At 41.0% G+C, this 288,358-nt stretch overlaps 1 protein-coding gene, 1 long non-coding RNA gene and 2 other non-coding genes across 10 annotated transcripts; 2 read left to right on the forward strand and 2 right to left on the reverse strand.

Annotated features, from left to right (window-relative positions):
* Window positions 1–2,959: 2,959 nt before the first annotated feature.
* On the reverse strand, window positions 2,960–60,136 carry LOC143439954 (uncharacterized). Its single transcript, XR_013107919.1, has 5 exons — window positions 59,912–60,136; window positions 53,545–53,649; window positions 53,298–53,406; window positions 48,357–48,449; window positions 2,960–3,470 (listed from the first exon to the last, which is right to left on the reverse strand). It is a non-coding gene; the product is annotated as an uncharacterized LOC143439954 (long non-coding RNA).
* A 64,648-nt stretch (window positions 60,137–124,784) lies between these two features.
* Qki (QKI, KH domain containing RNA binding) lies at window positions 124,785–234,739 on the reverse strand. Of its 7 annotated transcripts, none has more exons than XM_076926636.1 (8): window positions 234,425–234,739; window positions 199,568–199,710; window positions 188,151–188,267; window positions 157,155–157,298; window positions 135,974–136,061; window positions 134,357–134,656; window positions 131,558–131,632; window positions 124,785–127,873 (listed from the first exon to the last, which is right to left on the reverse strand). In XM_076926636.1, exons 1-8 carry the CDS (start codon window positions 234,564–234,566, stop codon window positions 127,857–127,859), a joined length of 1,026 nt encoding a protein of 341 aa, XP_076782751.1. In that variant the 5' UTR covers window positions 234,567–234,739; the 3' UTR covers window positions 124,785–127,856. The 7 variants fall into 7 exon arrangements, with proteins under 7 accessions (XP_076782751.1, XP_076782749.1, XP_076782754.1 ...); XM_076926634.1 differs by having other exon boundaries at window positions 134,357–134,632; window positions 234,425–234,713; XM_076926640.1 differs by lacking the exons at window positions 124,785–127,873; window positions 131,558–131,632 and adding exons at window positions 132,152–132,387; window positions 132,447–132,450 and having other exon boundaries at window positions 134,362–134,656; window positions 234,425–234,713.
* Window positions 168,877–168,983, forward strand: LOC143440193 (U6 spliceosomal RNA). The gene has a single exon (XR_013108035.1). It is a non-coding gene; the product is annotated as a U6 spliceosomal RNA (small nuclear RNA).
* Window positions 234,740–279,904: 45,165 nt separating the features above from the next.
* Trnag-gcc (transfer RNA glycine (anticodon GCC)) lies at window positions 279,905–279,975 on the forward strand. The gene has a single exon. It is a non-coding gene; the product is annotated as a tRNA-Gly (tRNA).
* Window positions 279,976–288,358: the final 8,383 nt, after the last annotated feature.

The raw sequence follows: 288,358 nt of genomic DNA on the forward strand, positions 1-288,358 counted from the left end.
GGCAGGAGAGAACACACTGGGAACCTGTCACATGCACCTCTGCTCTGCCCTCTATGTTGGTCACCTTCTGCCATGTTCCTCTCATGTTCCCCTCCTCTCAGTGTACTGGCCATACCCTGTGAGGACCACTCTTCCTCCCTCTGCCTCTACCTACGATCTGCAGAACTCCCATTGGACAAGAGATGTGCCCATCACTGTCCAGTGACTCTCATCCTTGTACCTGATCTTCCAGGCCAGCCTGTCATCGCAGACCATGGAGCCAACCCAGTCATTCTGATCGTGGTCATAATTGCTGATCCTTGACAGATCTCAGTCTTCATGAGGAATTTTTCCCAGTATATCCATATCCCTATACCTAGAACTCTACAGGATGAGTGCCTAACAAAGGAACAAGTGGATTGTGTGCGTGCATATATGTACATATGTGATACATATATGTGATATGTACATATATGATATGTACATATATCATATATATTTACATATCATATGACTTAGCTCCCTTGATAGTAACATGACCATACACCCTACCCATGGGAACTTGAAGGAGCTGAGGAACATACATAAGTGCACTGTAGGTGCTCATGAGACATTACAGTTACCCTTCTGGCTCTCTGCCCCACCTTACTTGCAGGAACGGAGCTGAACTTCTCTTGGTAATGGAGCCATAGGATGGGGGCCACCATCTTTACATGTAGTTCCTTATACCCCAGAGAGATGCCATCTATGGGTCTCTCTTTTCCCAGAGGTTTAACCTCACCCATTAGCTTGAACCCCTGACCATCTAGTATGTGAGAACATACTCTCCTGGAAATATCCCCAAGTTATCATATCATGTTTTGGCAGACCACAAGACACCACCTTGGGTTTGTGGCATGACAGGTGTGACTTTAAGAATAGAAATCAAGACATTGGCATGCCCAGGGCAAGAACTTACTGATCTTAAGATGACGCAGGAGTAACCCCAGTGGTTTAGCACTGCACTGGGATAGGTACTGTCTCTCCAGTTGTTATGGCCATTCTCACTGTTCCCAATGCACTACAGGGGCTTTCTGACAGAGAGGAATCTCACACCTTCTTTTGCTTACCCTCCCATCTCTAAGTCTCTTTGTTAAAATGCTTAAGTGAGAGGCTGGGAGATGGAACAGAAATTTAAACAAATTTCTGTTGTTTTGGAACAAAAGACTTAAAGCCAAAAAGAACTACTGTATGTTATTTAGCTGTGTCATGATTATGAGGTATCAGATATTCTAAAGCAATCTGGACCAAACCTGAGGGTTCTCTAGAAAGGCCACTGATCTGCGGTTGGAAGTACAAAGCAAACAAAAAAATATCTTTGTTTCTCAGCATTTTTGACAGTCCCCTGCCTTCAATGTTCTATGCATGTGTCAGAAACCAGTAATTAATTAATAATAATGTTTGAAAAATGGAGAGATCACAGTAGGTGAGCTGCCCACCTGGGTAGAGTTCTGAGGTTCTCTATCCCTCTATTTGAAACTGCCTAGGCCGTGTGCTCCAAACTGAAGTGCAGCAATCCATCTTAGAGATACAAATGTTGGTTTTAAGAATATTTCTCAACTTCAGGTCTTAATTAGAAAACCTTAAAAAATGATAAAAATATAGCAGGCATGATGGCTGCATTAGTCAAGGTTTTATTCCTGTGAACAGACACCATGACCAAGGCAACTCATATAAGGACAATATTTAATTGGGACTGACTTACAGGTTCAGAGGTCTAGTCCATTATCATCAAGGCGGGAGCATGGCAGGGTCCAGGCAGACATGGTGCAGGAGGAGCTGAGAGTTCTACATCTTCATCTGAAGGCTGCTAGCAGAATACTGACTTACAGGCAGCTAGGCAGAGGGTCTTAAAGCCCATATCCACAGTGACACACCTACTCCAACAGGGCCACACCTTCTAATAGTGCCACTCCCTAGGCAGAGCATATACAAACCATCACTGTGGCACTTGCCTTTAATCCCAACACTCGGTTGGCAGAGTCAGATGGATCTCTGGGAGTACAAGGTCACCCTGGTGGTCTACATAGTGAGTTCCAGGATCCTCAGAGCTATACAGAGAGACTGTTTCCAAAACCAAACCAAACCAAACCAAGCCAAACCAAAAAAAAAAAAAAAAAAAAAAAAAAAAAAAAAAAAAAAAAAAAACAAATTTAAAATTAGAAAAACAATATTATTGAGGTCAGACAATTGAGATGGATGACAAAACTGTTGACCTCAAGTGGAACTTTCTTTTATTCAATATTTTCAAAATATAATTTTTGTTCTTGCTACACAGACCAGGCTGGCCTCAAACTTCAGATGTGTAACTTCTCCTTCTCCTCTCCTTCTCCTTCTCCTTCTCCTTCTCCTTCTCCTTCTCCTTCTCCTTCTCCTCTTCCTTCTTTTCCTCCTCCTCTTCCTCCTCCTCCTCCTCCTCTTCTTCTTCTTCTTCTTCTTCTTCTTCTTCTTCTTCTTCTTCTTCTTCTTCTTCTTCTTCTTCTTCTTCTTCTTCTTCTTCTTCCTTCTCCTCCTTCTTCTACTGCTTTCTCCTCCTCCTCCCCCTCTTCTTCTTCTTCTTCTTCTTCTTCTTCTTCTTCTTCTTCTTCTTCTTCTTCTTCTTCTTCTTCTTCTTCTTCTTCCTTCTCCTCCTTCTGCTACTGCTTTCTCCTCCTCCTCCCCCTCTTCTTCTTCTTCTTCTTCTTCTTCTTCTTCTTCTTCTTCTTCTTCTTCTTCTTCTTCTTCTTCTTCTTCCTTCTCCTTCTCCTTTTCTTCTTCTTCCTTTTCTCCTCCTCCTCCTCCTCCTCCTCCTCCTCCTCCTCCTCCTCCTCCTCCTCCTCCTCCTCCTCTTCCTCTTCTTCTTCTTCTTCTTCTTCTTCCTTCTCTTCCTTCTGCTACTGCTTTCTCCTCCTTTTCTTCTTTTTCTCCTCTCCCTCCCCCCCTCCTCCTCCTCCTCTCCTTCTTTTTCCTCTTCTTCCTGAATGTCAGTCAGTACCAAAGGTGTGTGCCACCACACACAACCTCAAATTTCTATTCTCCAGCGATAATCCCCCATACTAAGTTTGGTATGCTAAATATAAGAAGTTTTGCCTCCCAGGTTTTTCTAGTAGACGTTGTTTGCCAACATGAAATCCAACGAGGGCTTTCCTACCTTTCAGTGGGAAGCATGAGACGGTGTCTCTCAACACAAGTGCGCAGCTCCTGTAGCTACGCTGCAGGCTGGAGAATTAGCTGTGAGCCTTGGTGAGCTGCTCATCCTGCAATTCCATTTCCCCAACAGTGAAGCAAATAGAATTGACTTCAAAGATTACTCAGAGAAAGACTTCTGGCCTGCTGTTTCCAGGTACATGTCCTTTGAAGGTAGGTGTGGCCGTAGGAAATGCTTTAGCCAATCATATCCATAGACAGGCTTTGCGTTACCTTGAGAGAGAAATATTCAAGAACTGGTACCGAATTCTGCAGATTTCCTTTTCCTAGGAAGGTAATCACAGAAGCAGAAATTATTTAGAGGAGATATGAGAGAGAAACAGCCTAGAAAGCATAGCCTTCGTTTGCACAGGCCTGGATCATTGCCCAGACCCACAAATGACTTAACATGCACAAGAAATAAACATTTGTCGAGTTAAGCCATGGAGATTTGGGTGGTGTTTGTCACTGTAGAAAATCTAGCCTCCTCTGGCTGATCCATTTCCTCACTGGTGCAGCAAGGATTAAACGAATTATTGTATATAAACACTCGAAAATGCTAGCTCTACAAATATTTGCCAGTGTTACTCTGTAGACTTGATTCCAGTGTGCTTTTTCTCTCATGTTTTATAATTGGTGGTGTTTCACATTTTAATTGGCAACAATGTTTCTTTCCTAATGTCCCATAAAATCACCCTACATCTTGGATCCAGGCCCATGAATCTGTATTATTATTATTATTATTATCTTAGGGACTAGTGGATAAATAACAGAACCCCATTCTTCATTTGTAAGTAGCATATAAACAAACACTTTGCAGTCATTTAAAGGGGAGGAAAGTGAAGGAGAACAAAGTTCATCTCATGGTAACAAAGTGTGTCAAACTCAGCATCGGTAGCCATGTTTGTTTCTGAGGCAGATGTACTATTTGGACTTAGGCTTGGTGCACACTGATGAGCGGCTCTTCATCAGGCCTGAGGGTAGTGGTGAAAATCCAAAGAGGGATCTTGGGAGATGCTTTTTTTAAAGGGTGATAATAATTTTATATTTATAGTCCAGTAATAAAAAAATTCATCTCTCACGATAACAACTGGCCATGCAAAGACTTCTTTGGGTCTTCCCTCCACCAAGTGTCAAATCACCAATAATGCCAGACTCAGTTTTATTCATTTTTAGACTTTTCTCTGTATTATGTTTAACAATTTGTTTGTGATGGAATTGTATAAGAATTGGATGCATATGAGCCTTTCTCTTTTATATTTGCCCAGGTTGATGAAACATAATAAAAAAAATTCTTGAACATAATAATAAAAATAAATTAAGTCATGAAAGGAGGCCCTTCAATGGGGTACACATGGATGATGAGACACTCACTCAAACTAGGCAAGCAAACACATTATCTTTACTTCTCTGTCAACACTCCCAGATAGTCTCTGTCTGACAGGAAACTTCATCAGATGTGCAGCCCAGAGAGAGTGTCTCAGAGCAGCCTACATGCAGGCTGAGGCTTGAAAGACAGGCCTGGCATCACGCATTTCCAACCTCCATGCCACAGCAGAGTCTTAGCGCTTTTTAGCTGCTTCTGGGGAGCCTTGGAAAAGGTCCAGAAGGTGGGCTGGGAAAGGTAGAAACAGAACACATGCTGACAGGAAGTCTCAGGAGCGTGAGGAAGGACACAGGCCCACAGGGCTGACATTTCACACGTGAATCTAGAGCTGGAGGCTAACTAACCTGTGTAGGAACATCCTCCATCTGCTGCTCTGCTGCCTGGGAGCCTCACAGGCCTCAAGGGTTTGTTGACAAAGCCTGTAGAAGTCTCCTCTTGGAGCTCCTGTTGGGGAGTCCGAGCCCCAGAGGCTTGAGTAGTGTTGTCACAGTTCCTGGAACATCTGGACCCCAGACTCACAGCATCTGTGTGTGTGCCGTCCTCCATATGTTCACCCGACCACGTTGCCCACGCTGCCTGGGATTCCATCCTAGTGTGACCGTGTCTCATGCTTAGTTTTATAACTAGTAGCACTAGAGTCCTGTTCCTTTTAGATCTTGATTGGCATTTGGATTTTGACTGATATATTCTGTGAATGAATTCGTGTTTTGGAAACCTAGGAGAAGAACTGAAGATAGTCTTTCTTTTTGGATTGTATGGCTCTGTGAACCAACATATGGGTTTTGAATGCAAAAACTAATAACAGGAATGTGTCTTTTCCTTAATTAGCCATTCTCTTGATCCTGGTGAACTGAAACTGACCTAAGTGGTGTTCTCTCTCTCTCTCTCTCTCTCTCTCTCTCTCTCTCTCTCTCTCTCTCTCTCTGTCAGAGAGGAGGTGGGGGAACTCAGGTTTAGGCTTGGAGAAGAAGGTTTTTCCAAACCCACGCAGGTTTGGACCCAAACCTGAAAAGACCTTTTTTTGAAAGACCCAAACCTGAAAGACCCAAGCTAGACTGAAAGCTGAGCCTACTCATTACAGACCAGGACACTTAATTTTCCCAGAGCAAACCAACCACCACTGATCCCCAACTTACAAAGAGTCTTCCGAACGTTTTTTAAAAAGTGGTATTCAATTGAATTTTAAATATTAATTTCAGTTTATTTCTTCCCCGGCTAGTGGTATGTGGTAATATATTCTGTTGCTTAGAAAACTGGGCAAAAGAAGATCCCTCACCCCCACAGTCTGACAATAAAGATGGAAGCCACCAACATTTTTCATGACAGGGTGCTGCAGATCATATTGTTGCTATACTAAGATATTCAGTCAGATAGATATATTCAGTGCATTTTCAACACATCGTCACTCGTGTGTTCAACAGAATATAGCCCCAGTAGAATTTGACAGTTATCTATCCTTGGTGATATCAGTTGGATAGAGCACTCAACTGAGCAGCCATTAGGGGTCCCTGGAAAACAAGAGCTCAATCCAGTATATGTAGTCAAGTATCAACTAAGAAAACCAACATGGTCATTTGAGCATATCCTATAGTCATTCAAGATGAGGTTTAGCAGAGGGCCATGGTTTGAATTGTGTCCAATAGGAGTTAAACTGAGGTCTCAACCCTCAGTTCTTGTAAATGAGATGCTGAGTGGAATGAGAGTCTTTACAGGTGTTAAGATGAGATCACTGGTAAATCTTAGGGAAATCACTATAACTGGTGGTTCATAAGGAAAGAAAGAGAGATACCAACAGAGGCACACTCAGATAGAAGACATGAGGACACACCGATGTCATGTGAGGAGCCAGATACAGGTAAAGTCATACGACTATAAACCAAGAGGCTATAAAGGCCACTGGCTTCACCTAGAGCTGGAAGAAGTTGAGAAGGGTTTTTTTTTTTTTTTTTTTTTAATAGTTTAATAGATCATGGCATGCTGATTGCTTGCTCTTAAATTTGTGGCTTAAGAACTATAGAAGAATACATTTCTACAGTCCTAAACCATAGCGGTACCACAGTCCCCCATAATCTACACAAGTATTATTCTAACCCCACCCCTTCAGCCAATGCCTTAAGCCACAGGTAATACTAAACCTTACATAAATTATGCATGCCCATACAGTTTAATTTATAAAGTAGGAACAACAAGGAATTAACAATGAATAAAGTAGAATAATTATAGTAATATACTGCAATAACACCCATTTAAAATGTAATAACTGTTCATTTCTGGAATTTTCCATGTACTATTTTTCAAGCTACAGGTTACTGAATCTGAGGTGAGGCAGGCTATTGTGCAACAACCTTCCACATCAACGGGCTCCACAGCCACAGAATCAACCACAAATGAAAGCACTGTAATTGCTTTTCTACTGCCCAACTATAGGAGACTTCCTGCAGTCACTCCCTAAGCAAGACAGACACCATGGCAGCCATTCATATGGCCTTGTGTCGGACTAGGTGAGATACATCATCTAGAGATGATTTAATGTACACTGGAAAATATGCAAAGACTGTGCCATTGTGTGTCAGGGATCTGAACACCTGCATGTTTGGGTGTGAAGAAACCATGAAGCCAACCCTCACACCCATCCCCAGACACTGAAGTATGAATATATTGTTTCATCAGCCCTCGAAACTCAAGCAGGCGGTGAACAGCCTTGTTTCATAGTCATTTTAGACTTTAAATCTTCAAGGCCACAGCCAAAAATCTCCGGTATTTGAAAGTTTCCTGCAAACAGGAAATAACAGAGAACTGCTCGTCTGTTCTCATTTCCCTCCGATGCCCACATTACGTCTAACAACCATTTGTACCTCCCTAGTTCCTGCTGTGGTTCTTCCTCTACCATGAAGAAGACAGTCTCTCCAGCTTTTCTCATAAAGGAAAAGGAGAACAGAAAAAAACAGGAGTGCCTATTGTTCCTGGTGCCACTGACTCCTTACATGACAATTGTGCACTCATGATTCTTTCCACAATTCAGCAATTAATTACTTGAACCTGCTGGGTGGTAGAGACTGAGCTACTGCAGGAGACAGACTGAAGGCTCTTCCAGGCAGCTAACAGCTGAGGATGGGTATGGAGGGGTGAATAAGTAGATGGGTGGCTATTACTGATAATAAATAGGCTAGCTAATAAGAAGGATTGATAGGTATGATAAATGATAGCTATAAGTGATAGAAATGATATATAAACTCAATGAATAGATGACTGATAGATTCTTAAATAAGATAATAGCTAGGTGGATGATAGGTAGATGTTGTAGATATTATATTACATATATAGATAGATGACAGATTTAGTTAGTTGATAGTCAAAGAGCTACCCAACAGATAGGAACAAATGATATATAGTTGAAAGATAGATACATAGATAGATAGATACATAGATACATACATACATACATACATAGATACATAGATTCATAGATAAACAGATTCATAGATACATAGATAGAAATGAAGACATGATAGATACAGATGACTGATAAAATATAGATGGATTGATGGATGAATAGATAGACTGATAGACGTTAGAGCAACAAATGGCAAATGCATATATATAATGAATAAAATATAATTCGAGAGTTCATTAAATCTACCACTAAAGGAACCAAACTGAAGAAATGCCCTGAAAGAGCTTTTAACATCAAGCCATCTTGGGGCATCAATATCTAAATTATTTATATTATCAATACAGTATTCCCACAAGAGATTTGAACTCTTAATTAAAGTTCAGGTCTGCTGAGAAGGAATCTCAGAGTGTGCACAGTCAGAGGAGAGGGAAGGGTGAGGACTCGGAGTACCTAATAATAAAGTTGCCAGATACACCTAAGCAGATAGTATAGTATTCACACCTCTCTTTCTGTTTCTGCACTAAATTCTAAGTCATACTGGTGGTCAACATAACTAAAGACTACTTTAATCCCTCTTGCTCTTCCAGCTCTGACTAATTAGGATGCTCTTGGGCTCTAGGCACTACTAGGCTGTCCGAACTGGTTTCTAAAGAGCAAGAAAAGGAATGTACTGAGCTCCTGCCATGCCCCTTCCTAACACTTCTAATCCCAAAGCCACCATAGTCCAGTATCACGTGGCAAAGATTCTTTGGCATCTCAGAGTACTGTGTCCTGGTTGTGGAGAAGGCTCCCACTTAGCTTCAGCTGTCAACTTGACACAGCCCAGAGTAACCTGAGGGAGGGAGTCTCAATTGGAGTACTGCTCCTAACATATTGGCCTGTGGGCGTGTCTGTGGGCATTTTCTTCATTGCTGATAGATAATAGATGTAGACGAACCCGGCCCACTGTAGGTGGTCCCATCCCTAAACAGGGATAAATAGAAATGAATAAGAAAGCTAGATGAGCAAGCCACAGGAAGCAAGCCAAGTGTTAGCACTCCATGATTTCTGCTTCAATCTCTATTTGAGTCCCTGCCCTGGATTTCCTCAATAATGGACTATAATCTATAAGTTGAAATATCCCAGCATGCTTCCCAAATCAAACATGAAGTTGGGTTTTGCCAAGGTGTTTGTTATAGAAAAATCAAACAAACTCGATCAGAAATTATTACCAAGAGTGGGGTGTTGCTATGATGAGCCTGACCTTGTTGTTTTGGAAGGAAGATTGTGGAAGTATTTGGAATGTTGGGCAGGAAAAGTCATATAGTACTTAAAGTCTAGTGGGCTATGATAGAGAACTTGAAAAATAATACTGAGAGCAACACAGATAACAAATTCTAGTTTTTGAAGTTTCAGAGGGAAATGAAGATTTCACTAGGGCTTTTCCTATGATTTTTAGAATTAAAATCTCTAGAAGTTAAACCTTTGTTTTATTGGGACAATGGAGCCTATTAATTGAGAGTGAAGAATTAGCTGTAATTAATAAAAGATAAGCATCACTGATATGAAATCTTCTGAAAGTATTGCTTCAGAGTCACTATATTGAAAATGTCATCCAGAGGTGGATAAGGCCATATGTAAAGCTGGAAGCAAAACTTAGTAACATAAAATCTCTAATTTGGTGGCATGAAAGCTGGAGAGTTGAAGGGGTCATGGAGAGAAGCTGAGGTTTGGTAGGATGTGCCTGAGTCAAGGTCTTTTAAGAAAGGCCATGAGGCTGGTGAAGGTGCAGCTTTGTTGCAGTGGAGACCCCAGGATATTGGAGATGTTAGGACCCTGGGACATCTTCTAAGGGCAGCAGCAGGTGTTGAGTGGAGATGGTCTGAGCCTACAAGAGAAGTTGTGTGTATGTGCTACACATGGCAGAACTGGAGAGGCAGGGCTGTTCAACCCATTTGGAGCCCAGAAGATCACGAGTGAGTCCAAGACACTGGACACTGAGTTCACATTGTTAGATTCTTCTTCTTCTTTTTTTAAAATCTGATTTTGTGTCCTGGTTTCTCTTGCAATAAGAAACCATATAATGTCCTTTTTTACTCTATAGGAGCACACTCTTAAGAAACTTTGGATTTTTAAGGAGAACTTGGACTTCTTTTTTTGTTTGTTTGTTTGTTTTTTGTTTTGTTTTGTTGTTTGTTTTTCGAGACAGGGTTTCTCTGTGTGGTCCTGGCTGTCCTGGAACTCACTCTGTAGACCAGGCTGGCCTCAAACTCAGAAATCCGCCTGTCTCTGCCTCCCAAGTGCTGGGATTAAAGGCGTGCGCCACTACCACCCGGCAAACTTGGACTTCTAAATCATTAAAATTTTTTAAATTGCAAAGCTTAAAAGTTGTGTTGTATTTTATATTATGATAAGAATGTGGCCTGCACCTATAATCCTAGCACTTGGGAGGCTGAGGTAGAAGGACCTTGAGTTTTCACAGTCAACTGATGAATAAGATATTCTGTATCAAAGGGGTTAAATAGTGGGAATTAGAGGTGGAATCCTGTCTGCTGGCTCACTCCTCTGGCTCACTCCCCACAGCCTTTAGAAGCCCCTCTCCCCTTCACATTTTAGCATGCCATAGACCTGAGACAAAGTAGTCTTGTAACCGAGCATATCTGGGAAAATAAAGCTTCCAAACCTTATTTGTAAGAAACCCAGTTCTGAATACCAATTATCTGCACACTCTGCAAAGAAGAGACCACGAGGTGAACCCTCCAAGCCATGTGCCCTCCTGAAATAAGAAGGCAGAGTATGCTCCGTCCCTCCTCTGCACTCACCTGCTCCATCTCTGTAAGTTTCTGATGATCGTATTGACTCTGTCTTTGTCTCTGTGTGGGTAGGTCTGCCTCCACAGAAGGAAGGCCTGTAGCAGGTGTCTGGCATGGAGGGATTTTTTTTTTTCCCTAGAAAATTTTGCTCTAGGGCACAGTGTGAGCTCGAAGGGGGACTGACTGGAGCCTTAGCCAAGGTTAGCCTCGCTTTACCACTTCCCAACACCCATCCCAAATAGCAACAGCATCTCTCCAACCCACTCCAGATGGATTTAGTGCTGAATCGACACTTTCCCTGGTTCCAGTTTTCTTGGGGAAATGAGGCCAGCTCCACACAGCAGCCAGAGCCCTTGGCTTTGATGACAGCCTTCAAGAGGCTATATTTGAACACAACTGAAAGAGAAAATGAAGCTTCAGCTGTGGGTCAGCCCCAGTTGCCAAGGAGGACGGGGGGGGGGGGGCGGGTGTGAGCATCAAACAGCTGTGTTCCTGTCATTCAACAGAAACTTCACCTTTCTAGTGTTCTCACCATTAATTCCTTCCATTTACAGTCTTGTGATATTATAATAAAGGGTGGATGCTGAGAAGATTTAAAATATCTCTTTCATCAGTAAAGACAACTTAGTCCTCCCCTCCCCCCCTCCAAAAAACGCTCTCCCCTAAGTATTATTTCCTGCCAGAAAATGAGTTGGATTTTCTTCAAAACTACTTCAGAACTGGTGAACATAAATGTCTCTAAATTTAGCAAGTAACAGCATGCTCAATCAATTTGCAATATTTTTCTCCCCTCCCTTCCAAACCCTATTTGGCCTTAAAGTCAAAGTGAGCAGGCCACTGGATCTCTGCCACGCCCGCCTTTCCCCACCTTCACACATCTGGCTTGATAGTTAATTGATAAGAGATGAGCCCACCGTGTAGTAGCACAGAGCTGACCGGCCTGAGTCCCTGGCCTCACCCTGGCAGCAGCTAGCTATTCAGCAGCGAACTGGGTTCCATTCCTAGTCAGTTGGCAAAGTCACGGAGTGGGTGGAGATGGGAAAAGCATCTGTCTTCCTCATCTATGCTCAAAACACACGGCATTTCCTCAAGGCCTGGGAGAGGGGACAAAGAGTTCTAACTGCCTACAAACTCCAGCCCAAACATGATGATATCACTCTCATGGGTAGGGAAAAAAAAAAAAAAGCACTAGCAACTGTGGTCTCTGTCTTGATCCTGTCTGTTCCAGAACTGGTTGTGGATGTGCTTTTTAACATCAACATTGTATCAAACACCATCCAAGTCCATGTGTCATGTATGTAATAGATGGACAGTTTCTAAAAGAATACAATGGCCTTTGCACCTGACTTAACACCAAGAAAGGCAGATCCTTCTACGCCCTGCCAACAGTTGCAAAATGGCAAGCGAGAATGGATTCCTTCTGCACACACTGATTGTCCCTTTGAAAACAACAACCAACTCTGCCACATTTCCTGCTCATTGGTCCACTCTCATCTTGGACCTCTCAGAGATATTCTATCCCTGTCTGGTATCTTACAGACCAGCAGAGCCTACATGGTCACCTGCCGGCGCTGACCCCTGGGAGCCTTCATTCATAAGAAGTCAGCTCTTGGCATCTGTAAGAAATGACATTGCTGACAAGTCCCACAGTGTGATGCACGCGCTGCAAAGAATAAATTAATTCTTTCTCTACTTGCTGCTGGGATGGGTTCTAGCTACACATGGGCTTCTTAGGTCTTAGGAAATACGCTGCATTGTGGAGATGGTAGCGCCTTTCTTGAGCTAATCAAAGATTATTTCATCATCATCATCACCACCACCACCACCACCATCATCATCATTATCATTGAAGGCCTTTATGAAAGTAGGACATATAACAGGAAATCCAAAAACAGCTGAGGAGAAAGGAAGTAAAACCCAGAAAGAAGGTTCTCAGCTGTAGAAGGACCAGGGTTTCTCTGTGATCCTTACCCCTACTCTACAGGTTTCCTATCTCCAACACTCCTTCATAAGGACCATAATAAAGCACATGTTTGTGAGTTGTGCAAGATCAAATATGAAGACTGATGGTTAAAGCCTGGGACAACAGAGCTGAGGGGCAGCCTTGTGTCATCTGTTTGTTTCAGTTGACCCAGGTACATAGCTAGATTTAGATAGATCACCGCCATGCAACACTATCTTTCCATATGCAGAAAACCTTAATGTTAAGCTACTATAGAGAATGATTTTTAGAGCCACCATCACATTTAAGGAAAACAAAAATTACTCAATGTAAGTACGCTACTTAAGATGTGTCTTCTACTCCGACCATCACTGTGAAATTGGGTTTATGTGATATACCAGTACACGGACATTCTGTGGGATTTTAAAGACAGGTTTTCCATTAACAGTAACATCTTGAAAGAAGTTCTCTTATAGCTAATTTGTCTCAAAAGGAGGCTTAATTTAAGTCCCTTAGTTCGAATGTTTACTTGAAAGACTAGGAGAGATTTCCAGGGTGATGGCCTTAACCTCTGAGAATCATGGGATGGTTGAGAGCATTCCAGGCTGCTCTTCTATTCCAGCAGGATTGGGCACTAGAGACCAACAAGGAGAACTAGTGGTCCTGAACTCTCTGTTCTGATCCAGGCTGCTCAGACCCACCCAAGGGATACCATGGGATGGAAAGATCAGGAACAGCATCTTTTCAAGCCGAGTACATTCTCTTTCTGCCTTCTCCCTACATCCCCTCCCAGCCCGGTGATAGTCAAAGCCAAATACACTGAAAAGGGAGGAAAAAAAGCACCACCTTCTCTTGTCCATCACTGAGACCATAGCCCTGGCTTCCTCTCCTACAGGAAGGAGATGATGCTGGCTTCCAGTGAAGGGTGTGGGCTGGGGAGAAACCAGATACAAAAGACAGAGCAAGTCAGGATGTTACTAACAGTCCAGCTTTCTTTTCAGGTTCCTGTTTAGCTAAACATTTCAAAGGAGACAGTTTCCCAAGTCTCTAGTCTTCCCAGTGTGTCCTAAAGGCCTGGGGCAGTGTACAGGAGGGAAGAAGCCAGACAAAGGGTATCTGTCCACTCCATCATCTCCAGGACTGGCTTTGTTCTCCCCATGTGATACCAACTGAGGTAACTCTGAAGATCATGTTCTCCCAGCATCTATCATCCATGACCCTCTGGCTGAGTGGCTGAACATCCCTTTGGGACAGGCAGCTGGAGTCCCAGGAAGGTTGGGTAGACATTCTAGGCAGGCTACCTCCTTGCATGGGAGCTGTGTACCTAGCTTCTCACTGAACTGAAGGGGACACATCCCTGGGCTGTCAATGTGTGTTTTCCCTACGTCTTCTGCCGATAGGTTAAGGCACTGGTGGATGGCACTTAGTGGATGGCACACTCTACTACAGTTCCAAAGGAGGCCAGTGTATGGTGATTCACTCAACAATTAAGCTGATTTTGAGACAAATTAGCAAGGAGGGGGTGGGGCTTTCCTATAAGATCTAATGAGTGATGCATAAAAATCTAATAGACTATTCCCAACTTTATATGATTCAGAAAAGAAATCTCAGCATGATACCCAGTAAAGCAAACACTGTATTTAAATAGCAAGGATTTTTTTCTCCTTGTATTTCATAATCACACTCAATATTTGTCTCATTTTGTAGCTATAAGAAAAAAATTAGAAAATCAGAGCAAATAGGAACAAGAAATTCAACTTCACAACTTCCTGTCCTGTAAGCCCTCAGCCCATAGTGAGGACCAACTGGCTCAGCCAGTCATGGTTCTGTGTAGGAGCTAGGAACTGGATACCTGAAGCCCTAACTGACCATGTTAGAGGGGAAAAGGGTTGTGAGGTGGATAATGTTCTGAGACCCAACACCAGAGTTACAAGGAACACCCACCAGACTCCCCATCTAACACCTGCTCCAATCCAGGATGGGCAGCCTAGCATTGATACAGGACCACTGCCACATTGAAAAAAAACAGACCCTTACACTTCTGTGGCAATTTGCCTCTGTGGTGGAGCCAACTTTAATGCAGAAATCATCTAGATGACAGGCTTTTATTATATCTGTATAGCATCTCACAGAAGTGCTTGTCACACAGCAGTTGAGAAAGGTCACCTCTCTGGCTGACCGAGTTCTCTACCTTGACCACGGAACACATTTATATACTTGGGTAACCTTCTCTGCTGATGCTTCTAAGGCCTGTAAGTCTTTTAGACCATGACTCAGCCCCCTGTTACTATAGATACAAAAGGTTAGAGTCTCTGACACAATTCTCACTGTCTACCCCAGCGCCTCTTAGTTCCTTTGTTTGTTTAGTCATTGCTTTTGAGACAAGGTCTTCAACCCAGACTGTCCTTGAAATCCTTATGTAGCTAAGGGTGGCCTTGAACCCCTGATCATCCTGCCTCTGCTTCCTGAGTGCTGGGATTAAAGGTGTGCACCACCAGCTTGATTTATGCCATACCGGGGATGAACCTAGGGTCTTGTGCATGCTAAGTAAGCACTCGGCCAAGTGAACTCTGTCCCCAGCCCTCTTCTCTTATTTCTGTCAACCCCCTTAGAGGTGAGAAAGGAAAAAACGCTAAGGAGAAACACCAAGCTGGGGAAATTTGTTCACATAATCTTGAGGCAGAATAATTTTTGCTTAATTTTTAAACAGAACCATGATGTCACCAATTGCAATTACAGCCTGGTGGTTTGAAGTCCCATATGTTTGACAAATAGTGCCAGTCATTTGCCAAGTCTAAACATAACTAGTTTTCCCTCAGTCACAAGCTGTCTCCTTGTCTCCCACCAACGTTAGGATTTGGTTTCTTCTGCTCTTCTTGAGACGAGTGTCCCTGAGGACCTGGACAGATGCAAACTGTTTTCCTGCCTGCTCTGTTCTGTTTGCCAGGGAAAACATTCTATAAATTCTTCCAGAACCTCCCCTGGTAATGAGTTTCTGTCCATCAGTCTCTCTGGCTTTGGGTGAAGCATTCCTTCTGGCTTTCCATGACAACGGGTACAACTGCCCTGAGTGTATTAAGACCCACCTGGCCTGAGGGCCACCCATCACAGGCCTGTTCCAAAGGCAACAGAAAGTGCATGTCTCACCCCATTCCTCACTTCCAGCCATCTGTGGACACTGTAAAAATCACCAATCCGCATCACAAACAGCTGCTTTTATATTTCTACAAACTCACTCCCAGCACGGCTTATGTGCCCGAGCTGAAATTTCATCTCAAGAGTGGCTTCTAATGTACCCTGATTCTACAGTTGGGAGAGAGGATCACATTAAGGATGTGTGTGGACCACATCCAGAACTAGGGATACGCCTTACTGTTCTTGTCAGAGCAATACAAGTCAAATATTAAACTCCCGAGAGTCTACCCCACTTGTATCCATATCCATGATCCATATCCATGATTTACATCCCAATTACTCATCACCATGGGAACCAGGTATTTTTGACTGACTAAAGAAAAGATTGCCAAGATACAGATATCCTTTGGGAATAGAATTCCCCCAACCCCCTTTTCCAGTGCAAGGAATAAAACCCAAGTCCTTACATGTACTAGGAAAGTTCTCTGCGTTCTGCCCCTCGCCCAAGCCTGAGCCTTTGAAGAATGGGTCATATTCATTGTCACTTCTGTCCTGACACCAAATGGAGCTCACTTTGTTCTGAAACACCAGTATGACTTTTACCTGGAAGACTGAAAATCTAAGTGTCAGGCTTCACCCCAGGGCCTGAACATCTGGTTTAGCATTAAACAGGAGCTGTATATGCCATGGGGCTGGGATCAAGTTTTAAGGATGGGCTACTGGATCAAGGTTCTAAGATCTCACAGACAAATGATGACTGGGAGAAGAGACCCTGTGAGTAAAGCTCCAACTGAGTGCCTCTCCAGGTATTCCTTGACAGGTCTGACCTGAGTTGTTCCTTCTTAAGATAGGTCTCAAGGATTTTGAGCTAATCACAGTTCCTGGCATCATGAAAACTGTGGCCTTGATATTGTAAAATGATCACAAATGGACTTACTGAAAATTTAATTTTGACCTGCCAGGAATCTTTTTTCACATGTTAGTCAAATGCTGACTAATTATTAAAAGCACACCATGAAAAATTAACCAGAGTGGTCCTCTCCCGTAACAGCCACACCTAGCAAGACTTAACAAGCAGTAATGGGTTGTCTCTTCAAAACTAAGGCATGGAAAAAGCTGGGTTTCTTAGGTTTTAAGTGTGCATTTGCTTTGTTAGATTGGCTGACACACGGCAGTTTTTCCCTTGAGGTTTATGGGGAGACTTTGAGGAGATATAAGGCAGGGGCCAGTGAATCTAGACTTCCATCCACCCCTGCAATGGGAAAATCTTTCTTGAGATCTGCCTACCTCTGCCTCCTGAGTTTTGGGTTAAAGGCACACACCACTACTCTGATCTTTAGAGAGGTATTTTCTTAAACTACATATGCCAGGCTGGCTTCTAACCTGAAGTTAAGTTCTTAGAATGGAATGTCACAGACTGGGTGGCTTAAACGAGTAGCATGCATTTCTTGAAGTTCGTAAAGCTGGGAAGACATAGATCAAGTCACTAACAGACTTGGTGTCTGATCAGAGTTAGCTTTTTGGTACGCAGATGGCCATTTTCTGATTATATCCTATTCCAGGACAGAGAGCAGAAAGAGCAAGGTCTTGTGTCATATTCATAAAGATCTTAAGAAGTAGAAAGTCCATTGGGGACTCTAGTCTCATATCCAAATTCCCTCCCAGAGGCTCCACCTACTTCATGAATATTCAGCCAATAACGCAAGTCACACAACTCCCACCCTCACCCCATGCTCTGAGGAATGGAAGAAATATCTGAGTGCTGTTCAAATCCATCACACCTTAAATCCAAGACTCGAGCAGAGTTGGTTGTGGTTTTTGGTCATTCTATTTAAATGTAGCTTGTAATGCAACAGTAGACTACCAGAAAAAATAATCTGTATAACCTGGACATAAAGTGCTGTAACAACAAAAACCACCTGTAGCTTTGGGCTGGTGACATGAGGCACAGGTGGAGAGAGATCAAAAAGGAAAAGCTAGTAGAGACAGAGGTGAGTAAGAGGTTTTCAATGGGCACTGAAGAAGAGATCACCCATGTGTTGTGGGGGTGAAAGTTTCAGGTTGCCACAGAAGTGTAGAAGATATATCTATAAATGTGTGGCTCTGGCTTTGAGGTTTCATTTCCAAAGGCAAAATTCAAGATGAACTTGAACAAAACGAATAGTCAATTTCTTAAGCAGAGTGTAGACTTGGGACTTATTAAGTCTGGGGAGCAGGTTCTCTGTCTTTTCCTTCACCTTTCCCGGTGAAAGTTCTCCAAGGAAAACGAACGGCTTTACTGCAAAGACCAAATCTGTGATGTCATTACAAGAGGCATTAAAGTCTGAGAAGATCTAAGGTAATGTCTCACAGATCAGTTCAGAGAAAGAAAACCCTTCTGGGCTTGTCTCAAAGCCCCTCTTTTCTAAAAATACGGCTCTACAGAGTCTTAAAGCCATGGTTCCCAAGAAACCATCCTCAGAGCTGAAGACAAAGCAAGACTACTCTTGAGAAGGAAAGGGGCCCATGCATGCCTAGCCTTTCCAGACCCAGAATGCAAATAGAAGGCCATTTTGAACCCTCTAAACCATTGCATTTACCCTTCTGACCAGGAAGGGATTCCAGAACTACATAGGCAAATTCCTGACCCACCAAATTGTGAGATATAATGATGTCTGGTAACTTAAGCCACTAATCCTAGATGACAGTCATTCATCAAAATACATCAGCACTTAGAACATTTAACAGAAAGCGAGATAACCACTAAATAAAAAGAGGGAGATTTTTGAATCACTCTCTCTATGTTGGTGATAACTTCAATAGTTTCTCTTCACTATGAACCACAAAGTAACCACATGCAGAGATTTCAACACCTTCCTCAACAATAGACACTGGCAACCCTGCATCCTTCAGTGAATCCTCTCTTGACTTCCTTCAGTCTCCTAACCCAGGTTTTGTAAGTGATTGTCCCTTTCTGTTTATTTTTCCCACCCCCAGAGGAAGGCACTCTATGCCTGGTCCAGGCTGGTGTAACCACTTCTCTTCTCTGCAATTATCTCTACCCCGAGATGTTTCAAGCTTCATGCCAGATTGATTGTTTTTAACCCCAAAGTATATCTCTAGTCCCATCCAGCCTTACTCCGACCACTCGAAATTTACTTCTTACCATCCCCCTAGGTTTGTGGTTCCCAAATCTTTACACTTGTCGTTCTTCCTTCACAGACTACCTTTGTCCGAATCCAACATCTACCCAAGCCCTTAAAACTCTGGAACTTTTCCCTTTCATCACGTAGCTTTTGCTGTACAGCTGCTCTCCCTCTGAGAAAACACAGACTTGACTGTTCAGTCTGACCTCGGTCTCTGTCTCTCAAATTCCCTTGGTTTTTTTTTTTTTTTTTTTTTTTTTTTTTTTTGGTTTACAACTGCCAACAGCTCCGTCCCTTTCAGCCAAGCAATTGATTCATAGATTTGTCATCTATTGGGTTACATGTTTCACAGTGTTGGGAACAATAACTCAGCTGTGATATGTGCCAAAATGTTAGCTTGAATACACTGGAAAAGATGGATCTTGCTCTCAAAATGCATTATATACAACAAAGATGAGAACAAAACAATGAACAATTAGAGAATGAACTAAGGCAGGAGATAACTAGCTTCCGCATCGCACAGTACAGATTCTAAGTGCTTTAGGAGACAGAGAGGTGGAGGGAGCCATGGTCAAGTGTGGATCACACAGGGAAATTTCACCAATGAGGCAGATAGGAGCCCGTAACATCAGGGTGCAGGAGGAGATAAATAGAGACGGAAGTCATTTTTGACAAAGAAACTTATTAGAGCTACAGGGTTGGAGTAAACAGGATGTTTTCACCAAAGAGTGAAGAGATGGACTTTTGTTCATGAGCCCTGTGTGTAGAGGACATCTCCAGGGTCAGCCTCTCCTTCCAAAATAAGAAATCCAAGCCAGGCAATAATAAGTAGTTCATACCTTTAATCCCAGCACTTGGGAGACAGAGGCAGAAGCCAGTCTGGTCTGCAGAGTGAGTTCTAGGATAGCCAGGGCTACACAGAGAAACCCTGTCTCAAGAAGAAAGAAAGAAAAAGAAAGAGAGAGAGAGAGAGAGAGAGAGAGAGAGAGAGAGAGAGAGAGAGAGAGAGAGAGAAACCCAAATTCTTGTCCCCATTAGAGTCATAAGGTCACATTATCTTTGACTAGCAAAATCATGAAGGTGTTTCCTAACCTATAACCTGGGACATATGTGAACAAAATATTTGAATGATCCCTATTTGGGAAAGCTGAGGAAATATCAATCTGCAGGGCCAGGTCCTGGGAGCATGGGGGGGGGTGGACCCCTGTCCATTTATAAGAATCTCCTGAAGGAGACTGCCCATTCCCTCAGCTATATCCTGATCAAGGAGCCTTGACTCCACTCAGTGTGAAGAACCAATGTCATGTTCTGTACAGAACCACATGGGCCAAACCCAGCAGGATGCTACCTCTGAGCCTCTCCTGGTAAGGCAGGAAATGCCCAGCTCTGAGATGAATTGCCTGTGCATCTTGCTGTTACCCTGACCACCATAACCACAGAAGCAAGTAGCACAATGGTACTGTCTCAAGCCTGAAGCAGCCTGGAGCCTGGACATCATCTCAGGAAGACAGCAGCCCTAAAAGTTGTTACCTCCACCTGTAGTGCATGTGTGAGAGAGACATTATTAAGCCGCCATGGTTTGGAGGTTGTTCTTGCAGCCTAACATGATCTCTCCTGACTGATCCAGGCAGGATTTACTTAGATGTGTTTCTGAAATAGATCTGACCTTCATCTCAGAGACAATGAACCCCACAGCTCAGAGACACTTGGGTTTGAGCAAGGGACTGGAGAGCCCATTGTCCTGTAAAGAGTAAAATCCAGTACCTACAATAAGCTATCCAAGAGTTGGGAGACAGTCTTCCATGGGTCATGGCTATCACCTAGGAAGCAAACTGCTCAGTGGAAACCCATCTACCCATGTGTGCTCTGTTGTTCAACATTGCCAGGGGAACCATCTGCTCCAATGTCTTTCATCCATAGCCACGGCATGCCCTGTCCCACCGTGGCCCATATACTTAGCCATAAAGTTATGAAAAAGAATAGGGAGGTGATTTTGGCTTTACCAGTAGGCTCCACTCTACCCAGTTTCTCTAGCAAAGAGTGAAGTTGGTCACTATCTGGGTTCTCTACTTCTTCCCCCCATGAGTTCTGGACTCAGAGAAGAAAAGGTTGACTCCCGCAACGTCGTTCAAAACCATCATCCTGAGAGGTTCACAACAGTGCTTCGTGTGAGTATTCATTGCATTAGTGGCGCAGTGCATGCCTGTAGTTGCTCATGACAAGTCTGCACACTTTCTCTGAACTGGACTCTGAAAGTACAGCCCTACCTAAACAAAGAAAACTCTCAGTTCCACTTATTCATCCCCTTCCCTAGGCTCCAGGCCTAGGATTTCTCCTCCCTCCTTCTCTCCCCCCATTTCCTGTGTATATAGGGACAAAGCTTTCTGCGGGGTTGGGGGTATGGGGTTGCTGTTCTGTCATCTACAAAGCTACCATCATCCCTAGAAATAGCAGTGACCGCTTAATTGTGGCTTCTAGAACACAAGAGCACCTGGAGAAGCTGGATGGCAGGAGCAAGCTTCCGGTCATAGTTGCTTTTAAAAATAAGAGAGCAATGAGACAGACCTAGACCTGCAGAAAAGAAAAAAATGAAACTTCTCTGGGAGGCAACACTGTCTAGTTATCTCCACTTCAGTTGGAGGGCTCTAAAGGCACTCAGCTGACATCTCCTCTTAAGAATGTTGGTCCATGTACTTCTCAACTCCCTCCTCCAGCCAGGCCCCAAGCAATCTCGTCTGTCTCAAATCTGGATCCATCCATTTTCTTTCCCCACATTTCTTTTTCCTATTGACTGGCTTCTCCCAACCCCGCCCCCACTGTGAACCTGCCACAGTTTCTCCTTTCCAAAGGAGAAAGAGAAAGCCTTTCTTCACACTCCATCTCTGACCCTCTTTCCACACGGAGCTATCTGTGTTTGCCTAGCTAGTCACCCACTTCGACATCTCTCACCATCTCTAATGACACCCTGCTTCACTGTTCACTGGAAATTCACACCAACCTAGACCTTGCAAATGTGATCTAATTTGTACATGGGGTCTTTGCAGATGTCATCAAGCTAAGATGAAGCCATATTGTGAACCTGAATCAAATATGTCTGCTGGCATCATAAGAACAGACGGACTCATAGGGGAGCCAGCCGTGGATGGCTGCCAGCAATGGAGGCAGAGACTGGACTCCTGGACCTACAAGCTGAGGAACACCAGGAACGGGAGTGGTGGCCCTGATGGAAGCCAGAGGCAGCTAGGAAAGAAATCTTTCCAAGACCATTCGAGGGAAGGCAGTCCAGTGAGCCTGGAGTTATGGATTTCCACCCTCTATCCCTGTGTGAAAATAAGCCTTATAATCCCAGGTCACTTGGTCTGTTACTCTTTGTTATAGGACTCATAGGAAGCTAGTAGACACCTCTTTCTAGATTATTCTCCTTCCTTCCTTGCAAGAGTTAACACATCTCACGGCTCTGTTCTCCTGAAATTGTCCTTGGCAATGTCAGCAAGACAACTTCCATTTCTCCTCTTAACTCTGACAGTTGCTGGCCCTTTTTAGTGATTTTTCCCTGGTCCTTACTATTATTTCTTCCCACTCTGTTTTCCTTTCTGAGGGGAGCTCATACCCACAGTGACTAGTATATACTTACAGTATATACAGTATATACTAGTATATACTTAGAGTTTGTTGCTTTTCAGAACTTTAGACTTAGATCTCCAAGCACTTACCCAACATGGCTACTATATGCAATTCCCATGTATCCATCCAGAACTGAGTTCATCGTTTGCATCTTAACATTACTTACTTATTATTTCACATTTTTACACATATATATATAAAGTAATTTTATCATGACCTGCTCCTCCTATTCTCTTCTCTTTCTCTCCAAACTCCCCACTCTTCCCAATAAGTTTAGCTTTTACTTTCATAGGTTTTTTTAATGGCTGAATTTAATTACCCTAGCTTCAGTGGGAGATTATCTGAGCAAGGGCAATTTCCCATTGGTCTCACGATGGAGGAGTTTGATTGTCTTTTCTTCAGAAACCCATTGACTGCTATAGCTTCTCAAGGAAAGGTGTGGCTGGATGAGTTCCTCCCCCATCCATGATGGAATGTCAATGGGCATAGTCTCATGCAAGTCTAGTGTGGGTGGTCACCGTTGCTGGGTTCACAAATGCAACAGCCACCATGTCATGTCTGGACATCCCTTCCTACTTTTATACCCTTACATTCTTTCCTCCCCTTCTCCCATGATGCTCTCTGGGCCTTGGAGTGAGTAATACAGATGTCTTATCCAGGGTCAAGCCTTCAAGACTCACCAAGTCTCCACACTTTGACCAGTAATGAATCTCTATCTACAGCAATTGGCACCCACTCAAAAAGAATCTTCTCTGACCAAAGCTAATAAGGGTTATATTTATCAATAGATTTGCACATAAACATTTAGAATGCACTTTGGCATTAGGCACTATTTTTGAGCAGGTTTATAATACAGATATGAATTCCTCCTGAGAAGCAGGCCTCAAATGCAATAAGAAAAGAGTTAATCTCAAAACAGTCAGGCCACTGATGCACCAAAGGACACATCTTGCCTATTGGGTTGTAGATTGCAGCATTACAACAAGTAGGTAAGGCTGTGCTGATGCCTTTCGCCGCCATCAGCTTGCATAGTATTTTCCAACACTATGAAAACCAGCCAACGGGACAAAACCTACTAGCTCAGTTCCAGCTTGATTTCTCTGTAATCTGCAACCAAAGTGTAGCACCTTCAGCAATGGCATCTTATCATCTGGATTTTGTGGGCATCCAAGAGTAATGTCAATATTCTGTATTGTTTTGGGCTCACTCTATGTCTGGGATCTGATATAATCTAACAGCTTAGTGACTTGTACCTGAAAACTAGGGTGCTTGCTATCAGCTAGATAATTACACCTGATCTTTTTCTATGATTATATGGGTTTTCTGTTGTGTTGACCATCTCTAAAGGTGAAACTCTAAAGAACAATAGAAAGATGAGGTAAAGCTTTTCATTGGTCAACCACATAACTCACACACATCCTTTCTGCTATATCTACATACTGACAGGAGGAAGGAAAGCAGAGCTTTTCAAATGGAATAGAGGCAAATATCACTTTGGAACAAGAGCTGATAGTATGAAGATATGAGAAGGTAGCACACATGCCATCTGCTTCCTGTGTCATCTTCAAACAGACTCAAACTCTCTTGGCACTTGCTCCCAAATTTTTTGATGCATATAAATTAGTTTTTTTAAGTTTTCCTATCACCTAGGGGCTTGTCATTTTGCTATTGACTTCAACCTCACATCTACTTATCTAAAGTCTTCTTCTTGGACACTGTATCGACTCTCCAAACACCCTTCCCAGCAACCTCCTTTTAGGCTCTCCACGTCTTTAGAAGACATAGAAGAAAATCACTGAACTGAAAAGTAGAATAGAAAAGACAGCCTTCCTCTTGTTGGCTTCCTGTCACATGCCACTAGCAAGGGCTCTCTGGTTCAGCTATGTCCATGTAAGTTTTAGTTCTCAAACTCTGTGCTCTCAGAAATGATCCCTCTGAATCCCAAGACCTTGTCTCAGAAACTTAAACTCTACCTTTTTTTCTCTGAGTTCCCAGTGTTCTGAAGACTCCTTCTCATCTTCCAACCCTAGCATCTTGCTAGCCCTTAGCAAACAGCAGATGGGAAGATTGAAGCAGCCCTGACACACAACTGTGGAGGCAGGAGCATCTCTTCCCTTAAACCTTACATTCTAACCCCAACAGTCTCAGGTTTTCACTCTTCTGTGCTTGAGGTTACATCAGATTGTGACCCTCCCCAGAGAAGGGATTGCATACCACTCTTTAGCACTGTCTTTTATAACGCTCCACCAATACCCACTATGCCATCTGAGAGGTAATAAATGTTAGCTAACCACACACAAAACCACACAAATCTATTTATCATATGTTAGAGAGGTGCCACAGTGAGTGGGTTTCTGGTAATGTCCACTTACATGTAAGACAGAACTTGAAGGATGAGTCTTCCAATAGCCTGGCTTTCTGTACCACAAATAGATTTTATATTAAGAGATACATGATGATGATCTCGGATGTTGTATGTCAACTACAGAAGCCTAGGAGGTTCAGTAATCAATGTGAGCTGCAAAGACTTTAGAAATGCGCCCCATCATCTTGACAGCTAACTATGGATGACACCCAACAGCAGCTCTACCTCAAGTCAGAAAGGGGTGTGACTAGAATAGTAGTTGTTTGAATGACAGCCCTGAGAACTAATCTCTCTTATGCTAAAGCATCCAGTGCCCCACTGTGCCTGACATAAGAACACTGCAAGAATCTCTAGTCAATAGTTCTCAGTATTGCCCAGCACAGAAAGCTTCAGGGTGTTCCTCAGTCCCACTCAACTTTAAATTAGGCATGGGCAGTGCTCTAACACCTTAGGGAGGGATAAAAATGGAAGGCAGCATCTAAACACTTTGAATTAGACATGAGTCATCTTTCAAAACCAACTTTGCCTTGCATTTAGATTTCCAGCTAAAACAAACCAGCAAACAAACGCCCAGGCTAATTCTAAATATTCAGAATTTGCTTTTCATTTCTTCTCCAAACAGGTGCAGAGGTTTCCTTCTTCAGCTCGTTTTAGCTTAGGCTTACTTGATGGCAAACATTCCCTCAGGGGCAGCAGACAAGAAGGTGTTTGTGTAAGGGGTGATGAGAGAGCCCTCGTGGAGCATCAGAACAAGCCATGGGCAGCTGCCCTCCAGCTGGGCAGAGGGCAGGAGGCCAGGATCCAAGCAGATGGAGGACTCCCACACAGAAGCATGTGGATCACTTCTACAGTCCACCACTGAGAGTCATAGAAACATCTGCTCCTTTTTCTAAGGACCAACTATCACCATTTCTTCGCTGCTGGAGTAATTTCTTCTGTAAGGAGGGAGTTCAGCCCACTAGACCCATCAATCTCAGCTGTGTGATAGGTATGAATATGAACTGCCTGCCTTGAAGTGATGAGTGTTAATATGCTATCAGTTGGATATGAATATCATGTGTTCATGTGTGCACTTATGAAGAGGTCTTGGTACATTAGGCAGGTGGAGCTATGGGGCTGTGCTCAAGACACATCATGCATATGGCAGAAGCCTTTCTGCAACAAGAGCACATATTTTGTAGTTTTAGCTCAACTCACTGATCCATTTTTTCCCAAAATTCAAATTTCCATATATTAGCTTATTATATTCATAAACAAGGCTTGTCATGTATCTCAATGCTTAAGTCACGGAGGCAACAGGTCATCTTGAAATGTATTTTTACAAAGCGTGGAAGGCATGGAGGGTACCAAGGGGTCCTCAGAACCTAGATCAGTGGAATACACCCACAGCAGGAGACCAGTGTCCATTGGCTTCTGCAAATATCCAAGTGGCTTTGACAGCTGTGTGGACGCAATTGCCACAAACTTGAACCTGTGTAGCCAATCAGACCCTTCCACTGGCTACCAGAACACTGATTTCTGAACTAAGGAAACTCTCAAGCTGTTTTCACAGTGGGGAGGGAAATGGGGGTCTCTGGAGGGAGGTGGTGGATTTCCTGATTTGTAGAAGGTTAGAACATCAGAATTTGGTTACATAAGAAAAGGAATATGGTCATGTTGCACTGCAGAGCAGACCATGAGAACCACACACACACGTAAATACATGCCACATTTCTTTCTTACATGTCTATATGTATACATGTGTGTGTGAGTGTGTGTGTGTGTGTGTGTGTGTGTGTGTGTGTGTGTGCATGTTCCTATGTGTGTGGGTACATATAGGGGTTGCATGTGCACATGTATGTTGAGGCCTGAGTTTGATTTGTAGAATCTTCTTCAACTATTCTTATCATATTCAATGAGTTAGAGTCTCTCAATTCCCCCAGTACAGGTAGCCTAGGTCATCTGCTTGCTCCAAAGATTTCCCAATGTTTACCCCCTGAGCATTGAAATAAAGACCAGCTATCACACCCATTGGGCAACTATATGGGTTCTGGGGATCCAAATTCATAACTTCATGTTTATACGGTGAGCACTTTATCTACTGTGCCAACATCTTCCCAACCCCACCTCGTTACAAATTAAATACATATTTTTCAGAGATGGAATAAATAAAGTCCAGTATTTTAGAATATATCGTATTAATAATTTTACAGTATTTTTAGTGTGTGTGTGTGTGTGTGTGTGTGTGTGTGTGAGAGAGAGAGAGAGAGAGAGAGAGAGAGAGAGAGAAAGAGAGAGTTGGGGGAATTGGTTCTTTTACCATACAGTCCTGGGGATTGAACTCAGATTTCCAGACTTGGCAGCAAGCATCTTTAACCACTGAGCCATTCATTACACTGTGGCCCTGGAGTAGGTTGGTTAAAGAGGTTTCTCCTGAGGTACCACAGGCTGGAATCCACATGGATCCTCATTATTAGCTCCATGGGACTAGGCTTGAGCTCCCCCTGGGTGGCAGCAGGTAGCTGGCTCTCAGGAGATAGTGAATCCTGTGTTCATCTTGTGTCTCAAACACAATCTCACACCAGAGCTCAGGGTCCACTTGAACACAATAGTCAGTCTTCATTTCCAAGGGCAGAGCATTGTCTGACCTCACTCATGGTGATGCCGTAGCCAGGTTCTGCTCTTCCTTCTACCTCCTCACTTCTGTGCCAGAGATGAGTGTCTAGATGCTGATGTCTATGGACTGGTTGCTGTCTTCAAAGAGACCTCACTGTGTTCAGGCTCCCATACCAGAGGAAGTTCTCCTTCCCACTTAACCCTGGTGAATATGGTCACAGTGTTGTCTGGGCACTTGTGCTGCCCCTTCAGCTCCTGCTACTGTTCCTGTCATCCATCTAGGCAACTCTATTAGAAAAGACCCTACATGATGATTTAGCAGCTTTCATGAGGCCCCTGCCTGGGCCAGGAAACACTGATATATCCCTGCCTCCAAAGCCGTGTAGGTATGCAAGACCATTCAGGCATGTCTGGGCTTTGCCTGGCCTCACTTCATGTTTCTCAGAATAAGCTGACCAAGTCCTCTGCATTCTGTTTTATCGAAGTCACATTGGAAGAGACTGCTGGAAATCCCCTATGTTAGAGACAGGAATGGGGCTCCCAGGACACCTGCTCCCAAGGGAAGAAGGGAAGTACAGGAACGTAAATGGACAAGAACAACTTGAGGCAGCAGCTCAGGTCCTCTGGACTGGACACAATTCACCAGCGCTTTCCAAATTCCTCTCACCAGAAACAATCACAAAAACTGCTTGATTCCCTTCTAGGTCTTCTGTCTAGTCTTGAAGTTCAGGACTTGTAGAATCCATTTGCAAAGTTTCCACTTACAAAGTTCACATCAATATTTGCTTCCCGCTTGTTTCAAATGTCTGACATTTACGTTAGTGGTTCTTCCATTTTAAGAACCAGTCATACATATTAACAATTTTTAACAAGATCTGGACTTATTATTTTATACTTACATTTATTTCTAAGCACATTATCTATTCAGCTTTTGATGAATCATCTCTGTACTTGATGTGATTAAGCCAGAGATTGGTCTAATTAATAGTAGAAATTGGCTGGCATTGACTTATTCTATGTACGGCTGTGGGTGTACATGAGTATTTATGGGCTGTGTGTGACTGTACGTGATAGATATGATGTGTGTGCTCTGTGCATGTATATGATTTGTGTGCAGGTATAAGTGTGTATGAGTATGGATACATGCATGCCATGATGTGTGTGATATGTGTACATGTGTTTGCATGAATGCACACTTACCACGTGTGATTTGAACATGTGTGTGTGATATATGCATGTGTACATGAGTACGGATGTATTCGTGTCATGTGCCTGTTGTATGTGTGTGATGTGTATGTGAGTGTGGATGTGCACATGCCATGACACACATGTGAAGGTCATAGGACAAGCTCAGGTGTCAGTCTTTGCTTTATACCATGTTGTTCTCAGCTGAGTAAGCCTGACGAATGGGACAGTGAGTTTCCAGCAATTCTTTCTCTCTTTCCCAATCCCAATAGGGTCATGGTGCTGGGATTACACATGAAACACCACCAGGCTTACACTCCAGTTGACCACAGTGTTGCCCTCACAACCATCGCTGAAGCTCCAACAAACAGCATGACTTGCTCAGTCTCGTAGGGGTTGGTGAATAGACAGATCCAATGCAGAGCTTCGTGCTGTGGTCCTCCTCATTATGAAATAGGTATGGAGTTGTATTGTATGAAAAAAACATCTAGAAGGTGCTATTTGCAAGGATGTGTACAATGGTATAAAACAATATTTGCAGAGAACATGAATAAGTTATGAAAGTAACATCAAACGCAATGCCTAAGAATTTCATGGAAAGTATAAACAAAAAGAAGTATGAATCAGAGATGCAGTTTGGCGGCTGTGTGCATGTTTACATGTAAACATGTAAAGTCCTAGGTTCAGTGCTCAATACTAAAAACCAATGAATGAATTAAAATTATAAAGCCGCTTCCTAGACTACACTGTATTTTCTTCAAGTCAAATACTATTGAACAGGATTTGGGGGTGGGGGGATGTCTCAGTGGTAGGGCTAACATTTAGTGTATACAAGACCCTAGGTGCAAGCATCATAAACCCACACGAATGGCATCTGCTTTTATGATTCTAAGTCATCAGGCATGAATGCAGACTCAAGCTGATTGTGTGGGGTAACCATCCAGCTCTAACACAGTTGCCCTGTGTTTAGAAATACATTAGTTAGAAAGCAGACTTTTTTTTTTTTAGAAATGTCTGCATAGTTTTCTTTAAAATTGTACAAAGGAAAACACACACACGGTTTGCAATCCGAAGTTCTCCTGAGCCTCAGACAGAAACATAAGCTTCTGCTTGGTGGGGTGTCTCCAAGGCAACAGGAATGGCCTGTCGTCCTGGAATCAGAAGGAATGCCTTCTCCTGGGAAAACAACAAGGGTGCCTCTTGATTCCTAACACCCAGCAACTGTCCGTCAAAGAGAGTCAACAATTATATTGCTCAAAAGCTCCTTAGAAAACATATGATGGGCTCAAGTCTCTCGGTGCTGTGATTGCTGGGGGTGATCTCAATATTTCACAAAATGTCACCAAAGCGATGTATAACAGATTTTCCCACAGTTGGCACAATGGCTGCTTTCAATCAGAGCATTCTGTTTAATCATGAGGGACTATCCTGTGTGTGTCAGAACATCCAGCAGCCTTCCTGGCCTCTACTTACTGAATGTTAATAGCAATCACTACCCTACCCTCCCCACCCCCATACTTATGATGGCTTAAATGTCTCCAGACATTGCCTTATGTCCCCTGGGAGGCCAAATGGCTCCAACTGTGAACCACTGACACGCAGGCACCATACAGGACATAGATGTGATTCAACTAGATTCATTTTAACCCATGTTTGCTGTTATCTTGCCAGGGGCCTCCTTGTGAAGGCACAGAGCCTGGCAGGTAAATGCAAGGTTTAAGTCCATGAGCTCTGCAGTCTTGTTGCTCAGCATTGAATTCAGCTGTTTCTTGTAGTAGCTGCCTCTCTCCCTGTTCACCTGGGAAGCAAGAACAGTGGCAATATCCGCCTCACCTGGTGGGGATAAGTATTTGTTGTTCATTCTAAATAGAAGCCATTCGACGTTCTCCTGACATACACGTTCTCCTAACTTTGGCTGGAATGAAAGGATCATGAACTCACTGCCCAAAAGCAAGAGGATGAAATCTTTCGAGTTCTGTGTGTGTGTGTGTGTAAAATATCATATGGATATGTGATCATCAGAAGCTTCACACTACAGCATCCATACCATATTAAGTTGTCAGGTGCATTTGGGGGGCTTCGTCTCTAATAAATCAGACAAATTAAATTAGTTTTCTTTCAGCTCAGACACACAGCACACCTCATTGAGCTCTAGATAGCCCCCACACCTGCTACTTGCAAAGCTTTTTTTCCTCTTTATTTTGTAGTTTAATAGGCATTGATGGGCCGCGTGCAGTTTTTAGACGTTCATTGTCCAAAGACTGCTCAATGAGAATGGGAAGTGGGCGGGGGAGGTGGCTCAGTAGGTAAAGTGCTTGCTTACAAGTGTGTGAGCCTTAGTTTCAATTCTCAGCACCCACATAAAGCCTGGCACAATCCCAGAGCTCTCAAGGCAAGAAGGGCGATGAAGACAGGAGAATCCCTTAATACTCAGAGGCCAGACATCTTGGCCTAAGCTGCAGCAAAAAAAGTTACCTGTCTCAAGCAGGGAAGATGAAGACTGATACCTGAGATTGTCTTTGCACATCTGCTTCCACACTTACTCATTGTGACATTTGAGTGCTCATAGGCACGTACAGGAATGAACACACACACACACACACACACACACACACACACACACATTTTGTTTTTGTTTTTGTTTGTTTTTTGGTTTTTGGGGTTTTTTTGTTTTGTTTTGTTTTGTTTTTCAAGACAGGATTTCTCTGTGTAGTCCTGGCTGTCCTGAAACTCACTCTGTAGATCAGGCTGGCCTCGAACTCAGAAATCCGCCTGCCTCTGCCTCCCAAGTGCTGGGATTGAAGGAGTGCGCCACCACTGCCTGGCACACACACACACACACACACACACACACACACACATATTAAAAAGAAAAATATAATAGAAAGAAATAATTTGCGATTTGAAAACAACTTGAACACGTTGAGATCTGTTTCCCTCTTAATAACAGATAGATGTGCAGTGGTCACCTAGTTTCTCAGTTTGACCTAAGTCGTTCCACAAATGCCAAGGCATGGAGGCATAAGAGGAACCCACTGCTGCTCAAAGGTCAGCTTTGACATATCTGGTCCAAAGTTCCCTGGTATGGTGGTTTGAGTGAGTGGCCACATTTATAGGGTCATATATTCCAATGCTCGGTCCCCAGTTGGTGGAACTATTCGTGAAGGACTGGCCTTGTTGAGGGAGGTATGTCCATGAGGGTGGGCTTTGAGGTTTCAAGTTCCACAACCTCCCAGTTAGCATTCCTTCTGCCTTATGGTGTTTGTCTCAACATGTAAACTCTCAGCTCCAGCACCATGCCTGCCCCCTGCCCGCCCACTGTCAGGCTCCCTGCCTTGATGGTTATAGACTCACCCTCTGGAACTGTAGGCAATTCCCCAATTAAACACTGATTAAACACTGTCTTTTATAAGTTGCCTTGGTCATAGTTTTTGGGGTTTTTTTTTGTTTTTTGTTTTTTTGTTTTTTTGGGTTTTTTTTTTTTTGTTTTTTTTTTTTGTTTTTTTTTTGTTTGTTTGTTTTTGTTTGTTTGGTTTTTTTGCATAGCAATAGAAAAGTAACTAAGACACCTAGAATCACCATAAACAGACCTGCTTGGAAAGTGCTGAGAAATGGTCTAGCAGGGACCTGTCTCCAGGAGGCCCCATCACTATCTTAGCCCCAGACAGACCTACTGCACATGGTACAACCTTGGTGTAGCCTCTCAGTTTAATGATGGTGGTCTGCCCATCAGACAAGTCTACCATCCCTTAGACTTGCTCATTCAGGGCCACTGAGCCTTGTAGGTCTGTACCTACAGGGTCATGGGGCTAGGGAAAAAAAAAGGATCTGGGCTGAGAACCAGTGTGCAGGGCCAACTGAGTCAGTTCTGCCATCTTGAGCCCCTAGAAGTTCTTCCTCCCCTTGACACCTCCTTCTCACTTGGCTCAGAAGGAGTCTGATGCTGAAGCCGCTCTGGCTTCCTCCTTCTCTCAGATTATTTCTCCAACTAGCCGTGCAATGTTGTAATGCTTCACTTGGACCCTATCCCCACTCCAAGCTCTCCTCGGTGCACTGAACAGATAACATAAATGGCTTGATTGACACCCCATCTTTATTTTTATTTTAAAGGGGGCATATTAGCATCTCTCTAGGCTAAACTGCTGTTTTGCTCCCAAAGAAATCTGTCAGATGTTTCTGGGTAATTTAATGTTTTCCTGGCAGAATCATCTAAATGGGGAAATAGCCACTGTCCCTCAGAACAGAGCAATCACTCACTAGAGAGCGGCTTGGTGACTCCCGGCTCTCAGACAGTTGTGGTGACACTTGCCACATAGCATACCAGAGAAAACGATGGAGAAGATATCATGCTTGTAAGATACCACAAGAAAGCTGAGGGACCAAGAGTCTAGGGAGCCTCTGAGTTCTACAGATCCCAGAGGGAGAAGCTATTCACCCCAGCCTGTCACTCACTGATTAAGAACACCTTTCCCTAGGTAAGAGGGAAGTGTGGCAATCTCTGAGGAGTGTCTGAATTCTTTCCATCTGAAGCATGGTTATCTGCTGAGTCAGGCTGACCTCTTCTATGAAGGAAGGTACCTCAGAACTCTCTCCAGGGCTCCCTCCCTATGGGAGCCTGAATTGCTGTGGCCTCTTCTGTGGCATCCCTGTCTGGGAAAGACCACATCTTCAGTTCCAACAATGAAGAAGAAGCAAAGGCTTCATAAGCCCCTTAGGTCTTGTCTTCCTCGTCTGTAAGATGGAAATTGTCTAAAAGTAAAGTAAAGAAGCTGGCTGGGGTTCTCTCCTCACACTGAACCACAAATTCCACAAAGGGAAGAAATCAGAAACTTTCTTTCTCAGAGTATGCATGCTTCTAGAGAGAGCTCGGGCTCTGCTTACCTCTAAAACGTTGGGAGCTTCTGGGCAGAATCAGGCACAGAACAGCCTGAACAGAACATTTTAGAGTAAGGAGAGAGAGAGAGAAAGAGAGAGAGAGAGAGAGAGAGAGAGAGAGAGAGAGAGAGAGAGCACATTTATGCACCCTTTCCTTGATTAATGCCCCTCCCCGAAAAACACATGCACACACACACACACACACACACAAGTACACTGCCTGTTTTCAGAATATGATAAGTACCTAATTTATAAAGATCATTGATTTTCTCTGACAATCAAAACTGAAAATTACAAAAGTAAAAGATGAAAGTGAAAAAGGTTTTAGGAATAACAAGTATTGAAGCAAAGATCAAGCAATTGCACTGTAACACACTCATCAGCTAACAAATGCATGTGCACATGCACGTAAGCCCACCTGAACACAGATGTGATGGTGATATCTGCTGGCAACTTGAGGAGTCTTAGGATGACTTGAGAAACAGCCCTCTGGGCATGTTTGTGGGGTATTATCTAGATTGGGTTAACTGAGATGGAAAGACTGCCCACTCCAAGCGGCACCTGTCCCGATGCTAGGATCCCATACTGTACAAAAGGAGATGAGCTAAGCAGAAATAGCCATTGAACTTGGCTGTAGAGGAGATATGACTAGCTTCTTCATATACTTCTGCTATGTCTTTCCCTACCCAAACTGAGTGAAAATAAACCTTTCCCCTGTAAACTGCTTCTGTTAGGATATTTTATCCCAACAACAGAAAACTAATTAAGATAGCATGCATATGCATATGATACAGGAGAGTCAAAAGTATGTGATTTTTTCTAGTTCACCAGAAACCTTCGGAGCTGAACATGAAAATAAATTCCCCAATACCACTTTCTCTCCCGAAATTCCAAACTACTTTGTGTTTAATTCCATCCAAACATTTTACAAGAGGCCCCTAACACAGGCTCAGCTGGTATGAGCATGCACTGCAAAAATGTGTGGCATTCAGAACAGGAAAAACTGGCAGCAGAGGCTGGGCCCAATTCTGCTTACAGCAAAGCCGGACAAAGTCATCACTGGCCGAAGGCCGAAGGGAACAGTGCAGACAGAGCCAGCGGGTCCCACAGCACGCACACCCTCTGTATTCTGAGCCAGAAACATAAATCAAAGCAGTTCTGCACTAGATCATGATCAAAGATGGATACCGTCTGTCCGTATACCATCCCGCTTGGTCTGCCACCTGCTACTGCAAAGAACAAGCTTAGCGAACCCATTTGCTCATTTGCTTGGCTGGTTGATCAACTTGTTTGTGAGTTGATTGGCTGATTAAATATTTGGTTAGTTAGTTTGGTAAGCTGGATGGTTGATTTTGCAAGAGGGTGGACTCAAGAGAGAATTTTAAGGTTTCCCTTTTGGGCTGCGAATGCAGTTCCATTGGTAGAGTATTTGCGTAGCACAAACAAAGCCCTTGGTTCAACCCCCTAGCACCAAATACAACCAGTGGTGATATACTGCCGTTATCCCAGCAGAGGCAAAGGGCCTCAGAAATTTTAGGTCATCCTCAGCTATGCAACTCAAGACCAGCCAGGGCAATATAAGTCCCATAAAAGAAAGAAAAAAAAAAAAAAAAAAAAAAACACCAAACTATTTCCCTGCTGATGTTTTCATTTGCAGTTTGGACTTGCTCTAGGAAAGTTGTTCTTGCCTGGTTATTCCTATACATGTGCCATACTTTCTGGTTACTGTAAATAACCAAGAAATAGCTAGAAGTAAACTTCTCACAAGATTAAGCTACTGATGAATAGCTGTGCCTAGGTAGAACCCACATACCAACCAACCCTCACATCCAACCACTCTTCCTGAAGCTAGAGGAAATGCAATTTATAAACATTGTTTTATTTATTTACATGCCAAATGTTACCTCTCTTCCCAGTGACCCATCCAAGAGTTCTTCACCGCATCCTTCTTCCCCTTTGCCTCTGAGAGGGTTCTCCTCCATCCACCCACCCACATAAGCCTCCTCCTCCCCCAATCTCCCTTCCCTAGGGCATTAAGTCTCTACACAATCAGGCATGTCCTTTCCCACTGAGACAAGATAAGGCAGTCCTCTGCTACATATGTGCCTGGGGCCATGGACCAGCACATGTATGCTCTTCGGTTGGTGGCTTAGTGTCTGGGAGTTCCCAGGGGTCCAGGTTAGTTGAAACTGTTGGTCTTCCTATGGGGTTTCCATCCCCTTCAGCTCCTCCAATCCTTCCCCTAACTCTTCCATAGAGGTCCTTGACCTCAGTCCAATGGTTGGCTATAAGTATCTGCATCTGTCTCAGTCAGCTGCTGGTAGAGCCTCTCACAGGACAGCCATGCTAGGCTCCTGTCTGCAAACACAACATAGCATCAGTAATAGTGTCAGCGTTTGGATGTGTCAGTGTCCATGGGATGGATTCCAGGTTGGGCCAGTCACTGGATGGCCTTTACTTCAATCTTTGCTCCATTTTTGCCCCAGCATAAAAAGTTTAACAAGAAGGAGGGCCCAAGTGAGGATGCTTCAATCCCACTTGGAAGGGGGAACAAAATAATCAAGAGTGTGGGGTGGCCATGCTCACAGAGATCCACAAGCAAAGAAAGCCCTTTGGGCTAGAAACTCTCAGTCTAGTGTGAGTACCCTGGCTTATCCCCTTTAGGGATACCTGTGAAAGGTCTTTAATTACCCATTAAAAAAAACCCTTGGCTGTGTTTGATTGACAGAGACAGTAGCCTCACTATATTAACACATTATTATTGTTTTAGTCTCAGTAACTATAGGCAGCAGTCTGCCTGAGTCTAAACCTTAATACTATTATAAAGTACTAGTCCCATGTCAGTGGGTAAGCTAAGCAGCTGCTGAGTACCTCAGTGCCCTAATTTTATTTTTGTTGCTGTGATAAAAGACCCTAACAAAAAGCAACCTGAGGGAGGAAAGGTTTATTCTGCTTATGATTCCAGGTGACAGTCCATCATTGTGGAGGAGTCACGGTGACAGAAGCTTGAAGCAGATGATCACATAACATCCATCCTGCCTGCTTGCTTATACTTAGCAAGTTTTCTTTACTCTTTCAGTGCCTAGCCTAGGGAATGGTACTACCCACAGTTGGCAGAGTTTCCTAAATCAATTAACAATCAAGACAGTGTTCCCTAGACATGTCCACAAGCCAACCTAATCTAGACAATTCTCCAATTGAAACTCTCTCCCCAGTTGATTGTAGTTTATGTCAAGTTGACCTAAGCGGAGCACTTGGTATCTATAAAGATACAGTGATGATACTTATCTCCAAAGACACTGCTTTGGAGAAATGTGGGAAGGGTTAAACTCAGTATGGAATGTAAAATGCTCAAAATGACATGGAAGTGTAATGAATAATAGGAAGTGTTATCTATCACCACTATTGTGGTACTGCTTGTACTTGTGACTGTGATGGAATGGGGGAGGGAGAGGGACCTGTGCAAGCCCTTGAGGCTCCTAAGACTCTAAGTTAACCAGTCAGTGGCAGAGCCAGGAATTAAGAGTCTGAATCCAGTTCTCAAGTGAACATTTATTTAGCACCTATTCTTTATGGCAGCATGGGGATTTAAAGTGTAAACACAATTCCTGTTCAGGTAGAAAGTATGAGCCCCAGTGATAATGCTGTATATGGATTAAGTGAGGCCAATACAGGATCATTGATTAAAGTGAAGGTGGACAAGGCATCTTGATATCTGCCTGGCATTCCCGATATTCTAGAGACTGAGACAGGAGAATAGTTAAGCCCAGGAATTCAAGGCTAGTCTGAGCAACACATTAAGATCCCCAACTTGGGAAGGGAAGGGAGGGGAAGGGAGGGGAAGGGAGGGGAAGAAGGAGAAAAGGCAGAGGAGGAGGAGGGGCAGGGAAAGGGGAAGAGGAGAGGGGGGAAGAGGAGGGGGAAGAGGAAGAGGGAGGGGAGAGAAGGGAAGGGGAAAGGGAAACGGAAAGGGAAGAAGGGGAAGAAAATGCTTGTGAAGATAAGGAAGGTGGCTTCTTTTTGTCAGTCTGGGAAAGTCTTAGGAGCAGTGACCTCTGTGCTAATAAGCAAATGGACAGGACTGGATAGGTAGAAAGAAGCAGGACAGAAAAGGACAGGAAAGAACCACACAGGTGAATGACACAAAAGCCCAGAACTCAGCTGATAAGAAAACTGACACCTGGAAGCCTTCATCTCCAGACACTGGACAGTGTCACTTCACTATTTACCTCCCTGAGCCTTTGTGTTTGTATACAAATCCCCAAACTGGATGGCCACACACCCACACAGCATGCCTGGAGATTAAAAACAATGCTATTTGTGGTGTTGACCATTGAGTTTCATATCTTCCAAGGGCCAGTGTTATTGGAGCAATAGACACCACAGCTGGTTCCTTGCATAAAAAAAAAGGAAAAAGAAAGAAAAAATAGTTCTACCATGGTCGCACAGCTGAAGGATCTTATTTTACAAGTTGTGTAACTGGAAAGCACTGACTTTGCCTTTTGTACAAGAGATGTGGTGGAATTAAGGGATTCAGGAGTGCAAAGCCCTTATGAATAATGTAGAATCCTCTAGTCCCAGCAAACACTAGCTTCATGTTTCATATGCCAATATTGGCCTCTGACATTTGAGAAGAGCTTAACGGTGCCGAGTGCTCCTTGAGCCAGAGTCCTCCATGCACGCACTTGCGCTGAGTGCTCCTGGAGTCAGAGTCCTCCTGTTTGCAGCTGCCCATGGAACTGTGCATCTGAAACTCCAGAATCAACTCATTCTTAATGTGAGTTTTGTAGGTGGTACAATTTAAATTAATAAATAGCTAATAGCCATTGACTACAAACATCCCAAGTAGTCATGCCTGGGGGTTTTCAGAACAAACTCATGGAGACAGAACAATTATGTCCTTTTTATGAGTGAGGTCCTAAAGGACAGGTCACTCTCAGGAAGAATAAATTTGACTAGAGATGCCAGCTCTCTGGCCCAAGCCTACATATTTCTCCACAAAGAAGCCTTTTGCACTTCTTTAAGAGAGTAACAGAAGCATCTGGGATGGAGACAGTAAGCGAAGAACTTTGCATATGAGCATGGGGACTTGAGTTCAAATCTGCAGAATCAGAGTAAAAGCTTGGTGCGTCACGCAGGTGCCATCGGCAATTGTAGCATTGCTACAGCAAGATGGGAGGTGGAGAGAGGGGAACCGCAGAAGCTCAAAGACCAGATAGCCAGCATATATGTCGGGAAACAAGAAGCCCTGTCTCAGACATGGTAGAAGTTGAGAACCGACAACAGGGGTTGTCAGGACAGTCACAGCCATGCTACATATCCACATGTATATATGCACACACACTACACATCATGCCTCTCTCTCTCTCTCTCTCTCTCTCTCTCTCTCTCTCTCTCCCTCTCTTTATTTATCTAGGTATCATCTATCTATCTCTCACACATACACATTCATACATACATTCATACATGCATACACACACATACATTCACACACACAGTGTATATGCGCTCACCCAGTAACAGCAACACCCAAGGGCTGATACATACATTTATATACACACACATATTCATACATACATACATTCATACATACATATATACACACACACATACAGTATATATGCGCTCACACAGTAACAGCAACACCCAAGGACTGGTACAGACTCTAATGGGATGGGTCTAATGGGACAGCAGGCCAGGCCGTACCCCATGTGAGAGGAATGGTCCCAGAAAACCATGGAAATAATTTCAGATTCAGGGTAGACATTGACCATATATGAGGTGGTCGTCTCACCTAAATGGTCCACAGAGGCCCCCATGCTCCAAGACAGACCACTGGGCTAATTACGTTTCTTGGAACTATGGAAAAATACCTGCCAAGACACAGCTTCCAAGAGGGAGGATTTATTCTGGATCATAATTTGATGATCCACTCCTTCACATTGGGGAAGTCGGGAGTGGCTCATCACTGTGGGCATCGGAGCCTTCTCATATCAGTAGGGTAGGAAATACTGAGAGTGCTATTCTGTTACCTAGCCAGCTTTCTTCCTTTCCCTGTATTCACTGAGTCTGGGACCATGGCTCACAGAATGATGCTGCCCACATCCAGGGTGGGTCTTCCCTCTTCAGTTCATCCTCTCTAGAAACACTCTCAGACATACTCAGAGGTGTGTCTCCTAGGTGACTCCAAGTACAGTCAAGTCCACAATGGAGAGGGGACATCACACCCAGCATAGAGCACAGAGTAAAGAGTGAGCTGAGTCTGGTCCACATACAAAGGAGAAGATGCATGAAGACCTACCTATAGCGTGTGTGGTAGATGTTGCCAACACAGCTCCGACACCTCTCCCTAGACTAAAGGACGCAAGAGTCTGCACAAACTTGGATACTGGTCACTTGGGAAGAGAGAGTTGAATTGGTACAGGAGGAAAAGCAGAACAAAAGAGTCCGATTTTGTTGACACAGAAACCAGTGTTTCACAGGGATCAAGGCCACTGGACCACAGGTTTATGCAGAAAATAAATTAACTTGATAAACCTATGGGTTGATTAAAAATCAACCATTATCCAATTCTCATTTAATAGCATTTCAAGTCATTATTACATGAAAGCACACAAGCTTGGGCAGGGAGGGAGTCCCAGCAGAACATGCTGCAGTTTAAAAATTCAGAACAATCAAGAGGCTCGGTTTTGACGACTCCTTCAGAGTATGCTTAGTCAGCACTTCTAAGCACCCACTTGATGGGTTGAAACTGCCTGTCTCACAGACCCTGCAGACTTCATGCCCAGCACCTGTTAGCAGCACCTCTCTCAAGGGCTTTCTGTGAGATGTGAAGAGTTCTATGTCAATTTTTTTTGTCAGCATCATACAATCCTACCTCTACAGCAATACTTGAAATTTTACTTTTTAAATGTTTGCGTACGTTCGCGTGGCAATGCCTGGTGGAGCGAAGATCATGACAAGGAAGGAAGGGACTATGGAAACGATTTCTATAGATCCTTGACTGTGCTTGTCTCTGCAGGCCGACATGCTTGCTCAGAGTAGAGTTAACACTGAGAGAGCAAGCAATACCTAGACTCTAAGACCCGCTGTCATCTCACCTAAAGCACCCAAACCATGGCATTTCTAGCCTGAATTCAGAGTCTTGCATGTGTTCATGGTGTGCCATCCTGAGGTCCTCAGACATAAATGCTCTAGAAAAAAATGCAGTCAGACAAGTCAGGTCAGATGTCCCTAATCACCAATAAATGGGCTCTGGAACCTCCCACTTTCAGTAACATAACCAAAGGCATTTGTCAAAAGCCTCCCAATTTAAAAAAAAAGATTAAAATTAATATAGAAAAAAAAAAAACACTTAATTCTTTTTATGGTTAACCTCGCAAGAACTTAGAGGAAATGCTGACATTTTTAAAGTGAAAGCATCCATGAACAGAAAGAAATAACAGCTCAGGCTTTGAGATGTAGTGTCTGCCAATGTCTGGTCAGTGTTAGAAAAACAGAGGGCCAAGCCACAGATTTATGTAAGGTGGCTCAGAGGCCACCACATAATGAACACGGTACCCTCGGGAAATAACAGTCTCAAGAAGGAGAGTGTATAAAGAGTCTTAGAATTGATTCTGGTTTGCTTTTATTTGTGTTTGCCACAGCAGATGTGTACAGATCAGAGAACAACTTTCAGGAGTCCATTCTTCCCATCCGCCATGTTGGTTTTAGGGATCAAAATCAAGTCATCAGGCTTGACAGCAACTTTACACACTGAGACATCTTGCTGATGTTTTGTATTGATCCCAAGAAGAGGGTCAGGGACTCATAAAGATTTCTAACTAGATATTGGTCCTCACTGTGTTTAGGGCCTTGGCTCACACCACTGTGTAGCCCCTTTAATCCTGGTCCTTTGTATCTACACGCCCTAGCTGAAAACCTTACACTCAGATCTCAAACAATTTCTCAATATAAATTCAAGAATATATATCACAATTTAAAAATCTGGAAAGATTCACAAGAATCAAAACCGACACGAGTAAAACTTAACAGAAGCCAAAACATCAAAAGCAAAACCACAAAGCAGCAGTTGGAGCTATCAAGAGCAAGCGACAAAATGCAGGCCTGTATTCAAAGACCGAAAAGACCACGGACTCGTGGTACAAAAGTGCTGGGCAACTATGAAACTGTAGAACATAAGCAAGTGAACCGGCTAATGCTGAGAAATAAGACAGTGACTAGAAATTTAAAATAAAGTTAGGCAGAGTCAGGCATGAGTTAGAGCCACATGTTAGACTTCGCTGAAGACAGCATTTGTGAGCTGAGGGGTAGATTTCAGTATTAAGGAAGACAGGGTAGAAACTGGGAGTACTGAGAAGGAGTGAGAAGCAACAGCTCTTCCAGGAAGCATGTAAAGGTAAACACAGCAATGATAACAGCTTGGAATGTTTTCCTTAATCTTCACATTCAAGAGGATCAAGGAGTCCCAAACGCAAAGAAAATACGGGTACACTATACATACACACATATATACGTGCAGACAGAGTATTGATTCTGGTTTTGTTTTAACTTTTTTTTTTGGTGGGGAGCATGTGCTTGCTACAGCAGTTTTGTGGAGGTCAGAGAACAACTTTCAGGAGTCCATTCTCCCCATCTGCCATCTTGGTTTTAGGGATCAAACCATCCTTCTGTAGATCCATGACAAGGCTCTTCTCTATGCTACACATGTGTATATGTGTGTGTATCATGTATGTATGTATATATCATACATATATGTATATGATGTCTATGATTATATATATGTATATATATATATGTATGAATAAAACATTGAAGAAAACATTATTAATTGTTAGCATTAAAGCCTTCTAGGGCATAGGAGATAACTCAGTCAGTAGAGCGTTTGCCTTGCAATCATGAGAACCCAAGTTTGGCCCCCCAGAACTCACATGAAAATCAGCTGGTTGTGGGCTGGCAAGATGACCTATGAGATAAAACATTTTCTGCACAAACTCATTTTTATAAATATACAGAACCATGTTCTAAAGAGAACCCACTCCTGCAGTGCAGTGGTCCTCTGAAACACACACACACATCACACACACACACATGCACAGATACAGCACCAATAATAATAATAATAAACGAATTAATGTTTAAAAAGAAAGAAAAGAAAAGCTATGTGTGCCAATGCATACCTGCATTTCCAGTCTTGGGAGGCAGAGATAGGCAGACCCCTGGAACTGGCTGGCCAGTAAACCTAGCCTGGTTGGTGAGTTCCAGGCCTGTTTCAAAAAATAAAACATACTACATCTAAGAAAAGACATCTGAGATTGTCTTCTGGTTTCGGCCTGAACACACACATTTAACACAAATCCATGTGTGCACTTACACACACATGAATACATACATGTATGTGCACACACATGCACATAGCATTTCAAAGTTGTAATTTTTTAAAGAAAAAAAGTATAAATTTTGTAAAGTATAGTTATGTTTTGAGGAAATTACTATAATACAGAAATTCACAAATTAGCAATGAGCAAATAATATGATTGCATAAAAATGAACTATCTATAAATATTAGCTTTTAATAAATATGAAACCATAAATGTTATATGATATATAATATGTAGTAGTGAATCAGAAACCCCTTTCATAACAACAACAACAACCAAAAGCTGGGAGAAGCCCAAAAGTAGAGTTGGTTTACCAAAATGTCCTCTACTTTAATCCAAAATACTCCCTTGGCTTGCCCAAGTCTGAAGTCCACAGTTAAGAACTAATATCCAAAACATTCTCTAACCAGCTGCACACTCATCCCTATGCACCTGTCTGCTAACCTCATGCCAAGGCATCTCCATCTGTGACTAGACCTTGCTCATTTCCTTCTTTTGAGGACCACTACCTTTTTGGATGACATTGGCCTTAGTATAAGGCAATTCTCCAAGGATTCTACGAGCTCTGATAGCTCAAAGTCACTTTCTGATCCTACTCATCAGTATAACAGCGCTTACACAAGACTCATGGGTGCCCGTGGTATCAGTCACACTTGGAACACTGTGTTTAATTTGAACAGCATTGTTGTGGAAATTTTTAATCCCAATCCAGGCTTTCTACCCCACCTTTAACCATATAATTCCCAGATAAAAGACACACACACAACTTTTATAATAAGCCTTAATCAGCACTAGAGGTAGGCAGCTATCTGCCCTCTGTGCTATTAGGATCTACTTTCCTACTGATGACCCTGAGTTGTTACTTACTATGTTACATCGAGGCTGCTCTTAACTCCAACTGGTCAATCCTCAGGGGCATGATTTCTTGACTCCTAACCCATGGCAACTTTCTCTTCCTCCTCACCTTCTTCTCCCACTCATGGTTCTCCTCCAGTCCCCAAGGCCTGGGAACCCTAAAACTTGCCTATATCTCTTTTGCCCAACTAATTGGCTATCAGCATCTTTATTCACCAATCAGAAATAATTTGGGGGCAAGGGCACAGATTGTCACTTGGGTCTACATGCAGACTCTCTCATCTCTGGGACAACCAGGTTTTGAGGAACCAGAATTAGCATTAGAATACACGTAGCATCAGGTCAACCTACTCCACACCACATCCTGGAATGCTGGGAGACCAAACACCACTGTAAAGCCCAACTGCCCTCCCAAATCTCTAGTTCTCTTTCTCTTTCTTCCTTCACCAATGCCCTCTTTTCTCCCTCACCCAGTGAATGACAAATAGACAGACAGACAGACAGACAGACAGACACTCCCATGTCGCACACACAAAACCTACATTTCCACTGACTGAGTCGGTGAGCTGTGAGAGCTGGTCGCCACAGGTATAGCAAGAGCCCATGTGTAAAAAACATTACATTTGGGTGAGAACATGGGGTTTTACAAAGCCTACTGATACAACGTTAATTATTTACAAAAAGTGAGTCAGTCACACCTGCAGTCAAAACAGAACCGCATTAAATACAATTTATGATGTGCATATGATTTCCACTCTTTTATCACCTATTTGTTTTCTTAAAATAATTATGTTAAAAGCTGCTCCCTCAGGTAATAAATCCTTGCGTTTAACTTAACTCCCATTCCCATCCTAACCAGGCTCCTCTGCAATAAAACCCAAACTCATCTGACATGTTTGCAGAGCACTTTATCCGAAGACTCCCAAAGGCTTTCCTGCTTTCATTCTATCTGAGGGGATGGAGTAAATTATTCACATTACAGAGAGCTGTGAATAATGCTTCCTGGTTACTCCAGTCAGCTACTTTAACCAGCATGAACTAAGCCAGGCTCTTGCGGCTGTTCTTAGGCCCAGATCCATGTGTAAGCTGGCCAGGACCAAGAGAGCCTGGACCTACTTTCCCACATGGTCTCTGGTCCATCTTCCCTTCCCCACTCCCATGACACCTCTCTCCGCTACAATTTGATTTTACTCAACAAGTCAAAGTGTGGAGACAAACAATTTCTAAAACTCAAGAACTAATGGATTCTGTGGTCCCCTGTTATCCTCAAAGGCTAATGTCACCCGGGAAGCAGCCTCCACTCCACGTTCAGAGCCCCTTCCTACCATTCAGCTCCAGAACCTTTTACTCACCTACAGGTATTCTCTGCTCAGTCACCAGAAAATGCAAAACAAACAAACAAAACAAAATGAGGAAGAAGGAAGGAAAAAGAATGAGTCCAAAGAAGAGTGTCTAAAGATAGCCATGTTTGTATATGCAAATTATAGTGGCCACTCAGGGAAGGGGAAACAATTAAAAGCCTAAGAAAATAAAAGCAGACAGGATGGACAATAGGGAGAGAGCTGTAGCAAGGACCCAGTGAGGAAGCCCACAAACACCTCTTTCTAGTGGGTGATATTTCAGAGAAGCAACCAGAACATCCTACTATTAATAAGTTTTCATCAGTATATACTATCTGTACACAACCATGGGTTCCAAGAATATGTATATTGTGCTTTGAGCAAGGAGTGCTTCCTGCTTCTCTGTCCCCTCTCTTCCCTGGTTGTCCCCCTTCTCTTTTTTTCCCCTTCCCTTCTCCCTCTTGCTCCAGCCTGGCCCCACTTGCTCTAGCCCTGCCCCTCTGGCCCAAATGCCTTTCATTCAGTTATCATACGTAAGTACACTCTAGCTGTCTTTAGACACCCCATAAGAGAGCATCAGATCTCATTATAAAAGATTATGAGTCACCATGTGGTTGCTGGGATTTGAACTCATGACCTTCGGAAGAGCAGTCAGTGCTCTCAACCACTGAGCCATCTCACCAGAGCATAATTTAATAACTGGAGGATGTGGGCATCGATCTCACTACCTCTTGAATGCTAAGTGAGTGCGCTACCATTTGAGCTAATCCCCCAACATGATTGTCCCCCTTCCATTTCATGTCATTTTCCAATATTCTGCATATGAGGACTCAGATGTGGTGTTTGCCTTTTTGAGACCAATGTAACATTAAAATTTTTGTATGACCCATTTTCCTTCACATATCATGATTTCACTCTTATCATGGCTGAGTAGTACTCCATTGTGTAGACATACCACCATATTTTCCTAACCATTTTTCAGAGTGCAGGTACCTAAGCTGATCCACACTGGGGCTTTGTGCAAAGTGCCATAATAAACCCAAGTGGGCAGCTATCTGTACTGTGTGCTGTGTCTAAAGACACAATTGCCTACAAAATGTGTAAAGAATCTTTGCCTACTATTAGTTCAACAGGGGATTTGTATAGCAAATATATAAATAACTACAAGTATTAAGCATTTGCATTTAATGAATAGTCCAATCTAGAGTTGGGAAAGTAAATTAAACAGGTGTGTGTGTGTGTGTGTGTGTGTGTGTGTGTGTGTGTGTGTGTTATGTGTATATGTGTGTGTGTGTGCATGTGTGTGTGTTGTGTTGTGTGTATATGTGTGCGTGTGCGTGCGTGTGTTGTGTGTATATGTGTGTATTTGTATATGTGCTTATACGTGTGTGTGTGTTGTGTTGTGTGTATATGTGTGTGTGCATGTGTGTGTGTTGTGTGTATATACGTGTATTTGTATATGTGCTTGTACGTGTGTGTGTACACGTGTGCGTGTGCGTGTGCGTGTGTGTGTGTGTGTGTGTGTGTGTGTGTGTGTGTACTGTGTGTACGATATACTATCATTAGTGTGGCTATTGTGAATATACAGATGCATGTGGAGGCCAAAGGTTGATATTGAATATCTTTCTTTAATTGTTCTTGACCTTTAGTTTTTGAACAGGGTCTCTCACTAAAGTGAAGCTCATCAGTTTGGCTACGCTGTCTGTCCAATGAGTTTCAGGGATCTACCTGTCTTTCCATCCCACTTCCCCTGCAACACCCCCTCCTCCCGACTGCCAAGAGCAACAGGCAGGCACATACAGCTGTAATGATATTTTGAATACGATTTCTCTAATCCAAACTCTGGTCTTCATGCTTGCCCCATAGGTTCCTTCCTGCCTGAGCCAATGGCCAACCCAACACTTTCCAAGAAGGGGCTGGCCAATTAATACACGAATCATGCCATTTTTGCTCAAGGAAAACCAAGTGGAGGAAGTACATCACCTATCTGCATTTGCTTCTAAAAACTACAGCATCCACCTCCCTAGACCCATCTAACCAGCCGACGTCAGCATGACAAGTACAAGCCCTGAGCAAAGGTGTATAATAGCTTGGTTGTCAATTCCACACACCTTGATTGAGGACTTGTTCCTATTAGAGTGGCCGGTGGGTATGTCTGTGGGACCTGTTCTTGATTGCTAATTAGTGTAGATGCCACTGTGGGTGGTGCCATCACTAGGCAGATGGGCTTGGCTTGAATAAGCATAAGAAGCTGAGTCTGAGCCTGACCCTGAAGAAAGCCTGGGAGCAGCATTCACCTTTGATTTCGGTTGCAAGCCTTTTTCTTGCCTTGGCTTCCTTGGATGGCGATTGTAACCTATAAACTGAAGTAAACCTTATTCCCCTCAAGTTGCTATAAGTCACAGCAACCAGAAAGGAGCTAAGGCAGCCTGGGAAACAGGCAAAGTTCCTCGAGAAGGTAATCCATCAGGCATAGCTTCCCTTGGCCTACCTACCCACAGGCCGTCTCCTGAGAAAGCAAACACTGAACTCTTCATTTATCATTTGGGACACGTGCTCACCCCAAATATTCTTTTTGCTCTTAACACTGCTTACAGTCTAGTAACACACATATGCAGAATTGCAGGGAGGCCTTCACAGATACCAAATCGATGCACCAAGCACCTTCATGTTACTCCCACGCCCATTAATCCAGCACATTAACTGCTGTATAGATGCCAGATCAATAAAAATATACACCTCCAAATACCTATAAAATAGAGCGCTATAGAACAGACACCGTGGGCCTACAAGACGCAATTATACTGTACAATTACAGAGTTGCAATACAAACAGCAAATAGTTATCTTAACTGCTCATGAAAAATTATGGGATGTTTCCAGCTACCTTGCTTCCCCTTGTCTCCTGAAGGAAAGCCAGTATCAGGAAGTCCTTTATTTCCACATTCTGTCACTGTCACCCAAACAGAAATGCTCAGGACTAAACAGGATGAACAGACTGGCTCAGAGATGCGGTTAGAGCTGGGCTTCCTCTGGGACAACGTTGGATGAGGCCAAGCCTTCTGATACCAGACCAGAATCCTCTCCCCAAGGCCCACATAATAGGCTCTGCCACTAGACCCTCAGGCCCTTCTGTGTCACTATTTAACCCACACGAGAGGAAAGCATGTCTCACTGTACCTCACAGGATTGCTACTATTCCCAGGCATTCTTCTTCAGTCCCTGGGACTTCTGTGGTTGGAGATTTTCCACGTAGCATGAGCTGCCTCCCATCTGGTAAAAAAAAAAAAAAAAAAATCCTTCAGCACCATGAGGCAAGTCACAGATGCTTCAGTAACAACTCCTATGGCCAAAAAGAAAGGACAGAGGGAGACTGAAAAGAGGAGAAAGGAAAGGAGGGAAGAAATAAGAGAACAGGAGGGGAAAAGAGAGGAGGGGAGAAAAGACAGGAGGGAGGGAGAGGAGAAGGGGGAGAGGGCATGGCCCACTAACTTGGAAATCATTTTTGTCTGTACCAGGAATGTTGGCCACATTAACATTAGAAAGGATCTCCACGGATGAGATACTCAATGGCTTAGGTCAAGTTCTGCAGGCTGAGTCCTGAAAACGGCCATAGCCAGGTGTAAAAGGGAATGAATGACAGTAAAGATGCCATGCTCGCTTGTATACAAGCACTGGCGAGCATGTCCTGAGGAATATAACTCTTGGAGGACAAGGGTCCCTGTGTTCAAACATTCAAGCAGATGCCACATAAAGGGGGATGAGACAGACACCCTAAGGTCCTGCGGCCAATAAGGGGCAAGGCGGCCAGGGAGGGAGAGGGGGTGCTGATAGGAATTCTGAGTCAATGGAAAGAAAGATTACAGAGCCCTGGAGGACGCTACTCCTCAGAGTCTCAGAGAGGAGATATTGTTAGCCAGGCAAGGCTAGCTTTCCAGTAGGTGAGTAGAGCAGATTTTGCCCTTTGGAACAGAGAGAACTTGATGAGCTGTATGGGCCTGTCCTGACTCTACCTGACTCTCCTTGAGAGAGAAAGGTAGGGTGGGGGATAGTGCCCTGCATGGGGACCTTGAGGAGCGACAGAGAACTAGACAGGGAAAGAATACTGCCTGAGCTGCCTTCTATAGATCCCACCAGCTATCTGCTCAGAACATCAAAGTAGAATCAGAGTATGAATGAAGATTAAGTAGTGAGAGGCTTGCCCAACACACACTGAGCTCTGGGCTCACCCCAGCACCTCATACGCTATGTACGGTGACACACACCTGTAATCTCAATTCTCGGGAGGTGGAGACAAGAGAATCACAAGTTGGGAATCATCCTTGTCTGCTTAAGTGAGTTCGAGGACAGCCTGGGCTGTATGATGGCCTCCTTCAGAAAGAAAGAGAGAGAGAGAGAGAGAGAGAGAGAGAGAGAGAGAGAGAGAGAGAGAGAGAGAGAAGAAAAAAGAAAAAAGAAAAAAGAAAAAAGAAAAAAGAAAAAAGAAAAAAGAAAAAAGAAAAAAGAAAAAAGAAAAGAAAAATAACAAGAGCCAGGCGGTGGTAGCGCACACCTTTAATCCCAGCACTTGGGAGGCAGAGGCAGGCAGATTTCTGAGTTTGAGGCCAGCCTGGTCTGCAGAGTGAGTTCCAGGAAAACCAGGGTTATACAGAGAAACCCTGTAAAAAAAAAAAAAAAAAAAAAAAAAACGAAAAATAACAAGAACAGAGAAATCCAAGACATGGGGTCCTTAATGACTTACTAGCCAGAACATGTAGTAAGGTGTTATCCACCAAGACAGTGGGTCTGAGTCTGTGCATATGTCTGTATAATCTGTGTATGTATGTCTGGACATGTGTGTTTTAATTTGCTTCATAAGTTATGACATTATTTTTGAAGCTAAATTACATTATTTTCCTACACATCTTAGTCCACTGCTTTATACTAGTTCATCATCGTAGAGAAGGTCATTGATAAGAAAAAGAAATTAATTTCTCACAGTTCCAAGACATGTGAAGTCCAACAGCCAGGCCATTGTGCTTTGTCATTCAGGCTGAAGTTGGATGTGTAAGAAAACACAAGCAAGCCAGAAGTTGGATCAGCTTGCTTTTATGACAGATTGACTTTCTTAGGGACTAATGAGGTCTAAAGATGAGGACATTACTCTGATCAGAAAAGGGGGTAACCCTCATGACCTGATCATGTCTTGATGCTCCTCTTGTCAACTGGTGCATCTGGGATTAAGTTTCCAACCTGGGAACTTTTCAGGGGTTCAGTCAGACCAGAGAACCAGGACTGAGTCGCTATGTCTTGAGGACACAGTGATGGCACTCCACTACCTTTCTTCATGGAAGGTAGCCATCCAAAGCCTCTTTGCGCTCTGATCCCAGACCACAAATTTCACAGGCTATAGTGACCATGGGGTTGATGCTGAGATTCACATCATAACCTTGGGTTTTCATACTCTGCACATGTATTTCCATTTCCTTTAAGGTCCATCCACTCCCATGAAAATGCGAGTTCTGTCATGCACTGGTTTATGCAGGAGAGGGCACATCCTACACACGACACTTACCCACACCAGGTCAGCTGCGTGTTTCCATTGCACTCGGGATCGACGTCTTCCAGTGAGAGACAAAAAGGGATCGGGACATGATAAAGCATTGATAGACTCCTAACTTACAAGTTATGAGCTCCCAAAGGTGGTGGAAATGCATCCCTTCCTTGGAGCACGAACCGAAGGAGAAGTGAGTATCCCAGGCAACATCACCAAGATGAAGTGACCGTCTCAACTGGCCACGGTCTGTAAGACACTAACTGCTCCTCACCATCTGAATTCCGCCCAAGAGTCTACAATCCAGAGAAACCCTCAATCTGACTTTGTGTGCCGAAGCTCAGGGCAAAGGCAGCGTGCACACATGTGTGAGCAGGTGCGTACACTCAGGCACGTACATGTGAAGGCCATCAAGAGTTTTCCCCTCTCACATGTTTTTCTTCTTACCTGCTAAGCCATCTCCCCAACCTGCTTGGGTATAATTTCTGAGAATTACCAAGCCAGGGACTCCAGAGACCTTCCCTACCCCTTCCCACCCAGGCTCTTCATCCCAGTGTTCTGCTGTGAGACTGCCTGTGGCCAACATCCGTTCAGCACCTCACCCTCAAGACTGAGTTCATCCCAGCATTATTCTATCCCTGCTCTGGGCAGTGCTTATCTATATTTCACTGTCATCTGAGCCCTTGGCAGTGTCAAGAGGTGAAAGCTTCCAGACAAGATGCAGACTGGCCTTATAACCCATTGATTCTCAGGCATGGCTGTCACTCAGCACAAACATCTGTCCGTCACCCAGACCCGGTGTCTTCCTCATTAGTCTCATTATCTTGAGAAAAGACAGAAGTACTTAAAGTATATATTTTTTTTAATTTGTCCCTGAAGGTGGGTGGAATTTCAATTTCCTCCAAGAGCCCATTGGGCTGTTTTATAAATGAATGCTCGTCTCCACAGTTTGCTCTCCAGCGAAGCCTGTCATTCAGGGTTCATCTCAACCCCTTTGTCATGGAGGTTCCCTCGAGAAGGACTTTGCGGAACCCGTCCTTATTAGATGCACGTTGTGGCACATCTCTCACACTCCCGTTCAGCTTCCCTCTCATGGCATCAGGGGCAAGATATTATTTGCAAGCAGCCAAGGTAATTACCATCCAGCAGGGTCCAATTGTTTTCAATTAAAAGCTTTACTGCAGTCTTTAGTTTTAATACCACAGTGGCCATCTGCTCTCGCTGAAGATCTTCCAGCCAAAAGCCCAGGCCACATCTTAATGCCATTAACTCCAGAGACGAGTTTCCCGCAACGTGGAAGAATTTCAACAGTTCCAGAAAACTATGGGAATATCCCCACATATCTCTAGTGAGCTGGGGAAAGCTCAGGACTCGGGAAGATTTTTCCACAGGGACTAGCACTTGCCAGGAGTCCCGAGCCACTCTAATTCTCTTCATCACTGTGGCAAAGGAGGCTCAGCTTGTGCCTTGGCCTGTTTTCTACTGGGTCTCGATATTCTCCAGCATTGCTATGAAAACCCTCTGGACCATAGTTTTACCAGCTGGATCACTTTGGAATGGACACTTCTCATCACTGATAACCAATATTAATTGTCATCCTCTTAGCTCACCCTGACCCAATAGCTAAGCATCTGTGCTTTGTATGGGGCCATCCAGTTACCTCATGGACTCTCAGACTGTGGTGTCAATGTAACAGCTGTCAGGCTAAGAGCCTTCAGCTCACCTCATAGCTCACATGGTTTGGTTTTGTTTGGAAATTCCGAGACAGAGACTTGCTGGGTATTCCGACAGGGATGTGTTCCTGTTGTTTTTGCTCTATGAATTCATTTTATTGATTTTTAAGTCAGTATACAAATGAATGGACTATGTGTGCAGGACATTCACACACACACACACACATACACACACACATCATTTGTTGTAGATTTGGTTTAATGCTTGCATTGTGGGTTCTCAAATTACACTGGTATTCGCACGTCTGCCTGTAAGATGCTGCAGGTTCCTGCTGCCAGTTGCCTTAATTGGTAAATAAAGTTGCCTGCAGCCAATGATGAGGCACAGAGAAAGAGATGGGACTTTGAGGTTTCTGGGTAAGGAATGCAAAGGGAGAGGAGAATCATCATTTACAGGGGGAGGAGGTCTCAGCCTGAGAAATATAAGACAGAGAGACATGTAAGAGTCGGGGATCATGGCCCAGGAGGGCTACAAGCCTGGGTCCATGGTGGCCAGGAAAATATAGACTTTAGTAAGTAATAATTCAGGAATATTGGAGGGGACAGTGTGTTAGCAGCAGGGAGGTTTGGAAGTGCCCAACCATTGTGCAGTTTAAGCCATATTAAATATAACGCCCCATGTATGTGTCTATCTTTTGGGAATCCAGAACATCGGGTGGGTGGCGAGGAATACATGCTGCCAGAGGAGCGATTTGAGTAGCGATAATAATTAATGTAACAGTCATTGTACATTGTTCTTATTTGCTCTCCACTCTGCCTTGTCCCATCTCCTTGACCCCTGACCTGTCTTCCCTTCTTCCTAATATTTCTGTCTAAATAATCCTTCCTGTTTTCACGTCGTACAAATTTCATTACCTTTTCTTGTGCTCTCTGACATCTCTTTAGGCCTCTTCCTCCAGGTTCACAGTCGCTGTCTACTTCCATGGCATCTGGTATATATATGTGTGTACATACAAACTTAAATCTAGGTTTCACATGAAAGAAAAGAGGTAGTCTCAGTCTTTCTGGATTTGACTTGCTTATCATAATAATCTCTGGTTCTATCCATGTGTCTGCAAATGTCATAACTCCATTCTTTTCATAGATGAACAAAATTCCATACCTTGCATGTGTGTTCCAGGCTGGTTCCATGTCTGGGCCGCTGTGAGAAGTGCAGTAACTGCATGCATATGTCAGGGCCTCTCCTGCTCTGTTTCAATCTCACTGCCTGGAGTTGGAGATGGAGATGAAATAGGAGCAAAATACATTGTATGGAATTCTCAAATATTAATTAAAACTGAATTAACTAAACTATTTTAAAATAAATAAATCTAATAGCTCAATCTAAAAAAAATAAAAACCAATAAAACAACAACAACAAAAATATATTGGGCGTTTGTTTTGATTTTGTGGTTGTTTTGAAAGTGCAGCTCTGCCTGTACCCTTCCTCAGCTGGCTGCAGGCCAGGGTGCTTAGCAGCTGTGCCCACTGGAGTGTGATCTGCTGTGTGAAACCTTACAGCCTTAGACAAGCTCCTAAGATGTTAGTGAAAAATGTCCCTACCGTAACTCTTCTATAATGTAATTTGTTGGTGGTATAGATAGTGAGAAAGTATTCTTAAGTCAATTTAACCATTCTGGGTAAGTCTGTGTGTCCCAACAAAGGGCTGTGTTCCCATAGCAACTTCATGACTGTGTCCCGTGAGGCTCTAGAGTCTAGTAGCATTCAGCACACCCTCCAGAAAATTTTAAGTAGAGATTTTTCTTCATAGAGATTCTATGAATACTTACCTAGCACATGACTACTAACTATTTGGGAAATTAGAAAAAAGAACATAAAAAAAAAACCAGAATCTACTGTTTCGAAAATCTAAGTAAATGGTTTATTTAAAAGGTTTGCACAGTCCAGTGCAAAGTTTTTAAACGAGCCAAAGGGTCACCAACACCACTGCTGCACCCTCCCCTTGATAATGAAAATAAAGCTTCACTAAGAATGTTTTAAAAATGGAGAAAACAAAAGTCTCTTTATATCAAAGGAGTGGGTCGCTCCCCTCAGTTTTGTCACGTGCACAGAACTCTTGGACCTTTCTGGACCATACTGGCATGAGATGAACTCACCATATATCATCCCTCCATGCTTCTGCTCCATAAGGGAAAAGACCACAGCCAAAGGTTCTTTCTCCATCTTTTAGACATGCCATCCTTGAGTGATAATGTTTCTGCCATGGCAAGGCTCAGGAATATCTATGTTAACAGCCTGTTTGTGCTCCTCTACCTCAGGACCTTCCTCTACCATAAACTGGTTGCCATCACACCATACTGCTGTTGACACTTACCAATTAAAGATAAATTTTATTTTACAAAACAAACAAACAAACACCAAAAACATCCACAGAGAAGCCCTTCTGCCTCTTTCAGTGCCTTTGTCTTTGATTCTTCTGTTCCTCCTTAGATCTAGACGTTAACACAGGTCCATTCCTATGTGCAGACGGAAGTAAATTCTCAGAATAGGGGGCAAGAAATTAGCAAGTATTAATCTGAGGCCCAGACAACCTAGGTACATCCCTGAGCTACTTGGCTCCCAGACCTGAGACTCTAGGCATGAGATCACTGGCTATTTCAGACCAACATGGGATTTACTGTCACTTGAGAAAGAAAAGTAAAGAACCATCTAACCACTGGAATATTCAAAACCAAGACAACCATCAGAAAAGAGTCTGACAGCCCCAGAGGTGCCCATGCTCTGATACTAGGCCAAGTGTTCCTATTTTGAAACAGCCACACTGGTCTCTAAACCCCAGGACTGTGAGGAACCAGCCAGACTACAAGAATCGTGTGTAAAGTGTGAATAAAGCCTTTCCCCCACTGAGCCATGGCTGTTGCTGCATTCCTGTAATTTCTGCCTTCCCCATCTTCCAGGAACTTGTTAGGATTGTGCCTCACTGTCCCTCCAACATAGTATGTGGGGGCTGCTTTTGCAGCCACAAAATCTCTTTGCCTGCCCCACTGCACTGACATGCAAGTCTATGCAATGCAGAAACTACATGGAAGACGAAAGGTATAGAGAATCAAAAACCTTGACAAGGAACATATATTTAAGCAAATGTGCCAAGTGCCAGCCCCTCAGGGGGCTGCAAAAAGCCCTGATGCTGAGGTCTACATCCTACATGCACTACACTGAAGTGTCTATGCTGAGAACTAGGTCAGGGGTGTTAGAGAGATGCCCAAGTATCAGTAGCATGCAAGAAAGATTCAGAGATATACAAAGTCTTTGCAGATGCTTTTGTAACGAGCATAAAAATGCCTATGTCAAAGAACTTGGAAAGCAATGACTAGGCATCCTGTGTAGGATGGACAGGTGCTGTATTGTCTCCTGCCATCTCAGCTTGGGGCATCATCCTTCAGGGGCCATTTCAGTCACCTCATACCTTCTCAGTCAGCTTTTCATCAAAAGGTGGCCCATCTCTCAAAGGTTCACATTGTCTCTGCCTTGAGATCATGCATGAACTACAGAGGCACAGAGCACACATCTACCATTCCCCTTCCTAGAAGACCCTTAGCTCAGGTGAAATCCCCCACCCGGAGAGTTTGGGGAGCTTCCACACTGACCTGAGTCGGCTCTGAAGTTCAGAAAGCTAAGGGGCAGGTTACACCTTGCAGGCAATAGTTAGTCTCGTCCAAACCTGTAGTTGGCCTCAGCCCTCATACAGAAATGATCGACAGGAAACCTTAGTGTATTGAACTGCCTCTGCTAGCAAAGGGTAAAGTAAGAAATGAGATATTTATAAGTTCTTTGCTCCTGTGCCCGAAACTATTTTTCAGCAGCTTCAGCATACTTCTGCAAGATGAAACCAACCTGGACCAATCCCAGGGAAACCTGAGGCGAGCAAGCTTTATCTACACCTTGAGCATCTGTTTGTGGATCATGCATGCACACACTCTCTGTCTCTGGGGTGTTTGTGACACACCGAAGCCTCTCCTTCTTGGCCTAGGGGACTACTTAAGAAACTGTGTGTATAGTACATTGTTCAGACATGCTCTCAGAGGCTTGGCTAATGGCCACTTCCTGTGCCTGTCAAATACAAAAAGAAAAAGTAGCACATCCCTCTGACTTATTGTATTTCTTCCTGTATGCGACTATCTGGCGGCAGCATAATTTAACATCTCTCGTAAATTAAAAGCCTCTGGCGAGGGTACGGCAGCCGAGTCCTCCAACCCCTGTTTCGCTGATTAGAAAGAAGCCTTTGCCAAGACTTCCATTATGAATAGTCATTTTCTAAGATGTAACAGTGACGCACAGCCATATATTAAATGAATGGATAGAGGTTATATGTTCACCCTCTATACCTCTGAGCTCATTCTGGAGATTAAAGTGACTTCCTGTAGCACTCACTCTCCAGCCAGCTCTGCACTCATGATGTCAAGTTCCCCCACGAGCCCACTCCAGGTCTTCTTTCTTCCATCCCCCAGCAGGCCTGCAGCCTCCCAGCTTTTTGCCCTGTTCTCAGCTCTCTGAGGAAGGATCAGTCAGATAGACCCAAGCAAAGTTGTTCCAGATTCCTATAGCTACTCAGGTTCAGCAGCTGGACAGTTCCAGAAGACACCTCTGAATAAAACCCTGAGCCCAGCCATGATCAGACTGCAGAGGCCACAATGGCTAGACCCCAGGCAGGAATGTGGGGTACATGGGTAGGGAGTCAGGAGTGTGGGAGCATTAAATAGCTATGTCCCATGCGGTCAGTGAGAGTTCTCCTTTGTCTTGCTGACTTGAGCTGAGGCCCTCTCTCACTTGCTTCATGCTTGGCCAAAAGGTCATTATGATGATGTCATTGGTCCTACATCCAATTGGTCTGCTTTTCCCTGCAGGGTTGTGAATGGGCAGTACAGTTGGAATCAGAGTATACAACTTATACACGGGCCTTATCCACTCACAGTGTGAGTGGATAACTGCGCCTAGCAGTTATAGTCAGGGAAGTCAAAAATCTTTCTGAACCTCAGGTTTCCATGTGTAAAGCGGGACAATACTGAAACCCATGCTCAGCTCTGCCGTGAGAATCTATGAGCCAACACAGATGTAAATACCCTAGGAGATGAAAATAGAGTAGCTTTCATTGTTGCCAAAAATAAGGATCAACTAACTTAGCTCCAACCGTGACTACAGTGATGGATAGCCCTGTGTCTTTTTGTGTCTCCGAGTGTACAACAGACGTGATGCAAAACACGAACAACATTGACTCAGGATTAGCGGATGCTCATTGTTTTGAGGATTGACCGTCATGCACATCTGTGCTGTCCCCAGGACCAGGACCAGCTTCCTCTCACAGGCTGCAAAATGCATGCATGCAAATCTGTGAGGCCCAGCAGGAAACTGTCTTACACCTTCACTGAGATGTGAAGCAGACCTGATGTGAAGCAGAATTGCTTCTTGGTAGAGCTAATCTCCTTGCCAATATACCCCTGTTGATTAACTGATGGATTCAATGAAGCCTTTTTGTCAATTTCCATTCCTATTGGGTAGTTTCTCTCCTTCAAGACAAATTTGTCAGAGCATTAGAGGCCATGTACCTGAAATCCACTACTTAATTTATTTTTAATCCCACGGAAAACCAAGACTGATAAAAGAGCTGATGGGCCTTAAGCGATTGACCGTTCAAGTTAAGGGAGAGTGATCTGTGCCCAGTGGACACTTAGGGGTCCACACCATCAGTCCATGATTCAGTCTGCTAGTTTAAGCCACAACTGGCTAGTTGACCTTTAACCTTTGCCCCCGTAGTTGATGGGAGGCTACATTTTATCATTTACATTAGTGACTATTTCCTTGAGTCACCAGAAGGTCATTGGCCCACAGCAGAGGCCGCAAAACTTCATACATAAAACAAAGTGATCACAATCCAATTAGGAACATCTGTATCTCCTGCCACTGGGACAACATTCCTAATTAGACTGTCTGCCTCCCTCTGGAGACTCTGATCAACTGCCTAATAAGGATTCATCTTCTCTTTGGAACCTCTGAAATTCCAAGATATCTGTGATTCCCCAGGATTAGAGGACCCACTGACTGTGTACTCTAAATACTGTTATCCAAAATTTATATCCTGAGCTGTAGGAGCCTTGTTTTCAAAGTTTAGGAATAGTCTAAGTCAGCAGTGTGACCATTAGCACCTTTCCAGGAAGCTCAGTGAATATTGTACAGACTGGGTGCCCAAGGCCTGTTCTTCCTGACATTGGAGAGAAGCAAGTGATTATTCTAAGAGAGGATACAGCTAGGAGTCTAATGGAGGAGGTAGTGTGATACAGCTGGGAGTCTAATGGAGGAGGTCATGTGATACAGCTGGGAGTCTAATGGAGGAGGCCAGGAGTGACAGGCTATGAGCCACTGTGCAGAGTCCATCAAATGCTGTCTTCACAGAGAAGGGAAGAACATTTCAATGCCTGTATCCATTCCAGAAGGAAGGCCACCCTCTCAAGAGAAAGAAGGCATCACCTCAAACCCATCATAAGAGCTCCAGATACGACAGGACTAAGAAGACACACCCAGAGCCTCGGCAAAGGGAAGAGACACTACTGAACTGGACTGCTGGAATCCTGATGGAGATTGAATCATCCCAAAGAGCTACTACCGAACAAGTCCACATCCCCTTGTCCGACTTACCATCTGCTCTCTCCTACCTTTGGACAGTGGGCTATGTTTAAAAACCCTTATTGAAGGTAGATTTTGAAGAGTCTAAACCTATCATTTTTTGTTTACAGGTTTGTTCTTAGAATCCATCCAGTCAAACCTTTTACCCAGATGATAAGAGTGGTACTTAGTGCATTACCTCAAGCCCACTGTATATAGTAAGCAGGCTTGCCAGCTGCCCTGACGCCTTGCTGGGCTAAGCAGTTTATGCCATAGGGACATCCTCCCTTGTTTTCTCAACCCTCTCCCAATCCCCGGTTTCGCCCCTGCTTCACACATACAGTCTTCTCTGTGCAGCCTTCCTAGACAGGCAGACCTACCTCTGGCTATTTGGTAAAAAGGACCCACAGCTTAACTTCCAATATGAAAGAATCACAGTGTGAGTGACTATGGGGCTGTGGCTTGCACTGTGGGGCGTGGGTTCTGTTGGGCTGAGCTGTGGGTCCCATGTGTCTGCCACCCTAGGCAACTGAAACTGAGGCTCAGAAGGCAGAAGCGACTGAGTTCATTCCACGCAGTGCCAGGCGATGCTGGGCTATGGGAAGCCACAGAGTTCCGCTCGGACATGGGGAAATCCCAGTCTGAGGTCCCGCAGGGTTGGAGCTCTTGGGTTGGAGACCCCTGGCAAGAAGACAGGCGGTGATCTACTGGTCTCAGCCCTTGGGCTCCCAGGCACTGCTGAGAGGCCGCAGAATAGTTGAGACTGGGGGCTCACGGGCTGGACCGGCCCACAGCCAAAAGGGGCGGAGGGGGAGAAGATGAGCTCCAGTGGCTCCCTGCAGGGAAAGAGACTCTTGGTCAAGGTGACTCACCTGGCTGGGTCATGGCTGGCTCAGCTAGCTCCACTTGGGTTGGCAGCCTCCGGCAGGAGATTAGTCTGCAACTTGTTAGTTGAAGGCCCCCTCTACGGTTCTCCACGGCAGGCCCCAAAGACAAGAGGTAGTTCATGATTTTAAAAGGTTTATTGTCATGGCAGAAAGGGGATGAAATTGTACCCCGTGTTTTCAGGGCGGGCCTGAGGTTAAATGCCTTTTGCAAGTAGGAGGGTATGGGAAGGAATGCTTAATTGGCTATATATGCCCTCTGGCCTTTGGGTATCTCATGAATATGGAGATCTCTTGAGGCTCTGCAGTCTGTAGTCACACCCTCTACCTGTGTTACATAACACAAATCTCTCTTTGGGAGGGGCTGTAGAGGGCTGTCCTAAGTGAAAGGAAGCAGGGCCCAGGAGCAAGGCCAAGCATCTACGGTCCCTTTAGGGTCTCTGGGGTTTGAGACCTGTGCTCGACCAGGTACCCAGCTGCCTCTCACAACCCACCTCCCCACAAGTGACATACTCTGCCAAGCTGTACATGAAAAACTGAGACCCGCTGTGGGTGCTCTCCTTAGTTTCCATCCATAGTTGGAAATTTTGAGGACAGTTCACACACAGAAGATCACCTCTAACAGGTAGCCCATCTGGCACTCACACAGGTCATGTGTGCATAGTTGGATTATTAGACATTATGGGCTTCTATTTTTCACTTGACACATCTTCTCTGACCTGGAGCACTTATAAGCCTATGTCTTCACTCCCACCAGACCACCAGGTCCATGGGCAGAGCCTACAACCTGGCTTCTTAGGATAAAGCTTGCAGAGGTCAAGGAGGACCCCAAGGTTGCCACTCTTCTGTCATGATGGAACATTTGGGCTTTGCCTAAGCTGCTTCTTTGTTTTGCTTTAAATCCATCAGTTGAATCAATAGTTCCCCTTTGAGGTCCCTTGATATTCTGCTCCTGAGCCCAAGAGTAAAGAGGGAAATGTCTCAGTGACCCTAACCCTGTATCATTGAGCCTGCATGTCTGTGGAGAGGACAGAACAGGCAACAGTGAGTATCATCCTTTTTATATGTGGCAACAGGCCTTCCATGTAAGCAAAGGGGACACCACTGAGACTAGGAGATATTATTAGAATGAGAGAAAAGTCAGCCTACACTAGAAGAAAGACAATGCCCGATTCATTCTAAAGCCCAACTGTCAGATACAAGAAAATCGTTTCCCTCAGCGAACCGGCAGTGGCGCAGCCCGTAAGGCGTCAGCCTGCAGAGGGCACAGCGGCGTCCTCTCTCTCTCTCTCTCTCTCTCTGTCTCTCTCTCTCTCTGTCTCTCTCTCTCTCTCTCTCTCTCTCTCTCTGTGTGTGTGTGTGTGTGTGTTCGAATCCTGCTCGCTCCCCGCGCGCTCCTCCCACGTCTTGTGAGAAAAAAAAATCGTTTCCCTCCACTTTCCACTCCTCACCCCCACCCCAAGTCTCTGGGGATGAGGGTTCAGGATGGATATATTATTTGTGCGGAAGCATGATCCCTAAGCAGACCTAAGCAGGGGCAGGAGCTGCAGTCAGCTCATGTATGATGGGAAAGGAATCTCAGCTAATGCTTGGGATTGTAAACACATCCAAGACAAGTCGCAGACAGTCAAGATCCATCTAGATGGCAATGGTTTATGGTAAGGAGACAGGGTCCCTCTGCGTCTGGTGAGATAGCAGGCGTCTGTGCTGCGGCTGATCCCACAAATCCCTTTAGTGTAGCTGCTTCCCTTTACCAGTTTACTTAGATCCCATGAGAAGCCCAGCAGGAAGTGTCCCCCGGCCTCTCAGAGCATTCCGACCACAGGCCCGACCTCTACTCCAACCTCTACTTGACATTTGCTTCATGATTTAATTTACCTTTTCCTGCCCACCTTTTCCTCTCTTGTTTACCTGGATCTCAATTGGATTTAGCAGGTGAATTTTCATTACACAAGTCAGAGGTCTGAGGAGTTTATGAGATTTGAATTCCTGCCAGCAGGACTCTATGTCCTCGTTCCACTCCCCTCCGCGTCCAAATCAGCTTGCCACACTGGCTCACTCCAGACCTGCAGACGCAGGAAGGACTTGGTGCTTCTCCCAAGGTCCTTCACTCTCAAGGACAAAAATGAGGGCTGGGTAGATGGGTCAGTAAAGAGCTTTGCCTGGCAGGCGTGAGGGCCTGAGTTTGTATCCCCAGCACCCATACAAAAGCCAAGCACAGCAGTGCCCTGCAGAGGCAGAGAGCTAAGCTCCCAGGAGCTCACCGACTTAACTGAGTTGATGAGCTCTACATGTAGTGAGAGGCCCTGTCTCGAAAAATAAACTGGACAGCAATTTAAAAAGATTGCTGGGCAGTGGTGGCATACACCTTTAATCCCAGCAGTTGGTCAGATCTCTGAGTTCAAGCAAGACCAGTCTGGTCTACAGAGTGAGTTCCGAGACAGCCAGGGCTACACAGAGAAACTCCGTCTCAAGACCCCCCCAACCACCACAACCCCCTTCAAAAAAGAAAAAGGAAAAAGAAAAGATACCTGACTCTGACTTCTGCTGGCCTCTGCACATATATTCATTCACACACATACATGTACCTAACAAACATACACACGCCCACATGAATACATATACATACCACACACTCACAAAAGACAAAACCTTACAGTTTCTCTTGCTGTGTGTCCAGCTAGGAACGAAGCAGCAGCTGGACAAAATGTAGGTATGGATCTCATTATCTGCTTCTGACAGCTTCCGCTAGGGGAACATGTCTCAGATCTCTGTTGCCTCTGGAGAGGAGGTGTAGCTGGGAAGATGTGGAGGAGGGGAAGGGAGAGGGAGAAGAAACAGGGAGGACTTAATCCCCCCCCCCCATAATCTGTATAAAACGACTCCCTATACCCCTGAAACCAATACTGATCCTACAGGCGTGCACAGGGACACTATTATGGGAAGGACCACCCAACAAGCCCTGCAGCCTTTTCCCATCTGCATCCCCCAGCTAATCACAACTGTGGGAACTGTGGGTGGGCGATGCTTTTCCACTCAGGTGACCGTGGAGAAAAAATAAAAAGAAGGGACAGCAGCTTTGCCTAAGAGCCTCCTCTGCCTGAAGCCTGCGGCTCAGCCAGCTAGAGTCCCAGCAGGTCTTGCCGCGCAGAGGTGAAAATGCCAAGTGCTCCTGTGGCCCAAGAGGAAGTCGTGATTAGACTGGACTATAAAGAGATAGCACCCCGGCAGGAGGAAAGACTGACCCCAATCCATCTTCAATCACCTCTCAGAAGAGTTCTCGGGCAGAACAGACGAGTCAGCCCAGCAGGCAAAAATCAGAATAAGGGCAGTGTCTTCTACCCATGCCATTTTTTTTAGATGCCCTCAAAGCTGCCACTGCCCTACTAAAAGCAACAATGGGTGGGGCAGAGAAGCTTGATTGGTAAGGTGGGGGTTGGGCACAGACAGTCCTCAGCATGATACTCTCCAGGTGAGATGCACTGGCTAGCATCTTATAGCATGGAACTGGCCAGAAAAATAGACTGGATCACTTGTCCTTCTTTCCCTTTCCCTTTTCCTTTTGGACTGAACTGCCAAAGAAACACAGACTGGCCTGCGGGACTGTGAAAGAGCTATAATCTCTTGATTTCCCAGGCCTGCAGGAGGAAGCACAAAGGCTGGCAGGCAAAGGACATGATCTCCAAGTGAGCAAGTCACACATGACTAAAGGGGGAGGAGCCAATCATAGCCCTCTGAGAACAAACTAATCCAGTGGTCCTCAACCTGTGAGTTGTGACCCCTTCGGCAAACCTCTATCTCCAAAGACATTTACATTGCTATTCGTAACAGTAGCAAAATCACCGTTTTTGAAGTAGCAACGAAATAATTTTATAGTTGGGGTCACCACAACATGGGGGACTATATTAAAGGGTGGTAGTGTTAGGAAGGTTGAGGACCACTGATAAACCCACAGAGCCCATGGACTCGGGAGCTAGGTACTCCCAGAAAGAATGTAGCTGGAGGCTGAGCCTGAGCTGTCACAGCAGCGCAGGACTAGAACACTGTGGTGGGTATCCACTTCCTGTGGCTTCTCCACAGTCCCTCTGTGCAGCAAGTACTTTCCTATAACTTTAATTTTTTTTCTTTTCTTTTTTTCCTGTAAATATATATTTTTTTGGATAGTTTATTTATTTACATTTCAGATGTCATCCCCTTTCTCCATTCCCCTCCCTAGAATCCCCCCCATCCCATACCCCCTCCTCCTTTTTGCTTTTATACCATTCTAATTACATGCAAGTATTAAGGTCAGTTCTAGGTTGAGGAACTAGCAATACAATAGATGCAAATAGTCAAGGAACAAGCAAGACAACAAACACAAATAGTCAAAGATCAAGCAAGGCATTAAACATAATTCCATGAACACTCCCATGATCACTATTTTTAAGGGCTTATCACGATGACCAAAATATCTGAGCCAACTTCCCTGTCCTAGCCCAAAGTCATTTTCATGTCTGAAGCCTACTTCCTTGTCCTTGACCTATGTCATATTCCTGCTAAGCAAATGACGGTTCTTAAATGCTTTAACCTCCCTTTTAGCCCACCTCCTGCTAGTGCAAAAGAAAAAATATGGGGAGCAGGGGAGTGGACCTCTTTAGAAAGGTTCTTTGGAGCAACTCCCGTCTGGTCTGTGTTGTCTGGAAATCAGCAGTTCACAGGAGTTAGCAGTGGCAGCTCGATCTGCTTGCAAACACTTCATAGATACACCAGCAGTCCAGTTCGATAGAGTAGAGATAGCAAACACGAATCAGCAGTGGTGGTACTACCAAGTGACAACCAGGCCTCAGCCTCAGCATAAATCAGCAGGAGGTACCCAGAGGGACTCCAGGAGAAGTTCTCAGGTGTGCCTCTCTCAACAAAGATCAGCAAAGATGGGAGACCAACAAGAATTGCACAGCTAGCTTATAAGCAAGCCTAGCTCAGTCCTGTCACAGTCCATTGAGTCCCATTTATTCCCTTCAAACAGCACATGCCTTCCACAAATCTTGCCTCAATTGACATCACTCTGCCAATCAGCCCAAGTCTGTGGAAGCCGCAAGAAACTGCAGTACACCACCAGAAGTTTTTTGGTGTGTTTCTGTCTATGGAGTCCCGACAAATGCGACTACGCAATGTAAGGCAGATCAATACAAGTGTGTTGTTAGCAAGAAATCCTTCATCACGTGTCTGTCCTTTCACATGCTTGCTTTAACAGAACATCATCTCTCCTGTGTGTGCTTCAGTGAAATGTTCCATCACAAGTCTGCCTTAGCTTTTCACACCTGTGTCTACTTTAAGAAAACATTCCTTCATGTGTTTGCACCAGCAAAACACCATCCAAATGACTTTGCAAAGAACCTTTTAAGTTTCCACTTCACTTTCTTGAGGTTATCTATACTCTTAGTGTTTTCTCCACAGTCTCTCTGCCCAGCAAAGGCTTTCCTGAGGTTGTTCTACCAGAGATGCTAGTAGAACAAAGCATTGGTACAAGGGACTTCAGCCTGTAGACAGTAAACAGAGTAAACTCAAGGCCTTGCTTTCTTCAGAGGTATTTAAAGGGAAGGGGAAAAGAACAAAGGAATCTGTAGGTTTCCAAGGGTGAGTGTAATTGAAACTCTACCTCCTGATATCTATGCATTCCTGGAGAAACAGAACCCATGTTTAAAATGAAAACATACTGTCAAGAATAAAGAGTTCACTTGGCAACTCCTCCTGCTACATGCACCAGTTAGATGTTGGCACATGACTACTATGAACTCAGCAAGTGCATGTAAACAGTAAACTGTGTCCTCTCATTACACAAGATCTGGACATAGGACTGGACCATAGAAGTGATGTAGCTGCTGGTTCCGATGCACCTAGGTCCCTGATACTTCAAAGCCATATAGGCCCCTTGTGCTTCAGCAACTCTGAACAAGGGGAGTGGTCAGTGAGGACCAAAGTGCCCCTATCTGATAGAGGGCTGGAGAGAAAACGTGAATGTATCTCCAGTGAGTGGAGGGAGAAATGAAAGGAGAGAAGGGTCCAGGAAGGAATGAAGACAGGAGAGAAGGAAAAAAGGAAGGAAAGAAGGAAGAAAGGAAGGAAGGAAGAAAGAAAGGAATGAATAGAGAATGTAGGAGAAGAGCACAAAAATTAATTAGACCATGGGCTATGAGGTCCAATATTCAAATAACAAGAATCCACAAAGACAGAAGAGAGAAAACAGAGAAGAAATCACCAATAAAAATCATTCAAGAAATTTTTTTCAAGAGTGAAAAATATATTTATAACTTGGAAGTAAATCTATATTTTCTATAAAGACCAACACCACAGGGAAAATAGATTCATCCCAATGAACACCACTGTGAAATGAAAGCATTTACATTCGAAGAAATTTCTAGAACCCCCATTCTTTACAGTGACATCTGTGTCGTAGCAATTCCTTCTTACTAAACATTTTATGTAAGTGTGACTGCTGGGTTCATACTCATCCTTGGACCAGGGATCCAAGGATATTTTTAAAAGATCATTACATATTGACAAATATGGCAGCCAGTAATCCTAGATACTGTGCATGTATGTTCTTTGTAGCACACCTGAATCTCCAGGGCCAGGCAGACCTGTAAAAAGGAGCAGTAACTAACTGCAAGGAAAGCTAACAGTGGGACTTAAGCAACAAGACAGACTCATGCAACAAGACAGACAACCAAGGCAGGAAGAATGCCACATCTATTGGGTTTCCTAGGCTGTCAATCACATAGTCCCTTGTGCAGAAAAGCACTGACCAAGAAACATGTATTGGAAGAAAGAAAGGTAGAGTCTCATGAACCCACACTCCCTCAGATTGGTCAGTTCCAAAGTGACAATGGCAATACCCTGCTGAAATCTCAAATAGACCTTGAACTTAGGTTGGTAACTCAATTGAATTTTTGTCCCTAATGTACTAGGAGTGCTTAAAGAAAAACATCAAGAAAGTTCTTTAAATGATATAAAGTATCCTAGTAGAATATAATTGCATGGTTATTCCTTTTGGCTTGCTAACAAAATAAATTATATTACTAGGTCCTCTAAGGTTAAATCATTTTGTATTCTTAGAACAAACACTCTTTCATAATGATTACCCTGCAAAGAGACTCTGAGGAAATGACCCAGTGAGTGGTGTTCCTATTCACAAGCAAGATTCACCTGTACATGTCTTTGTGGCTGTTGTCATCATAATAACTTATGATGTCCCATTTGGGACACATTTAGATATCAAAGTAGCACTTCCTTTGATATAATAAAGCTGGTATTTTTCATCCCACTTCATGCTCTGAAGAGAAGTAGGACAAGAATTACCCATTTAGACATAGAATCAGTCCGTAAGATCATACATACTCAGGGAGGTAACAATTTGCTATGTTATTTCAGTTGTGTTTTTTTCTTATTCTTTGATTTTTTTTATCTTTCTCAGTATTTTAACTTCATTACTTTCTAATTTAAGGGTTTTTTTGTATTTTTTTGTAGGAAGTTACCTATTGCATACAGGTGTTTTCCCCTGACTCCCTACTATAAAATGTACATATCATTTGAAACGTGCAGGCTCCGCCAAAGAAAAACAAATCAGTAGTGCATATTATATGTGATATAGTATATTTTATATGTAATATATAACATGATAATCCACATTACATAAAATGCATGTATTGTATATATGTGCATAAAGAGAAACAGAGACACAGAGAGACAAAGGCTGCAGAGAGGTAGGATATACACTAGATGCAGTCCACACATGCAGAATTAGGATAAGCATGTCTAAAATCAACAGACAAGCAAGGCAGAAGGGTAAAATGTGGACAGGATAGACAAGATTCATAGATAGTGTTAAGGCCTTCAACGAGTTGAGTGAAGCCCACCCACATGATGGATGGAGGGTCATCCATTACTCTCAAAGTCTACTGTTGAAGACCAGTGTCTGGTCAAACAACCGGGAACCACAGTTTGGTCAAGTTGTCATATCGTTTTAACCACCACACTGAGTGTTTTCTCATTTTCACACAATGAAAAAATAGGGTATTGTTCCTGCCTATTATATGTTACTCATGAAGTTCTGACAGCTTCGTACAGGACTGGGGAAAGAAAAATCTCCAGGCACAGCTATAATGGGTTGTTTGATCTGGTAAAATCTACTATGTTGGAGCTGTCCTTCAGTGGTTGGAACACAGAGCATCCAAAGGTTGGGACAAGACTAGTAGGAAAATCACAGTGCACTTCCTGAGAATCTGCAGAAGGGTTCACTATCTTAAGCAAAGAATTGCTTGACTTTTGAAAAGGTTTTATTAACTAACTAAACCACTCCCAATTGCCTGTGATGTTCCACTGAGGCATGGGAGAAACAGAATTCCTGACCCTGAACACAAGTGACCATGTGACCAGAGATGCCCATGATAAGCTTGTACCTTTTTTACCCAACAAGGCATAAGTCAAGACAGACTTACAATAACCTATTGTTTGTTGGGGGCTGGCTTTTAGCAGAAAGCGGCTATCAGCTTTGCAGCCATCTTGAGCCATATACCCTGACATGAGACTTGGATTACAATAGCCTACAACAGCTGAGCACACTCGGATAATCTTGGTTTAGATACCTTGGGTGCATGAGATTAAAGGTGTGTGAGATTAAAGGTGTGTAACTTAAGAGAGACTTGAAGTGTAGAGATCAGATTTAGAGACAAGACCTAAGGGCATGATTAAAGGTGTGACCAAAAGGCATGGCTTAGAAGTGAGACGTATAAAGGCGAGAGGCAGACAGAAGAGAGAAGAGAGAATCGGACACTGAGAGGAAATATACTCTTTAGGGAGACTCTTTAGAGAGTACAGCTAGACTTGGGACTTGGACTAGGAAGAGAGATTGAAGAATAAACGGGATTGAATCACACTCTGTCTGGTCTCCATTCTTCGAGTCCATCCTCACTCTCTCTCTTGCTGAACCCCGACCCTCGGACCAGAGTGGCAGCTTGGGCCGGGATACAGTGGCCGCCAAATTCGGGGCAGCCCGGGCCTCAACATTTTGCTCGAGCCGCGACATTTTTTGGCCGCCGAATGGGGGCTAATGCAGTTCTCAACAATTATTAAATGGCAGTAGTTCATCCAGGTTCTGGCAAGAGTGAGACCACAGAGCAAACCAGAGTAATAATGTAGACCCCAGGGGACCCAGCATCTTGCCTTCTCTTGCATCTGTGCAAATAGATTTGAATCAGCTCACTAGGGAAGAAGAAAAGGCTACTCTTGGGTTATAGGTGAGTCATGTGGATATGTTAATGTGTGGCCATATTCAGGGCGTCTTTGAAAGGTAGTGTTGCAGAACAACTTTCTCTGTGGGCAGAACTCAGGACAATTTGTGATCATTAATTTTGAATGACAAAAGAAATGGTTTAGATTAAACCATAAATAAACTCATAGGCAGTTGTGGGTGGTTTAGTTAGTTGATACAAAGCCTGGGAGAGGAAACGATTAGAGGATGAGAGGTAGAAAATGTTGGGTGGGGGCATATGAACACATGAGAGGTAGTGGACAGAGAGGAGAAAGAATCCTGTGCTATCATCTTCTAGAAGCTGCCCATATTTAGAGGGCATTATATAATAAATAAGTAGGCCAAAATACATAGTAATTTGTCCTTGGCCCTTCCATAGGCATGACAGGTTCACAGTGGCAGACATGGAGACTATGCATTCTATCCAAAGACTTGCCCTCCCAGTGTCTGACAAAGTCACTACTGTGGCTGGATTCCCAGCCTGAGCTCTCAGTGTAGTGCCACCTCTCTGGTAGACCAGTTGTCTCCCTGAGCCATGCTGATAAGTCAAAACTCTCTCATTTTTGTAAGGGTCATTGATTATCTCACAGAAACAAATGTGCCTGTAGCTAGCTTGGCTGCCTGCTGCTTTCAGGGTCTCAGACAGACCCCCCATTTGAGTGCACACCATGGTTCTTCATTTTCCAGAACCCCACAGAATACAGCAATGTAACACCAGCCCCACTTCACAGCAAAGGAAGTCTATGACAGTGAGTCCACTGACCAAGTCACCATACTGCACTGACCTATTCAGAAGTGGCTGTCTAGAAGGAACTGCGAAACAGGTGCAATGTCACACGGGTGTGACCAGGGGTGAGAACACTAATATGAGCCCTGCATCAAAACCACCTGTCCAGCATTGGTTCTCCACTGGAAATACAGGAAACTTGAAAGCAAGGGGACAAGAGAAGCAGCCACATTTGTCACTGAAAAAAAAAAAAAAAAAGGTTGTCCAGAAACCATTAGCAGACCGTGGGGATGTTCCAGGGACAGATGAGGCCATTGTAACCCTGCAGAAACACCCATTAGACCTGCCATGCTCCTAGCCCCTCCAGAGGCAGCTCTGTGGACAAGATAGTTCTTTGTAAAGGAAAGCTAGGAGACCAAACCTCCCATCCTGAAACAGGTGCATGTCTCATCTGACCTCAAATAGAGAAATTCCCCTCATTTTCCATTGTCTTTGAATATTAAGAAAGTAAAGATATGAATAATTTAGTGAATACTTTTATTCTCTTTGCCAAAATTGAGAGCAATGCTTAAAATAACCAAGTTAATCCTTGCATGGAAAGCCTCAGAGGTTGTACCCCACCCCCCCACCCCCCCAGCAGTCCTAACTCAATTCTTGTGACGAATCCAGAGTAGTAAGAATTTTGGAATTCTGGTTTCTTTAAAAACACAGGAATATTATAAGAATATGTCTTATTTTAATCCCAGGTGTGAGAATATGGGTCTGCTTCTGACTGTCCACAGCGGCCAACTATAATTAGTCTCATGTTTTTAGCAGAGGCATGGTTTCGCCGGCTGCAGATAGCTTCTGCGGTTGTGTGAAGTTTGGAATTCTGGGAACTTTTCAGAGAGTATATAAATGCGAGGGCTCTGAGTGGGGGGTTTGCTTTTGGTTTGTTAGTAGCCATCCTTCAAGAAGAAACAAAAAGAAATTAGATTCAGCTCTCTCTCTCTTTCTCTCTCTCTCTCTTTCTCCTACCTAGTATTGGGGGGGGGGTGTGAAACCAGGGGGATAAAAGGTGGGAAAAAGAAGCAAAAGCCAGCTACAGCCCAGAATCAGCATTTGTGACAAGGTCCCAGGGGTGTGCCTAGTCCACGTCCACTTTGAGAAGAACTGTCCCAATCATTCCTCATGGCTCTTATTTCCACATTTAGACACCTCTGTGACCTTCTTCTGACCCCTACCATGAACTCTTTCATGAAAGGCTTGTCTCTGCAATGCATGCTTTCAGCAGACTGCCCAGCACTGAGCATAAAAGAAGGATTACTCTGCAGTGTGCTGTGTCAGCCACTCTGAACAAACCCTCAACGCTTCGGCAGCTGAGCTTCGCCTGTGCAGATGATCCGTGGGCAGCATCCATCTACCGTGGCAGTGGGTCTCTGCACACAGCAGCCTCTTCATCTTGCACCCAAGGGTAAGTGCAAACAAACATTTCAAAGTTTCCCTGCAAGGGAAAGAATTACCACGCGCTTTCCAGTGGAGAGACTTCCTTTATTCGTAACCACAATGAGAGACGTGAAAGAGACATTTCAGAATCAGTCAGGACAGAACTTTAAATGAATACAACTGAAATGATTGTTTGAGGCCCCATTGTTGGCTCTCACACACCACTATTGCCATCTTTCTTTGCACACTTAGGAAGAGCCTTTGTTTTCAGTGAGCCAAACCCTAACTATGTTCCAAGTGGCCAGGCTAGCCTCTGGCTTCAGCAGTGGAGGGTGAGGGTGGTCCTGTCTCTTATTTGAATTAAACATAATCTATTCTCAGCGATCCATTTCTAACTTTGTTCCTCTTCTGGACCTCAAGCTCTGCAAGCCCTTTTTCTCCCATTGAACTGCCAGCATCAGCCCCTGTCCCCTTCAGTCTCACCCACCTTTACCACCAGACATTTTGCTGCTCAGTGCTATGGCTCCCATTGGAATAGCAGGTATCTCCCTTGGGCAGATCTTATGAGAAATGCTGAGTGAGGCATGCTGGCCTCTGCTCTTCTGAAGCTCCCACATTTTTTTGTGCATTAATTATGACTGGCAGCTCTCTGGCCCAGTGCAGAGAGATATAGCTCAGGAGAGCAATGAGAACAAGTCATGTAAGTCATGTAAAGTCTACCCCTGAAGACCCCCAAACTCGGGAGACCCTTACTCACAGCCACCCACAAACTCCAAGACACCGTACCTGGATGCAATCAGCAGAGGTTTATTAGGGAAGAGAGCTGGCAGCCAGCAGTCAAACTGCACACTCACGCAGGAGTAGAGTTTGACAAAGCCAGTCAGTCTGAGGAGGGTTTTTAAAGGGGTAAACCACAAACCAGGGGGATGGGAAAGGGGGTGAGGGGTTGTCAAGGATACATAACATAAAAATAGTGGAACATTTCAGAGGAACCCATCCCAAATGATTTAGTGTCATGTGAAAACCACTCTACATACTCATTCTTCTCAAGAATGTAGTCGTTACCAACTATTTCAGGTTAACTATTTCTCACTTGCTGTGGCCATAGCCCCACCTAGATGATTTGCATCCTTCTCTGTGGTAAGGAATGTGTCTTCTTACTTTGGGCATTCCCCACCCTGAGGCTTGAGGAATGTTAATCCAGCAAGTGTCCTCTGATTCAGGGATAATGTCCTCCACCCAGAATGTATCCCGGGGCAGTGAAGGCCTGAAATCTTACATTCAGTTCTGCCTTCTGGAACTTGCATTCTTTTGCTCAGGTCTAGGGTAAAGAAAAAGCCTGTATATATTTCATAAAATGGTCTTTATAATTTTTCACTCTACACCCCCACCCCCACCAACAGAAAGTGAGGTGTGATTCTCTTCATGGATTTAAAGCTCTAAATGGATGGTTTAGGCCAGCAGAGTACCCCAAAGTGAGCCTGAGAGCTCAAGGTACCAAGTCAGTGGGGTGTCCTCAAGAAGTTCTTGTCAGTCACAGTCTTCCTCCCTCAGAACTGGCTGCTTCTGGAGACGTGCAAACTCAGGTTCCTAATGTAATCTTGTGCATAGCTTTGGACTTAGCTGACAAGGGCTGAACAGGTGGCTTATTTAAGACTAGATGCTACTCTGGAACTCTCAAGCTACAGTAGTATAATAAAAGCATGTCATATGCATGTCGCCAAAGCCAAGAAGAAACCTAAATAAAGCGGGCATCCACTGTGACACAGTGCTGACTGGTGGAATTGTTTTGATCTAGGCATGTCCACTCACAGCCCACAGTTCACATGCTATGGAGGATCACCGTGATCACAGGACAACACGAAGTCATAAACATATTCAAAGCATACGAGATGGTTTTATGATGTTTATGTTCAGTTGATGGCATGGTTCTTCCGGGTGAACTTTGTAGGTGACAATGTTGTGTGTTGTCTTAGCTAGGGTTTCTATTGCTGTGAAGAGATACCATGACCACAGCAACTCTGGGACTGGCTTACAGGTTCAGAGGTTTAGTCTATTGTCATCATGGTAGGAAGCATGATGGCACACAAGTAGATGGGGTATTGAGAGGTGGCCAAGAGTTCTACATCTGGATCAGCAGGCCACAGGAAGGAACAGTGAACCACTAGGCCTTGCTTCAGCTTCTGAGACCTCAAAGCCCACCCCCAATGACATACTTCCTCCGACAAGGCCACGCCTCCTAATATTCCCCAGTGACCAAGCATGACTCAAACACATGAGTCTACTAGGGTCATTCCTATTTAAGCCACTACATGTGTCAACGTCATAGTAAAATACACCTGGTAGGGGGTCTTTAAAGTCAGCTTTGTCAGCCATGGCTACCATTAAAATGTTGGCAACTGACCTAAGGATGTTAAAAGCTTAATGAGAAAATCAACACAAGTCTGATGACCAACCTGTCCCTTGAGCCCCCACCCTGCACCTCCTAACATCTTACTGATGTTGACACTGGGCAAGCTGGACACCAGCACTCCTTTCTCCATAAGATGAAAGCATAGCCCAGATGGGCAGTGACTTACTTGCCAAAGCCCCATGGTTAGCAGCCAAGCCAGGTTAAGACTTACAGAGGGCTGTTTTTGCCTAAGGTCTATAGTTTGCCATCACTAACCTTCAGCTTGTTGTTCAAAAGGAACAGGAAGCGCTCCTCCTCTCCTCGATCCCTGCCTCCCCACTATCCACTAAGTGGGTTCTGCCATCTTCAACACAAACTTCTGGAAATCTCCAGCCATCAGAGGAAGCAGAATGACTAGGGTGACTTGTGAAGACCTTCTTAAGGAGATGTTGTATTTCCTAATATTGTCCTTGTTTAGAATAAAAGTATAATCTATCCTTTTTTTTTTTTGTGTGGCGAGTCATCAAAATTTCAAAATATGATAAAGGCTAAAACTACAAAAAGATGGACCGACAAATCTAGCTGATACAATACCAAACCTGCACTCGAAGTTCATTCCTGGGGCAATCCTCTGCACACATTAAACAAGCAGAAATGGTGTGTTTAAGAGCAAGAGGCTCCACCCTTTACTTTGGCTGGCAGTGTCCTTGTTTGTGCTCACTCTTGGAGCTGTAGTGGAGTTCAAAAAGCATACAAGGCAGATGTAGGTTCAGTGCTGAGTTGTGAAGAGCCACAGTCACCAGTTACTTAGCCACCAGCAGTAGAGTGGAAATTGCACTCCCACAGTACACTTCACAGATTTATCAAGGCATCATAGGAGACAGTCAACAGGCAGGGCCAGAGACGAGAGGAATGTGAAGCTACCTTTGCTGCTAAGGAAGTTCCAAAAGACTTGGCTTAGGAATGGGTCATTAGCATCATTATGGAAGTACACATACCTCGGGTACTTTTCACACAAACGGAGCTGGAGCAGTGAACCATTTAGGGCAGGGCAGGGCAGGGTTCTTAGTTTTCTGAAGTACTTGGCCTCCTGGGATGTACTGTCCCTTTTCCAGTATAACAAGGGTTTTCTCCTCAGAGTCCAGTTCGCCTAAATGTCTAAAAAGAGACTTCTCTTCTGGGGATAAGAGATAAGAAGAACAAAGAACAGGCCAGCTTAAACTAGTTTAAGGTTCAACAGCCACTTTGTGAGGGCTTTCCAAGTAAGGTGGTTCTGACAGGGGGAAAAAAAAATGGCCAATGTGTGTCCCTGAGGGGATGTGTGGCCACCATTTTATGTCCGTAAAATCAGGTTAAATTGAATATCAAGGGTATCTTTAAAATGGAAAATAAAATCTTTCTCAGACTGAGCAGGAAATAGAGGGAGCTGTGACCTTCACCCTTTAAAGGTCACAGGTGTGAAGAGGGTTTGTCCTCCTTAGACTGTGGACATCACAGATCCAAGGTCTTGTTTTTGTTTATTGTTTTGTTTGTTTGTTTGGCAGCAGGGATGGGGGTTGCTCTATAGGAATCACTCTTTTGGGAAAGTTAGAAGGTATGCACAATGGAGTCTCAGGGAACAAAGGGGTCTAACGTTTATAACATCCCTCCACTCCTGGGAGGAGACAAAAATAACTTGCGGCGTGGCAACAGGGTATTAGGAGATTCACATAGCTCAGTCAGGGTCTTCAGGGACAGGGAGAACGTTGTTATCCCCTGTCATTCTTGCTGTCTGCTAGGAAACCTGGGCTTTAGGGAAAATTGTTGCTGTGTCTTGTCTATACCCACCAGCACCCCCAGAGACTTACCTGTCAGTTTACTTTCCAAGCTAGGGCCTGTCATAGCTAGGAGAAAAGATGGCCTGATTCCTTAGCCTATGAGCTCCAGGCTTAAAGCAACAAGTTCGACATCTAAGATGCCTCTGCTTGAAGCTGCCTCAGGCCACTCTCATTGTATGGACCACTACCACCACATGTGAATGCTGCAGTTCTCACCTCAGCAAGCACTGCCAGTGACAGTTATCCTGGAATGATCTGCAGTGGATAGCTGGCCTGGCCTGGCCCTAAAGCATCTAACTGGAAAGTCTGCTTACTCACTAACAAACCCATGGGTCCTTGTGATGCTGACACTGAAGGTTCAGAGTCACTCAGGACCTACTGAGACCCTGAGCTTTGGGACCATGTTTCATGGGAGGATGCTCAGCAGTATTCCTGGGCTCTATCATAGATGTCGGCCGTGCTCTGTCCTGTCACATCCCAAGCTACCTGCACAAGTCACCAAATGCACACTTGGCCCACTTAGGGGAACCAGAGATGGCCCTGGTGTTGCCAACACTGTCTGATGGTTCCTGGGGGAAGGCTGGCTCGCTCTCTCTCTCTCTCTCTCTCTCTCTCTCTCTCTCTCTCTCTCCCTCCCTCCCTCCCTCCCTCCCTTCCTCCCTCTCTCTCTCCCTCTCTCTCCACATTTAAGCTATTACAGCCCCTCTGATTGCTGCCATCCTTTCCTGCCTTGGTTTACCCCAAGTATGGAAACAGCACTCTCTCATTCCCATAAAGAATTCTTCTCCCAAACTTCCCTGGGCGCCAGCATCCACTGATGCTCTCAGTAGCCTTTAGATTCAGCACTCCATCACTCCCAGCTCTACCCAAAAGGACTGAGTGGTTCCTGAAATCTGAATAGCGACAAAATGTCTCTAGAGGTATCTCAGGGATTAAAAGCACTTGGTGTTCCTACAGGACAGGATCCTGTTCCCAGCACCCACATCAGGAGGCTCACGACCACTGGTGTCTCCAAGCTCCAAGGGATTTTAGACCTCTCCCTGCCTCCCTCGGTACCGCCATACATGTGTGCACACATAAGTGAAAAATAAAATTAGAACAAGAAAGCATCTCTAGCAATGTTGATTCCTTGGAAAGTCTGTTGTAAACCCTGTTGCTCCGGTGCTGACAGGAGGGAACTCTCTATGGACCCTGCTAAAGCCCGACTTGAATGCAGCATGGAGGCTGAGAGCAGAGATGGCTTCTAAGAAGCTCAAGGGAGTATCAACTTGCTACAGGCAAGTGGTCAGCCCCTAAAGCCAACCAGCTCCTATTATACATGTCAGGCCTCGAGCAATGACAGGGCAGGTGGGAACAAACACAGCCCAGGGAAAGCACACTGAGCATTGGATGCTGACCCTTTCTGGGAATTCATCGACTCTTCTTGACCTCAGGAAACCTCTTTGTCACCACATGTATTCTAAGTCTGACGTCACCATTACAGTAACTTCACCTTTACCCTTTCACCTCTTCCTGTCATTCATAAACCTGCTCCATCTGCAACAGTTCATCCCCCTGTCTCATCACACCAGCTTGCCCTTCCCCTGCTACTCTAAAAGTTGTCCTTTGGAATCAGAACTAGTTTAAGTGGGAGTCAAATTTATCCATGAAGAGAGACCCCCTGGTAGCATTTACCGAAAGAGGAGCCAAACCTTTTCCACAAGGGGTCCTTTGTCCTCTAAAAATGGGCTTCTGGGGGTGTAATCAGCAGGTGTGAGCAAACTCAGATCACAGACTGACAGTGGATCACAGACTCTGGGGTAGGACTGAGGAGCACAGTGTCTGCTGCAACTCTCCACCTGGTGAGCCTGGTACATGTACAGAGAAGCCATGCGCTAGCAGATGTGTCCAGATCCTTGGCAATAGAACACAATGCCCTCATCTACAAAGTTCAAACTCAACAACCACACAGCTGAGCTATTAAAAACATTGGGCTGGGAGATGATTTATTTGGCAAAGTACTTGCCATACAGGTATGCAGACTGGAGTTCAGATCCCCAGAACCTTCATAAAAGGCCAAGAGAAGAAGCCTGTATCGGTGATCCTAACGGGGAGACAGAGATAAGCATAGCCCCAGAACTCACAGGCTGGCCAGTCTAGTTGAATCACTGAACTCTCGGGTCAGTAAGACATCCTGGAGATAGATCCTATCCCCCACAATGTGAAGAGCAATAGAAAAATGACATTAGACACTGAGCCCTAGCATCCACAGGAAAGTACATACATGTGCATGCACAGGGACACATGTATAACATGCATGCACACACACATACACACACCTCACAATGTTTCAAATAAATTTAAATTTTTATGCTGTATTACACATGTAGCTATTATCAATAGCATGTTGCCATATGTAGCCTGAAAGTCATGAGTTGGACATGCCTGTAAGTATGGCCAGCATTTAAATTAGATTCCCCCCTGCCCCCACTTTCTGCACAGTAAACAGCATGTCTTCTTAAAGCTGGTCAGTGAAGGCAAAGCTTCTCATTGCTAATGCCTCCTAACAGCTAGAGGGATTCAAATCATTTGAATAGTTCTTCAGGTCACAGACTTCCTTAGGAAACATAATATAAATTTCCAAACACTTGCAAATTCGGAAGCATACATTGTCCTCTTGATTTACACCCATAATGACACTCGTGCTTAAATTATTTATGTAATATGATAATGTTCCATCCGTTGTAGACTCTCTGAGGTGAGCCAACAGATAACCACTTCCCTACCTGAAAACAAAATATGTCAGGCTAGAATAATGTGATATTTTTGTAAGACTGAAAGGACGGGGTGATTTGCAAATGTCGTGTTTTCAGGGCAGGAGTAAAATTCTCATTATTCATAACTTGGGATCCAAGAGGCTGTTGTAAAGGCAAACGAGGTGAAACGTTACAGCCAAACATGTCAAGCACATCAGCCTTGTCCGCTGCTCTCTGGGTATGATTGCCCACGCACGCTGATTGTTTTAGGTTTGACATTAACGACCTCGTGGAATTACCTCAGTGCTCTCCGCCTCAGCTGCAGAAACCTGTCAGAGATAGCTGCTGATCGGCTGCGCACCAAACAAGCGGCACCTCGCACACACAAGAACAAAAGAAAACAGGATGAATCTGTCACCCAGAGACCTAGGAAGCATCTAACAAGATGTAAGCCCACAAATGCTCACTTTTCTGAGTTGGTGTTGCCTAGGATTGCCATGCAGCAAGGGTACCAGACTGATGTCTCCCCGAGGCCGGGTTGGCATGAACGATGTGTGTTTGTCTGAAGTACACAGTGTTTGTGACCACTCTCCGTGATAGATGGCCCTTTCCCATGCCGTAAAGGATGGCTTCTGAATACAGAGCACTGACAGGTTATTTTCCAGGCCTCTCCTATGTCCTCCAGTTCTTTGCTTTCAACCTCATATAATTAAGCTAATTCCACACAATCAAAGAAGAGAGACAATGTTTGATATAGGGACGGGATGCCCCTGAAGTCAGAGGGGCTGCCTGACCTTGAGCCATCAAAACCCTCCAAGAAAGGACAACAGTGCTAACCATTCAGCCTTACCAAAGTGTAGGTCCTGTGGCAGTCTCTCATGAGAAAGCTGGACACTAGAAGGCAGGGTGGAATGACATCTGTGTGTAAGAAGGTGCTCACTTCTCCCATAGTCATATGCTTACACTTAATCACAAATGTGATGGCATTATTAAGAGGGAGCTATTCAGCATGACGATTAAGTCCTGGGAGCTTTGGCTTCAAGCATGAATTAGTGCTGTGGTTCTCAACCTTCCTGCCGCTGCAACCGTTTAATAAAGTTAGTCGTGTTGTGGTGACCCCCAACCAAAAATTTACCTTATTGCCACTTCAAAACTGTAATTTTGTTTCTATTATAAATTGCAACGTAAATATCTGATATGCAGGATATCTGATATGTAGGTTGAGAACCACTGGATTCATGCCTACAAAGGGTTACAGGGAACTGTCTACATGTTTTTTCTACAAGGTCAAAACAAGAAATTCATCACCACATACCAAATACAAGCTCACTGACCACAATAGAGGCCAGCCTTCAGCATTGGGGGAATAAAATTCTGTTCACAATAACTTACCCAGTCTAAAGTATTTTATTATAGAGGTATAAATAAGCAGATACAATGTCTTTCCCAGAACTGAGAACAATATACACACTGAAGCCATAGGAGGCATGATTCAAGATGGTGTCTAAGACTTCTGAGCATTAAGACCCCTGCGAGGAGATTAATAGCACGTCATCACTGGTAATTAAAAGGCCTGGCTGGATCAGAGAAGACCTTGAAGAAGGTGGATATCCATAATGATCATCGCAAAGGCTACCCGAGTGTGTCCTCAGGAGTCAAGGCAGCGCAAGCCAACAGCCACAAGCAAATCGATCCAACCAACCCAAAGCAAACCTAGAGGTTCTAGAACCCTGAACCTCACGTAAGATGCCAACCCCTGAGACAACTTCATTTCAGCATGCCAGGACTCTGAGCCCTGGTCCCCCGTGGACTCTCAGAAAATGTCACGTGATCATCACATGCTAGTCTAAGCTTCTAAGTTTGTGGTAGTTGTTGTATAGGACAGAAAGCTGATGCACACACCTGATATTGCTGACAGCGATATTAACTCAGGGTTATTTACCTAATGGGCACATGTGTTCATAAAAAGAACAGGTTAACTTGGATGGACTCTGATGAACTGAATCAGTTAGAAAAACTATTATAAATTCTAGAATTGAGGGACTAACATTACTGCCCCATTACTTTTCACTCAACTGAGTGACGTGTTCAATAACTTCCAGTTCCCAGCTTTCTCAGCATACCTTTGTCTCCGGTGTTCCTCGTCAATACCTTGTTTAGAATCAAGGTCCTATTAGCGGGACTGTTTTTGTATATCGTCATCTGATAATGGTTCTCAGCCTCCCATGTCATCCCCACTTACAGGCAGTTGTGGTGACCTCCAGAGGTGTTACATAAGTGCTGACAATTAAGCACCACGGCCTTGGGGTCAGACCACCTGCTAACAAGGCCTCAGGTGCCCCCTTGGCTTTGAATGCCAGGAGAATGAGCTGTCTCTTCAGTGACATCACCAACTCAGTAAAATACCAGACACTCCCCATTCTCAACACATCAAAACTGTCTTCCCCAGTTACCCCTTGTTATGGTTTGTATATGCTCGGCCCAGGGAGTGTCACTATTAGAAGGTGTGGCCCTGTTGAAGTAGGTGTGGCCTTGTTGGAGTAGGTGTATCACTGTGGTGTGGGCTTTAACACCCTCACCCTAGCTGCCTGAGAGCTAGTTTTCCATCAGCAGCCTTCAGATGAAGATGTAGAACTCTCAGCTCCTCCTGTACCATGCCTGCCTGAATGCTGCCATGCTCCTGCCTTGATGATAATGGACTGAACCTCTGAACCTGTAAGCCAGCCCCAATTAAATGTTGTACTTATAAGAGTTGCCTTGGTCATGGCGTCTCTTCACAACAGTAAAACCCTAACTAAGATATCCCTTAGGTGCTCAAGAATAACTGAGGCATTTGCATTATATCAATCAACCCATCACAAGTCAGCACCCCAAACCCCTGCAAAGGTGCTATGCTCTAGCCTCCCCCAACACCCAAGATCCTGTGGATTTTTCATGGACAGAACTTTGGTTACCTTGTGGCACTTTGGTCTTTCTAGAACAACACACTCTTAAAACATCATGCATTCCATCCCAATAGAGTAGCCATTATAATATTGTCTCCTTAAGAGGGGTTCTCTTGCTGAGTGGCTCAGACATCCTCAGAACATGCTGCAGATACACTGGGTTCCCTTGAATTATAAATGAAAAATCTTCAAATAGGGCAATTTTAGTAGAGCAGTTTTGACACAGCTAGTGTTTGTTGCATAACAAACAGCCCCATAACTCAGTAGCTTAGCAGCAGAGGTGGGCTTTGTTTTGAACTTCTGTGGTGAAGTAGACTGGTGGTTTCTCTGATGGCTTTTGCTGGGACTTTTTCCAAAACTGCACAGAGTTGGACTGTGGGCCTGGAGGTTTACCAGCGTACCTGGTGGCTCATGCTGGATACCATTGAACACCACAGTCGCCTTTCCCAGAGCCCCTTTCTCTTCCCCAGGTTAGCCTTGGTCTTCCACGGTCTTCTCCGGTCAGTACCCCAAGGAACAGAAATAGAAGTCACACACCATTGCAAAGGCCTACTTCAGAAGTCATGAGATGATGCTTCCTCCCCATTCTGTTGTTCAAAGTGTATCACCATGTGACCAGCCCAGATTAGAAAGGCTGAGAAGATAAACTGAGAACTATGGTCCTACAGCAAAGACAGCCACACTCAGTCAGGGACAATGTGAGAGCATGTTTTGCAATCTACTGATTGGCCCTATTTAGTTTTCTTCTCTTAAGTTCATGTGAACATAGTCTCTGCCCCTCCTCTTCTTTTCCTCCTTTCCCCTCCCTCTTTCTCTCAATTCCTCCATTCTCCATTCTATCACACACACACACACACACACACACACACACACACACACACACACACGGAATCTTAGGCTGGGAAACAAACTTAAGAAATAAATTCATCATTATCTTGTTCCTTTTTGCCTTGCCTTCCTGGCTCTTTTTTATAGAAGAGTGAGTTCTTCTCAAAAGCATGCCCAATCCCTTAAATATACCACACTGGCCCAGTGTGACCAGACATGTCTGAATCTAAGGAGGAAGCCTTTCTCAAACTTACAGTATCTTTCCACCCCGACCCTGAGCTGCTCTCCAAACCAGAAAGACCAACGCAGCTGAAGTTCCATGTTCCGAGTTTTTTTTTTTTTTTTTTTTCCCTAGCTATGTATGTTCATGTCTGTGTGTGGGTCTGGGCATATGAGTGGAGTTGCCCGTAGTGGCCAGAAAACAGAATTGGATCTCCTGGACCTAGACTTACAGGTGATTATAAGTCACATGACATGGGTGCTGGAAACCAAACTTGAGTCCTCTACAAAGGCAGTATGAGCTCTTAACCACTGAGCTATCTCTCCAGCCCTACCCAGAGATTCTGTGTGCCTGTAACCCTTTACGACAAAGAGCAGTTGCAGGTTATTAAAAGTGAGGGAGAGTAAAGACTGGTCTGGCTTCAGAAATCAGGGACATCACGACAAGGGATGGACACGTGGATAACGTGGACAAGGGATTGGTTACAGAGACAACAGAAACAACTGATTAGGCAAGAGCCCAGAAACGGAGCTGCAGAACGGCTGGCCTATTGGAGCCCCAAATCTCAAAGTAGGTGTTCCTGGACAACCCGGGAAGTGATTCTACAAGAAATGTAGATCTCAGGATTGCGCATGCGCTTCACCGTTTCACTGTGAGATACGTTCCCATGAGGAAGAGAAGAGCGCTAAAAGCAGACCCCAGCCTGAAGAGCTCTGGCTCTGTACCCTTCACACTGTCTCCTTGAGAGGAGATGAGCCCTCATAAAAGGGCACGGCAGAATCTGATTACGCGGTAGAAATGGCCAAGTTAATTAACTTGATAAATTTCAGCTTTCCTGTGTGCGGTATAGACACGGGCATATTCTGAGAAAATATAGGATTACTTCTCCCTAGAGAAAAGTCCACTAATAAAAAGCCATTAACCTATGTTCTTACAAAGTCTAAAATCACTGAGGAAGCAAGCCGTTTCCTCCTCTTGTGGGAGCATTCAGGGCATCCTCTTGAACCCATGTGGCCACTCAAATTACTATGGTCTCACAGAAAACAAGCAAATACACTCAGAGGCTTATCTGCCACATTAAGAGTTAGGGGCAGCGAGACACATGGTATGAGGAGAGGGAAAAGAGGTGGGTTTTTTTTTTTCCAAAGGCACAGCTTAGAAATTATGGTTTTTTAAGGATTGAGTTTTTTTTTTTTTTTCCTTTTTGAAAATCAGCTTGGTACATTTCTATTTTAAAATTAATGGCATATACTTCATCAAACATGCTATTTCCAGCAAACTGCACAGATAATTAAGTCTAATTTCAATGATGTTTGAAATAAGGGCAATAAATCTTTATGGGTCTTATATGCAATCTATACCGAAAGTTCATTTAAATTTCATCTTCATACAGAGTTTTCTCAACTTTGGAATGTTTTATGAGTTCCTTTAGCCAATGCAATGACTGCAGGACAAAGTTTAGGAAACAAGGAAATGGAGAAGGTTGCTAGAGTTGTCCTGTTTACACAGAAGGCAGCTTCAATCCCTCATTGCCTGTTCTTCCTGGCTTCTGTCCCCATGTTCTCAACTGCTATCCCTAGAGTTTAAAAATTAGAAGGTACTCATTCTCACCTGTCCTTGTGACATGGTAACCTGTCACGATTGTGTTGTTGAAGCAAAGTACTCGCAAGTCTAAGTGAGTTCAGCTCAGCAAGGTGAAGAGAGTACCTCTTGATATGGCTCCCTGGACAAACTGCTGATAGACAATCCAGGGCTCACCTCCCACAAAAAAAAAAAAAAAAACGGTACTTTACGGAGAAATTCCTTCTGTGACTTTGGTTTTTAACATTTCCCAGCAGGCAGGGCAAGCATTGAGGTGATGAGAAATGAGGTGGATTTTCCCATAGCTTCGGTATGGTGGAGGGCGCTACCCTTTTCTTGTGGACTGGACCCCACCACTCATTGTGGAGAATGAGAAGGCATCCTGTATACCTGTGCACTAGCCCCTGGGTGTCTCTGCCTTGTTGCCTGTGTGTCCCTATTATCTGATGGATTCTCTTTAGACACATTTCTAGAACACTGACAAGTTTTTATATTTTCTTTTAGTGGTCAGCAAGAAAGGTCACCCTTTCTGGAAAGGGTGACCCGATTTCTTTATGTGGTACCTGTAGGCAAAAATTGCTGTTGTGGATTGGCCCTTGTGACAAGCCGTTGTGAGGGGGAAAGGCTGTGCGGTGAGAGGAACACTTGTGTACTTAGGTTTCTCTTTTAACACCCTCATCTGCATATTTCCAAGAAAACACTTATAAAGGCTTCCCCTAAATCTCCATTTTCAAATACATGAAACATATTTGAACTGATCTGAAACTATCCAGGGATGGTCCGTGACCAACTGGGAATCTTCCCCACCCAAAATAGAGTCAGACTAAGACTCTGGTTTTGACCCTGAGCCGCTTGGCCTTCTGGCTAAGCAGACAGGTTACGTAACCATTCTTTTCTCCATCTACTTTTTTTAAAATTGTAGCCCAGGCTGTCCCTGACCTCACTGTGTAGACCAGGCTCAACTCAGCAAGCCTCTTACTGTCCCCAGCAGAATGGCTGAGGTTCTGAAGGGCCACTGGAAGGCTGCATACTGAGCTGGAATGTGTTTATTCATCTCCTCTGGCTTACACCAGCAGAGAGAATACAAAAATGGTTAAATATCACACTTGACATTTTTTTAAAGATGCAATCAAATCTGAATTGTTTTCCATGTTGAAGGGAAAATTAAATAATTCATAACACTAAACCACAGTTGTCTGAACAAGCGCTCTTTGTCAGAAGTCCATTGTTGTCTTCGGTGGGTCATGAATTTGTATTTCTAGCAGGTAGGCCATCTATTGCTTCCTTCCAACATCAGGGTTTAAACAAACACCAAAGGTAAAATCAGATTCCCAGTCACAACACAAAACCACTTCTTTTTCAGATTCAGATACATCTCTCCTGATTCAATCCTAATTATGTATTCAACCCAAACATTGTTGATTGACTACCATGTTCACGGTCCCTACCTAACATGTGAGGAGTATGCACATGATCATCCTGGCAGAGATTTGCATAACACAGATGAAGCAGACACCAACTCTCCACCCTCCTCATGAGGGGATGTGTTCTTGAGACACCTCCTGCGATGGTTTGTATATGCTTGGCCCAGGGAGTAACACTATTAGAAAGTGTGGCCTTATTGAGTATGTGTGTCACTGTGGGTTTAGGCTTTAAGACCTTCATCATAGCTGCCTGGAAAGCCAGTCTTTTCCTAGCAGCCTTCAGGTGAAGATGGAGAACTCTCAGCTCAGCCTGCACCATGCCTGCCTGGATGCTATCATGCTCCTGCCTTGATGATAATAAACTGAATCTCTGAACCTGTAAGCCAGTCCCAACTAAATGTTTTTTGTTTTTTTTTATAAGAGTTGCCTTGGTCATGGTGCCTGTTCACAGCAGTAAACCCTAACTAAGACACTTCCCTAAGCTTAACAAGCAGCACATGCAAAGTCAATCACATTCAGCCATGCACTCAATGATCTAATAGAAGTCAATGGAAGGACCTTAAAGGAAGACAGAAGTAGGAAGCAAAGTTCATAGTTCACACACAGTCCAAGAGTGCCTTCAGTGAGAATCATAAACATTAGCCCTTCTATCCTTATTCAAGTATGAATTCTGGTTTTAAGTAGAACTTCAGTCATGTAAAGGACTGTAACGTAGCTCAGCAGAAGAATATCTGCAGTATCTCGGGTTCCATCCCTAGTCCTGAAAGGGAAGAGACAGATAGACAGACAGACAGAGCAGCCCTGGGCTTTCAGAATAGTAAGTAGTCTACGACCATATAAGAGTTCAGTCCAACAATCTCACAAACTCCAGGACTTTAAACACCACCTTTCAGGCAAGAGAAAGGCAGTAAGCAGAGCATAGGAAAGCTATTGGGGTATCATTCAGCGGCACAGATGCCTAGGGACAGTAGACGCCTACACCCCCCCAGCCCTTCTAGCCTTTTCTCTTTTGATAGACATTTTCCTCCTGATGGGCCACTGCCTGATGCCTATACACAGTTGTGGGCACCAAGTATGGCCCGTCTATTCTTCTCTCTATTCTGTGAGAACTACTCTTGTTACCCATCCTTCAGCCCTAGTTTTAGTCTGTGGGACTACGAAAGCACAGACCTTACCTCAGTGATTTCTACTCAACCCCTGCTGAAATCTGAAGAACCATGAAGTCTTTATGTAGCAAGAAATGCCCATCAGATGCTCCCAAGAACCCTGTCTTATGTGCAAGTCATGTTCCCTGTCACATGGTCCTTGCTCAATACTCCTGCAGTACATACTCATATATATTCAAGTACCCATAATCACACTCATTCTCTCTCTCTGTCTCTCTCTCTCTCTCTCTCTCTCTCTCTCTCTCTCTGTCTCTCTCTCTCTCTCTCACACACACACACACACACACACACACACTCACATGGCCACTTATATGTTGTAACACAAGGCCATCACAAACCCCACTTGTAGAGAGGCCTGCCACCTCAGAAGGCAGAGAACCAGAGGTTCCTTTCTCTGTTGGCTTCCAGTGATGGTCTAAGGGACACAGAAAATGCTTAAGCCAGGCACAGAAGCTGGAGGATATCTGTGAGGTCTCACAGCGATGCCTTCCATACCATCTAGAAAACAACTCTCATAAAAGGAAACCTGAGATGAGGCAGAGACATAACACAGGGCAGGATGAGAGACTCAAGGTTACCCAGGTGAGCTCCACCATCCCCAGCTGGGAAGACCTGCATGCTCTGCCATAGGGGCCCAGGGGCGGGGGTGGGGGTGGGGTATCTGTAGAGAACAACCAGCCCCACAGGAAACCAGGATGGTATCCCTAGGCAGCCTCAGGCTTCAGAGAATCTTTACAAACTTCAGGGCAAGCAGGATATATCTCTTACGGCCTCTAATCTCAGGAGGAAGCCTTTAATGAGAACTAACCCCCTACAGCAAGAACTGGAGACTGTCCCTTAGACCCCAGGGACTAGACTACCCTCTGACCCTTTGTCACTGAGAGAACCCACAGGTACCTCCCTGAAACTCAGCTGCAGTTTAACAAGCCACGGGTACAACTAACTGAGATTTAGACAACTCTAAAGCAGTGGTTCTCAACCTTCCTGACGCTGAGACCCTTTGATACAAGTCTTCATGGCGGCAGGCTTGCAACCATAAAATCATATTTGTTGCTACCTCATAACTGTAATTTTGCTACTATTATGAATCGCAATGTAGTCTGTGTTTTCCAATGGTCTTAGGCGACCCCTGAAAAGTCGTCTGACCTCCAAAAGGGATCTCAGCTCAGAGCCGCTGCTACAGAGATTAACTGTCTTCAGAAAAATATAGACCCTTGCCCCTCTTGTCACCCTAGTGGACACCTGAAATTCTGAGACAATACTCTAGACCTACTCATATCTCCGAAAGCAGTAAGGAGGGCAGAGTGTGCAGAACAGGTGCCTCCCAGGGAAATAGGAAACATTAACATTTCCTACAGACCCTGGACTAAGGGAAGACACAGTACCCTGGACCAAAGCCAGCCAGGGACAGAGTGCCCGTTCCAGGTGACTGTCGTCGGGAATTCATCCAATGTATTCTTGGATCAAACAATCTCACCCTTCCTTTGTTTCTCTCACATCAAAGACGTATTTTTGTTCAAAATATCCTTTTGGTCATTCTCTCAAATGATACAGCATCAGTTCAAATCTGTTTTCCCGGGCAGCACAACTAGACAGATACAGTACACAAATGCTAGACACTGCCTTCGGTTGGTAGCCTGTAAGATTCTTGGTGATCCCATCCTCTCCCCTTAAGTATGGTCTTGATTCTAGTGGCTGGCATCTAATGATTAGAACACATTTAAAAAAAAAAAAAAAAAAACTGTGGAGATGTCAGTTTTGAGGCTAATTTCCAGAACGATCACAGCGGCACTTCTCTGTGTTCTTCTCAGTCAGGCTGTAAATGCCAGGTGCCCTATTCTCTGTTGCTCTACAAGAGGTCCACAGGACAAAGAACTGGCTGGCAGCCACTGGCTGACAGCCATCAGAATTGAGCCCAGTAGGTCCTACACATCAGTGACCTGGGGACGATGCTCCACCCAGCCAGCCTTCAGATGAATGCACAGCCCAGGTCTTACTCCACTAACAGATGTTTGAGAGACTCAAAGATAGGCCAGCCACGCCACAACACAGATCCACACACACAGAAACCTGTAAGGTTGGCTGGGGAGTGTAGCTGGGTAGCAAAATGGCTTATTAAATACGTGTGACACTCTGGATACTGACACAGAAGGAAGAGGAAAAAGCAGCAAACAACATAAAATGAACTGCATGGCTTTATTTGTTTGTTTGTTTTGATTGTTTTTGTTGTTGTTATTGTAATGTGTGTGGTATTGTAATGTGTGGGCCTTTGGCTCCGTTTTGAAATGTTTTGTCTCATTGGGTTTTGTTTTGTTTTGTCTTGAGAGAGCATAGAGTTACTAAAAATCTGAGAAGAGTTGGGGGAGGAAAAAACCATGGCCAAAATATATGTATGAAAAAAATATTTTAGTGAGAAAACCACAGAAGGTATTAAAAAAAACTCTGAGGTCCCAAATTAAATTGTTATGTAAATATTTTTGTGGCCGGGCAGTGGTGGTGCACGCCTTTAATCCCAGCACTTGGGAGGCAGAGGCAGGCGGATTTCTGAGTTCAAGGCCAGCCTGGTCTACAGAGTGAGTTCCAGGACAGCCAGGGCTATACAGAGAAACCCTGTCTCAAATAAATAAATAAATAAATAAATAAATAAATAAATAAATAAATAAATAATTTTGTGGGGGCACTTACCATATGATAGATAACTAACACACACCACCTACAAGTTGTTTTCTTTAGGAATAGAAATTTGAATTTCCCTGGACTGGAGGATTAATTGCCTTTTCTTGACTCATTTAATTTTTACCCCAGAGTTTCTCATTTTTACTTCAAAGAAGAGAAAGAGCCTTTACGGTTCAGCCCCTCCCTCCCCTTTTCTGCCCTGTGTAGAGTCCTTGCTATCTAACGTCTTACATTTTTTTTTTTTAATCATCAAAATAGAAGGGCAGAGAAGAGGAGCCAGAGATGCGTTCACACGCAGCAGAGAGCAACGTTCTCTCCCTCAATCTCAGTGTCTGGCCTCCTTCTCCATCAAGGGTTTCGAGATTACATTCTTCCCCACGTTACCTGGAAGAATTGTTTCTTTTCACATATTATGCCCTTGCTGTTCTGACAGAAAAAAATCTTTGTGCAAAATATAAAGGACTCATTATCTGGCCAATGAATGCTTCAATTGCTGGGCTATGTTATGGGATGGTGACATTTCTCTCATTTCCCACCCTACTGTGGAGGCGACATTGCTCATTACCAAACAGCTCAACTGGTTTTGATCGAGTCAAAAGGCTGCTCTGACCATCTTGAATGTTGGCTACCCACTGTGCTGCCTTCCGCTAGGCAAGTTCTAAGTCACATTAGTGTAAGAACATTCTGGATCACATTTTGTCCCCATGTGCAAAATAGCACAGAAGACAGAAGCCACCATATGATTGTTTTAAGTACCCTTAAATCTGTTCTTGCTGGAAATCCATTGATTATACTAAAATATAACAGAAGGGTTCCTGGATATGAAGCATCTTGTGATCTTAAGCCTTCCTCAGGCTGGATGAGAGACCCTTTCCTGTAGAAGGGGGTCATCTGGGCTTTAGGACCTTAAGAGCTCTGAGAAGGAACTTGACCCTCCTACCCCTCTGTTTAACAGGGATTGGGACACCCAGTTCCCCTCTCCTCCCCTCCTCTTCCTCCAGCATACAGAGGCACCACAGACCCCTTGACATGACTTGGTCACATCTCTGCTGCCTGCCTTTCCCTTGGCGTACCCTGGCACCCTGAAGTCACACATGCTCATGAGTTTGACAGTAAATCTTAATGGTCAATTTGATTGGATCTGGAATCAACTTCAAGACACACCTATGGTTGTGTCTATGAGGCATTTCCAGGAAGGAGGACCTGAGGGGAAGCCTCATCCCTGCAGAGTGGGCCATACCTTCTAGCTGAGGCCCAGATATATGGCGGTCTAAGAAAAGGCAGTGCTGCCTGCCATCTGTCTCAGATTCTCGCTGGTGAGAGCAAGCTTCTGTCTTAATCCTGGTGAGGTTGTTCTCCTTCTGATGAGAGAACCTGACTTCTTCGCCCTTCCACTATGAACTGATGCTTAGTGATTCCCCAGGAATCTTCAGAACTTCAGAATCTGATAAAGATCTTGGAAGCAGTCTTGCTGGCTATGTAGCTACCTCTGCAGCATGCAGACAGCCAACCGTTGAACTACCCAGTCCTTGTTACATAAGCTGTTCTAATAAATACCCTTTGTAATATATACTCATATAAGTATTGATTATATATAATTATATAACCAATTACACCACCAGATTCCTGTAATACATATTCATTCTATCTGTTCCATTCTAGAGAACACTGGCTGAAAAAGGCTATTTCCCTCTTATGGAAACACAAGCAGAAACCTGTCAGGAATCAGTAATAATTGAATGAATGGATGGATGCATTTCTTCACATCACTGAGAGATAAATAGGCAAGTGTCTAAAAAAGAGAAACACACACTAGGTACCAACTACCCAAGTAACTACAATATGAGAGGGTAAGATATGTTCTTCAGGAGTTGAGACAGGACAGACATGCTGTAGAGCAGTGGTCCTCAACCTCATTCTGTGCTGAACCCCAGCCATACAACTATTTCCATTGCTACCTCATAACTGTAATGTTATGTGCTGTTATGGGTCATGATGTAAATAGTTTGGAGATACAGGTTTGCCAAAGGGGTTGGCAAACCCACAGACTGAGATTGGCTGCTGTAGAGCAAGGGCCTAGGTGGGGATAGCTACTGGACTATCTTGTAACTTCTTCACACACCTGAGTACGATGGACAAAGGGAGTTTCCTGGTGCCTGATGTTTCCTTTACCTCTGCTCGGCTAAAGATTTGCAGGCTTGTGGCCTGCTCACATGTGTGTGATGGACTCACGGGCACAATGTGGTCCTGTAGCCTCCTGACTTGAGGAGATGGAGACAGATGGATGGCTTGACCTTGAGATTAGCCTGCAGAATGGTTGCAGTCTAATCAAGTAAAACACCACTCTTCCCTGTTCGTTCTGGCTCATTTCTGCTTGCAAAGTGGAGGAGGCACTGTGGTCCTCCCTGTCCACAGCTCCACCCTGCATGGCCAACCAGTGATCTCTCGGGCCTCTATGTGATGCAGGTCTTTGCTCTGACTCCCTGCCTTTCTACTTTCCCAAAGGTCAGCATGTCCTTCTCGCCCCTTGTCAAATCTATAGCTGCCTTTTCCTCCTGTTCCTTCCACAGATGTCATAAAGAAATACTGAAAGGGACCATTTCACCGGGTGTGCCATTCACCACTAAACCAAGGATACTCAGCACCTGTTGGCCCAGAGCCTAGATGACCCAGCCTGGATAATGAAGCCTTTTGGCTATTACCTAACCTCATAGCTGAGTATACTGATCCAAAGCAAGTCCTAAAAACATGGACTTGGGTAGGAAAGGGGTTAAACTGTAGAAATATGGCATCGCCACAACCAACTGGCACATACATTTTGACACACACTAGGTACCAACTGCCTTGGTGCTCCTGCAAGCTGGCCTGACAGGTTTGGTGCTCTCTTACTGAAAACTTTTCATATTGTTTATGAGGAAAACATCCCATAAGAGAGCTTTGTGACCTCACAGATCAAGATATGAACAGGGGAACCTAACCACAGACAAACCATGGATATTATCTGGGCCACACAATGCCAGCCAACAGGAAAGTCTGCAGATTCTTTACCAACTCAGGCTTTAGCCCTGATCTGGTCTGCACTGGATGAGACTGATTACAGTGATTACTCATTGTATCAACTTCCCTTCTAGACAACATCCAGCGTGGTGTTGATCTCTGCTCTTCCAAACCCTCCCCTCACCCCAATCACCCAACCAAAGCCCACGTTCCACAGGTCCTCCCTAAGACCATCTCCCTGTGATACCAAGGTTATGATCAGTGTGCTCCCTCAAGACAATGAGTAATAGACCACACTATGTCTTCACAGCTCAGTCTTTGGCTGGGGGTTGCGGGGAAGTCTCAGATGCTAGAACTATATCAGTCATTTGATCTGACAACTGTGGAGATCAGAGCTTGGCAGAAATCCCTTATATAAAATTGGTAGCTATGTAAATTAGTTATTCTGCTTTAATTGACTATGTTATTCTCTGGGGTAGTAAAAGAAAGAAATAGAATGACAATAATTTTTGTCTTTTAGAAAAAAAAATCACAGAATTGGGGCTTGGAATATGGCTCAGGGTGATTGTCACACAACATGAGGATGTGGGCCCAAGTCCCCAGTCCCCACATGAAAACAATGGGGTTGGTCATAGGCTCTGTGACCCAGAGCTGTGGAGGGGGCAGAGATTGGAGAACCACTGGGGATTCTGGCTGATAGTCTAACTCCAACTTCAGTGAGAGAACTTGTCTCAAGGAATAAGATCAGGTGAAGGGCAGAGCAAGACTCCAGAGGAGGATATGGTACACCTGCATACACATGTATACACACACATGTATACAATACACTCACAAATAAATAAGTAAAAAAAAAAGAAAGGAAATAAATAATACTACATGGAGAGTTCCTTGAAAGACATTTAAACAACATACCTAAGAAAATAAATGCAACTTTGGTAAAGTCGGGAGGCTGATGGGAGCGAGGACAGTGAAGCCCAATAGAAAGAGGCTGGAGCTACGTGAGTGTCACTCCTCTGTCAGGCTCTGACCTTGGAACAGGTAATAAAGGCTCACCAACAAAAACTCACAATGGCATATTCTCATCAGGATGCCGTGAGGCTCTGAAAGGAGTTAGATTCTGTCTGTCTTTCCATCTATCTGTCTGTCTGATTGTCTCTCCATCTTTCCTTTTCCTTCTCCTTCTCCTTCTTCTCCTTCTCCTTCTTCTTTTCCTCCTCCTCCTCCTCCTCTTCCTCCTCCTCCTTCTCCTCCTCTTCCTACTCCTCCTTCTCCTTTCCCCTCTCCCCTTCTCCACAAAGGACTAATCTAAAGCATAAATTAAATGAAAAAACATAAGATGCAGAACAGGATTGCTAGCTGGGACAGTAGGAGGAGACAAGGACACAAGCTAAATTTTGTTGAATGAATGTACTTTACCAAGGAATCTTGACCATGAATCTATATGACATCTTACAAACCTTTCAAAGCCAAGTTAAACTTCTAAAAATATGACCTATAAAAAGACTGAAAATAAATCAAAATAGTATCTGTTTGTTGGCATACCTACATGAAGATGTTTTACAGTAATCATAATGTTAACCACCCCCCAAAAGAAAACTCCAAATACATATGTGTAAATAACATTCATTTACTTATAATTATTTTTAGAAATAAAATTATGGGACTGGAGAGATGGCTCACTGGTTAACAGTACACAGAGCTCTCACAGAGGAGCCGTGTTCTGTTCCCAGCACCTACATCAGGTGGCTTACAACTGCCCATTGTCCAGCCCCAAGAGAACCAATGCCTCTGGCCTGTGCCAGACCTGCATACATATGCACTTTTGCTCCCTCCCCCCTTTCCTCTTCTTTCTCTCACTCTCTCTTTTTAAAATAAATCTTCAAAAAGAGAAAATTGCTATTATAGCAATCGCTAACATTTTTATAAAATGTTGCTTAAGTAGCCAGTAGAAGGTTTGCAACACATTCACATATCAGGGGAACATGGGAGTGCTCATGCATGGGGGCATTAAAATATGCAAATATAGAGAATATTTGTGAGCAAGTATGAGGACCTGAGTTCAAACCCTCAGCACGCATGTACAAAGTGAAGCCTGGTCACATACTTACAACTATTTCCCAGCATCAGGGGATAGAGACAGGAGAAATTCTAGGACTTACTCACCATAAGAGTACCTTAAATTTTAGTGAGAAACTCTGTCTCAAAGGAATAAGGCAGAGAGGGGTAAGGCTGGACCCCATGACATCCTCCTCTGGCACATGAATGTACACCACACTCACACATGGTCACACACACATGCCGGAATACACACGTGGGCACATACACTCACATAATTCACACACATATGTGTATACATACAACATGCACACACACTCACATATGTATACACACTCGCACACTCACACATGCACACACTTATATGTGCATGCACACACATACAAACACACACCTACTCGATGATTCAACTGAGGTTGTGTCCTCCTGAAAGTTTAGTACCAGAGGGAAGAGAAAGATGAATCATATAACCCGAGTCACTAGAAGGAACAAGAAGGGGATGGCAGTCACCGAGGCAAGATGCTCTTCACACTGAACTCTATTGTAAAGGTAAAGAGGAAGAGGAATGACACATGACACACACACACACACACATACACGTGAAAGACCCAGCCAGAAGTGTGATTAATAACACAGAGCATTTTCATTTGGCTATTGCAAAAATGATGAATGAGAGATAGGGAAATCAAACTGATATCTTTCTAATGCGCCTAGAAGGTGTAGCCTGGCTACTATTGTATTTGGAACCCATTCTGTATCAACAACCAAGAAATCCCTCTGCAAGGCTAACTCATCAGCCTGAATGAGGTCTGAAGGTGAAGTACAGTAGAAGGGGTACCTGCTGGAAACTGTTGGGAAAGCCGGGCAAGGAGAGGGGCAGGGACCAAGGTTGAAGAAGGATCAGAGAGAAGCTATCTGAAAGGCACAGAGAGAAGGCAGGCAAAGTGTTTGCTGAGAGGATGACCGGCACCATGGCTCCAGCTGTGAGTGGAGGGAGCTGCCTGGAAGGTAGGAAAGGACATTTCTCCTCTGAGCTATGAAACAGTTGTGTGTACATGTAAAGATGATGAATGTCATTGTTGAGGGTACTCGGCTTCAAGCTTGGGGCTTAGTGCAGCAGGAGTTGAGAGATTCCTGGACCAACACCTGCTGGTGGTACTGGGCTCCAGATGCAGGTAGAGATGCCTTTCACTGGCTCTTTGAGAAAAGTCCATTATGAGATAAAGAAAAGTCATGACACCGAGACACCGAGAGTCCTAGCATCAGTATAAATGGATGTGTGGCTGAGGTTGTAAACTTTAGCTCTGTGCAGCCACAGAGGGGGGAACTGATGGAGGTTCATTGGTGAACTGGCTAGAAGGAAGGGATGCATCCATCCTCTCAGCAGAACCTCATGGCTCTCCTGCTACAGCACTTACGAGAAAGCTACCTCCACCTCCCTGCATCCTATGCAAGGCTCGATTCTCATGACCTAATCACCTAATTAAAGAATTTTAACTAATGCTGATCCTGGAAACTACTCAGTGAAGTTACTAGAAAAAAAAATAACTGTCCTTAGCAAAAGGTGGTCCCCTGTCCTTATGAATATCACACCAGGGTATTGGGATTTCAACAAATGTAAAGGACCACTTCCCCATTTTCTTATCCTCAAAGGGAGCAATTTGTAATTATCCAAGGGTTCTAGGATGAGCTTCAGGCCACAGTGAAAGCCAAAATCCCAGGAGGACGAGAAAAGAGTGTTAAGATCAGAGAGAAAGTCAAGACTGAATTAGAGCAGATGGAGTGGGGAGGGATCAGAAGAGGAGAGTGGGGAGAGATCAAATCCAGAGCAAAGGGATGGGAGGGCTGATTAATGTACTGAAGCCAAACAGAATAAGGAGAAGCAAGGAGACCCAGGAATGGAGGCCATTCACACTCTGAATGACTACGTGTCACATCACACAGAGGGATGCTCCCGTTTCCCTGTACCCTCATCTCCCTGATGTTCCTTCTCTTCCAGGAGCCCTATCTCTGCCTTCCCTGCTCAGACAAAAACTTGTTAAGCATTTGGCTCAGCTCAGCCATTAGCCAAAACAGTAAAGCGAACAGCTTCCTCCTGTCATTCCTCTTTTATTTGTGGGCACTGGTACCATTAAACACAGGATGCCATGACAACAATATAATTGATGACTTAATGGGCTGCATTTAAATTTGTCATATTTCCATTAATCTAAAAGCTATCCCTTAAAAGTCTGTAAAATTAATTTATTGAAAAAATTTTCAGCAGAGCAGTCCTTGAGCATCTCCTCTAATAATAATAATAATAATAATAATAATAATAATAATGATGATGATGATGATGATGATGATGGTGGTGGTGGTGGTGGTGGTGGTGGTGGTGGTGGTGGTGGTGGTGGTACTGTGGAACTGTGGTGCTTATCCCCATCTGTCTCATCCTGTAGAAAAGCGTTGCCAAAGATGAGGTCACAAGCCTCAACACAGACCTTAGACTTTGAGAATCCATGGAGACTTTTGAAGAAAACTATCCCAGGCTGGCCACATAACACGTAAGATGCTGACCACGGGACTTTATACAAAGGATCAGTAGGGTACCTCTCCCGTTGCTGCTTGGACACCATATGAGTACCAAAGTGAGCTATGTACCTGGAGTGCAGTCAGAGGTGGGGGTGCGGTTGCCATATGTCTTAGTCCTGTTTGTCTAAATGTTGATGTGTTTGGTTGTCTCTCAGCCTGGGATGCTCTAATGATCAATGAGTACAAACAACAGCTTTGGATTCCAGATGCCAGAAATCTAAAGTTGAGATGCCAGCGGGCCACACTCCCTCTGAAGGCTGCACAGTCTTTGTGGGAAGGAGGCTTCTTTGCATCCTCTAGCACCTGGTAGCTTTAGGCATAGGCTATGTCACTCTAACCTCTGCCACTGTCGTCATGTGACCTCCTACGTGCTTGTGTCATGCATGCCTCTTGTTTTTCATGATGGCACTTGCCGTTGGATTCAGAGACCCTCTAAATAATCCTGGAAGCCATCTCGAGATAGTTAACTAATTATATTACATTCATTCATAAAATCTGAGGGTTAGGGCATGGATACATACTCTCGAAGGTCACTAAGGAGAGAGTGAGACGGTGCATTTCTGATGGACAGCTTCTGCATGTAACAGATTCTAGTTGGACAGAGAAGCTAATGATCTCACATCAGAAGCTCGGTAGAGAAGGCATGATGGGTACCAGCCTTCTGCTTACCTCCCCTCTGCTCTCCTGTCAGCTTCTTCCCAAGGCAGCATAGCTACAGTGGCCCTTGAAGCAATGAGTATTCTTGTTCACGACCAGGAAGAGTGAGCAAGATCAAGTCTCTCTCCATAGGAAAAGCACATATTGAGCCATATTAGGTAAATATGTCCACGGAACAGTAATAGTTTCCAGGAAAGTCCCACTTACAGTCCCATGTAACTTTGACCTGTATCGTGGATCTAGAGGTACATCAGCTTCCTCCAAACAATAAGTGTTATGAAGATAGAAATGATCTTCAAGTCATTAAAAACAAAAGAGAGAGGTAGACAATGCAGAGAAACTCTAGAGTTGAAGAGTAATGGTGGTTTCAAGAGGCTGGCCATTGCCTGGAGACCTCTGGTGTGAGACGGGCATACTTGAACCTGTCAGTTCTTCCTAAAAAAAAAATTACCCAAGTGTTTGGACCAAATACTTAAGAGAAGAGGATGTCACAGTGATGTCACTTACAGAGGAGAAAACCAGAAACCAAGCATTCAAATAAGAAGCCGTCACTATATCACAACAATCAGAACACTGTATTGTTCTTCTGCTGCATTAGTGTTGGAGCATCTAAACTGGATTAGATTTTTGTCTCCGAAGGAGGAATAGCTAAAAGTCAATGTTAGGAATAGCTAAAAGTCAATGTTAGGAATAGCTAAAAGTCAATGTTAGGATTTGAAGGCGGAACTGTACCATGGCTTAGATGGCAATGTCTGTAGTCATTCAACTCCTGGATTTTGATACTTATATGGTGGTTTTTATAAGAGAGTATGATTATTCCTATGAAATACACCCTAATACACTCTGAGTAGTGAAGGATAAAGATTATGACTCATGTAATTACTTTGATATAGCGTAAAGAGAATTATATATAAAGAGAGAAGGAAGCGTGCTCTCTGTTAACAACTGGTTGATCTGAGGAAACAAGGTAGAAGCTCTTTGAACCTGTCTTGTGATTTTTTTTTTCTTCTAAGTACCCCAAATGAAAGGTGCTAATTTTCTGGATCGACTACAGCAATACACAGCTGGAGCTGCCCAAGTAGGCTAATGAAAACTGGTATTCTATGACACAGAAGCCCCATAGCGGGGAGTGGGTTAGACAGGGCATGCAACATTGATTTCCCCTATGGGTCTATGTCATGTTCTTCCTTCACAAGTCGCCAGCACTGTAGCGTGTAAGCAGCCTAGAAGCTCACAAGTCATGGACAGACTCTGACCTGCCACAGTCACTGACTGAGGTCTCAAGGTCAATGAAGATCATAACATCTACACACCCTCACTCCATCCCTCCCTGAACACTATGAAAGGGGAGGTCACATATCCCATATGTGCATTCAAACACACAGCTGTACTCAGAATCAAAGGACCCTCCATGATGTCAGAGCCCACGCTGAGGTCAAAGCCACACAGCTCTTAGAGAGCCAGGAGTCACTGAAGGCCGGAATAGCCTGCCTGTGTTGAAGGAGCTATGAGAGAAGCCACTCACTCTTCGGGGACAAGTGAAACATGTCCACCCATGCAAACACGAAACAGCCCCAAAAGGATGGGAAGAGCATGTTGGAGGCTGCTCCATCTCACGGAAGTCACTAATGGAACAAGGAAATCTTGCTGATGAAGAAAGACAGTGTCTGACCAACTAAAGCAATGGAATGTATGCTTCCCAAAGGCAGAACATTGCTATCTTCATGAAGTAGGGGAAGATGGATATGAACTTAGGACCACTTGATTTATTATTCAGGACTGGAAGTGAAATAAGGACACTTCCAGACATCTGCAGATAAGGGTCACCACACACAGGGAGCACTGCTATAAGAACTGCTACAAGAGACACCTCAAGGGAAAAGAATAGGACAACCCCCAAACAAGGGTGACAGAAACCAATACAAGTTGGGTGACCTAGTGTTGCTATAGTTTTGTATGTTCTGTGTCTTCCCACAACCATGTGGAAATGTGGTGATACTGGGAAAGAGCCTTTTGGAACTGATGAGGTTGTCAGAGGCTGGGCTTGTTCAGCTGAGAGCAAGTAAACACAAATCCAGACAGCCCTGAGTGTCTGGTTTCCTACATCTCACTGTCCTTCAGGGTTTTGTTTTTCTGTCTTCGTTTTGTTTTTTCTCTTTTAGGATATGTTACGAGGCCCTCGCCAGAAATGGACACCCAATCTTTGACTTCAGCATCTAGAATCATGAGCCAGATAAACTTTAAAGTACCCAAGGTAATATATTTAGTGTTAGCAAACAGGAGAGTGGATGAAGACAATTTATATACATCTTAGTGTCTACATCAGTTTGCATCTAAGTTCTAGAAAGGCATATGAGAGTCAAAGGTGTTTTTGTCCTCCCCAAAGGAATGTTAGAATGTGTTAAAATTCTTCCTCTACAACCTGTCTGGGTATGTATGTGTTTTCCTGGAGAGGAACTACAAAGCTTCTAGGACACCCTCAGAGGAGCTCAGGGTTTCATAAAGAAACTAAAGGCTATTGTTCTGACGGATGTCCCACAGGGCACAGCATAGGCTCAGCACAGAGCAGAAGAGAACCACCATCATGCTAACTTTCCCCCATGCTGTGTCCTCACTCTGCCAGGCAGAGATGGAGCTGAGAAGTGGGAATCAGATCCTCTGGGCTCCACCCTAATATTCTGCACCCCCCAAACTTAAAAATTAGACCAAAAAAAAAATGTTCATATGGACATTTCCATATGACTCTCTTCAGACAAGAGGCATGGTTCTTTGTTAACATAGCCACAGGTGTTCTCTCCTGAAGTGTGTCAAGCTTTGTCTCCTGAAGCCTCGACCTGTGTAGCCACTGACTGTAAAACTGGACAGTACACTGAAGCTGCAGGCCCTGTTTGCATGAGACATATGTGTACTCTGGGGACTATGGTAACTACTGGAACTTAAACAGAACACTTTTATAACTGCTAATATTTGTTTAGTAAATCCTTACTCTAGAGCTTCTTTTTTTCTCCAAGAAAATGACTATTAAGTTAAATTATTAAACTATTAAGTTAAGTTATTAAGTTAAATCTATGCAAGTGGTCAGCTCCGTTTTCTTTCATTCTGCTGATGACTTTTCTTTTGGTGAAACCGTGAGACATAGTAACTGTGACAGACTCAAGATAACTTTTGACCATAATGTGAAGGCTATCCTTGGGGCCATACTTTCTTCCCTCCTGCTGCCTCTGAAGGAACACAAATAACCTTTGGGGTAAGCTGGACCAGGAGCCTCAATTTGCTCACAGAACTTAGCAGATCAGGCAAATTGTGGTTTGTTTGGTCCTGTGTCCTATGAGTCAGAAAAAAAAGAACCAGTGTGGCTTCTGTCTTTGAGCCAGTCACTCTGACTCCTCCTACATCAGATATACCTTGGTGCCCCAAGACATATCTGTGCCATCGTGCACTCTGCGCCATGCATTCTGTCTACTTTTTATGTGTTAATGAGAGATCTTCATACTTTCCCTCCCCCTTACTCTAGCCCCACAGCTCCCTAGAAAGACCTGGAGGCTGGGTGGGTAAGTGAGGTGGTTTGGACAAGAATGGCCCCCATAGGCTTACATATTCGAATGCTTAGTTTGGTGGATTGTATACGCTTGGGCAGGGAGTGGCACTATCAGGAGGTGTGACCTGGGTAGAGTAGATGTGTCACTGTGGTGTGGGCTTTAATACCCTTTTCCTAGCTGCCTGGAAGTCAGTATTCTTCAAGTAGTCTACAAATGGAGATGGAGAACTCTCAGCTCCTCCTGCACCATGCATACTGGATGCTGCCATGCTCCCACCTTGATGATAATGGATTGCACCTCTAAACCTGTAAGCCAGCCCCAATGAAACGTTGTTCTTATAAGAGTTGCCTTGGTCCTGGTGTCTGTTCACAGCAGTAAAACCCTAACTAAGACACTCAGTCACTAGAAAATGGTACTATTTGAAAGGATTACAAGGATTAGGATATGTGTCCCTGTCAAAGAAACTACACCACTGGAGGTGGGCTTTGAGTTTTCAAAGGCCCATGCCAGGCCACACATCTCTTCTCTTGGCCTAAAGATCAGGATGTAGCTCTCAGCTACTGCTCAAATACCATGCATGCTGCCATTTTCCCTGCCATGAGGACAATGGAAGAAACTTCTAAAACTGTAGGCATGCCCCCAATTAAGTGCTTTCTTTTATAAGAGTTGCCTTAATCAGGATGTCTCTTCACAGTAATAGAACAGTGACTGGGACAGTATGCATGGCAGAGAAAGAGCTATGGAAGAATCTAGGCCAGATGTTGCAAGGAAGGAGCTGGTCATAGCCTGCACTGAGCAGAACATGTCAGCAGTATCAGTAGCAGCAGCAGCTGCTGCCACCACCGCCGTGGTCACCACCTGAGACATTAAAGCCAGTCATAGGGAGAGGGCTTTGGTTTTCCATTCTTATTCTTGAATTCCATTTGGTTTATTAAAGACCATTTTGTGAAACCCAGCAGGAAGCTGTAGTTCCACCTGGCACCCTCCTCCAAAGCACCCTTTAGGCAGAGACCGGAGCTATACCATCCTGATATGGAAGTCCACATGCAATTAGAGTCCACCATGCCAATGGTGTGCATGCATCATGGCTGTCAACTCTTCCCAGATGTCAGGAGCTGAGGGCCACATGCTCCCGAGGACTGACTGCATTGTAGGGAAGTTTCATCTTTGCCCAATGTAGACAATCTGACTAATTTGACAACCTGAAGCAGGCTAAGATCAGAGAGACAGATCCAGAGAGTTGGACCTCCCTTTCATCCAGAGGAGGTACATGGCAATGTATCTTGGGAAGTGATTGTTTGGAGCCCAGCTTCCTTTTGTCATCTCTAGCCTCATCATAGCTGGTAATGACCACATCATTTGGAGGGTGGAGAGGAGCCCATGGGAAAATGTAGGGTCTTCAGGACAGTTTGAATGGAGGCTGTAGGAGCCAACAAGCAGGCGTATAAAGACAATTGCACTCGCGCACGCGCGCTCGGGGGGGGGGGGGGAAGGTATGCACTATCTTCATAATGCTGTGGTGTTTCACAGGGCCATGTCACAGGGAAAAGCTGGCCCAAGTAAGTCTCTTGAGCACCTTCAATCTAACACTCATCCGTTCTGGACTTAAGAAAGAACCAAATGAGTAGAAGGGACCAGTGCCAAGTTGGCTGCAATTGAGACAGAGTTCTTTGGAGGTGGGGGACTGAGACAGTATGATCTATGTGCTTTTAACCAAATGTGCTTTCCGCAAAGTGTGCGGCTGGACGCAGGTACAGATGAGTACAAGACCGCCCTCCCAGCAGATGCACCCAAGGCTGTGATCATATTAGAAACACTCAGCCTCTGACTGCTTCAGCGTCACTCAGCTGTGGAAGCATTTATATGAGCAAAGTGATAAAAAAGGGAAAGGGCTGGAGAGGAAGAGAGACCTATAAAGATGATTAAGCTTGTTAAAATAAGGGCCGTTAATGGAATGAGTGGCATTAGCACTAAGTGCAAATTGACAACATCTTTCTCAGGACGAGAGAGTTGCGGGAATGATAATTCCACTATTGATTATATTTAATTATTAACATTCCCCCCCCACCACCACCACCACCAAATGAAATGCAAACTAGTTTTCTGGATGACAGACTGTTATTAACTAATGCAGCTAAATAATCTTAATGACTATCATGTGTGAAGATAGAAATATTATTTGGCTCTTTATATTAAAACAATGAGAGAATTGTGAAAAAAAAAACATGGTTTATATGAATGCATTAAAATGTAAGATTGAAGCTTCAGAGAGAAAATTCTACAACCCGAGCGTGAAAACAAGCATGTATGAAAGGCTGTTCCACCCAGGTTCACGGCACGAGGTCCACCGGGTTCCCCATGTCTGCATCTCTTCTCTTCCCTCAGCTTCTCATGCCTCAAGCTTCCGCTGCAGGGAGGGAGGAGACCCTAACTCACAGGAAGTATAGAGTGCTTATGGGCTAACGCACAACCAGTCCCAGGGAGGGTGTGCATTTTAAGGAAAAAGAAAAACTTTAGTGGAAAGTATACATCCCAGAACAAAGAGAACAACTTCCAGGAGCCAGAGAGCCGCTTGGAGCTGGCAGACTGGAAAAGCACTAGAGCTATCGGAGTTTCTCCGCCTCCTACATCAGGCCAGTGCCACTGGGACCTAGGAACCGGAGCCAGCATCTCTGCCTACAAGTTCAACCCACAAAGATGTTGCCTGTACTCAAGTTAGCTCATGCCACTGTAAAAGGACCCTGACCCCGGCAAACAGGAAGCTTGAGACCAGGACTGAAATCCTGTGATTTCCTTATTCCGTCTTATACCAAAAGTGCGTTTTAAAGGTTTAACAGAATATATTTTAATTGGAGACCGTCTCGGACCAACCACACAGACTATCTAGAATCTTATATTGGAGGCTAGAGAAATAGCTCAGCAATTAAAAGCATTAGCTGATCGTCCGTAGGCCCCGGGTTCAAGTCCAGGAAACCCGTGTGGTGGCTCACGGCAATTGGTAACTCTACTTCCAAGGGATCCAACGCCCCCTTATGGCCCCTGTGGCCACTGCACGCATGTGTGGCTCAGGCATACACACAGGTAGGCCATACAAGCACAGTAACTTTTAAAATCAATAAATTGCATGTTATGTCTTCTAAATAACTGAGGGAATCTTTATCATTCATTTTCTTCAAATCTATGTGTTAGTGACTTCTGCCAGATGCAGCTATGGCTTCAAACTCTGAGATGATGCCTGTTTCTCTGACTTTACTCAATTAGTTCCCGAAGCTTTAATCTGGCCTCACACCCACACAGCACTTAGTGTCAGGTGCTTCTTGCCTACCTAGCCTGGCATTTATGCATCAAGTCTCAGAGGCAGGTCACTCTTGAGACTCTGGCTCGATGTCTCATTAATGTGTTTTCTCTAAGTAGCTCTGCAGGGAGTGCTGGGAGCCCAGGCCACCTGCCCTCTGTTTTGGCCAAGCCCCTTCAAGAAGGACAAACTGCTAGTGGGGCCCAGAAAAAAAAAACAGCAGAAGTGTTCTGCCTCCTTCTGAAATGCTAACACAGACACAGAGCTGCCACAATATGGCCCAGAAGCCTCAAAGGCAAAGATCACTGCAGAACCATGCTCGTGTGCCCACCTGTCCAGACTCCTCTCAGCCTAAGCCATAAGCATCTTTATCTGGGATACATGCTGGGCTGGGCCTGATGGCAGAGAGGAAAGGGAACTGTGATCGGTGATGAAGAGCTGGCATAGGCTTCCTTGAGCCTCTGAAGGATATCATGTAATGTGGCACTTTATAGGTTAAAGGACAGCAGACAAGAGACCTCTAATTTCTCGTTCTCTGTATGACTGTTCATCAGAAGGACAAACAGAGGCTCCCTCTTCATCCAGCTTCATGAAAGGTCCTGTGCTTGCCCTTTGGGAAAAGTGATATAAGTCGTATGTAAGAGAGCACCTTCCAGTTGACTATGGGCTCACAGGGCTGCACACGCCGGCTAGGGGATGTACACGGGGCTCTGACATTCATGCGGCTCTGTGGGCAGAACCACTGACATTTATATGATGCTCACAGGGTTATGGACATAGACACACGGGCTGCAAGCACAGCCACATACATGTGGTCCAGGGTGGCCCACAGCTCCCCAGCCCCTCTTGCCCCCAGAACATAGTTCCTCACTGTCACCTTCCCTCTTGGCAGCAGGATCTCCACAGAGGCTGCCCATCTCTGCACCAGTGGATTGGACAATGAACTGACGTTTTCTAAGCAGCTTCTGCTCCACCCTTGATTAGACACTATCTTTAATTAAAACGCCCCATCAGAACTTGGAGCCAATTTCATCCTGGGTCTCCTAAGTGCTTTGTACAAAACATTAACTCTGGAATCTCATTACACACTTTCAACCCCTGTGACAAACATAAATGATAATTCAGCTCTAATGCCTTCTTGAGCAAGCCATATTTTCAGAGGCTCACGAATAATAGGAACACACCGAGGGGAGCACATAAATGTTGAATCTCTCTCTCTCTCTCTCTCTCTCTCTCTCTCTCTCTCTCTCTCTCTCTCTCTCTCTCTCTCTTCCTGAGCTGGTGTTGCAATGGTCTAATCACAAGTACGAACCTTGCTGGACCCAGATGATGCTCACACGGCAGCTAGAACTCTACTTCAATGAAACTCTTCGTGAGTTTGAAGACTTGGGTGCCAACAATTAGCTGGGCAAGTGAAGGAAGTCTGAGAGATGCTTGGCTTCCTTCACTCAGGGGCACATCCTGCCCTGGAGTGCATTGTGTTATTGGAGACTGGGAAGGATTCGCAACTTCTTAGCCTGTGGGACTTGATTAACGGGTCTTAGAAGGTCTATGGCTCTAAAGTTGATGTCATCATTGAATTTGCGGGTCATAGCCTACCAGCTACATGCTTGGTGTCGCTGGTCACACCCATGCCTCCTCCTCATTAAGACTGGAAAGCATTGTTTTACACCACTTGATGCCCTTCTCTCCAAGGTATGGTGGTGGAACCAAATTTGAGCCCCTGATTCCACCTAAGAGTACCCCCCCTTCCATTCCTCTATAGCCTGAGGATCAAATGCTGTATTTGAACAGGGACCCTTTGTGTTAATCACATGCTCAGAGCCATATCTGTAGAGCCAGACAGAAAATAAGGAGGCTGAGAGTAAGAGTGAGGAGGCTGTGGGGTAAAGAAAGTCTAGGATGAAACCAAAATTGTTACTGAAGAAACCCCAAGGAGAGAAGAGGCTGGGCCCTGCAAGAAACTGGTACAGTGAGAAGCTGCACTCCACATACAGCATCAGCAAGAAGACATACAGCATCCTCAGATCCTGACAATCACTCCAACAAAGTTCAAGAGGCTGGAGTCATCGGGAGATTTTTATACCATAGTTCAAGTACAGCTTCATCATTCAGTTTCAAACTATAGCAGACACAAGGGCTTTCCTGGGCCTGGGTCTGGCCACAAGAGGCAAATACAGTATTCCAGGAGCACTGACCAGTGAGAATATAATTTAATAAAAGCCAAATAGCTATTGGTCTCCATCAGGACAGTAATTTCCCACCATGCTTCATTTCTGATTCTGTAAAACCCATCTCCCACATGGCTGCAACCATTTCTGTAAACAACTTCAGAGTTCTGGCTCTTCTTATCTCTCCACTCTACAGTGGGTACCAGAGAGTCTTGGGGCTGAAACCCACTGTCTAGCATAAGGATTCCAGGCTACTCAACCTTTGAACTTTAGCTTTTTTTGCCTATGAGGAAAAATTTTTTTAAAAAAAAAAAATCATTTTTGTGTTATCTGTGAGGTTGTCCTACTTAGCTTGGGTTTTCAAATTGACACAGCCCAGAGTCATCTGAGAGTCTCAACCAAAGAATTGCCAAGATCAGATTGGCCTGAGTCTGTGTCTGTGAGAGACTGTCTTCCAGTCCATAATGGGTGGTGTCATTCCTAGGCAGGCGGGCCTGGGATATATAAGCAAGCAAGTTGAGCATGTACAAAGAACAAGCCAGGAAGCAGCATTCCTCCATAGGTTCTGCTTTATTTTCTACGCTGACTTCTGTCACCTGGAAATGTAAGCCAAACAAACCCTTTCTTCTTTGTAGTGGTTGGAATGACAACGCCCTTCCCTCCAAACAATTACAGCTTAAATACTTGGTTCCCAGTCAGTGTTTGGGAGGTACTAGGAGGTGTGGCCTTGCTGGAGGTGTGTCACTGGGGTTAGACTTTGAGGTTTCAAAAGACTTGTGTGATTCCCTGTTAGCTGTCTCTCCCTTGTAGGTGTGGCTCAAGATGTGAGCTCTTGGCTGCTCCATCACTCTGCCATCACAGACTCCAATTCTCTGAAACCGTAAGCCAAATTAAATGATGGCTTTTATAAAGTTGCTTTGGTCTTAGTGTCTTATCACAGCATAGGAAAGCATCTAAGATCTTCCCCCACGTTGTTCTTGGTCAGAGAGACCAAGCACAGAATGAAACTAGAGCAAAGGTCAAACAGAAAAACAACCACAACAACAGAATGAGGGCTGTGTACTATAAAGGGCTTCAGCATGTGATAAATTCCTAACTCTCTGAGGCCCTGCTGGTTCTCACCCATGACAAAAACCAAACTTCTGATAGTAAAGAAAGAAGGGTAGTAAGAAAGCCCACCCTTCCAGGAAAAAGCACAGACCTGTTACATAGGAAGACACCAATCTGTCTGCCATCTGGACGACACTTAGAGATCTCTATTTTATGCTACAGAATAGTGCCATTCAGTTTCTTCCTCAGGTTGAGAGAAATGAGGCATTGACTATAACCATTCTACAGACACTCATAAGCAGCAGCCAAACTTTCATGGAGAGCCACCATGTAGACATGAAGAGCCTTATGACAGCACCAGAAGTATCCCAATGTGTCTTGATTAATAATGTTATTTCAAGGCCTAAGTTAGAAACTAAGTATGTGCTGTGGTTTGAATATGAAATGCTTCCACAGGCCAACTGTTTGGACACTTGGTCCCCGGTTGGTGGCTTGGCTTTCAGAGTTTGTGGGACCTTTGGGAGGTAGAGCCTAGGTGGAAGAAATGGATCACTGGGTGTCAGAGGTCAGGTCTCGAATCCTCATTTTAGATTAATCTCAGTGCTTCTCGGATGGCTGTAGAATTGTGGGAGAAGCCTTTCCTGACGTAAACCACTGAACCTGCTGAATAACTCCTCCCCGCCCCCACATTCTTTCTGTCAGGTGTTTGGTCTCAAGGATTTGAAAAACTACTAAAAAAATATGTTTCGGCTCACAATTGGTAGGTACTGGATACAATAAGACACTCACCTGAACAAGAGATATATATTCTAACTCTTTATTTCTATGAAAGTTATGTTTATCTGAATGAAGATGGGATGGAGGCATAGAGAAACGGGAAGAGGTTGAGCCTCACAAGAAACCAATTCCAGTGCACTAGGCAGAGGACAGCAATGAGAATGTGCCAAGTTGTCCTCCTGTAGTAAGGGTACCCATTCTCAAGGGCAGACACAAGTTGTCAATGGTTGGGAGTGTGGGCGCCATAGCCTGTTAAAGGCTTCTTGATCTTGCTGCATAATGCCAATATCTTAACCTCCATCCCCATGAAAGCATCTGTTCCCTTTTCAAATCATTTCTCTGAAGAGGTCACTGGCTCAGAATGAGTTTTTTTTTCCCCCCTCCAATTCCCAGGAAAATTGGGACAAAGACAGTACAGTGATATTTCATAAAGTGTAACTGAGATTGGCATGACCTTGGGATTGACCTGACAGGGGTGATGGATAATAAAGAAGCAACTAATCCATAGAAGAAAGGCTGGCACTGGATGGACTCCACCCCCTGACAGAGACGCACCAGCAGCCTGGAAACTAATCCAGTTTTGTGTATATAGACTAACAAAGAGGCGGGTCTTCCTCATTCTTAATAGGGTATCCTCAGACCCAGGCTGCATTCATCCTGGAAGAGAAAGCCGTGATTCATACTTTCTGTATACAGTCAACATCCATACTCAGACTGAAGGAAGGTCTTGCCATTTTCTGCCATGGAGTGTGACATGGAGAAGACCTTGCTATTCTCATGTGTCTGGGGCATCATGATCCTTGGCAAGTCCATGTTCATGTCAATAACACACACTTACTCAGGGTCTCATCTGCTGCCACACATTACATTTAAAGGCTTGTTCTTTATTGTGAAGCTGGGTCTTTTCAGTTTTACCTTCTTCTTTATGTTATGGGATGTCCAAGTTATAAGACAGAAGGATTTTGTAAAACCTCACAGGAAGCTAAAGTTAAGAAAACCATGGTACCCTGCTGGCAGAAGTAGGTACCCAAGAACTCCCAGGCACCCCCTCCATCTCTCTAAGAACTCAAGGGCCCTTCTCTATCTCCCTGTTCATAGCTTTCAGCTTATTGGGTTTTCTCTTCTCTCTTCTATCACATGAAGTGTGCATGGGCCCCTCTGTCCTTTCATTGCCTGATAGACACAAGGTACCAAGTATCTGACCCTATACTTGGCAACTAGAGCAGAAAAGTGATTCTCTCCTCATAATGCAGTATGCACTGAATGTTTGATGAGAACATGGGAAATCTGGCTCCTAATGATTTCTTAAATATTTTTCTCTGCACATATGCTCTGTATAACTTATAAAGTATTTTTCAGGAAAAAAAACCAAAATTCTTTTCTTGCTCTTCACTGCTGAAAGTTTATCTCCCCAAAATGCTGAACCTTTCAATTTAAAAAAAAATTGTTCTATAATAATTGCTTATATTTAAATGCTGGGGATATATATGTTCCAACCCCACTTAAGTCACCCAGTTATGGTTTCGTAAGTTTTGTTTTTAAAGGCTCTTTTTAGCCTTTTACACGTTCTATTTTCCTAGTTTACTCATTAAAAAATGAAATAGTGCTTTCTTCTTTCCAGCTTTTAATAAAACTAATAAAAAGATGGCGGACAGGTGTGGGGAGGGGGCAGCTGCACAGGTCTTTCAGATGACTGTTGAGGTCCACACTAGCCCCACGTTGGGTGCCAAAAAAATGTTGGGGTCCACACTAGCCCCACGTTGGGGTGGCCAAAAAAATGTCGCAGCCCAAGCAAAATGTTGAGGCCCAGGCCGCCCCGCGTTTGCCTGCTACTGTATCCCGGCCCAAGCTGCCACTCCGGTCCACCGGTCGGGGTTCAGCAAGAGCGAGAGTGAGGACGGACTTGAAGAATGCAGACCAGACAGAGTGTAATTCAATCCCGTTTATTCTTCAGTCTAAGTCCTAAGTCTTGAGTTCCTAGTGCCTAGTCTCTAGCTCCTAGTCCCTCCAAGTCCCAAGTTACTTCTTCCAAGTTCTCTTCCAAGTGCCTGCTACCTGTCTTCTCTCTGCTGTGTCTCCCTAATGTCTGATTCTCTGTCTGCTTCTGCCTTTTATATGTCTTACTTCTAAGCTACGCCTCTAAGTTACACCTTTAATCATGCCCTTAGGTCTTGTCTCTAAATCTGATCTCTACACTTCTAAGTCATACTCTTAAGTCACACACCTTTAATCTCACACACCTTTAATCTCACACACCCAAGGTATCTAAACCAAGATTATCAGAGTGTGCTCAGCTGTTGTAGGCTATTGTAATCCAAGTCACATGTCAGGATATATGGCTCAAGATGGCTGCAAAGCTGATAGCTGCTTTCTGCTAAAAGTCATCCCCCAACAGATGACGACCTGAGTCCAGTTTCTAGCACCCACATCAGGCAGCACACAACCACCTACCATCCCATTTCCAGGGGATCTAATGCCCTCTTCTGGACTCTTGGGGTGCTTGCATTCATGTGCACAAACCAACACACAGATACATACAGAATACACATTATTTTCAAAACAAGACTGTAAATTTAAAAGAACACTTGGAAGTGGATCCAAACTCCAAGTTCATATCTGTCCTATTAGTAGCATCGTGGCTTCTTCCATCAGTATTCTGTATGTGTGGTAGTGGGGTTTGAACCTAATACCTTGGGCATGCTAGGCAAGCCACCTACCACTGATCTATATTCCTAGCCAATGTGACTATTCCCTTCGCCCTTTACCTTTTAATTTTGCAATAGGTTTCGCTGTTTCCCAGGCTGTCCTTGAACTCATGCTGGTAGCCAGGCTGGCCTCAAATTTGCAATCTTTCTAACTCAGCCTCCAATCAGTTGATATCCAGGCCTATGCTACCAGGCCTGGCTTCTGTGGACTTCTTTATTAGGATGATACAAAGACATGTAGGAAATGTGTGGATGGATATTCTATACACTCTTCAAAGCCAATCTTAAATAAGCACAGGGCAGGCTATGACAGCCCATTTCTTGGGCTGTAAAACTTTTTGTCCAGAGTCACCATATTGCCTTGTCTCTAGGAGGCCCATGGCTCACCTCCATTCCATACTTTCCTGTTAACTGGAAACTTTGTATTTCTAAAAGTATTCCTTAATAATGATCCGTCCCTATTGCTATTTGTTTTTCCAACAATAAAACATTCTGGTTGCCTGAAGTCTGATCTGCTGTATCATCACTTCAGTGGATACTTTGGTGTTATGTTGTGATACACTTATAATAAAAATTACTGGAAAGTTGCAGATATTTTCGTCGATTAGATATGATGACCATTGTATCTGTAATGGGATGAAAGTGGTGAAGTGGTTGTGTGCCATAGTCTTCATGCATGCATACATGTGAAGGGACAACTTAGCTCTCTGAAGGGTGAGACATGCTAGAGAAGGACTTGGAAACTTGAGTTCATCAAAGACCCAATGCCCATGGAAGGAAATCAAAGGAAACCATAAAGAAAATTTGAATTATAATTAGGAATGAAACGTGAATGTGTGGATGAAGATACTTGTCTGGTGTCATTGGCCAACCCCATAAAGGAAGATCACAGATAAGGGTTGCACCATGTTCAAATTGCAGCTCTGTGCTTACACAGGGGATGAGAGTTGGCCTGCATTTATACCTGCAAGCCAGAAGAGGGCACCAGACCTCATTATAGATGGTTGTGAGCCTCCATGTGGTTGCTGGGAATTGAACTCAGCACCTCTGGAAGAGCAGACAGTGCTCTTAACCTCTGAGCCACCTCTCCAGCCCATAGATGTGCCATTCTTTAAAGTGATTATAAATTTAAGAGAGAGAGAGAGAGAGAGAGAGAGAGAGAGAGAGAGAGAGAGAGAGAGAGAGAGAGAGAGAGAGAGAGAGAGAAAGAGAGAGAAAGAAAAACGTCTCATACTCTAATCTGGCTCCTGGTTTCCGAAAGTTTGAATCTCAAGAAAAGAGCATACATGTGCTGGGTTTTCACAGTTTCATCTCTAAAGGACCTCTGGATTGGACAAGACTCTTTTCTTCACCTGACAATAGACAGAAAGTGAGGCTTGGGGATCAGCCAGACCCTGTGTATCAGTTCCAAAGGGACGATTCTAAGCCTCACTAAGCAGAGCCAGAGTGGCTCACAGGTGCTGCTCCGTGGAGCGCTATTGAGGACTCACCGGGAAATGAATCCCCATCTACTTGCTTACCACTGTCTGTTTATATCAAGGGGACTGAGATTCAAACTGGAAGAAAACAAGTGCAGTTGCAGAACAGGTCCTTTTTAACACGGCTTCCTGAGTGTTATGAGAAGATAACCAGCTTACCATTTGCCTCAGTGTGTTTCCACTTTTCCCTCCGCCTCGCATCATTCTACGAAAAGTTTCTCCTTTAAAATTGTATTTGTGCACACACACACATGCGATTGTACACAATATATGAAAGCTAAGTTTTTAAACCATTCTTCTTCCCATTCCTTCCTCTCCTTGTCTCACCAGGGGAGGCAGAATGATGTCATCATTCAGCAGTGCCCACATCCTAACCCTAGATTCCTGACTGTTACCTTACAGGCCCAAATAGACTTTATATATGGTATTCCCTTGGGTATATTGAATTCACTAGCATCCAATGGATTCAATATCATTACCAGGGTCTTAATAGGAGGGAGGCAGGAGGATTAGAGTCAGAGAGAATAAAACAAGAAAATGCCAAGCCTTGTATCGTCCTTACCTTAGGCTCTAAAGGAGGCCAGCTATATTGATGTATTGTCTTCTGATCTCTAGAGCTAAAGACAAAAAACCCAATGACTCTTTAAGCCACTGGATTCATGATCATTTATGACAAATGCCATAAGAAACAAATACACTCTCTCAAGTATCTCAAGTATCTGCCCACTTCTTATGACACCATGTGTCCTAGAATCCTAACAGTCAATTTGAGTTGTCTGAGAAGGATCTTAATTGAGGAATTTCTCAGACAAAATTAGTCTACGGGCATGCCTGTTGGGGTTATCTTGATTGGTAAATGACTTTAGAGGGGCCAGTCCACTGTGGGTGGCACCATTCCTTGGTTGTCTTAGGCTGTACAAGAAAGTTAACTAAGCACGAGAGTGTGCAGGAGCCAGCAAGTAGCATCCTCCATGGTTTCTGTTTCCAGTTCCTGCTTAAGTTCCTGTCCTGACTTCTTTCAATAATGGATCATAACCAGTAAGCTGAAATAAAGGATCCTTTCCTCCCTGAAGTTGCATTTCATCATGGTATTTGTCATAGTAACCAATTGAAATGAGAACATATACACGTTTCTGGAATACCACTAGCCATTATACCAAAGACAAAGTCACTTAGGGTCTAGGGAGATAGTTCAGTCTTGCCTAGCAGGTATGAGCAACCGTGTTTGGATTCCTAGCACCAAGTAAAAGCCAGATGTGGCTACACAAGTCTATGATCTCAATGCTGGGGAGTCTGAGAGAGGAGGAGCCTTGGGGTCCAAGCTGATGAGTGAGTCCAGATTCAGTGAGAGACCCCATCTCATAAAATACGGTGAAAAGCAAGGAGGAAAGTATGTAAGGTCATGTTGATCTCTGACACCCCCATGAACATGTACACATACTACACACACACACACACACACACACACACACACACACACACACGAAAACATATCAGCTTAAAGGAACGGTGTATAAGTGTTCCGGGCAGGCAGGTAGGTAACTTCTTGGTAAATATTCCGGGTGCCCAGGAACCTAGGCTCAGTAATATGTGGTTTCTAAGTTCTCAGCATCTCCATTTTAGCACGGAAAGGGTGGGAACAGAAGCCCATGGTCCACTGAGGAGAGCCTGCTCATACAGAGGCACTTAGTTGTAAGAGGCAGGCTGTGGAACGACACCATCTGACTTCCACATGAGGAGCCTTCCTTCAGCAGACGGCCCAAAGCCTTGCCGAAGCACTGCACCAAGCTTAGCATTTGGTACACATGGGAGACACAGTTTTGTTTATTGAGTCCAGATGCCCATCCTCTGGTCCTGGTGACATGTGACTGGGAGGACCGATGTCCCAGTTTGCTTTCTATTGCTGTGGTGAAACACTGTCCAAAAGCAACTTGGGGAAGAAAGATTACCTTGGCTTACATTTCCACTCGAAACTCAAGCAGGAATCAGGAGACTGTAACTGAAACAGAAGCCATCAAGGAATTCCATTCACTGGCTTGTTTCCCATGTCTTGCCCACCTTGCCTTCTTATATAACTCAGGACCGCCTGTCTAGGGATGGCTCCTCCCACAGTGGGCTGGACCCTCTCATCAATCATTAATCAAGATGCTCAACAGACTTGCCCACATCTGCTTGAGTCATCTTCTCAGCTGAGGTTTCTTCTTCCCTGATGACCCTGGCTTGCATCAAACTGACAAAACACAACCCAGCCCTGCCAAGCCCTCTAATCTTTCCCCTGGGCAGTCTTGGGGACCGTCCTTCTGTACCAATTTCAGACTCACCCCACACCTTTCTGGAAGCTTCCTGAATTAGTGATTTAAAGATCTGTCACATTCATTATGCATTCCTTCACCACTGAAAACTGTTCAAAGGTTTGTTCAAAAACTTCTTGGCCTGACTTTATCTGTCCTTTATCCTCTTTTGCCAGTATCAACACTATCCTCTCTTTGCTTTGAACCCATCTTTTCTTTCCATTCTTCTGTTTTCTTTCATGTGCTTTGCAATATGAAATAATTTTGTTTTCCCTAAGACTTTTTTTTTTCCCCACAAAACGCGGGAGGAGGCGGGCGGGAGCGAGCGGGATTCGAACACGCAGAGAGAGAGAGAGAGAGAGAGAGAGAGAGAGAGAGAGAGAGAGAGAGAGACCCGCGCCCTCTGCAGGTGGACGCCTTAAGGCTGCGCCACCGCCGGTTCGCTAAGACTTTTTTTTAGAGAAACATTTTTTTCTAAAAATATTTCTTTATTGATCTACAACTGGTAGTTTAGCACATAATTTATACATTTTATCTCCAATTATACATTTGTCTTTTAATTGTGTGTACTTTAAAAACTTTCCTGTGATGTTCTTTCGGGGTTACAATTTCTACTATTCCCTTTTGAAATTTCATCTAGGGGTGCTACCACTTGTCTGCTTTGCAAATGCTTTTTTTTTTTCTGCTATCCCCCCTTCTTGTCATGTGACATTTCACTTTTCTTTTTCATATATTTCTCTGAATGTAATTTTTCAGTTAAAACCCATGTGGTATGAGTCAGACTTTATCGAGCCAGCTCTCACTAGAGCTCAGGCTAAGAAGACTTTCTGCTGACCTGTCAGTTAAAACATTTTCATCTGTTGGCTGGAAGCAATTTCTTTAATCACTCCTTTCAACTCCTCTTTCAGTTTCAGACCAAGCCACAGAACATACATTTGGTTTTGGAGTGTTTGCTTGTTTGAGGTTCCTGAATGGCTTCAGAACCAAGCTGCATCTGCTCTTGAAGTGACCAAGACTGAAGGAGGTCATGTCACTCAACAACACCTAAAGATTTATTTACAATTTTGTGTGTATGTGTGAAGATGAATTTCTGTGCACATTTCTGCAGATGCCTGTGTGCACCAGAGTGTCAAGATCCCTTGGAATTGAAGTTACAGGCATTTGTAAGCTATCTTGACGTAGGTGCTGAGAACTGAATCTGAGTCCTTTGCAAAAGCAGTAAAGACTCTTAACCTCTGAGCAATCTCTCTACTCCCTACCTATATTTTAATTTTAGTTTTGTTGATGTGTATATGAGTGCAGGTGCCCATGGCATGCAGAAGTTATCTCTGAAATCACAGGCAGCTGTGAGCCACCTGACTCAGGCGCTAAACTTGGGTCCTCTGCAAGAGCAGCACTTTTAACCATTGAGACATCTCTCCAGGCCTTCTCATCACTTAGATTCAGAGCACGGAAGCCGTCTACAATGCACTGCAAGGCTCCTCAGTTTTTTGCAAACTTCCTAACCTACTCAGAGAAATATACACTTCCAACCTTTGTCTAACTGTGCAAGCATACTATGTACAATTTAGGCATGTAAGAGGTGGTAAGTAAAATAACTTAACACCAGCCACTTCACTTCCTCCTTTTCATCTTCCTCCAGTCATGCAGCTAGGAAGACTCACTGTCTACCCATTCTCTCGGTCGTTGTCTCCCCTGGACTTCAACCTCAGTTTCAATCTTCTAGTTTCCCTTCAACACACTTCTCTGAACTCTTCAAAAGCCTTATGCAACACTTCAAGGAGTGTTTTTGTTTTTCTATAGAGTTGCTCAGAGGGGCTAGACTCCTCACCAAGCAACCCAACTCCACCATAGGCAACACAAGAGCTCAGTCAGAGGTGTTATCCTGCTCCGTGCATGACTGTCCCCTGAACCAAGTGCATGGTGCTTTCAGAGGCTCAAGCTAGCTTCTAAGGTCTGCGTCTCTGTGGAAACAATGAAGCAAAATTTGTATTACAGTGAAGAAAGAGCCACAGAGGAGGTGGTGTTCAGATGGGACTATTCTCCATGTTTGCTCAAACCAACAGGAAGGCTAACTCAGCAAGACCCCCTCAATCATTGTATTTCTCAGGAGAGGGTCTCCTTTGGGCTGCATGAAAAGGTGACCATAGAAAGGAGCATATCTATCAGCTGCTTGGTAAGCCAAGAGTATGTTCTTATGAATAAAGAGATAGTGAGGTCTTCCTTGGTCTCTGGGGCTCCAGGAAACATGCTGTGAAGATCAGAGGCCCCTTTGATATCATCTGCTGATCAGGTTTTACATGGGTTCTATTAAGATTAGAATTTACAAACAACTTCCAAAAGTCACTGAAGAAGGGTATAAGCAGCAGTGATGAAGGCACAGAGGCCACGCCCACAGCGCCTATGCATGCAGGGTACTTGGCAATGGACATGGCTCTGCACATTTGAAATGCATTCCTGCAAATGTTGCTGGCTGTTGGTGGGAGGCCAAAGGCACCAGGCTAGTATCTGGAGTGTGTCCCCCTGGTGACTGCTCACTTAGGATACATCCTTGGATATTATCAGAAGAGTCATGCAACAGAAGAAATGTCTGTTAATGTGTCTGAATGTAGTTATGGGGTGATGCCTAGATTTTACATGTTTTCTTTTTAACTGGCATTTCATGCACATTACTTAAAACATTTTCTCATATACATAGGTGAGTGTTTCAACTAATCACACAGTAGTAACTTCTAAGGCAATCACAACTTTATGTGGGTGTTTTGCTAAACTTTACATGAAAGCTACAGCAGGTTGCAGAATGCATACAAGAATCACACACAAAACACGCCAGTTACTTGACCCATTGGGATGTGCCTTAGAGCCCCTTTAAATTCATGCATGTCTTAGGAAGGCATGTTTAATCCTTTAACAATAGAAATGAATATAGGAAATGATTTCCATCCACCTATAGTGACTCCACTTTAACCACAGATCTTCAAGTCAGCACCAGGAAACAGCAAAGGGCAGATATTCACATTTGGTCCTTGGTACTAGACAACGTGCTATGAAGATCAAATCAATGATCTCATGCAACCTACTCTTAGGAGCCCTATAAGGTAGACATTGTACCCATTTTATGGATGAGACATCTTTAAAGATTTCCCCCTTACCCATGGTATGTGGTGTCCATATATTTTATACACACACACACACACACACACACACACACACACACACACGCATGGATATGTGTGCACATGCATAAATGCATATTGGTGTACATGTGTGCGGTCACTTGAGGTTGACACAGAACTTTCTTGATCTCTCTGCACCTTACACATAGAGACAGGGTCTCTCACTTGAACCCAGAGCTCATTGATGTGGCTATTCTAGCTAGTCACCTTGTTCCAGGGATCTCATCTTCGCCTCCTGGATGTTGGGATTGCAGATGGACTACCACACTCACCTGTCACTTATAGAATTGGGTGCTAGGGATTTGAATTGTGGTCCTCACACTTGTGTGGCAATCATTGTACTCTGAGCCATCTCCCCAGCCTCTGTGAGGCCTGGCATTGCAGTTACACGTCCAGAATCATTAGTTAACACAGGACACAAACTAATACCTCCTACATATGGACAGATTAAGACTCAAAGTATTCAAATAACTTATGTTTCTAACTGCAAATTCTGAGTGATTGACAAGTACTTCTCACCCCTTCAAAAAGTTTGTTTGGGGCTGGGGATGTAGCTGAGAAGTAGAGAGCTCAACTAGCATCTCAAGACCCAGGTTCTATGTCCAAAACTGCAAACAATAAATAAACTTTAAAATTATTTAAATCTTTGCTTGACAGACTCATGAACTTAGCCTTGCAGTTAGAAGACAGAAGAGCTGTTATTGGACAAGGGCAGCTTCTTTCTATAGCTCTGTGGTTAAAACACTGTTGTATCAGTATTCATCTCCAGACAGAATTGTTGTGAAGCACAGAACAGGGTAAAGAGTGGATGTGAACTTGTCAACTTGGCAGGACCTAGATTATCTTGGAGATAAAGCTCTGGGCATATGTGTCTGAGGATTTTTCTCCATTAGGCTAATTGATATGACCCACCCTAACTAAGTACATGCAGCACCATTCTGAGAGCCGGGGTCTTGGACTGAACTAAAAGCAGAAAGGGCTGAGCAGCAGCTTTCATTTCCTGTTTCTGGGACTGAATGTGCACAGTGACCACCTAAATCACGGTCCTGCCGCCAGTTTCCCAACTGTGCTGGATCCGATCCTGAAACCAGGAGACACAATAAACCTTTCCTTCCTTAAGCTGCTCTGTTGAGAGTTCTGTTGGCTGCTGTCAGCTCTCCATTAATCTAAACTTTGACAGCCATCCTAGAAATCCCAGATTCTTTAAAAGCATAGGGTTGAAAGGGTATCGAACTAAGCTTTAAAACAATACCCACATTACCAAAAAGCAATGACAGAAGCATGGACAGCCAGATGAAACACCAGATGAAAGGACTCAAACTTCAGATGGAACGCTAAGGTGAACTCCTCTTTCCTTAGGTCCAAATGAGGTCATATAGCATATGCACTGTGTGAAGGCCCTCTAGAAGTCCCCATTTTTCCTGTTCTGAGCTGTTCTGAATGCAACTTAGCAGCTGAAGTGTCTGGCACCTCACTTCCAGCAGAGGCTATTCCATTCTTGAATTCAAGCCATCTGAATACTTTTGGAGTCCCGTCTATACTTCCTAATGGCTTCTCACAGAAGGTAAGTCAGAATCAAATAGTTTTGGTTGCTGCAAAAAGTTGTGGACTCTCTCTTGAGCTCAAAGACATCTGAAGACACACATGGTCAGCCACATGTTCAGTAGTAAACTTCTGAGCACTAAGTTGTGATTTTTCACATTCTGGCTTTAGTGAATGAAGCAATAGTGGCATTAGCAATCGTTTCTATAAATGTTGGGTCATCTGAGCATTTATAGACTGGGGCTCCATTTGAATGGAGCACTGTGTTTCAGTTGTAACCTTACTCGTGTTAACTGTGGAAGACTCAGTTTGGAGAAAGTCACCTGACAGGAGAGCTTTGAGAATTCCCAGGTTGGGCTGTATTTCCAGATGAAAGCTTCACCATAAACAAATGGCTCTTCTTAAATCAGCTGGTGATGTGCAGAAAACTGATTACTGAAGCTATGCTCACCAGTGACTGAGAATTCACAGAATTCTGGGCCCATTTAGAGAAAAAGTAAAAGTTAAAGGAAAAAAAAGTTTCCTTTAACTCCATGCAACACTGCGTCTTTTATAAACAGGGCAAGCAATGTGGAAGTATCTCACTTGAAACCACTAAATCTTACTGATGGCAGACTTCTTCTAGATATATTACATTTTCTTAGTTATTTTAAACCTCTGAAATTGACTGTCCTGCTAGTAACCAAAACCTAAAAGCTACTAACTCAGAGTGAGGATCAGTATGTTTGACTTGTTGATCTAATCTTCTGAGATATCATGTGTGTTTGTGATACCAAAGGACAGCTTTGGAGAGTCAGTTTTCTTCTACCATCTGGGTTTCAGGCGTGGTGATGAGTGCCTTCACCTGCTGAGTTATCTGTTAGCCCATGAGGTCAATTTAAATCTTAGCTTCAGATCTTTCATGTTACACTTAACCCAGTAATTTCAGGTTTTACATTTCCCACTGGAAATCCTTAATTTTTGGACATCTGCTTGAAATGTGTTCAAACCAACTTTATACTCTTACAATAACCTGTTTCAGTTTTATAGGCTGCATTACTTAGGATTTTACAATACAAACCCAGCTTCTCAAACATGTTTCAAGTATAGTCAAGGCACTGCATTCCTTACTAAAATCCACACAAGACTGAAGTTAAATGGTTAAATGAGTGATCCTGAAAGTTTTAGAATTAACTCAAGGAAAGTTACTTGTGAACATTCTTCTCATTGTTCCCATTTGGTTCAACCTGTAATGTTTTAATCAGTATCCAATTAATTAACCAATATGTAAAAAGGGCGTAAGTAAAGAAAACAAAAAGCAGTAACATTTCCACCCCAAGAGGTGACACACTTGGATGAAATCATACAGGCCATCCATCCACCTACCCACCCAGTTTTCTAACAAGACTAGTTGATATATGAAAAGGCATTAATTATAGAAGTCTCAAATGCCACTCGGCTCTTCTTCACTATAAGAAATACAAACTTTATGAATGACAGTAACTTTAAAAATACTTTATTGCTTGTGGTATGTGTGAGCTCTGCACGCCACGGCACACATGCTGAGGACAGAAGACTGCCTTGGTTCCTTCCTTCTACTACAGGTTGCAGAGATCAAAAGCATTTCACCTGGTAAGTTACCTTCTAGTGGCCCCCTTTTTGAGAAGGAAGGGTAGTGACAGTAGTATCTGAAGATACATGTCACAGTCCTAGACCTGGGCAGACTATGTATGCAACAGCTCATGTGTGTGACTCTAGGTGCCCTACAGAGTAGTGGTGGGATTAACAGAGATGTCTTTCAGGACAAGAAAAACAGAAAATTCTATTTTCAGATTATGACTACTTTGAGAATGTGATCTTTGAAGAGAAGATTCAGTGAAAAATGGAATCAGACTTTTAATGCGTGCTAAGCCATCAAAAGTGCAGGGGTACCAGTCTATTTACCTTTGGAGGTATAAGAAAAGGATGCCCCTTCTAGTAAGCAGTTAGAGGGCAAAGGAACCTCCGAGTATAACAAGAAAAACTGGTTACCTTGAAGTACAAAGAGCTGTAAGACTTAGATGTCAAAAAGAAACTTTAATGGTGTCAAGCTACTGACAGAAATCCTAGAGATTCTTCCACTTTGTACAAAGTACCTGTAACATCCTTTTCACAAAGTAGACGAGACCAAGATTTGGTAAGCAATGCTTCTTCTTCTTCTTCTTTTTAATGGTGCTAAGAATGCACACTAAGCTAGTAACTTCATCAACTGAGATACATCCTCAGCCCCTTCCCAAGAATTCTTACATTTAGAAAACTACCTGAAAACCATACCAATGTTTCTTAAAGATTAGCATAGTAGTGTTTTGGATGCTCAGGCCAGCTGGGGAACACCACAGAAATGTAACCATTTCCTTCTTATAAACAGTGATCTGTTAAATACTACAATTCTTGATTGTGAGATTCTTTAATTTTCTATGCAGTGTTGAAAGGAGTGAAAACTTAAATATGCTCTTTACTTTGGTACTTCTCTGTGACTGGGGGCCAGCTACATTCATTTTATTTGTTCTTGGCTTGAGAAGATGCAGCACATGTACTTGTCCAGTTCTTTTATTGTTTGTTTGTGTACAGTCATTTGCAGTTTTCCATTCATGTATGATTCAGGAACATCTAATCATATTCATATATATACATATATACATGCACACATATATATACACATATAATCATATATATACATGCACACATACATATATGTATATCCCTATATATACAACTTCTACAAATTCAAATTTTTTATACATACCAATATAACCTACAATAGATATATTTGGCTCATACTTTGTAATAATAGGACCTTTAAAGAGATGCAAATTAATGTTTACCCTGGTTCTGAGACTGTCCCAGTGCTGGCTGGTATCTCTCCAGGGGACAGCAAACTTCAAGTAATGTTAATTCCACTTTGTGCAGTCAGTACACACAGCACCCCTGCCCATATCTACCTACCATGAATTAGCTGCTGCTGCTCCTCTCCCAACCCCTGGCCATTAGTGCAGCAGAAACAATAAGAAGCGCATTGTGCTTCGGTTTGACCAGTTTGATTCAGCATTGAGCACTGGCTTGACACATACTTTTGTCAAGCCTCTGTAAAATGAAGACAACTCCTCACAATTTAGGTAATCTCACACAGGAGAAACCAGGTACCACATGTACCATGGCTACATTTAAACTGGTATGCCCTTAAAGTGGGTTATTATTTCCACTGTAAAGGTACTAAATGGTTTGTGACAAAATGTAATTAGATGTGAGTAAGCACATTACCCTATGTACTTTAAAATATGTGGGAGACCAAGAAGTTTTCAGAGAATAAGTTTTACTTAACTGATACTTTGGCAACATGTTTCTTTCCACCAAAAACCTCAGAGGGTGAGAATGATGTTAACAGTTAGCTGTCATCAAGGAATAGTCAGGCATCCCACTCCAGGCACACAAGCAAAACAGTGTGTGCGTGCGTGCACAGGCACAACCAGACCCTTTACACCCATAAACTTAACACGTCTCTTGTGTGCACATGAACATCACTTGTTTAATGGACAGGGCATTTCAACAACTCCCTCACACAGGCACTGCCATACATGAAAATGCTGCACTACAACAAAGTGAATATAATTTTCACATCATGTTTTCCTAGATATTTTGCCTAAAGAAAAAGAAAAATACTTCACTAAGTACATTAATACCACCAGCCTTTTGAATAAAACAGAGATAACCATTTCAGCAAATAGCATCAACTAAGATAGTGACCCTAGAGAGTTCCAATCCCATCACCCAGCTGTCTAAGTGCTCTCACTAAAAACAAGATGAGACCTCTTGCGCAGGCTTCAGAGAATATTAAACAACACATAAGTTCTTCATCAACTGTTTTAACAAATTACCACTGGGTCTCTCTCATGCCGCAGAAGCCTGACAGCATCTAAAAATGTTCATGGAGCACATGTAGTTGTTATGGCAATGAGAACTGTCTACCCAATGATAGGACATGGTCTCCTCCACTTATCAGAGATACCCTCTGTGTACAGGACCAAAAATGACCACAGATAATTAAACTAGTCTATTGTGAGCTTCATATATGCACAGGGCAATATTTTAACAGGATCCTTTCAGAAAGTTATGATACAACTCAGCCCTTAATTTTAAGGATTCTTAAATACAATTTCAAAATATAAACCATTACTTACAAAGCAAAAGGGCTGGGTTTTTGTTTGTTTGTTTCTGGACCATGTAAGAAGTTATTTTTTTCTTTTCACAGACAAGGTGACTTTCATTTTTGTTTGTTTGTTTGTTTGTGTTTGTTCTGGATCATGTAAGAGTTTTTTTTTCTTTTCACAGACAAGGTAACTGCTTTTTGTTTTTGTTTATGTTTGTTCTGAATCATGTAAGAGGTTTTTTTTTTTTCTTTTCACAGACAAGGTAACTGCTTTTTGATTTTGTTTGTGTTTGTTCTGAATCATGTAAGAGTTGTTTTTTTTTTTTTTCACAGACAAGTTGACTGCTGATCTCTGACACAACAATGGACTTAAGTGCTGAAGTAGAGATCCCTTTACAGAGAGTACAGCCTAGTGAAGAATGGGAGAAAGAAGGATCTTAGATCTATTTCTCTGTAGAATTTTAACCATATACACACACGTCAGATTACAGTGTTTGTCCCTGCCATGTGCTTCCTGTGTAGTTGTCTAGGCTGCTCTGAAAGTGGGTAAGGGGAAAGCCACCCAAGATGAGCTCTACGATGCACTGAAGGGAGGAGGGGAGTGGCACAGACAGGACAGAACAGGGCTGCAAGGCCTACAGAGGCCAACTGAACTCTAATAGAAGCAGCTAGCTAAACAACACAGGAGAAATATCAACTGACTATTAACTTTATGAGACCAAAAATGACCTGTTCATAGAAATTTAGGCAAAAGGCTCAACAACGAATCAAACTGATCTCTCAAGGTGTATGTATCATTACAGTAAATCTCTTGACTTTTTATGCTGTGAGCAGAGGGTGATTATTTTGGAGCAGAAAAAATAGTGTGGAATTAGTAATGCAGATGCTGAAAGGCCAGTGGCATGACTAGGAGAAATGACTTGCAAATGCTAGCCTGCTCCCATCTCTGTTGGCACCTACCCTCCCCAGTAAAAGGCCAGAGGACCCAAAGCCATTTTAGCAGTAGTGTGCACAACTGTCAGCTGACAAACAACATAGAAAACAAGTCACACTATGTTATCTGTGGTCACGTTCTTCAGTGTTAGTCCAGGAACTCAAGACTTTATTTATCCCTGTTTATTTTCATTAAACACGTAAAGGTTAATGAACAAACATAGTCCAGAGTTAGTAGGTTGGTATTATAACATTTATTAAAATAATGCTATGGGTTAATAGAAACAGCAAAGAACCAAAGAATTAAAATGCAAGCTATGTAAAATCCCAACTAAAACCCAGAAGTGTCTAATGTATTCATTCATCAGCTAACTAAAAGCCCAAAAAGACAAGACACCCAATATAATAAAGTACTGCAAAACAATTGGCAATTTTCAGTTATCAAAATTGTGGATTTTGCATTTTGTATCCTTTTCTCAATCAAGAAAAAAATTCTTTTGAATGTTATATAACATACATATAAAACAAGATAGAAAAATACATTATAAACTTGTAACAATGGCTGTAAATACATTATCTTACATGTTTCTCATAGGCAATAGGTTGGTTATGGTACATACACAGCATGAAACTACTAAGATAATAAAGAATAGACAAAAAAATACATGTCAGCTGTATGGTAACATACAAGCGACACTCCCATCTACCCACGCTAAAAAATTACATAATACTGTCAGGAAAAAAGTCTTAAAAACTACATACTTTAATAAGAAAAAAAATTCAATAGAGTGATAATACTGAGAACCAAGGCATTCAGAGATTCCAAAAGTCATGCTTTTTTCAGTTGACTCAAAACACTGTCAACTAAATTTTCCAAAGTTTGTTCAGAGCCAGCATTACTCATAAACGTCACACGTCTATTGTTTTACACATTTGCTTTCTTCCCCATAAAAGACCTTTGATAAACATCTAAAATGTCCAGGTATAACACAGCTGAGATGAAACTGGATCAAATACTGGTACTGTTTTTGTTTTTTTAAACTATCACCTCAAGTGTTCTGAGTGTCGCATATTTATTCAACCAACCAACCAACCAACCAAAATAAAAATCAAAATGGCACAGCATATATTGTAAATAAATCAAAACCACCACATGTGTAACAGAAAGACAAAGCAGTGGTACATTAAACCAAGCTAGCTGAGTATAAAACAAGGACTGTCTATTGCATAGTAAATAAACTGAAAATGGTTCCAAGTGAGACAGAATAATGGAGAGGTCACCATGAAGGTGACAAATGAGCTTCCTGCTGACCTTGACTGTGAAGCCATGAGGGTATGGAAGAGGGCATGAGTTGATGAGCCAGGAGTCCACAATCACTTGAGATTTGCCACATCTGGTACTGAGCAGTTAATGACTTATTAAGTCAAGTGTTTAGATGGCAGACTTTGCACACAAACTGCTTCAACTACAAAACTGTTTGACTTTCCAGAGAGAAACTGAAGAGGACAAGGAATGGAGCTGAGCATTCACTGTACACTGTGGTGCAGGCTTTCCACATTCCTTTACAGAGTTAAAAAGGTTGTGTTTAGGAGCAGTTACTAAAGCCAGCAGAGATGGACTACATAAGATATCTGATTAAATTTAGGTTACTTAATACTTTTTCAACAATAAAAAATTTCAAAGATTCATTTTGTGAAAAAGTTTTTTAGGCATTACGATTATTTCTAATTGGTAAGAAAAAAATCCATTGTATTCCTGTTCTCCAAATAAAATAAAGCTCTAATTTAATTTTGTCTGTAAACTGATGTTCAGATCTCACATAATTTTTTTCTAAACCTCAGAATCCTTTGGGCTAACACTGAAGACGGTAATAACCAAAAGTACTCAATTATGATTTGTAAAAGAATGACATTTTAAAATTTACTAGTCAGACATTAGAAAAGCTATCAAATTTTTTCACAGTATCAGATTTGGCAAACTGGCATCAAGATAACGTGACACAAATCTTATAATTTAGACCATCAACTCACTTGTCTCCCCTCGTATCTCCTTTCACATACTGGGCGACTGAGGAACATGCAGTAACTTTATTCTGAGGGAGGAGCTGATCTTACAGGACACTTGACTAAATGACCATGAAGGAAAATAAGGCACTTTCTTTTTCTTTAGACTTATTCCAATACTTAAAAAATAAAAAAGAAAGACAAAAAGGCTCTTTTGGTCTTTTGTTTCTTGACAACCACCAGAAAAAATCATTTAATGAAATAAAGGGTTTCTTTGTTCTTTTTCTTTTTTTTATAACACTTGAAAGTATAAAATGCTACATTTCCAAAAATATATATATTTTTTCTGCACCAGCACCCTTGTATAGTAAAAGTATCTACTTTTTGTTCATTTGTTTCAATGCACTACACTTTATCTACAATTTCATTACATGTATACAGCAAATAGGCAAGCATGGCTTTTACATCCTTAATGATATTTTCTATACAGGGAGGTTTAAAAAAAATATTTGAACAGTTTGCCCAGTAATGTGACACATAATGCATGTACCTTGTTCTCATATAATTTTTAGGGTGGTGTAAAATAAAGATTTGGAAATTTTAACTCAGATACTCAACTTTTTAAAAATAGTGTTGTAGTTTTGTTCTTTGCATTACTTTTCAAAATTCCTTGCTAAGTTTTTCTCTCATGGCACACTTTGTTCTAATACTTTAAATTTTGGCAGGCAATATAAAAAGGCTGCAACGTCTGCCCTTTGAGGGCACTGTAGTGACTAAACAAACAGCATGTCAAATTTTGAATACTTTTGAAGTCACTTCCCCAATGACATCCCTGACCGAAGGTTCATGCATGATGCATTGTCACACAGTACATTCAGAGAGAGCTTTGACTTCGCTAGGAGAAGAAAAGGATTCCTACAAGTCTCTCACAGTAACTGCCTCTGTCACTGAGTAGTTAGGGCCATCTGTCTCCCCTTCTTAAGAGAGGCCTTCTTACCGTTCGCTTGGGGTGGGGGCATTGAAAGATGATCAGTGCTGTGGGATGAATCGGGCCTTATTGCTTTACTACTATTCAGTGCAGGTTCTAGAACCACTTTCACCCAAACAGGGGGGGAAAAGCTGAGTTGGAGGACAATTTCTTTGTCTTTTGTTTGGTTAGATGGTAAGACGAACGGACAAGTGCCTCAGCTCGCTGCACTGACGACAGGCAAGCAAAGGCGATTACCAGTTAACTGATCAGCAGGCAGGCATGGTCAGGTCATCATTGGGTGAAGAGTTCAGAGGTCAGAAGGTCATAGGTTAGTTGCCGGTGGCGGCTGGGTGGTTAGAAACAAAAAACAAAACAAAAAAAAGAAAAGAAAAGATAGAGAAGAGATTAGTTTCAGCTAGTGACGGCTTAATGACAACATGAAAACTAATCACAACTAATAAAAAAAAGCATGTTGAATTCTGACAAACTGATTGACACCATCTACAGAATACAATAAAAATCATGACAATTTCATATCATGATTTGAACAAATGAAGAAGAGCCCACTCCCACAAAAAAATAATTTGAAAAACCCAACTTGTTAACAGAAAATAATAGAAATAAAATACAGCTAACAACTAATAGTTAGTAGCAGTCAATGAAGGAAATTGGAAACAATGATGAACAGGTTTGGTATAAAGAATTCTGAACAGTCAGTGCAGTTATAAGTATCTGACTGCTATTAAGCATTAGTATTTTCTCAGATGCAAGCAATAAAGCAACTATTAATGATGGATGTGATTATTAATAACTGATGATTAACAGAAATGAATCTAAAGAAATTTAAATTGCTATGAACAATTTGGTTCAACATAAACTCTGGGCCAAACAAAGTTTCTTTTGTTCAATAAATGTTTATTGCTTTTTCAATTATTCTATTTACAAACAACATGGAATTTCTTGGCCTCATGATACAAAGCAATACTGTAGTCTAGCAGTGTAGGCAACATCATGGGAACCAGAAAAAGGCCAGGCCTTCTGCACCAGCCAACGTTTTCCAGTTGAAAATACTAATTTACACATATAGAACACTTATAAAATGCACTTGCATGTAAACACTGTAAAATCCTGCCATTTAAAACTATACCTCAAAGAACTCTAAGTACATAAAAAATAGAAGAAATTTCTAACTGATACCAAGAAGGCATTTTTAAAACTACAAACAGCTTTCTTTATTCAACTTCAAAGCTAATACTCTGCAAATACAATAAAATCTGACATTTCATATACATTCCTGCTTTATATTTTTATATTTTAAAAGAAGCCACCTGTAAATACTATTTTCTTTTGCAGTAACAAAAAAGAACAAAAAATTTTTAAAAAATTACAGTAAAACATAAAGTAGTTCTCAAGTGGAAAAGTTATCACTCCAAATGTCCTTGAGTAGCTCCTTCTTTTACTCAGCCTCTCACATTCTACTTCCCCAAACTTGGTCCACTTAACAGTAGTATAATTTTTAAGACTCATTCAACAGCTTCATTATTTCTACTATATTCTGAGGTTTGACAGAATTTTCTGTACTGTTGCCATTGAGACAAAGGCAGGAGAGATGTGAATGCAAAGATGCTCAGTGCAAGGTTAGATTCTACGCCACTCCATAAATCAGACCTAGTAGGTGTAATGTTCACAGGGTTTACATGTTCTATATAATAGACCTATTTACCTTTGTATGACAAAAGTGGTTTCTATAGTCTATCAATTAGGACAGTTTATAAATACTACAAAAATATTGTATCTTCAATATAATCAAATCTTCCCTGAATTTCTTAAAAGGAAGCAGAATTTTATTTAAATTTAAAACAAAAACAAAAATGTTATTCCAAAGTCTTAAATTTGTTTAAGTAATGGTTTTTGGCAAATCATTACTTAGATCATTTCTGATTATGTTTGAGTGTGGATTATTTAACAAAGTATATCATCATATCCAGTACATCTAAAATACATCCTCTGCCATGTCCTGGACTCCTACAGTACACACAGGTATGTCAACTGTGCAAAATCACTTATAGTTCATTACAACTATAAAGTCAGTTGGTCTTTAAGTTTCAAACCAATTTTGAAGTAAGTATGGAAATGGGTTTGTTTTTAGTAAGCAACTAGATACTTGTCAACCATGCAACTACTCTAAATGCTCACATCCAGTCACATGGTTATATGTCCTCGGGCTGCTTCCTTGCATCAAATGAATGCTAAGAATAATCTTCTCCTTAAAGAATTTAAAAAAGAATAGAGAAAACAGTAGTATCATAAAATAATGTAAGTCAAGGGCTTCGGTCCTCTCCCTTAGACCCAGTGAGTACATGTGGTGATCATGTGTGTAAGTGATCTGTTTCTAGAAAAAGAAAGGAAAAGGTTGGGATAGAGCAGGGGGGAATAAAGACATTTCGGTTTGCTGACACTGCATTTTGAACACACACAGAACTAATCAAAATAAACACAGCTCCAGATGAGCCATGCATGGAATGTGTTGTCATTTTCCAAATACAATAAGATCTTGGTCTAATATTCTCAACTATCTGAAGGCTCTGGAGTACAAAGTGAGAAAGAATTATTTTGTTAACAACAACAAAAAAAAAAAAAATCTAAGAGGAACACAGGGAAAGAAAAATCTAAGGGGGTAAAAATTACTTCAAAATCAAAATACTCTGTAAGATACAGCTTCAAATTATGTATGAGACTGCCCACATCTCAAAGTAACCTTCCCCCATCTAACTCCCTCATCTCTATAGACTCTATAGACTCTGCTAGAATGGCTGATATGCCCCTACTTGGCACAACTGCATGTAGCATTAGTGTTATATGGATATGCCCCCAGATTTTGTTTAACGAATAACGACTACAAAAACTTGTGTTTGCTAAACTTTCCAGAACTCTTTTAGTATATATGATACTAAATAAGTATCACTGATGTCTTTGGAAGGGTATTTTATTTCTAATACACAAAGCAATTGTGTGCAGTATTTATTGTGGTTATCCAAGAGTAAAGTAACCGTGTCAAATGAACTAGCTCCTTTCCCACTATGCTTGGGATTCCAATTTTGCAAAAAACAAAAAAAAAATCATACAAAAAAAGTAAAAAAAAAAAAAAAAAAAATTCAATGTCAAAAACACAAAACTACCACTCCTCAAATAAGCATAAATAATTTAAAAATGGGTTCAATGGCATATATAGGGCACAAGTTACAAATATGAAAATGAGAAAAATGAAGACTTGTTTCCAGTCACAGGTCAGTCAGAAAGGACATCCAAATAGCTGGCCTCACACCACAGAGCTTCAGGGCAGCTGACCTTTGGGTACTGTACTTTAGCAGCAAATGACAAAACTCAAGGGATTCATTTGGGCAAGAAAATGGAGTAAGAGGGAACTCGTTTTCTATTCATAAAGTATCCACCTAGAAGAAAATTATCTTCACAGTCTGACTGGATTTTAGCTAAGTACTTGACATGTATACCCTCATATTTTTACAGTGGCTCAATGTTTTATAATATAGAAAAATGGACACTAAATCTTTAGTTTTCTCCAAAATTACACGGAAGCAAAATTTCTTCTCTTATAAAAACATCTTTTGTTCAATTCATTTTGTAGTGCCAACTGAAATATTCAGAATAATAAAGGGAAAGTTTTAGCAACAATTATTACTGAAAATTGCTATGGTAATATAAAAATTTAATAATAGCTCCCCAAATCAACTAGTTTATGTTTTAGCTGAAATAAATCTTAGGACAAAGTAATAGAAGATTTAATAAATTAAAGTATAAAGGGGAGGGGTAAAAACCCAAACCAAAAAACAAAACCATAAACAAAACCACAAAAGCAAACCAACCTTAAATCCATCAATGATTAAATTAATGTAGGTAAGGAGAAGAACCCAGTGTGCAGGTAAACAGTTACATTTTCCATCAGTGGTGTTGCAGACTTTAGGACACCCAGCACAGTGCTTATAAACAAGAACTGCAGAACTAAACTAACCTCGGTCTGCGGTCACAATCCTTTGGTAAGGATGGACACGCATATCGTGCCTTCGAACTTTAGTAGCCACCGCACCTAGTTAAATTGCAATTACCAAGACAAAGTTAGAAAACATACATAAGGGAAACATTGACAGCAGGTTTATCAAAATGGATCTCAAATGTTCACTTACTACAAAAGCTTAAGAAACACGTTAAGGCACAGTAGTTTTAAAATCAACTGTAGTATGTCATGTATCTATCAATATTGCATTCATTTCAAACAGGTTGGCCTTCTACCTACTTCACCCCTTCATTTACAGTCCCCAAGTCACAGTATCTCACGAGCTCTGTTAGGACCAGACGTGTCTGAGCTTTACTAGTCACATATTCACTGAAGTGCCTTTCTTGCAGCAGGACTACTTAAATAATGCCACATTTAATACTGACAATTATTTGCTAACCTTAACTTTCAGAGTTTATCACTTAAAAAAGGTTTAAAAAGCAACTCTTAAAGCCTACAGATTGTGGATTTAAACTTTTGAGTCAATAAGTATGAACTGCAATGAATTAGGTGATTAGTAAAGCAAACAGTACAGTACACTTAGCAGTCAGTATACTTCTATACACTCCTTTATAAATTACCGTTGCTTTGCAGTATTACAGACTAATCCAAATTAATAGCATCATTTTACTTTATATCTATGTGCAAAAGTGCAAGTAAGTCACTGACTGCTAGGCTAAGGTTTTTCCCGGAGGCTGCTGAGACTAAGCATTTGTTAAATTCAGATCTGATGAGGGTTCGGTTAAGACCGTTCTTGAATTCTTAGCCTTTCGTTGGGAAAGCCATACCTAAAGATAAAAGGAAGGGAATTAAACATTAGTCATCAATGAAGATTTGATGCTAATACCAATCTCCTCACTACCACTAACACATATGCCTGCATCTGTTTTTGAAGGGCACTGCTTATTTTAAAGTAATGTGAGACTTGATACATAACATGCATGTTATCTGTGTGCAAATTTACTGTAACTTGGGAATTTAAAATAATTTCCTCAGTTCTCCAATGGACCAATATCACAGTTTTACTGCTTAGGTGGCAAAATAAAAAATAATGATGATGATAATGATAATAATAATAATAATAATAATAATAATAATAATATCATCTTCTTGCTTGGTACTTATTAGAACCTTGACGATGTTAATTGGGTATCTGCATATTGTTAATAGTGTTGGTTTCAATCAAGTCTTTATACATATAAATGTCCTAACCAAACCAAACAACATGTTGCTTTACAATGGAGAAATAAAGAAATTTTATAGCAGTGCCTCTTGCTGTCTCTAAGCAGTAAACTGGTTGAAAAAAGTAGTTTTCATTTTAGATAAGCAGACTGCATAGAAATGTAATTCTATTTGGCAAAACTAGGAGCTTTTGCACTAACAGTCAGGAGCAGCAGCTGGAAGCTGAGAGCCCTAACTCCTCAGGAACAGATGCTGTGAGTGCAGCAGAGAGGAGTTCTGGGAAAGGAGCATGCACAGGGCCACAGGACAGAGTATTAATAGAAAGGAAAACTTAAATAAGGTTATAGGTTACATGTTATTTTTTTTTAAAAAAATGCTTCAAGTAATGTGCAACAGAACACAGCCTCTTACTAACATTTCTGTGGTATAATTCTGACTTATAACTATTTTATACAATGATTTAGACAGAAAACATGTACAATAAAATGTATGTTTATAAACAAAAGGCACCTAAGTGCATGCACACACACAGATAACATACAGAGCATTGTGGCTTTCTTTAAGTGAACAATAAATTTTCAAGTTTAAATCTCAATGTCCAAGTTCATTAAAGATTTTTCAAATTAATATTAAGTGGGGGGGGGGGACCTTTAAAAGATCAAAGTCCTAGGAGTCAACAGCAGGCACACAGCACCAAGGTCATACACAAAAAAGTTTCAAATTCTGTCTGGTAAAACAGTGGGGTTGCACAGAAACAGGTTTTTTGTTTGTTTGTTTTTTTGTTTTTTCCACATTGACTGGTCGTGTTATAACAGCTGCTGTATTCTAGTCCTTCATCCAGCAAGTCAATGGGCTGAAATATCAGGCATGACTGGCATTTCAATCCACTCTATAAAAAAAAGGCATCAGTAATGTCTTTTTCAAGAATATTCTTTTTGATCATGTAAACCCATGAATTTATATGACTTCAATTTTTGCCTCCAACATGACTGAATTTACTAAGTTGGTGTGTGGTCATCTAGTCCACAGTAGTATGGAAATTATAAAATATTGGTCATATTAATCAGGACTTTAAAAGATATAAGCTGAAAACCCTTAAAACAAACTATTAACTGCATCCTTTAAGTGATCACAAATATTTAAACACACACACAAATAATGAAATTTTAATAAAAATCTCAATATATTTGATAGAACTTTAAAATTCACCAAGCAATCTCTGAGAAAAGCCTAATTTTGGGAGGTGGAGCTTTGTCCATTAGGATAAAGGGGCATGAATGGCCTAAATAAAACTCAAGTACAAGTTTAGTCACCTAAGAAATTATCTCACTGAGAATAAACATGGCAAGTTTACCTAGAGTGATTCTGAGATACTAAAGTAAATTAACCCAAATTAAGGTATAACAACTTAATGGGAGAACTCTAGTGAGGAACTGAAATAAAATCATATTTGGTTTTCAACTTTTGTTAATCAAAAGTTGTATTATATCTCTGAAATCTATAACTATCCTTTCAAAGTCTGGGGTACCAAAATTTAGGAATGCATTAATCACGTAGTACAGGAATCATACTTACCTAACACACCACTGGGTTCAATAGGGTACTCAAGGATTGATGTAGCTGGTGCCAACGTGTAGGGGTATTCATAGGGTGTGTAGATTAACCCAGCTTCAGGCCCTGGAGGGACTATTGCAGCAGTTGGGTGAGGAGTTCCGTTTGGCATGACAGCGGTCTGTATTTGTCTGATCAAAGGCATTATGGTAGGGCCAGCTGGCGTAGGTGTACGCAGAGCAGCTGGTGGGAGGACAGGCGCGGGCCCAGTGATGATCCTTGGAGCAGCCTGGGCAGTTGCTGCAAGAGAAAAGGCAAGGGCTGCTACAGTAAGCAAAGAAATTTAGAAAGAAGTATAGGGATAGCAGTAATAAAACATGAGGAAATGAGAGGGAAGTAGGAAAAAGGAAGGAAAAAGCAAGAAAGAAGAAAAATAAAAGGAAATCATTAGTACATGCACTGACCACACAGAAATGCCATAGCACACCAACCAAGTGCAATCAGCTTCCCCTTCCCCAACATGATTTAACAAAACCCACTGGAAAAAAATGAGCAAGACAATTAAATGTTATACTTTTCATATCTTTGATGATATATCCACTTACAACATTTTGTGAGACTAAAATGCATCAAAAAAAAAAAAAAAAAAACCCACAAGAAAACATTCCAATTAAAAGATTCAACAAAATAACTACTAGAGTCCACAGACAGTTTGGCTGTATTTCCAAAGCACACTGTTGGCTTCAAGTTTAAGGAAAACTCCCTGGATAAGTCAGGTAAGTAAACATTAAGTACACACATTCCCCGCATGCTAGGAATTACTACATGAGTAAAAGAATGCAGAAACAGTCCTATTGCTAAATCCATGACTATAAAGGGCAAATCAAAGCCAACCATTTATAAAGTAAGTACTGCTAAACTCACTGGATTGTCTACCTTTGGGAATTTTGATTATGAGTTTAAAATTCAATTTCCTCTGTGTGTGTGTGTGTGTGTGTGTGTGTGTGTGTGTGCGCGCGCGCGCGCACGCGCAATATATTCTCTCAACGTATGTTCACATAAATGACATGTAAACCTTAGCTCATCTCAAACTATACATTTTACAAAAAAACAAAACCAAACAAAAACAGCAACTATTCTCTCACACAGCTTATAAAATTATGCCACAATCCATGAAAGGGAAAACATAGTCTGCAAACAGCTGTCACTCGGTGATCTCTGTGAGCTCACATAGGAACTTAAATAGCGAAAGAACATGAGTGCAAACATGCAAGCAAGGGGAGAGAAAAGACTTGAGCAGCAGGGCCATTTCATTTAGACACTTCAAATAGAAGAGCTTTCTAAAGTTTGTCCTCTGCATAATGTCACAAAAAAAATTTAAGGTCTTAACTAGATAGTTAATGTAGCAGGACATTTCTTGAACCCCTTCTCCAGAAGAGGAAAAATTATAACCCCAAAGTTTATATACTGACATAAAATAAAATTGAACAAACCACCGCTAAACAGAAGCATTAAATAAAATGGTCCTCTTTGTAAATTTTATCATTACTTCAACTCTAATTGGTTTTATGCTGTGGTACAAACAACCAAACAACCAAACAAACACCAGGAGCTGTAATCCTGCCCCAGGCTCATTCTTACGTGATTTAATGTTGGCATCTCTGTAGGTGCCATTCAGAATTGCAAGCTCCATCAGCTGCATCTTCTTCAGGCTGTCTTCTCCTTCAGCCTGCACATGGGAAACAAGAACAGTAAGTATTTGAGACTATATACATATATCACAACTAAAAAAATGCATACTGTGGGACTCTGAACTACAGATGTCAACTAGCAATCATCACTGAATTTTTAAACTTTTATTTCTGACTTCTTATGCTACTGTTCTTGGTATTTTTCTCTCAGTCTAACTACAAGTGCAATTGTTTTTTTTCAGCCCTCTATCTTTAGGGTCACTGTGTAATTTACTACCAACACAGAAAATATTTCCAAGTGAAAAGGGCACTAAGACTAACTAGAATACATAAACATAAACCAAGACGGCCACACCTTGGTTTCACCCTCTTCCATTAACTAATACTACTCTTAATAATTCAGTGTTGCTATACTACTCAAACTATTGAATTCAGCTGATAGTAGTGTCTGTCATTTAGTTCATACACAATCTAAAAATCCAGCCAAGATCCAAGGGCCAGATAAACTTTCCCAAACACATTGTCTACCTTAATGCTTTGTAATACTCATGTCTTTATTTTAAAAAAGCTTTTTAAAAAAAGTTTATTTTATGTGTTCACCATTTCTCTTCAGACATACCAGAAGAGGGCATCAGACCCCACTGAAGATGGTTGTGAGCCACCATGTGGTTGCTGAGAATTGAACTCAGGACCTCTGGAAGGACAATCAGTGCTCTTAACTGCTGAGCAGTCTCTCCAGCCCAATATTCTCATGTCCTAAACCCTACATTGATTTCTTACTATCTAAACATAGATTGAAACCCTCTTGAACTACCATACCAAAGTGAGCCAACTAACTTGCTCTTTCACACATATCTTGTAAAGCCCCAGACTAACTCCATTAATGTCTTAGTGTGTCTTCCCATTTGTCTACTGAATGTCCTTTACATGTTTCTGTGTGCTTCTCTTTCCAAGCCCTACTTACTCATATCAACTTCAATTAAAAAAAAAAAAAATGCTGTCTTCTCCAGGACCCACCCCCTCCATTCTATAATTTCAGCCACGAATTGTTGAATGTCACCATTCCAAAAGTAGGTTCTATTAGAATAGTCTCAATTTTGTTATTTATCACTATCTAATACCTATGTACTAATCCAATGATGATGATGATGATTATGATGATGTTATTATTTTAGACAGGCCTCCAAAAGCCTTGTCTAATGTTCAAGCCCTGGCTAGTCTTGAATTCACAGATCATCCTGCATGTATCCCATGGGCTGGAATTAAAGGTATACACCACTAAACCTCACTGGAACTTATTTATTTTTTTTTAAGTGATTGATATGGAAATCAAATTTGTGCTTTTACTTCCAAAGCACAAATTTTTAACTGAAGTGGTTTTAACTAAAGCAAAATAGAAGTGGTAGATAAAGTACCAGCAAGTTTGTCCTTTAAAGATTATAGAGTTAAGTGTCCTGCACTTTAACATAATACTTAGTCTACTTGACATTTGAAACATAGGAGGGATAGAACTAAGACACATGCAAATTTCTCAGTCTTTTACTTCTATTACAACTGTAATGACACAAAGATCTTTAGAGATTGGCATACTGTAATTTGTAGTAAACAGAATTGCTGAGTGGGTATTTACTAAACCACAGAGATTTAAGGAAAAATATAAGTGAAACCATTATGAAAACAACATTTGATATACTACTGCAAACTTTTAAAATCTCCTTTGCAATAGACTAATGAAGATGCCTGTATTTTGTTAATTGTTAATCTTTAACCTTCATTAATTTATTAAAAATAAATATTACTTATTTGTTTAAATATAAAACAAGTAAGCTACTATTAGAAAGGAAGTTGAGTTTGTTATTATCAAAGTTCCTAAATTTGTTCATTAAAAATATTAATACTGCAAGTTAAAATTTATTAACAGTTGCTTTAAATTTAATCTATGAAATATAAAAACTTTAAAAGAGAAAATAAAAGGCAACAGACATACTTTCAGAGTGAAAAAGGATGTTGCTCAAGTTTGAGAATATCAGTGAGTGAGAGACAAATTTACCTCCATCTAAAATCTAAAACAATCTAAAACAGAAGATAGTGCAAAAAGATGATGCACTTGAAAACATGTTTAAATTAGACTTATGTCAACTGTGGGGATAATAGCCAAGAGAAAGATGGTAGAAGAAATTCATGTGTTCCCATCAATGTATGTACATGTGGCAATGTCATATGTAGGATCCAAACACTAAACCCAGGCAGAGATCACTGCAGTGGGTTAAACAGAAAACCCTAAGCCAGAAGGCGCTGGCCACATAGTAACAGTGTAATAATAACTTAAAAGTATGACCACAGTAGAAGGCTGCATCAATATGCTATGAGGAGTTATGTGGCAGAATTAGAATCTAAAACCAAACTGTCACATTCCAAAATAAGTTTTATTATCTTTATGGCCCTACCACTTGTTAAGCTCTTTATTCAAAGAGAGCTAGATAGTGGGTTTTATTGCCTCCCAAGACAATAAAGATCATGACAGAATTATTTCCATGTGGAAGTGGTTGTTTCAACTTTACTGCCCCATTTTTGACAGAAATTTAGCATATTTACTTGCTAAAAAGTTTTATCCCATGATTTAAAGGCTCTCATCTAATTCTTCTGTAAGACTTCTCAGAATTGGTCAGATATAGCATCCTCAAGTTATAGAACTTGTAGATATCTTACAACATATTTTATCAAACCAGCATTATCTATATCAGGTATAATAACTACTTTGGGGGAATGAATAACAAAGAAAACTCCTCTTAAAAACCTGAATCAGGTCATTAAATTGTATTTTACAATTTATGCTATATCCGCCATCTCCATAATGTTTTACTTTTAATTTACCCTACCTTTAATATCATTTTTAAAACTGAGACATAATTTACAGGCAATGACACTGCAAAATTTAAAGTGACACATTTGGCCAGTTTTGATGAACGCACATGAAGACAGCCATTTCCAACAGCAAAACCTCCTTGTAAAGTTTAAGCATCAACATTAGTGTGACTTCTCTTAAACCACAGTTCAGCTTTTCAGTTCTACAAGTTAGGAGAATACATGCAATTTCAGTAAAGTTCAAATGTTCTCAGTATACTGTTTATGATACTGATGCATGCTGTTTGTAGCGGCAGAATGTTTAAATGGCCAAGTAGTATTTTGTTATTTACTCATTCTATAGACTTTGCTTGCTTCTAGTTTGAGAATACACTGTGAACATAACCACTCTGAAAATTTTCACAGGCTTTTGTTGCGAATCTAAATTTTGATTTATTTTTGATAAGTATCTAGAAGTGGCACTGTTAAGTCCTAGGACAGATGAATTCCATGAGGAAATATAAAGATTATCAGAGCACTTCGAACAGCATAATCACCTTGAAATAGGATAGGTTGGAAATGTAGTAAGTTGCTTAGAATTCATGGCATCCCAAGTATTGAGGTAGCAGAGATTTTTTAATTTGGATAGTATACCACAAATAATATAGTCTCTATTGGTGTCTGGAGAAATCCTATCTATATACTATATATAACAATATATATATACTACGTAGAAAACAGTTGCAAACACAATTTTCTGAACTTTTGGAATTGTGGATGACGGATTGGTGGATGTATGCAAATATATATTTAAATGTATGCATATGCTACAATGAGATGGAAGCATGTCGCCAGGTTTGTCAACAAGCTTTGTCAAAGTAATAAACAGGTCAAATACCATGAGACTAAAAGGGTTTTAACATAGTAAATTATGAAAAAGTAAATGCTGTTTATCAGAATGAGATATAAAATGTTTATCATCAAAGCACCATGCATCACAACAAAGTTTGATACTGGCACACATTATCACCAAGACTCAGATAAACTAACTTCTCTACAAGGTCATAATGCAGAACATGCTCTTAAGCAGAGAACCTGAGTCAGAGCCCTCAGGCTTTAACCATTACAGCAGTACCACAATACCTTTATGTGAGACTATCTTCTGAATTCATCAAATACTTCAAGTTTTAAAAATAAAGAAAATTATGTCTACTTATCAATATTATAAGTGATTTAAAATAGAGCTGAAAGCTGGTAAGATGGCTCAGGAGGTAAGAGTACCTGTTGCCAAGCATGGCAACCAGAGCTCAATCCTAGGGTCTACATGGTAGATGGAGACAGTTCTCTTGCAGCCTCATTTCCAATGTTTTCTTCAACCAAAAATCAAGTTCAAAGCCCTTAGAATAGACTACAGTGTTTTTTCAGCCTCAGAACTGAACAAGCTCGTTCTTAGAAGCATCTCATAGCTATCACCTTTCAACAGTCTTCAAACTGTACTACTGTTACACAATGCAGACTCATCTGATGACTCTCAGACAATCCTACTACTCTCAGAAATCTATGCTGTTTACTTAAGAGAGGATTGATTATATAGACACAAGCTGTTGTGCCTTTTCAGTTTTACTTTTCCATAACCAGTAAATATTTCCCAAACAACCCTTCTCTGTGTTTATGTGAGAGAGTGGAGGTGTGTGTTGGGGAAGAGGGAGGAGAATTAGGGGGTATGAGACACTGACTCTTTCATAAACAAGGAATTTTTATGAGACGAGGAAATAAAAGATGATGAAATGAATAGAAAAGAGATAGCATTTTATAAGAAATCTTATTTTTCATTCTTTTTCATTTTTAAATTAAAACATAATTATATAATTCCTACCGCACCTAAGTCTCACACTCATGGTCTCTTTTTACGTTATAAGGAATTTTAATAAAAGCATTTTCTGTGCTGCCGTGCTCAACTGACTCCTTTAAGCTACAGAGGCTAAATAGCAACACATCAGAGGCTTCAATCCCAATGCTGCATAGAACTTTCTCAGAGTCTAAGATCTAATAATAGTAAAACTTAGTAAAACCTCTTATGTTTCATCGTCTACCCCTGGGGCTATAACTGTTTCTAAATCTGTATTATAGTATGTCTGTCTCCTTTCTTCTCCTCCAGTTCACAAGAGCTCTTTAGCTAACTCCTTTCTGAGTTCTCTGTTGAAATAGTACCTACTATGGTTCATGTTCTTTGACTGACACCAAAGGTGAGTAGCTTACCGACACCACTCCAAAGGACCTGAGTTTCCTAGACTGTTTTTTGTGACCATGTTTACATTCTCTCTTCTTACATTACCAATCCCATTCTATGAATTTAAGTTTACGTGAACTTTAATACTCGTGCTCAATTATTTCTTCTAGGTCATTTAAATTTATCTTGATTTCAAAACCTTCATCTCTCCTAATAAGCTTTCACAGACTACCACTAGAAAGAGGAAGAAAAGGAGGAAGAAAAAGAGGAGGGAAAGGAGGAAGAGGAAGTTGGCTACTTTTGCTTTTTTGTTGAGACAGTCTCTAGACTGACCTCAAACTCAGAGAAACCTCCCTGTTTCTGCTTTTCAAGTAATGGGATTAAATATTCGCACCACCATGCTTGGCTATTCCTTAAGTACTTAAGTGGAAAACTACATACCACTGCAAATAATCCATCTTGATGCAACCATCAAACAAACTGGTGCATTTGAGTTAGCTACTAGAGTATGTGTCAAGTCTCGAGCTCAAACTCAGGGCTTGAACAATGTCACCATGAACATGATGCCTGCAGCACTAGGTTAACCATGCTTTAAAGGGGGGAAATTATATAAAGTCACCTGTGTCTGGCTACAACTATACACGCTGTGCTATGTCTGAGACTTCATAACATTATATACTACAGCATGTCAATCAATGTGACATTAAATGTTACTATAAGATTAGTAACATACTACTATTATCACACACACACACACACACACACACACACACACACACACACACACACACACACAAAACCAAATAGAAAGGAATAAGAAAAAAAAGTACTTAAAAAGTACTAAAAAGCACATCAAGAAATCAAGGAGGACGGGTAAGATGGTTTGATTAGTTATGATGCCTGCTGCCAAGCATGATGACCTAAATTCTATGTCTAGGAACCACACAGTCGAAACAGACAACCAACTCCTGCAAGCTGACCTCTGACCTATTTATCTGTGTATACAAACAAACAAATGTAAAAGGAAAGGACCTCAAGTACTATTCTAACAAAAGGGCTCAAAGTCTAGAACAGTGTTTGAGGTCCTTCAGTGTCCACATAAATACTAAGAGGTGGGGCATACCAAGAATACAGGAATCCCCTGTGGGACTTGATAAAATCACTAAGAAAGGGAGGTTGCTTGTCTCAAACAGTTTTATACACACACAAGTTACCCATTTTGAGAAAATGATCAGTAATCTCTGGGCTATGCAGCCAAGGTCAGCCTCAAACTCAAGCTCCTCCTGCTTCTGCCTCCTCACTGTTAGTGTTAAAAGTGCACACTGCCATGTACAGCTAAAAAGACCATAATTCTGCTTAGCAGAACACAGCCAGGGCCTTAAAAAACATTTCTAAACTACAAATAGACTAAGATATTCTTATTCCAAATCAAGGAGAATTTATATTGTATTTTTTTTAAATTACTGATAATTTACCAAGAAAATATTTTTATTCCAATTTTGATTTTATTATGAATGGGTATTTTCCAGTAAGAGTTGCCATACAACTTTATTTTTCACCAACTTTCCTGAATACTAGGATTAAAGGTGCCCTACCATACCTAGCTTTGTATCTATATGAAATACTGTATCAGACATTTTTCACATTATAGTCTTTGAAACTTTAAAAACTGTAAAAACTTATTATAGAACAATATTTTCAAGGATATACTTTAACAAACCAAATCTGCTTTCTTGGGAACTCATGGGGAAAGAGAAGAAGGAAAAGATAATTTTAAAAATTAGTAATTACAAAAACTGATAACAACTTTCAAGAATACAATGCAAGATCAAGTCAACTTTGGAGTGGTAGTAAATAGAACAGGTGGGGGAGGGAAGGCGGGAGGAAGGGATGAAGGGAAGGAGAGAGGGAGGGAGGGAGGCAGAGAGAGATAGCTCTATCTACAAGTATCATAAGAAAAAGAAGCAACTGAACTGTGACAACAGAAAAGATGTAGTCATGTGCTACCAAAAGGAGATTTTGGGAAGGAGTGGAAACTAGGAGCATCAGAAATGAATGAAGATGGAAGACTTTAGGCAAAGCTGTCATTCATATAGAAAACAAGGGAGGAATCACTGAATATAAGAGAGGAAAGAACCATAGAAATATAATGTTTAAGATGTCTTTATGGTGTCCAGGTAGAGACAAAGAAAAAACAGTTTGTGCTGGAATTTCAGATTAGCCACAGTGGTAACTGCAGATATCATCACAGATGTGATTATCTGGGAGCAAGAATGAAGAGATCACTCTGGAAAGCATCTGACTCAATGTAAGTGTAACACTTCTCTATAGTTGATACCATATGACCAAACCAAGTAATTAGGAAATTCAATTTTTTTTTCTTTTCTCATTCGTACTAGTGAGTAAAGAGTCTCTGTCGTAAACTACAGCACTAGAGTAGCCTGGTAAGTAGCAGCTTCTCAATAGATGTTTATGAAGAGAACTAGTTTTCCAGTCATTTAATGCTACTTTTAATCTTATCCATGTTGTAACTTCTAAGTGTAACAATCAGAGCTTCTTTTTTTAAAGTACAGACTATCATCGCCATCTCACAGAACTTATTAAAGCACTACTATCAAAAAGTGAGCTAATCTGAAAATCTGCTAACTTGCTCAGATTTTGTATACTACTATTATTAAAATGAAGCTTGAAGAATTAATTAAAAACAAGTTGACATATTTGATTTATAAAGAGTAAATGTATTCTGTCCCCATGAGGGCACAATAAAATAAAATCATCTTCACAATCCATTACTATGGTTTCAAAAATTAATTTCCATAAGGGAATCTTGTTACTAATGAATGGGATAATCTGAAAGTCACTTCTGAATTAAATTTAAAATTCAATTATCAAAACTAAATTAGAAAATAATGCTACCAATGCTACTAAATAAGCTTATCTGAATTCAAATTACAATGGTTATCTGAACATTAATATATTAAAATGCAAGATTTACTATTAATGATTTCAATAAAAATATTACATGCTACAAATGAAATGTCACAAAAAATTAAATCAGAGTTAAAAAGTATAAAATTTTGGGAGACATTTGATTTTCCTAGTTTTGTCAATTCAGTATCAAGTGTGTTAACACAGTGTATGGTCCACAAATGTTCTATCTAAATACAAGGAACATGAGGCTACTTACCAACCATCAGAAAAGCATGCAAACAAACTAAAGGGAGGTATGAAAACAACTGTACTAAAGGAGAGATACTGAGAAATTATGTATCTATGTTTCTCCTATTAAAGTAAACCAGTATGTATATCATACACTTAAGTGTAAAAAAGGACTAAAATTAACCTAGTCAATGTGGTACTTACTTAAATATGGGATATAAATATTGTTTAACAACCACATATGGAGTTCTATATAGTAAGTTTCACATGCAAATTTGGAGGGATGCACAGAATACACAGTTGAAAACAGGGCACTAGAAATATATTACAAAAATTTTTCTTAAAGAATAAATACACTGCCCTGTTTTTCTGTAGCCAATGTCATTATCCTCTATTTTATTATCCTCAATGTCATTATCTATCTATTTGTTAAGAGCTCCAATCTTGAGTTATACGCTATCAAAACTAAACTGTCAATCTGCCAATCACGTGTCGAGATGAGGTGTCCTTTAATGAATCCTTGCAGGAATGGCTCTTTGTGCAAGCTGTTCAATGATAGCACAGACAAGACATTGAGTGACAGCACAGAGTTTCACCAGGTACAAAACTCCAGGTATCTGGAAAGCTGCTCCCACTTGTTTTAAGAAGCCTGAGCCTGACAGCATTGCAAGACAAACAGTAACCAGATTGTTACAGCCAATGACTTAAGGAAATTATGTGGAACACTGATTCTAGTTGTTCTTGCCCGAAGTAGAACACACAACTAAAAGTGAAGTGGTATTAAAAAAAAAAAGATAACTGAATCAGATATGAATTAAATTTTATTTTATAAGTTAAAAATAAGAAAAGAGAAGAAAAGAGGAGAGGAGAGGAGAAAAAAGAAAAGAAGCCAGTATATGTCCATTTCTATAGGTTCTTTTCTGTCCTGTCAGCAACACACAGGAGAGGGCCTCATATACAGCACAAACAGCATCATGCCAATTGGATTCTAAGGACCTCTGCAGAAACTCTGAGATCTGGTGAGGACTCCTGTAAAGGCCTTTACACTCAAGTATGCCTTTAAAATTTCACTGCCACTGAGTCAAGTTTCACCAATAGTCAACTAAAATATTAGGAATACAAGATGCCACTCAGAAGATGCCAATGTGTAACTGAACACCATGCAATAAAGATTAACAAACAAAACCATTTTACTTTAAAAGTATTTTCCCTTGCCACTTATCAACTAAATAATTATTCTTTTCCTAATATAACCGTGTCTCCCTGATAATGTATTTTGAAAGATGCCACAATATTTTCAGGCATCAAGTTTATTATTACTATACTATAACCTTATAAAACAGCAACCTAGTAACTTACAGTAGGCTCCCCATAATTCTTTATCTATTTTATGAATCAATTATACAGCCTTGAAAATTTAAATACTTCAGCTCTAAGTGGTTTTTTTCCCTAGAAAACAGAACAAAATACCACATAGGAACTGATTATTATGGTTAGTGTCCAGAGAATAAGTGGTATCCTACACACTAAGTGATGGTCCCCACTTTGGATGCTTACTCAAAGTTATGCTAACACACAATTTTTTGGAGACACAGGGGAAAGTTGAAGTTCATTCTGAGAACATATACATGAAACCCGAATAATACCATTTATTGTAGCTTGAAAACTACATTTAATTCCAAAACGGTTTTTTTATTTTATTCTACCCTTTGTGTCTCTTAGTTGTAAAAATGCATTATTTACTATTATACACATTGTATAAAATTAAAACATTATTGTTTATAAAAACAAAGTATTCTTCCCACAACACTCTGCAGTGCTGAATACAGAGTGAAATCATGACCAGAACTGTCACCCTCTTCTCTGGAGATGTCAAACTCTTTCCTTAAATGTGCTTGCCATGCATTTGTTTGGGGGGCAGGAGGAGGGGAGGATGCAAGCCCTAATAAACTGGCCTATGTGAGCAGGGATCAATTCGCTCTCAACAAGAATTTATGAGGCCACAGGCCTCTACAAACACCTCATCTATAGAAGGACTGGCTTCTTTTTTCTAAACTTGTAATTTATGAGTTTATTCAAACCCATCAAATTGCTATAAGTAAACACCTCAAACATTTGAAAATTCCCATTGCAACTCATTTAGTTTGGCAGACATGCAGACCCAATCCAACCCTTTTATCCCACAGCTAAGCATCACAATGGTAATTCTGCTCTGACATTCTAAAGAGACTGCTAATTACAGCACTGAGTCCCATTCAAATGAAAATGGCAGCGAGCACAGAGAGAAACACCCTCTTCACTACCTCTCTCACTGTTGCTCTATCAGGGACCACATGCATTTTGGTTAGATGTTTAAACATCTTTTAATTTCTTTTTCTCAACAAAACAAAGCCAAAATGCCATACACTTCAGATACTAGTACTTGTTCAAGAAGTTAAATGTAAGAGCAGCAATTCATTGACAATCCGGCTTAAGAATGTCTTGAAGAAAAAACTATTTCAGTATACAGATGCCTCTTACTACCATCATTACTTCTTTGAACTTATTTTCAGATTATAATTAAAACAATTTACCATGAGTCAAATCCATAGGACATTAAGCAAAGAACTCCTGAGAAATATACAAATATATATTGTAAAATATTCTTTTCTCTTTATTTTTTCTCAGTTTCAATGACAGAGATAACTGGTTTTTCTAAAAGGAAAATTAAAATGATTTTGTTATGATAAATATTTTTAAATTTAACAATATTCCTTGATTAATCAGCACAATTTAAAATTTCAATTTCCTCCACTGTGAATTTGTAGTAATATATTAAAACCAACTATTTGATTCATATTAAATTAGATCCCTATGAATGCTTCTAAAAAAATCAAATATATATTTAAACTCATTCATATTTAAGTTCAAAATAGCTCTGAGTAAACATGAAAACAGGAGGAGGATTCTACCATAAAGCTATACAGCACAAGATAAACACTATCAACTGTCTGAGAGTAATGACATCTATGTATGTCAGAGTCTGTTAAAATTTAAGTTGTTCGATACCATGAATTTCTCTAGTAAGTTAGTACTTTTCAGTTTAGCTTTCCAGTTTAGTCCTGGCATAACACATGGAAATTCTTTTCCTTTAGAAAAAGATTAGGAGATTAAGGCACATATTCCTTATCTCCACTTTCTTCTTAAGTCTTCGTATTAGCAACAATATCCTGTTTTCCCTCATCTGGAATTTTTTGAATCCCTTCTGAAATGATGTGTGTAAAAACGTCTACTGTCCTCCCACCCCATTTTCTTTTCTAAACATTGCATTAAAGTTAGAATGGTGCATAATGGGTTTCATTAGGACATGTTCACATTTTGTGGATCAAGAAGATAATTACTCTATAGATTCATTTTATGTATAGTTCCCATTATTAGGAACTGAATCTGTAACTGGCTTCTCCAACGCTGCAGCTGAGGTAACCAATCCTTTTAACACAGAAAAACAGGGAGTAAAAGGGGACAAATGTCTCATACTCTCACACGGCTAAAGTAATCACTTTTACAACACCCATCAAAGGCATGTAAGTCACACTGTAAGTCATACTGTCTGTAGAAAACTGAATATAATAATTGGTGTTTGGGGATGGGAGGGATTAAAGGTCAAAATTACAAGAGGAAAGCTGCTACCATGCAGAAAAATAAACACTAATGCCAAACCCTGTTCAGACAGGTTTTGTCAATAAGAGATACATGCATGTGTGCACCAAGTCCATCTGCCCTTTCAGTGCCACAGAAGAGAATCTTTAGAACCAATGAAAAGACTGATACATTCACAACCAACTTTTATCTAAATGAGACTTACAAATTAAAGACCCAATTATTGAAGAATATACATTCATATACAAGGATACTTAAGTAAATATGAGATGTTCACCAAAACAGACAATATCACTGGGCTATAAATAGGGCTGTGGGTACAGTTCAGAGGTAGAGTGAGTCCCTGCCAGACATACTTGTGAGGCATAGAGCCCTAGATCTACCTAACAAATTAAATAGGTACATAATATAAAAATATAATCATATTTTAAAAGACAAAAACACATAGAATGTATTCAAGAATACTAAATTAAAAACAACCAATGAGATACAAAGAAGTTCTAAATACTACAAAAGAAATTAGAAAATACTTTGAAATAAATAGTAATAAGTAGCATAACCATATTTCTATCTATTGAAGAAAGGTGTCAGATTACTAACCTTTTACTTTAAAATGTCCAAATAAAGTTAAGTTCAAATAAAGCAGAAGAAAAGCAGGTCAATGAAACAGAAAAAGAAAAAGTTAACAAAAATCAAAACTTGAAATTTAGAAGATTAAAAAGTCTGATCAAGAAAAATGAAATCACAAATTGTTGACATCATGATGAAAAAGACCATTGTTACAGATCCTATAGCTTTACTAAGATAAAAAGAAATTATAAATGAATTTTATTTGACCACTAAATGAAATATTTTGACTACTAGGATATTAGAAAAACAAAAGAAATTCTGAATGTCAATATAACGATTATTTGTATTTAAAAGCTTTTATGCTAATACAAAAAGGGGAGAGGTACATCACAAAAAGAAAAAAGTATTGTTTGATATGAATCAAACTAAAAGTAAAATAAACTTTGAGAAACCCAGTAAGAGACAAGAAGCTGGGTTAACTTAAAAGCATAACCCAAACCAACTACTTTAGTAAGTACATAAAATACCAAGAACTGAAAACAGGTCATGATACCATGCCACAAAAGTAAAATGACCAACCAACCAACCAACCAAAACAAAGCTAGAAATGTGTAATGTATGACAACATTAATGTAGCAAAAGTAAAAGAAAAAAGAAAACATTGAATACAGAATTGGGAGATGTCCTCCTAATTTGGTTTCTGTTGTGGTAAGAAACAGACTAAAACAAACATGAGGAGGAAAGCTACTTGGATCACACTTTACAGTCCCACCACCAGGGAAGCCAATGCTTCCAGGCAGCAACTCAAACAGCCACCATGGAAGAATGGTGCTTACTGGCTTGCACCATTCATGTACATGCCTTGTACAAGCCCACAACAATTACAACTAGAAAATACACCCCAGGCATGCCCGCAGACTAATGCCATGAAGGTGATTTCTTAACTGAGGTTTCCTCTTCTCAGATGAGGTTAGTTTGTGCCAGGGTAATAATAAAATAACCAATACACAAGATAATGTCTTATCTTTCTGTGAGATAAAATATAAAAAACAATTTGAAAGGTTCTACGTGGAAGTGAATCTTTCCATAGCTCACAAGTCTGTTAACTGACTTGTAAATAGATGAGTGCTATGCAAAGACTTTAAGAACTCTGCCCCCCAATAAATTTGGTAACAGATCAATTTATTTTTAAAGGGGCCAAGTCTTCTAGTTCTAAGAACATAGTTCAACATAGATGTCATAGGCCTTATGAAATTTCTGTGATGTAATTACTAATATAAACAATTTGTAGAAAATCAAAATCATAAGTAATCATTTTGTCCAGAGCCTAATTGGCCAGCAAATACAAAATACTTTTGACATTTTGCAAAAGTTATTTTAAAAGTCCATTTAGGAAAAATAAAAAAAAATAAAATAAACTGGTTTGCCAATGATCTTATAGTCCAATAATTCCAAGTAATACTAATGTTCTACTATAAATGTACCTAAAATAATGCTGCCACTGTATCAAGCCCTAACACAAGTCATTATTTCTTCCTATGTAAGCTCTGTTTAATGTATCTTCATACATTACATCTTCATACATCTGCTATGGCAACCTAGCGCCTTGAAACTGTTTTTCAGAGCTATGGAGATAACTCAATAATTGAGTATCCACCTTTCTATCATCACAGCGCTCAGCTCTGAGAGGACAACTCCCCCCCCCCCCAAAAAAAAAACCTCCTCCCATTTATAAGATACATTAGGGAACTTATATGAACCTACCTCAAAATTCCAATATTTTTAAAATGTCAAGAGACTGTACTATACAGCAAAGACTTTAAAACCAAACAGTTCATTTCCTCTTCCACCACTTTCAGAGAACCTGGTGTGGTGCAGTTCGAGTTTTATTTGAGTAAAATAATAAAACTGAATGATTTCCTTTAATATTTGACATTTAAAAAATATATCAACTTTACTAGCTTACTAGGGAGAATTACTTGAAAGGACAAGAGAGGATACTCTTCCAACTCAAGGAAACAGATACATGTATTACAGAAATATTTTATGGAGGCCTAGCATGATGGTTTCAGATCTTAATATTAGAACTCAGGGTAGTAGACTGAAACAGGAGGATCCTGAGCTTTAGGCTGGGCTACACAGGAAGACCTTGCCTCTCCAACCCCACTTTTGCATACCCTCAAAGAAAGGAGGTAGAATTATCAACAATTTCTGTTAAGGATAAGTATCTAAAGACTTTTGAGTATATTTGTGGTAGATACTTGAAGACAATGAATACAGACTTGTACAATAAAAATACTATATATAAAATGAGAAAAGGTACTCATACCTACTTAATACATGGTCTACCAGTAAACTAGAAAACAAAAGGATTAAAGTAATATATCAAAACAAATGTGAAACAAAAACATTATTTGGCTACAAAAAAGTCTTCTAAATTGTTGGGGGCCGACTTTTAGCAGAAAGCAGCTATCAGCTTTGCAGCCATCTTGAGCCATATACCCTGACATGAGACTTGGATTACAATAGCCTACAACAGCTGAGCACACTCCGATAATCTTGGTTTAGATACCTTGGATGTGTGAGATTAAAGGTGTGTGAGATTAAAGGTGTGTGAGATTAAAGGTGTGTGACTTAAGAGTATGACTTAGAAGTGTAGAGATCAGAGTTAGAGATAAGACCTAAGGGCATGATTATAGGTGTGACCAAAAGGCATGGCTTAGAAGTGACACATATAAAAGGCAGAGGCAGACGGTAGAGAATCAGACACTTTTAGGAGACACTTCAGAGAGTACAACTTGGAGTACAACTTGGGGTAGGAATTAGGCATTAGGTAGCAGGCAATTGGAAGAAGTAACTTGGAACTTGGAGGCACTAGGGACTAGGAACCAGGGACTAGGAACTTAGGACTTGGGACTTGGAGAGAAGAGAGACTGAAGAATAAACAGGATTGAACCACATTCTGTCTGGTCTCCATTCTTCGAGTCCGCCCTCACTCTCTCTCTTGCTGAACCCCGACCTGTGGACTAGAGCGGCAGCTTGGACCAGGATACAGTGAGCGGGGCAGCCCAGGCCTCAACATTTTGCTCGGGCCGCGACATATTTTGGCGCCCGAACAGGGACTAGTGCGGGTCTCAACACTAAATATCTGATTCTAATGAATGATGTGTGGCCATTGCAAAACCTTTATTAATTATGAAGTTAGGTTTGAATAGTGAACTATTTTCTGGAGGGAAACCTGGTATATCATTTGTTGTATGCTTACTGGCAAAAGGAATGAAATCTACTTAAGGTTGTTTTAAAACTCAAATTTAAGCCCAGCATCATTGATGTTATAGACCTTCAATCCTAGCACTGTGGAGGCAGAGGCAAGAAGATCTTTTGAGCTTCTAGAACAGGTGAGTCTTCATAGTCAGAGCTACATAGTAAAACCCTGTCTCAAAACAAAACAAAAAACAAAACAAACAAACAAAAAAAACTAAAGTTAAAAACCATAAACACACTTTTGGATTTTGGATATTGCTCCAGAAGGTAGGAAAGTATTTGATGAGCATGCATGTGGACACATAAAACTGGGTATAATGGCACATATCTAGATTTCCTGTGTTCCTATGGAGGGACAGGACGCAGAAACAGAAGAACACCTGGACATTCATACTCCAAGAAGCCTCATATACTCAGCAGGAACAATAAACCCTACTCAAGCAAGATTAAACGTGTAGAACAATACCCAAGGTTATCCTCTCACCTCCCTACGTGCATCCCCATTCAAACAAAGGAACATTCCCTGTATGCACACACATAACAACTTTTTTAGTTTAAAACACACACACACACACACACACACAACCAAATGTGACTTACTAAATATTACATTTAACATTTCAAATATAGACAGGTTAGAACTTTGTCACAAGAAGTTGAGAATATAACGTTTGTCAGGTTTATGAGCCTTAAGATCCAGCAGAGATAAAACCACAAACAAAATACTTAATTTCATTTAACTATAAAGCTTAGATCAAGCAATGCTGACAGTGTTCCATGCCTCACCCCACACCACCTAGATTCAGCTTTCTCACAAAAAGGGCATAGAATTGTCCTTTTATCTTTCTAGAAAAGACTGATGCCAAATGTAAGAACAAAAACAATCTTAAAATGATATCATAAGTAAAATAACATCCCCCCGCAACAAGATGAGAGCAGAGAATGTAGCATTTCACTTCAAAACATAGCTAGAAAGAAAGAGAGAGAGAGAGAAAGAGAGAGAGAGAAAATAAAAGAAAAAGACGAGATGAGACAAGAAATAGAAGATGAGACAAGAAGAGAAATAGAAGTTGCTGCATTAGCTTGTAACTCCCAGCACTTGAGATTGTAAGCTCCAGGCCAAGCAGGGCTAAAAAAACAAAACAAAGCAAAATTACTCATATTTTCCTACAGAACTTGGCTGTGGATGTAAACCCTGAGAAACACCCAGGTTTGAAACCATTAGACAGCAAGCATTTTCTGCTACACTAGTACAAATTTCCTAGAAGGTAACTTAGGAGTAATTTTAATCCAGTTTTATGATGATATGCACTTTCAGTCCTATGGCTCTAAATGCTCAGGATATGATGGCTCCATGTTCCAATCAAATTCCTGTTTGTTACTGCCATATGAAACAACTCATCTGGTTTCTCAATTTTCACATTTCTAAACCCAGTTTCTTTGTCTCTAACAATGTAAATATAAAAGGCAGCATCAACTGCTTTAAGGCATCACAGCACCACATATCATACTATATTAAGTCTAATCAAAATTCCTGTCAACTAATTTCACCTTTAAAATAAATCCTTCATCAAACACCTCCATCATCCTTGACTCTAGTTCAAACAACTTTTGTGTATCTAGCCATGACCTATTCTGAACAAGCACTTGAACTGAATGCTTCCTACGTGGCATCTGAGCTTTCACCACTGCTCTCAAAACCTACTAGCTAAGGAACCAGAAGAATCCATTGAAGCAGGCATCAAATCATGCCATTCCTGTCCTCAATCTCTCCCAACAACCTATTTCAGAATAAAGACACAATGCCTTAACTTACCTTCCTAATTACCTCACACATATCTCCAGCTCACTCAACTTTTCTGGGCACCATGGTATTTTCTAAAAAGGACATGACCACTGCAGTTTCTGTTCTTGGTAACTAAGAAAACTCCTAAGATATGCAAATAGTTGTACTACACATTTCAGTTAGGTATTTCTCAAAATCATTTCTTCAAAAAGCATTTTGTAATCATTAACTCAAACAGCATTTCCTCAATCCATAGTTCTCTATCTCCTTTATTGTGCCTTAGAGATATACAAAAGTAAACACTCAATGTAGTATTGTTATAAACCCATGCATAAAAACACACACATTTAGTCAGGTTAATTTTGTTTCTGGAAACATTGTAAAATATTTAGACAGGCAGCCTCTAACATTTCCTTACAAAGATAATATCTATAATGCTATTAATAAGCAAGAAACAATAAAAATGATTGATAATAGCATAATCATACATATGTTGGCATTTAAAGCATGTCAACTAGGGGAAACCATGAATAACACTATTAATGACTCTTTCAGGACATAGAAAACTGTAGTTGTGTAATGTCACACTAGAAAAATTATTCTAGCTTCTACAATATGCACTTAGAAAATAAACAGGTAACATTAACATCAGAATTCAAGTATAAGTAGAAGTCATCTGACTAATTCTAGTTAAATTTCTGAATTTTCTTTTCAACAAATATAGCTAATATAAATAAACGCTGTATTAGTTCTCCCTCACATGATGAAGTTTAAAACAGCTGGTCTTACAGACCCAGAAAGTAGGATAGTGAATACAAAGACAGAAGAGTGTGTGTGTGTGTGTGGGGGGGGGGGGGTATTTTAAGAGGTGCACAATTACAGGTAGATAAGAGGAATAAACTCTAGTGCTTTGTAACAGCAGAATAAATACAGTTAAAAACAATTTATTGTTTGCAAACAGCTAGAAGACTTCCAACACAAAAGAACTGAAAACAATCTGAAGTGATACAAAGAGGGAAGGGCAGGGAGGTAAGAGAGGAAGTAAGAGCAGAGACAGCTAAAACTCAGGGTCACTTGAGGGATAGTACAGAAACCTTCTATAGTAGAAGCTTCACAAAATATGTATGAAAGAAATGTAAATGACAGGGAGACAAAGTACCAAGCAAACACCTCTCACCAGTGATCAAATGAGACATCCAGTCTTTGAAATGCATTGCATTCAAGTGAGCTCATGGCAAAGGAGCTCCATAGAACCCCAACAACCAGGATATATTGCTGAAGCTACTTACTGTCTGCTCTTCACAAACTGATGGAAATGTCCTACCTATTGCTGGAGGCAATACCTAAATAACTCATTCAACAAGAAGGTAGGCTGGTGCCCACCTAGAACCTTCACTCCTACTGACTGGTGTTCATGGTAGCAGAAGGACTCTGCACACTACAAGAGGAGCCAGGTTAACCCCAATCCAACTACATACTGTTTGATCTGTAATAGTAGCCTATTAAATACACAGGTGCAATAGTGACAAACATTATGGGAGTAACAACCACTATCTGACTGGAATTAAGGCCCACTCCATGAGATGGAACCCATGCCCAACACTCCTCAGATGGCCAGGAACCTGAGACCAGAAATCCAAATATTACTGTTCTGCTAAAAGAATGCAACAATAAAATGTCTTTTAATGACATTCAGCTGTACTCATAGATTAGTGTTTTGCCCAGCCATTATCAAGAAGCAGTAGAAAGGAACAGCTATAGAGACACAATTGGAAAATGTACAGACGAAGAGCCCTTGCTTGGAACACTCAGTCCTAAATGGAGTGTTTCCATTGAATCCCTCACTTCTGTGCTCAGGGAACTCTGCAGAAGTGCAGTGGGAAATATTCTAAAACGTGCCGCAGCTCTCGTGTCAAATTCAGAGGACAACCTCCAGAACTTGGTTCTCTCCTACCACTGTTGAACCTGGGACCAAACTCAAGTCAGGCTCACTGATCAACAAGAAATTCCATAAATGAAAGAGTGGGTACCCCAAAGTCTTATCTCACCACTAGTTTTTTTCCCACTAAATTAAAGAGGCCAAAATTTTCTAGAATTGACTAATAACCATCAAAATCAATGTTCTTTTTCTAGAATATCTTTTAGAATAAAAGTAAATTTAAAAAGCAATGGCTAGAAAAATTACATGCTTAAACAGTAAACCATTAGACCATTTTCTTTTTGCTAAACACATGTGTTGTTAGATACGCAGCACTGTGATACTCTCCTGTCTATGAAACTGTAACCACAAGTCCCCTTTGCACTGCTTTTCAAGACCACGCAGTTACTAAGGAAAGGGAAGAGGATAAGATTTAACAGTGTGTATTTACAAACAATCTACATGTCCGTGTTCCTTAGGTATCTATCGACAGAATCCATATCAAATTCTTTCCTTACAAGGAACCAATTTTGTCAAAGGAATGGGAAAATGTTTCTAATGTATGAGCTCACTTAGAAAGTGGACAATGAGGACAATAAAGAGCAATATATAGTGAGGACAATATATCACTGGGACATAAACAACAGCAGTAGATCCCAAACACATTCATGGGAGCAACAAAATGGCTCTGGTGACAGCATACTAACAACAGACTTTCGTTGCTTCTTTAAGAGCAGCCAACTGAAATATTTCCATGTTATTAACATGAGAAAGATGGCTTCATAATCTACTTAAAATCACTTTCTTCTCATTTTCCATTAAAAAAAACAATACTCTGATATTATGCATCAATATAAAAAAAAGTCAAGAAGAGCTGAGGGAAGAAAACAGGGAGAAAGAATGTCTTACATAAGATTCCTAAATATGACCTTTAACAGTGTTTGTTAGCTGATAAGTGTAAAAAGCATTTAGATTGGTGCTTATGCAGTAAAACTCAGCTTTCAGTAAGAACACAGATTTTACTATGCAATTAGAAAGTTTTACTATACAACATTAACTTATTTACAGAAAAAAATATGCTGGAAGAAAACCTAGCATATGAGCAAACTCTACTTTCCCACAGCACTAGTTACACTAAAACTAGTGAATTACTGAATTACTATTATTTAACCTTTTTTCATTTTGTTTTTTGCTTGTTTGGTGTTTTTTGAAACAGGGTCTTTCTACATAGCCCTGACTATTCTAGACTCACTATGTAAACAAGGCTGGCCTAGAATTCACAGAGATTTGCCTGCTTCTGCCTCTTGGGTGTTGGAGAGGGACTGCATACATGTGTCACCATGCCCAGCATACCTAACTTTAAGAAAAAGAAAACAGAAAACAAACAAACCAAAAACTTTTAGCATCCTGATTGCTAAATCTAGATTATTCTCCTCTTACAGCAACTTAAAAGTCAACTGTATTTTTTAAGAAGTAGGCTAATTAGCCTTGCTTCTCTACCACATCACTTCCTTCACAAAAATAAGCAGGGATTCCTGGTTAAGAATTTGAAAAATCCTGTCTTTTATACTATATGTTTAATGAGCCAAATATTATTTTTATATTTGTGGTTAAATAAAATCTCTAACAAATAACAACCCATCCTTTATTAACATTACATTTTCAAGTCAATCTAAAAAGGAAAAGGTAAAAAATTTTTCAAAAGATGAAAATTTACTTACTGCAGGTACTAGTAACTTCTTCACTTCTTCAACCGCTCTCTTCAGCTTGATTTCTGCTCTGTTCTGAGCATCTTCCACAGTGATTAGTACATGTAAATCTTCATTTAAATGCTCCCAATTGGGCTTGCCTCTATTTTGCTCCTCCTTGACAGAGAGAGAGAGAGAGAGAGAGAGAGAGAGAGAGAGAGAGAGAGAGCGAGCACAATGTTACTAATACTTTCTTTTCAAAGACAGAATACCCCTTTTTGTAAGATGCACCTAGTGCCAATTACTTAAAGCCATAGTTTCTAGGATGACAGTACAAAGCTTTTCAATTATTTTCCAAAGTAAACAAAAGCCTTGCAATGGAACTAGTCAGTCAAATGAGAACTCAGCAAACCGTCTTGCTGCACCTATTATATTCCAGCTGAGGATAAAAGTGACCAAAACAATCACAGGAGATAGTATTGCTACTCTAAGAAACATGCAGTACCATTTTTTTTTTAACTATAATGAATAACTCTGAAAAGCATGGTACTTCTGTATTTTACTTATGAGAGAAGTTACCAAGGCTAAGCAAGTCACTTAGCAGTATCACGCAAATAAGCTGCCAATATGGGAAATAAATCAAAACTTTCATCCTCCAATTTTAGTGATACCTCCAACTCATTACAAAAGATTTAAATAACACCGGTTTCCAGTCAACCCTAGAAAAAGTATTTTGAAAATAGATCTCATCATGTAAATGAAGTACTGGTTTCTATATTTCAAGTAGTAAATGGAAATAAAGCACAGTAAATGACTAGATATTGGTTTAATTATATTTCCAGTGGCTTTTACTTTTTAAAATGTATATACAATGAAGAGCTGCTCAGCAAGGAAGCATCATTATTCTTTGGGGTATGGCCACTGCTGTTGCCCATGTTCCAGTGGATGTCTGTATGCCATGCACATATGGGCAGCACTAAACGGGCTTAGTGGGATTTTTAAAATTAAAAGATGAATATAAAACTTGGGGTCAATGTATGTGGGTATCCTGGAGGAACTGGAGGGGAATCTAGTGTGCTGGATTTGATGTGCATAGGGGTGTGTGTGTGTGTGTGTGTGTGTGTGTGTGTGTGTGTGTGATGTGTATATACAAAATTTTGAGATAGTAAAAAGGAAATAGTAAAAATAAACTCCACTCTTGCATTGTATTAAGTCCTAAATACATGTTTCATAGAAAATTATCTATGTCATTTCTTTGCTAGCTTCTGGTTACAAAGCAAGGAATGCATGTACATACTGAAAGCCTTATCAAACTATTTATAAGGGCACATGGCCACATGCACACTTACATAATTTATAAATATACAAATTCTTAAACTTGAAACAATTTAAGAATGTGATCATAAATATAACTGCTACTCAAATCTAAAGCAAATTATCAGAGGTAAACAACAAAAATACCCACTGTTAGACCTTTCTTGTAAAAGCCATTAGTCAATGTGTCAATTACAGTCAAAGAAAGTAAACTGTCATAATAAAAAAGGCTTTCCTATTATTTTTCACATTGAGGACAAACAATGAAGACAAAAATAAGATTTATCAAGTATAGTATTCTGCTTTATCAGTTAGTAACTTCTGTAGGAAAATGCACCTACATAGTAAAGGAATATGTTTCAAAGTAAAACAGAAATAATCAAACAGTATGTTAACTAGTAGCCCAAAGCCTATCTGTTTCATTACTAGATCATATCGCATTCCTTATAGCAATACATCTTGGCAGAACTGTATTAAAAAGTAAATTCCATACAATATCAATGTAGAGTAAAATGGTGTCATTGTATCATCAGAGAATCTGAAGAGCACTCAAGCCAAATACAAACATAACTAACAAATACAATCTGGCCATTTAAAATATTTTCGGTTTAAGAGATTATATAAATACCAATTAGTTCTATTTAATAAATGATAGTATAAGCTGTTTCTTTTTACCCAGGATGCATCATGAAGAGCATTGAGGATAAAGACTCACTGAATCAAAAAAATTGGGAACCCTGAAATCATTTGCATGTCAAATACAAAACATAAATACTTTTGTGACAATTTTAAATCTATATTTTAATATTAAAGAATGCTTGTATTCCTCACCAAAATTTGTATTTTTGTTTATCTTTATGTATCTATTAAGTAGACTTGGGAAAACTACCTGTATGCCTAACTTCATATATGTGTAAGAGACTTTCATTTGTAACTGAGACAAAGAACCAGGAACAATGCTCACTATTTGTTTCTATCTGAAACAATCAAAGTATATGAGGCAACAATTCCAAGCTACTAGAAATTAGGCATTGAAGAAAAGAAATAACAATGTTGAGAGGACAGGGACCAGCTGCAACTGCCCAACTTGACAATACTCAACAGCTTTAGTCTCAGCCCACTAGAAGATACTAAAAGATAGCAAGAGTAAAAAAGATAAAAGAGTCCAGGAGAGAAAAGCAGGCAGACCTCAGAACTGCTGGAGAGCTGTTAGGATCCCATCAGGTACTGTAACTCAACAGATCCAGATAGGCTGGGCAGAGGATTCTAAAGGTCAGGCCAGGAATCAGTTTCCAAAGAATTCCACATCATAGACTGTGAAACATCTCATGATTCATCAACAGGGAAACATTAAAAGGAAACAATTCAACTTAGTATGAGCCCCTATGCAAGTAATTGCCTAAAACATTACAAAATCAAGATTTAAGGGGGCTAAACTTTTTCCAACTAATTCAATACTTTCTAGAACAAAACTGAAAGACATTTATTTATAAGGATAAAAATAAATCTTTCCAACAATGTGAAAGTCTCTATTTGCTGTTATGTAGTCAGAAGTTAACAGTCATTAGAGCTGGGAGATAGCTCAGCAAATAAAATGTGAACATAGGAACTCTGTGAACACAGGAACTAAGCTCAGACCCCTAGCACTCTATAAAAGACATGTTTTGGGGAGAGGGTGCTAACATGTGTTGCAGACAGGCTCTAGAGGGATCAATGGCCAGGTGATCTATCTCAAACAATGGACTCTGGGGTCAGTGAGAGACCTACCTTAAAAAAATAAATAAATAAGTACTGAATAGACAGCTCAGTGGGTTAACAACACTGGCTGCTCTTCTAGAGAACCTGGTCTGATTCCTAGCACAGGACAGCTCACGGTTGCCTTATTTGTAATTTTAGACCCATGAGATCTGACTCTCTTTTCTGTTCCCTGTGGGCACTGCAGAGTACAGATATACATGCAGACAAAACATCCATACACATGAAATAAAACAGACAAGTAGATAAGATGGAAACCTAAGGAAAAAGATACCCAGCCTCATGCTCTTGTCCACACACACACACACACACACACACACACACACACACACAATGGTGGGGTCATTAAAGATTATAAATTGGACATTTACAACAGAAAAAATCAATAAAACAAATCTAGGAATGATATATTTATCATAAACAGTATTTATAGAAACAGTAGTATTTTACAAAAAAAAACCATTGTACACGTTTTCAAATTCATAATTCTAAAATCTTTCACTGTACTTTTCCTAACATTGTCCTCATCTATACAGTATCTATACTTTTGGAGTTGTTTGTAGTATCTCACTTATTTTAAGATATTTCTTTTCTACATTTCATTTATTATTTATTGCATGTATGATGTATATGGGGGATGCATGTCCCAGACCCTGTAAAGGGAAGTCAGGGAACAACTTTGGAGAATCCACTCTCTTCCACTAAAGGTTTCCAGGGGTTGAACTCATATAGTCAGATTGGTTCAGAAAGCACTGTCACCCACTCGGTCATCTTAAGGACAAATTCTAAGACATTCTTTTAAGTAGCACAGCAACATTTTTGAAGCTGGACATGTCTTATTAATGCTGAAGGGCGTCATGTATTGCCTTTCTTGCCTAACTACTGCTGCTGTGACCAGATACTTTAAATACTTTTAGTCATCTCTTCAACCAGTTTCTAGTCACAGAGAATGCTAAGAATGCTGAAAGATGATGGGGTAGGACAATCTTGTCTGCTGCTTGCTTAGAAGGCCATGGTCCATGGCCAATGCTCCTCTTACAAATACAGTCACAGAAGCAAGTATCATACCTTCTGCATTGCTGGTGCACACCAGACTCAGGGACTAGCTGTAAATATGAGCTCTTGCTTTTATATCAATCAGAAAACCTGGCTTCTAATTCAGGAAGCACTGGACTTCTACCAATATGTGAGAAATTGTGGCAACAAGCTAACTTGTTAAGTTTAGGTAAGATTAAGATTAAAACAAAACAAAAACAACAACAACAACAACAAAAAAAAAACAAAAAGAAAATCCAGACATTTTAGAGTTTCTGGCAATAAACTTCCAATAGCTTTGGGGAAAACATGATTATTCTTAAAAGTTGCTACATGCTGGGAATTGGTTCTAATACTTTGCCTTAATTTGGCTCCCAAAAGCTACCTCCAGACCTGAGAGTACCTACCCCCAGCTGGCTGCAATTGGTAATAAAGAATTGCCTTAAAGCCAATGGCTAAGCAGGGAGATGGAGGCAGGACTTTTAGATCTCATGGGCAAGGGACTAAGGGAGAGAGGGATAGTAACTGGAGATTGCCTTCACTTGGAGGGAGAGGAATCAGATTTAAGAACTGCAGGAGAAAAATCATCCAGCAATGTACATAGAAAGGGAAAGTGGCCCTATTCTGGTGACAGGGAGTGGCAGCGGCTGCCCAAAGGTAACAAGGCAGCAAAGATAAAATATAGATTTAGAAGGTGTTGCCAGGAATATTGGAGGAGAGTGTGCGCTAGTTGAGGGGAGGTTGAGAAGTGCCCAGACATTGAGCTAGTCAAGGCAAATCAAAATTAGCTGGTGTGTGTGTGTACACATGCATGTGGATGTTTCATTCATGAGAGCTTTTGGGTGGGTGCGTGACCCAAAGAGGCTTAACCATTTCACCACTACAGCTACATTATCAACACACACAACAGCACAGACTACTATGGCATAAAACATGACTGAATAAAAATAAACTGTGAACACTGATATATTACTATTACCACAGAATACAATGAATAAGATTAAATCTAGGAAAAACCTGTTAAAATGACACTGCTTTTCAAGACAATAAATGTGCTGTTTCTCTTTTCAGATTAGTATTTTGCTAATTTTCAGAGGAATATCCTTTGAGTTAATCTTCAGTGTCTTTGTTCAATAAATTTCATACCTATCACAGCTTGTCTTTATTGCTTTTATTTTTCTAGTTTTTCATCTACTTCAGTGTTCCTTCTTCATGACATGAAAACACGCCACTTTGAGGGACACTTAATTTTTCATCTTAAGTCGAATTCTGGAACACAAAGAACCTTTGAGGCTCCTGTATCTGATAAGACTTTTCTTATAAAACACATAGTGAGTATGCCAAGCACCCAACTTCATTCACTGTTCAGTATGGTGTTGTTAGGTTTGCTTCACTATGAATATGTGTACCTTCCTGTCACTTCTGGTACTTTCTACTTTACATGTTTTTCAGTGATAGTATTTGGTAAATACAGCATTTATCATGCCCTAGAATTTTCTATATAAAGAATCAAGTCTGAAAAGAGTTTTAAATTATCTTCTGTTCTATGTGGTGTTTCTCCTCTTCCTGTTCTTCCTCCTCCTATTATTATTATTATTTTAAATTTATGTATGCATTTATCTGTATATGACTATCCATAGATTACAGACAAGGCCACTGGATCCCAGGGGAACTGCAGTTACAGGTGGTTGTGAGCTGCCTGACTGTGGTCCTTAAAAAGCAAGCTCAACTCCTCGGCAAGAGCAGCAAGCACTCTTGACTCCTGAGCCACCTCTCCAGCTTTGTCTTTGATTTTTCTTGCACTGGCTATCTTTTCGTTCCAACAAGAATGGACATGATAAAACCAAACATCCCTGAGATCTTTGTGAGCACAAGAGGAAGACACAGTACTATTACTTTATGCTGCTCTAATGACTTTGCAGATGAACTTTAGCAAGTGGAAAGTGTTTCCTTTTACTTGTAGTTCCCTGGTGGGTGACGGGGGTCAGTTATGAATATATGGCCAAGTTTGTCTTTCTGCAGCTATAGACACAGTCACAATTCTGAGTTTTGACCCAACTGATATAATGGACTTCGTTCATTGACTGGCTTAGAAATGCTAAACAACTCTTGCAAAACATGTATCACTTGGTAAATGTTGCAGTAACCTATTTATATATTTCAATTAAACTCCCTAAAATTTGTTAGTTATTTTGCTATCTGTGACCATGGGAGATATGAAACTTTTCCTACATGTTTCCGTTCTAAATATCGAATACACAAAAGTATAACCTTTTCTTTATAGGAAAGTTTTAAAATACAGCTCAGACCTTAAGGATTTGTTGCTTCTTTTTTTTTTTTTTTTTGTAATTATGTTGTGATTTATTCTATTACATGTTTTGAAAATACCGTTCAAATGACACGAAAGTGTCAATTTTGTGTAGTTGTTGCTTCCTGATAACTTGTTTTTCAAAAAATCTATTATTCTCATATAAAATACCTAACTTTTGTCCTAAATTACCTCATGGAGCAAGAGATACTGGCACACACCTAAAATCCCAGAGCTTGTGAGGTGGAGACAGGAGGATTAAGAGTTCAGAGTTATCCTGGGCTACATGACACCTTGTCTCAAAATGTTACTCATGTAATGCATTCCCTTCAAGAAATTTTTAATAAATACAGGATCTCTAGTATATTCTTCACCTTCTCAGATACTGGTTTTCAGTATTTTCTACTTGTTATATATCAGCCTAATTAGAGCTTTATCTATTTCATCAGGACTCTGAAAGACAAAGAATCATTTTCATTACATTTCTCTGTTCTCCTTGTTCAATTTCAGTATCTTCCATCTTGTATTTCTTAGTTCCTTTTTAATTACACAGAGCTTAGTTTATTTTTGATGTTTCTAAGCTTGTAAAACATTTACAAATAAGTCCCTTTTAAACAAGTTTTTAACTTCACAATTTTTTTTGTCTTGTATTCTTTATAATCCAACTAAAAATGTTTTCTGGTTTCCTCCATATGTCTTGGCCAATGAGTCATAGAAAGTTGTATTACTTATTTTCAAAATATTTGGTATTTAATTCCTTGATGATCAAAGTTTAAGTTATACAATTCATCTTTTTATACCCTATGACAAGTATAGGTTCCACTGTAGTGCACTTAAAAGAAAATATAAAGTTTCTAATGATTAGGTAGAATATTTAACAAGGGCCAGAAGAAGGCCAAAGTGTTGAGAATAAAGTCTACCTCCTCTTCAGTCAAAAATAAAACAAACAAAACCTACTTCTGACTGTGGAATTAACTACTGTTTATGCCTATATTTAATTTTTTGGCTCATGTATAAAGCTGTATTTATGCTGTTTCATTATCATGATAGATTACAAAATATCTTTACAATTATAAAATATCTCCTTTATTTCCTTTTGAGAGTCTTTTATCTTACATCAATAGAGACACCTGCTTGCTACCTTCTAGAAATATTGTTTCTACATTTGTATTTTCAACCTCACAGTATTTCTCTTTTGGATGGTGTATCTCTTGATAGGCTTTAATAAGAGCAACCTGGAAGCTCTGGGATGGGTTTCTTCCACTGTTATTTAAGCAATTTGGGGCAGGGCTAAAGCTACAGCTACTCCATTTAATAGTCTATGTGTGCAACTATTCTGCTGTTCCTATGCTTTCTTTCAATACTTTCTTCTCTACCATATCAGATCCAGCAGTATGTATGGTTTTTAAACTCAGGCATTATATTTTTAATGGATGCATGTGTGCCTAGTTGTATGTCTGTACCAGGTGTGTGTGCAGGAACTACCAGAAGTGTGAAGACATCACATACCCTAGAACTGGAGTTTAAAAGTGGTTGTGTCTGGCCATGTGGGCATGTCTGCATGGGCAACAAGCACTCTTAACCACAAGGCCATCTCTTTAGCCTCACTGCTGTAGCATGTTCTAGAAATGCATTTTACTTTTAAACTTAACTTTGGTAACTTTCTAATTATAATTCTTAGTAATATTTTTATGGTTGCTATCATGAAGGGGAAGGTTATAATACAAATTTTAATTGTACATGATCTACTTACATTTACTTCTTTGCTATTTCACATAACAGAAATTTTATAACCACATAGGTCTATATATACATTGATATAATTAAAGAAATCTACATTAAATATTGTCTTTTATAAGAAATTATAATGTATCCAGTGAGGCTTTTTTATTTACTAGAATATCTACTATTACCAGTGTTAGCCATTTTCTTTTAAATAACCAATTTTTAATGACTAACATTTTTCTTTAGCCTAAAGGAACACTCATTCATATTATCTAGTGCAATCAGTTCTTGTGTCTTATGCTGGCAATCAGTTCTTGTATCTTTTTTCACTTTCATTTAAGAGACAGTCTTTGATAGTTAGATAATTCAGATAGCTATTTTAACTTCTAGCATTTAGAAGTTATTTTCCCTTCCCATTTATTTTCTGTTAACAAAATCAGCCATTTAATATTTCATGTATAATTTTCTTTTCTCTGCCTTCAAGATGTTTTCATGCAATACAGATAGTGAAACTAAACTAAACTAAACTAAAATGAAGGCCCTCACGAAAAAAAGAATGGGCTAGTGATCTGGGAAGCAAATATTCAAAAGCATCAAGGTTTCATTCTGAAGCAGAGTCTTTCTATGTATGGATATATGAATATATATGAATATACATGGGCTATATTTCACTTTTAAACTTTGCCTCAGGAGCTTTTTAACTATACTTCTAGGCAATGTTTGTATGGTTAAATGATCTATTACATTTACTACTTTAACAACATTTGAATTCATAATCTTCCTGTTTCAGCATTGTAAATATTGAGAATATAAATATGAACCACACTCAGATAAGACTGGCCGTTGGTATCTGGTGTTAAAGATCTGTTCTGATACAACTCAGTGTACACTGTGTTCTGTGTTCATTCTAAATGCTGCTGGTTGGGTATCTAAAACCTGCCTATTTATGTCTATCAACACATTTCGGAGGTTCTAAGCCATGATTTCTTCAAACATTTTTTTCCAGGCTTATCTGTTTTCCAGTTTTCTTGGATGCCAAATGTGTGTCTGTTAGACCATCTGAGGAATAGAGTAGCATCAACATGAAAGACGCCAGGAAGCACACATGACAGGGACCCCTTACCCTGGCCTACAAGCAACAAAAAGGGAATACAGGGAAAAACAAAACCTGGAAAGGGGGGGGGGGGGGGGAGAAAAGATTCATCCTATGTAAATGAATGAACCTCATGGTCCAGGGCTGTTGTACATGTGTTTCCCCAACATTCTAGGCCCCTGTCCATTCCTGGGATCCCTCCTTATAAACTGCTCCTATCCCACTGCCCTGTCATATGTCCCTGACACAGTTCTTTATTCAAGGACAGAAGAAGCTAGAAACTAAGTAGTCCCCCTCGAACTCTGATCTGCACGTATAGTATAGTATAGTATGCAAACCCCAATTTTTCCAAATGGCTCCCATCACTTGGTTCTCTACAATAGGAAATCTCCATGGTCGTATCTTCAAACACATACTCAGGAAAAATCATCTAGTTATCAAATTTATTTTATCAAGAAATTCTATATTGAAGTTTGAAAACTTCTAATTGCTTTTATTTTCCTACTGGTATTATCTATCTCTCCCTATATTAGTTTATTAGAATCCTAGCAACAGCTCTTTTGAAACACCTCTGGGGAGAGGTATGCCTACAATACCTACGTTTATCCCATCTATGATCTGCTGAAGTACATGAAAGGGTCTGTTTTACAGATCCAAAGCTGCAGTATCTCCAGGACACAACAAAAAGAAATCCAAAATTAGTCCCCATAAGGATCCAGTATTAACAGTGTAGCAAAAAACAGAGGCCTAGAAACAGATCAATGACTAATCCAATGAACATTTGCAAGTAAAGACAGGTGGACAAAAGAGTATATACTATGTGGCACACTACAGCACACTACAGCCTCCACTGCAAGATGGTTTTTGGTTTGTTTTTTTTTGTTTTTGTTTTGTTTTTAACTCTTATTTTATGTTCATTGTGTGGGAAGTTGCAAGACTGGAGGATGGAAACAAAGGGACAGGAAGATGAGTGGGATTGGGGTGCATGATGTGATATGGACAGTGTCTGACTAATGACACCTGATCCTTCACATGCACACACGTGAATTCATTCCCACACATACAGAAAGAAAAAAAAGATACTAAGATATGAAATCTGTCTCAGCAAGTAAAAAAAAAAAAAAAAAAAGTCCCATGAAAGCCTAGTACCTGAGTTTGGTCTCTAGAATCCACAGAAGAACACAAAATTCAACTGATGAAAGTTGTCCTCTAATCTCCACAAACATGCTATAGCACATGTATGGCCTGGCACACGTGTACTCACACATAGGCATGCATGTGCATATGCACATACATAAACAATAATTCTAAATACAGTATTGAAAAGAGTAACTATATATAGTTACTGTACATAGAGAACAAAGTAATTCAACAGGATATTTTTAAACCCAGGGGTTGGATCAAGCACAGCATATGAAAGGTCATAATATATTAAATTTCCAAGTGTCTACCATGTGTCATACATGTGCAGGACTTAGAGGTTACTGAAAATAAATTACTGTGAGCTAAACCTGTAATTGAGAACATAGCAAGTGTTTATATGAAAATATGGATGTATTATAAAAAGAATGGCAAAGAAAATCACTCTTTTGATGAAAGTATTACTTAAGATTGAAACAACTTTAAATGCTTAAGTAAAAACAAAATAGATCAGATTCTCAGTAACTGTTCAAAAATCACAAACAACATAATGTATAAAGGGTCTGGCTTTTCTTCATTTGTTCAGTGACATTTCCTATAGCTAGAGATGACCTCAAGCTAAGTAGTACAGAACTCCAGCACACTCAGATTTGATTGTTGATCACTCATAAGCTGATTTCACAAATAATGCTGACTGAAAAGAAGTGCAAAACTCATAGAAGACTAACATGGTATGTTCTTATTTTATTTTTTGAGACAGGGCATCTTTACATAGACAGGCTGGCCTTGAACTCAGAGATCTACCCTGCCTCTGTCTCCAGTTTGCTGCATTTAATGTGTGTGTGTGTCACTGTGTCTGGTCTCAACAAATTAAGTCTTAATTTAAAAGGCAAAACTTCATGAGAGTATCTTCTGAAACATATCTGTTAACTCTACTTCAACTAACAGTTTACAAAAATAATTCTTTTTCCTGAAAATGAGAAAAAAAATTAAAAGCAATTAGTATTTTTAAAACAAACTTTAATAATCCTAAATTCTTGGACTTAGAATAAACCTTTTAAAAGGCAAAACAGAATTAAGCGAAGTAACAAAAAGTTTAAAGTGATGGTGTTTTATTTTGTTGTGAATAGGGGGTTGTAGACCCCCTATTTCAGTAGTTCTCTAGCTCAACCCAAATCCTTGGACCTATCTTGTCCTAGGGAACTAAATGACTAAAAAGAACTAGTTTGATGCTAATTGAAACTAAAATATGTTTTTAAGCCTGTGTTAGATGTCTAAGTTCAATGAACAAATATAAAAAGAGCTTATATTAGTCTGAAAACCTTGGAAATTGGTGGCTATAAAACTTTCAATGACATTTAAGGATGTTAAGAATATACTCTCTTGTGCTCGATTCGACAGCACACATACTAAAATTGGAACGATACAGAGAAGATTAGCATGACCCCTGTGCAAGGATGGCATGCAAATTCATGGAGTGTTCCATAGTTTTGGGTACAGGGGAGAAGTTCCTGAACAGAACGCCAATGGCTTATGCTCGAAGATCAAGAATTGACAAATGGAACCTCATAAAACAGCAAAGCTTCGGTAAAGCAAAGGACACCGTCAATAGAACAAAGTGGCAACCAACAGATAGGGAAAAGATATTTACCAATCCTACATCCGATAGAGGGCTAATATCCAATATATACAAAGAACTCAAGAAATTAGACTCTAGACAATCAAATAAGCCTATTAAAAAATGGGGTACAGACCTAAACAAAGAATTCTCAACTGAGGAAACTCGAATGGCTGAGAAGCACCTAAAGAAGTATTCAACATCCTTAGTCACCAGGAAAATGCAAATCAAAACAACCCTGAGATTCCACCTCATGCCAGTCAGAATGGCTAAGATCAAAAACTCAGGTGATAGCAGATGCTGGCGAGGATGTGGAGAAAGAGGGACACTCCTCCATTGTTGGTGGGATTGCAAGCTTGTACAACCACTATGAAAAGCAGTCTGGCGGTTCCTCAGAAAATTGAACATAGTATTACTTGAGGACCCAGCTATACCACTCCTGGTCATATACCCAAAAGATGTTTCAACATACAACAGGGACACACGCTCCACTATGTTCATAGCAGCCTTATTTATAATAGCCAGAAGCTGGAAAGAACCCAGATGTCCTTCAACAGAGGAATGGATACAAAAAAAATGTGGTGCATTTACACAATAGAGTACTTCTCAGCTATTAAAAACAATGACTTAATGAAATTCTTAGGCAAATGGATGGACTGGAAAATACCATCCTGAGTGACGTAACCCAATCACAAAAGAACACACATGGTAGGTATTCAATCACTGATAAATGAGTATCAGCCCAAAAGCTCACAATACCTAAGATACAATGCATAGACCACATGAAGCTCAAGAAGAAGAAGGAAGACCAAAGTGATTTGGTCCTTCTTAGAAGGAGTATCAAAATACTCAACCAGAGCTCCCAGGCTCTAAACCTCCAGCCTGGGAACACAAATGGCTCCACCTGAGTTAAAGATGGCCTTGTCAGGCATCAGTCGAAGAGGAGGGCCTTGGTCCCTGAAAGTTACGATTCCATAGTGTTGGGGAATTCTAGAGCAGGGAGGCAGGAATGGGTAGATGGTGGGGCACATTCTCAAAGAAGCAGAAAGAGGGGGGATGGGATAAGGGGTGTTTGCGGGGAATGGGAGATGGGATAACATTGAAAGGTAAATAAATAAAATATCAAAATAGAAAAAACAGGTAATGGGTCTGGCAATTGTAGTCAAGCAGTCAAGGCTTTTTGTCAACAATTTATTATGGGGACTTCGTATAATCCTCAAGGACAAGGTATTGTGGAAGAGGCCTATGGAACTCTAAAAAGATTGGTGAGACAAAGAATGATGCCTACCTATAAGTTTGTTGAGTGCCCTGACAAGGGTGACTGGGGAGCTGTATTGGACATAAGTTCCTGACCCATCTTTGATTGACTATATCCCAGATGGAACAAGCTGCCTTGCCTCAAGTTTTTAGACCTTGTGGGATAGAAAATCAAAAAGAGAAATTATAATGTCTCTTGTATTCTTCTTAAAGGTGACCAGATATTAGGACTCAATCATGTACTAGTCTAGAAATCAATCCAATATTGGAAATAACAGTCTACTTTTGGTAGACTGGATCTGGACTTTGTCAGAGACATATCTGGAAGCTACCTGTAGCTCACTATGATGTTACAATAGCAAGAGATAAAGTTGGGACGGGATCTGGATTTCAAACAAGGGTTAGTGCATGTTTTACGTCTCTTTTAATTGTCAAGCTAAAACTGGTTTTGTCTCTTCTACAATATTTATTGTAAGTTGCACTGACTGTATTAATTTCCAATTGTGTTAGTGTGTTGAAACATGGCATGTTTGTTATGGGGAGGTCTATCAACCAGCTTTCATCTCACTGCCCTGAGTATTAGAAAACCTTGATTCGCTGAAAAAAAGCTTGAAAATACTGGAAGAAGTGAGTTAGGCTTTAAGCAGAAGCAAGAGGGTAGCGGGCTTGATTACTGCTGGTATAACAGCTTTAATTCCATTAATTGCTAGCACCACTGCTTCTGCAATAGCATTGACACAGGGAGTTAAGACAACAATTTTTGTTAACCATCTAGCAAAAAAAAAATGTTACTAATGTATTGAGTATACAAGAGGATTTATATAGGTATCTGGAACAATGGATGATGCTCTATAACCGCTTCAAACTATCTGAAGGAGGTTCAGGGTTCAAGAGTTAGAAGCCATCCCAAGTATCATGACAAATATCACTGGAGTAGTGTTACTTTTGAAATTCACAATGATTGTCATTATAATTAGAAAAAAGTTGAAAGACACCTGTAGGATATTTGGCATAATCCTAACACCTCTCTGGGTGTGTTAACTTTGCATAGTGAGATTATAAATTTAAAGAATGCTGCTCTGTTGAGCTTTGATGCTGCAGATAATGCTGATAAAATTATCCTTGGCCTTAGGTCAGTATTTCCATTTGGTCAGGAATGGCATATATAGCTTGATCAGGCTAGCCCTTCTTGTCCTGGGAATACTTCTATTTCTCCCCACTGTGTTAAAGCTTGTTTCTAACTACATCAACAGTCTGGCAGTTAAAGTACATGACTTGAAACTGATAATTGACCCCCCAGACAAGAGTTATTAATTTAACAGGCTGGCAAGCCAAGGACGGGTAAGATTCTGCACAGAACCTTACCAACCTAAGACATAAGTACATTGCTTTTGATAATGCATATTCCACGATGGGTAAGAAAGGCAATCTTGTCAGAATGACCTAAGATAGGCTCAGTCTTGTTAATGAAATCAAAAAGGGGGAGAGGTGGAGAACCTTTGGAGCTGCTTGGCAAGAAGTTGACATGGGCCAAGGGCAAGAAAATGGGCTGCTTGGCAGAAATATGACATTGACCAAGGACAAGGAAGTAGGCTTCAGGAAAGAATCTGACATTAGGCTAGAACAAAGAAGTAATTTCAGATACGAATCTAAATCATAGGCTACAACAAAGAAGTAATCTCAGGCAGGAATCTAAATATTAGGCCAGAACAAAGAAGTAATTTCAGACAGAAATCTAAATTTTAGGCTAGAACAAGGAAGCAGGCTTCAGATGTGAAAATGACCTTGCGCTAGGACAGGGAAGTAGGGTCAGATACTTTGGTCATCCTGATAAGCCTTTAGAAACAGTGATCATGGGAGTGTTCACATAATTGGGTTTAATGCCTTGCTTTTTCTTTGACTATTTATGTTTATTGTCTTGTTTGTTCCTTGACTATTTGCATCTATTATATTGCTAGACACTCAACCTAGAACTGACCTTAATACATGCATGTAATTAAAATGAAAGAGGGTGGTATAGGATAGGGGTTCTAGGGCGGGGAAATGGGGCAAAGGGATGACATCTGTATTGTAAATAAATAAAATATCCAATAAAAAAGGAAGGAACTATGAAAAAAGAATATACTGTCTCTCAAATTAATAACACAGTGAAAAGAAAAATCTATAATAACCCAAAGGACTCATATTATAGAAAACAGATTTTAACCCTAAAGGGCTAACAAAAACCAAAGTGGTCAGAAAACAGCTTGGGTGTGTGGGGGTGGGGATTCTTTCCATCAGAAAACCAAGCATATTTTAGCTGCTTAATACAAGTTTGAGTTTTAGTATTAAGGTCACTGGTGGAACCACTGCTTTCCATATCAAAAAAAGCAGGTAATTAGCACTCCTGGCACCATCCCCTATCACCAATGCACACAATAGATACACAGTAATGGCTCTCAAAGCTCAGGCTCTGTTACAGCAGAGCTCCACTGGTGTGTCAGAGTCACACTCGCTTCTCTATTACACAAGCATACATTTACTGCTCAGCCAGACACCTATAATTAAGCACAAGAGGACTATAATGCTAATATTCAGGCTAGCTTGCAAGTTAGGGGTCCCCCCTCCTCCCCATAAGGATGATTGCCTTTCATTTTAAAGTTTGAAGTAGCTACAGTTCACTTAGTTTTGATTACATAGCAATTAGATATGCAAATACACAGATCCAGAAAAATACATTTTCAGGCTTCAAATTGTGAGCAATCAGGCCCATTCTCTTCTCTTGTACATACAAGCAAACTCATTAACCAAGTATTGTCTCAAAGCATCTCTTTTTCAAGCTCTCCCACCCGTTTGGTAATGTCATAAACATCCCGAATACATGCAGCTGCCATCTCTTTTGGTGACTTCCTAAATGTGTATTCAGGAGCATGGAAAATTACCAAAAAGAAAAGAGCCTACATATCCTAGCATCAATGCCAAGTTACTGTGGTTGGATAATGTACAACTTATTATAAAACTTATTAAAATTACTTTTTAATATACTCAGCTTTTTAAAGCTGAGTGTGTATTATTTTAGCTCATGTTTATAATTAAAACACAATAACTAGATTAAGTTGAAGAACTGTCTTTGAGGCCAGCAAGAGCTATTTAGTAAGTTCTAGGCTAGTCTGAGCTATGAGCACAAACCTGCCTTTAAAAAAAAATTCCTATTAAATGATACCAGTAATTAATACACTGAAGAAAAAAAAAAAAAAAAAAAACCACAATAAAATTTGGGTCCAACAAGAAAATTCAGCAGGTAAAGGTGAATGTCAAATAAGCCTGGCAAGTTGAGCTTGGTTCGCAGAACAAAATAACAAACTCCAAAGTTGTCTGTCGACACAGACGATAGACATACATACATGCAGGCAGGCAGACAGACAGACAGACACACACACACACACATGCATGCACGCACCCCATGATACAAGCATACTGTTCACAGAGATACAGATCCAAAAATATTAACAAATAAATTAAATGCTATAAGATACTACTAAATAATCTAGCCACTTGACTGAAAACCATTTAAAACTTTGTAAGTTTTTTACATTACCATGTAGAGAATCATGCAGTGTAAAGAGAACAAAAAAAAAAAAAAAAAAAAAAAAAAACATGAGCTGGAAAATTATTATGATCACTCATATTATCTACAAAATACCCCTACCTTTTTGCTTATAGCATAGGAATTAGTAACATCACTTTTATGTTTCAAATTTTAACCTTATGCTTTAGGGAAAAATATGGCAATCAAAATTGTTAACCAACTGACCAAATAAAAGAGCCAAGCCTACCCTTTTAACTGCTAAGTGATACTAATGAAAAAAAACATCATTTTTAAAAACGTTCTTGCCAAAGGCTTGAATCTTAATCATGAAAAATAGAAACGCTATCAAATCATTTAAAATGAAGGCCAATAGCCTATTTTAAGTAGGAGACTAAAGAATACAGCACACAAATGCTGTTTGTGACGTGGACTGAACTGGGCTGGGGGAAGAAATACAATTAAAAAAAAAAAAGCTAGAGAAATCTGAATATAGAAAGTCTACTGAACAAGGGCATAACGCAATATGAAATCTTTGGAATTTAATAAAAGTATCTTTTTAAATTTTCTTCAGTATTTTTAAGTTCTCTGTGTGTATGTGTATGTGTATGTATCTGTTTGTACACATTTATGTGCACAAGAGTATTGACATCTATGGAGTCCAGGAAAGGGCATCAAATACCCTGAAGTTACAGGAAGTTGTGAGATAGATAGATAAGATAAGATAGATAAGATAAATAGAAAGAATGAATTTGGTCTATCTTAACAGTCATTTTAAAATAGAAGAGCAATAGAAAATTGCAAGAGAAGTATTTTACAGCTAAAAAAAACTAAATAAAAAAATACAACTACTAGGGTAGACTGAGAGGCTCAGTAGATTCATGAAATTGCCTAACAATATGCTGTTAACACGGCTAAAGATGTTTTCTAACTGATGTTCTTCATTGCAGGATTATGGATAGGAAAATCAAGCAATACAGCACACGATATAGACAAGTGGTACTTTCCTATTAATTCTGTCACTGCTAAACAGGACACTCCAGAGCAAAAACATGCCATATATAACCAAACTACAAAAGTACTCAAATATTCCTTAGCTGGCTGTAATCCACTCAAAGCTTTAATTTTTGAAGGCTCATTAAGAGGACCTAGTGATAAAATGGACTCTCCCTTTACTGAAATTCATGCCTGATTTCACTAGACATGGACAATTAACTTATCCTGTGATTAGATCCATGGCAGAGTAATTTAAATTTTATAGGTTACTTAAAATGTGACTTCATTTTAATAAACAAAGAAAATTCTCATTTGGGTTCATCTTTTTACCCCTTAAAAACTGTCTCACAATTTTAAGGATTGCACATCAAAGTAAAATAATTATTTAAAAACCTAAATACTCTAAAAACCTCAATACTCTAAAGTTACTTTCTACTTTTGAAACAAATATGAGGGTAAAAAAGGCAGCAAACAGGCTCCATAAGAACCAGTTGACAGCATGCCACAAGTTATACTATAGCCTGTAAACAGGTTAAGTCAAGCATGCTTACAAAACCTTAACAGCATTTCCCATTGGCTAATTTTATCTGCTGACGAAGTTTAAAATAAAGTTAAATTGTCTTAAAAGTCCATTTCTCTGAAAGCTAATTTTACTGGATTTAACAATGAGAATGTCTCCAGTGAGTTTGATTTTTCTTAAAAGTGTTTTTAAAACCATAGATGCTTTGAAAAGAACTGATTTAGTCTTTTGCAAAAGAATAAATGTTAAGGTCTCAATCTGAAATATCTCCCATAGATTCATATATGAACACTTGCCTACCCTTCCACCACCCATTACATGGTTTGGGGGGATCTGGAACCTGTAGGAGGTGAGGTATAAATGGCACAGACTACTGAGGTGGTAGGTTTAGAGTGATACCTAGCTCCTCTTTCACCTGACCTCTCTGTTTACTCTTTGGAAGAAATATGAAGAGCAAGCCACACCTGGAATTTTCCAAGATGGATGCTATGATAAGACTATATCCCCTGACCAACAGACCTTCCTTCCCAAAGTTTGACAGTTATCTGACTACAGGGATTTAAAAGGAACTAATACAGTAGGCTTTTTTTCTATTTTAAAAACCAACCACTTCCAAAGCTCAACAAGACATCATGTCTTCACTTGAGCAAAAATACAGGATGAAAGTGTCTTAGAGTTACTATTGGTATGATAAAACACCATGACCAAAAGCAATTTGGGGAGGAAAGGATTTATTTCTATCACAGTTCCATATTAATAGTTTATCAACGAAAGCAATGAGGCCAGGAGCTCACAAGAAGCAGGAAGCTGGAAGCAGGAGCTGATGCAGAAACCATTGAGAAGTGCTGCTTACTGGTTTGCTTGCTATGGGTTGCTTAGCCTGCATTCTTAGAGAACCCAGGACCACCACCTCAGAAATAGCACCATCCACAATGGGCTGGGTCTTCTTCCATCAGTCACTCCTTAAGAAAATGCACTACATCTGGATCTTATGGGAGCATTCCTGAACTGAGGTTCCCGCCTTTCAGGTAACTCCAGCTTGTGTCAGGCTGACCTAAAACTAGCCAGTGCATAAGTAAATCAAGTTATTAGCTGTCAGCTATACAGACACCTTTAAAGACACTGGCATTGTGAACTATGGCAAAAGACACTGAGACACAGAGATGTGTTGTTAATTTAATGTGTTATTAATATTAAGGCCAGAGGACTGATGAGATAGTGGATATAAAATTTTAATTTTAGTTTGTTTGTGGGGTTTTTTTTTTTTTTTTTTTGATGCTTAAGAAATCACATTTTAATTTTCAGGAAATGACAGAATGTGTTTATGAGTTAAAACAACAACAGAAACAAAACTTTCTTGCCACTGTTTTTTTAAAAAACTATACTATAAAATCATTATCAAAATAGCAACCTTGCTCTAATCATATTATAGAACCCTCTCAGCATGCAGAAAATCCTGGGCCTCCTTTTCATGACTAAAAACACTTCATTCCATTTCAAGAATGTCATCTAAAAGAACCATGCAGTAAGCATAGCCTTTCTACACACATAGCTGTCTTCATTTTCACTCTGTCTTTTTTATGTACACCAGCAGGTTGCTCCATGACAAGGGTGCACCAGAGTTTACACATTCTCTTACAAGATGACATCTGGGTTATTTCCAATACAGAGCTATTGTAAGGATAGTTGTTAGAAACTCTCTGCATAGGTTAAGCATATTTTTGTTTAACACAAAGAAACATGGTGCTGATTGGTTATAAATTATACATACACATTAATATACCAAATTGTACCTCATAAAAGTATCAATTATGAGCCAACTAAAAATAAAATTTCTATCTATAAAAGGATCAAAGAACTGACTATTCAAAGACATGAATCTTATTTTATTACAAGAATAGAATTTCTAAGTGGGTTATCTGAGGCTTCATTATCATTTGTGACTTGCCTCTTCAGTCAATTTCTTCCAGGGCTGTCAAGTTAGTTTTCTAAAAAATAATTAACATGACATTAAACAACTGCTTACAAAAGGAAAATAAATTTTAACATAGCATTCAACTTTGTCTTCAATGCCAATTCAAACTACTCCAACTGTACCTCAAACCTTTCTTTTACTATGGCACCTCACCTCTAATTTCTGGAAATTCATCATCTAGTATCCATAAAGCCTTCAAACTATGAGAGAACTCACTAGTTCTTGTATTTTTTTAACAGCATAATCTACAAGCACTGTGAAGCTGCACTGCTATTGTTGCTGTCAATAACCAACCAGCCCATTGGTAAAAGCTAGTTTAAGGTAAAAGTCTTAAAAGATAGTATTAACTCCAAGAGGTAATAAGAACTAAGTAACAATCATCTATAGTATTATAAACAGAAATATCAATTGTTACCATAAAGATGATTAAGACTAACTAGCCTAGTCAGGTTCTTTCTAAGCCAAATTAGGTAGCAGCAGAATTGGACAGTCTCAGTTCTATAGCAACTGATCTGTTGCCATAGCTAAATACTACTATTCAAGCATATTTGACTTAAAACCCCACTTAAAATGAGAAAATCTTTTAACGTTTGCTACTCACTACTTCATCTTGTCAAAATTATCAACAGGCCCAGTGTGGTGGCTCACACACGCCTTTATTCCTACCACTTAGGTGGATGGATCTCTGAGAGTTCAAGGACAACCAGCAATACAGAGAGAGCCCTGACATATCAAAGAGAGAGAGAGAGAGAGAGAGAGAGAGAGAGAGAGAGAGAGAGAGAGAGAGAGAGAGACTGACTGACTGATTGAGTAAGAGAAATATGGCCTACTAGTTAGGTTGCCCACACAGCCTGTGGATGATACGACATCCATAACATGCAGGCAAGACAACTCAGGAGAAATAGCTCAGTGGTTAAGAGCATTTCCTGTTTTACTGGAGGACCTGGGCTCAATTCCCACCACTCACCTGGAGACTCACAATGGTCCAGAACTTCAGTTCAAGAATCTGATACACCCTCTGCTTTTTACACCAGGCTCACACAAGGTGCACAGACATACATGAAGGCAAAACATTCATGTATATAATATAAAAATAAATACATTTTTCAAGAGTGACATTAATGTGTAAAGGGGATGTGGTAAGAGAACTAGGTTAAGTAAAAAGAGATAATTCAGGGCCAATAAGACCAAGTTATATATGCTTATATGAAATTGTCAAAAAAAAAAAAAAACTTATAAAATATTCTTTTTAAAAAGTAACCAAAAAAAAGTAACAAAGGAGAAAGTGGTTTCTGATATGATACAAAGGAAGGAATAAGAAATATAAAGCATGAGAAAAAGGCCCTTTCAGCTAAGAATTCTCTGAGAAAGTCAAAACTTACCCAATCTAAGGCATAATTATATATAATTTGCTTTTCCCTGATGCCCGTAAAAGATGCTAAGTCTCCTACATAACACATAGAAGTTTAATTCTGTTGGTAATGCAATGGATACACAGACACACATACACACTTTCCTTTTTATAATTCTTTTCTGAATATAAGACAAGCACAAAAGACAAACACTAGACCATTGTTTGTATGTATAACAGCAGGAGATTAGATGTAATTGAATAGTGACATACTGCAAGTGAATGTGATATAGTTATTAAGAGAAACTGCTATCTATATAAACGTGTTCCTTTTAAATGCTGTCAAGTAATGGTGTGAAGTGTAGAAAATACTGAGTATACTGTAATCTATGGAACCAGTGGGAAATTATACACCTGAGCAGATACACCTGGCATGTGTGTGACTTTCCATAACCACACACAGGACAAGGAGGTGGATGAAAGGACTGGGCTAGTGAGATGGCTTAGTGGATACAAGTATCTGTTGCCAAGCCTCGGAAGCTGGGTTCATTCTCTAAGCCTCACAAGGTGGAAGGAGAGAAGCAAGCCCAGCAATATGTCCTCAGACTACCACATGAGCATGGTGCCTATAACCCACCCCCATACTAACTACTACTATTCTGAATATTTTAAGGGATAATGATTTATACACATAGTCAGATAAATCCTAAGATTTATAAATAAATTGCTTTCATTGTCAACACCAGCAGCTAGTGTTTTTCCTGTTACAAAATTGTTTTATCTTAGCATGGAACAAATGAATCATCATTTTACATCGATGAGAGAAAAAATAACAGCAATCAAGTGAAACACACAACTGTTGATATGCATTCACAGTGAGAAGGAAAAAAAAAGCAGACCTTGTTCTTCACCTTTACAGCATTTCTGAGAACCAGTTCACTATGTAAGAGGTAGTGAATACAAAACTGAACCTTTCTTCAAACTTTTAACATAAAAACTCTTATCTTGCTAGTAAAAGGCATAACCTGTTTTGCAACAAGTAAAAAGTTGATAAAATAATCAGGCTTGCTTACATCATAGAGAAATCAGACTTAATATATGGAACAAAAATGAAGACAGGTATAGATCTTAATGACTACACTCTTCTCATCAAAAATATCCAAGAAATATATGTGACAGCTATGTAAAATGCTACCATGAAAAGGTAACCAGCCACTGAATTCTCTGAACAAACTATAGTCCCTCACATAAAGGCCCTGTTCCTTCCTCCTCCGCTGCCCCACCTGCCACTCTAAGGAAGTGTACCATTATTTTCTTACCTGTCTCGCTTACCCTTCTTAATAAACCCCATTTCTGCTTTTAAAAAATTCACAATCAAGTATAGCTCAGTGGTAGGTAAGACATCTTGGGTACATTCCTCAGCACTCCAATCAATCAAATCTTTGTAAAATGCAGTAAGTCCTTTTGATAAGGTCTTTTTAAAAACAGTAGAAAGGGAAAACTGGGAGAATGGAGCTGAGTAAAGAAATGGCTTAAAACAGTGATTCTCAACTTTCCTGACATTGCAGCCCTTTAATACAATTCCTCATGTTGTGGTGATCCCTAACCATGAAATTATTTCTTTACTACTTCAAAACTGTAATCTTGCTACTGTTATGAATTGTAACATATTTGGAGATAGAAGTTTGCCAAAAAGGTTAAAACCTGTAAGCTGAGAAACACTAGCTTAAGGGCTCTACCACTCAATCATAATGTAGATGACATTCAAATGTATATAACTTATGGATTGTGGGGTTTTGTTTTGTTTGAGATAGGGTTTCACTGTACAGACCAGGCTGCCCTAGAACCGACAAGAGATCTGCATGCCTCACTGCCTGTGTAATGCTGGTATTAGAAGGGTATGCTAACCTACCTAGCCCTGGATATAATTTCAACAAGCATTTTAAAAATTACATTTATGGGACATGAACTTTGAGTACTGAGTACATATTTGGTGACATAAAAAATTAACATATTACTAAGTCTATTTTAGAGCTACCTAATACAATATTTAAAGTTGAAACTATATGCCCAGAATTTACTCCTCAAATAACCTAACTTGCAGTGGGGAGAAATGGGAAGGGCAATAAGAAGTTCCTTTCTGAAAGAAGTGGTGGTGGTGTGGTTGGTAGAAAAGTAACAGTCCATTAGGCAGCTGATTGTCCTGCTGTTTCAATTTTTTTTCCACAATGAAAAGATGTTTTAAATATTCATACCTGTGCTTACGGTATTATTTACTGAGAACAGAGTATTCAACAGAATCAATAAAACAAGTTCTTTGGAGCTGTCTTTGTGTTAGATAATTGTGCCACTAGCTGTTAAAACCATTGAGACAGAGACAACTGTTAATCCATGATGAAAATGCAACTAGTAAAATCCATAAGAGTTTTTGAGAACTAATGGAAGTAATATACCAACTCCAAACTAAATTAATTTATCTCTTTCAAAATGTTGAAACAACTGTAATTGCCCATAAAAAAATGTTCTAAATAACTAAATGGGGGGTGGGGGGAGAAGAGCACCTCAGCCCTTAGACCCTTAAAAAAGGAGAAAATTTTAGTTTGTGCATACTGTTAATGTTACTTGGAATTTCATACAGGTATACCTTCCTATCCCTCAGCATATAGCTCCAATTACTTGGTAAAATGGCAAAGGACAGATTGGAATACTGCAGGAGATATCTAAAATTATGAATTAGCATGATCCACTTTACTGTCTATAAAAGATATGTATACATGAACAATTATTTGAACGACGTAGAAAACATCCCCAAACGTCAAAAGTAGTTTCTAGAATAATGGTTTTGGTTTTTAATTATATTTAGTGTTTGTTTATGTGTGTGTGTGAATGTGCCCACATGTGGAGGTCAGAGCATACCTTGTCAGAATCAGTTCTTTCTTTCACCATCAGAATCCCAGAGATTCAATTCAGGTTGCCAATCTTAGCAACAATGACTGAAGTTCATGTGGCACTTTCCAATTCTCATACAGTATTACATATTTACAAAATAAGTTACATAAAAAGCAGAAGAAAGTTAATGAATCTAATAAATTGCTAGTGTAAAATATTTCACTTGAGATATATATGCCCATTTAAGAATGTTATCTTAGAAATGATCTTATAACTGTTACACTAAATACTTTGAGAGAAAATTCAAAAATTGTACTATGTTTTCTATTACATAATATACTTGTCATAGTCACACAAAATGCTGTACCTCCTTAGTTTTGTTTTTGTTTTGCTTTTTTAAAAGCACAGCTCTACAAAAGACAAACTAGTCAAATACACATTTTTTTTTTAAAAAAGCCCACATTCCACAGAAAATGGCATGACACAGCTGAATTTGCCCATGGACACAGGTAATCTTGTACTCAGAGCAGTATTTTGCTCAATACAGAGGGGAATGAATGCATTACTATATCCCTTTAAACCTCAAATCCTGTGAGACAGGAACAGTGCCACTCACTAGCTCCTGAGGCTGACACACAGCCTGAGTTAGGTATTACATAAAGGCTGGTGCTATAAGCCACCACTATTAGGAGTCCTAGAAGACTGGCAGACCGACCATACAGCCTCCTTCACAGTGAGCAGGATTCTAAGATTGCTGAGTTGGCAAACTGCTGTATGACAAGCTTAACTAACCTGGCCTCATCAACTCTAAACATTCAGTCATGGGAAGATCTGACTAAGCAACTCAACAGGATGAGGTGAGGCAGGAATTCACAGCGTGAACACTCTGTTCCCTCCAGTTTATGACAGGAAAGAACCCACAGATATATAGACTAATAATAGAAATCTTAAAAATGGTCCCACCAAGACTTCCTTTTTGGAAGTAGACTTTTTTTGCCATAGAATAACTGTCATTCCACAAAATTTCAAAGTACCTAGTTATATACAAAAGACAGTTGTGTTCTAGGTCTTAAAACTAAATTCTCTAGTATTATGGATTCTGTTCAAGAACACAATTTTCTATTAAAAAGCTTAAGATTAAGTCCTTGTGGAGGGATTCTGAATATCAAGGGAATTACTGCATAAGTTGAGGCTCCCTAGTTAGAAATTATCAAGTATTCCAAAATACCTAAAACATTTCTGAGTGTTGACATGTTATAAAATTCTGTAACTGCCAACACATAATAGGTGGTAGTCAAAAAAGCAGGTGAACAATACAAAACTGTACACACTACAAGGTATATGTGAAAGGTATACAAAACATAAATGTTTACATTGGGTCTTATCCCCATACATATTTGAATATTTCATTTTTTAAATCCATCATTGTAAGTTTTTTCAGATGAGTAATAATCTGTATATGATACTGTGATTCATGAGTGTATCTGTTCTTTATTTCCTGGCAACACAGCTCTCATTTAGTATCTTTATATACTAACGGGGTAATTGATAACTAAAGGTTATGGGACAGTCCCAGCATATGAATGGGTTGCAATGGAAACCAACATCATTTTAATTTAAAATGTTGATGTTTTCTGGTTTCCAGAAATAGGACAGGAAAGGGAATGAAAGATGACTTTATTGAGGCTGGAAAGATGGCTCAGCTGTGAAGAGCGCTGACTGCTCTTCCAGAGGTCCTGAGTTCAATTCCCAGTAACCACATGGTGGCTCACAACCATCTCTAATGGGATCTGATGCCCTCTTCTGGTGTTTCTGAAGAGAGTGATGGTGTATTCATATACATAAGATAAATAAATGAAAATTAATAAAAAAAAAAAAAAAAGATGACTTTATCACCAATGGCCAATGATGTCACCAACTGTCAATCCCCAGAGAAGCCTCATAAAAACTCATAAGGAGCTCAACAACTATAAAATCCTGGCATTCCCAAAAGAGGGCATGGAAACTCGACCTTACCCCATGTCTCACTCTGGGAGTCTATTCTATATGGCTGTTCATGTGTATCCAATAATATCCTTTAACAGCAAACAGGCAAGCCTAAATAAAATGTTATTCTGAGTAGGTCACTCTAGCAAAGTAATCAAACTTGAGAAGGAGATTAGAAAAATGCCTTAGAGCTGAACAGAAACCAAAGATGGGCTGTGCTTGGTTTCTGCAGTAGAGTTCACTCCTAGAATTTCTTCGATCTGATATAACCTCCAAATAGTGATCAAATTGAAGCAAATTATATGATATCAGTAAGTACTTCCTAGAGACATGACTATTGATTGTGAGTGTCAGAAGTCCCTAGACATTTAATATCAGGGGTCCTCAGTGTTCTGACAGTATGAAAAATACTGTCACCTATGAAAAAGTAAGAAAGCATTAAAGAATTTAATAAATGTTCAATTGGCTTCCTAAGTTCCTATGTTGCAGCATTTGTGTGGTAGTCACTGTTGGAAACACCTTAGAGTAAAATGTGAAACATCAGATGATACAATACATGCTTCATTTCAAGTTCTGACTACCACTTTTCTGGCAAATCATTCAAACTCCCTGACAAATGTTTCCTCACGTATAAAATGCAAGTGATAAAACCAAGATTAGTTGAAAAACTGTGTGTCAAATATTGAGAAAAGAGTTAATGAAAAGTACACAAAATAAATCGGACGAAATTATCACAAAGTAGCTGATTTTCACTTACAACATATTTTCTAACAATGCTGTTAACACAAGCATACTCAGCTACAGAGAAGAGGGCACAGAAACACTGCCATCTATATGCTACCCAGGACAGACAAGGCATTCCTGATAGCATTCTAAGTTCTATCAGTTCCTGCCCATGGTTTCTGTTAAGTAGCCCTGCAGGCTACTTGAATTTTATATCAAAACAAAACCCAGCTCTGGTAAGCCCAATAATAATGAATTATTAGCAAAGTAAGAAAAAAAATTGACACATTAACTCACATGCTTAAATTAAACCAGCATCTTAGTATTACATGCTACTATCTTATCTTCCAGGAATATTAAAAGTACACAGAGCTTGCAATCATCACTATTTAGAGAGGCATGTCTACATCATTCTTTTATGACTTGGAACTACATGGCTAATCATTTGTACGTATATTTTCTAATCCTTACTCACTGACAAGCAAGGAAATTCCATAAAAGATAGTATGTGTTGTGTTTAGTGAAGAATTCAAGCAACAAACACTATTTCTATCATAACATTTTTGTTCAAAATATAAAAAGCAGTAAGAAAATTAAGGTTGTTTTTCTAGCTTTGTTAGTATTTTAGCATATATAGATAAAAGGAGTAAAGCTAAACAAATTTCCTTTGTAACTATTAAAACATACTTATCATTCTTATTTTATTTTTATTTATGTCAATACTTACCTGTTTGTTATGTCATTTACCAAACAAACAAGTTGCAAATGAAAACACCTTCTCTTTTCACTTCATTATCAACACTTTAGAAAGGACATCAGGGTTGGGAAAGAAGGCTCAGGGGGTAAAATACTTGCTATTCAAGAGTAAGGAACAGTTTAGATCTTCAGAACCCATGTAAAAGTCTTGTGGGTGTAAGATCCACCCATAATCCTAATACACAAGAAATGAAGACACAGAGAATCCCTGGAGCTATTCAGGTAACTATACTAGCTTCTGTCAACAAATGGGAGACCAGGAATCAATATATAAGGTGGAGAATTTAAATGAGAGACCCTGACACAATAAATAAGGTAGAGAGCAATTAATGAAGACATAAGAAAATATTAGTCACATAGAAACAGGTCAATCTCTAGCATTTAACAACACTGAAAATGTATTCTGCAGCTCAACTCATTTTCAGGTGTTCTCATTTATTTTACTATTGTTTTCTACATCTATATAATATATACATGTGTATATTCTGTATATGTATGGCACACACGATATAATATATATTATATATAGAGAGAACAAACACATATATACACATATAACATGTATAATCTCAAAACTTTCATATCTCAAAAGACAACAGGAGAAAATAAAATGTGGGAACTGTTTTTACCAGTAAAGTTAAGAATTAGAAACTCCCAACAATGACAAAAACCCTACAATGACATGGGATACTTACTCAGAAGTAACGAGAAAACAGGAAATACTACCATTTACAAAAGTAAAATAATTGTAGTATTCTCCTACACTGCCTCTAGCCTGTAGTTTAAAACAAAATATATTGTCATTATCCTTTATTTGAGTACTTGCTGATATACATCTCCTTGTTCTAAGTGTTTTGCACTTGTAATTTGTTTAACCCTCACCACAATGCTATACAAGGCAGAATCAAGATTCTAATCTAGGCAATCTGAGTAATGCTCACTCTTTATCATTCTGCTATGCCAAAGACAGGAAAAAATATTCTTTGCTCATGTCTAAGAACACAATTCCAATTTCTAATTCTTACCTGTTGAGTATTGTAAGACCAGAGTTAGATGAATGAGGTCAGTCCAAAGTAATAGCAACTTAGAAAAGAGTAGCAGTATTTTCTTTGAGAAACAACATTTCTTAACTAGTAGACTTTTTTGGCGATGACCGGTGTGTCTTAAATTGTCAAAACTTTGCATTCAATGTTCATAAGCAGCTATGTCAGTACTGTTCAAGGCCAATGTCATCACCACCCTATGGTCACTCACTTGTGGAAGCCAAACTTTCAGAAGATTACAACACACCGAATTCTGAATGTGTTTAAATTTTTTATTTAAAAAAAATTTAAATACATCTAAAGATGTTCTACTAGGGAAAACATAATTCCCACAAAAATGTCTTTAAACTATATAAAAGGCACTATTTAAAGATATGATCAAAGACTTTGCTGCAAATTTCCAGCTACCCATTCTCTGTGCTAAATAGAGGGGCAGTTGCAGTCAGCTTGTAAGGCTCAGGTGATACACTCATCACAACAAAGGCACAATTTGTTGATGGGTGGTTTTTTGGTTTTTTTTCTTTTCATTTTTTTTTCCTGAAAACTCCACAAAGTCTCCTAACATAAACTGACCCCAGATTTACTATCTGATAGCTCTGTAACAGGGGAAAAAAAAAAAAGTGTTATTTTTTAAAAAATCATTCTTAAGAATAACAATTTTAGTAAATAGTAGTAAACTCATAAAATTTAAAATCTTTTTTTTTCCAAAGAAATTTTAAAACACTCTGCCTTATAATATTCTGGATAAAAGGCAAATAAAATCTTCCCAACAACAATACTTCAACAAGTAGTTCAGCATCAATTGATTGATTAAACTGACAAAACAATCCCTACGTTTTCTCTCCTTTCCCTCCCTCTCTTAATCACACACACAAAATAATTATAGTAGCAGTAGCAGCAATAACAATAATCAAGTAGAAGTGGTCGTACGAGTTAAAAACAGCAGATTCATTTACTAAAGTAACATGTATAGAAAAACACTTTTAGTAAAGACAAAACCATTGCTAAAACTAACTGTCCCAACTACCTGGCCAATCTCATTTAGGGTTTATCAAAATAAACATTTTATGAACTGAATACAGTTTTTTATGTCTACAATCCCAGCTATCCAAAAAGTGAGGTGCAATGACAAAAAGCTTAAAAGTCAAGGTATCTCAAAACAAAAATATATTTTTTTAAATGTGTAGCGGGAGATGTTGCTGGGAATATGAAATCCCATTGAAAACCTAGAGGCCTGGTGATGACCACTCTGAGGTAGATAGAGTATTGTTCAGCATAACCCAAGGCCCTGAGCTCTATCACAAAAACAAAATGCCACTGTCTTCCCCCCCGCAAGTTTTAGTTCCTTATTTTTACATAAAATACAGTACTCACAATCTTATAGGTGGTTCTAAATTATAAGTGGCAAAGCATATTATCATGCTGGAGTAACAAATACTCCAGTTGAATAATAATAATAATAATAATAATAATAATAATAATAATAATAATAATTTTTAAAAGGATGTCTTAAAATGGTTCCAAGTTCTTACTTAAAATCTTAAAATTTTTGGATTACAGCCAACATCTACAAGATGTGGAACTTGATTACCGTACTAGCTAATTTTGTGTGTCAACTTGACACAAACTTGTCATCAGAGATGAAGGAGTCTCAGTTGAAGTAAGAATTTTCTCAATTAGTGATCAATGGTGGAGGGCCCAACCCACAGTAGGTACCATCCTTAAGCAGGTGGTCCTGGGTTTTCTTAGAAAGCAGGCTGAGCAAACCATGGGAAGCAAGCCAGTAAACAGAACACCTCCATGGCCTCTGCATCAGTTTCTGCCTCCAGGTCCCTGCGTTGAAGAAGTGTGAGCTCCCTAATTTGCTTTTTGGTCATGGTGTTTCCTCACAGCAGTAGAAACCCTAACTAAAACAATTACTAACATGCAAAAATACAAGTCTCTCACTCACAGGACACATAACTATTATCAAGGACCTACCTTCTTTTTATCCCTCATTGAGCCTTTGCCTCGGACCATTATTTTACATCCTGTTTCCGCTTCAAGTTGTTTAGCTGTAAGTCCTCTAGGTCCAAGGATTCTCCCAACAAAATTAAACTGTGGGGAAAGATAATATAAATTATTCGCTTGCTGAAAGTTATATCAAAGTTATCTGAAAGCATACATATGCATTTGTTCACTCTGTCTCTTTTAAACATGAAACAAGAAGTAACACCTAGAACTCATTTCTTGCCATGTAGATGTAAATCATTGTTTTACAAGGAATTTTCATATGTATTAATGCAAAGTATAAAGAGTGATCTAGCTAAATAAAAGCATTTACTGAGCTGTTGTCCATCAAAACAGAATCTCAGCCAGAGTAAAAAATTAACCTACACAGCACACCTTAAGTTCACAAATGTACATTATTCTCAACTTGCTACTAGCTTAAAAGAACAAGGCTGATAAAGTTCTAGGTAAGCTAACTACCTTAGATTCAGATCATAGAGTACTATAATTTTTAAAATGTTAAACCAACCTTATATTACTGAAATGAATTCAACTTGGTCATTATGCATTTGTCTTCCATTTATACAGTACTAGATTCAGTTTCCCAACATTTCAGTGATCTATTTTAAGAGAGGGAGGGAGGGAGGGAGGGAGGGAGGGAGGGAGAGAGAGAGAGAGAGAGAGAGAGAGAGAGAGAGAGAGAGAGAGAGAGAGAGAGAGAGAAGCCCTAAACATTCAGATTAATCTTTTTAAATATTTGTCAATCTACAATGATAAGGTATTGTTTTTTTAATTTCTACTTTTATGTGTATAACAGTTTGCCTACATGTTTCTGTGCACCATGTTCAGGACTAGTGCAAGGAAAAAAACAAAAGAGGGTGTTGGGATCTGGACCTGTAGTTATGGCTGGCTGTGAACTACTCAGGCTCGAAGGAAGTGCTCTCAACCACTAAGCCATCTCTACAGCCCAGTTACGTCCCTGGTTAGTTATCTGTTCTACCAGCCTTCCAAGACATCAACTTAATTCTGATGTTAATTTTGTTTCCTGGAGTAGATCCATTTTTAAAAAGTCTATAACCCTCTAACGTCATTATATTCTTTTTATTTGGAATCAATATAATTGTGTTGACTTCTAGAATCTAGAATAACGTTGTGACTTGTGTTTGAAAGAACAATGTGATAGAAATGCTATGTTAGTTAAAAGACTAACATGTTTATCTTAAGTACCACAGTCACAACCACAGTTGCTTTAATGAACCCAGTCACAAAGGTAAAAGTTCAGTCAACAGCTCATTGAAACTGCCATGTTTGGGTTGGCTTATTAAAATTACATTTTGGTTCATTTCACTTTATACATTCCTCTTTTAACTGAGATCTACTCTTAGCTTTTTATTTCCTTCTTTTCTTCCTGAAAGGTTTAATCTGCTGGTTTTCCAAATCTGAAATGGACACTTCCATATTGCATGCTTCCTGCCCCCTCTCCACAGTATACATATAGATCTAAGCTGGCTTTAAGAAGTATTTTCATTATCATTCAAGTCATAGTAAGTTGACAGCTACAAAATATATGACGTTTTATTTCAAAGATGTAAGAATTTCCCAATTATCTTCAGTTTGATTTTTAGCTTTCTATGCTATAGACAAAAAACAACAAACAACATCAACAAAAACTATATAAATTATCAACTTTGAATATTTGTTCATACATGCTTTTCAACACAGGACACAGTCAATTAAAAATAAAACTAAACTGTATGCATGTGTATACTCAGCTATGCATGCACATGTGGAGGCAAGACTAGGTACCCTCTATTGCTCTCTCCTTATTTCCTCTGACATGGTCACTCACTGAATCCAAAGCTCATGGATTCACCCATGCTGATGGGTCAGGATCTGACTGTCTCCATCTAACTGCTACTACATGAGATGCTAGAGAGTCAAACTCAGATTCTTATGCTTTTGTGAGCCCTTTACCCACTGAGCCATCTCCATAATTGTTCCCAGCCAAGCTTTTATAAATATTAAGTGGGTGATTAAAGATGAGGTAGAGTCTACTATGACTAGGACTGTTGCTTGTTCTTGGGCTGCAGATGCATCTGGGGCCTCAGCTATATTAACAAATACTCTATCACTGAGCTATCCCTAAGGTTACCTGCCCTTCTACTTTTATTTTGGTTCTCTGTCTTTTTAAAGACTTTTAAGTTATCTGACATGTACAAATGTAAAATCTATTATTATGAAATAGGTTTTTTTATTTTCCATTAATAGCTTTCTGTCACTAATCTTATATTACTATTAATATAAGACACAATTTTTGCTTGACTTTTCATACTGTATATTTGACTATATTATTTTTAATCTTCTTTGTATTTTAATTAAGATTCTTATAAGCAGTACCAAAATGCATTCTATCAATTTTTGTGTTTTAACTGACCCCATTTGTACTACATGATTTTTATCTAATTTCTTTCTAATATATGCTTTCTATATATCCTACCTTTCTGTGTTCCTTTTTTTCTACCCAGCCTCCCTTTCTCATGGCAGGAGAAAACTAACGCACCGGGATATATATTTATGTTCTTTTTCCTATTAGCATAGAAGTTACATACCTGCTCACTTTCCTTGAAGTTGCATGCTTTAAAATCCACTGTATATTTTAAATCTTCTAAATTCACGAGTACATCATCACCCCAACTCCTGTGTGCTCCCACTCTCAAATTCATGGCTTTTCCCTCCCCTCCTCAGTCCCCACTCTCTGTGCTGGGTCCATTTAGTGTTCACATGTATTTTTGCAGAGCTGACCATTTAGTCTTGGTATTGGGTGGCTAATTAAGGGGAACATCCCTGGGAAAGAGTGATTCATTCTCCTCTCTCTCAGTAGGCATTAAATTCCTGTGGCTCTGTATAACTTTTTAAATAGTGTCCTTTTTCTGAGTAAATTCAGAATTAACTTCAGAGTAGTGAGGGAGAGAGAAGAAACATCACAAGAAATCATTCATACGTGCCCCCCCACACCCCGTGTTCAACCCCAGAAAGCCCTTCCTGCTCATCTACAAGTTCCTCATTTTTATTAGTCTATATAACCCCATACCTGTGCCTCTAAAACAACCTGGACAGTCACCTTATTTCAACACAGACTTTGTTTAGTTGCGGTATGTTTCAGCAGAACAGGGAATGGCCTAACAATTTCAAACTGAATTAACAAATCATGTATTCAAGAGTTGCTAACAATAAGTAATGAAATAGATGTGAGTAGTTTAAGTAAGAAAGAAAGCCAAGTTTCCTTGCTCAAAAGTCTGCATACGCCCTTCTCCAAAGCAGCAGTCCTGCCAGCTATTCCTCAGTGACAGTTGTGCTCTAACCAGATCTTTACCAATCATGTGAAAGTGTTAAATCTCAGCATACAAGTTTACTGAGATATACACTTTGGTTCTGGCTAAATTAGATATTCACTTTTTTAATTTGCAAGTTCTTTAAAAATAAAAGTTTTCTTAATTTTAAAAAATATTATATATCAAACATAGGAAAATAGTCTGAAAATACATGACGAACAGAAACATGTTTTACCTGTCTGAGTACACTTAACAGGAGGAGGTGTTTGTATACAGGCACATCATAGTGTGCATAAAAGTGTGAAATATAAAAGCCAGAAGACAACTTTGGGTGTCAGTCAGTTATCTTCCAAACTAAGACAGGGTATCTACCTCTTGACTGTTTGCAACTATGTATATACCAGGAGAGTCAAAAGACACTCTCTCTCTCTCTCTCTCTCTCTCTCTCTCTCTCTCTCTCTCTCTCTCTCTCTCTCTCTCTCTCTCTCTCTCTCTCTCTCTCTCTGCCTCCTACCTCCCTGTAGAAGTACTGGGATTAAAGATATGAGGTTTTGCCACAACTGTACATGGTTCTGGGGGTTCAAATTAGGTTCTTATACTTGTACAGCAAGCATTTTACCTACTTAGCCATCTTCCCACCCACTATGAAGACCTTTTAGCATGCTGACTAACACTTAAGGAAGTTTGACGCACATCATTTATTAAGCCAGTTTGTCTAACCCACCATTTGTCCATTGAAAAAAGGCATAGACTACTCTTTTGACAGAGTATCTTTTGCTATAACTAAAGCCATTAAGACCGTAATTTTTAAAAAGTTAATTCTTACTATCACATACTTTAAAATTGTTTTTAAAGCAGATAAAACAGAAATATTGAGTCCATGACAGATAAAATTTTCTTAACCCTAAAAAACCAACTACTACTATACCCATGAATCAACAAGTAGCTCAAGTATGCTACAGTGCATACCATAGGTGCCATAGGTACTCTAATGCAACTCAATCGTCAAGGTCATTTTTCTCAAAATGTTTTAAGCGGGAATGAAAAAAAATTTAATCACAGGAGCTACTTTGTCTGTTGCATCCAATTTCCAGGTTAATATGCTACGCTTTGCATTAAAACTTCTGTATTGATTTATCATGTCAGTTCTGCAGCTTCATTCAATTAAAACAATGTCAAGATGCTTTCAAAGAAAATCATTTCAAACAGCCTCAGCTAAGTGCAACTTGAAAAGCCAACAGAAGGGAAAGAGAAGAAAAAAGAAAAAAAGAAAAGATATTCATTAACCTTACTGTTTAACTACAGACCTTTGCTCCAGCTCACCAATTATATTTCTACCAAGTGGCATGTTAGTTTCTAAAGGTTCAACAATCACATCTAACGCTATTCCTTTTTGCTAGCTACATTTTAAATATAATTGATAAGATTTTTCCCAGTGACAAAATATAAACTGTGAAAACTCCAGAACTTCCTTAAAGGAGTACAATTAAAAACAAAACCTTGTGAGACATTATCCAAACAAATGACTGATTAAAACCTGAATTTCCAAAAGCATCTCAGTATCACTTTTAAGAATCACTAGACAGTAATCTCTGCTTAAAATTTTTGGAATCAAAATGTTATAAATTTTTAGATTTTAAAGTTATAAAAGAACATGCAAATTTTGGGTTGCTTTTTTGTACAAGAGATAATCTGAGGGCTACAGAGACAGCTCAGCAATTAGGATCAAATAAAGCTCTTTCAGTACCTGAATCTGGGTTCTTAGCACCAAGGTCTGACTACTCAAAACCTTAATTCCAGCAACAGGGACTCAGACCTTCTTTCTCTTCTAGAATCTGAGATCACCTGCACTCATATGTGCTCACACACCAACTCCCATAGACACATACTTTAAAAGAAACACATACACACACAACTTAAAAAGATGTTTCTTTTATATAAAAAAAAATAGTGTTTATAAATACCTAGCCTGTTTATTATTATTAACACTGGTATTATCTTAGCAGTGCTGGAATTAAACCAATAGCCTCACACGTGAAAGGCAAGCACTCTACTACTAGGTTATATTCCTAGCCCTACGTTTACCATTTCTATAATTTTAATTTGATATTTTATAAACCCTTACATTTTACACCACATAATCAACAGAGTAGAAATTAAACACACCCAATCAAAAGAATGCATGTGTATGTACTTGTTGCAGAAAACAAAACGTGGTCACCTCTAATCTAGGTAACAATAGAGCTTATTTTGGGTAAATACTTACCAGGGTTAAATTTTTTAGCCAAAAATATCTAAATATATCAAGATGTCTTGGAGAGGGTTCAGGAGAGTGAGTGTGTCTTATCTCATTTATAAATTTGTATTATTTCTGGATAAGTAGCCAAGGTTTCCTGGAGAAAGGGCTACTTTACAAAATGTAAGAAGCATTTAATAAACCATATATTGGCCATTTCTAAACGTTTGTGTTTATGTCCTATGACTCCAAGTGCTATGTAATAAAAGGCTTCTTACCAAACTATCCAAGACACTAAAACTAACTCCTACTACAAAATCAAAGGCCCATCTGCCTCTGCCAATCAACTACTTGGACTAAGGATGTGCATCGCCACACCTGGCTTAAGAACAAGATTTTAAATTGGTGTATAAATTAAGATATCCTAAATTAAGGCAAATCTTCACTCAGATGCTGAAACAACTCAAAACAGACTTGGACAAGGCAGGTGATTGTCTTTTTAGAAGCAAAATATGTAGGTTAGAAAATAAAATTGAGTCTACAAAGTTTTATGCAACAAGCAGATGAGAGTATCTATTACACTGTGTGTTAAAAAAAATTACACACAAAGCCTTATAAGCTTCTTAAGCCTTATTTTTGCTGTTGCTCCTTTATTCAAACCTCTAAGTAACTTCTTATTCTGTTGAAAGTATCAGGTACCTCTAAGTTTTCTTCCTGTCTTACTTGCCTTGTTCCTTTATTCCTACCCAAAACTCAAGACTCCTCTATCCATTCATCCCACAGTAATAAACACAAGTTTCTTTCTGTGATTTCCTTAGAGGGTTCTTGAACCCTAAAGACCGGTTGGTTTTTTTTCCCTCCTCTCAACAATTTTGCTTGTTCCTCTCACAGCCCTCATCAAAGTGCTTTATGATAATCTCGTAGGTCATTCCTGAAGTTAGAAGCAATAATCTAGGTTTGCTAAACCTACTGTGCTTTACACAATATAATACAAGCTATACACATACATACATACATACATACATACATACATACATACATACATTTTCAGACAATGAAAACAATAAATGGAGAGTGTCCCTAACTTGAAAACACAAAATCCAAAAAGTTTTAAGTATCAATAAGCTACTCCCCTTACCCCCCCAGGGGGTGATCTTTTGAATTTTACAGCACTTCAGATTAGATAACCCTAACACAGTCAAACTTATGTAAACATTCATTCAAAAATACCCCAAACAGCTGAAATCTGAGAAAGGAAAAATTGATAAATATTGCCAACAAAAAAATGAAGCTGATTTCATTCTCATAGTAAAGAAATTTGTGAGATTTTAATTTATAAAATAAATAGGAGACCACTAAGGAAACAGCTGATGCCACAGGTCTAAACATAAAAAAGCAAACAGCATAGAAATAAATAAAATAGAGTCCAAAAAGATTTAAGAATGTTTAACTTTTAAAGGCTTAAATAGGTATGACAAACCTTTAAACCAGAGAAACCTCCAAAGGAGAAAGTGAAACAGGAAACAATAAGGAGAAATGAAAGACTACTTACTGTGAATAATAAAATGAAAGACTACTTACTATGAATAATTCCAGACAAGATCAAGATTGCAAAGCAATTCAAAAGTTTCCAATAAAGGAAAGCCTAATGACTAGACAAAATTCCAAGCATTTAAAGAAGTAAACTAATCTGCCCCAAACTCTTCTACAAAACTGAACAAAAAACACTCTCTCAAGTTCTCCCTTTAAGAATGTTACTCCAAACCAAAACTAGATTTAAAAAAACACATAAAAATGCAAAAGCTGCAAGCTCATTACCTTTGATGAAGAAAGATACAAAACTTCCAAGCAGTATCACTCTCAATGGAGAAAATCTGAAGTCTGCTCCTCTAGGACTAGGGACAGCTCAAAGATGCCCATTCTCATTATTTCTATTCAACACAGCACTGTAATTCTTAGCCAGACTAATTAGGCCAAGAGAATGAAATTTAAAGTATCTAATATGTGTATGTAGAGGGAGGGTGATATCTCTTTTACAAAGGATATGATCTTCTATTTATTGAAAACTTTAAAGACTTCATTTTAAAAAAAAAAAACTTAAATCCAAAAGTTGCAGGATATAAAACAGCATACAAAACAATCAGTTTTCTTGTCTATGAATTAACAACAAACAGACAAAAAAAAATTAAAGGGCGGGAACATGACTCGGTGCTTAAGAGCATTTGTTGCTCTTCAGAGAACCTGGGTTCAGGTCCCAGCATCCACATGGTAGCTCATAAGCATCTATAACACCAATTCCAAAAAAATCTGACACTTTCTTTAGAACCCTTTGGGCACTGGGCACTGGGCAGGATGTGGTGCACAGACTGTCTGTGTGTGTCTGTGTGTGTGTGTGTGTGTGTGTGTGTGTGTAAAATGAAACACTCAAACACATTACATTAAATTAAAAACACACAAAAAGAGAAAAATTATAAAAGTGATCATCAAAAAGAATGCTATCCCATACTAATGAGTTCAAGTAATAAGCACTGGAAAATGTATACGTTAACCAGTGGTCTGCATAGTCAATAAAACCCCTATACAAAATCCCAACTGCATTTTTCATAGACACAGAAAAAACACTTGAGAACTTGCTAGTACAGCAACAAAAAACAAAACAGGAAACATTTAATCAATTATATTCTAAAGACAGTAATTAAAATAATAGAAAACTTGGCTTTTTTTTTTTTTTTTTAAATCATGAAGCTCAGAAATAACACAAGTAGTAATGGTCAAATAATCTAACCAGAATAAGAATGTCAAGCATCTACACACAACAATAGATCAAAGAAAATTCATTAACCAGTTTGGGTGCACATACCAATCAATAACTTGGATTTCTATATCCAAAATAAAGAAACTGGATTTTCATCTTTGACTACACACAAAAATTAAAGTTCAAGTCAAAATTAAATACTTGAGTTGAAATTGTAAGATTTTAAAGTTTCCTAAGAGGTAGATGGCTCACTAGGTAAAGCATTTGCCCTGAATGTATGAGGAAGGGCTGGAATGAGGACTGTAAAAGCCTATTTAGAAACTAGATGGGTTTATTAATCCAACTGTGATCTAGCAATTGGGAAGCAGAAACAGGAGATCCCCTGAGTTTGAGGTGCTTATGTCTGGCTAAATCTATGACCTCTGGATTCAAATGAGAGGACATGCCTCAATAGGTAGTGAACAACCGAGAAGACACACAATATCAACCTCTGCCATCCACATGCATGTGCACACAATGTATACCTGCCCCTACACACATATGCAACTTACCACATATTAGGGAAAAAAATAAGTAAGTTCTGATATTGGCCATGATTTTTACATATAATGTGAAAAGAAAAAAAGCAAGCAACCAAAATTGAACCAAATGGGATTAACAAAATAAAATAAAGCTTATGCACAGGAAAGAAATCATTAAGCAAAATAAAAAAGTAAACCACAGATTAAGAAGCAATACCTTCAACCAATCCATAGATAAGAAATGAATATCCAGAACACTGTGTTCAGAACCTAATACAAAACAAAAAGTAACAAAAAATCTTGACTTCAAAATAAACATGCAAAGGTCTTAAGTATAGTCCCTCTACAGAAGACAGAAATCTCTTGTCCAACAACAGGCACAAGAAAGGGTCACTTACATCATTAGTCAACACACAAGATACAATCTCACAATGGCTAGAATAATTTCTACAGATTATAAATTAGAAAGACGTACAGAAAAAGAGAACACAGGTTCCCTACAGACGGGGATACACAAAAGTACAATTGCAACCAACAATACACTCTCAGGGGTTCAATGTTCTTCTCTGGCCTCCAGAAGTATTGCATACACGTGGTTTACATGCCTGCAAGCACAACATCTTTACAAATAAAAATAAAATTTTTAGAAAGTTTTTAATTGATGAATGAAGTCTGGCTTTCCAACAATTTACAAAATTGCCCTAAATACTTCTACCATTTTGTATTATAAATTTATATGAGGCAGTATTCTAGGCACTGATGATTCTACAATTAAAGTGTCAACTACCTGTGAAAAACATAAAAGATGTTCAATATCTGCAAAATAAGATAAGTAGAGAAGAGTTAACTCTTATTGGGTACATAAGTATGTGTGCATGCATGTACACATGCACGTTTATGAAGAGGCCAAAGATTAACGTTGGATGGCTTCATGAATTTGAAAGCTAGGCTCTCCAGATGAGATCTCAAACATCCTGCCACTGATGTTCTCTCTCAAGACTCATGAGTTCCCATCTTATATATAATTTCTTGCAATGTCCTATAATCGTTCAATAAGGCCTTATGGCAAAATTATTCTAAATTGTTTGTATATTTGTACATAAAACTACTTATAAAAATAGAGTAAATGTATAAACTAAAGCTGTACTAAAAAAATCCAAGTTGTGAAATACCCAAAATCCATCCCTCATTAACTCAATTTAAGACATTTATACTTAATCTACCAACTAATATCTGAATAACTAGTGGACCTAAAAAACATTTTAACATTAGAGTCATTCTTTATTTCATTTGTGTCCAATAAGTGTTCTCAAATATAACAGCCATTATTTTTCCTTTATATATTCAGTAAAAAGTAGATGGCTATTATGTGCCAGTATTATACGGTGACTAACAAAATAATGGCAGCAAATTAACAAAGGTTCTTGTTTTATGTACAATATATTCTGCTAGGATAGTGGTTCTCAACCTTCCTAATACTACAACCATTTAATACAGTTTCTCATGCTGTAATAATCCCCATCCATGAAATTTTTTGTTGTTATTTCATAACTGTAATTTTGTTACTGTTATGAACTGTAATGTAAATATCTGATATGCAGAATATCTGATATGCAACCCCTGTGAAAGGGTCATTCAGAACCCCCACCTTACCCCACAAAAGGGTTATGACCCACAGGTTGAGAACTATTGTGCTAAGGAGAAAGAAAAATAAAAACAATAGATAACAGTACTACAGTCATGAAGTGTAGGTGGTAGAGACTGGGGGCGGGGGAGATAGACAGAACCAGACAACCTGTAGGCTAACTAGTCAGGGAAGCCTCTGTAAAGTATTATTTAAACTCACACATACTCAAAGAAAATGAGCAGCCAGTCACAGTGAGTGTATAAATGACATAAAGATCTTGAAGCTGGGAACAGATATGACTTATTCTCAAAGCCAGAGGAAGGCCAATATGATTACACTGAAGAGAAGTGAAAAAAATCATTTAAGATGAAAGCAGAGAAGAAGTAGAATCAATTTTATCATATAGTTTTGTAACAAAAGGCAGAGCCTGGAGGCAGTTCAAAATCAGCAAGTATAGGAGACTTTCCAACAAGATACTACAGACTGCTTGAGCAACTGACTAATATTTGAGGGGAAAGAAGGAATCAGACTTTCTGAAAGAGTCCTCTTCAGAAACTTTAGAGCTGGAAGCATCCATAACGGCCAGCGCTCTCATACAGAAAGAATGACATGGTTCAAGCTATGAATTCTGTGGTCAGAATGAAAGCTATCAGAGCTGTACTTCATCTTTAAGATTCAGGACAAAGGCTTCCCACAACTCCTGACCTCTTTTTGAAATTCCAAAGTCTTCAGCATGATTATTTCCCTAAGTGACAGCAAAATTCAAATGGTAATATACTTTATAAAGAAAAAACAATTAGCCACATAAAATTACTCCCATTTTTAATTTCATACACAATTCTTTAAAAGCAGCTGATAATACTTAAATTTACTCCAAAGTTATTTTTCCACATATTGTATGAAGCAGAAAACCATGAATGCAACAAAATATACTTACATCGGGGTATTCTTTTACAGGCACATAAAGTTTCTCTTGTAACTGAACAATGGGTCCCACCGCGTCAGGCAATTCTGCACTCCTTTTCTCTGTACTGCCATTTAATGTGTCATTGTACATGTCTTTCCGTACTCTGCTAATTTCTGTTAAAAGTAAAAATTTTAATTGTGTTAGACAAAAAAATATTCTTGCTAATCCAGGAAGGGGGTGCTTCATTGATAAAATGTTAACGCTCTACTGAGGAGCTGTGGACCTATCCTGTCATTCTCTGGATTGAGCCTGCTAACAAGATGATAGCATTCATTTCCACCACAAATCAAATTTATACTAGCCAAATTTCACATCTTATTAAAACTAACTTCCAAGCAGACTCTTAGCCATCAACGTATAGATTTAGTTTACCCAATATTTTCAAGCTTAAAAATGAGGCCACTCACTTTAAATGATAGTTTTAGTTATGTAATTGCCATAAAAACACATGAGACAAAAAGTTCTTTTTCCTTCATAAATAATCTGCCTTAGTAAGATTTAAACTGAACACCACTTTATTGAATGATTTACATATCTTTAATGCACTAGATGCTCACAGACTAAATACATAGCAAGTTTAGCCAAAGTCTGAGGATAGTATACACATTTAGCAGTTAAAGCTATGAAACAAAACAATAGACTGGACTGACAGAACTGAATAAACCCCGAGGAAAGCACCATTCCAAGGAAGAGAAAAACAGCACTTTAATCAGAACACAAAAGGAGGTTTGTAGCAAGGAAGACAAGTACCAAGCATGCCAAAGTGATTAGACACTATGGAACAAACGGGAAGTAAGGATGGTGCCTTGGACAAGACCACTAAGGTAGGACTAATCAAAGGAGTTTCAAGGGAAGGATGGTAACAGAAAACAAACCATACTGGGTTAACAGATAAAATATAAATAAATAAATAAATAAATAAATAAATAAATGCAAGGATAACAAAATCAATGACCTTTACCCCAAAAATTATCTGCATAATTCTTAGGTATAAACATATTTTTGAAAACTAAATTTTAATAAATCAAATCTTATAAAAAAAGAGTATTCCATAAAATATTTAATGAGCTTCAGCTATATTACCAGCAGATAGGCTTGCACACTACAACATACATCACTACAATAAGTTATTCCATTATTAAGGCTGGCTGGATGCCATTCTATAGAGTAATGCCTCCTTAAGAAAAAGAAGAAAAAAGAAGTTTCACTCCAGTAAATATATGTTCCAAATATATAATTTAAATTATTCATACTAGGAAACTCCCAAATATGAATGCACTGTAATTTTCCTAACTACTTACTTAACTCAGTTTTATTCAGTAAAAAAAACACAAGAAAAAGGTACGATCCAAGTATTCTTAATCAGTTATAAAATCGTAACCATTCAAAGAATTACATATTTCCCTCTTGATGATCAGCATATAGAATCAAAGAATACATTGGATTAGGCTAAAATAAGATTTGTGCCACCTTGCCAAACCCTCTAAAAATCACCCTTATACTCCCAATATTTAATTAAATTAAAAATACACATATAATTCTTTAGTTCATGTCTCTAAATAAAAGTATTGGTTGGTATTAATTTTTTATCATTTAAATTTCTTCACAAAGTAACCTATTATTTGTGAGGACAGGAGCACCAGAATAAAAATTCACTAATAACAGCCTTTTAAAAATGACACACAAGTTAATGCTCAACTGTAGGTCAAGACTTCCTTGAGACATCACATACCAGATAGCCTACATATCAGATATTTACATTACAGTTTGTAACAGTTGCTAAGCTTTAGTTATGAAGTAGCAATGAAATAATTTTATGGTTGGGGTAATACATGAAGAACTGTATTACAGGATCACAGCATTAGGAAGGTTGAGAACTCAGCTAAAGACATGGTTTAGTGGTTAAGAGTACCCGTGGTACTCTTATCATGGTTTAGTGGTTAAGGGGCTCTCACAATTGTAACTCTAGTTCCAGGGAACCTGATCCCCATTCTTGAGCTCCTGGGGCACCAAGCATACACATGGCTCTAATACAAATACAGATAAAACACACATACACATATTCACACACAGGGCATGTGGTAGGAACTCAGTGGGTAACAGCATGTACTCTTCTTACAGGAAATGAGTTGGGTTCCCAGCACAGACAACACGCATCTAACAACCCCCTGTACCCACGGGAATCAAACACCTCTGGCATCCAGGCACACCTGTATTCAAGTACACATACTAACAGATTCACTCACATAATTAAAAGTAAATCTTAAAATAAATAAATTAAATAAATAAATAAAATTTGCATATAATATAGGTGGAAAGGCTCTAAGTAGGACTGACAAGCTAAAAGAGAGAGAAAAAAACGGCACCACAACAAAGTGGAGAGCAAGAGGGATGTAGGTCATCGATGGAGGCCTTTAGTTCAATTCTCAGCACTGAGGTGGGAGATGAAGGGTAGAGGGTGGGGGAATGGTGTTTGCTGCTATAGATGCAAAAGCAGTTTCTAAATCTAGAAAAGACAGCAGAACCACAACACAGTGAGGGGTTAGAGATGTGGTAGAGTGGCAAGGTGCTCACAGCATGTGCAAGGCCCTGGATTCCATCTCAAGGGTAGAACAGTTTGCTATTGCAGAAATAGTTCAATATTTGAAAAATTATTTTAAAACAATACTGTATTAATAACTATGAGAATTTCATGCAGCTCATTTTGACTATATTCTCTCTCTCACACACACACACACACACACACACACACACACACACACACACACACCCTCCTCCCAGACTCAACTTCCCTATCCACCTAACTTCTAGGTTTTTGGGTTTTTTTGTTTTCTTTTCTTTTTAACGTATCAAGTACAATACATTACCCAACTGCTTCTTGGGAGTGGGACTTGCCCTAGTGAGTGACTGACCTATATCATTAAGGAAAATCTTCTAGAAACTATCAAATGACAATAGGTCCTTAACTTGTGATGAGGTTTGGTACCCACTGTTCCTCCTCTATTCTGGGATTCTGTCTGGCTTAAGCTATCAAAACTGCTCCAAGTTTATATGTGCAAGGACTCTGTTGTGTCAGAAAACACTGCTCCCTAGAAGTTATCTACCACATCTGGCCCTTACTATCTTTCTACCCCCTCTTCAGGGACATTCCCTGAGCCTTGAGATGATATGCATAGCCTATTTAGAGTTAAGCACTCTGTAGTCTGAAGTCTCTGTATTGTTAACTGCCATCTACTTCAAAATAACTTCTCTGAAGACAGTTTCAAAAGTCACTGATCTCACTCAGGATAATCTATTATTTTAAGAAACTGTCATAATGTAATAGATTAAGGGAAAAAATTTTGAGTTTACAGTAACAGATAAACAAACTTAGAAAAATAAAAAGAACCAACTATAACTAGTAAGATAACATTAAAATATTCATACAAATAAAACTTTATCACAGACTATCATCTGTTAGGTAATATAACACACCAACCTTTTCACTTGTGCTTTTATATATACCTGAGCAATTCTTTGATCAGTGACTAAAAGTTATATGAGTTCCTGCCACCCACTGTGTCTGTAGCTCCTAGAATACTACCTGGATCATAGTGGTCTTCAGTAAGGTCTTGGGTTGAGTACATGGGTAGAAAAATGAAGGGAGGACAAGCTAGGTCCCAAAATAAAGCTGCACAGGCCATGGCTCTAAGTTTACAAAGAACGTTAACTCTTTTCAGTCTTAAGATTTACAACTCTAATAACAGTATACAAATATGCACAAGACAGTGCTGATAGGAATGTAAAAAAAAAATAAATAACTAAAACACACTTGTAGTCCTCCAGATTACAAACTAATTCATCACTGAATCTAAGAAAGTCACTGCCTTTCTAGCCAGAAAAGCATAAGCAATTTGGGATACAATTATTTGTAATGCTCCAGTCAGAACAAATTCTGATTCTAGTTCTTACAGTACCTCTTAGTGATTTGGGAGAAGTCTCTTATTTAATCTCTCTATATTAGTGCCTCATATAATTACTACTCACTTACTGAATGGCTCAACTGAATGTAATTCTTTAGAATTCAACTTTTCTCCCCTCAAATGCCCATTCTCAAAACTTTTCATTCTCTAAGTCTAACGATCCTCTAGAGATTCTGTCAACATGATGTCTACTTCTTTCAGTAAACAGCACTAATTCCTTAGTCAGCTTAACAGGCAGTGCTCATGCAGCTAGTGGAGTTGTGGCAAGCCTCTACCCTTTCCTCTCTCCACTAGCTGCTCATTAAGACCGCAGCAAACAATCTGCATTTTTTGTTTATTTTCACTAACATACCCCTTCAAAATGATGTTAACCTGCTGACACTCTTTACTACCAACTAATTCTCAGTCAAGATGACTGCAATTTCATAAATCACACATTTTGCTAGCTTCGACATCCAAATATCCACACCCCTTACAAACTAACCTGCCTGATAAAATCTCAATACTAGATACACACTATCTGATGGGGGGGGGGGAGTGGGGGTGCCTTTTATACTCTGTCTCATTCTTTAACAGCCCAGGCTGGCATTCAACTCAAAATGATCCTTCTTCAGCCTGAGTGCTAGGATTACAGATATACTCTATAAAACACAACTCCACCTTCCTCTAGGTCCACATTATAGGGAATCTATAGTTTATGCCATTAAACTCAGAAATCAAAGCATCTTTATTTATAGCATCTAGGTTTTCTCCTATTTTACATGTTTTCTCAAGCAGATAGTCAGTGACCATACTTTTTTTCCTTTCAAATGGTTGTATGAACAAAACTATTTGTGTTTAGGATTAAAAACTGAACTGGTTGTACCATCTACAGTCATCTTCCACTTCGCTGCTTTAACAATTTTGATTTTTTTTCTCTTTTTCTAACTAAGCTCAACTGTCAGTTTATTCTGTTATTAACAGAAAATTATCAAGAAAACTGGATTGTTTCTCACTTGCTGTTACTGAATCAACTCCACTAATCTTTGTCTTATCCCCTTAATGTACCTAATTAGGCTTATTATTCCCATCATGTCTCACGTTTCAGTTCAGTATTTGCCTCTGGCATTTTCTTTCCTATCACTTTTACTGTATTTTACTGTATATGACGATAATATAGCTAAATGAATAGCTACTTTGCTACTAGTATTAGTATTGGTATTAGAGTACCAGTATCAATGGCAACATAAAGAAATATCAAAGGACATAAAAACAGAGCTGAAGAAATTTAAATTAAAAAGTCAAGTACTCATAAATGTATAGATTCAATAAAACAATACTAGAAAACTTAATAAAATAAAAACAGCTCTAACTTTCTGGCTGAGACTTCAACAAACTGAAATTTAGAAAATTATGAGAAAATACATACTAGCTATTAATAATTAACAAAACAATGGTATACAATCAATACAGAAAAACAAAATGCATTAAAGTTTCAGGACTTAATGCCATTTTTTAAGTTTATAAAATATTGTGTATTTTTTTTTCAAGTAAAGCAAGTATTTTACACTCTGCTGTGGTAACTGATTCTAATAGCTCAACTGAACATATTAACATTACAGACATTTTATCTAGGCAGCTATATTTTTTTTAATGCATCACACTTAAATACATCAAGATATACCTTAACATAATATACCTACATAGAAATATACAAAGGTATGAAAGGACTATAATTTACTTGATCATGACCATCTCAGTTTTTAAATTAACAGTTTTCATTGATTTGAGGAAATTAATAGCTGATATTTTATACATACATGCTTTAATTATACATAGGCTTTAAAATGTTAGTAAGTTTTCAGCTTTCAACATAAATTTAAATAGATTCTATTATTTGCTATCTACAATTAACCTTTTGATGAGTATTACTGGAACACAGCCAATGCAACAGCAAAATAAGGATTTAATATTCAAAATCTTAACAAGTAAATTTTTCTTAACATGATGCTTACTAAATCTTTGTTAGAACAACAGTATTGGAAATCTATTTGTATCTAAAAAACAACTATCCTCCCTAAAGCAGTAGCTATTAAGTAACCATATGTACTTAGGATTAACAGAGCTCTTTTTATGCTGTTCTGTTAAAAAAAAAAAAAAAAAACCCAACTCATAATTTACTATATACAAAGAAAGTTTAGCTACTTTTGAGTAGAGAATATCCATAGAATATATCACTTCACTGTGCTTATTTTAAGAAGCTACATGTACAATCTGGAGCAAATGAATTTAAAAACAAGATACTACAGAATATACCGCTACTTAGTAAAATGTTTTACTTGCTCTAAGTAAATTAAATATGGTTTAAATTAAAGGCATTTGATTTTAAACTAGCAAGGAAAAAAAAAGCCATTGGTAATTCCAGTGGGCCTTATTTGGGGAATTAAATCGTATTCTATCTACACCTCAAAATTAAAACTAAAACTTCTTTCCAAAGAAAAACTACATTAAATTCAGAGTTCAGTGGAAAGCATGAGAACTGAAAATATACAATGAACAAATAGCACTGCTCATGAGACATTAGAGTTAGAATATTATAAATGTGCTGTCACTAAAATTTATTTACAGATCCAAGACACCCCTGTTCAAAATTCCAATGTCATTTTTTATGGAACTAGAAAAAAAAAATCCTAAAATTCATGTGAGACACACACACACACACACACACACACACACACACACCTTAAATAAAACAAAGTAATCCCAAGCAAATAACACTAGAAGTATCAGTACACAGTTTTTACTATAATCATACCAACAAAAACTTCTTGGCAGTGGCATAAAACTAGACAGCAGGAGCAATGGAATACATGGGATATAGAAATAAATGAACACTGCTAAAGCCAATGATTTTAAACAAGGGTACCAAAAGCATACATTAGAGAAGGCACCCTGAACAAAAGGTATGGAAAACTGGATAGCCACATGTAGAATTTCATCCTGTACACAGAACTCAATTCAAGGTGGATCAAAGAAACGCCTTAATGTAAGAGAAGAAACTCTCAAATGCCACAGGGAAACACTTCAAGGTGCAGGAATAGACAAGGACGTTGTGAAAAGGATTACAATGGCCCAGGAAATAATGAGAATTAACAAGTGAGATTACATAACATTAAAAAGCATCTGGGCAACAAAGAAAAAAATTAACAACAGCAGCCTACAAAATAGAGAAAAGCTTTGCCAACTATACATCTGACAGAAGATTAATAACTAAAATCCACAAATAAAAAAATTAAACATCAAAAGAACAAATCATTCAAAGAATGAGCAGATGGAATCAGGAATAAAAACGGCCAATAAATATATGAAAAACTGTTTCCTTTACCCTGAGGGAAACTCAAAGCTACATTGAGATTCCATCTCCTTCCAATCAAATGACTATCATCAAGAAAACAAGTGCTGGCAAGGACACTGAGGGGAAGGACAAAAACACTCGTACACCACTCGTGGGAATGCTGCAGGCACTACCAAAATCACTAGAGACTCTTCAAAAACCTCAGAACAGGAATGTCATATAGTCCAGCTACTCCATTCCTGAATATATATGTAACACACCCTCCCCTCACCCCACCCCACCCCATCCCACCCCCCTCCCCCAAAAAAGCAAAGTCAGGAGCTGGAGAGAGATGACTCAGTAGTTAAAAGCACTTGTTATGCTTTCAGAAGATTGAAGTTCAACTCTCTCAGTACCTAGGTCAGACAGTTCACTTTTACCAGTAACTCCAGCTCCAGGGGATCTGATGTCTCTGGGGTTCTACAGACAACTGCACTCACGTGCAGATGCACATCTACACATAATTAAAAATAGATTGTTTTAAGAATCAATGAGAGTACCACAGAGATCTGCACGCCCATTTTTACCATGGTACTAATGACAACAGCCAAGACATGGGTGTTCACCAAGAGATGAATGTATACAGAAAATGTATTTTATACACACACACACAAAAAAAACCACAAACACAAAGTTTTATTTAGCTGTAAAGAAATAAATTTCAAAATAAAACCACATTATTTTCTCATGCTGGACATAAACATAAAGATGAGTACGGCATGTGTAGGTTGCAAATGACGACTAGTGGGGATAAAGAGGATCATCAGGGGAAAAAAGGAAGAACAAATAGGTAAAACGAGTTGTGTTCATAATATAAATGAATTAAAATAAGTAGCAATGGTAGAGACTAATTTTATAAACAATTAATCAAGGGCTGGACAGATGGCTCAACAGTTAAAAGCACCCACATGGCATCTAACTACCACCTGCAAACTCAGTTCCAGAGAATCTAACATTCTCCTGACTTTCTCAGGCACCAGGCATACACACGGGAGCACAGACACACATACAGGCAGACCACCCATACACATCACATAATTGAAAAAAGTGAGTGAACAGATGCTGCTTCTGTGTACAGAGGTGAGATAAGTCATTAGGAAGAACAGTATAGAAATGGAAAATCATCTTAAATAAAAACCAGGCTTTCAAATTGAGATAGGCAGTTTTCTTCACTTAAAGCTTAATTTTGTTTCAATTTAACAACCACAAATATATGGTTAGTTTTGTATGATAAGTGTCAATTAACATACCATAAAAATGACCCTGCTGCTCACTAAGTTCCTCCTCAGAATACTCAAAAGAAAGTCTTTATACAATTCCAATTCTATGAAACTTTAAGGTAAATAACTCATAAGAGTTGGTCAGTGATTGTTAGATGATGATGAACATGAGAACCCAGGTTAAACATAATACTTACAACACTGCAGTTTTATTAACTCTTCCCTTCTTACTTACAAGCAAGACATAACAGGTAAAAGGGCTTTAAATGTACTATTATAAACTATTGAATTTTTAATCAAGTTCATTTCTTCCCATTTTTTTCGGGGGGAGGGGGGTGTTGAGACAAGATTTCTCTATGTAGTTCTGGCTGCCCTTGAACTCAACCTGCCTCTGCCTCTTGTTGGGATTAAAGGCATACGTCACCACCTCGCAGCATCTGTATTTTTTCAAAATTGGTTCTCAAATTGGTGCAACAGACACTCATGTTGCACGCCTCTGTAAGTCAGAGTACAAATTTCAGGAATCTGTTCTCTACTTCCACCAAAAGTTTCAGGGAAGTTTGAGACTTGCTTCGCAGAGTGCCTTTACCTTCTGAGCCATCTCAAAAAGCTTTTTACGGTTGACCAGAATAATGGCAGTAGTGGACTGTACCATGAAACCACAACTAATAGAACAGAGGAAAAGAGATTTACAGATTCCAATTAATAATTGTCAAACTGAGATACAATCGTTTTTTAAATCCACTAATAGGAAACCATTTATAGCAATAATGGCATACAAGAGGTTTATTCAGTATATGCTAAAATCAATGAGCAGCAACATGGGATATGGAATACTATTAATTATAAAGGGGGAAAAAGAAACTTTATGGTGAAGAATTTCGTCAACCAAAACCAAGCAATTAAAATTAACACACATACTCACCCCTCCTAATTTGATGCACCAAAGTACTTGTATGTTTTTCTTGCCAAACTACATAACCTCAATTTAATCATTTAATTAAAAAAATAATCAGACTAACTCAATATTTAAAAACTTCTTTGAAAAGTACTCAAGTTATTAGACAGGGAGATGTTATGAAAGAAAGAGGGGGAAGAAGGGAGGGAAGAAGAGAGGAAGGAGGGGAAGGAGGAGAAGAAGGAAGGGAGGAAAGAAGGAGGAAGGGGGAAGGAGGGAAGGAAGGAAGGGGGGAAGAAGGAGGGGAGGGAGGGAGGGAGAGAGGGAGGGAGGGAGGGAGGAAGAAGAGAAGAGAAGAGAAGAGAAGAGAAGAGAAGAGAAGAGAAGAGAAGAGAAGAGAAGAGGGAGAGGGAGGGAGGCCAACCACCGGACTTCGAGGCTCTGGAGGAGGAAAGGTGCATGGGCTGGAGGGCTGGAGGGCTTGGTGCACTCCTACAGTCCCAGCGCATGGGAAGTAGAGGCTGAAGATCAAGGATGGATGGAGGTCAACCTTGGCTACACAGTGAGTTAAAGGAAAACCTGGGTTAGAGGAAAACCTGATTCAAATCAAAGGGGAAAGGAGAGAATGAAGAAAATTAAGTACATGAAGGAAAAAGGGCTGATTTTAAAATCTGAGCAGGATTTCCAGAACACTCAACAGCACTACATCAATGATGTATTTTCTGATTTCCACAACACTATTAATGGTTATATATGACTTAATATGAACTTCCATATTATTTTTCCACTTTTTTACAAATCTAAAATTTACTTCAAAATGAATTAAATTTAAAAGTCTTTGTTTTGTGCTTTAGATTTGTTTATTCTAGTTGGGGTTGGGAGGAGAGATTCATAAAAATAAGGTCATGAGAACATCTTACTACCTAATAAAACGTTAACTTACCTAGTCAAGTAAAAAGAAAAAAAAATGTTTATTTACCAGTGAAACTAAGGAAACCAAAGTCATTCACAATAATCTTCCCCAAAGTTTAAATAACAATACTAAATTTTAACTATGCAGCTCATCTTTCTCTTCCCCGGGCTCCTTTACATTTATATTCTTAGTGCCTTCAGAAAAAATTAAAAAAAAAAAAAAATCACAGAACACTCAAAGTCATAAAAATCAGAGTAAAACTAAAACATAACCTTTCAAGTACCTTGAAGATGGGTGAGGAATAATGGGCTACTTTATCTACATATCAATTTCTTTTTATTTACCCAGTTTTATTTGTATTCCAAATTTGATGCAGTTTCAAGGAAGAAAAAGTCTAAGACTAGTAATTATGTCCACAGGTTTTTACATGCACACCGTAAGGCCATGAAAAACAAAAATACCAATGTAAAATTTCCGAAGTGTTACAGCAGCCCAAATATAGGAGCACTCTTTCATACTATGAAAAAGCTAAGCCAGGCGGTGGTGGTGCACGCCTTTAATCCCAGCACTTGGGAGGCAGAGGCAGGCGGATTTCCAAGTTCGAGGCCAGCCTGGTCTACAGAGTGAGTTCCAGGACAGCCAGGACTACACAGAGAAACCCTGTCTCGGAAAAAAAAAAAAAAAAAAGAAAGAAAGAAAGAAAGAAAGAAAGAAGAAAGATAGAAAGAAGAAAGAAAGAAAGAAAGAGCTAAAAGGAATTTAAGCATAAAGTATTTTTTTAATCTGTTATATACAACATTCAGGAAGGTCTTTTACAACAAACACCAAGATTAAATTAGAAAAGCAAATGTTATGTCGGCAAAAATCTTAGTTCTCTTTTTGTGACAAGAGCCAACTAAGGCTGTCCTAAAAAAATCCAAGTAATTGGAACTGAAAATATCATTGCAATACAGTGAAAGCCTCCTAATTAAACCTCAGCTACTTTAAATAATCAGAAAATCTACATAAAGTTGCATTATTGGAAGAAGTACATTTACTACACCTGTTATTGTCTCCTGACGTGTACATTCTACAATAGTACATCCTACAATAATTCTACCAGTTTTAATATGAGTTGAAATACAGAATACAACTTTTTGAGATCATAAACATTAAATTTATCAAAATGGACAGTAATTGCTAATGTTTAAAATATAAAATAAAACACAACAGCCCAGCAAAAAAACCTGGTAAAGAATATTCTAATCAAGCCCACTACTCTCACAGCTCCAGTCATACCCAACTTCTCCACATGTCAATTTTACACGTTTGAAATCAAACTCCAGTCTTTGCTTCTAATTTTTGTTCCTCCTGCTATCAAAACAGGCAAACTCATCCTCATACTTCATGTCCCCAAATACTATGCATTTGGTTTTCAGAATACATAATATCTTACCACTTCAACCTGTACCACACTAATTCTAACTACAACTATCTCAGTAACACACTTACTACACAAAAATATACCAAACTATAGTCTTAACACCTTCACCCAAGCATCAAAAATGGATATATGCTTGGCAAACTAGCTTAATCTCTTCCTTAACATAAAGGTTCTTCTCAGCAAAGCTCACTCTCTTTATTTTGGATTTATGAGGTTTGAGTAAATATGCACGACAGCAATGCTAAATTCCTTAAAACAGATCTTAGACCAGACTAAGTGAAAACTTTTCAAACATCTATTTAACAAATAGGTACCAGTGCACTCACTGGTCAAGGCCATAGGCAAATGGTATTATGAAAATACAGACGTACAACAAAGTAACTGGGAAAGCAATCCCACCAGGCATTGCACAAGAGGTAGATCCACGAGTAGTAGTTTTATTATTAACTCAAATATTTTAATTGCATGAGTGTTTTGCCTTCATATATGTCTGTGCACTACATGCTCGATGTATGATGTCTATGGAGCTAGAAGATGGCTTCTGATACTCAGGAACTGGTATTAAAAATGGTTGTAAAACTTCCATTTAGGTGCTAGAAATCAAGTTAGTTCCTTCTCTCCAAGCCCCTACATCTCAACTTTTTTTTTTTTTTTTTTTGTAAGCCAATTTTTCAGCTACCACTGCTCTACTCCTCTTTCGACATTACTCAAACCTTTCCTAAAAAAGAATTCACAACCAGGTGTTGATGGAAATCAAGAACTTGAATAGTGGTAGCTGTAACAGCAGAGAATTTAGAATTTGAATTAGCATGGCCTTATTTCTTCCTATACATCTTCCTAATAAGTCTATCTTGAAGATGAGAGATTTATTTTTTTATGTTATATGAGTACACTGTAGCTATCTTCAGACACAACAGAAGAGGGCATCGGATCCCATTACAGTCCGTTGTGAGCCACCGTGTGGTTGCTGGGAATTGAACTCAGAACCTCTGGAAGAGCAGTCAATGCTCCTAACTGCTGAGCCCTGAGCCTCTTATAGTGTGGTTATGTACTTATCCTTACAGTTAAAGACTATTCTTATGATTTTAAAGTTAGGAATTGAGATATGAAATTTAAATATTTTTATTTAAAATCATTTAACTAGTAATTGAAAGTCAGGTTTCAAAGCTGGGCTTTCATTAAAGTTGTAGTCGTTAATTCATACAACATACCATCTCCAGCATTACTTTTTCATCCTCAAAATGAAATGTGGTTGCTACTGGAGCAAGTGGCTAGCTACAAGTAGGAAAACCAATAACAAGAGCCAGAGAGGGAAGAGGAAAATAATGGGGAAGAGATGTAAAATTGGTAAGTAAAGAAACCACCATACCAAGACAAGGAATGGCATATCCAAATTACAATTAAAACTGGAATGAAAGACATATCAAAGATACCCATCCAAATCACAACTGCCTCTTTCAAACTGTCATTTAAGCTTTGCACAGCCCGTCCATGTTTAATGATCTAATGCAAACTGAGATCACTCTATGATCAGGGTAAACTTATGAATTCAACAGAATAAATTATTTTGAACAGCAAATATTTATACACGTCTGGAATAAAATGAATGTTCAGCTACTATGGACTGAATACTTTCTATGGAATCAGGAACTTGTGTCTAGAGTTTTCCAGAAGTTAAGAATTGGCTCCCATGAGAATAGGTTGACGGACAATAGAAACAAGACACAAAATCTTGGTGTTCTGGGTTATATCTTGGGCTCTGAATGCTAGGGAGAAGCCATCTCTAAAAACAGACTTCACTAATACTGTCATGTGGAAATTGGATTAACTAGTTAATTTAAGTCCAGTCATTGGAGATGACTATAGGGTATGAATTAGAGATTAATCTTTATCACACAGTAATTACACCTATTACAACCAAGCCCTTGTATGATCTTTAGTTAGGTAAAAAAAAAAAATAAAATAAAATAAAATTCGAAGTACATTAGTAATCCCTCAGGATGCTTATTTCTAGGAAGGGCTAGGAGATGGCAGAATCTCTCAAAACCAGGTCAGCTCACAGGTGTTAGTTAGTATCATCAGTAAAAGGTGCACCAAGCATCAAAACATAAAAAGTGAACTCATTTTAAGAAAATCAATACTAGAGATGGCTCAGCAATGAATAGCACTAGCTACTTTTCCAGAGGATCAGGGTTTGATTCTCAGCAGCCATGTATCAGCTCATAGCTGTCTGTAACTTCAGGTCCAGGAGATCAGATGCCATTCCTGGCCTCCAAAATATACATACAGGTAAGACACTCATACACACACACACACACACACACACACACACACAAAGTGTGTGTGTGTGTGTGTGTGTGTGTGTGTGTGTGTGTGTGTTTGTGTGTTTGCATGGTTTTTAAAAAGAAAATCATTATTAATGGAGTAAAGAATGTTGAAAGATACCCACCCAATGTGCATCTTCCAATAATGTTACGCCGTTTTCTTTTCTCTTGAGAAAAGAGGAATGACATAGACCTAACTGAATCTCAATGCAGATACCCTAAAATATACAATAGTTCATGTACCTCCCTGCCTTAAAGAAAAGCACTTTTTCACAGAATGACACTGTTAAATCATGCTATTTACAGTCAAGATTTCCTTAGAGGTATAATTAGAGACTAAAAACAATTTAATTTTTTTTCCTTGTGCATATTAGGAAGGACAGAAAAGAGAAAAACTGACTCTATGTTCATAACTAAGCAATCAGCTCACAAATTAAGTAAAATACTAATTAAAAAAACAAATAAAAGTCTCACGATGTAGCCTTGGCTGGCCTGAAACTAAGTATGAACCAGAACATCCTCTAACTCATTGAAATCTACTTGACTCTTTCTCTGGAATGCAGGGATTAAATGTGTACACCACCATGCTAGCCTAAAATTTTTACAAAACAGATGACAGAATGGTTACAAATATAATCAGTGGTGAGGAATGGATGAACTATCAAAAGCACATTATTTGTCTAATATGTATCATTTTTTCATCTATTAAATGAATCTGTTCCCAACTGAAAAAATGCTTGAGACTCTGTGTGTATATAAGAAGATAAATACACATATTTATGTATATACACTTCCAAAATAATATTACTCACTGCTGTAGTATGAATATCTCCCATAGACATATTTTTATGAGTAGGTCTATAGTACAGGTTAAATATCCACTTAATTACTATCTGAAAAGTATTTCAGATTTTAGGTATATACAGACATTGGAAAGTTTGCACATCCATGATGAGACTGCCTTGAGGATGGAACCAAAGTCTAAATAAGAAATTCATTTATGTTTCAAGTATTTCTTATACATGTTTATTTTATAAAATATTTTTAGTGTGCTCCAATTTTTATGGTAAACTGGTGTGAAATTTTCCACTTATATTAACCTTTAAAAAAGTTTTAGATTTTGGAGAATTTTGAATGTTCAGATTAAGGCTGTTCAACTTACTGTATTAAATTATTGTAATGCATAAAGAATACTTTGAGAAAGCATCTAAAACTATTGATAAGTCAAAACAGGAAAGCAAAGGTATATATAATACAGCAAAGTCAGGTTACCTAGTTACTCAACCATCATACTTTACAAACCACTGAAATACAAACCCCACAGAGAGTCAGCCTATTAAAAAAGAGACTCAAATATTCAGGGCAAATGGTCTCTTTAACACCCTTTTTTTTTTTAATGTAAAAGCACACATTTTTATTATCTGGGTGTTATTTTTTTTCTTTTTTTATTGGTTATTTTATGTATTTACATTTCAAATGTTATCCCCCTTCCCAGTTTCCCTTTCTCGCAAACCCCCTTTCCCAACACCCCTCCCTGCTGCTTCTATGAGGGTGCTCACCCACCCACCTACAGGCTCCTGCTCCCACCCTGGCATTCCCCTTGGTGTGGAAGATCAAAGCCTCCTCTCCCACTGATGCCAGATGAAACAATCAATCCTCTGCTATAAGTACAATTCCTCCATGTGTACTATTTGGTTGATGGTTTAGTCCCTGGGAGCTCTGAGGGCGTTCTGGTTGGCTGTTATTGTTGTTCTTCCTTTCGAGTTGCAAACTCCTTCCACTCCTTCAGTCCTTCTCCCAATTCCTCCATTGGGGTCTCGTCTCAGTCCAATGGTTGGCTGCGAGCATCCACATCTGTACTGGTCAGGCTCTGGTATAGGGGTCGTTCCCCCCCCCCAACCCCCCCAAAACCAGGCTCCTGTCAGCAAACGCTTCTTGACAACAGCAATGGTGTCTGGGTTTGATGTCTGCAGATGGGATGGATCCCTAGGTGGGGCAGTCTATGGGTGGCCTTTCCTTCAGTCTCTACTTTGTCCCTCTTTAGAGCTTTTCTTACTCTTTTTAAAGGGTCAGAGCTTTCTGCTCCAGGTTCTGACTTTATTTAATCAGTTTTCTTAAGTCAAAGATTATTTTACCTTCAACTAAGTAACATGGGGGAAAGGAAGGATAGGGTTAACATTTCAGTTTGTTACATTTATGTTTATAAAGTACATTTGTATAATAAAATCACAGTGTATGTTTATATACTAAAAACCTTAAAATGGTTACCTAAAACAATGCAAACAAAAGAAAACCATCTGATGCTGTTGATATGAAACTGTAATATTACTACAAGCACTGTCTTCCCTTCACAGCATGCGGTGGACCCTGTGAGTGTGATCAACCTGAACTACATGACTGTTCAAAACAAGATTCTAAAATCCTTTCACAACAATACAAGATCTTAGGTACTTAAGATGCTTTGATGCTCTGGCATCAAGAACGTGAAACTCAACTACAGCTAATAACTGTGTTCCAGACTTGATTTGGCATAAGATAATAAAATCTTTTATTAAGAGAAAAAAAAAAAACAGAACTGCAGAGCAAGCTCTAGGGCAGCCAGAGTCACACAGAAAAACCCTGTCTCAAAAAAAACCAGATAGATGGATAGGTAGACAGATGGACAGAAGGATAGGCAGGCAGGCAGACAGGCAGACAGGCCAATCATAAACTACAGGAACTAAATGTAGTACCAGCTTACAAACAAGTGATTATTATACTGAGCCAGTTATATTTTACATTACATTACATACACTATGTTTACAGCCTATTAAACAAAACAGTAGATATTTAAAAGTACACATACAATATTTCTATTCTTAAAGTATATATAAGCATGTGCAAATTATATGCCTGTATACATCTGACTCTGGCTTCATCTTAGATGTAAAATCATAACATTTAAGTTTTGTTACAAAGTAAAAATAAAGCTTCTCATACATCAATTACCTTATCAGGTACGGTAGAGTTCACATAACTGGAATATTAATCCTGGCTCTGTCTAAGTTTTAAAGTTGCCGTAGCTTACTAAAAATCAAGTAAAACAGATGATCAAGTATTAATGTGTCACTGATTATGGAATGGCAGCACTGACTTGTTTATACTCTACCCTCAGTGCAAATCTCAGTGATGGTAAGATGGGTTATGCTCACTATCACAGGCTAAGGTCTCCTTTCATATAGATGTAATATAATCACTCTTCCAAAGGCTGAGCACTTAATTAAATGAAACTTTCAGTGAAAAATATGCAATTATTGGTTCATTTTTTAGTATTTTTAAAAGAAACACTATTCCTTCTTGAGTTTCCTGTCTTTATAGTTAATCTACAACTTCAATAAACTACCGGATGCAAACAGTTTTGGGGGTACCCAAGTTAACATTAGAATACAAACAACATTCAGTCAAACCCACTACAGCTGGGTTTTCATTCTCTTTTGCCACAAATAATTCTCTGAATCTGAAATGGCCATCTTCTAATGGCTATGTATATAATAGATGTATGAAAGTATTTCAAAATGAATGCTATAATGTACCAAGACCCCGGGTTCAACACTCCAAATACTGTATAGTGTATCAAGGGTTGAATTATTCTTCAGAAATGACAAGCATTAACCACTTAGAGAAAATAAAATAAGAACCTAGATTACTCATAAGACAAGTTCTACTATTCTGCTCTAATTTTATACCATAAATTAGTTAAGCATAACCCAAAACAGCAATGGCACCTACAGAACACATGGGTTTTAAAAAATGAAGACAGAAAATCAAATGGCTACTGAATGATCTGGGAAGAGATCTAGGGCAGTGACTATTACCAAAATACGACATAAAATTTTCAAAGCATACAAAAACATTTTAAATAACCACTGACAGCATTCTATTAATTGTTATTTATAAACCTTGCACCTCTGTCTCTTCTAGGTATAGTTCCTCGCATATACAGCACAATTCCTCAAATATGGAAGAAACATAAAATACAGGGCACAGTAGTAATAGAAATATCATGTACTGAAAAGGCAATGTTAGAAATATTTAGTAAAATGTAAGATTATTGACAAAAGCCTTACATCTAAACTGAAGGAACTTAAAACTGTCTCTAGCTTCTAAGGAGAAAACTCAAATATCATTCATCTGAACTAAGCAGGCCAAGCAAAATGTCCCATGATTCGTATGTTCTCCTCAATGTCGAAATGGGTGGGTAAATTTAAAGCCTCTTCTCCCAAGAGTTGCTTTATAGGCAATTTTCTCCCAGTATCAAGGCCTGCAGTTTCCATGTGGCTGCCAGTTTGTGATTAAATTCATCACCTTTATTATAAAAATGTGCTTTACTCCACGGCCTGCTGCACACAAACTGTAAGAAAATATTTTTCACTGCTAACAGCAAGATCGTTCTAAAGCAACTACCACATCCTCACAGACTTTAACTTCCTTAACCTACTGTAGCAGCCTATCACACAGAGAAAATCTAACAACTGTGAAACCTACAGAAACCAAATCCTATGGAAATATTAAACGTAACTAAACATTAAGTTTAGATGTTTCAATTTTAATTTTTTTTAACATACTTTCCTTACTTTATCCTGATAGAGAACGAAACCATAATTAGTGGTGCACTGACAGGCAGGTGTTCCACAAAGGAACTATATACTTCAGCTGCCAAACTTGAAATTTGTAAAGAACTACAAGATGAAGTCAATGCCTACATTTCTAATAAATTAAAAAAAAATAAAAAAAATAAAAAATAAAAAAAATAAAAAAAAAAAAACCACTATTCTTAGGCACTAGAAAATTATATGCTTATCTTTTTATCCCATTGTTTACAAGTTCATGGCTTGATTAAGAGTTTAGCTTTTACCATCTGGGCACAGGGCCAATAGTCAAAAGATAAATGTTTACATAACATTTCTACCCGTCAGTTCCTTTTCATACTTGGGGGAGTAGGATGTTAGAAAAGAAATGCTTCTCAAACAGTTAACATTTAAACTAGCTAATATGTTTAGAAAAATAACCTTATTAATTTGTGAGGTTTATAATATTTTAAAGATTAGCTATGAATCTAACGTTTAACAAACTTGGCCAGCAAGACAAAAATCCAAATCTCATATACATATATTTCGTATTTTTCATTTTAGAATATAGAGAGAATACCAGGACTAAATCTCATACTCAGTTAAGCTTTAGTAAGAAGAATAATCTGATTATAAAACGTATGTCTTTTAAAGAAATTTTCATCTTCCTGCTAGAAAATCTGGTATTTCCTTAAAGCTGGGTATGGTTCTGTTAAGTCTTCTCCAGACCATTGTATCTCACTAATTTCTGTATCTGTAGCACCCAGTAAGATGTTAAGGGGAAAGATTGTTGAAAAATAAGTAAATATATAATATATATATATATATATATATATATATATATATATATATATATGTGTGTGTGTGTGTGTGTGTGTGTGTGTGTGTATTATGCCAAGTCAACATTAGCTTTTTGATAACTATAAGCGAAAATATTAAACCAGCAACTTTAGATGAAATGCATTTTTCAAAAACTAGATTGTATTGCAGATACAACAGTGAAAATTTCCTAAACATTCACATTAGTTATATAAATACACATGTAGACATATATTTTACTTTGATAACAAAGTATTTCTCTTGGTTAACATTTAAAATTTTTTGTTTGTACATATAGTCAGGATAGAAATGTTAATAGGGACAACAAAAGACTCTCAATATACAACATGGTGAAACAAATCTGTGATCAAAGCCCTAGATTAGTGGTTCCAGGAAGAAGTTCAAGACCAGCCTGGGCTACTGTAGAACATATTCAAAAACCCAAATTGGGGAGAAAAGGAGGGGAGGGGAGGTGGAGCAAGAAGAGGAAGAAGAAGAAGAGGAAGAAGAAAAAGAGGAGGAAGAGGAGATGGGGGAGAAACATCACCACCACCCACCTCCCCCAGGACACACTGAGGATCCTCTTCTTTATAACCAGCACTCTCTCCAGCACTGTCTTGTTCTTTCTCCCCTTCAGGTTCCAAGCCATCTTTTAAAAGCCACAAAGTAACTTATAATTCAATATTCAAAGTTGATTTTTGAGACACACCTTTAGCTATCATATAACAAAATAGCTTGTTGCTATTATATATTCTATAGCATTCGGCTAACTCATACCTGAAAATCAAATTTCATATAGATGAAAATGAGTGAAAAATAAAATACCCCTCCTTACCACAACATAAAATACAATTTTCCGATAACCTAAAAACTAACCTAGGATTTTCAAATTCATATCTTATCTTCCTTAATTATTTTCCTATCCAACACACTTTACTTTCTATTCACTCATCCAACCCAATACTGGAAATTGAACTTAAGACCTTGAATGTGCAAGGCAAGTGGTCCAGTACTCTACCACCAAAACACACCCTAAGCTCTCACATGGCCTTTCTAAGATGAAGAAAAGCTTCATCTTAGCCCACAAAGTACAGACAATACAGAACAGCAACACAAATGGTTGTAAATAGTAGACAGCTGGCAACTGCAAACAACAACTCTTTTTGTCTTTGCTTTAACTTGGGTTTAATGATAGTGAGTCTGTGCAATATATACTTAAATTTGTTCTTATTTGGAAGAAATGTTAAAAAAAAAAAAAAAGACGGGAAGTATGTCAAGTAATAATAAAATTTAAAATAATTGAGACTTCTCACATCTGAAGATAGCACAAATTAATAGTTATAACAAAATTCTCTTAGTAATCAGGCTTAAAGGGACTTTTACTTGCTAACAATATAACTTAAATATTTTCTACAAAAGAACTTAGCTACTATTCCTGAAACCAGCACTGTCTAGACTATGGTACTCAACCTATGGGTTGCAACCCCCTCTGGGCCTTGAATGACCCTTTCAAGTGGTCAGATATCAGATATGCTGCATGGCAGATATCTATATTATGATTCCAAACAGTAGTAAAATTACAGATATGAAGTAGCAATGAAAATTTTATAGCCAAGATCACCACAACATGAGAAACTGTATTAAAAGAGCCACAGCATTAAAAAGGTTGGGAGCTGGTTTAGACCATAAAATTTCTTCATCAATGTTTTCATCAATGTTTTCATCAGTGAAGTATATATGCATACACAGTCAAGCTGTGACTGAGTTTCAAGACTCTTTCCAATTCCAAAACTTTGGGATTGTAGTATTTCTACGAAAAAGGCTAACACTTGTTTGCTTACAGAGCAGATTAAATCCAAAACCTTAAACACGCCAGGTCACCCACCATTGTACTAGGTCCTTTTATAGTCTACACAGTGACTCTTGTCTCCCTCACACTTCCAATAATATAAGATACTCCAGTACCCAAAAGATACAAAAACCAAAGAAAAAGAGAAAACCTGAAAGGGAGAAACCGCAGTATCAAGTGCAGCAGCCTGTCACATTAAGGGATTGCACTGTAACTGAATGTTCATACAACTAAAGAAAACCTAGGCTAAAAGTAGAAACATGGTGGTAGATCAAAGTGGGAAATAACTAAGAGCCCTGAAAGGAAAAGCTTTAAATAATTGTCTTGTCTCCTGGTCACAGCATAAACTTCAGGTATTTAAAAATAATTCAAAATGTCCTTGTACAAGGACACAGTTCCTGGGTCTAATGCTTCTTATTCCTATACCATTTAAATTCTGTCCTTTGAGAACAGGTATGAGTTCATCTCTTCTATCACTGGTGAACCTCCCAATCTAGTCTTTCTAGTACCAGGCTTTAGTATCTGTTTAGATTACCTTAACTAATCAATTACTATGAAATAACTCTGAAGTTCCGGTATATCCCCCATAATACCCACACATACTTTTATTAAAGTTTCAGTATGTTAAGTCACTAAAAATTAGCATGTGAAATAGGGTAAATTCAAAACATTATATAATAATCACTTTCTAAGAAATACAACAAAAATACATCACATTAAATACATTGCAAACCTATGGGTTTGGAATTCATTGACCCAGTCATAAAAGCTTTCTGGGACTTTAGAAATCATTTACAACACACATACACAGGTATCCTGAAAGCAAAGTGGGATGTCAAAAAAATCAAAACCAACACCACCACAAAAAATTTCCAGTAACTAATGCACTTCAACAACATCAAATGACAACAAAAAAATTGGAAGCTAGAAGACACGGAAAAAAAAATTGTTTAGCTCATGGATGCATCCATGTATGCATTTGTGTCCACGTCCGTGTGTGTGTGTGTGTGTGTGTGTGTGTACACTTAAAGAAACACAAAGGGCTAGTATTTCAGTGGGCACTTGATTCTGTTATATCCATTAATAAAGCATAGAAGGAACCTCACCAAAACTCATTACCTATTAATTATATGTGGCTTTCACTTTTTAACTCATACATCTACAACTTTTCCTAAAGAGTATTATTCGTTAGTAAAACACATCTGTCTAGTTCTTTCTAACAACTTCTTAATTAGTAAGAGAAAAGAATTCAAGCTTCTCAAAAGTTTATACACTAAGAAACAATGTTCAAAATATGCACACCAGACTCACCATTCTTTGTCTCTGTTGTTATTCTGAGACAGTTTCTCTACTTAGTCTTGGCTGTCCTGGAACTCACCATGTGAACTAGAAGGGGTCTTGAATTCAGAGATCCTCCTGCCTCTGCCTACCTTCTGAGTGCTGGGATTAACACATGTGCCACACAATAAAAACTGAGCTTTCTCACCTACTCTCCTGCTCTCTTCTGAAGAGAAGTACAGTCCTTCTCCTAAATGAAAATTCCCGCATTCAATTCTCTATAAGCATTATAGAAAACCAACAAGTATATATAATACAAGTTGGTATAATTGTTCACAAATTTCCTGTGTAACCAAAGTTCCTGTGTCAGTTTCCTCCTTCCTGGATCTTCATAAAAAACAAACAAAAGATACATCCTTTCGTTACAATGGGAGTTTAATTTCAAGTGACTGAGTAATAGTAGTATTTCAAAACTGGAAAAAACCTAATACAATAACCTAGAAAAATGTGACAACTATTAAAAAAGGCACATTGTTTTCAACAAAAGGCACATTTTAAAACAAAATATTTAACAACCCCCCCCAAAAAACAAACAAAAAAAAAACCTAACAAGGAATCCTGTAATGCTATAAACTCTAGCAATAAAGTGAGATAAGATTATGGTTTAACTGCTGATAACTTTTTATTGCTGTAATAAACTATGATCCTCAAAAAAACTTTCTCCTCATATAACATAATAGTAAGCTATGATCCATTTTTTTCTGATATTACTAAACAGCAATCACTGATCTAAGATTCAGAACAGTATGAATTACAAGCAGATGCCTGCTTTAGTGTGTAACATAGTACCCCACCCCAAATAACTTCTCAATACTAATAGAAAAACAGAAAACATTACAAGAAAAAAATTGTAATCTATGTGCTGGCTACATTAAATAGTCAACCTATAGTCTCTTAAAGACTAAATCTTTAAAGATACAATGTAGGCACACTTACCATCATAAGGACAATTAACTACAACTCATCCTATTCCTGAGCAACCCCTTCCCTTACAATATAAAGGATAAAATGTTCTTTCCTGACAAGTTACTTCCCAACACATTTTAGTCACTAAATGCTCTTGTGTGTACTGACATCCCCATCTACTGGAACATACGTTACTTACTGTTAAAGATTCTTAACGACAAAAAGGTTGCAGTAAAGATTTTCCAACTACAGAGAATACAGCTTCAAAGCTTCATTTCTACCAAGGAGGTTTGTCTACCTCTTGTGACTTTTAAAGTGTAAGTAACTTTCACTGGCACTAAAACTCTTTTACAGATATTTTCTATTCTGTTCCTTTCCTTCAGGATAAGATCTAAAGCAAGAGTCTAAAGAGACAACCTTCTCCTTTTAAAATACAATATGGATCATACCTCCATCACAGACACAAGGCACACAGACACACACATTTCTCATTTTAAAATATACTTGTTCTCCTAATCTCTGCTGGGTTTAAGGTAAAAGCTACTTAAAAAGGTACAATAAAAGAGCTTATACAGTAAATATTAACATCAAAAGGTAGATAGTAAGATTTGGTGCAAAAAAAGGAAAACACTACACATAAAAGCAAAACAAAATAGAAATGAGAATCACTACACATTAATTTGTAATGTGTAAAATGAGCAAGACAATTTAAATATTTTGAGAATATCTCCTTTATACTATAGAAAGAATCAAGTAATTACATCACCATCAAGAAAGTTATTTGGGGGCTGTAGTAATGACTTGGTGGTTAAGGGTACTGTCTGCTCTTCCAGGGGACACAGGTGTGATTCCTATCACTCATATGGTGACTCAAAACTATAACTATTCTAACATCCTCTTCTTGCCTCCATGGGCATCAGGTACACGTGTAATAAACAGACATACATGCAGGCAACATAAACAAGCATAAAATATAATTTTAAAAATATTACTTTGGTGCAGAAAAAAGAATGATAAAGTTGTGATAAAACTAAAACAAAAATGCAGACACAAACTAACTTTAAAATGAATAGTACCTACCTGCACCCACAGGAAATAGATTGAAAATTGATCTCACACCAACAATAATGAATACTGTTTCCACCTAAATATAGTCTTTAATACCATTCAGAATGGAAAAGAACTTTAGTAAAAAGGCTAGTTTTGCATATGGAGCAGAAAACACACAGAGCAGTTGAGGAATATACTGTCCTAAAAAGCAAGAAACATTCCAATAGATAAAGGAGCCAATCTGATTATCCCTGACCACAACTTATCTATGACATCCATGCACTTAATAATGATGAGTATTAAAAGTCACCATGTGAACAGCTAACAAATCTATATCTAAGTAATGAGAAATCTACATAGCTTTCCCAATAGGATTTTATTTCAAATAATAATACCTACCCTGTTGTTCTAAGTTCAACTTTTCAGACTACCAGGATATTGGTTGAAAGAATATTAGAATGAGAAAAGAATCATGGTGGATGTTCTCATGAAATGAATTCAGGCAGATTAGCAGCTGTTCATAAGCAAACCTAAGGCTGAGTTAGGTTCTGATCAAAACAGAAATAAAACCTTAGTTTTACAGAAGGGACCACCCAGACTCTTGCCTCTGCACTCTAATCCAGATAACAATCTGAGTCTTACTAACATTGAAACTGTCTACTATCTCTACTGACGTGATACAACTTAAAGAACACAACACCACCTCTGATATATTCTGAAGATGCTATACTTCAATCTGCCTTATCTTTTAAATCTAACTTCCTTCACCTATCGAGGTGGCAGCACTCATGTAATTCCTACATTTGAGAGCAGAAGAATCATCACAAATGTGAGGCCACTCAACACTACACACACAGTAAGTTCAAAGGTAGTCTGATATACAAAGCCAAGACCTGGTCTTAAACATACAAAACAAATACAAAATTATAAATAAATATATAATTTCCAACACACTAAGGATACAAAGAATAAGGAACAATTTCAACAAAGAAGTTCAAGTTGAGGTGTCTTTTAAGGATGTTTCCAAATTTTAAAAGATTTAAAAGTATAACAAGATTCAGCTATTTGATTTGGACATTGCAGGACTAAAGAACACTCCAGATGCAACTACAGAAATCTGAGTAGTGACTCTTTTGTTAATGTGGTCACTAACAGAAAATATTAATTTTGAAATATACAAACTTTAAGAATGAAATATCAATGTATCTTTACTGTATTTTAAGCAATACTGAAAATACAGCTAAGCAGAAGTAATACAATCAGCTATAGTAATGCTCAGAAAATCGTCACTGTTTGCTAACACAGATTTAATTTAACACATGACATCATTTTGAAAAACATCTTACCAAGCTAAGCTAGAATTCTAAGAGTCAACAAAAGCAAGAGTTTCTTCATTCTTTTCAATTTTCATTTAAAAAACTAAAAAGTGCAATTTTTGTCAGGCAGTTGTGACGCAATGCACACCTTTAATCCCAGCACTCTGGAGACAAACACAGATGGATCTCTTGAGTTTTAGGACAGCCAGGGCTACACAGAGAAACCTGTCTCCTCCCCACAGGAAAACAAAACAATACAGTTCAATTGTCTCTTAAGTAACCAAAATTGGGCTGAAAACTACAGACACACAGAGACACACACAAACACACAAACATGTATGCTTGTGCATGCATAGACACACTCACACTTTTCTGTCACGATAAAATACAAAGAATGCATTGGTCTAAACAGAAAACTATCTTTGAAGTTTGCAGAAGAGGGCTAGTTTACTATGAAGGTCTGGATTCCCCAGCCTTGTGGAGAAAGGAATTGTAATAAGTCAACCATATAAAAATGCTTAACTTTTCACCCTGTCTCTATATATGCCTATATGCCATGTGTTTTTATTAGCTTATGCACAAGAAGTTCACTATGACACACCCAAAAAGTCCAAAACTTCAGCAAAGCTCTAAGAATCTCTGGAATAAAATTTATCTATCAAGTCCAGCATTTAGAAGCACCGCAATCCAGTCCTGATTCTGCCTACTCTCTCATCTTCACTTACTGTTCACACTACTACTCTCCAAGCATTTGCCATTCCAACTAACCAATAATCAATATATATGTTCTAAAATGCCATCACCTGTCCTCATCCTTTTGTTTTCCTCGGGGTCTTGTTAGACAGCCCTAACTGGCCTAGAACTTGCTATGTACATCAGGCTGACCTAAACTCAAGCATGTGCTACTATGTACGGATACGGTAGCACCTTTTGACTGCCTTTCTGACACTGCTACCCTTTCTTTCTCCTAGAATATACCTTCCCACCCACTCCATTCCAGACTACCAAGATCAGGTTATACTACTCAAGGTCTACTTGATACTTTAGCCCTATGACCTGTAAACTACCAGAACATAAAGCTAACAGATAAAGAAAGCACCTTTCAGGTTTCTCTACCATATTATTCCTACCAGAAGAAACTTAAAAATACTGATAGAAAAAAGACTTCTCATATGAGCAGTCTTTTGTATCTTATATCCTCAGAATATATGGATTTTGCTTAGAAAGGAAGTTAATTCCATTTATACAAATAAAACAAATGCTATTTGCCTAGCATGTATGAGACTCTAGGTTCAACTCTTAGCATACCACTGTAAGTAATAAAATTACTTTGCACAGCTAACAAAGAACTGAGACTTCTACTTCAAGGTTTCTTTTAATAACATTACAAATGAACAGTCACTCATCCTCCATAAACTGACTAGGGACTAGGATGTAGTAATCAAATGCAGCACACCTACTCCTCAGCTCACAAACATCTTTCTTTAGAGCAGGGATTCTCAACCTGTGGGTCATGACCCCACCAGAGATGGGAAGACTCTTTCACAAGGGTCACCTATCTGGTATCCCACACATCAGATATTTACATTACAATTCATAACAGTACAAAAGTACAGTTATGAAGTAGCAACGAGATAATTTTATGGTTGGAGGTCATGAGAGACTGTATTAAAGGGTCACAGCAGCTGCTTTATATAGAGTGTCATTCTCCAGTTACCTCCCTGACTTAAAAACAACAAAAATAATAACAACAAAAACAGAGCTATTGCCCCATGCAAATCTAAAAGTGAAGCAAACTTATGTTCTTGGCTTGAATCACTTAACAGTATTAAGCCTCTATATTAAGTCTTCTAATGAGAAATACTGCTTCCTCTGAGTGGTTACTAAAAATAACAGTAACAAAAATAGCAACAGTGGTAAATGAACACCGAATTCATTCGTAAAACAATATTTTAAGATCTGGGACTCTATCCTTTGGTTACAGAAAAGTTCAAGTAAATTTAAATCCTCCAAACATACCTTTGGTTTCTCACTTTTAGAATCATAACTGTCAAAAAAAAAAAGTCTTATTTTAGTTATTTTAGGAAGAATATATATTCTTGCTCCAAGAAACTGACCAGCGTTTGTTAAAGTCCAACAAAACACAGAATTGGCAAAATTACTTCCATTTTTGTTCTGTTCACAACTAGAAGCTCTAACAGTTTTTTCAGTGTGTGGAAATATGTTGTAATTCTCTTCTCAGTCCACTTACATGAGTGGCACATCATGAAACAAGTCAGCATACAGAATGAAGAGCCCTGTACCATCTCTGTAACAACCAGACTTGTGATGAAGGCAAGTCCCCACCCTCTCCAGACTGCTATGTCTACATTTTTCTGATCTAAGGTCCTAGCAGTTCTGAATATAATCACTTGATTTGCACTAATTTTCCCTCTACTAAGACTCATCCAAGAGATGTCTTTCTTGGATCTATTCTCTTCCACACTATCAATGATGAGGCAATTTTGAAACTGAGGAAAGAGTATGACACTGAAGTTTATGAAACATTTCAAAATGTTTAAATCCATAGTTTTTTTAAATTTTTATTTGTTTTATATTTGCATGGACATTATGCCTGTACATATACTATACTGTACACTCTGTGAATGTATGAATGTTCGTACCTAGTGCTCAAAGAGGCTAGAATGTCAGATGCCCCTGGACTGGGGTTACAGATGGTTGTGAGTCATCATGTGGGTGCTGGGAATTGAACCCAGGTCCTCTGGAAGAGCAGCCAGTGCTCAACTGCTGCGCCATCTCTCCAGTCCCCAAAATTCTGTATTAGTTTTCCTAAGTATACTCTTAATACTGTTACAAATATGTTTGCTTGATTTTGTCCTATATATTTCAAATCATAAAACTAGCTCCCAATAACTTGCTACGGACCAAGTTGATTGTGACCCTGACTCTATAATCATTTGGTTTTGTACTAAATCCAGAACAAGGCTTAAAAAAACCTAAACCTTTTCAATCCTGGGACCAGAAGATTAGTCAGTACCTCCACAACCTGCTTCCTGTCTTCCCTCTAAGTTCACGAGCTCCATTGGGCCAGCAAGCACTCACTTGGTGTCTTCCTTTACAGATCTACAAACAAGCACACTCAAGCATGCCTTCTTCTCCTTGTATCATGCCCACAACAATCTGCCTTTTCATGTTTTTTTTCTGGCACTCTACTCCCTTTGAACAGGATCTAAAACAACCTGAACTTGACAAATTCTGCTCATAAAAAATGACAGTAATGATAAAAAGCCTATATATTGATTTTAAGAGCAACTGGCTAAAAAAATTACTTACATAATTCCAAAAATGCTAAAACTTGCAAAAACTAATATAAGCACTGACATGTTTCTGTATATGGATGAACATTTGGGCATAACAAATACCAGAAACAACCCTACGTAAGCAAAGCAATTTTATACGTCTAATTCCTACCTGTATCAAAGGTAATAAAGTAGAATCAATATTAAACACCTACAGACCAAGTACTACAAATAGTATTATAAGGGGAAGAGGGAATTTGTAAAGGAAAGAAAACACATTTACCTTTGTTCTCTGAGTGTCCAAAGCTTTCACTGATTATTACAAAACTGCTTTATGTGTTTAAAAGTATTAGTGTTTAATTCCACCTCTATATTGTGATTAAAAGCATTTTTTTTAAAAAACTAGAAATCAAAAAGAATGTAAGTTGCTGATGTGATTTTAAATTTAAACATGAAAGTATCTGTTTCAAGTTCTGAATTGTACACATGGAGTGAATCACTTCTAACAAGGCAGACAGAAACAAATCAGACCTAAGTTCCAACTGTGGTAACTACATAAGAAGTAGTACCAGACAGAAAATGGTTTGTATTTATAAACTTTTGTCCTAATAAAGCCACACTAAGATGACAAACTATACTAATTTTAGTGCTTATGCTTATTTTGTTTTTATAGTAAATGAAAATGATGCTGAAAGAAATCATCCTTTGGACATCAAATAATCGGATCTGAGTCCTCCAAAATTAAAAAACGTCAATTTTTTAAAAGGTAGATACATCTCTTTAAAAAGATCAGTGCAAACGGGGGGGGGGGGGGGATCTTGCATTTAAAATCCCTACTGTACTGCCTTATTAATGTCAAACAAAGAACAAAGAAAAGGAAATCGTCAAGTCAGCCATGTAAAGAAACCAGCACATGGTTCTAATCATGACCTCCTAACACGGATCCATTTCATCCACCTCTCAGCCTTAAGATAGATTCTTAGCTATGCCCCCAACAGTTGACATACTAGGAGCACAAAGTTGCTCAATGTGCTATCCTCTGAGTTATCAACAAACAAAACCCAATAATGTCATACATAGCACATTCCATTTCAGACAGAAAGGGATAATTTTTGCTTACAACAGCATCATCAAACAAACAATTTCTCAAATAAATCAAAGTACAGATCCTATGTTTATAAAAAGCTGTCCATATAATCAAATGTTTTAATTAATTTTCTTAGTATCAAAAACAAAAGAAAAGCAAAAGCTACACATCTAACTACAGCAGCTGAAATAGGTGCTTCTTAGCCCTGCTAAGAAGTCAGGGTCTCGGCAACACGGGTTATACTTGTCAGATTTTGTCACAGGACTGTTTCCCTTTTGGAAACTAAAAATCACTTGATCTGATGGGAAACTAATGGGACTCCAGCTCCAGGACAGAGATGGGGCCATGCTTAACAGAAATATGTAATATTCAAACCACCTAAAAGGCCAATCAGCCTGGGACAGCTCTGAAGGTCCCTATCATCGAACACACCCACTCTCACACAAATCAGTTTTTATTTTAACATTCTCATACTCATTTCAGAAAAGCAGTGATAGCGAATACACTAGGAAATGTGACTCTCAAAGACCTATTTCTACTATAAACTTAATTATGTTGTTTAACAGTACAACCTTAACTATAGAACACAATGAAGCCTACCACCTCCACCTCTAGAGCAGTGCGGTGTAAATACAGAATAAACGTGCAATAAACATGCTTCTATTAGACCCACACAGAGCAGTGCTATCTCCTGAGGAGCATGCTGGAGAGAACTGATGAAAAATAACAACTCTGAGTGGATTACAAAAGCAATTGTCTTAGCTCCTAAACAGATTAATTACCCTACCTTAAGTAAAATATTCTTGAAACAAATAATACTGTCAACAATGATTTGCTTTTTATACAAAAGAAAATCTAAAAATTTAACAAACTATATAACCTAAGTCCTCTCAATATCTACAGTCATGCAAAGTTTTAAGCCATAGTGTATATGAACAAACAAGTTTTCTCAAAAAGAAAAAAAAAATAAAATTCAATAAAAGCAGAGGTATGACACATGCAACATTGAACATTCTAAAAGATAAACAAATAGCGAAGCCAGTTTTAATTAAAAATCGTCTCAGTTTTAAGGGAGCAGGAAATTTTATGAAAAAGGGTTATCTAAAACTAAAAACATTTTTAAACCATTCATGCAGAATCTAACGTATTTGTTTACTTTTCCTGAATTATACGTTAGTTTTTCTGACAGCTTCCAAAAAAAAAAAAAAAAATTCAGACTGCCCTTTTTCACCAAACCACATACTTCTCACTTTCATAGAAGCAGCCTCTGTCTTATAATCCTGCCTAAAAAATTAAAACTTGAAATTCCATGTTCATGTATCACATTCTTGCTTTTCTCTACTTGTTATTTGTGTTATTTACTGCTGCACATCTTTGATATTAAATTGCAAAATGTTTATTTTTTTAAAAATGCTTTGCATTCAACTACTTTAACAGTTTCCTTTTCATTACAAAGAAAAGTCTTTAAGATAATTTATGTAACTTTATCCCAGGGATGGCAAGGAGGTTCAGTTAAAATCTTAAGAGAAAGCAGTTTAAGACCCATATTTTATTTGTAATCATCTGCTCACCTCTAATTAAATGATCCTTTAAGTCTTAGAAGTATTAACTCAAGTTATAGCTTTTATTTAGGAACTGCCCTGGCCTAAAATATATTAACTTTTTAAAAAAAAAAAAAAAAACTATCCTGCTAAAGATATTAGGAAAGAAAGACTGACACAGCTCACCAAGCAGAATTAAGAGCCAACACAAGAACTGAGTTAAGGACCACAGGCTGCTTTCTTTAAGTCAGCAAAAATCAATATTTGACTTCTGTATCATTCAAGTTTTAACAAGTAGAAAAACCAACCTACTACATTCCTAAATTTGTTAACAAACCAAATGAAAATCCTCAAACAGTAACTATATTAAAAGTTCACTGCTGGAAAAAAAAATTTAAAATAAAATTGCTAAATAGTCCCATTCAAAATTTCTGATTATCAGAAAGTAGAGTATTTTACTAACACTGAACAGTTTAATCCCTAAAGTGAAACTTAGTTTTATCTGAATTTAAAAGTAATTTTTCTGCCAAGCATTACAGAAAAAGGAAAATGTAATCCCTAACCACAAACAGAAGTCATGATTAATTTGTTTTGGACAATGAGAGGCCACAAGGGGTAAAGGACAAGTTGCCAATTTTCGCAATTAAGTCATCTACCAAGAAAATTACAATGATGCACTTAAGAAACCTGTATTTTCAAGTCAAATTAAATTTACAATAAGACAATAATACAGTCAAAAGCTTACAAAACACTAAGGACTAGCCCCTTTTCTGCAAGTTTCTCTAGTCTGATGAAAACAATCACAATCCCTAGTCAATCTGCTGTCTCCTCTAACATCCAAGTTATCTTTACACTGGCCTGATGTTCAGATTCGAAAGTACAAATGGACTAAGGTGAAGATGGAGAAAACATGACAAGGAGACCCCAAACATTACTTTGAATATTGTAATCCTAAATTAGTTGTCTAATTTAAAACCCAAAGGGTTACTATTTCTAACCAAGAGAAATAAACCTGTGCAGAAATGACATAATTGAAATTCCTCTAGTTGAAAGATTTATGCCAACCTCAAACTAAGGCAGTTATTTCTGATCAAGCTGAAAAAGAACGTGTGAGCAGCCTTTACGGGGGGAGGGGGGGGGGGGCGGGGAACCCCTACTAGTTTTCTTTAGAGCATATCCAAACTTTTTATAAGCTCCACTAAGTCATTTGAGTATACGAAGCATCTTAAGAATGTGATTTGGTTCATTTTATATGCTGTCTAGTTTGTCTTGTAAGAAATTTCCCCTTGACTGGACTGTTAAAAAATTAATTTTTCTTCATAAACTTGATTCTAACAGCATTTAAACCAATGCCAAGGAAGAAATATCAATGTATTAGGTGTTTCTGCTCTAACCACATTTGTGGATTATGGCAAATGAAGTCATCTAAAATTTTAAGTTTCAACTGCACCTAATATAGGTCAGATTATTAAGCATACTACCCATTTTGTTCCAAACATTTCCAAGGTTAAAGAAAAATAACTGGCGCCCCTTAGCGCTCACTTTTGGAAATACTCAATTCAAGAGCTCCAGCTTTTTTTTTTTTTTTTTTTTGGGACATTCCAGAAAGTTTTCTGCCTCCACAATTTTTCAAATGCCAACACAAATAGGAAAGACAAAAACCCTTAAAGGGGCAGCTCAAGTTTTCTCCAGATCAATTTAATACTAACAAGTATGCTAACTCAACAGTAAAAAATGTCTCTTTCGATGTGTTATTGTTGTATGTTCATGCGTTAATAGCTGAATGTTTTCCGTTTTAAACAGTGCCCAAGCCTCTCCGCCCAACAGAAGCTCTTAGGACGGTTCTTTTAGCTCGGAGTCTTTTGTTCTTGCCTGACAAGCCAGCTCCCAAAACACGAGCTATCCCCAGCTACCTCTGATTTTTTTTTTCGAAATTCAGATCCTAAAATCCTGTTCATCTGTACAACATAGTTTTCCGCTTCCTTAAACAGTCCACTCAGAGACTTTAAAAGAGGAGACAGAAACTACTTGCTACTCGATTTTCAAAACAGACTTGTTGGTCCTATCCGCCCCCCCACCCCACCCCGGGCGTCCACAGAAACCCACAGCTACGGGAAACTGACACTCCAGGTCGCTGTGGTGAGAGGTTCCTAAAGGGATTCCAGAGCTGACCAGCATTAATCTTCCAGTCAGTCTTCGCTCCCCACAGCGCTCCCAACTCGGCTTCTGCAAACTTCTGCTCTATTTTATCCCCGTCCTTTTAAACTTCCAGCTCCCCGCCCTGCAAACGCAGGCGGCTACGCCGGGAGCGGACCCTCCGCCCCAGTTCTTCCGAACTCGGATTCCGTTCAGGTCTGTCATCGCGGTATTTCGTACTCCTCCCCCCACCACCACCGCCACCACTGACTTTAGAAGAAAAAAAAAAAAAAAGTGAAGTTAAACTCCCGAACAGTTCTCGCTTCCCCAAACAAAAGGACAAAAAGTGCTCTGCTCTGTCATTTCGTCCTCGCCTTCGGCCACATAAGCACTACTTTTCGGTACCCTACGTAATTCCTGAACATCTCGGGGTCCACTGGGGCACTGCGGGGCACACAACTCCACCGAAACCAGCCCGCTAAGCCGGAGCCCCGCGGGCGAGGCGAGGCGAGGCGGAGCTCGGGGACACGCGTGGCCGCGGCCGGGCCGGCCGGGATGGCGGGGAGCCTAGCCGCCGCGCCGTCGGGAGCCGGCCGCAGCCCCGCAGCCCCGCGCGCTCCCGGGTCCGCCCTCGGGCCTGGCCCGGCCCCGGCCCCGGCCCCGCCGCGAGCCGCCCGCGCCGCCTTTGTGCGCCCGCCCGCTCGCCCGCCTGACCTTCCCGCCGCCCCGCCATCCCGGGCCGCCGCGCCGGGGCCGGGCGCCTCACCTTCGTCCAGCAGCCGCTCGAGGTGGTTGAAGATCCCGCAGAAGTTGGGCAGGCTGCTCATGAGCTTCTTGTCGTTCATCAGCTGCATCAAGTAATCTGGGGTGGGCTTCGGCTTCTCCTTCGTTTCCATTTCCCCGACCATATTCCAGGCTCCGCAGCTCACTCCGCCCGCCCGCCGCCGCCGCCGCCGCCGCCGCCGCCGCCGCCGGAGGAGAGGAGGGAGGGGCGGGGGCGAGCTCCGGCCGCCGGCCGCTCGGGACGCGGCGTCCCGCTCCGCGCCGGCTCCCGCTCCGGCTCCCGCGCCGAGCCCCGGGGCGGCCGGCTCCGCGCGCCCGCCCGCCCCCCGCAGGCACTTTCGCCCGGCCCGACGCGCCGCGGCCGCCGCTCCTCGGCCGCCCGGCGCGGCTCCCCTCGCGAGGCCGGCGGCGGAGGCGGGTCTCGGGCCGAGCGCGGCGCGGGGCCGCTGCGCCGCGAGGAGCTGGGGGGGCCGCTCGTCGGCCGGTCGCGCCGCCTGCGCCGGAGCTCGCGAGTCTGCGGTGCTGTCCGCCGCGGCGCTCCGCGTTGCCGCCGCCGCCACCGCCGCCGCCGCCGCCGCCGCGCGCTCCGACTGCGCTCCTCCTCTTCCTCCGCGGCTCTCCTCCTCCTCACTCACTTGGCGGCGGAGTTCGCCTCAGTTCAGGCGGGCGCAGCCGGCGGCGGCGGGGGGAGGGGCGCGGGCAGGGCCGGGGGCGGGCGGCGGGCGGGGCCGCGCAGGGCGGCCGTTACGGGGCTGGGCGCGCTCCCCGCCCCCCGCCGCCGCCCCTGGCCGCTCGGGTGGGACGGCGGGCGCGGGGCCGGGCCGCGGCGGAGAGGACGCGCACCGGCGGCGGCCTGTGCGGGGCCGGGGTAGCGGCCGAGAGGGACGCGGGCTGCGGAGCCGGCTCGTCGGCGCGCTGTTGCTGAGGCGGCGGGCGCGGTCGGGCGCGGCGGCTGAGAGGAATCCCGGCGGGACTCTCCGCGCTGCGCTGCGCTCGCCGCCGCCCGGGCCTCGCGTCCACGCGCGTTACTATAGTTTGGGTTTTTTTTTTTTTTTAAACCTCTTCGTCCACCTTCCTCACTACCCCTCAAAAAAAAAAAATTTTTTTTTTTTTTAACGTCCTGTTGCTTCACTGGGGACTCTCGGGTGGGCGTCACGTGTCCCGACACGTAGCCGCGAAGCTGAGGGCGCGTGCGCGCGTCGAGGGCTGTGGCCACGCCCCTTCCGAGGGTCGCTCCGCCCCACCGGGCGGAGAGCGCGCCGTGGGCGGGGGGGAGGGGCGGGCCTGGAGCGCGCCTGCGTGGGGGTTGGGGGGGGGCGGATGATGGCCTGCAGACGGAGAAACAGGGCGGAACAGTTGTGGCGCGGCGCCCACCTCGCGGGGGCGGGAGGCCCGGCCGTCGGATCGCTTTTGAGGTGCTAGGTGGCGGCGGACCGAGTTGGCGTGGGCGCCCGCGCCGCAGTGTCTCCCGCGGCTGGGACTCCAGTGAGGTTTCCCCTGGAGCCAGCGCCACGCGTGACAGGCCTCGCGTCGCCGTGTGCCGCCGGGCGGTCCCGGACCGTGGGCGGAGACGGCACACGAGCGTGCGCACCCACGGGCGTGCGGGCAGGCTCCGTTCCAGGCGGCGTGACGCGCTGTTCCGTTATCCTCACCGCGGGTTACAGTCCCGGGGAGCGGAGGTGCTGGCTCCTGGGTGGCGCGGCTGCCCGACGCTGCCCGCACAAGGGAGGCTGCGTGAGGAGCACACATTCGGGAAGAGAATGAAGTAGTCGACTCCTGTTTCTACGTACTTGACAATAAATAAATAAACGAAAGGCAGAGGGCCAGAGAAGGGGCTTTCTAAGGCGTGTGAGGGAGTTCGGCCGGTTGCATTTGTTTCGGAAACAATGTTCTGAATTGCAGCACTGAAGTCCTGTGATTTATCGAAGCTGTCAGTCATTAAATCTGCATCGTCCCTGTTTTGTTGCAAGTTCTCTATAACGTGCTCCATTAAAATGTAGACAAGATTGTCAACTTAACCATCTTGCGAGTTGGCCTTGGCTCTAATCTGTGAATCACCTCACTGTATTTTAAATGTGAACGTAAGCAGGGATGTTGGATTGCTTGCTTTTTTTTAAACTTTGCTTTACACGAATTCTAAAGAGCATTTCGAAGTTTGTGTGCTACCAAAGGAATTTAAACCGATTTTGCTCTTTCATGGCCTGTAGCTTCTGGCGATTTCATGTAAAGACCACAGTTTGGGTTGGTTTGGGTTTTGGTTTTCTAGTTGTTATTAAATTACTTTTATAGAGCAAATGATGGACAAAGTTAACATGTAATTGAAATAATTTGAATTTTCCAACAATGACTATAGTAGTTCTTAGTACTATAATTACCTAGTTATCTCTTTAAACAATAAATTATGTAAAAGCATGGAATAATTTGATCAAAAAGCTGTTGCTACATTTTCTAAATGTTTCTTCAGAACCTAGAAAAATGAGAGATTTGCTTCTTGTGTATTATTAAAAAATGTTTTGTCACTGAATTATTATACATTGCCTGTGCTTGTGCAAGAGAGTCACTTAAAGGCCCTGTACAAAGTGCTCTACCTCTATAGCTCAATCAGAACAGCCCTGTACCTTAGGCAATATTGGCATCCCCAATTTTTATATAAGAGAAAACCCCTGAGGAGGAAGAGGTAAAGTGAATAATTTACCCAGCACTATAGCTAATGAGTCCTGTCTGAGGTTCAAGCCCACATATATCTTTTTTTTTTTTTTTTTTTTTTTTTTTTTTTTTTTTTGGTTTTGGTTTTGGTTTTGGTTTTTCGAGACAGGGTTTCTCTGTATAGCCCTGGCCGTCCTGGAACTCACTCTGTAGACCAGGCTGGCCTCGAACTCAGAAATCCACCTGCCTCTGCCTCCCAAGTGCTGGGATTAAAGACGTGCGCCACCACCGCCCGGCAAGCCCACATATATCTTATACCAGAGTGCCCCCTCCCCATTTTACTGACCCTATCCAATAAATCTTTTGAATTCATGACAGTGTTCCATCGTTTTTGACCCATAAGTCCAACCACTTTTTATAATGTAGTTGAACCAAAAATAACCCTGCCGGGCATTACTCATTCACCGTGGCTTAATCCCTGGTGGACCCATCATTTGGAAATAGTCGCCGTTTAGTGCATTTTCAAGTACATGTAGATCTCTTCCCCGGCTTAGTTTCCCTGTTTTCTCAGGTAAAGAAAAAATACCCAAGGAGTTTACCAAGACCTGCTAGGCCTCGAGAGATCTGGTCCCCTGCATGTTGCTGGCCCAAGCTCACTAGATAGACTCCTCATCTCCTTGGAATCTGCCTTGACCTCTACACATGCTTGGCATCTGTACAGCTCTGGCCTTGGTGTCTCCTTGGAACGTTTTCCCTAGCTGCCCAAAAGCCCCACTCCAGGTCCCATATGCCACCCCTAGTTTTTGTTAAATTTTTAGTTCTTTCTGTCACATTTCTCACGTGCCATATCAGATCTGTGGGTCAGTTTGCCATCAGAGTAAAGACTTTAACACTTTTAGAATCCCTAACCCAACAAGAGCACGTGTGTAAGCTCTCATGACTTGCATGTTCAAAGAGAAGTGTCGTGTGCTAGTTGCATACCTGAGGCTAAAATTCTTAGCTGGTTTATTTTCTTCAGTGCTCCCCCAACACGTGGGGAGGCATTAGCAGCCATATTTGAGAAATGAGATGGTTGGTTGCTTAAGAACGGTTTAGTGGCTAGTGGAAGCAGTCCAGGGCTGGACAGCAAGTGCATATGGAGCCACTGACCTTGCCCGGTACCCATCCATAGGCTCCCTCCTTTTGCTGTCTCACACTCCTGCTTCTGGATATACATTGATCGCACAATACGACGAAGTTTATTGGGATGTGAACCTTCAGGCTTGCAATCGCTACAATTATTATAGATCCTTCAGTTCTGTTATTACATTTTAATACATTAATCCCAGCACTTGGGAGGCAGAGGCAGGCGGATTTCTGAGTTCGAGGCCAGCCTGGTCTACAGAGTGAGTTCCAGGACAGCCAGGGCTACACAGAGAAACCCTGTCTCAAAAAAAAACAAACAAACAAACAAACAAAAAAACAAAAAACATTTTAATACAGTTTTCAAAATGAGCAGGATAAATGTACATGAAGATAGGTACACACGGGTATATGAAGTTTCTTGTAATAGCTCTTTCAGTGAAAACTCATGTCATCTATTAACAATAAAATTGCCTCTCCATTCTGAAACTGATTAGCTAGGAGTGGAAATGTGCTTTGTGTTCAGTTTCATTGGCTCTACTAGCTTATTGCGTTTCTCTGCATTTAGAATAAAAACTTACAGTATTCCAAGCACTTCTGTCTTCATTGCCATGGAGTTTTTACAAGAACTAAAAACTTCACATTCATTGTTTGATGGTTCTTTGTTCCGATATTCTGTTAAGGAAATAATCTAAATTATAAAAAATTTCTATGAGGGGGGATGGAGGAAATCTAGGTAGGTATGTATAACTAATTCCACAAAACATGTGAGTATCCTCCTGAACTGTAAAGTGGTTTATCATAGAGATACTGTCAGAGCATTGATAATGACCGAGGGATTCTGGTCATCTTCAGATGTGAAACTTCAACATTTGAAGATTAGGGCCCAGAGAGTTGTTTTGCTATTTTTTTGGTCTGTGTCTCTTTGTGTGTGTGTGTGTGTGTGTGTGTGTGTGTGTGTGTGTGTGTGTGTGTGTGTGAAGCGCTATTGTCTTCTGTTTGTTTTTTTCTGCAAGAAATCAGTCCAGTAGTAGAATTAGCATGCCTTCCTTTCACTAAAGCATGTTTATGTCTCTAGTAAGATGAGGAGCCTGGCTCCCTCGGCTGCCATAGTGTGATTTGTGCTGCCTTTATAGGACTAGCGTGTTCCTTCCAGATGTAGTGCCAGCATCCAGCTTCAACCCCTGCCCATCAGTAAAATATTAACCAGTAGTGTAAGGTTTCTGCTCATTTGACCCTAAATGAAACTGTAGAGGTAGAAACACTCAGAGCAGGATGCAGGCCCTCACGCCATGTAATTTGACCTTCTCGTTCCACATTTAGACAGATCTTCAAGTAAAAAATAACTGTTAATTATAGGACTCTGTCACCGAGCTTCAAATGCCCCCTGTTGTGACCAGTTTCCATGCTGATTCATAGCATTCATTCCAGTAGTGCTGATCTGGATTGAGCTAATTTCGTGGGTTTTTGTGTTTTGGGGTTGTTTTGTTTTTCTCTTGAGAATCGAGACACCTCAGAATGAGTGAGTGATCAGGTAATTTTACTATGTTCAATAGATACCATTTGGTTCAGTGTGTTAATTTTAAATTAATGTGGGTAAACGGTTTATAAGCAAAGGATATAACTACTTATGTCACCCCCAGACATTTAATCAAATGCTGTTGTCTGTACTACAACTTAGAGACCGGCTGTATTTCCCTGGTAATTGTGGCATATGTAACTTCTAAACTGAGTCTCCAGAAGGTCAGCATGAGACTCGAAGGAGTCCTCTGGGGAGTCAGGCACTGTGGTCACTTCAGTTCACTGATCTGCACTGAGTTGGTGAGTGCCTCTGTTTTACAGCTGAGACAGTGATGTGACTGGTGCCCAAGTCACTAAACCTGGGAGACAGGATCCACATCAGACCTTCAAAGTCAGTGACTGGACATGATGCTGGCCCTTCAGTAAGTTTAACCAGGATGCCCAGAAACTGTAGTCTTTTTTTTTTTCCTTAGTATTTTCCCCTATCTGTGATGTGCTATCTTTTGAGTATTAAGCTCTTGTATCTAGTAGTATGGTGTTGCACAAAGAAAATATATCCACTAGTGGCTGCTGGGGAGGGGACAGTCAAGTGTGGTTGCCTTGCTGAGGTAGATAGTCCCAACACAAGAGAATGTAGGCAGTGTTAACTGGATTTGGTAAGGTATGTTTTTAAAGAGAGAGGACATAAATGCTGTGGGTTGTCCTGGTGCTGTTTGTATTCTGGTATTACTTAAGCTTCCTCAAGAGGGGTTTTACACACACACACACACACACACACACACACACACACACACACACACAGATGCATGCAATGGATGACGCACTCAGGTGACCTCATGTGAACCCTCTCACCATTTTAACTGGTCAGTAAAGGCTAGAGCAGTGGAGGGAAAAGGTGGGACAGGAGGCCTTTGAGAGTGAGGGCAGGGAGAGAGGAGAGGGGAGAAGGGAAGGAGGGAGAATGGAAAAAGAGGAGAGAGAAGAGATGATGGAGCAGAACCACGTGGCCAGGAGAAACTCCAAGTAGCAAGGGGCCTTATAGCTGGGGAATAAGTTAGTATAGAGTTAAATCTGCCCAATCTAGGCTTATAGTTTATAATTATAATAATTGGATTACATGTTTTTTATACGTGGTTCTTGGGGTTGGAAATTACAGCAACACATAAAAGAGAGGAGGACAAGTTCAGAGACTCCCCCGTAAAGGAGGACGCAATCAATATACATTGTATCCATGTGACAAACTATCAAAGGCTAGGCATTTGGTTAACTACCTTGCCCTCTCCGAGTGTGTAAACGTCCTTAGGGGTTCTTTCCTAACAAGTTAAAAGCCTGAGAAAGTAACTTCGAATATCTGAAGCTTGGACTAGAGGAACTCTAAGTCTTCAAGTTCCAAAAGTTTCTGGCTCTGCATTGTCCTCACAGAGAAGAGCAGATTTCTATTGTTTCTTCTGTGTTGGATACCCTATGTCCAGATGACATAGAGATACATTTTAAAGCCTTCAGCTGTCGGGCTGAGAGCAGAACTCAGAAGCAGAGCAACTTGTCTACCTGGCCGGAATTCCAGGGTCCCATCCCCAGTACTGCAAAACGAAAACTCTTTAGGTGTCAAATTTTGTATCCTAAAATCTTTTGTAAAATATTTAACTGTTTTCATTTCCCTCGGACGTATAGTGCTCTAGGCTGGAAGCCTTATATTTTTTATATTTTTCAAAACCAAATTTTCCACCCAACACATGATAACTTTATAGCATTATAACTTGATAACAAGCAGAACATTATGACCCTCCCTGGAGAAACTACAGGCAAAACACAGAGATTCCTTGGGAGTGGAGTTAGGGGGCCGGAGGGGGGCCGAGCTTAACTCCCCTCTGTTCTGCTGTCCTCTTCCAACCGCTTCTCCAGTAAATGAGGGGAAAAGTCTAAGACCACCTAGACAGATCTGAGCTCTAAGCAGGGAGCGCTTGGGAAGCTGGTCACAACAGCTTCTGGAAGTACAGCGGGCTTCTCTGCTGTCACTACAGGGAAACAGAAGGTCTGAGAGACGGTTCCTCGTGGTCAGTATTTGCAGTGATTTTTCAGGGCTGGGGATCAGAACTAGGGCCTGTACATACTTGAGGGTGGGGGTGGAATTTCTGGCATGGGAAGTGTGTGTCCCATACCTGGCCTGATTCAATGATTCTTAAGAATTTGGGAACATAAGAGATGTCTCTTAATAAAACAACATCCGTGGTCCCCAGATAAATTACCTCTAATTTCAACGTTAAAGGGAAGCTGCTGGGCAGTGATGGTACCCTATGCTGTTTTCTCTTTATTGTGAGTTTGGTGGTGGTAGGCTGTCATGTGGGTGCTGGGAACCAAACCCGGTCCCCTGAGTGAGTACTCCCGGCTATCTTCCCAGCCCCTGCTTTATTATGTATTTGAATATAAGATTAAAAGCAGTTATTCACAGCCTTATACTCTCAACCAGTATAGCCTTATCAGATTTCCAGTGTGTTGTTTAACTTAGCCTTTGAGACAGGGTCTGTAGCCCAAGCTGTGTAGCCCATGCTGAGCTTGGAGACAACTCCCCTACTAAATTTTGAATGATTCACATACCACTTAGCTTTTGGCCACAGGCTGAGCCATGCAGTATAGCCCCTGGATGCCCAACCCCCAGGTTCTCCCCATATCCCAGCAGCCTAGGTAGAACCTGCCTTCCAGGGCTGGAGGCCCACTCATCCTGGCAGCCTTATAAAAAACATGCTCACTGTTACCTCTGCATCAGCCTCTACGTGCCTGGAAAACTAGTTTGTCTGTGCGTCCATTAAACCTGAATTTACTAGGCTTTGTAAATTACGGTGAAAGCAGATAATACTTTGTCTAAAGTATGAACAGTTTCTTTGGGTACATATCCTAGTTTAGAGAGAAGGTCAGTGAAGGGCCCTTGGCATTCCGATGGAATGCCAAAATCTTAAGTCTTCAGCATTGTCCTCTGTTTCTCAAGGGTTAAACACTTGCAGGAACAGGTTCTTGCTAGAGTCAAACACACCAAAGTGCATGTGTTCAGCAGCCTGCAGCCCTGCCTCAGCCATCTTGTCTCTCAGCTGAGCCTCAGGGTGGACACCGATAGTGCCCGGACCTACTGTTTCCTAATAATTCTGACCAGGCCACTCATCAAATATGTTACAGTTACCTGAGTAACCAACTTGAATAACTAGCACTAACTGCACTATTTTTCTGGCAAACCATTGGTAACATTGTTTTTACATGGAAGAAAAGCCTAGACTAGGAAAATAACACTTTTTGTCTAACAGTTCCGCACTGTGTGTGCCCTATATTTATAGTGCGTGTTTGGAATTAAGTAGCCGTGAGGAATAGCAAGCTCACACAGGCAGACAGTGGGATGGGGCGGCACCTGTGTAGTAGGATTCTGTGTCCAGATACAGCTGCCAGAGGAGTAGGAAGACTGGGGTGGGAACTGGGAAAAGAAACTTCTCAATTGTGAAATCAGGCAAGAGAAGAAGGATCAAGGGGTTTGAAGGCAGCCTTGTATCCATCATCAGCTGACACACCAGCAAAAAGCCACGGCCTCCAGTTCCTCTCCAAACGACTAGGCCACCAGTAGGCAGAGACAGCAGATCTTTCTCCGTGCCAGATCCCTGACCTCTGTGGCCCGATGGCCAGACTTGACTTTCTCTTCTCCCTCAGCTGATCAGGTTTCAACACTACAGCTGGGCCCATGCCTAGCTTCATGAAATGTTGGCCCCAGCCAGACTCTGACATTCCTCCAGAAGGGGGGTTGGGAGGAGACCTGGCCGCTACTTCTCACGGTTTCAGACTTAATGTCTCCTCCCAACCCCCCTTACCACCTCCATTAACTCAATACAGAAACTATCACTTCACTGACAGGCACAGAGGTTGTCTCCTAGAAGATTCTAAATTCCAGCAAGTTAACAAGACCGAGTACCACAAACTAAGTTTTCAGTAACTGTTATCATTGTATAGATCAAAAGGACCTGCATAGGCTCAGATAGGTCAGCGTGCATAGGTTTTAGGATATTTGTTACTATCTCAAGTACATTGAGATTTTATTTGCACAGCTCACAATATATGGTCGGGAGTTTTCTACGGCTTCCAATTGCATAAACCACTTCCTGGGCTGATCATAGGGAGTTAAAAGACTGCAACCAGGTGGCAAAGAGCTTGGATCCCAGCTAGCTGTGTTGTCCGAAGCAACAGCTTCTCAAAAGCTGGCCACACCTCTCAACTCTCTCCACGCTATATACTCAGCAGCTCTATATTCAGCTGCTGCAGGAGAGTCAACCTGCAGTAGCCAGGAAGAAGCTTCTACCCCACCGCTGTCGGTTCCTACGGGGGAGCAGAAAAATTGTATCCTCTAGTAAACTTAGGAGGCAAGTGGACAGATGCCTCTGAAGTGGAAACTTAAGTGTTCTTTGAAAAGTTGTTTGGATGGTGTTTTGCTGGTACAAACATGTAATGGAATGTTGGGTTAATGTGGATACAGGTGTGAAAGACTAAGGCAGACTCATAAAGGAAGATTTTCCTGAAGCAGACACAGGAGAGAGGATGTTCTGCTAAAGCAAGCACGTGAAAGGACACGGGGATGAAGGATTTCTTTGTTAACGATACACATGTATTGGTCTGCATAATATTGCCTAGTTGAGCTGCGTTTGTCAGGATGCCATAGAGAGAGATGTACCAAAAAACTTCTGGTGGTGTGCTGCAGTTTCTTGCCGCTTCCTTGGACTCTGGCTAATTGGATGCGTATGCTAAGGCAAGACCTGTGCTGAGGCGAGACATGTACGTGCTGAGGAAAGTCACATGGAGGACACATGTTGTTGGGAGGGTATAAATAGGACTCCAAGGAATGACAGAGACAGAGCTTAGCTTGCTGGTATAGCTATCTGTGCGATGCTTTGTGGGTCTCGAATCTTTGCTCATCTTCTCTTCACTGAGAGAGACACAGCCAAGAACTCCTGCATTCTTGCTGCTCCCTCCCGCTGACTGGAGCCTAGGCTGAGGCCTGGCTGTCTCTGCTAGGGTCATGTCACTGCTGTTGCTAAGCCGACTCTACCAAACTGGACTGCTGGTGTATCCACGAAATGTTTGCGAGTGGATCGAGCTGCAACTGCCTGCTAACCTGTGAACTGAGCTGCCAATTTCCACACAACACAGATGGGATTTGCTCCAAAGAACCTTTCTAAACAGCTCCACTCCCACCCTCACCCCACCCCTGGATCCTTTCTTTTCCACTGCTTCTGGTGGGTGATGGGCTACAAGGGAAGTTAAAGCATTTATTCTTAAATTGAAATAAGGTTTGAAAAAAATTACAGGTTACAGCAGACGGTCCTCCAGGCTGGGACTAACAACACTGCAGGAACCCAGGGTCCTGATGATGGCAGTCAAAAGGTGAAAATAGGGCCACTGAGCCTAATGGCCCAGGCTTGTGATTCCAGCTACTTGAGAAGCTGAGGCCAAGAGTTCAAAGCCTGTCTAGGCTACAGAGTGAGGCCAGCCCATTTTAATCCTTTAAAAAAAAAAAAAAAAAAAAGTCTGAGAGTGTAACTCAGTGGTCAAGTGCTTCCCTGGCATGTGCACACCCTAGGTCCAGTCCCCCAGTAGAGAAGAGGTTGGAGCCAGCTGTGAGCTGCCTTAAGCTAATCCAAGCAGCCGCTGGTCTCTGTCCCTGGGTACCATAAGGCAGAAGAGTACCACAGCCCTACCTGCCCACTCAGCAAAACCATGCTTCCTTCTCACCAGACGTTTGGTCAGCAAGAGCCGGAGGCTTTTTTTTTCTTTTCTTTTTTTTTTTTTTTTTTTTTTTTTTTTTTAATCAGAAGCCATGGGGAAAAATAGCTCTTGCTTTGAGGAACTTAAACGACATCTTAGGGTGGGTGGGTGTGAATGAACAAATAGTCACAGGTGGCTTCTGTAGGCTCATGTCCTTACCTGGCATATGAGTCACTGTAGGTCCCTCACATGTCCCCTGAAGAGCACTTCATATCACCTGCCATAGCAGCTTCCATTGTTCCGTCACATGTCCCCATCACTACCACCCAGCTCCAAGGCCACATGGCCTGCAAAAGGATCTACCATTGGAGCCAAAGCTTGCCCTCTGAGGTCTTCAAGGCATCATTTCAAAATGAAGGCCTGTGCAATTAAGCCAAGGTACCCAAAAAGAAAAAGAACAGAAAAAAAAAAAAAAAAAAAAAAGGCTTTCAAATAAAAACTTGGATCTCTTATGAGTCTGGCTTCTCGGGGAATCACACACCTCGCTGGAACACTGATGCTGAACAAGATTGGCTTTTTGGATCGTATGTTTCCTTCACCAGTAGGGACAAGCTATCAATAGACACCTGGGACACGATTCAGTCTGTTGTAACTGCAACCCTGACGCCATAAGAAGCTTGCCGGGAACGTGCCTCCATAGTTCCACTTCTACAGAAATAATTTGCTGTAACTCTTACACAGCGCTTACACATCAGAGTAAAGGCAGCTCTGTAGACCATAGCATCAGTCTACGGTGATGAGCACTGACACCAGGGACCTCATGATGGTACAGACACTGGGAGACACCTTGGGGAGGCTGAGAACCTGGAAGGTCCAAGAGGGAGGGCGGGAACTGAGTGCAGACAAGTACCTTACTAAGTAAACCCATAATCTTATCAGGATTTTGCTGTGGGGAAATCTGGTGTGAAACAGGCCATTTAAGCTCTGTGATGTGCTCACTTCCTTTGTTAGGAAGTAAAATGACAAGCAGTCTCCCTCTCCCTGGTGTCCCCCATCCACACACACACACACACACACACACACACACACACACACACACACACACACAAAGGTCCAAACACCACAGGTCACTTCTCAGCCAGTCGCTCAGTGTGTAGCTCCCTAACCCCATGTTTACGTGCCTGAGTCCTTGCCCAATGCCCTACAGGTCAAGGCAGCTCCACAGGCCTACCAGACTGGGTGCTTGTTTGAAATCATTTGCAAGATCATGGAAGGAAAAAAATAAAATCCTGACTTCTGCATAATGTTATGAAACGGTCCTTGGATCTGTCATTTATTCTTAATTGTAATTGAAGTAAATTACTAATCAACTTCAGAAAAACTAAGAAGAGAAAAAGATGGGGGTGGGGCTGGGAAGAAAGGAGAACGTCACCATGTCTTTGCCCTCATGAGTCAAAGACATGGTGGCACACTCCTGTTATCCAGCACCTGGTAGGCAGAGGTGGGACTTCCAGAGTTCAAAGCCTGCCTCAAAAACCAAAATAAGGAAAACAACAGAAATACCCGGGATCTTGCTGGTAATTACGATATACAGCTTATTCCGCCTAGGCCTTGTCTACCTAGTATCCAAGTGCCAAGACCACACAGTCCAAACCATTCTAGAGCCCAGTGCTGGTCCTTGGCAATGATACACCTTGTGTCTCCTGGGCTCTCTAGTGTCTGTGATCCCAAAACTTGTGCAGGGCGTTTGTATATCTTGCTGCCCTTTCTTTCTAAATTAACCTGCATTTACACTGAGGAGGCCAATGCAGGCTCTGCAGGAATGCCAGCACCAGTCTCTGCATGTACAGACCCTCAGTGACCCCCAGGAAACCATCCATCTGTTGTGTCCGGGTAGCTCTCAGTCAGCTGCCACCTGTCTTGCCCTCTCCAGGAAGCCCCTACATCCCTGCATCTCACTTGGCTTTCTACCTGCCCCCCACTCCCCCCCCCCACCCCCAGTTCTCCACCAATACCATCCTCCCCAGGCTGGCTGCAGAGCCTCGCTCAGCTTCCATAACCCCTCTTCATCCCCACTGCCTACAAAACAAACACAAATTAGCCAAAGGACAAAGGAGTTTCACTTACAGAAAGGTCAGGGCTTTAGAAATTACCAAGCCTGGGAAAATCACCAGGTGGCTGAAGGGTCCGAACTCTCAGGCAGTGGTTTCCAGAGCTGACCTCATTTACATTTCAGTAGAGACCTGGGTCAACTGCTTCCATTCTTTCGTAAATATTGTTACCAATTTTAAGTACGGGTGCAGGTTCCAGACTGACTCTGTTCTTGGCTTTTGTCTACTCTTGGGAAGCCTAAGCTCAACCCCTAACATCCATCCTCCTGCCCCTCAAAGGGTCCTTTCTCCCTTAGGCATTCTCTTGGTTGACCTCATTTTCCACCATGTCTCTCAAGACGTGCCTCCTGTTTGAGATCTGGGAAACTGTTCTTACTAGCTATGAACATCTGAATGAGCTCTCTCCCATAGGCTCAAGCATTTGAACACTTGGTCCCCAGTTGATAATGCTGTTCAGGGAGGCCTAAGAAGTGTGACCTTGATGGAAGAGGAGGTAGCCTTTGAGATATAGATATAGATAGATATAGATATAGATATAGATATAGATATAGATATAGATATAGATATATAGATATATAGATATATAGATATATAGATATATAGATATATAGATATATAGATTTTTTTTTCCCCCAGAGCTGAGGCCTTGCACTTGCTAGGCAAGCACTCTACCACTGAGCTAGATCCTCAACCCGGAGGTCAGCTTTGAAAGTTTAAAGACTCCATTCTGGGTTCTCTCTGCTGTTTGCTGTCAGTTCAAGATGTTTCTGAACATGAACAAGGCCTCAGCTTCCTGTTCCTTAGGCCTTGCTGTTGCTCCCCCATCATGGACTCTGACCCTGGAACTGTAAGCCCAAATAAATTCTTTGTTTTGTAAGTTGCTTTGGTCATGGTGTTTTATCACAGCCACAGAAAGTAATTAAATCACCGGTGCTTCCCCTCAGAGACTCCTTCTGGGGGCTCCCCACTTAAGAGTCTTCCCAGTGCTTTTCCTCTGGGTGTCTGTCTATTCTTACACAAAGTGTCATTGGACTTACATTGGCCCCACTAGAAAAACAATGGCATGATGACCTAAAACTCATTCTCCTTCACATCACCTCTTGCAGGCAGCCTAGTCTCAGAATGGGAACACCAATAACATCCAGTTCACTGTGATAGAGAAAGTGGTAGGTACCCAGAATCACACAAACCAGGTATTGGGTAGCACAGGCCTAAAACCCCAGCTTTGGGGAGGCAGTGCAGAGTCAGAAGTTCAAGATCTCCTTGGTTATATAGAGTGCAAGACTAGCCTGGGGTGCATGCAGCCCTGTCTTAAAATAAAAATAAAAGCCCCCTGCCTAGCTGTACATATGGTGATTCTACAATACATATGTTGTTGTTGTGATACAGGGCCTCTCTCTATCGCTCTGGCTGTCCTGGAACTCACTATGTAGAGCAGGCTGGCCTCAAAGTCACGGAGATCTGCCTGCCTATGCATCCTATTCACCACCAAGCTTGACCTATGCTTGGGGACTTTTGGGGAAACTGAGCAGCAGCAGCAGCAGCAGCAGCAGCAGCAGCAGCAGCAGCAGCAGCAGCTAACTCCACCGGTGAACAAGAGCAGAGAATGTCTGTGCAAATGAGCTTCTAAAGCTGCTGACCTGAGTTAAACAGGAGACCCGAGGGAGTTGCCTCTCACAGAGGGAAGGACATCCTGCTCCAGAGACAGGGCAAGCCCTCAGTGGCAGCACCTCACCAACCACCTAAATGTAGTCCATGCACGTTGTGTCTGTAGGCTGTCAGGTGCCATGGGAAAAGGCCCTCTGGAGCCTGCCTCATGTGGTCAAGTATGTCTCAACTTTAAAACGGCATCTCCAGATGAGTCTTCCTCTGGGGTGCCATGTGTGAGGTGAGATGCATGTTCCTATGTCTTCCACTGGCTGAGTGTTCTTTCGAAGCCTGGCACTTCCTGTACCCCCCAAAACACCACTTCTCTTAGTGTCCCCAACAGCAACTCCACATAGTTCATCTGTGAGATCATGGCTCCACCAATTTCTAGCTTTGCAACCCAGTGCAAGTAAGTGGCCTCTCCGTGACTGTTTCCCCCACTTCCGGTGGAGATGCTGCTTGTACCCCATACATGGATGTGGGGTGGTACATACTTTGAGTTGGTCTATGGGAACCATATCAGCAGCGTGCACCCATGATTTCAAACCCACTTGCACCACAGTTGGGAGGTAAAGATTGTTGGTAGTTTATTAAACTTTATGTCCCTTTTATTCTGTACCACAAACCCTCCATTTCACACCTACCCAAAGACTAGGTGATGATTTCTGGTCAACAGGATATGACTGGTTGCACCCCTTCTGAGCCTGGCCTGCAAACTTTTTTTTGTTTTTGTTTTTGTTTTGTTTTTTTTGTTTTGTTTTTTTGGTTTTTTTTTTTTTTTTTTTTTTTTTTTCTGCTCTCCATCATTGCCTGACTGATTCAGGCCAGCTGGGAAGTAGCCCTATGGAAGACACCAGTCCAGGATGAAAGCGTGGACAAGGGCCATTCTTCAGAGCTTTCCCTTGCCATGATTCCATGACCCAAATAAGGTTTTGTTGTATCTGCACCAGCATGTGCTTGGCAGGCCACAGATAGACCCCCGTGCTGGAGGAAGGGCCAGTACTGAATTGTGGGATGCGAGTGATGTAATTGGTGGAACCTGTAAGAAGAGGTACTCCCGTATCCCCTCTCTGGAAAAGCTACTGCCACAGTCACCACATTGAGCAGGCAGTCCACAGTGGGTGGAGGGACACACAATGTTGGTCACAGTGACTAGTTCAAGTATAGTTACCACCTGACCCAAAGAAGGAGTGGCAAGTGTTGCTGACTGTGGCTTGTTGGGGCTCTCGAATCCATTATGGTTGCTTCATATTTCCCAGTTACCCTCCTAGTCCACAAACCTCCTCCTAACTTAAGGTGGTTGGAGCTAGTTTTCACCAGCTTATAAGGGCAAGTTACCAGCTTTGCCCAGACAGCCCTGGTTCCATGGGGCCTCTGACTTAGGTATCAGTGCCCTAAACACACACACACACACACACACACACACACACACACACACACACACACACGGAGAACTGTCTTGACAATCCCATCTTCACAGACGGTTAACATTCTCTAAATGATCTAGGTTGTATCAGGCCTTCTTTCTGCCTGGCCACAGCGGGTGATAGTCTCCAGGGAAGCCTTGCTGCCATGCTAGAGCAGCAAGACCTTCCTAAAACACACATACAAGGCAGCCACTCACCTTCCCTATAATTTTCAGTGAACTTCTGTCATATTAAAGGTTTCTTGTAGTAAGTAGTGAATTGGGGGCAGATTGGAAGTTTTGGGGGAGATTTTGCACATTCCCTCCACTGTTTCCTTAGAATAGAATTTATCTAGTAATATTTGTACACTTCTGTTTAAAGCAACATAGTTGCAATCCCAGGTAGTTCCAAAATGTGAACTAGGATGTAAGTTATGTTCTATTGTTAACTATTCAGGATCTCCTGGCTGTATAGTGTGTACCCAAACTAAGCAGGATGCTTTCTAAGACCTATAATCTGCTTCTTTCATCTCAACCACTATAAGGCATTACAAGGCTTAGACTTAGGGGCTTTGACTTCAAATTTCTACCTGGTTAAAGCAACTCCTTTTCACAGAGGAGACTTTTTTTTTTTTTTTTCTGAAGCTGCTTAGTTCTGTGATGCCATTCTCTTCCTTTCTGGTGAAAACTAGCCTAGTCAATTCATCCTTTTCTGCCCCTGAATTCCCTTCCAGGCTTTAAGACCATTGGTCATTCTTCCAGTGAGACAGTGCTTTTTGGAAGAATAAGAATAGCACAGTAAGACTGTGCTAGCTTTCTCTCTTGAGCTCTGAGCCTTTCCTCTCTCCCTTGCCCTGTGCACTCTAGACCTCCCAAAATAAAAGCCAGGACTTCCGACTCCATGAGGAGTCTTTAAAAATAGTTTTCAACAGCTTCATAGGGTGTGTGGGTGTGTGTGTCAAGGTAGTTTGTGTGCAGACTCTCTCTCTTGGGATTCTGGGTTCTATCCACGGAGCATTTATGGAGGCTTTGCAGCCTGGGGTGCAGTGAGTGTCGATGTATTGTATATGACCCACAGGGTGATTTTGTGCACAGTTTCCCCCCCCCGACAAAACCATATTATGTTTTCTTTTCTTGCCTTACGTATTACTGTAGATCCCTAGATGTTCACGCTTCACTTCTGTAGGTGGCAAAGGAGAAGGCAGCCGCCGGCGCAATGCAGAGAGCAAAGCGAATCTGTTAAGAAAGTGCTGGACAGAACAAAGACCACACATCCTGTGCCAACAGTCTTTGGAAACAGGCTCCTCCGTTCGCTCATGCGCAGAAAGAAGGCAGACCCGGGATAGTGTGGGCAGGAACAGGCAGAATGACCCCCGGGGATCACGGGTTTGTTGGAGTTTCCAGCACCTTTCATCCTTTGTCCCCACTTCTGATTCACATGCATATTACCCGGACCAACTCCACACTAAATTCTCTCCCCCCACCCCCCTTCTCTGGAAGGTGGTGGGAGCTTCTAAATATTTATGAGGCGTCCGGGCCTCTGGTGCTCTTGTGGCGCTAATGAATGCGTGCCTGCGCACAGGGAACAGGGACCCGAAGCCAGGCAAAGGGACCGTCACACAGCTCCTGGCCTCGCCGTTCCCAGGCCCGGAAGAAAGCGGGGAGGATGAAGGGAGGAGAGGCTGTTGCCAGGAGAGAAACAAACGGTCCGGCCACACAAAAGAAAGAACAGAGTTCCATCTTTGCCCGCTGGAGCGCTCTGGAGTGGGTAGGAATGTGCGTGAGGCAGGGGAGTAACTCGCCCGATTCCCAAGTCGGAAATGAAGAGTTTCCTAGGAGACAAAGAACCTTTTAAGCTCTACTTTCTCCAGTTAGGGTCTGGACCTCTCGCAGAAGGTGTTAGAGTCCTTTATGCGCTGTTTTCTCTAGGGAGCTAAATTCCATCTCAGTAAACTCTCCCTAAATATGTTTGCATGAATGCATCTCTAATTCCAGCTTGGAATGCAAATCACCTGTAGTAACAGGTGGTCTGTGTGACGGATCTTAATAGAAAGAACGATGTGTTCACACATTGAAAATGAACCAGGGACATCGGAATGGCCGGAACATCAAACACCAGAAAGAATCATTTTCTGCACTTTTAATCGTATGCCCAGCCCCATTGGCTCCCTTCTCCAGACACCCGGAGCTGAGGGCTCCCTCAGTGTCACTCACAGGCGGAGAGTCTGCAGACATGTATGGGTACATTGAAGTCACCCATACAATGCGTTTATTTTCCTTTGTAGATCTCAGTATACAAAAAGATTAAGGTTTCGTTACTTTAAAACACTCATTCTGGATGCAAGAAATAAATAACCTTGATTCCCCTCATCTATCTTTCTTGGATGTTAAAATAAAAATAAAAATAAAAAAATAGGAAATCCTACCTCAAACCTGGCCATGGCCCAAACTTTTGCTCTTGCCAAAGGGAGGCAAAGCAGAAACTGAGCCATTAACTTCCTTCTGAACACACGAGTTGCCCTGCACAACTCGGTGACACCCTGCAAATCAGTTGAAGAGAGTTAAGACTTCATGTTGGAAGACTGAAAACATGTCTCCAGTATCCCATCCTGCCCTGTCCCCCAAATCTGATCACTTGATTTCTGATTCTTCCCCATAGGAGAAAGACTGCATTTCTTCTGCTTCTGCACAAGGGCATTTTGTAGAAAACTGGAAGTTAGTAGAAATATCTAGTAAATGTTTTTAAATGAGCATTGCATAGCTTTGATCAAAAGAGTGTACATGTAGATTTCGTCGCCATTTTGTGTGGAAGTTGGATTGGATTTGTAAGCACAACTACCTTGTGATTGTCTATCATTTGTGGCTTCTACTCCAGTGATCCTTCCAGTTGCTGGGATCTTCAAAGGACTCCACGGAGCTCTCGATTGATTGAAAGCTGCTTTTAGAACCAGTGAGCAGACCGCATACAATTCGTCTCAAGTTTTTTTTTTTTTTTTTTTTTTTTTTGGTTGGCATTTTGATGGGCTTGCCTGCTTGCTTGCTTACTTGCTTGTTCTGAGACACTGTCTTCTCTTTAAGGAAACTTTGACTGACTTGGAACTTGTAACCATCCTCCTGCCTCTGCCTTGCCAGTGCTAAAATTCTGGGTGTGCCACCCTGACTTAGTTTCCTATAAGTTATGAGCCTTTAAGAAACGTGTCTATTCTTCTGGAACGATGTCACCAATTAACTTCACCTTAAAGATAGTACATTAAAATAACCTGTACAGGAGTAGGCGGTCGGGGAGCTGTATTTTAAAGCATAAGATTCACAGATGGAGGAAAGGTTAGGCCCTGGTTCTACTATCTTCTGGTAGAACATACTAGAATGTGCTAGAATGAGGTTCCATGAAAGCCTAGTATAACCTTGGGGGTCCGGAAGAATGTCAAAGAGTGAAGTTATCTGACAGGGCAGAGGGAACTGTGGATAAACATGGAAGGTACAGTTTGAACAGGCAAATTAAACAATCACAGAAACTGTTGCTACCTATAAAATCTCAATGCTTATTTTAATCACATTGTTCACATGAGGAAGAAGGGGGTACAGGGATTCTTATGAACAAACTGAGGCTTTTTGAACTGAAAGATTTCTGCAGGCAATTTGATGACAAATGCCAAGATACAGGATTCTGTGTGCCTTTGGGCTATAATCTCACTTATAGAAACTTTGTATAAAGTGTCATGAATGAACACAGGCAATAATTTTATTCTATATGGAATAAGTTAAAGGGAGAAGATTTAGATTTTGTTATCTTATTTAAGTATATTATTTAAGTATCATTAAGTATTTTTAAGCATTTATTTACCTCATTGTGTTTGGCTTATCTGTCATTTCTATAATAAACATGAATTCTGTTAGGAGAAAATAATAAAGTTAGCTTGAAAGAAAAGTCTGTCTCTGTCTCTGGGATCCCTGTGAGGGTTGGTTGTCTTTTGATAGTGGGTATAGATCCTACGGCTGGCACGCTGTAAGCAAGCACACTGTCCCTGAGCTCTGTTCAGCCACATCGTGGAAAACTTTAGGGAAGTAACCTTGCTCCAGAGTTATGAATAAATTCAAATATATATTTCTAAAACTATTATTCAAACACTCTCCCATTTGCTTTTTAAGGTGCAATCAAATATGCAGAAAGTCCTGTTTCAGTTAGCCGTGCCATTCTCTGAACTAGGCACGTTCCTCAAAGTGTGTCTGTTGCAACTGCTTCACCATGGAGTGTCTCAAAAACAGAAAGGCATCATCAGACACAGCCTGTCTCAAACCAGAACACGCTCTTCAGTTTGTTTTTAAACAAGAACAAATGAGCTGTTTAACTTGCTATGGCAGTGTTAAAGAGCACACCCCCACACTCTTTCCTCAGGAAGGCTTCCATACCCCCAGATACTGTCTCCTCATGGAGGCCCTTCCACATCCCCACACTCTCCTCATGGAGGCCCTTCTACACCCCCATACTCTCCTCATGGAAGCTTCCATAGCCCCACACTCTCCTCATGGAGGCTTCCATAGCCCCACACTCTCCTCATGGAGGCTTCCACACCTCTATGCTCTCTTCATGGAGGCCCTTCCACACACCCACAGTCTCCTCATGGAGACCCTTCCACACACCCCCACACTCTCTTTCTTCATGGAGGCTTCAAAAGTCCTCTCTTAAGGCATGATCTTTACTCCTCAAATGTTTAGAAACATTTGACCCTAGAGATGTCCGGCCAGATCATTTCACAGCTTAATAGTACGCTTTGTCGACTTCCTCCAACAGGACCAACAGCCCAGCACCCAGCCGTCTCTCAAGGCATCTGGAGTGGCTGCCACACACTCTCCAGCCCGAAATTGCTGCTGAAGACTGGAAGCATTAACTAGCTGAGCCTAATCCACACTGAGTTGGGGTTTGCTGGCTAGCTGCCACGTTCCAAACCACCCTGACCTGTCTTCCTCTGTTCTCTCATGGTGTTTCACACATGTACAAACTTGTTCAAAGGAGTCCCTTCATAGGTAGGGGAAGAAACTCTCCAAGAAGTTACACCCAGGATGATATGATCACGTTTTTCTTTTTTGTCCATTCAGACGGCCAGTGCATTTGGTGTGTGGGAACAAATAACCACTTCCTTTTATTTTGTTGTTTGTTTGCTTGTTTTCCAGCTTGCTTTTTTATTTTTTTAAAGACAAGTTCTCTTATAACCCAGACTGGCTCAGAGCTCTCTGTTAGCTGAGCCTGGCCTTGAACTCTTGATCCTTCTGTTTCTTTACCTCCCAAGCACTACATAGGCCTACAACACCATGCCCAACTAATATCTTTTTAAATTTTTTGATGAGTCAGTCAATTGCATGATGAGTCAGTCAATTGCAACTAATTGCATGGTTTATTCATATCTTTTAATTAATCTTCAAAGTTATCTGCGGAATTGAATCTTAAACATGAAATTTTACAGTATAAAGAATTCTCCTTGCATAATGTTTTAAGTCCTCTTTGTTTCTTCCTTACCAACAGTCAAGCACGTGGCTAAAGGCATCTAACACTGTTTTCTAAATACTTCCTGGTAGAAGCCCTGTGGCTTCATGGGAGAAGAAGGCCTGTAGCTCTCAGCTTAGCTAGTAGTGGCTAAGGGGAGGGGGGTGGGGGTGAGGGAGGTAGGGAGTGGGGAAAGATTAACCTCACAGATAACTTTCTTGAACTCTATGTTCTATGTTCTATGCCAGTCAATGTTTCTTTTACTTCATTATATGTTGGACTTTCTAAGACGAAAACAAAAATTCAGCTTGACAACCAACCATCCCATCTAGACTTCCACCAGTGTCACTTCTGTGCAGCATTACACAAAGGCAAGAAACAAGGGCAAATCAAATATGGAACCCTCTAACCCCCACCCACCATGGCCTCGTGTTCATGCTCTCTTTTTACAATGTAACTTTGTTGAGCTTTCTTTCAGCTGGTTTTGGTTGGTTGGTTTGGGGGGTTGGTTTGTTTGTTTCTTCCACTAATTTTTCCAGTAACAATAATAACATAGTTTTTCTCGATTGTTAAAACCAACTCATAAAAGGGAGAAAAATGAGGAATCAGAGTTTCATGACCCTCAATTTTAAGCAGAATTCACCTATAAAATGAGTCTTCCTAAACTATGAATGGAATGTGTTTGCATAACTGTAATTCTGCCAAAGGCTTCTAAACTGTGAACTAATTACGGGATCTAATTTTGGAGCCTCCTGAAGTGAGTCTCTGAATCAGTCATCTTCTGCTATTCTCTTTCCTGCCACCTTTCTTCTCCCCTCCCCCTCCCCCACCCCACCCCCACCGCATATTTTATTAGGAATTAAAAACCATGAGAGACAAAGTACAAGCTACTTATATTTTATCAAGCTTCAAGACAATGGGAAATATTTTATCCCAGTTAGTACTGCAAAAGGATCAGGTGACTCTGAAGACAGGATTTTGACATGATAGAAAAGAAAAGTGACGGTGCGCGGTGACTTCCAAGAATGTCAAAACACAATCCTGCACAAGGTGGTTACTGTGTTGATCTTGATTTCTCCTTTTAAATCAAAACACACCTCTTGGTGCTCTTCCCCATGGTTGCACAGGAGTACAGCATGGTGATGGAGAGTAGCATGTACCACACCACAAGGCAGGAGTTCAAGTCCTGCTTCTTCCTGTGTTGACTGACAGCAGGCAGTCACCTAATTCCTCCAGCCTCAGTTTCCCTGTCTAAATGCAGAGCTAACCATGTTTGTTTAGACTGGTTTAAGAGCTTTGCTACAAAAACCAAAGGAGACAGTGTGCTAATATTACCTAGAGAGGGTCCCAGTGGATACCATGATTATACCAAGAGTGCAGTATGAGAGTCAAGACACTTCATTTAACTCCAGTGAGACCCTGCCTCTTTATATGTCAAAGTGGGATTAAGGAAAGCCAGGTGCAGGAACAAAAAGCAATCACTGAAGCCTAACCTGGAACATAGATAGTTTAGTTACTATGTATTTATTTATTTTTATTGAGTAGCATGAGCTCAGCTAGAAATAATTTAAGAAAAAATTAAAAATATATATGTTTCTTGTAACCCTGAATAAAGCAAAGAAGCCGCTAAGCTGTAAAAACCCCTACAGGGTCCCACCAGACAGCTCAGAGAGTAAAGGGGTTTGCAGCCAAGCCTGAAGGCCCAAGTTCAACCAACATGACGAAAGGCAGGAACTAATTCTCACAGTTTGTTCCCTGACTACCACATGCATGCTTTCTAAACATGGTAAATAAGTAAATAAACAAACGTTTTAAAAAATCAAAACAAAACACTTCTCTCTCCTTACTAGATGTCATTTTTTGTCCTCTTATTCAGTCTTACCATTATGTGTGGCTACTGGAATTCTACAACTACTATCAAACAAATAAACAAAATCCTCTCCTGTACCTGCCCACCCTTCTATCCCCCAGCATGAGCCAAAGCAACTTAAAAAGTCCTGGGAAAAGGCATTACTAGCTTAAGTCAGAACCAATGAAGAAGAGAGGTACCTCTGAAGAAAAGAGAGTCCCGGCAGGCAAAGCACCATAGAGTGGACAACCCGTAGCCCACATCCCCTCTCCCTTGCCCTGTATAGTCTTGATGCCTAGGCGTAGTAAGTCATCAAATACACTTAAGGTACTCCTACCAACAGAAGGTAAACTGAGGGAAGCTGGCATGTGAAGTACTTACACCGAGCGCAAACTGGTGCAGGCGGACCGCTCATAGGCATGCCGAAGCAGACGCTGACACCACTGTCTCTATTTTGTTAAGAAGCAGCACCATTTAATAGATTTTTTCCCCATAGCTTACACTGTATTTACTGCCTGTTGAATCACATGGGAGATTCATTTGGGGTGAGCCCTGACATTTTTTTTCAACCAGAAGAACATAGCTTATGAGGTGCTTGTACCAAGTCTTGTAGCTGTGTTCCACGGTACCACTTGTCGAAGCCACAGCAGAAGAGCACGGTCCTTTTCAGAGCAACTCATTCTTGGACAGTTCTCCTGTAACTGTTCTCTACTGTGGGTCGTGTTCCTGTCTGCATGGAGTTGTAGGGTCATACACTTAGGTGCCCCTGGTGCACACCTTTCATCTCAGCACTCGGGAGGCTGAGGCAGGCAGATCTCTGGGAGTTCAAAGCCAGCCTGGTCGGAAGAGCAAGTTCCAAGACAACCAAGACTACACAGAAAAACCCTGTCTCAAACAAAGCCTCCCCATCCCCTAAAAAGGGGTACACATCCTGGACCCCAGTGATTTCAACTCACAATGGTGCCTCCAGATGTTCTAATAGGTTCCTGTTCCGATCTACAGAGAGAATGTGTCTCCAACTGACTCTTCTAACCCTTCCGGGGTACCTCAAGTCCATAAAGATGGCCCGAGGCCCACAACTGAGGTCCATTGCCTGAGGGTGTGTGTGGCAAGGACCCCTCTCTCTCAGGAGTTCCTCAGTGTACGAATGTGGGGCTCTCAGCTCTCTGACCCGCTCACTGATCCATTTGGGCATAGCTTGCTTCTCTTCATAGTTTGTTTCCTGTAAACACTTTGTCTCTCCAAAGGATTAAGGCCTGAGCGGTTGCCACATTTCTTTGCAGGAAAGGTGACCCTGACCGCTTCCAACTGACATTTTACCGTAAAACTGAGGCTCATGACAGACCTAGACACTGGTTTTCTGCCCCCCTTTTGTCCGGAGCCTGATGGGGAACCGGGTAACAGGGAACCTGGAATACATGTGCTTTGGCCTTTGTCTCTCTGGACCTGGGGTTTGTGGCTGCGGTAGGAGAGAGCACCTCTCGCCCAAGGTTACAGCGGGAGAGCTACCGGATAAACGTTGAAAATAATATCCTGGGGTGAGGGCCAAGGTCATGGCCAATGAGTGCATCCAAACCGGTCATAAATTAAAGTAACCTGGAAAATGAGGAGCTGGGGTACAGTGCCAGAATGAGGCACTGAGCTACAGGGAGGCCAAGATGAAGACGGAATCTGTGCCATAGTTGAAGGTCATCTCAGAGTCTTCACTGCCCGGCAACAGCAGAGCTGTACTTCTCAAGGCAGAGGGAGCCAGGCCTTTCTGGGAGCAGCCCTGAGCTTGCAAACTTATTTGTTAGAACATTGCACATGCTCCCAGATAGCCCCCAAAGTTGACTCTGCTTTTAAAACATTTAAAACTCATCACTTAAAGAAATATCCAGTTCTTCTAACTCACAACAAGCCCTGATAGCTGTGGAACTAATTCCAGGCTGGTGGGTATTACGTTTATCCAAAGAAAAATAAACCCTTACCTCTATGACACCCTATTTCCTTCTTTTCCCTCTTCTTCCTCTTGGGATGGTTTTTTCCCCCTACCTGCCAAATGCTATAAGACCCCAAAGGAAATTTGAGCTTTTGGCAGTTATTTACATCAAAGCCTGGCAGAAGAGCTGGACTCTCAGTCAGAGGTGTGATCGATATAAAAACCCACCATGGGCTGGTAAGATGGCCTCAACCTTCCAAATGCTTTAACCCTTAAGTATAATTCCCATGTGGTAGAAGGAAGAACCAACTCCATAGCATCTACAAAGACCTCTACATTCAGATTGTGACACGTGTACACCTACATTTATACAAGCATACACACACACACACACACACACACACACAGAGAGAGAGAGAGAGAGAGAGAGAGAGAGAGAGAGAGAGAGACTTTAAAACTTCAAACTCCCTGAAGAGTAAGGCATTTCGAAGCCCACTTCCACAATGCTGCAGGTCTTTAACTATAAACTTGGCACACACAGGCAAAGGCACATTGGCACCTGCTAAAGATCAAGCTGTTCAATTCTTGGAAAAAACTTTCTGACAAGAAAAGAAATTGAACACATCCAGTTCTCTCCAGTTTGTTCCTCGTAACTTTCATCTGATAGTGACCATTGGCGATCACTCCTCCTGTAGTATCTGGATTTGGAATGTAGCAAGTTCAGGAAAATGTCTGTCTCTGTTCTGTCCTGTCTTTTCCACCCACTGCCAGAGGGAAAGAGAGAAAAGGAGGAGGAGCCCAGGGGCCTCACTGGCCTGAACCCTGTAACTAGATAGAGACTCACCTTGGTGACAGGACATGGATGACATCCAGGTGGCCCAACCTTCAGCCAGAATTGATTGTGATTTTCTTCTCTATGTTTTCTAATGGAAAACTAAAACATTTAAGATTTTTAGAGAGCAAGAAAATTTAAAATATTTTAATAAAAAGCTTGCTTGCTTTATTCAGTTCATTGACCAGTGAGTAAAAATGATCAATTTTGTAAAAGCCTTTTATTTTCTGATAAGAAAACTCAAGAATGCCTCAGGATTGTGTTCCCTGCTTTGTATCCAAAGATTTAAGCATGCAATCTCTCTCTCTCTCTCTCTCTCTCTCTCTCTCTCTCTCTCTCTCTCTCTCTTTCTCTCTGTGTGTGTTTCTCTCTCTCTCTTTCTCTCTCCTCTCTCTCTTCCTCCCTCCCTCTCCTTCCTTCCCTCCCCCTCTCCTTCCCCCATCCCCACCACCTCTCTTTCTCACTCTGGATATGGTCTTACTATGCAGCACTGGCTGGCCTGAAACTTGCTAATATACCAGCTGGCTCACATTCCCAGAGATCCCCGTGCCTATGTTTCTTGGCTTGAGGAAGAAACTGTAGGATAAGAGGAGATTGAGAAGATGAAAAATAGCCACTGAAATGAGGTCTGAAAATGGTCCAGTGATCCCCAGAGGCATCAACATGGCTGGGTTCAGTGTGTTTCTGGGGTTGAATGTCTTCTTCCCAGTGAGGGCTCACTCTGGCGTCCACTGTGGGAGGAAGGCTTACTATCCCAATTGTGGCCAAGAGCTCAGGGTAATTGTCTTCTGGCTAGAAGGGCTGTCATTTGGAAATGACACTAGCAACACTGTGTCTGGAGACCAGAGGCCCACACTCTGTTCCTTTCTCTGCCACTGACTCCCTCTGCAACTTTGGGGAAGTCACTGCTTCTCCCTGACTTACATTTTGCCTTGTTTCCTGAGAACTTTCCCCACAGAACTGTGCATTCTCTCTGATCCGTCTTCAAGCTACAAGATTCTATAACCACAAGGACCAATATCATCAAGAAATGTTACGATTAGTATTTGAACAACTAAATCCTATATGTGAATTATAAAGCCATCCCTATGGCACCTTAAGCATTACCTCAGTATTGTTTTATCTCACTTTCAGGACCATACCGATAAATCCTGAACAGTGGGGAGAAATCTCTAACACTATAAACAGAGCAGCAATTAGGAGAAAAGATTTTTATCTGAACAGAAAAGCAGTTATATATTGAACACCTACAGTACCAGGCAATGGTTACACCTTGTATTAGTCAGGTTCTCTGGAGTTACAGAACTTACGGAATGTCTCTATAATTAAGGGAACTTATTGGAATGACTTAACACTCTGCAGTCCAGTTAGCCAACAATGGGCAGCTGTGAAGGGGAAGTCCAAGAATCTAGTAGTTGCTCAGTCCCACGAGGCTAGTTGTTTCAGCTGGCCTTTTTTTTTATAAGCTGGAATCCTGAAGAAGTGGGCTCCAACAGATGTGATGGCAAGTAAGCACAAGCAGGTGAAGAGAAATGAATCCTTCCTTCTTCCATTGTCCTTATATAGGCCTCCAGCTGAAGGGATGGCCCAGATTAAAGGCGTCTATCATCAAACCTGGATTTTAGCTTTTCTTTACATGGCACTTGCTCTGTCCCAGGTTGGCCTTGAACTCAGAGACCTGCCTGCCTCTGTCTCCTGGTGTGTACCATCTTGCCTGGGCCTAAGCTTTTCATGCCCACTATGCTTCAAAATCCAAATCAAAAGCCCGTGTTTGCCAGCCTCAAGATCTGGATCACAGGTGTGCCCTCCATTTCTGGATTGTGTTCATCCCTGATAGAGTTAAGTGACAACTGGGAATAACCACCACACATCTTGACATCCATTTTTCTCTCTTACCTTTGCAGCAATTCTGTGAACTGCTATCATGTTCTTTGGCAATACCTTGCCCATGTCCCCTGAGGGTTTGTACACTGGGGTCCCCTGTGTGATAAAAGGACCTTACAGAGGTGAAAGTGGTCACACCATCTGGGGTTGCTGCCCTTGAAAGGACTTACAGAGTTGTGTGGAACTCCGTGTCAGTGCTTGAGAAGGTTGTTGTAAACAGAGCACCCGGCCTGTCATAACATGCGACCTCTTATTCTTACAAATGTCCTTGCTATGATGCCATCTTCCATGACACCATCAACAGAAACAGGCAGAGAGGGTACTGTACTGTATAAATATATAACTTCGAGAATGTGGACTAAATAAACCTTTTCTTTCTTTCTTTTTTATTTTCTTAAATCGCTATTGGGCACACCACTGTGGTCATGAAAAATACACAGACACTATCCTACAGGAGAAAGAAGTAAGCCCTAGAAAGAGGAGGTAAATCTGCATGTGTCACTCAGCTCAGACTCAAAACTGCATCTCTGGCTCTATACTATTCCTGGGCACTGCTCTGCCATACTCATGGGAACATTAAAAACATGGTCACATTAACGACAACTTTTTCTTAAAGGTGAGACTTTGTGCTCTGCCTGGGACTCATACACCCTTGCTGTGTAGCCAGGCTGGCCTCAAACTCACAATCCTCCTGCCTCCATCTAGGATGATAGGTGTGTGCCATTGTGCCTGCCTCATAGCAACTTGTGAATCACCTCTCTGCTTGGAACAGGGTTTATACATAATCAGTTACCACTAAACGTCCGGTTCGTGAGAACCAGCACCTGCTTTCTGGCAGACCCTATCTCCTTATAGTTATGTACTGCATAGTTCTCTGAGGCATGGAAAATCTTTCCTTAATTATCTTAAATCATGTGTATGTATGTGTTTGTATGCCACGTATGTGAGGATGTTCAGAGAGGCCAGAGGCACTGGATTTCCTGGAGCAGGAGGTGCAGCAGTTATGAGCCATCTGATGTGAGCTGCCAGATGTGGGTGCTGGGAATTGAACTTGGGTCCTCTGGAAAATCAGTATGTGATCTTAACCACCAAGCCATCTCTCCAGCCCCATGGGGAACATTTCTGACATGTGTTGTCCTGTCAGCAGCCACGAGCCACATGTGGGTATTGAGCACTCGAAATGTGGCCAGGCAGCTGAGAAACCACGTTTTAGATTTCATTTGATGTTTATCCATGAAAGCAGCTGAATATGACTGGAGGCTGTCATCTCAGACAGCGTGGCCTGAATGTGTATGACATACTTGAGAAACAGTAAGAATATGGTTTGCATGTAAAAACAAAACAAAACAAAGTTAAACACACACACACATTCTGAGATTAACTGCCTTGGCCAGGCATGGTGGCACATGGACTTAATCTCAGCACTCAGTGGGTAGGGGTACAGATATCTGTGAGTTTGAGGCCAACTGGGTCAATAAATGGAGTTCCAGGACAGTCAGGCTGAGAAATCCTGCTCTGGAGAAAGATGGGGGGGTGAGGGGATGGTGGGAGGAGAGAGGGGGGAGGGGAGGGGGAGGGGAGGGGGAGGGGAGGGGGAGGGGAGGGGGAGGGGAGAGGGAGGGGAGGGGGAGGGGGAGGGGGGAGGGGGAGGGATGGAGAAGAGGAAGGAAGGAAGGAGGGAGGGAGGGAGAGACAGAGAGAGACAGAGAGACAGAGAGAGAGAGACACCTCAAACCCAAAATGACCCAAGAAAAAAAGAAAAAAAGAAAAAAAGAAAAAAGAAAAAAGAAAATGACCCAAGCTCATACTTTCTCTGTTAACTTCCTCATCACACTAAAGAAGAAAGGCTGGAGATTTTTGGCCCAAGGAAGCCTCTGATCATAAACAGTAGGAATATCAACTGACCAACCACTCTTACCCATTGAAAATGACTTCACATGGAGAATTTGATCATCCCTCAGAAGAGGGGATTCACTGTTGACCAAAGCTTATCCAGGAGGAAACATCCCTCAGCCAAATAGAATTCCCAACCCCATGCTCGGTGGTGTCATTTACCTCTGGTCCTGTAAAGACCATATAATGACATTAGATGGCGGCCCACTGTTGGGCTCCAGGTTAGAGAGGTAGTCTGTGTGGGGTGGTGCAGTTGCTCCAAAACAGGATTGTTCCTGATAGTCCCTCCCACTGTGTGGTCCTAGGTTAATTCAAGTCCACCAATACTCGCCAATAGCTTCACTAGCTGAGGTATGAAGTGATTTTTAATTGGTGGCTACATTATAAGCTTCATTCATACAGAAGCACTGTGGCAATTCAGCCAGTTCCCAAATCTCTGTCTCCCATGGGTCGCCATTTTTGAATTCTCTGACTCTCAAGGCTCTTGGCAGCACCTGGGAACAGCTGCTTCCTTTAGGGTGAAGGTTTTTGGGAGTCAGTGCTCAGATACAGGGGGCCCGCCCATCTGGCTCAAATCCACTCTTCCAAATGCTCATGGAAGCTTTCAGAGATGACTGGACAGCAGTCACAGGCAGTCTACTGTAAAATATGCACAGTAACACTGTCTTAATTAGATGTACATGTCTCTGAAGACATAAATAAACGCTTCCTTTTTGATATGTCTGATTTAATAACCTAATAACAGGGGAATGCTGCTGAAATATAATTCAGGGGGTGAAGGAGAAATTAATATACTCAAATATTTAAAACCCAACAGCAATTAACAATCCATTTAAAACCGATTTTTGAATTTTAATGACATTTATCCTTATCCAACCAGGACTAAGCCTTGGGTCGTTGTTATTCGTTACCACACCTAACAAGGTGCTCTGCCCCTTGCTCAGGCAGCCCTTTCAACCCCATTAGACAGTGGTGGCTGACTGTGGTGCCACGACATAGTGGCAGCTCCTTTGGAACGGCATTGTCTTCTGAGTTACCACAGGCACATCACCTCTCACTCACCTGTTCAGTATTTTACTTCTCTTGTAGTGAAAACTCTGACTTTAATATTTAATGACACACATTAAGATAACTTGCAAAACGCCTGTTTTCTGTAGCGTTCCGGGGATCTGGAGACCGTCTATGTGGTTAACCCTCTGTTAGAAATGGTTAACTGCCTGACCCCTGAACCTTCACCCAGCTGATACTCTGTTCTGAAAGATATCTGTACTCCCCCTGAACACCTATGCTCCTGTGCCATCCCCTTCCCCACATCTTGCATTTTTGTGTTTATAACCCCCATGTTAAAAAGTGAAAATTATGATTTGATAAACACACACACACACACACACACACACACACACACACACACACAGAGTGTACCCCTGGTTCTGCTGACTTAGCTCCGGACAATCTATTTTCTTGTTCTCAGAAATACTTTGAATTATAAAACGTTATTGTGGTTTTAGTCAGTATGCTGGGTAAAATAATTTTTATTGATCTCATTTTAAACTTTAAAGTTTGTAGTGAGTTAAAATGTCCTCTAACATAATTATAGGCCATCTTTATTTTCATATTGTAAAATGTTAGTTAATCTGTTGAACATTTTTAAAAAACTGGATTCCTTTTTGAGAATTTCATATATAAACACTGTATTTACATAAATTTCCCCTTTCTCTCCTTCCTCCCACTTTTCCCAACCCCCCATACTTTTTAAATACATCTTATTATTTAATTATTGTTTATATATGTATATGTGTATAAGTATATATGTTTATACAAATATTGATAAATAAAGCGTTTTGAAAAAAAAAAAAAAAAAGAAAGAAAGAAATGGTCAACTGAACCCTGGCTTTTTTCCTGTTTATGTAGAGGAGACGGAAATGGGGAGAGGGTGTCTCCTAGCACGTGTACCTTAAAATCAGCCTAAAAGAAGATCCCTGCCTGCCCAGTTCTTTTTTGTTATGATAAACTTTTTAAATTTTACTTATTTACAGAATTGTAATTTAATAGGAAGACTGACTGCACAAATATATGATGTGTATATTAATGAACAGGTCTTGGTCAATTCAGTTTAATTTTTTCATTCTGTCTTGTGTCATAAGAGTCCTTGGCTCCTGTTTTGTAGATTAGTGTTGCTCCATCAGTGGTTGACATCTGGGGAACTATAAAACCCACCGATACTTCGACCTAGAGCTTGTTCTTTAGCCCAAGAGTGAAGAATGGTGTCCTCAGGTGAGGAGGTGCAGACTCAGCATCTAGGTATATTCTCCATACGTACCTGTGTCTAACTGGGGAGCAGTGAGCAGAGTAGAAGCTAGCAGGGGTTAGTGGAGCCCTCTGATGAAAGATGCTGGGTTCCAGGTGTCTGCTGGGGGATGTTGGAAGGGCATTGTGCTGAAGACAGAGTGATACAACACAAGGGTCGATGTAGGTAGCCATGACAACTCTTTGACAGAGGCCAGGACAGCCAAGCTCCATCGAGAAGGGAGGGAGTGAGATAAGCCATTGTGTTCTGTGCACCAGGGAACTCTGGACACCATACTGTCTGTCTGAAGAATAGTTCCTCTTTACTTTCGTTGAGCCACAAAAGTTATGCCAAACATCACAGCCAAGTTCTTTAATGTCTACAGTGGCCAAGAAAGTATGGACGTCTCCGGGCAACTCCAGAATGTCAGAGAAAGCGATGGCGACAGAGATCAAGTTAGGTGAGCAGGAGTTGATGGAGGAACAAGGAACATAGCAGCATGCTGGGGTATCTTCTGGAAGCAGAGATCTGTCAACAGGTGAGGGTCTTGAAAACCACCATGCTGTGCTTCCCTGATAGAAAGTGGCAGGGAGGGAATACTGAGGGATGGACACAAAGTCACATGTCCTTCCTGTCACATCCAAGTGAGTGCTGTCTATTTGTCTGTCTATCTATCCATCTATCTATCTATCTATCTATCTATCTATCTATCTATCTATATCTCTATGTATCTTTATCTACCTATATCTATCTATCTAGATATCTATCTATCTTTCTATCTATCTCTATCTATCTATCTCTATCTATCTATCTATCTATCTATCTATCTATCTATTTCTATCTATCTCTATCTATCTATCTATCTCTATCCATCTATCTATATCTATCTATCTATCTATTTCTATCTATCTCTATCTATCTATCTATCTCTATCTATCTATGTATATCTATCTATCTTTCTAGATTTCTATCTTTCTATCTTTCTATAAATACACTGGATCTCACCCTGGAGCCCAAGATGTCTTGGGATTCACCATGCAGGCTAGACTGGCCTCAAACTTAGAACAATCTTCCTGTCTCTGCTCTCCCCTATTCTGTTTTGTTTTGTTTGTTTGCTTGTTTTTTGAGACAGGGTTTCTCTGTGTAGCCCTGGCTGTTCTGGAACTCACTCTGTAGACCAGGCTGGCCTTGAACTCAGAAATCCGCCTGCCTCTTCCTCCCAAGTGCTGGGATTAAAGGTGTCCGCCACCATTGCCTTGCACCCTCTCCCATTCTGATACTACATTTATGAGCTGTTATGATCCAGCTGCTAATTTTGTTTTAATTTAATTCCCTTTAGCTGCACAGCTGACTGCTTATTTCTAGGGAGAAGTCTGTGGCTGTCCCTTGGGCTATCTGTACCTCTCAGTGAGACTTTGAGACAGAAGAACATCTAGATCCTTCAGGTCCTGGCCCTCCTGGATCCTATCTCACCCAGGAAATTGGAGGCTGGAGGCTCCCTTTCAGTAGGTTTGTGGCGGGCAAGGAAGAGGAAGAAGAAACCACCTACTGCTACAGCATAGATGTGGCTGTTGAGGCCAGTGTGGGATGTGTGGCCAGTTGGTTATAACCAGTGATGACAACTCACAGCAGCTTTGGACAGGAGCAGGCAACTTGACCAGTCAACAGGATTGGTAAGGTAAGTCAGTAGATTATAATGAGCAGGTAAAGTGGGGGAATCCAAGGTTTGTTTGTTTTTTTAATACTTGCTACGTGGTTTAAAAAAAAAAATACCAACCAACAAACAGCAACAACAAAAACCAAAATCCAAGCACTCTTAAGTGATGATAGGATACAAACCAACCATTTAAAGCAGCACAGAGAACTAATGAGAGGCTAAGACGCCCACCTCAGAGACTGTCGGACAGAATCTGTCACCAGACTCTACCATGTTCCACAAACTCTTCATGACACACTGCTCCAGGAACATCAGTCTGTCCTTCTGGGTGTGTTTCAGGAAGAAAGAATTTGGTTATCTCAGCCCAAGCAAAGGTACTGGTCACCCAGGATACAGGCGTGGTCACTCAGGGAACTGGAGAAGTCATACAAGCCAGGGTCTAGGAAAGTGGTCCTCAGGAAGTCTGTTAGCAGAGAGGCCAAAGGATTTGGCATTTTCAAGGCTGGCCAGTGAGGAGGGAGTGGGGCAGGCAGAAGCAGGTTTGGAGATGAGATAATCAGGGAGGGGCTTCCCAATACATTTTTTTCCCCAGTCTAAGGACATCTTTGCACTCTTAATTTTTTAAATTTTCTGTATGTGTTTGTATGTGTGTGCGCTGGTACATACATGCCATAGCCCACAGACAGAGGTCAGAGGGCACCATTGAAGTCAGTCTTTACTTTCTACCTTCTTTGAGACCGCCTGCTGTTCAGTACTATATAGTATGCCAGGCTATCTGGTTTGTGAAGTTCCAGGGATTTGTCTATTGCCACCTCCCATCTCACTATAGAAACTGAGATTACAGATGTGCTCCCAAAACATCTGGCTTTATGTGGGTCCTTGGGATTTGAACTTAGGTCTCTGAGATTGCATGGCAAGCCCTTTACTCACTGAGCCATCTTCCTAGCCCGACTTCTTCCTTTAAAAACTTCTTAAAAGTTATCTAGACCCCCTGGATCTGGATCTTCCAATATCAACCTTATTAGAAACTAAACGGATGTGTTCTACACAGGAGCCTGCATCCCACTGTCAGAACAGTGATGTTCCTTGTCTTCTCATGGGAAAAATAGCATTTCCTACTCTTGATAGAAGAAAGAGACTAAAGTCTCTTCCCCAGCATTATGAGTGATTTGGGTCTTGGAAGCCCTTAAGATAGATTTAGTCAGGAGTCCCAGACACACTGGGGAACTGTTGCCACAGTCAGGTAAAGCTCCTAGATCATTAACTCCCAGAGTCTGAAACTGCACTCTGCACTGAGGGATGTTACTGGTGTTGTAGCAACTCCATATCTTCCCTAAAATGGAAGCAAGACTGGTATCTTCCTAGTGCTGTCCAAAGGATTAGAGACAAGTCAGGCAGGAGCTCTTTAAACTACACCCAGAATCTCTTGCAGAATCTGGTTCCATCAGGACTCCAGCTCAGTTCCAGCTTCCGCAGCACCAGTAAAACTGCAACGGCTTTTCTCTCAGGAGCAGCTGAAGAGCCCTTGGAAGTAAGCACGGTCTGGTATTTAGCAAAGATGGCTGTCAAAACATCTTTTAAATGCTATGCATGGTGGCTATTGCTGAGATAACCCAATCAATAAAAATGTGAAACTGAGCTCATCTGTGATTTTTTTTTAATATGTAACAAATCTAAATAAATTTGTATTATTTATTTAGGCTTTTTTTTTTTTTTTTTTTTTTTGATAGGGTTTATCTCTGTGTAGCTCTGGCTGTCCTAGAACTCACTCTCCAGACCAAGCTGACTAAATCTAAGTTCTTAATGATTAAAAATGATTTAAAAATACAGCAGTGTCTCTGACAACTGAGTTGCTTTCTTGGCACTGGCTCAGTTGGGTCAAAAACCAACAGGGGAGGCAGGCTTTTCAGGGTGGGGTGCACACATCACCGCAGGTACCCACTCCAGCTCCCGTAACCCAGGATATCTGGACCAGCTTCCTTCCAAGGACAGCCATATTTAAATTCCTGCCTACCAGGAAGAAGGTGGAGCTGACGGCCAGAGCTCCATTCCATGGAGTCTGGAGGCCTAGACCCTGGGTTTTATTGCAGTGGAAATTCACAGCCAGTGGTCCTTACAATTGTAAAATGTAGAACTGAAGTCTCCTTTGTGGAGGCCACCTCTTTCAATCCCTTAGTCAATCGTTGGGAAAACTGACTTGCAAAGATGAAGAATTTCCTCTATATCTTGTGGTTTGGACCCCTGGGACCATGGGTTTCAGAATGAAATGGAAAAGCAGCTCAGCAGAGGATTTCTTCCCACTCTCAGTGTGCATTTTCTCCTTGGCCATGAGGCCCTTTGGGTGGGTAGGAAGTCTACTCATTTCTAGTTTTGTAAGAGAGAAAGAGGAAAGACATCTGCTCAAGCAAGTGTGTTGCTTACATGCTTGAAAAGATAGCAACATTCTCCCTAGTCTTATAGAGCAAGCTGGCTGTCCTCTCATGCTCGCCTGTCAATCATTGGAGCACAAGATGATGGCTGATAAGGGGTAAGCCACTCTTAAAGGCCGAAGTAACTCAAAAGGCCCAAAGGGATGAGGTTACCAATGTGATAATTAAATTCTGAGCTTCTGAGCTCCGTGGGGCCTCCTTCAAGGCTGTCACAGTACACCGTGGGTGTGCAGAGGTCCATGTAGGTGTGCAGGGATCCATTGAGATCTTGTATCATATTATGGCATTATCACTTCCTGGGAAGGTTCACCCTGCAGTCAGGGCTAGAAGTTCTTGGGTCAGAGAAGGGATGTCATTTTCTCCAGGTCACACAGCGAATTAGGGAGTTGGAGGGTGGGGTGGGTCAGAATTTAGCGAAGCCCTTGGTCCAGCCTCTGGCTATTTTAGAGGAAGTTCATGAATCACAAGAATAGGACAACCGCTCAGCTGGTGACAGTTAGCAAGGCCCTTCATGGGTTGACTCCTAAAGGGTCCTAAAGATTCTAAACTCATAAAGGTTAACTCCAGATCATGGTGAAGATCCTTCAATTGCCTGGTCACCTTGTGACTCTTAGACACACTATGTTTGCATGTCCAGTTTCTAATAACTTGCTCTCCACTTGAAAACCATTGATATTTGGGACTGGGTGGGTCTTTATTAGGGAAGGAATCATTGTATGAATTAACTTTGTCCCTGCTAGTCACCCTGCTATCCAATAGAGCAGTGGTTCTCAACCTGTGTGTCATGACCCTTTTGGGGGTTAAATGACCTTCTCGCAGTGGTTGCCTAAAAACATCTGCATATTAGATTACATTATGATTCATAATAGTAGCAAAACTAGCTATGAAATAACAATAAAAAATAATTTTGTAGTTGGGGGGGTCACAGCATGAGGAACTGTATTAAAGAACCACACATTAGGAAAGTTGAGAACCACTATACATACACACACACACACACACACACACACACACACACACACACACACACACGTCCAGTTTCCGATATCGGCCCAGAGAAACAGCCAGTTGACACACATGCATAATGACTTGAGTTCAGCTCCCAGATCCACATAAAAAAAGCCAAGATTCGGCACATGGTTGTATTTCCTGCACTTGGGAGGATTCCTTGGGTTTAAAGGTCAGACAGCACAGCCTAATCTGTGAGCCCCAGGCAGTGAGAAACTGTTCACAAAAGGAAAGCTCCTGAGAAATGACAATCCAAGGACAGCCCTGCTCCTTCCCCCAACAACTCTAAAACCCTCCTGTACCCAGTAGCTGTCATTTAACTACTTTCTTAAAGGAAAGGAACTTCTTGTGTATATCTGGGGATCTCACCGGTCTTCTTTGGCTCAAAGGAAGCACCCTTTCATCTGATAAACCTTCCAGAATTGCCCCCCCCCCCCCCAAGGGCAGAACTGGTCTTCACTCTCCCCGGTGCAGAACCTATTGGTGGTGTGGTAATTCCTTGCCTCTCCTTGTCACACTGTAAACCTCATCACACTGTGAACTCCAGGAGGTCAGTGATTATGACTTCCACTCTGTATTCTCCAGTTCTCTGCACTCAGCATGTCTGATCCATGGGAATTGAGAGAAGAGGAACGAATGGACCATATGCTTATACTTGCTGCTGGCTCTCCCTGAGGGGAGACTCTCTGCAAGATGCATGTGCCTTTATCGTCGCCACTGGAAGATTTCATCCCTGTGTCCTTACTTGTCATGGATAAAGGACAAGTCCTGCCTGGCTTCTGTTTCCAGTCACAGTTTAGTAGTGTCAAGGTCACAATGGAAACTGCCCAGGCACATCCTGTTCATTGTCCACTTGACATGACCTTGTGTTGTCTGGGAAGAGTCTTAAGAGATTATCTAGATCAGATTGGCCTATGGACATGCCTGAGGGGCACTGTCTTGATTGTTAATTAAGGTGGGAAGACCTACCCTGAATGTGAGTGGCGCCAGCACCAATACTGCTAGACTCTGACCTATAGGAGATGAACATAGCTGAGCACTGACAGAAGCAGACGGGCAGTGTGAGTGTGTTCATTTCTCTCCAGTCTTGACTATAGATGTGCGTGACTAGCTGCATAAGTTCCTACCTTGACGTCTTCAAAATGATGGACCATATGGTGGGATTGCAAGTCAGATAAAGCCCTTTCCTCTACAATGCTACCTCTGTCTGGATATTTTATCACTGGAGACAGGATAGCCACTTTATTTATGCTTTGTCTGCCTCAAGGAGTAGAGACCCTGTTCTATAGGTGGGGAAGACTGAGGCCCCAAGGGTTTATTAGTAGCCTTGAGATAATAGCCTAAGGCAGTTTGGCTGCAAATCCCATTCCCTGCTCTGCCTATGGGCTCCAGACTTTTTTTTTTCAAGACAGTATCTTGCTATGTAGCCTTGGCTGTCCTGGAACTAACTCACTGTGTAGACCAGACTGGCCTCAGGCTCACAGAGATCTGCTTGCTTCTGCCTCCCAGAATGCTGGGATTAAAGGCATGTGCCACTGTGCTTGGCTGGAAGGTTATAATTATTATTTTTTAATTTGGACTATACTTAGCCTGTTGGCACATGAAGTCTGAGTGGCCTCTTTGTCGGGACAATGGGTGGTTGACACCTGTTTGTGTGACTTCCTATCACTGTAACCAACATCAGAATCTACCAAAATACAGGGGAAATCGTCGTGATGCTGAATATGCATATCCAAGGACTGGAGGATGGTTTGTATAATCAAATTATGTGGTGTTGTAAAAGGGAGCGGAGCTTAAAGAGCTTACAAAATTACTTTGAAGACACACATTAAAATGGAAAGCACCCATGGCATTCGAGATCTGTGTGGAAAGTTAAATGCTAATTGATTATGACAGCTCTGTCTTTATCACCAGCATCATCCGCCCTCTCTGCTTTGTCAGGATCCCAGGCTCCCACATCGCCCCACCTTCTGCCCTTTCTCTAACCACATTCAATTGTACTAAGATGCGCAGATGGAGTTTTATACAGGACACCCCTCCCCATCCCATAGAAGATCACAAGGAGCAGCCTTTAAAACAAAACAAAACAAAACAACAACAACAACAACAACAACAACAAAAACCGAAAACTAGAATTTGCTGAAATTCTGATTTCTTTCAGCAGCTTTACAGATTTTATAACTTTTTTTTAATTGGCGATGCAAGGTCTTTGGGCCCAGCATCTGTTTGTCGCATCTGGGGGAAAAAGTTAAATTCCCTTTTCTATGCCACCGAACCAAACTGAAGAGGCAGGCAGACAAGCATGTTGGGAGAATGGAGGACGGCAGCATATCTTCTCTGTCCACGCTGACCTCTGTCCCGGTTTCTGTGTCCTGTGGGCAGAACAGGGAGAAGAGAAGAGAAGAGAAATAGGAGTTCAAGGTGCCTCTGCTCTGCATGGGTTGCCAGCTTTGAGATGAAGCTCTGATGAATGCTGAGCCAGCAGGAGCAAGTGCCCACGGGGAAGGACCTGAGGAACTATTGGTTGTGACCATAGGCCACAGGGAAATATTATGTACATTCTTTAAAAAAGACGCTGCACATTATTTACAGATTTTCATACTTAAAAGAGTTGTGCCTAGTCAGCTGGTGCTGTGCTGATATAACACGGGCCTTCGTTATAATAACGGTCCAGAAAGCCAGCTTCTTAAGACGTCAGCTGTTTGATTCAGCGTCTTCGGCTCCATAGCTGTTTATAAGATTAATAGACTCAGATGTATAATTGAGTCAGAGAGAGAGAGAGAGAGAGAGAGAGAGAGAGAGAGAGAGAGACAGAGAGAATCTTATCTGAATACTCTCAGAAGCAGCATTCTGACAGTGAGATAGTATTGTCCCCACTGACAGGGTCAGGCAATGGGTAGACTTGCTAGCCTTGTGGGAGAAGGCTTTGAAGGGCTGAGAGATATTTCCAAGATCCGCGGGGGCTTTGGTAGACATTCTAAAATAGCCTTAGCTGTACAGCCTGTGGGGTGGGGACCTGCTCTGCTGCCCTTAGCAAAGCCATCTGGGTGGAGGCAGGCCAAACAGAGTCCCAGCCATATCCATGAAGGAGAGGCAAGGGAATCATGGGAGAAGAATGGACAGGGAGGGGTGAGGGCTTGACAGCCTTGGTCAGTGGGGTTCAGAGGATGCCAGTGTTGGACTCTGCTTTTTCTATCTGAGGTCATAGGTCACAGAACCTATGATCAGATTTTGCAAGACTCCCAGAGGGAGCCAAACGAGTAAGTGGCAGAGCAAACCTTAGGGTGTCACCCTGAAGGTTATCAGAGATGAAGCCCTGGGATAAGCAGATGCAAAGAAAAACATGGTGACGCTATTGCAAGGGGGGACACTGCCACTTCAAGGCAGGGCTAGGTGACTGTGTTAGAGCTTCATAGGGTGCCTTTGGACAATGGAGACCTGGGACCTAGGAGAGGGGGGAAGGAGTGTCCTTAAAGGACTAGGATCCACCCGACATGGTCCCTGCATACCTAGAGAGTCATTTGTGTAGAGCCATCCTCAGTAGACTTATGACTGAGCGAGGGAATGGGTCTAACTGAAAGACAAAGCAGAAACAGAACGCTAATGGTCTATCTCACAGTCAGTCCTTCTGTCTACAGCTTTCCTCCGAGCTTGTTTGAATGTTTGAGAGAGACCAGACTTACTGAGGGTCGGGAAAGCTTACCAAACAGGATGGAGGCAAAGCAAAAATAGTAAGTGGAAATGCAGAGTGCCGCGTTTCTCTCTCCTGGGCAGTGAGCGGCTGTACGCGGGGGCACTTCAAGGACTCTGCTCCCCAGCTTGAGGAACAGAAATGAAGCTCGTAGTTCCGCGTCATCAGATTTGGGATCCTTCCCTTTTGCCTTAAATAACTGCCTTCAGCCGGACAGCCACTCGTCTGCTGCCTCTCCAGTGCTCGGAGAGGATGGAAAAGGATTAAGCCTTATCTCTGCTTCTGTTTTCCTTTAAACTGACCACCGTGTGACCTCGGTGTGGACATAGGTCAAATCTGTTTTAATGTGGCCTCATGGTGCAAGGGCACAAAGCTGACCTTCACGGGCATTTTGGATGTCAGTCCTCTCCTCAGTTGATCTTTGCGAGACTCAGCACTGTTTTGTATGTATATGTGTATATGTGCAGTTGGGTTTGTGTGCAAGAACAGGTGTGTGTGTGTGTGTGTGTGTGTGTGTGTGTGTGTGTGTGTGTAGGACACAGGTCAACCTCAGGAGATGAAAACCACAGTTTTCTTTTTCTTTTCTTTTCTTTTCTTTCTTTCTTTCTTTCTTTCTTTCTTTCTTTCTTTTTTTTTTTTTTTTTATGAGACAGAGTCCAGTTGAGACTTCCGAGTTTCCCAGTAGGCAAAGCTGCAGGAGTCAGCAAACCCCAGGGGTCCTCTGCTTTCCCCAACCCTGGGATTACCCTATGTGCCTCTGTGCCATGCTTTCTTACTTGGGTTGCAGGGACTGGCCCTCTCCTCATGTTTGCCCAGTATGAGCATTGCAAAATGAGCTATTCCCCTGCATTTTAGCATACTTTTTTTTTCTTGTTTTGTTTTGTTTTGTTTTGTTTTGTTTTTTGAGACAGTGTTTATCTGTATAGCCCTGGCTGTCCTGGAATTCACTCTGTAGACCAGGCTGGCCTTGAACTCAGAATTTACCTGCCTCTGCCTCTCAAGTGCTGGGATTAAAGGCATGCACCACCACTGCCCGGCTAGCATACTTTTTAAAGGGTACTTTATTCATTATTAGTGTATGTGTGGTGGTGGTGGGGAGATACGTGTGAGGTCAGTGGACAACATACAGGAGTTTGTTCCCTCTTTCCACTGTGGGTTCTGGGGCACGAACTCGGTTCAGCAACTAAGCTGTCTCACCAGCCTTCGGTTCATTTTGTGTCATGGATTAAAAGGCCAGGGTCTCATAGTTATACATGACATGAAACCTCCCCTCCTTACAGTTCAGACTTTACAGTTAACCCTTGACGTCCTTTTCAGCACCATAGCAGCAGCAGTGGAGGCTGCCCTGCACCCGTTTATTGACGCCTAAGAACTACTGGTTTTTGCAGAGGAGTAATATAAATCCTGTCAAACTGGGTGTCTGATAGGTGCTAATTTGACATGGCAACGGGATAAAAGTAGGTCCCAGGCTGTCCTCAACCTCACAGGATCGGAATGCTGTCTACTTAGCATGGGAGTCAAACATTTCCCTGGCAATAGATTGCTTTCCACTCACAGGTTGACTAAGTAAATAGAAAAGTAATTAACAGGGTGCTGGGGTAGATGTATCCGAAGGAATTTCATCAAGACAGAAGGACCCAGTGAATCAAGAAGCCTGTTGTGTCCAGTGTGGGATGAATCTTTCATGCCGTCTTTAGAAGAGAAATTTCTGAATCTTTAGTTATATTTTCACTTTGATCAAAGAGAAAAGAAAAACCGGAGAGTACTAAAAAATTGGTCCAAATATAAAGATTTCTTCTCAGTTTCTGATGCAGTAACGCTGGCCTTGAGTCGTGTGCATGCTCCCCTTCCTTTTGGCTGCATGGGTTTTATTTTCCTTCTCCACCATTAAATGCCTTCATGTTTGAAATTCGATCTGAATGCTTCGTTGTTATGCCCCCTCCCTCTTTGGAAAAATAAATGGTATTAAGTCATTTATAATGGTAAGAGGAAGTGGGATTTCCAGGAAGGAAATTTAGCCTGGAAAACAAACAAACAAACAAACAAACACACACACAGCAACAACAACAAAAAAAACCAAAACCAAAACAAACAAAAATACAGATTAAGGCATTATGTTTAACTGCCTTTTAAAAACACATTTGAAAGTATTAAATTCCATTTCAAACATTCAGAACAGTATAATGTGATATCAGCAAATTAATTAGCAATAGAAGTAGTGTTTGACTCATAGGAAAAAAATAAATAAAACAATTCCCTTAAGAGGGAAAAGGAAATGGGGATGGGGTAGGGGTCTGACGGGAAGGGAACCATAGGATTTTATTTTGAGAGAGTTAGAATTGCTTTATCTACAAGAAGGTTTTGCAAAGTGACCCAGGCTGCTGGGCCTCTTTGGAATTCTCTTGCTAAGTACTTGACCAAGAATTCAGTTCCCTCATCTTCAAAAGTTACCTGTCTGGACCCAGGAACATTACACCTGCTTCAGCCAGGCTGGCGAAACTTCTCAGAAGGAATGCTGGGTGAGGGCGGGGCAGGCTTTCATCAGCTTTCAAGGGTCACTTGAGTGCCCACCTGTGCCCTGGCGCCACAAGAAAGTGGGTTTGTCAAGCGCCAAGGTGTTTTCTACTTGTGGAAAGAACTCCAGCCTTCCATAGTTCACATAGTTGGGCCTTTGAACTTGGAATATTTTCTTACATCTGACATAGCTCTGCTCCCTGGGAGGGGGGAGGGGAAGGACCCTAGTCTTTCAAGTGGTTATTATAAATCTTAGTGTATAAATATGCACACGAGGTCATCACCACTACAAGATGGTACTTGAAAGGTTCAAGTGTCTCTCAGTAAGATTTTTCAACTTGTTCAGTGACAGCGAATCAAAGTCTGCAAGCCAGAGCTCTGCTTTTGATTGCTCCTTCAAGATTTTCATGAAAAAAAAAAAAAAGATATTTTTTTGGGAGACTTGATTTGTATTCATTCTTTCATTCACTTGCCCTGTAGACACACAATGAGGTACTGGCTTGACCGGAATCATGTTTGGTGCTGAATATCCCACCTTAGGCATTGTGGCCAGTGCTATGAAGGTTGAGTCGTGAAATTCTTAGATTTTAGATCTGAATCTGACCCAGAGAGGCTGGTGACCTTTCTTGTGCCAAATTATATCATGTAATCAAAGGTGTAAATCAGGTCTGGCCCTCTCCACCAGGCCGTGTCCAGTGAGTCTAGGTCTCTGGAAGGCTTGAGGGCCCAGATGGGATCATCTTGGGGCCATAATCTCACCGAGTACACTCGACTTTGACTTCACTACTGTATCTTGTGTCTTGATGATGTTTTTGGAGGCCAATAGTTTCACATTCCCTGTGATACTGGTATGTGTTTTCTGTCTGTGATTGCTTACATTCTCTGTGTGCACACATGTGCAGGTGTCTATGCATTTGTGTGAGTGTGCATGTGGAAGCTAGAAGCTAATGTTGGGAGTCTGGCTCAATCACCCTGCACCTTGTTTTTTGTTTTTGTTTGTTTGGGTTTTTTTTTTTTTTTTTTTTTTTTTGAGACAGGGTCTTTCACTGTCTGACTGACTAGTTTGGCTGTCTAGAGAGCCCCAGGGAGCCCCCTGTCTAGCTTTTTAGTGGCTGGGATCATAGATGTATGATACCACGCTTGGCTCTTTACACAGTGGCTAAGTTAAAAACCAGGTCCACACACCTGACTGGCAAGAACTTTCCTGTCCAAGCCATCTTCTCAGCCCCTCCATAGTTTCTTTTTATCCAGAATCTTTGGCTCAGCATCCATGCAGGGATTATAGAGAGAGAACTTCCCAGTGAAGGCATATTAAATGAAGTGATTATCTCACCAAAGGCGTACATTTGTTCACATTCTCCAAATAAAACAGTTACCCCTCCACTACTGTTCTCCAGAGTTTTCAGCCAATATTTTCTGAGTTCCTGTGGTGAACACAGGAACAGCCCAAGTCTGGAGGCAGCTCAGTCCCAGGATCTACCTCCCTTCTTGTCTCCAACAGTCCACTTGTCCGTGTGCTCTGAGGCACCCACTCAGAACATAATATCCCATGACAGGAAGTCTTTTCATGTGCACACCAAAATAGCACTGGTCTCCACATACTGAGTTCCTTTCTCAAGCCACTGACAAGGTGCCATCTAGGCACACATTGAGACGGACCACTGTGGGACCAGGTTGACTTTATTTGTAAACTTTGAATCCATTCTCCTCTCCTCATCTCTGTTTGAACTTCGTGCCTGGTGGGAGCAAGATACTGATTGCAGACTTTGGTGTTTCCACTCTGAACTTGCTTTCTTTCTGCTAACAAAGTTGTTAAGAAACTGGACCTAGGGTGGCATTGGTGGTTCAGTGGTAGAATTTTTGCCTGCCACGCAGGAGGCCTGGGTTTGATTCCTGGCCAATGCACTTCACAACTTTTTAAAAAATATTCTTCTATGAAACTACTAAAAGGAAACAAAAACCAACAGAAACAAACTAAAGCAAGCAAATAAACAAACAAACAAAAGCAAACAGAAAAAGAAAGAAAGAAAGAAAGAAAGAAAGAAAGAAAGAAAGAAAGAAAGAAAGAAAGAAACTGGACCCAACTTAGAAAGGGGTTTTGACTGTATTTTAGAACATAGTATTTATTCTGACTTAACAGATTCTCTTCTTTTTTATTTTTACAGATTTTTTTTATTTGTATGTATATGAGTACACTGTCACTGACACACCAGAAAAGGACATTGGGTTCAATTACAGATGGTTGTGAGCTACCATGTGGTTGTTGGGACTTGAACTCAGGACCTCTGGAAGAGCAGCCAGTGCTCTTAACTGCTGAGCCATCTCTCCAGCTCCAGATTCTCTTCTTAAACGTATTTAGAACTCTATACAGCTTTAGGAGTCCAGGGCCCAGTCCCCTTTCTTTATGAATTTCAGGACCCAGGTACACAGAGGCTGGTAGCTGCATGGTGCTACACAATCTTCGAATCCTCTTCTCTTTCTTGGCTCCAATTTAGTGAGTTAGACTGTCTACTCTTTCTTGAAAATTATCTTTTAATTAAAAACACACATGTAAAAGAATGACAGCAGTTGATTCTGCTACCCTGATCATGTATGTGTAGAGTGTTGTTTGGCACCTGAACAAGCCATTTTGGCCCCTGGCATGCTGACCCTACTTCTGTCTTCCCGTTGGGCCCTGGCAGCTCACATTGGCTAGTTGCCCTCTGAACTCTACAGAATCTAAGTGTTCCTTCAAAGTCATTGGCAGGGCTTGAGTAGGTGGGAACCCCTCTCCTGATAAGGATCTCATTTGACATTTGCTCAGCTCTGTTGGGAAGTTTTCCTTCTAATCAAACTAACTCTACCTTTTTTTTTTTTTTTTTTTTTCCCTCCCGTACCCATTTCCCCCAAGCCTTTAAATAGGTTTGGCCTAAAGACAGGTTTCACCCTCTCTTGTCTCCCACTCCACCTTTGTTCAGGCCTTTGACCTTCTTCATATTGGTTTCTACTTACACGGAGGCTATGTCACCAAATGACCCCACTGGGCTGTCTTTTAGCTGTTTCTTTCCCACAGTTCCCTATGATGTGGCTCTAGGGTTGCCCTCTGGTTTCAAGGGGGCATACCTGTGGTCAGGAATCTGCTGTACTCCCAAATAGGGAGAGTGTGGGAGCGATTACGTGTCCCTGTTATGTACAGCCCTACCAGTTGGGAATGATCCCTAGCTTCCCTGGGACGAATTCCGTTCCCTGTGGCAGCGCAGGGTACATCTAATCCCTGCTAGTATTTTAAGACCATGATCCCATCTCTCCCTCGTGTCTCTTCCCCCTCTCCTTACGCACTCTTTTAAAGGACAGGTATAAATGTGTGCAATGTGGTCATGTGTCCGCCTCCTGCACAGACAAGTAGGCACTTTCTTGCCTTTGCTGGACTATTCTATTTTCATCCAGTGGTTTTGTTTAGCAACACCACCATGTCCCGGGTTGTTGGTCAATCAAAACCTTCACCTATTTGTCCACCTCACACGAGGCGCTACGAGCCTGGTTCTCAATTATTTGCTACTTAAGTCATTTAACTATTTTTGAACTCCGGGGAATTCAGATTTCTACTCAGCTTCAGTTTCCCAGTTGATTACTAGAATCTTCTTGAATCTCAGCATTGCTCTCTTTCAATATTTACTATGCACAAAGCTAGTACATTAATAATTATGTCGAAAGCATAGATAACAGCGTTCAGGGGGTGGGTTACAGGTTGCCAACCTGAAGTAGCGGTATACATGTATTGGGGCTGCCTCAATCAGAAAAAATAATGGTGGTTACTGAGAGACAGCTTTTTCTTGGTGGGACCAGGAAGCTGTACCAGGAGGGTTAGGGGGCAGCATGTTCAGGGACAGAGAACAGCATGAGCTAAACTATGCAGCCCTGCAAAAAGAAGCATGCGTATACATACCTCTCCCAGCTCTGTCCACTGAGAATAGAGAAGCAACACCCCAGAAGTACCACCTCCATCCTAGCTCCACAGGTTAGATTCTAACTACAGTTCTGCATGGCACTTTAGCTAAATGCCTTTCTAGAGCTGGATCACTGGAAACATAAGTCTAACTTGCAGTGTCTTATATTAGTAAGGAGAGAGGAAGTACTCAGATATTACTTAAGAAGTAGGGCTTGTCAAAGGGACTCAAGAACCGACTTAGAATGCACCCCACCCCCCACCCCAATCCCAGGGCCAAGCTGTGTAAGAGTGAGCAAAGAAAACGAAGAAATATCCTATCGTTTAAGCCCAAAGTGTAATATGAATATGCATGAGTGCGTAGTAACAAAATAAATGACTGAATGTATAATTGAGTGATGGAGAAAAGATGGCGGGGGGGGGGCATCTTCAATGAAAAACCCTTCTATTATTTATATAGTTGACCTCCGTCCAACACACAGAGCAAGACTTTGCCACCTTGACCCTACCCCCAATCCCCGTCCCTGAGGCCAGTGGACATACTGCCTTTCTCTCTAAGAACAGAGAGTTGAGGGGGCTCCTGGTACACACTCCCTCAGCCAGCGATCGAGGCAAATGCTATCAGTAATAAATCATGCAGGTGAGCTGTGCCTTTGAGGCAAGGTGACAGGCGTGATATGCGTCCGTCCTTCATGGTCCTTTAGGGTCCTTCATGGTCCTTCTTCGCCACATCCATTAGCTGTAGTCTATTCACTAGAGAAAATGTAAGAGAAACAAAACGAAACAAAATGGAGGAACATTTACAAAAAAAAATTAAAATCTTCAAATTGCCTGGGTCATCAGAAACAAGGGTACAGCGGGAAGCTGTCACAGAGCCGGGGCGAGACTCATGGGATGTGACAAAATCTAGAGTATTTCTGCAACCTTTCTGTGTATCTCGGATTATTCCCTGAAAAATTATTAAGAGATAAGAAAAGAAGGTGTGTGAGTGACTAAAATGTGTGCTGAGATAAGAAAGAGCCTCCTTTGACAGTCTCCTGACAGCTTGCCCGTTGGTATCAATCCAACAGTCGGCAACAGTGTTCTTGAAGGCAGGGTCTCAAGTAACCTACGCTTGCCTCAAACTTGCTAAGTGGCCAAAATGACCTTGAGAGTCTGATCTGCCTGCTCCATCTGCCAGGTGTGTCCCACCACACCCAGTTTGTGCAGTGCTGGAGACTGGGGCTTGAACCAGGGCTTTGGGCATGCTAGGCAGCCATCTTACCTAGTGAGCTTTATCCCCAGCCTTCATTCACCTATTTTTCTGCTGAATCTGCAGGACTGTGGACCTTCATTCTTGAGGGTCAGATGGTCCAGCCTGGCCTGGGACTGTCTTCTGAAGCCTTGTCTTCAGTATCCATGTATTTGCTACTGTGCAACATTTTATATTTTCTTCTACTTACCCAGACCATGTCTAGCCATTGACTTCCTATTATTTTTGGAGGAAATTCACTACTGAGAAATCCACAACTCTGTATAGCTAAATATATCTATATCCAAGGTCCACACATTGTCTGCTTTGTAATGTTATCTTTTCCCAATCACCAGGTGAATTCCTATGTCCCAGTAGCTGAGACTAAAGACTACTGGGCTATTTTTGAGTTTCCTCCCCATCTACAATATCCAGCCAGTCTCTGACCTACAGGGGCCATTGCTTCCTGTTGTCAGTTTCTATTTCCCCTCTACACAGTGGGTGACTCCAATCCCCAGAGCTTCTGCAGACCCCACCCCCTGCCCTTCTCCCCACCCTGCACCCACAGAATTTCCCCTACCATTGTAATGTTTTCCCGGAAGCCTCCAACTTGCTGAATTCCCTTCAAGTATAACCCAGGCCTCTCAGTGATGTTCCAGTCTACCTACCAGGGTATTCTCTTGCCTGATATGCAGATGGAAGTCTACCCAGATTTGCCAGCCCATTCTTCAGATCTGTCCTGTCACCTGAGCTTAGCCACTGCCCCTCAGCTTGCTCCTTATTACGTGGCCTTTCTGACTTCTTTCTCCTTCTCTTGGACACTAACACATGGCACATGGCACATGGCACTTGCCTTCGAACCAACTTTTATTTAGGATACCACATAACTCCTGCTGTTTTAGCAACGGCTTAGAGTTTGTGATGTTTTGAAGACTACGTTTCTTCTATTTTTGGTCTCTTGTTTTCTGCACGTTTTTAGATGATAGGCTTTTGGGGTTTGGGTTCTATGTCTCTATTGTTAAAAGTTACTTGCATATAGTTTGTCAAAGTGATGTTGGGGACAATGCATATCTAATGAGGAGCGTTTTCCTTCTCAATTGGTGACGAGAACCTTCATGATGGAGCAATGTTAAGAAAGATTATGGTGCCTGGTGGGGGTTGATATTGCTTTTTCTTTAAGATGTATTTACTTATTTATTTTAATGTATATGAGTGTTTTGCATATATATACATATACATACACATACATATACATTATACATATACATATGCATCATTTTTATGCCTGGTGCCTACAGAATCCAGAAAAGAGCAGAACTGGAGTTACATAGGATTGTAAGTCACTGTGCAGGTGTTAGGAACCAAATCTGGCTTTAAAGTTAGCTATCGTAAACACTGGTTCTTTAAGGTGTCCCCTGGACCCACCTTTGGCTTGGCAGAAATTCTGGGGCTCCTGCTCAGCGCTTCATTAACAGGTGCAACCCACAGGTCTGGGAGTGTTCACCCAGTCAATCTGAACTGCGGGATCCCCCACCCCCAGTCCAGCTTTGTTGGGGAAATAGAAAATATAATATGCTCACTAGCCTCTTGATTTGCGAGGTTCTATAATTCGGTCAGACAAGCTTTGACATTTTCAGAGCAGCTCTGCAAACCCCACCCACACTTCAAAAGGTTTCTTTTCTCTCCAGCACTGGCCACGGGCGGACATTCCTTATCTGCCTTTCTTTCTCTCTGTACGTGATCAATCTATGTGTGCGGTGCTGGTGGGGAGTGCGTGTGCTCCTGTGTGCGCATGCGCACAGAGGCCAACGCGGACTATCAGACGGCTTCCCTTACCCTTCTCTGCCTTCTTGCCTTGAGAGAAGGCCTCTGGCAGTGCCTGAAGTGGCCATTTCTGCTCCGCTGGCTGGCTAGTGAGCTCCAGGACCCACCTGTCTCTGGCCCGCAATGCTAACTAGCCTCTTATCCCTTTTTCTGACTTCTGTGGACCAGGTATACATACGGAGCACACAGGTTACAAGCATGCCTGGCTTTTTACCTGGACGCTGGCAGCTGTGTTGATTTCAGGTCCTGGTGTTTGCACAGTTTCTATCCACTGGGCCCTCTATCACTCTCCCTTCCTTTCATGATGATGAGCTCATCACTGCTCTTACCAAACTCTGCTCATCCGTGTTGCCCCTCAACACACGCACACACACATGCACGTGCACATGTACATAAACACACACAGCCTCTTTGGAAACAGAGTCTTGTTTTTAGTCCAGGTGACTTCACATTCTGGATCCTTCTACATCAGTCTGATGTGTTTGGGGATTGCAGGTATATACCCATGCTCCTGGCTTCAATTTCTCTTCAGTATACCGAAGGTCCTTTTTCAGACTGCAGTACCTTCTCTGACTCTGTAGAGTGAAAAATTATAAGGACCATTTTATAAAATATATACAGGCTTTTTTCTTTACCCCTAGACCTGAGCAAAAGAATGCAGGTTCCAGAAAGTGGAACTGAATGTAAGATTTCAGACCTTCACTGCCCTGGGAAACATTCCGGGAAGAGTACATTATCTTCCCGGAATGTATCCGGGAGTACATTATCTGAGTCAGAGGACGCTTGCTCAATTAACATTCCTCAAGACTCAGGGAAGAGAACCCACCTGTCGGTGGGGAAGGCCCAAAGCAGGAAGACACATTCCTGACCACAAAAAAGATGCAAGTCATCTAGGTGGGGCTGGGAAGCTAGTAACCACGATGACAGTGCAAGTGACAGGGCACCAACTGAGAAATAGTTTCGCTAGTGACAGGACAAGACTACATTTTGAGAATACAGAGTGTTTTCCACATGGCCCTGATTCACTTTGTTTGCGTTCCTCTGGAATTCTCCCCTATTTTTATTGTTATATTTCCTTAACAACCTTTCACCCCCTCCTCACTCTCCAGGTTTGTGGTTTCCCCCTTTAAAAACCCTTCTCAGACTGACTGACTTTGTCAGTTCAACTCCTGCGTGAGTGAACCGAATTGACCTTGGCTGGCCAACTCTCCCTAATAAATCTCTGCTGATTGTATCCAGGTACGGTGTCTTGCGATTTTTGTGTGGCCGTGATTTCCTGAGACTTGAGTAAGGGTCTCCCGAGTTTGGGGGTCTTCAACTCCAGTGTCACCACTGTACATATTCCCTCTTAACAATTTCTGCTTTCTTCTGAATCTTCTAATGGTCATTCCATGGTATTTGACCTTGACACAGAAGGGTGGGCTGGAACCAAGAAAGGAGCAGTCACTGTAGCTTCCTAAAGAGGAGATGAAGCATGTCCTGCTTACGTGTACATGTGAGAGTGTACAACTGTGTGAGTTGCACACTGCATGAGGGTGTGTCTGCGTGAGTACATATGTGTAGGCGACCTGGGCTGGTTTGTGTGTGCATGCTTGTGTTTGCACCTGCCCATGTTTGCCTGTGAAGGTATGTGTGCACTATGCCATGTATTTGTGGTTATGTGTGTGCAGTATGTGGGTTATGTGCTTGTGTGTATAGTTATAGGTGTATGTGATACGCATAGCCATGTGTGTATGGCATGTGTATATATGTGTATGTGTGTAGTCTGTGTAGTTATGTGTGTGTTGTTTGTGTGTACAGTGTTATGTGTATGTGTGTATGATCAATGTAGATATGTGTGGTATAGAGTTAAGTATGTGTGTGTGTTATTCATAGTGCATTTGGCATGTGCATGTGTGTAAAGTCAGTTTTGTAGAGTTATATATGTATCTAGTATATATAGTTGTGTGTGTGTGTGTGTGTGTGTGTGTGGTAGAACCAGTGAAAGACAAGTGGCCATGGATCTTAGGTGGCACTGCAGGCTCCTGAAACTCTCTGCCTCCAGTTGAATAGGGAACTACTGAATGTTGTGTGTGACTCAATGGCCTGCTAGTGGTTAGGACTTTGCCACCCACACTCCCAGTCAATGCTTTATGACTTTCCCTCCTGTGTCTAGCTGTCACCCCCTCCAGGAAGCTCATGGCTTTGTCATAGAAAATGGTGAGTTTCCACGTTTAGATGAGATGGATCAGGAGCATGAGGTGGCTTTGCTGCTGGCAGGCATGAAGTCCCCTTTCCTGGATCAGGTGTTTGGAAACCTTCTTCCTAATGTTCAACACGGAGACTTGTCCAATACCCCTCTCTTACTAGCCCATGAAACTGAAGGACAGAGAGGCAGGGATGAATGCAGCTTTAACGTCCACTCACAGGCTTTCCAGGGGACCATTCCCTGGGAAGCTTACTTATTAGCTCCCTTTGGTGGGCTTTGTGTGTGTATGTGTATGGTGTATGCATGTGTGAGTGTGTGAGGTCATATTTGTGTTGCAGCATGGAGGTCAGAGAACAACCTCAAGGTGTTGGTCCTTCACCTTTCACCTTTCTTGAGAAGGGATTCCTTGCTGTTCACTCTGTCCTCCGTGCTGTTGACCCCAAAGCTTCCAGGAATCTTTCTGTCTCCACTTCCCATCTGGTTGAAGACATGGGTTGTAGGTGTGTGCTACCTGGCCAATCTGTGGGGATTTGAATTCAGGTCTTCACGCTTGCAGGGCAAGCCGTCTCCAGGCCCAGTATTCAGCTGTGATGAACCCTTCGATGTCATGACTTATTGGCTCTGAATTGATCTGCTGGTACAATACAAGCCATGCATCTTTGTCACTGGTTCAAGATAAAGCACTCAATTTATCTCTCTGGCTTGGCAAATGTCATCCATAATAGATGCTATGCTGATTCAGGCGGTGACTAATCTCCATGGCACAATCAGGCAGGTCTCTATCAGCTGGCACAATCTGGTTTCTCTGAATGTAATTGGTGACCCCCATCCTGCTAGATGATTTTGCAGCCAGGGGCTTTTCAGGTTGGACTCACCAACAATTTAGTTCTCCATCTGGAGGAAGGTGCAGCTGATTGTCTCCGGGACAGGAGTTGAGGAGGGGCTGGGCAGGCCAGTGGAGCTAACTGTACTCTGCCTGGGCACTGGTCATTACTGTTTGGCCCTGCTGACCCTCTGGGGAAGTGTACTCCCATGCAGCCATGGCATTGTGGAGAAACCATGGAAATGAGGCCATCGGCCAGCATGGTCTCACTTCCTCCAGACATTTATAGCCAAGCGA

The sequence above is a fragment of the Arvicanthis niloticus genome, chromosome 28, assembly GCF_011762505.2.
Source record: "Arvicanthis niloticus isolate mArvNil1 chromosome 28, mArvNil1.pat.X, whole genome shotgun sequence".
NCBI classification, from domain to species: Eukaryota; Metazoa; Chordata; class Mammalia; order Rodentia; family Muridae; genus Arvicanthis; species Arvicanthis niloticus.

What these genes read in the sequence shown, in the direction of transcription:
- Qki (XM_076926636.1), bottom strand. Translation starts at nt 234,566, where the DNA reads ATGGTCGGGGAAATGGAAACGAAGGAGAAGCCGAAGCCCACCCCAGAT. An exon ending in CGAGCGGCTGCTGGACGAAG is followed by an intron (nt 199,711 to 234,424) that starts GTGAGGCGCCCG and finishes TACTTTTAACAG; the next exon opens with AAATTAGCAGAGTACGGAAA. An exon ending in CAATGAGGGATAAAAAGAAG is followed by an intron (nt 157,299 to 188,150) that starts GTAGGTCCTTGA and finishes CTCTCTGTCAAG; the next exon opens with GAGGAGCAAAATAGAGGCAA.